General features: G+C 33.2%; 3 protein-coding genes across 4 annotated transcripts; 1 reads left to right on the top strand and 2 right to left on the bottom strand.

Annotated features, from left to right (window-relative positions):
• The first annotated feature begins 60,839 nt into the window (after window positions 1–60,839).
• Window positions 60,840–183,658, top strand: LOC129227009 (uncharacterized). Its single transcript, XM_054861639.1, has 17 exons — window positions 60,840–60,965; window positions 66,842–66,922; window positions 68,350–68,520; window positions 77,517–77,671; window positions 83,143–83,254; window positions 88,214–88,377; window positions 105,570–105,712; window positions 108,503–108,585; window positions 111,166–111,247; window positions 130,523–130,786; window positions 166,187–166,216; window positions 172,480–172,582; window positions 175,618–175,756; window positions 176,881–176,963; window positions 179,607–179,658; window positions 179,740–179,877; window positions 183,554–183,658. Exons 1-17 carry the CDS (start codon window positions 60,879–60,881, stop codon window positions 183,656–183,658), a joined length of 1,992 nt encoding a protein of 663 aa, XP_054717614.1. The 5' UTR covers window positions 60,840–60,878.
• A 27,933-nt stretch (window positions 183,659–211,591) lies between these two features.
• On the bottom strand, window positions 211,592–237,181 carry LOC129225682 (uncharacterized). Its single transcript, XM_054860158.1, has 12 exons — window positions 237,035–237,181; window positions 235,762–235,843; window positions 233,921–234,036; window positions 230,302–230,354; window positions 230,124–230,187; window positions 228,870–228,949; window positions 228,113–228,169; window positions 227,853–227,934; window positions 222,267–222,391; window positions 221,857–221,917; window positions 220,550–220,648; window positions 211,592–219,650 (listed from the first exon to the last, which is right to left on the bottom strand). The coding sequence occupies exons 2-12, from the start codon at window positions 235,788–235,790 to the stop codon at window positions 219,349–219,351; spliced, it is 1,068 nt and encodes a 355-aa protein (XP_054716133.1). The 5' UTR covers window positions 235,791–235,843; window positions 237,035–237,181; the 3' UTR covers window positions 211,592–219,348.
• An 18,136-nt stretch (window positions 237,182–255,317) lies between these two features.
• Window positions 255,318–287,812, bottom strand: LOC129226063 (regulator of microtubule dynamics protein 1-like). Of its 2 annotated transcripts, none has more exons than XM_054860645.1 (10): window positions 287,697–287,812; window positions 277,236–277,337; window positions 275,066–275,171; window positions 267,726–267,970; window positions 266,573–266,662; window positions 262,997–263,052; window positions 260,775–260,862; window positions 260,631–260,661; window positions 259,711–259,844; window positions 255,318–255,564 (listed from the first exon to the last, which is right to left on the bottom strand). In XM_054860645.1, exons 2-10 carry the CDS (start codon window positions 277,326–277,328, stop codon window positions 255,517–255,519), a joined length of 891 nt encoding a protein of 296 aa, XP_054716620.1. In that variant the 5' UTR covers window positions 277,329–277,337; window positions 287,697–287,812; the 3' UTR covers window positions 255,318–255,516. The 2 variants fall into 2 exon arrangements, with proteins under 2 accessions (XP_054716620.1, XP_054716619.1); XM_054860644.1 differs by having other exon boundaries at window positions 287,634–287,782.
• Between the last annotated feature and the right edge of the window lie 546 nt (window positions 287,813–288,358).

The following is a 288,358-nucleotide window of genomic DNA, read 5'->3' as shown; positions in this document are numbered from 1 at the left end:
TTAAAGGGAAAATCTTTCATTGAATACTTTTACTGAAAAATCTGCGTACTTGCCACTCCACGAAAAAGCAGCCATTTTTCCCTGCCCGTAACAGCTCACATATTTCATTAAACAGTAATAATTTTAAAAGTTGATAAACAACATTTTGTAACTTGATCATTCACAAATAAAACGTGTAAGTGATTTCTTATAGATAAAACTTTCGACCAGAGTTTCCTCTACTGCGTCCGGTATATATAATTTATTAAATAGTAATACTTTTAAAGTTAATGATCAACAATTTATTCTTTATTTCTTACGGAAAAACATTTGATCAATACCCTTTTAAACTTTTATTTTTCACTAGTGGTACTCGCACGACTTTGCCCGTGATAGAAAAATTAAAAGGTCTTTTGGTTCGCCTGCATATTTACAAATAATGTATGGTGAATTTTCTCACCAATTGGCTTGTACCCCATGTTACGGTTCCACGTTATGATAATTTCGTATCTCGCCAATTGGCTTGTGCCCATGTTACGATTCCACGTAATTTCGTTATTTACTCGTTCATCTTATGATAATTTTGTTCTTAAAATTGGAATAGAAAAAGAGTCGCATCGAATTTTCGAAAAATCGCTTCGAGGTGCACACCCCCATGCTACAAACTAACTTTGTGCCAAATTTCATGAAAGTCAACCGAACGGTCTATTCGCAATGGGCGTCACAGAAATCCTGACAGAGAGAGATACTGACAGACAGAGAGAGAGATCCGGACAGAGAGACTTTCAACATTATTTAGTAAAGATGAAATATATAAGCTGTCACGTGCGGGACAAAATGTCTGTTTTTCCGTGAAATATCCTTCTCTGTTTGAGGGAAAGTAGTAAATTTCCGTTTCTTTTTCAGTGGCTGATTTCACTCAACAGTTATCTTCTGTTCATGAACAACATGCCGAGGAGCTTCAGCTGCTGGTTGAAACATTTCGAAAACGGAACGCCGAGTTGCGAAGAGAAAGGTAAGACGATTTCCTTACAGTAAACTCCAGATTATCCGCGGAATGGCACGGTAAGAGCGGATCAGTGAATCCGAGGATAATCTGAAAAATAGGTAAAAAACGATATCAGTGTTACCATTAGATCGAAAATATCAGTAACACTCGCATACATTTAAACTACAGCTGAAACGGTTAAGTTTAAGAGGAAAAAATATACAAGCCAAAAAAGGATCGTACATTATCGCAAACGAATTATATATACTATACAATAGTGCAAACAGATTAGCTGAAAGTGCTCAAGCCACCAAAGGGGAGGAACATTTTTCAAACAAAACTGGTGTGGTCACTCGGTTACGTGCGTAAGTAGTGTTGATCTGAAAATCAGTAAGTAGTGTTGTTCTAAAGCAGTAAATAGTGTGATTTGGTGTCAAAATGTCGCGGGAAAAAATGTGGCCAAAATGTCGCCGGCCCAAAATGTTGCCAGTCTAGAATGTCGCTGGGCCAAAATGTCGCCGGTCCAAAATGTCGCTAAGCAAAAATATCGCCGGTCCAAAATGCCGCCGGTCCAAAATGCCGCCGGTCCAAAATGTCGCCGGTCCAAAATGTCGCCGGTCCAAAATGTCACCGGTCCAAAATATCGCCTGTCTAAATGTCGCCGGTCCAAAATGTCGCTAGGCCAAAATGTCGCGGATCCAAAATGTCGCCTGTCCAAAATGTCACTGGTTCAAAATGTCGCCAGTGCAGGAGCTCGCCGGTTCAAATTTCGCTCATTCAGTTGCTAAGAAAAATGTAAATGAAAAAAAAAAAAAAAATGCTGCTTAACATCAAATTTGGGAATGAATGGTAACTGCCTTTAATGAATGTCTCCGTTAAAATGGGACTGCACTAAATGAGTTTCTTGATAAATTCTAAAAAATTTCTCCCATTTTGATTCGTAACTCTTGGTTGTTTTCTAGCAAACAAATAGAATACAAGCAAACGCACTTTTCCTTTTTGACGTTATCTTATTTCTTGTGACTCGCTATCTACCAATTGTAAAACGTTCTGACGGCATTCAGTTCTGACGTTCGCTGAATAGTTTTGAACTTTTCTTCAAGAATAGTTTGTGCGCGTTTATATGTGACCGATTTTTTTTTATTTATTTTTTTGGCCATTCTACCTCAATGACCTGTAGTAAGAATTCAAACGATACCCGCAAGAACCCACACATGGTTTAGGGATAAGTGGTTTTTTTGCGTCAATTCGTTCAAGATAGAGGAGCAACTGAACGTTTTCATCGAAATGCGTGACTGACATTTCTCAAGAAATGATGAACAGAATCAAATAAAATGTTAGGATGCAGCATGTGGACAGATGTCGGGGCCAATAACACCAGAATGTGGAGCAATCGAATGTTTTTTCCCCTTTTTTATTATTTGTGACTGATATACTCAAGAAGTAATACATTAATTCAGACGAAATGTGGTCTGCACGTATATCTTAAAGGGCGAATTGCTTATTTATTTTTGGCTTCAACCATCCCAAAAGGATGGCGCAAAGAATAATTTTCCTCGTTTTATATGACTGCTTTATCTTAAGAAGTAATGCAAAGAGTCATACAAAAGTTTGGTATTCAAGAGAAACTAAATGAAAGCTGGCCTTATTTCCGTTCTAAATTGAGTTTCGTCATCGTTTACGTGAATCAGTGTAATTAAATAAGCAATGAAAAATAGACTAAATTTAAATATAGCAAGATATCAATAAAGTCTAAATTAGCCATATATTCCTCTCATTTTTTTTTAGCATTTTAACTATAAGAGGTGTTAAATAAAAACTTAGTTTGCATTCTTATACAATGATTTTTTCTGAGAACAACCTATTTGTTTATTATTATTATCAATATTATTTTCTTTTTGAATTACCAAGCTTTATAGAAATGGAACTACTACTTTTTGGTGCCTATTTTAAAAATAAGTCCAGGTCAAAATTGCTCTGAAGAATCTCATTGATATCAGTTATTCTACCCTACATTATGAATTTTTTTCTTTCCTATTTAATATTGGAAAATGTGGTTCAGCCGACAAGCGCTACTTTGCGAGCATGAAAGTATCCTCTTGAAAACCAGCAATAAAATAGCTGGCCTGAAGTTGTCCCTTGAATGTTCTAATTTCATGAATGTTGAGATTTGAAAACTTTGTCATCGCGTTGAGTCATTTTCCAAAATCTCAATGAAAGGGCACCTGTTTTAGCAGTTACGGATTTCATTGATTTCAAAAGATTTGACAGTGAACATTTTGACGCAATTTCAGAGTTTTACTCATAAAAGATGGGAGATCACAAGGCAATAATCTATCATATCTGTTAAACTTTTCTTTTACTATCTCAACATCCCGTTCGCAAACTACAAACAAAGGTTTCGAGCAGTCTTCTTCAGTTTTATCTCCAAAAAAAGTTTCTGAACAGTTTTGATCTTACTTTGACCAGCATTTATGCGTCACAGAAAGCTTACAGTTTTTTTTTTTTTTTTTTTTTTTAAAGTTCCTAGAGTGATGTTAATAAATCCATGAGAAAATTAAATTTCATTCCGATGTTTTCTACAGCCTGGCCTGTGATTTCGAATTTTTACAGGGGAGGGGGAGGAGAGGGTGGATAACGGGCATATAACCAATGCAAATTTCATAGGATAAGAATAAAAACCACTCCAACTTATTTAAAAAAAAAAGATTTCAAAGTCGGGGGCAATTCCGCCTGACCCCTAAATGACTGACCTGTCGCTACCTTAATAATGTTAGAGTGAAGGAGTTATTTGTTTTTACTTCATTACTCCAAAAAATCCAAACCGTCTATAATCTTGCTATATTCACATTGCCCCTCACCATTCTTTCATACGCGTTAAGAACAGAAGCTGTCCGGCACTTATGCCATTACTGCATTAAACGAAATTTGGGCCCGCTAATTAAAGCGCTTTGTTAAGCAAGGATTCCCTTCTCTTCTATATTAGTCGATTTCTCTACCTTAAAAACATGGTAAAATCACAGAAAACTCAGTTTTGCAAACACGTAACTTATGCCCTTTCTGATACAATCGATTCATTTTGGACAGAGACACTTTGACTCCAAAGCGAAATTGACACTGCTTCTTTAACTGTATGGTTGTTTATTTACGAAGCCAGAATTTTCTTCTGACGCGATTCCAGCTAATATTGAATATGTACTTCTATACTGCCTGATGGGTTGTTTATTTTACAAAGCGTAATTTATCACGTAAGAGGTAATTCCTGCTGCCGAAAATAAACAACTTTACAGGCAAAGAAGCATCCTCTAATAGGTTTAGGGGACAAAATGTCGCCTTTTCTAAGAGGAATTTTGGAGTATTGTTTTCCTTAGTCTATCAAAGATTTTGTGTGACTTGTTTTCAGATTCTAACATGATTTTTGACTATTGTCTGTATCAATGCTACAGAATCGGAGGGAAAATATCTGACTCTTCCCCTGGGAATTTTGGGGCCTTCGGCTGCAACTAATTCAGCTCAAAATCAGATTGACGCCTATTCCAACACTGTAAAAACAATTGAGACACGTTGCTGGAAAATAATGAGCTGCTAATGTGCCCAATCTCCGCAAGTAACGTATCTTTAAACGAGCTGATGTGTGCATCACATGACTTCCTTTTACTCCAATTTAATGTCATTTTTCTATTACTGGCAATTTTAATGTGATTCAATAGTTTACTCTCTAAATATCGCCAACAGTGGCCAAATTGAAACAAATTTTTAAAAAACACCAAATTTGTCGCCAAGTTGGCGACAAAACTTAGCGACCAAAAGACTGGAGATATATCGCCAAGTGTCCGCCAAATTATAACACCACTTGAGTATACATCGAAATTAACAATTATCCCCCCCCCCCTTTAGAAACATCCGAATGCAACCAAAAGAGAAAGTACACAACTAGACCCCACTAGGAGTCTACGTAACAAATTTCAACTTTCTAGGACATACCGTTCTTGAGTTATGCGACATACATACGCACATACGTATATACATACATATATACGGACGTCACGAGAAAAGTCGTTGTAATTAACTCGGAAATAGTCAAAATGGATATTTCGGGCGTTCATACGTTCTTAGGTATATATGCACGTGTGATCGGGTCGGAAAAAAAACAGAAATGGTTCCTGTTTCCGTTTATTTTTTCCATACCAATTTTTTGTCTGAACTCTTCATTACGTTTTGAGATGTAGCAGTCATTTTATTAAACGAAAAAAAGAATTCCGTTGCACCATTCGTTGGTATGTTTACGTTTGTAATGATTTACAGAAAAGCCTATATTTTTCTGAAAACTATTCATTTTCTGGAAACTGTCTAACATTTACGAATTAAGACAGAAGAAAATGTTTGGAATTTTTCAAGGAACTTACTTTGGAAGGCAATTAATATTCTTTCGCAACTTTTACGCTGAAAAGCATCGACGTACATTTAAATTTTTCGTACCAATTGAACCAGCGAATTTCGGAACGGTGACATTTTGGGCCGACGACATTTTGGACTTGCGACATTTTGGCCGGGCGACATTTTGGACGGGCCAAATTTTGAACTGGCGACATTTTGGCCGCGACATTTTGAGCGTATAACAAATACGTGTAGATCAATAAGTCAGTTTTTGGTGACTTAGAAGGTTTGATGTCATTAGAAGAGAGAGAGGGGGGGGATAGAAACGCGAATGTCTAAAAATAGATCTTGCATTTGTTGAGTTAAAATGGGTTTATTTACCTGCATTCAGTTAGTCATCGCAGATTTTTTACTTCCTTTTACAAAAAAGGAAGTATTGTATTCGCGAAAAAATTTTCACTCAAAATTAGGCCTTAATTTCCATTCTGCTCATCCCCGAATTCATGTTGAGTTTTTTTTCAACCCGACCCACGCGGATAAGTGCCTAAGAAGGTATAGACACTCGAAATATCCATTTTGACACTCCCCGATTTAATTACAACGACTTTTCTCCGTATGTACAATGTGCGGATGTATGTCGCATAACTCAAGAACGGTATGTCCTAGAAAGTTGAAATTTGGTACGTAGACTCCTAGTGGGGTCTAGTTGTGCACCTCCCTTTTTGGTTGCATTCGGATGTTCCAAAGGGGATCTTTTATACCTTTTTGGAGGGAAATCAATGTTAATTTCGATGCAAACTCATGTGATATTATAATTTATGCAAACACTTGGCAATATATCGCCAGTCTTTTGGTCGCCAAGTTTTGTCACCAACTTGGCGACAAATTTGACGATTTTTTTAATCTGGTTTCAATTTGGCCATTTTTGGTGATTTTTAGAGAGTTAACTATTGAATCACATTAAAATTACCAAGAATAAGGAAACCGCTTTAAATTGGTGTAAAAGGAAATCAGGCGATGCACAAATTAGCTCGTTTTATTTGAAGTATAAAACCATTGAATGAGTCACAAGCAGATAATCGGCAGTTTCCCGCGCTAGTTTCAGCAATAAATCTTTATGTATTGTGATGAGAATTGCGTGAAAGTTTACCTTATCCTGTCTATGTCAAGTGAGACTAAATAAATCACACCATTTCATACTGAATTTAGCATTTAAAACGTCAAAACACAGACGAATTTTGGAGTTGATTATTACCTTAAATCCATATTGATTCACTGCGGAAAAAATAGGAATATGGAATGACTCAACTTCAAACAAAAGATTAAAATTTCAATTTTTTAGATGTTTAATTATTTATCCAAATCTTTATAATTTTATCTTTGTGTGTTTGGAGACATATTTTATCCATTTTGATCCACTTTAATAATCCTGTAAACTCGTTGTTTTGTATTTTATTTTCAAAGTCGAAAAATGAATTTTAGAAAATGATCTTAGTCTATTTCCTTCTTGAAACGAAAAAAAAAACTAATAATACATTTTTAAAGATGTTATTGAAGTGAATAAAAGCATGAAAATAGAGTTTCTGTAAATATATCACGAAAAACGAAAAAAAAAATCAAAGAAATAAAAATGATAATAAAAATTCTTACACTCGAAACGTTGAATGGTATTGGGATATTTTTCTGCCACTCAATGTTATATTTCATTTCTCCCAAGGGGTTCCTGATGCAGAGTTAAACTGTGCTTGAGTGTTACAATTTTCTCTTAAAATATTGATGACTTGATGATTGGAGCTCATTGAAGAATAATGCATTTAATTTTAAGGGATTAAGTTAGTTTAAAGAAATTTTTAGGTATACCTTGTATAATTAATACTCCAAAACTTGTGATAATTAATGCAAAAAAATTCCAACCCAGTTCACATACGAAAGCCACTGTTGGTGATATTAAGAGAGTAAACTATGGAATTACATTAAAATGTCAATTATGAGAAAATGACATTAAATTGGAGTAAAAGGAAGGCATGTGATGCACACATCAGCTCGTTTTTTTTTTTCTTTTTTGCATTTAATAAGTTTAAAAGGTTAGGACACATTGATTTGTAGCATTAAAATTAAAGTGATTCCGCTCTATTCAGCACATTAACGTTATATAGTCAAACACACCCCTTTTTAAAAAAATACTTTGCTTCAAATGTTTCATTTTGAGAGAATAAAGTGCAATAACTTGATTGAACAATGCACTGGAGGAAAGCGATTGCAGTCACTACTATGAAATTGCATTCTACTATCAAATGGTGATAGGAAGGTAGGAACTATTTTTCATCATAAATTTTGTCACTTATAAGGGAATTTATTCTATTCACGCATCCCATGAAAGCCGACAGACATTTCTTTATGAAAATGGTTATAGGTGGACTAGCTGATTGGGATGTTTGACACGTGCAACGCGTTGCGGGAACTGTCAGATTTGTTGATAAAACAGAACAAAAGGCATTAAACAACTCTTTTATCTCGATACTGCAATTCATATACACTTGGCGAACGAATGTGAATAGCTAGTTTGATATTTATCGCCAACTATTTTGCTAACGCCTAATGTTGCGTCAAAGCCGCGGTTTTGGAAATTTTATCTGTTGAATACTATATAATAAAGATCATTTAATTTTTGCAGGTTTCAACAATTTCAAAAAACATTTGAGCCAAATTCGAATATAATCGACGAGCGTGTTGAACCATAAATGCGTAAAAAATAAGTTACCAAGCTGTAGAAATATTAAGTACTTGTGCAAGGGTGTAGCGAGCTTAAAAAAGGGAGAGGGGTAGATCCGTCATTTGAGCAATCAAGTGGGGGGGGGGAGACGATTTTGTAAACAATATAATTATGCATTTATGTATGTATTTTGCTGATTTTTTCCATAAAATGCATTACGCCCTCTTTGCTGCTCCCCCCCCCCTCCTGCCGAAAAAAAAAAATAGACGAGGTGGGGGAAACATTTTTTGAAATTTAAAAATTTTCAATGTTTGTTAGGTGGGAATAGTATGTAATAATACTCTTTTGTTTAAAAAATGGATTGTTTTTTGGTGGGGAAGTAGAAAAAGATGTTTTCTCGGGCTGTATTACCTTTATAGCAGCATCGTCGTATTAACAACTGCAGTCTAGAGAGTGTTTTAATTCAACTAAACACCACTAACTTTCCCTTTTCAATGTGCTCTTTAGCAAAGAAATATACACTTTCAAAATCAATCAAAATGTTACTATTGAATCGGACTCATCGATAAGTTTAAAAACTGAAAAAACCGTCAAGTAATCATTTAAAAAAAAATACCTTGTGTTTTTTTTTTCCATTATGTCAAATACTTTTTCCTTTGAAAGAGAGAGAGGTAGCTGACCTTTCTTTGATACACCCATGTATTCGTTCTGAAACAAATAACTGTATCTTGATTGGCCAAAAAAGCAATTTTAAAACAACACTGCTTGAAAAAAACGTATAAAAATGTATCTCCTTCGTATAATCCTGCTTCTAAGGGGAAAAGGGGGGGGGGGACTATTTTGTTCTAAATTTTTTTGTCGTCGTAGAATGCAATTTTCTTAAAAAAATAACACAACGAATAAACAAACATTGCTTTTATACATTAACACATTCTACAACACTTTCATATTACAGAATTTAAAACACTTACACGGCAGATTATAGCAAGATTACTTTTTTTTCCCTGAAAATATCTTGCATATTAACTTTTATTGCCTTAAATAATCAGACTACTTCTTGCTTTAATGACTCACGTAACATAAAAACGTGTTTTTACATTTTTTTAAAGTGAACTTTTTCAATTTTATTCATTTTCATTACTTTTTTTCTTCCACAGACTCTCTTATCACAGCTCTCTCTTCACAAGTTGGGAAGTATTACTTCAAGAAATCGAAGTTGACTCGCAAGTAAGTCATTCGCTGTTTCTTTTATTTCCGGAACTTTTTTTGCTTTTAAAGCGCTTTTTGCTTTTTTGCTACTTTTGAGTGGGATGTAGAAACAAAACGTAAAGTGAAGGAAAGCCAGTGGCGCAAAAAATAAAAGTCAGTGGTGTAAAAAATAAATCCGCCGAGAGAAGAAAAGTGTTTCCGAATTACATACTCCGCTTTCCCCCGATACACACCTTTTAGAACCTTTCTTTGTGTGCATTCCATTTCTTCACTCCCTCGGGGATTTAGAGAGGCCTTACAATTTCTGAAGGGATGTCTTTTCAGAAAGACAAGTTTGACCCGTCACTTTTAAAACTCATTTTCTGCTGTAAGACAAAGAAAGAAAGCTTCCGGTGTGCAGTTTTGAAATTCAGCAATGTCTGTGAAGTTAACCGTAAATTAGTGAATAAAGGTGCTGAGTTTTTTTTTTTTTTTTTTTTTTTATCAAATACTTTGCTTCATGTTATTGGGTTGTTTCAAAAATTTCCCATGAAAAATTACCCCCAAAAATATCCCATGAAAGTTTTACTTCCTTATTTACTCAATGGGGTCGTTTCCGAAATTTTAATTCCTTTTGAAAGAGCATGCTTAAAAACATAGCATTTAACCTTTTTAAAATAATTTGACAGTTTAATATTTTTAAACAATCATTTTAATCTGTGCGCAGATCCAATTTAATTTTTTCTGCTTCTGCACATGACACCACAAGAGATGAAGTGCCATTCACTGATGCCATTAGCACAGAACGCAGTATTTGATTATCTCCTTGATTCAAATGCATTGGCAAAGATATGGTTGATAGCCAGCGTAGAGCCCAATATTTAATTCGCTTCTTCATTTTTATATGCTTAAAACGCGGTAAACAGTAAGCGTAAGCATTCAAGGCACCAGTGGAGTAGCGCGTCAAAGTACATCCACTTGTGACGCCATAAGGACCACGACTTATTTCCAAAATCAAACATTTAAAAATTAATTTTAAAAAAGCGTTGGGAAAATGAAAGTTTTTTTTCCTTGCTCTATGTTTTTTTTTTCTTTTTTTTCGCTTTTTCTATCAATTTCAGTGACTAAAAGTAGTACTCTTGATTGAAGGAAACAACCCCATTATCATCAACTACCCACCTTCGGCGGCTAAATTGTTCAACTTTTTTATCAATTTGCTGCTTATGACTTTAACCTGTTTACGCCAAGAACGTTGCCTTCGGCGGCTGTTTAAATAAATTTGCCTGATGTATAAAAATTATTTCACTCCGTATCTGTGCATCTATTTAAATTTATCTAATCTAGCCTCATATTTATGTCATCTTCCTACATTTATCAATAATTATCTATGTATCGATAATCTCTATATTTTCTATTTATCTCTATTATTGTTATAAAACTATCTATATTTATCTAGTAAAAATGTATTTCTAGAAAATAATTTCTATATCTCTTTAACTATTAATTTGTGTTATACTTATGTCTACATATTTCTACATTTATTACCTTATATTTGTCTTTGTAAGTAATCTGCATTTGAACACCGAATTTCATGTTTCCGTCTTCCCAGGACTCGCTCCACAAACACATAACGCAGCGGTAACACATAACGTTTTATGCAGCACCATACGGCGACTACAAACAATTATTGTTTAATGAGTTTAACTTTGTTATTAGTTTTTTAATTGTTTAACAAGTTATTCCATTGCATAAAAGTTGGATCGCTTCTGTAAAAGAATGTTACATAATGTTTATTGAAAAATAATATCTAACGTGCAGTTTATTCGAAAGCGTGAGGTCCCAGGCATATATGTCTGAGATTTTTACGCGATATGCAATGGGTTTAAATTCTTTAAACCTTTTGCCGGAAAAGTTCGAAGGGCGTTGTAAGGCAAAGACGTTTTAAAAGTTTTAAGTGTGGGTTAAATCTTTGCCTTACAAATGATTCGTAGTTTTCATAAGACTTGAGTTTTAATAAATGAACCAAGTTTTTGGTAAACTTTTTTCTTATGTTGTATGACCATAAAAAATTTAAAATTCACTAACTGATTTCTTCAATTTTCATGTAACATTTCTTGACGAATGAAATTAAGGACACATACAACACCTGAAACTTTTAAAATGAAATGTTCATAATACAAACTTTTTCCAACTGAAATCATTTAATGTGACAAAAGAAAGTTTTTTTTTTCCTGAAAAGCCTAAATCAGGGGTTCTCAAACTGGGTGCCGCAGCACCCTAGGGTGCCGTAGGAAGGGGCTCGGGGTACCGCGCAGTATCCATGATACCGATATAAATTTAAAGTGAAAAATAAGCTCGTGTAGACAAATAAGGTCATCCTCCCATTGTTTGCTGTAGCATGGTAAAAATTAGCTAGATCTTGACATCATCGTCATCAGAAACATTAACTGATGATACAGTTTTATCAACAAGCAGTTTCTGATTACCAGGCAGCAATGTAGCAAACGTTATTTCTGAAGAGGGATGCCAAAACTACTAGATCTTATTTTTCGCTATGTTTGGTTTCTTCATGGATCACTGAAAGTTAATAGTATCAAAAAAAAGTGTTCTTGAAGCATAATTTATGTAGTTGGTAAATTCAAAAAGAAAAATGTTGTTGTATATCATCATCTTTTCTCTTGTGATTTAATAACCTTGATTAGTACATTGTGGGTCAACAAGACCATGTTCGTTTTATTTTCACGCCGGTGACCTTATAATAAGACACCAAAGTATCGAATAAAGGGTATCTTCTTGTGCTGTATGTGCAGAAGTGGCAAAAGAGAAAAAACAATTATCAATTGCCCCGAATGCGACGATTGATCTTTTTCCTTTCTGTTAAAGTTCGTGTGATATGTTTGGTAATGCTTTTGAGATTATCAAATGTGTTAATGTTTATGTTTTTATGCTGATATTAAGTTATTTTCAATTCTTTTTAGTTTGATAATATTTTTTTGGTGATTTTTTTTCAGCTCTGCGTGAAGTAATCCTTGCACAGTTTCTCTTATAAGGAACCCATGTGTCGCCGCTATAAATCGTCTTTGTTAAAACTGCTGAAAAACATAATGAAAACTTCAATTTCCCCTTGGTTTAATTGCTTACTTAGTTTTTATGCTCGTAAATATGCAGAAGCTGGATCCAATTCAATCATAAATGAGCAACATACCAGTTTATGAACCTTAAGGTGGCCTTATTTGTTGCGCTTACCTTAAATAATAGAGATAGGCTTGGGTGCCGTGAAAAAGTTCTAAACATTTAAAGGGTTCCGCGAGTCAAAAAAGCTTGAGAACCCCTGGCCTCAATGCGAAGAAAATGTTTGCCATTTTCAAATTAAAAGACTGCTGAAATTTATTCAGTGGTTGTGTAAACCAATATGGTATAAACAAGGAAATATATTCGCAGAGTGAAATATATTTATCTGTTTAAGAGCCATTGTCTGTAAGGATCAGGCAGGTTGTGATTGTTGACATTTTTAATTTTCTTTATTTTTGCAAGTGTTGTTCCTTATCATGAATGTAATGTTTGTGCAAAATATGAGCTTTGTCTGCCTTACCGTTTTTGGGAAATTAAATTTTTTAATTTAGGGGGCGTGGCACATTTTTGCGTGTGTTTCAAATTTGCAGATTTTAAAGTTCTTGTTGTTTTAAACGCCCCTATAATGACATGGATTTTTAAATTCTATACTATTATATGGTCTTCTTAGATACTATTACAGCTGTCAAATCGGTGTCACTACGAGGGCGACGGCCACGAACTCCGTTTAAAAATGACCGAAAATGAATTTTGTTTCTATATTCAAGGCTAATGTTCTCGAAGCGCCTTCATGATGACACCAACATTTTTAGATCATTTTCTAGCCACACTTACATACATCAAAAATATGTATCAAAATCGGTGTCACTATAAGGGCGCGAGAAGATATTGGAACTTTTATTCGATAAATTTCACAAAAACACAAATATTTAAAATCTAACTACAACTGTCGCCCTCATAGCAGAGATCTGATACTAAATTAGGTTGCTAACCAACATGTTTGTCTAACATTTGCACAAAAAAAATCGGTGTCACTCCTATTATTTTTGGAAATATAATCGTTCGAAGTTAGTACGTTATGGCGTTTTTTTATATTTATTTATTTAATCTTTTCACCCCCAGATAGTTTTCTTAAACATATTTATTTTTAATTTAATACAAAAATGTGTATCTTTTAACATAAACAGCTTTGGGCAGTAAGAGCGTCTTTTTCTTGAATAGAAAATGACCGTTTTGATATAGGTACAGGAAGATGTATTGTGCATAATATGTCTAGATTATCATACCAATACTCATCTTGTTTTTTCGGCCAAACAAATCTATTTATTCCAATTGTTCTTGACATACATTTGACCTCAACTTGCAAATGGATTTTATACGAAAGATGTATAGAGAGAAGCTCTTACAAACATCTTATATAAATGCTTCAAATTTTCAACTAATAAATACCCCTGCATTGCCAAAAGTTCAATTTAATGAAATTGGATGGTCCCTATCTTTACGAGCTCAGTTCAAGTTCACTTCAAAGCAGAAGGAATATTTATAAGAACAATTTACGATTGGTGAAAATACTGGGAATAAACAACATCCCTGTCAAGTTGCACACTAGATGAGAAATGCAGTTCGTAACGGGGGAAAAAACTGTTCGTTGCTTCAGAGTATTGTACTATGAAACAAATCCTATCCTTTTTTTCGATGGAAGAAACAAAAAAACGAATGCATTCTCAATACATCAAATGAGAATATTGAAGAAAGCGAACATTCAGAATCTGAAACTGAATTTGAGGATAACGTAGACTAAAACGAAGAAAACATTAAGAATCAAGTCAAACCAATTTCAGAAAGACGATCATCTCTTATTGAAAACTGCTAATTTTGTAGCACTAAAGCATGGGAAAACATGGTATCCCAGAAATTGAGTAGAAGTTGACCATTTGCAAGTTTATGTCAAATGCATGTCAAGAACAATTGGAATAAATAAATTTGTTTGGCTGGAAAAAACAAGACGAGTATTGGTATAATAGTCTAGATATGTTATGCACAATAGATCCACCTGGTACCTATATCAAAACGGGCATTTTCTATTCAAGAAAAAGACTCTCTTGCTGCCCAAAGCTGTTTATGTTGTAAGGTACACTTCTTTATATTAAATTAAAAATAAATATGTGCAAAAAAAATCTGGGTATGAAAATATTAAATAAATAAATATTAAAAAAACGCCATAACGTACTAACTTGGAACGATTATATTTCCAAAAATAATAGGAGTGACACCGATTTTTTTTGTGCAAATGTTAGACAAACATGTTGGTTATCAACCTAATGTAGTATCAAATATCTGCTATGAGGACGACAGTTGTAATTAGATTCTAAATATTTGTGTTTTTGTGAAATTTATTGAATAAAAGTTCCAATATCTGCTGGCGCCCTTATAGTGACACCGATTTTGATACATATTTTTGATGTATGTAAGTGTGGCTAGAAAATGATCTAAAAATGTTGGTGTCATCATGAAGGCGCTTTGAGAAAATTGGCCTTGAATATAGAAAAAAATTCATTTTCGGTCATTTTTAAACGGAGTTTGTGGGCATCGCCCTCGTAGTGTCACCGATTTGACAGCTGTAACAGTATTTGACAAGACCATATAGTAATATGGAATTAAAAAATCCATTTCATTATAAGGGCGCTTCAAGCAACAAGCAGATTAAAATCTGCAAATTTGAAAAACCGGCAAAAATGTGCCACGCCCCCTAAACAAAAAAAAATTGTTTTCTCAAAAATGGTGAGTCAGACAAAGCTCAAATTTCGGATTTACATTACATTTATGATAAGGAACAACATATGTGAAAATAAAAAAAAATTAAAAATGTCAACAATCACAAATGCTTTAAACTGCCTCATTTTTACAGACAATGGCTCTTAATGAGACTCGGCAACCAATACACTTCCTGTCTAAAATGTCCCATTTTCTTCTTAAAACAACAACAACAAAAAAAAATCATCTCTCCACAACAACATGAAGCTTGAAGTCGGTCGTAATTATGAACGTGGATTTTTCTTTTTACCATTTGAAACGAATCTCAAGCAACTTATTCAACTAAAACATTCCCTAAAACTCATAAAAATCGAAGAAATTCTTTTAATTTCATGTCAGAGTAACAAGAGAGGTTTATTAAAACTTTTATTTATCTCTTCTTGGTGCGATTTTTCTTCTAAATAATGTTCAAATTTGAGACAGGGATTTCAATTATGCCCCTTAAATGCCGGCTATCTTTCATTTCGTACGGAACATTTAATTAAAAGAATCCGGATTTCCAGTAGCAGATGACAATTATTTCAATTATGAAAGATCTTTTATTCTTTTCTTCCTCATTAAAGTACTAATTATTTATAATAGCTACACACCCACATTTCATGAAAATCTAGCAGCTGTATTTTTGTAAACCTGTAATTTTTTTATGAAATATAATAACAAGGGGTACATAACAAAGGAATTAGATAAATTGCAGTTTTGTATGATTTCATTGGTAACGCTAAGCAATAACGAATAGTTTCTTCCTTCTACGTGTAGTTAGTTTAACATAAAAAGGAAATTGGTTTCGTGATGTTTTTTTTTCTTTTGCATATATACTAGCAGCGTTACCCGGCGTTGCACGGTCTAGCTCAAAAAAAAAACGTTGTGTCAAATGACGCATGTTCAACAATCAGGCTTAAATTAAAGGAAAAAAAAGTAATAGTTCCCGTTAACGTGTAGATGAAAAAAAAAATTCTCTCAACATTTACATGTGGACCTCTTTGGATTTTCCTCTCTCTCTTTTTTTTTTAATTCCAAAGATTCAGTCATTTCTATTAATAGGATTAAACGTTCCTTTTCACGGAATGTCTGCCCCTCCCCCTCATGTGAACTCCTGAGCATCAAAGGACTTCTGCTAAATTTGGCGAATATCCGACGCAAACTGAGGATTTGTATAAGAAATATACACACTCTAGATTTCATTTCTTAAATGTACATGTTCTCAGGCTTAAGGCTTACCTTTTGAATGCATCAGGAAAAATTGTCAGCTTCTACTCTAATTACGTATAAATAACCTGAGATTTGTTAACAATAAAAAATGCATTTTAACCATCAATAACAAAATTGTTTTTTAGTTCTAATGATTTCTACCGGCGAAAAGCTTGGACGTCGTGGTACTTTTTCTGTAGAGTAGTGGAATTTTCGTCTGGATTTAATTGGCACAGCGCGCAACTCTGTAGCTGTCATTGTTAATATTTCTCTAAACGCTCTTCTATGTGAATATCTTAATTTATTTTATTTTCAAATTTTCTAATCTACAGAGGGTGGCTAAATTACTACACCCAAACAAACTTTTCTGTACTTTCATTGTTTTCTATTGTTGTTACGTTTTTTTATTATTTGAACACATTTTACAGTTTATTTAAAAGTTTAAAGTTTATTCTGGCAACACTTTTTTTTTTTACATTTTAAAATATAATAGACGTCAGTGTCAGTATCCGCTAAAACTTCAAGTTACAAGCTTCTTCTTGTGAGTGTGATTTTTGGAAAAAAAATAACGATTTTATATTTAATACTAGGTAACTCAAGTAGCCATATCATGCATTGAACACATAGCAGCAAAAAGCGGAGATACTAAATATTTAATAACTACTTTTTCACCTATTTATAGTATCGGTCGGATGGTACTTTACGTTTAATATGTTTAATTCATGTTTTAAATAATCTTTAAAATGTTTTCAAATAATAAAACTATGCAACAAAAATAAAAATAAAAAAAAATGCAGAAAAATTTAAGTATAATAATTTGGCCACCCTCTGTAGCTTTAATAATGTACTTTTTCAATATCATAAAATATATACGTCCTTCGTCCTGATTTGTGTGAATTGTATGAAGCATTTTATTTCTGAAATAACCGAAAAAGAACTTTTAACAAACGCTGTCCGTCGTTTGCAATTTTGTAAGTTAGATAAAATCTTCTTGATAAAGAAAACCATTTTTCATTTTAGAGCTTTGAGGCGTGTCACTATAGTAAATACCAAAGGTATTTCAACGTTTGCTCTTGCAGTCATACTCTCTTCTTTTCGTCACGGAAAGGTTAATAATTCAAAGAAATTAATGTAGCATTGCATATCTTGGTGATTTTTTTTTATCTTCTTTTCACAGGGTTAATGATTGTTCCCTTTTTGTTTCCCAACTCTGTCATGATTAAAATCATGTCGATGGAAAGATTCAATTGTTTTGGTAAGAATGAAACTCAATTTACGACTAAAAAACGCAGAAGGTTAATTTCGTGTCAAATTTATCTTTTGATGTGATGATTTTTTTTTAAAAAGCTTGATAACTTCATGAAAATATAATTACAATGTAATTATTAATGCGTAAGCCAACGCATTTATAGCTAATACATGTATGTATTATGCTGTGACGCAAAGGGTGGGTGGGGAGAAGGGACACCTGTTGGCCCGGGCCCGAGCCTGAAGGGGATCCAATATTTTTAAGATGAGGGATGTATACAGGGGTAAATAATATGGAGGGGGCTCGTAAAAGTCATTTGTGCCTTGCCCCAGGATTTCTGTGCACGCCCCTGCTGTGACGTGAGTTACAGGGAAAAGTTTTATTGATGTAAAGGTTTGCAAGTTTTGTTATGAGATTAGATGAGGATTAAAATGAGTTTAATCAAAAGGCAAGCACTTTTCAACGTAAAAACACTGTTCCTCCAAATTAGCAACAAGAATAAGCAGCAAATGAAACTTTTTCTAATTCCTTTTGTCACCTACTGCTTCAATATGCAGAAATTAACAGCTGAAATGCCTCAACAGTAAATACGAAAAAAAAAATATTGAATGAAAATTAAGACACTACATTGCTAATTCCTACTAAAGTTAATAGTAGTTTCATATTTTTACTTTAAGCAGAAGCTAGTGCTTTTAGGACTTTTGATTTTGCGGAACCCTTGGGTTTTAGAGAGCTCTGACTCTGAAACGTTGGGTTAAATCATGAAATAAAAAAAGTTTTGAATAAAATGAAAAGTCTTAAAGCTTTTAAGTAACAAATATATACTTCGTTCAAAGTAAATGTCTTTTCGTACTTTGAAGAATGATGTTATCAATGTCAAAAATTTGCTAGTGCAAAAGGATCCACGACTAGAATAAGATCAAAACTAGAGTTTAATGTTTTATTGTTTTGGAAGCAGTTCTTGCTTTCGGTAAAATCTGTACCTATTTATAATGTTGGTAATTTTGCTGAAATCAGGAACAGCAAAGAAGCAACCTATGTGCAAGGTCGTGCGTCGTACGACGGCGCCAGAGTCGAAAAGGTGCCGAGCTCTGTAGGGGTAAACTTATGAGATAGGGGTAAAACTTTAATTTATTTTTTAAATAAGTCTTTGAAATAAAATTTTTTCAAAAAGTTACTGCTAATTGGTCTGCTACCTCCCCCCTCCATCCTATTTCTTTTCTTCTTACTTTTTTTCTTACTTTTTTTTCTAGCTCGTCTGAAATTAAGAAAGTCTTTAAAATGCCACTATTCCGAATCTTCCCACCACCTCCCCTTAAAAGCATTACAAAGCATCTCAAATTTCGATTCCAGATCTTCAATTTCACAAAATTTCCAAAGAAGGCCCCGATCACCAAGCAACATCGCTTGAAACTGCTTTCGAAAATCACCTAAAATTGCGTTTTGAGAGCTTTAATTGAAAGAAATTCCAGGGAAAAACTCCACACTCTTCTTCCTGTAAAATTCTTCAAAGTTATCTACAATTGCCTTTTTGGAAGTTAAATTTCGAAACGTTTAAGGGAGAGGAGAAATTGATTTCTATCTATTTTTCAAAAAAAGAAAAAAAAAGATCGGGGAGAGTACTAGAGTTTCATCTTTTATTCTAACGTCAATAAGTATGGCCCAGTAGCGTTTTAAGGCTTCAACTTCCACAAATTTCCGCGGAGCCCCTCGTATTTTTTTCCTCCACCAAAGACCGTCTACAATTGCGTTTTTAAAACTTCAAGTTTCAAAATTTTTCCGAGGAGAACCCCCGGACCCATCTTTTAAAGGAGAATTTTTTTGACTATGTGCCCCTCTAAAACTACTTTCTAGTGGCTCCACTGCTCTTGTTATCATGTTTTGACAAGCATAAAAGTTTAATAAATTATTCCTCACTTAGAAATTAGACAAATATTTAAAGTGGCGTTAACTTGATGTTTAAAATATTTTCTTTTTTCCAAAACGCATTATTAGCATATCAGAGAAGCTGCTGAACTCGAAATAATTTCGAGATATGAAGTAAAAACGTACACCATATTCCAAATTCAAACATTATTTTTTAAATAAATTAAATTTTAAACGTGTTGTTTTCCATTTTATATTTGTCTACAAAAGCTCACTCCAGGTGTTTACTATATTTTCCCCGAAAGTCAGTGTATAAAGGCGCTCAAAAGACATTTGCACGACGGCGCCGATCAGGCTTGGCAAAGGCCTGAGTAAAACATGCCGAAAAAAATCAAGATATTTTGAAAAAAGAAATGATAAATTGTAAGCTGATTTAAAAATTCAAATTTAAAACCAAAAAAAAAGTTTTTTTTTTCAACTTTATGCTTTTTTTAATTTATTTATTTTTATTTATTCTCTTATTTCCTTCAACAAAACAATATGTGATATATTTCTGAATAATGACGTTTTGAAACAAAGAACGTCATCGAAGAAAAGTCCCACAAGTAATAAAGGAAATACACAAGCTTACTCAATCATGAGCAATTCCCCCCCCCCCCTGCAGAAGCAAAACTAAATTTAGAAAGTTGACAAAAACCCACAAAGACCCCTTCAAAGATAATCTGTATGCATATGTTTGCCTTGGAATTGGCAAGCGGCCAGTTGAGACGATCATCTGGAAGAAGGGGAAAATCTGGTGCGCGTGTTTCATTCACTCCAATGCAACCCTGCTCAATTTAAAGGCTAACACCCATTCATACCCACAAAATGACATCCTTGAAAAATAATAGCTCCTTCTTTTTCTGCCGCCTGTAAACCAGATGTTCACCTTTTCATCTCATCAGTGGTCAAAAAGTTGCTGATTTGATTTAATAATTTTCAAAAGAATTATTATTAAATATTGAACAGTTTTGAAACAACTGCTGATCAAACTGGCACTGCACTTGCTGAATATAGTGCTGGTGAGAGGGTGTAACCTCATGTCCTTGTGCGAAGGAGGTGCGCAGAGCCTTAAAGCTTAGAGCAGGAATTAGTTAATGGAGGGACCAAATCCAATCATTGGCATAGCAAAAGGTGACCCTAAGACTCCAAGTCACGCGACTCAACAACGACAAATGATTGACACCTTTTGCGTGATACTAGCAAAATAAACATGATTTCTGCCAATGCTATGCTTTGCTTTGCTTTGCTTTAAAATCCGTCACGTGACTTGGGGTCTTAGCTTTACGTATAAAAGTTTTCACTCCCTCCATTTTATCTCTTCTCGATACCTGAAAGGTTGCGAAGCCTTAGTGTAATATTCCTTAGTAAAAATGCTAAAACACACTGCTAGTTTAATAATTCCGCGCATATTTCTCTTACATTAATTTGAAGGATGACGTCTTGAAAAATTCTGATTTAAAACAATGCACTGTAACTTTTAATCCCGCAACCTGTCTGAAAAACAAAACAAAAAAAGAAAAAACCTTGTAAAAGCTGATTTTGAATAAAACTTTTGAAGAGAAAGAGAAAAGAATTATTTCATCGAAATGAATACATTTTTCTAGAGAGATGTCCGTAGGAAATTCTAAGATCTTCGAACAGATTGCATTTCTCTGTTATCAGAAAAACTCACGCAATAAACTAATCATCTACTCGCATTAAAAAAAAAAATGCTAGATAATTATCTTTATATTTGTGTATGCAATTTTACTTAAATCTGCAAATGAAATACTCTGCCTCCCAGTCGTCGACGATATGTCAAGCATATAAAGAATTAACTTAATTAATCTCTGCAAGTCGGTGTTACGAGGTTAAGTGGTTCAAACGAATCTCTCAAAATTTAAATGTATCAAAACACATCATACAGTAAAAATTCAAAAATGGCTACTGAAATAACAAAAGTAAATTCATTTAAGTCTCGCAAACTGTATAAGCTTAAAAAAAAAGATTATACTAATAAAATAAATACGTGAATACTATTCTCAAATATTACCAAAATACCCTTTAAACTAAATTTTCTGAACTATTCTACTAATTCTGATAACGAACTGTTTCAATTCCAAAGAATAATAACTAATTAGTTACATGTGTTCCACGGTTAATATTAACTACACATTCTGAAACAAAAAGAAAAGCGTTGATCTTTAACATGCAATGGTTATCATAAATTAAGGAAAAATCACAAAAATGATGATAACTCAAAAAATTACACGTAGAATTTTATGAAACCGACCCCCAATATACAACGCATAGTAAGATATAAAATGACATAAAACGAAATAATAAGACAATTACGGCAGAATTGAAATTAACTCATGCCTAAAATGAACAAATAGAAATTGTTAGTTTGCTAGGGGAAAAGTAACTTAAATATGGAAAATGATCCCCTCTAGAGGCAACACAGCACATACAGTGATGTGTGACGCTGTCAATTATGCGGTCTAAAAGTTCCACAGGAAGCGGAAGCCCAGGGCCGGATTTGGAAATGTGGATGCCCCGGGGCAACGAAGGAGTGGAGGCCCCTAATCAGGGTTCGAAAAGATCATCATATTTTCGAAAATATCCGATACTTTGATATATATCCGAATATATTGATATATATGTATATATCCGATATTTTCGACCCGTGAAAGTTAGGATATTTTGTAAACATTTTATTGTGGAGGCCCCTTTGTTGCGGAGGCCCCGGGGCAGTATCCCCGCCTGCCTTCCCTTAAATCCGGCCCTGCGGAAGCCTATGCTCTTGCAAAGCAGTATCAAGTGTGGCAAGGGTCTGAGATGGCGGGCTAAGAGCAGCTAGACGTCTCCCTAAAGCATCCCAAACGTGCTCGATAGGATTCAAGTTCGGGGATCGAGCTGGGCACTCCCTGCGGAGAATTGTAACCTGCTGAAAATATTCATCTACGACGCGAGTTCTGTGTGGTCTTGCGATATCGTCGTATAACAGTTAAGAATCACCTATTGCCCGGTATATGGGAGCACATAAGCATCAAGGATATTAACTCTATAAACCTGAGCATTCACGGTTCCCCTTGGAAAGGTATAGAGGTATGTGCGTCTACCTAAAGAGATGCCACCCCAAACACAGACCCTGCCTCTTTTGTATCCATGTCTTTCGTGGATGTTTGAACGGTGATAACGGGTAAAAAGCATTGGTGTCACTAAATCTTCATAATTATTTCTGAAGGGGAAGCTATTCATGCATCTACATCAATTGTCACCTTTGTGTGGCTATACAATTGACTAAAACCACTGTGGTTAATTTAAAATTTACAATGAAAATTGAATACGTGTTTTGAAGAAGAAAATATCTCTTTTTAAGTGCTAAGAAATTGAGCTATGGGGCAGAAATAGCAAAAACAGACTTAAACAGTATGAAAAAAATATAACAAGACTTGCTTTCTATATATATATATGTGTGTGTGTGTGTCATTTTTCTACTGATAAACATTTTTGTGGGTCCAAATTACGACCATTTTTTTCTTACCTTTTATTGAACTTCTGATTAAAAAATTTTTTTACTCACAATTTGCAATTATTTTTCTCAAATTTCCTAGCATTGTGTACTCGTAAAAGAAAAACTCGACTTCATCCTCACTCCAAATGTATTCACTCGGCTCCTTTACCACGTGCCAGTATTGTTCTTTCGTTGAGAATAAAGAAAAAAATAAGGGCAACTGAAATTGAATCTTTTGGAAACAGGTGTTTAGTTGGCTTAACATAAAATGCATTATTTTGGGATAAAATTGGATCGTTACGATGGGAAAGAAGTCTGTAAGGACTGCTCTTATTAAGCCTAGTATCCAGTGTTGGCTCACCAGAACTTCTTTCTTTCCTTTTTTTTTTTTTTTTTTTGTTTGTAGCTGATTAAATTTTTTGTTATTGTGGAAAAAAACAATTATTTCTATCACCTAAAACAAGTAAGCACCGGATTACATCTGTTTACATTTTAAAGAAAGAACTTAGCTTTTCTAAAACTCCTAACTTTTCTTTTTTTCTTTTTCTTTTTTTTTTTCCTTTCTTCCCTTTTTTTTTTCCTTTCTTCTTTTTTTTTTTTTTTTTTTTTTTTTTTTTTTTTTTTTTTTTTTTTTTTTTTTGTCGTGAAACTAGTGATGTAAGTCGAAAAGTCGAAAATATTCCCAGTGAGAAATAATTTTTAAAATGGAAACATTCCCAGGATTATTTCCGAGCCTTCGTACCTACCTAAAAATTGGAAATTTCCGAAAATCCTGAGTTTTTTGATATGTTACGCTTGTTTAAAATTTAAGTGGTTTTAAATTATATCTATTTAAGCAAAATTTCATTTTTATATAAAAATCGCTATGTGAGGAGGTTTTGTAGCCTTTTCTTTACCTATGATGTCCAAATAAAACTTACAAAATTAATAAAATTCTCCTTTTATAAACAAATATTAATGAAACTTTTTACAAATTCCTATATTAAAACAAATTCATGACAGTCTCTTAACTTCTAATTTTACTGCAGAGGGAGTCTTCTTGAATGAGGAAAATGTCATTCCAACTCTGTAATTTACTTCTACTTCCACACACTTCTTTTTCTGCTTTAAAATATGGTTTTTTATTTGATAATGTTGAGAGAAAGTTTGGCTGACTGCATAGGTAAACAAAGCCTTTCTACAAAAAAATTCATTTGAGAAGGAGTTGGTGAGAAAGACAAAGTTATTATTTGGCTACTATTATGGTGGGGGGGGGGGCTCAGAGGCACCTGCTAATAGCCATTTTAGCAACAAAAAAAAATTTAATCGCATTAATACGAAAGTGAAAGTAAAAAATAAGTGTATAAAAGTTTAGTATATCAATCTCAGTATCCAAATAATTCAATTCAATTTTGTTTAGGTTAATGATTAGTAGTACAGAAGAGATTGTCTAATTTTTTTGCCAGAAAAAGACATTACACATGGTTGTTCCTTGATTTTACTCAAAAATGGTTAGAAAATAGAACAACTTTTGACTGTACTTGATATTATGTTATGGCATGATGCTCATTGGTTAAATAAATGTTTAAATGGGAAAAAGAGAGTGTGGGTCAAACCTCCGCAATGGTCAAACCTGATTAGTCTCTCCTACCAACTCCTGCAGTCACTGTTTGTTTGTCTATTTGTTTCTCCTACCTACAAAAGGTTTATAGATCTGTTTTCCTTTTGCAGCAAGATATTTCATTTTCACGCGCTATTTTTTTTTTTTTTTTTTTTTTGCAATGCAACTGATTTCTTGTAAATAATATTGAGTTGTGTGGTATGAACAACTGGTTCTGTCAAGTAAAAAGTGCAGTATGCACAAACTTTCCTTTTAATGCAAATTCTTTCATTTTTTGAAATTTATTTTTTTATTTTTTACTTGAAACTGATTGCTTGCAACTGATAGAGCTGTTGTGGGAAGAAAAACTGATTCTGTCAACTCACGACTACAGCAAGCAGAGGATTTCAGATGTTTTCATTTAAAAAACCTTTAATTGCTAAAGCTCATAAATTCATTAAAAACGAAGAAACGTGCAACAAATCTATGTTAGAAAAATGGTTCACATAACTTAGGACTGTTGATGCTGATAATACTCTTTTTAATATGCTTTCTCAGCACTAACCATTTCTCAAACCAAGACGAGTGTTTCAATTATTCACCTTAACGGTCTAATTATATCTCTTCTAGAAAGGAACACCCAATTAGGACCCAAGGTTTTCGGGCCGAAGACAATTATTTTAATTATGAGCATTCTTTCCATTCTCCAAAGAGTACTCATTCTTTGGAGTGCAAGCCTAAATGCAAGTTCGAAGTGCATAGTCATTATTAAAGAAAGAACTGAAGTTGGGTTGTCTGAGTAGGTTCCATTCATCGCTCACGCATAGAGATGCGCTTCAAGAATCCTCAGATTCTTCATAGTATTTAATATTTTTGATAATCAAACACATTGATTGTTAAGAAAATAGTGCTGTGTATTTCGATGGTGTACAGAAGTTAAAAAATAGCTTACGTGCAAATATGTTTAAAAAATGTAAAGGGTGTTTGTAAAGTTTGCACTGATAAAGAAAATTAATTTTAAAAAAAGCTGCACTCGTTTTTTTTTTTACTTTTATAATTATCTCAAGTTGTTTTTTTTTCATAACGTTAATGCAATTCCACGTATGCACTGGAGTGGTTCAAAAAAACTTTTTTTCTGCTGGAATCCAGGACACCCCCTATTTTTTTAAACTTACTAATAGTATTATGCTGTAAAAGTTTTAGCTTCTTACTCAAATTTTAAGAGGGTGCTCAATGACCCCTTAATTCAACATTAGCCGTAGCATAAAAAATGCCACAAATTTAGAAACATTTAATTTCCCCAGCTGTTTTTTCTTTATAAATAATTATTTAGTTGCAATGTATATGCATATTACTAGTGTATATTATAATATGTAGTATTGTTTTTTCAGTTTAAGGTATTTTAGACCTCCTTCCCCCCCCCCCTCTCCATATTAATAAAGTTTTGGGGAGGGGGTTGAGCACCCTCTTTCAGTTGAAATAGGAAGCTAAAATTCTTCCAGCATATTACTATCCACAAGTCTAAAAATATTGAGGGGAACCCTGTTATCTAGGAGAAACTTTTTTTTTCTTACATGTATTTTTGAACCACCCTAGTATGCACCTTCCAAAGTTCAAAGAAGACTTCGACGATTTTCAAATTTCGCGTCAGAAACTAGCGCAGTCATAATTTACGACTGTTTGACCATAGCAGTCTTAAAATGGATACAAACTATCACATTAGATTTGCCAATAAGTTATAAGACCAAAGGTTACGGGGCGTTGACCTTCAAAGCCCATGCAATGAGATGCGTTTCAAAAATCCTCAGATTCTTTATAGTACAGTCGAGTCCCGACTTACGCGAGGGATGCGTCCAAAGACTCCTCGCGTAAGTCGAAATTTCGCGTTGTGGAAAAATGTATGCATAAAATTTTTTTAAAGCATACCAAATACTTTCAGACACTTATAAACACCCCTCAAACTACTCTAAAGCATTCCTTAACCATACACTACAATTTCTTGCATAAAGAACTGAACTTCACTGTACTTAAAAAGTAAAAAACTGTTATTCAACATGAAATACTTTAAGATTCACAAAATGAGTGACAAATGGGAATGAAAGACATAAAATAAAACACTGTACGCACAGCATGTAGTAAAATCAAAATGATGCACTGTAATAGTACAGTAGATGCAGCAACAATATTTAAGAGTTAAAAAAGAAAGCTTCCCCTTTTCTTTTATAAACGTTTCAATTTTTGTGGCAACATGTCATCCTGATCCCTTTATTAGTCCACGTTACAAGATCAGTTCCATTTTCATAATATTCACTTTGTTAAACTCCTCTCCAAGCTTCAATATTAAAACTAAGTTATGAACTTTTACTTAAAATTTTTTTTGTTTTGACTTTTAATTGTACGTATGGAAGATTAACTCACACTTGTTGTCGTGCTACCGTCGACGTTGTGTAGTTGTTCAAGCATATCGATAATTTTAGCCTTTTATAATTTTTTTTATCAGAAGCTTTCTTTTTCTTCCCACCTTCACAAACTTTAGATGAAGGTGAGATTATATTTCATCAACTTTTTTATTTAGAATGAAAAAAAATAAATAAATAAAAGATGCCGAATGGTTATTTGATGCACTAGACTAGTTTGTTGCGGGAACTTTGGCTGACAATGATGATTAAAGGGATGTAATAACATTCACGGAATCAATATTTAGTATCCAATTACGAAACTGATACTTCCTTCCAAAAAATTTCGTGTTGTAGTCGAAAAATTCGCGTTAGCGCTAAAATTCATTACACGTGAAAAATTCGCGTTATAGCCATTTCGCGTAAGCCGAATCGCGCTGTAGCGGGAGTCGTCTGTATTTACTGTTTCTGACAATCAGAGTAATTGTTAAGAAAATAATGCATTGAAACTGATGTGGTTTTAAAAAATTGGTGGTGTACGGAAGTTTACCCCTCGAAATTTTAACCCCACAAATGACCGTGTATTAGAGCTGCGGGAGCTCAGAAGTAGGAAAAATGAATTTTCGAGTTCGTAGATAAAAATGATGTACAGAACCCTCAAAATATTAATCCATCAAATGACCGTGTATTAGAGCTGTGTGAGCTAAAAAATATGAACATTTTTTTTTCGAGTTTGTAGATAAAAATGGTGTACAGAAGTCAACCCCTCAAAAACTTAACCTCACAAATAACGGTGTATTAGAGCTTTGTGAGCTAAGAAGTAGGAAAAATGAATTTTCGAGTTCGTAGATAAAAATAGTGTACAAAAGTTAACCCCTCGAAAAGTTAATCCCTCAAATGACGGTGTACTAGAGCTACATGAACTAAGTAGGAAAAATGATTTCTCGTGTTCATTGATAAAAAAAAAAATTACTTTTCTATATTTTCAAAAAAGTTGGAATAGTGGCACTTAGAACCATCGATTAATCCAACTAGACAAAGCCCCTCCCACACCAGAATCTACCTTCTGGTGGAGACAGGATCATAACAACAAAGAAATAAACCATCGTATTAATACATCGTATAATAAACCATCGTATTAATACATGAAATACACCGCCAGCTCAGTCAATTCCAGCCGAGGACTGCAGTTTCGTGCTTATTAGCACTCATTAGCCCGGCATAGAACTAACTGAGCTGGAGGTGGAAAACCTCTTAAGGAAGCCTCTTAGCCCTGGCTATAGGGCGGTAACTTACTGAATATACCTGCCTTGCCTTCAAAATTCGAGTTGAACCGAACCATTGTTTCGGTCACTCGTCCGGTCAGCGCTAATTCTGTATTAGCTACCAGTTTGTTTAGCACTCTAGGCTTCCTTAAGAGGTTTTCCACCTCCAGCTCAGTTAGTTCTATGCCGGGCTGATGAGTGCTAATAAGCACGAAACTGCAGTCCTCGGCTGGAATTGACTGAGCTGGCGGTGTATTTTATGTATTTCTGCCTTAGCCCTGGCTATAGGGCGGTAACTTACATCGTATTAATATCTGCAATATATGTTGAATATACGGAGGCGGGTACTGCTCCTCCCAAACTTTCTTCATTGCTGGACAAATTCATAGAAATGCATCATAAATGAATTGATTTGGGCTCTTAAAGTTCTAGCACGTTAAGCAATCATTCGATAAGCAAAAATCAAATTTAGTTTTCATCTATTATCAATTCCAATTGTAACAAATTTTAGTGTAAAAAGTTTTTTTTTTTTTTTTTTTGAAGTTTTCGTACGGAGAGTGCTAATACAGAAGTTGCAGATAATTTTATGCAGAAACTAACTATTTGGTTGACGCTATTGAAGTTTCAATGCTAATTTGTCTGTAATGAAAACATGTTTGGTTAAACCCCAAATATGCTAAACAATATTACACCGTGACGTCTTGTGATACAGAAATCAAAAGCATATTTAATAAAAATCAACATCTAATTTTCAATGTGAATAGCTGCACTGTTAAAAAAAAAGTCCTGAAATTTTATGGTAAAAGTTACTGGCATCAATGATGGAAGTAACGTTTACCGTAAATCCTACTTTACTCTGAAATTTTACGGTAAAATAAACGAGAGTCAAGAAACGAAACATGCGAGCAGCAGGTTTAATATCGGGGTTTCCGTATTACCAGGTGGCTCTACTGGCCACCATACCAGTTAGGACACATCGAGTGAGGTGAAATACTGTGTTATCTGTTTCGCACTGTAAGTCACGTGGTATATAAATTGGCGCTGCAATCGTTTATTTTTTTAGTTACAATTTACTGTAATTTTTTTCTGTACTGTCAACACACCATTTCACTAAAATATTTACCATAAAAGTCTCCAGAATTTTTAACAGCGTGCCTTGAGTTCAAAACGAGTTCTTGTGAATCTAGGGGTAATTGGAAGGCTACAAACAGCTATGGTTTTTTTTATAATTTCAATTTGCGAAAAAATATGACGTAAAATATCTCTTTTTCCAGGTTCATGGAGATATCGCCCGTAGTCTGGGTCGGCAGGTGGGGATGATGCTGCTAGAGAAGACCTTCCACAGAAAGATACAATCACGGAAAGTTTTCCTTCACAGAGAGAGCTTCGAAACCATTCTAAGCAAGGCAGAAGAATTGCTTGGCAAGGTATGGTCATTTTCGTTTTGTTAATCTAAATTTCCAAGCTTTCATGCTAAGGAAGAAAGCGGTCACAGTTTAATATAAACTAGCCACCTGCGAGGATCAGCTGGTTCGCCTTTTTACGCCATTCCGCTCTCTATGCAAGCAGCCGCCTACGACGGCTGTTTTGGCTTGTCTATCTTCATCAATATGAATATGAAAAAAAATGCATTCTGTATCTACCTCTAGTTCTGTTTTTTGCCATTCACCTTTTTACGCCAAGAATGCCACCTGCGGCGTCTTCTATCAACTTAGACCACCTATCTCAAAATTTTCCAATCTATCTCCATTTATTTTAACCTAACTGCATGTTCCCTAGCATAAACAAAGATAAAAGGAATCTCTACTATATTCCTCGTAATGTGCAGGAATTAGCGTTTGCAAAAGAAAAAAAAATCGCTATTTTTATTAAATTAAATGCCCGAGCAGCGCTGAGTACCCGGATAGTAGTGAACCAAATTTCATGCTTGCTCCAGAGAAGCCTTGATTCAAAATTTTCATTATCATTACTATTAATATTGCTGTTGTAAGGCAACGAATTTTTATAACAATGGGTTTTATATTTAATCATTTAATGGGGAAGTTGCATAAAGTTTACTGTTTTCCATCATAACTTTTTAAAACTAAGTTTTTTAGAAACAAACTATAGCCTATGTTTCGTCCTGATAATGTAGCTATCTATGGTGAAAAAAAAAAGGTTAAAATCGGTCTAGTAGTTTTGAAGCTTACCCCGGACATCCTTACATACAGAAGTAGCCATTTATGTATATAGATAATAAATTGCAGGTTCAGCGACTCATGTAAATCATTTTGAAAGGAACAAATGAATTTTATCTTATGTAAATTTTCAGTATATTTAATGAATTGAATTTTTTATAAAACTTAATCCATGCAATAGTTCTTACGTGTAATGTTTAATAGTTTTGAAATTTCAATTTCAAACCAAATATCTTGTGTAATTCGATTGCTAAAGTTCATTTTTTTTGCATAGTTATATTTTTGATACTTTTTTTTAAATCTTTAAAATATGAGAATAATCTCTTCGAAAAAAAAGGCACCATATCGGTAAAAAGTCTTTTGCTCTTTTAAAAGTTAGAAACACAAACAAAGGCATACCTATTTAATGTCGTAGATACCAAGTTTTACAGCAGAAGGCTTTTGGCACGTAAGAACATATTTGTCGTTGTTTATGATAGGGTTGCGTATAGATTTTTGAAATTTTGCAGACTTAAGCATGTAAGAAAGAAATAACTTGATAAACTTTAGCTCCGAAATGTCAATTCATAAAAATACTATTATAAAGTGCTTCGGTTTTCGATAACTTTTTTTTTTAATCATGCAATACAAAGCCTATCAAACAAAAGTAAAAAATTATTTTTAGTAAAAATATGATGTATTAGTGCACCGATCGGCACATTGCATAACAATAAGAAACATCCAACATCTGCAGACTATACACCGCGCCACTGCAAATTATCTCCGATTTTTGTTTTAGCATAATGAAGTATACTTGCATTTGGATTGATTAGAATATGAAAGAAATTCAGCGAGAACATTAGGAAATGAGAAAAAAAGTGAAAAATACCGCACGACAGGAGAGTTTTCATTATTTTTGGAGTCAGAATCAAAAACTCGGAAAATTCCGAAATCCGGAAAGATCGCGGTCCCGAGCATTCCGCGGATTTGGGGTCCCATACTGTAATAACAATTGATGTAAATGAATGTAAGAACTATATTAATAATAGTATGATTCAATAAGTGAGTCATTAAACTAATTTTTTGTGTCACAGGCAATGTCTGAAAGGGACTACTTATAACTTAATGGGTTTAAGAAAGGAAAAGTGTCAGTGTTCAAGGAGCAATGACTATTTGACGAACTTCGCCTGTGCAAAGAGTTTCCTAATTACCAAATTAATTTATTCTTTTTATTAAAAGAAAAATGTTGAAATATTGTTCTTGCGCCTGCATCCAGAAAGCAAAGACATACGGAGAAAAAGTTAAAGAAAAAACTTCCATACTGTGTATCAGTTTGGAAAAAGCTCTTGCATTCATGTACAGCGGGCACTTTTTTTTCCCTCCCAAAATCACAAACCTAGAAATTGAGATGAACTCTACAATTAAAATTTCGTTTTTATTTTATTTAATGATTTATTCATTTATGAGCAATGACAAATTGCTATTTATCCTAAATTGATCGTTTTTTAATGTTGCTTTGATTTTTCAGATTTTAGAGACGACGCGACGAGAAAAACTCCAGCTCGTTGTTTTTAATATTCGCTTGCTGCGTCGCCCGGTTTTGCACGGTCCACCTTTAAAATATAAGTTACGTCAAGTGACGCGTGTTCAATAATCAGGCTTCAATCAGAGAAAAAAAAATACTGCAAATTTTCCCGTCAAAATGATCATTCTTAAAGAAAGAAAACGGCATATCAAACATTCCCGAACAAATTAAACGCAACTTTTCTCATTAGCATCTGCTCGCAGTGCAAAAATAAAGTAAGAAGATAAATCGCCAAATAATAATCAAAAACAGATTTTTTTTTCCCTCAAAACAAAAACAAAATTTTATTTAGTCACAGTCGACAGAAAAAAAAGTGGCAACCTTCTGAATGGTTTTATTTATGCTAATTTAAAATAAGATCCCGCAAACGATAATTTTTCGACACGAAAATGATGTTCCATATTTGGCTTAAAAACGCTTTTAACTTTTTTCCCGGTGATTTTACAGCCTTGTTTTCTTATTTATTTATTTTTTTTTTAATTCGAAGAAAGAAATACAATTTCAGGGGTATCGAGCTTTCGAAAGGACCTTGAATCAAGTAAGTCGGATATTATTTCGAGTAGAAAGAGCCGTTTAATGCCATTTTCCGGCCCTATAATAAAATTCAAACGGTTCGGTACTTTTTCGGCGTTTGAAAACTCCCCTACGTTCCTTTTCGAGTGCCCAAGTACCTCCCTGCCAAATTTGGTCGAGATCCGACGTAAGCTGTGGATTTGTATAGGGAACCTACATACACATACACTATATGACCAAAAGTATTGGGACACTTTCAAAAATTCACAGTTTTAAGGATTTCTCGAGAAATAAAAGACCAATTGCTTTGTAAATTTTGTCGCATAAAAGGTATGTTTTAGCTGTCATTTTCCATTAAAATTTATTTCACCCATGCATTTAATGGACCAGCAACAAATGGAGGAAAACAAAAATGTTTTTTGATAATCGTTCATCGTAAATAGCAGAGAATAAATAAGGTGTAAATTTCATCAATTAGTTACCTTACTATGAACAATATTTTTACGTACTTGCGAGAAAATATCACTGATATTCATGAAGATGTAAGCATTTCTTTCTGAACTACAAATTTCATTTCAAGGTTTTAGGCATATAACGCGTAAAGTTTTCCATCAAAGCTTACCAAACTTTCAGAAAACTTGACAGCACACAAGAGAAGTAAAATATTAAAATTTGAAAGTAAAAGGTTGAAAATTTGATAAAATATGGGCATTTAAAGCAATTAATATTTCTCTGCGCATGCGCGAAAGATAGCAATTTAAAACTTTCATGATCCAAATTCCAACTACATTCTCCAACTCATAATAAAATTCCAGTTCGATATCTCAAAAATGCAGAAAGTTATTAGCGATATAATGAGCTGGATTTAAATAGATCTTGGATAGGCGATACTTATTAGGGGTCGTTCGCAAGTTTGCAACATTTGCTTGCAATCGCTCAGTATGATTCATGACAAAGACAGAATATTTGCGTACGATCCCTCACGATTCGTAGTTTGCCCAAGCACTATTCAAATTCAACTTATTAGAACGCTGATAACTTTTTTAATTTTTAAGATATTGAACTGAAATTTTACTATCAGTCGGGAAAATCTATTTGGGGTTTAGATTATGTGAGTTATAAATTGTTATCTTTCGCGCTTGCGTAAGAAAAAAATTAATTGCTTTAGGCGTTCATATTTCAACAAATTTACAACAATTTAATTTCAAATTTTAGTATTATACTTATCTTGTGTGCTGTCAAGTTTTCTGAAAGCTTAGTAAGCTTCGATGGAAAACTTTACGCGTTATGAGCCAAAAATCTTCAAATAAAACTTGTAGTTCTGTAAGAAATGATTATATCTTCATGAATATTAGTGATATTTTCTTGAAAGTAAGTAAGATAACTGTACATAGTAAGGTAGCTAATTTCTGAAATTTACAGCTTATTCTCTGCTATTCACGATGAACGATGATCAAAATACCTTTTGTTTTCCTCAATTTGTTGCTGGTCCCCTAAATGCATGGGTGGTATAACTTCCAATGGGAAATGAACATACCTTTTATGTGACAAAAGTTGCAAAGCAATTAGTCTTTTATTTCTCGAGAAATGCTTTAAAATATTAACTTTTGAAAGTGTCCCAATACTTTTGGTCATAAAGTGTATATACACACATATATAACATATATATGTTACCGTTAAAGTATGAAATCCGTTATTTTATAGAATACCTAGTTATTTCATGGAATAACTGATCGTGTCCGTTAAAGTAAAATTATCATGTATTTCATGATTTAACTAGTTATTTCATAGAATAACGACCTGCAGCCAGTTAATGTGTAAAACAATCTATATCGTATATCTTGCACGACAAATACATTTACCTTCCACCCCTACTGCATTTAAAAAATGTTTGTGTAAAACCCAGTGTATCAAGAAAAAAATTTTTTGTTTTAGAAATAATGTTCTTTGTAATTCCAAGTGCCATTTTAGTAATCCTTGTTGTAACAAATGATTTTAGGGTACGTTTCCATAAATACCATTTATACGCTGCTTAAATTGGATAAATTGCTTCTTTTTCATTTTAATTGTCTATCATTAATTTATTTGTAGAATACCTAGTTATTTCATTTTAGATAAATTGTTTATTTTACACTTTAACTGTCTCTCATTAGTTAATTTATAGAATGCCTAGTTATTTCATAGAATAACTAGTTAAAGTGTCAAATTAATAACATATTACACAATTTAACGGGCACGATCAGTTATTTCATGGAATACCTAGGTATTCTATAAAATATCTGCATTATACACTTTAACGGTAACATATACACACATATTCTTTGTTTTATTTATATAGATTTAGAGAGACTAATTTTCGTTGTCATGTTTACAAATCATCTGAGGTTTACCTTTATTCAAGGTTTAACTCCAGTAGATTTTACACTAAAAAAATAGTTTTTTTTTTTTCTTTTATATGTAAATTATTTTTTTCACAGAAAAAACACTTAAAAAGACAAACTGAACTGCAAAAAAATAGGAAATTTCCAGATTAGTAATTCCCGTCATTTAAGATTGGTAAGAAATAAAAGTACTATAACGGTAGAAGCTGTAAATATAATCTTTATGATCCGTGTACAAGTGCAAATTGACCATCATAACCATATCTTTATTACCGCATCCTAATTAAAATTCCTTTTATTATGGATCGTATTATCTAATCTAAAAAATCTCCAGTCATAATGGGACTGGTGTGCAGTGGCGCCGATTCGGTAGAGGGGGAGTAACGGGTCAACCGCCCCCCTCCCCTTCACTTTTCAAGTTTTTTTATGTATTTTATTTCCCAATTTAGGAACCAAAACTGGAAAAGCCGAAGTGTCAAAATTTTCAGATCATAATGGGGTCGTTTCCAAAACTTTATAAGTATTTTTTTTTCTGAAAGAGCATGCTTAAAAACATAGGATTTGACCATTTTTTAAATAATTTATTTAAGTTCAATATTTAAAAAAAATTACTTAAATCGGTGCGTTTTTATTGTTTACGTTTCTGTCGTGTGACATCACCAATGATGAAATGCCTTTCAGGGTTGCCATTCAGATAGCAAAATATTTAATTCGCATCTTTACTCACGTGTATTGGCAACTATAGGTTTGTTAGCAAGCGTAGAGCGCAATATTTAATTCGCTTCTTAATCATCATAACGTGGAAACGTGGTAGAAAGATACGCCAAATTGCATCATTTGTGACGTCATAAAGACCACGCCTTGTTTTCAAAACCGGACATTCAAAAAAATTAATTAAAAAATAACTGTCGGGAAAATGAAAGTATTTTCTGGGTGCATGTTTTTTTTTTTTTTTTTTTTTTTTTTTACTCATTCTATCAATTTCAGTGACTAAAAGTAGTACTTTTGACTGAAGGAAACAACCCCATTATCTGTTTTACTTTCTATAGAGTAGACCGACCAGTGAGTGAACACCACCCAGTGAATGAACAGCGCGTCATTTTTTTAAAAATAATATACTTCCAAATTTTTTTTTCGGAATAAATTCACTACAAAAGCGTCTTTATTGATATCCTAAGCTATCTGACACCTGATTGGTTACTTTGGATACGTATTATTTTCCTGGAAAAAATTTGAAATTTTTACTGCCGTGAATCGTTGTTTCTCTCTTTCAAAATAATAAGGCTGGTTTCGTGCTAGCAATTATTTTGATGCATATTATTTTTATCGATAAATTTTATTTTTTATATCTACGAAAGAAAAATTAAGTATACATATTTAGGCTATGGATTTAAATTGTTTCAGTCAATGCAGAATGCGTAGATTTTCAGGTAGAGAGGTGTTCAGTCACTGAGTACGAAAAATTGCGAAAACCCAGTGAATGAACAATGGCAAAATTTCTTCTGATTTAAAAAGAAATTTGAAGTTTCCTTGAGATATTTTCATTTTCATACTTTTTGTATTGCAGATAGTTTTATATGCTTATTTATTTATGTATTTCATTATATATTTTATAATTTCTTTATTTTTGACTTTGCAAACAATGCACTTTTTACTGAGTTTTATCTTTTATCTATCTATATCTCTATCTGTATATTAACCTACCTACATCTATATTTCTATATCTTTATCTCTCTTGATAGATAGACAGGTAGATAGAGAGATAGAGAAATAGAAGTATATATACACAAAGAGAGAATAGATAGGTATGTATGTTTGTATATAGATAGATAGATAAATAGATAGAGGAAGATATAGAGATAGATATATAAAAAATAAGAGGTAAATAGATATATAGGTAAATAAATATAGAGATAGAATAGGTAGGTAGATAGAGAGATCGATAGATTTATTGATTGATAAATAGGTAGTGGTTAATAGATAGATAGGCAAATAGAGAGACTAACATAGAGATAGATAGCTAGGTAGAGAGACTGATATAGAGATGGATAGTAGATATATAGACAGGTAGATAGACTGATAGATATAGATAGGTGGATAGATATATATAGGTAGATATACTGATAATGGGATAGTTAGATAGATAGGTAGATAGATAGACAGATAAAAAAGCAGGTAGATAGATAGACAGATAAAAAAGCAGGTAGATAGATAGATAAATAAATAGATTTATTAGGATAATAGATTGGTAGATATTTAGATGTACAGACAGATAAATTGGTAGATAGTTAGGTATATAGATAGATAGATAGATAGATATATAAGTATATAGATAAGTATATAGATAAGTAGATAGATATATAGATAGATAGATAAGTAGATAAATAGATAAGTAGTAAGTATATAAATAAGTAGAGAGATAGATAAGTAGATAGATAGATAAGTAGCTAGATAAATAAATAAGTAGATATATAGATAAAAAATAGATAAGTACATTGATAAATAGGTAAATAGACATAGATATAGATAGATAGGATATATAAATAGATAGATATATAAGTGGAAAGACTGATTAGTAGATAGATAGATCGATAGATAAGTACATAGATAAATAGATAAGTAGATAGATATATAGATAAGTCGGGGGGGGTGTCCAAATTAAAGTTCCCCTACTCAGATGCCTGTGCAGGATGTTCTATGGGTCATAATGTGATGAAATTTTGGAAACAGACAATTCAGATAATGCGCTCGTGATTTATTAAAAAAAAAAAAAATAGTACCTGAAGTTGACGATAGGTGGCCCGTAACACCTGTTGAACGCCCAGAAGAATATGGGGAGTTGCACCATCCTGCATAAATATCGTGTCCTGGAGGTGGCCACGTTGTTGCAGTTCAGGAATCACAAACGTTGTCAACATGTCCTGATATCGTCTTCCTGTGACAGAGCAGGTTTCGAATCCTCTTGGAGTCACCTCTTCAAAAAAATAAGGCCCAATGATGAATGTTGCAGTGAAACCGCACCATACCGTAACCTTTGCAGGGTGCAAGGGCACTTGATGAATTGCTCGCGGGTTTTCACTTGCCCAAATGCGGCAGTTGTGCGCATTCACTTGACCATTCAGGTGAAAATGGGCCTTTTCCGTCCAAAGGATATTCCACGGCCAAGCAGCATCGACTTCCATTCTGGCAAGGAACTGCAGCGCAAATGTTTCCCGAATCACAGGGTTCCCGTCCGACAGCTGATGAAGACTATGGATTTTGTAAGGAAAATAGCGTAGGATTCGACGCATCACACGCCAGACGGTCGTATAAGGCTTATCCACAGCACGAGAAACACGTGGCACACTGACAACACCATGAGGCGATTGTCTAGTGGTATTCACGACCGCCAAAGCAACGTCTTCTACGCGTGCAGAATTCACAGCATGGCGTCCTCTACCTGGCAAAATTCCCAGTTGTCAGGGCCGGATTAAGCCAGCGCGGGGCCCGTAGCAAATGTTTCCAAGGGGCCCTCGTTTTTTCATGATATAGTAAAAAAAAAAAAAGATCTTCTTCATGGAGATGGGAAGTGCACTTATAACACGCATGAATACATAAATGTGGATATAATTCTAGAGCTTTACGACGGTTAGGACCCTCTTATGTTGCCCCTCGTCTTCCCGCTACTACACGTTTTCAACTTTTAATTCCAAAAACGCAATGTTTGGACGATATAAAGGGGGGTGGAGGGGAGTCCGGGGGCTTACCCCCGGAAAATTTTCGATATTTCAGTACTAAAAACTCACTTCTAACGACTCCTGGTGATATTAGGAAGAGAAGATTCGGTGGTCATCGTTTGGGGGAGCAACTGAAGTCAAAGAACGCGATTGCATTGTATCTTAGGTAAGATCAAAGGAAAAAATTTGGGTTCACAGCGACTCTCTCCCCCCCCCCCCCAGGCAGTTTTTTTAAAACTGAAGCCTTAAATAAAACTGTAGATTATCTTTAATGATGTTGCAGAGAGAGGGAAGAGGGGTGTTCAAGGAGGTCCCGTTGGAAAACTTTCGAGTTTATTACCTATTATTAATCTAAAAACACAATTTTAAGCAAAAATTCTCGTAATTATATACTCTGAAAGGGTATTTTTTTTTTTATCTTCTTTGGTGATTTTGGGGCGGAGTTCAAGAAAGTCATCCCCTGGAAATTTCTCGAAAGTGAAATTGTGAAAACGTGATAGATTGAAGGCTATCGCGGGTTACGTTTCGGTATGGGATGGGGTTCAGGCACTCTCCAAGGCAACCCGGAAAATTTTCGAAGTTGAAATCTAAAAAGTACATTTTGGACCATCGTTAACAATGTTGGAGGGGGAGAGGTATACCCCCATAGAAATTTTTCGAAATTATAGTTCAAAATACGCACTTGTAGGCCACCTTATTAGATGACGTTATAGGACGGGATCGAGCTCGGAATCACACTCGTGGAACACTGAAGTTCCAGAAAGCAGTTTTAGCGGGTTTTCTCGATTATGTTAAACTATTTTCTTCCTGAATTTTTCTGAATTTCAAGTTCGAATAAAAAAGTTTTTGGCTACCTTTGGTGATGCAAAAGAAATGGGTTAGGTTCGGGGCATGGGCGGCAGCTTTTTAGTTCCCTCCCACTCAGAGGAAAAAAATAAAAACGATATTTAAAGTCTTTCTTCTACACATAATTATTTTAGTTCATCAAAAAATAATATTCTCTTAACAATTTATTTATTTCGCTTAACATAAGTGTGAAGTTTCAGAATTTTTTTCTTCTCTTCTATCATGATCTCTTAATTTTGCTCATTGTTGTTTACAGTGCCGGATCTACGGGCTCGTGTCGCGGGGAGGTGGGGGGGGGGATTTTGAGGGTGACAAATTGACATGAAGTTAAAGTAACCAAAGAGGATTTAAAGGATGACTCATAATTACCTTTTCAGGACTCCAATTTCGAAAGCTTTAAGAAGAAAGCCACTTTCAAACAATTTCTGGGTGGTAAGCCCTTTCCCATCTCTTGTCTAACATCGCCAAAGAGAGCTTTGAAGTGTGGTTTTAGAATTTGTGCATTAAGAGTTTCAGCATCCTCCTTCTCCGGCTGTCAACAAAAATTGCTTAAATTTTTCGACCCCAAATTCCGAAAAATTCCGGAGAAAGCCCTTGAACCATCTCGATTTCAAAATTTCAAAATACCACATACTTGCCTTGCTTTTCGAAATTCGGGGGGAAAGGCGCCAAACCACCACTCTTTACCTAAAGCTAAAACTAAAGATAGCCTGCGTCTTGAAATAATTCAGTTTCTAACATTTTACGAAGCAAACCCGTATCCCCCCCCTGATAACGTCTCCAGTGATAATCTAAAACCGCGTCAGAATTGTTTCTGGGGGAGTTCCCTTTCTCTAATCTTCCCACATAGCTTGAAATTTTGTTTTCAGCTATACCGTGGGACGATCCCTCAAACTCTTTCCTCTCAAAGATAGCCTGAAATTGACTTCAGTTTTGAACACAATTTCAGGAAAGAACCCCTTCCCCTATCCTCTATTGTTATGAAACAATTTAAATTTTCTTTTTTTTTAGGCTTGAATAGCTGAAAGTTTTAGGTCCCTAACACCCTTAAATTTCTTAAGTTACCTTAAAATTGATTTTATTTTGAAAAAAAAAAATCTAGAGAAAACCCAATTCTCCGTTCTCCAAACATTGCCTAAAATTGTAATTTTTAGGTCAGTTTTGAAACTTTTCTGACCCAACGGAGCTTTTTCTCCTTGCACTAAGAAAGATCAACTAAAATTGTGTTTTTAAGACTTCAATTGAGAGAAATTTCTGGAAAGCAATCCAACGAAAAAAAATAAGATTTTTAATTTACCTGAATATTTAGAAAAGCTAGATCTAAATAAAAAGAGAAAGATAGAGATAAATTTAAACGGATTAAAGTGCGGAAAGTAGTTTTTTTTTCTGGAATATTTATCATGGCGCGGGGCCCCCAGAAGCGCGGGGCCCGTAGCATTTGCTACTTCTGCCCTATGGCTAATCCGGCTTTGCCAGTTGTCCAGATCTTTCGAACTTCCTCATCATCTCTCTTAAAGCGCGTGGTGACATCGGTCCTCGGCGCATGTTCTTCAGCCGACGGAATGCTCTTAAAGTAGCACATGGTTTCTTGTCATTCTGGTAAAAAAGTTTGACCAATAGAGCTTTGTCTTTCAAAGTCACCATTGTGTACCAGCGAGGTTGAAAATAACTGCCTGTGCAGCACCTGTCTTCCACCTTCCACTTTTGTAGGGCTCATCTTTTGCATACGTTGCGCAGAAGCTTTATTTCTGCAAATCACGTTGTTGAAATATGCAAATTTCCCAATTACTTGTGTTACAGCGCCATCTATCGGCAACTTTTAGTACTATTTTTTTAAAAAATAAACCACGAGCGCATGATCTGAAGTGTCTGTTTCCAAAATTTCATCACATTATGACTCATAGAACATCCTGCACAGGCCTCTGAGTTGGGGAACTTTAATTTGGACAACCATGTAGATAGATACATAGTTAGATAGATAGATGGATAAATATATAGATAGATAGATAGATACAGATAAGTAGATAGATATATAGATAGATACAGATAAGTAGATAGATATATAAATAGTTATATAGATAGATAGATCTCAAAGAAACTTAGTTTCTTTTTGAATCAAAATTTATCATGTTCATTCACTGGACCAATTTGTGTTCATTTACTGGTTCGAGGTGTTCATTCACTCGGTCGTTGTGCCATTTTTTCTTTAAACACCTAAAAAAGTCGGAAGCGGTACCATTTAAGTTCCCGCGATTTTTTTAGAGATATTTACATAGATCAATTAAAATGTTTTAACTATTACGATCTGTATAGTATAGAATTTAAAATTACTAGGATTTTTAAAAAAATAAATTGTGCTTAATTGTTCATTCACTGGTCGGTCTACCCTATCTGTTTACGAAACATTTAGTACAAGCAGTAACTTTTAGTTTATTTATTCATTTTTTAGACATAAGTAAATCTATTATTTTACTTAAACAAGTCATACTTGTTTAATGATATTATTACCAAGCATTTGTGACATCTCAAAGTACTTTGGGGGTAAATAATGTAAGCCTGATTTATGTCTAAACATTTCTTTGGGGAAAGTTATTATGTACATAATTCAGCAAAATCTTAAGAAAAACATGAATTAAGCTGTTAGATTTGCATAAAGTACCACTCATATGCACTCAAAACCAGCTTAAGTAAAATGTTGTACTTTTTTTGTTGTTGTTGTTGTTGCCGCTAAAATCTTGTGGCTTTTTTTTTTTTTTTTTTTTTTTTTTTTTTTGCCCCCTCCCTCCACTTTTCAGTCCCAATCGCCGCCTCTGATGTGAATGTCTTCTCCGTTTCGATTACATTCCATTTGTAGAAACCAGAAACCCAACGAGTAGGGTGCTATTGCAATTCGCAAATATAATTTGAAATCAAGATGTCAAAATTCAATTGAATGCGAGAGGCTGGATGCTGTTTTTTTTTTTTTTTCTTTTGTAAGTAGTGAGCAACTTTCAGTTACTGACGAAGAATATTTTATTGTTTGTGATATTGCATCAGATCAGTTCCATCAGTTCGTTCCTCTTCAGGCATCCAGTACCATATTGGACCATTCTTCGATCCTCACTCTTTCAGCAAACGCTACTAAAAAGTTGTTGTGATGGCGCTTCGGTGTTGCCACATTGAATTAAGTAGGAGAAATTGTAAGAAAGAATATCTGATGAATTGTGAATTAACAATTTAATTTAAAACTTTAATTATTGCATGTAATACCTTTTATTTATCAGTTCACATATCAATTTTTACTTCCTTTTACAAAAAAGGAAGTATTGTATTCGCGGAAAAATTTTCACTCAAAAATCGGCCTTAATTCCCATTTTGCCCCTAAATGAATGATGATTTTTTTTTTTTTTTCGACTCTACCACACGTGGATAAATGCCTAAGAAAGTATAAACATGCGAACTATCCATTTTGATGATTCCCGAGTTAGTTACTGTGAGTTTTTTCGTGACGTCTGTATGTACGTATGTATGTGCGTATATGCGGATGTGCGTATCTGCGTATGTATGTCGCATAACTCAAGAACGGTATGTCCAAGAAAAACGAAATTTGGTACGTAGACTCCTAGTCCAGTCTCGTTGTGCACCTCTCCTTTTGGTTGCATTTGGGTGTTTCTTAAAGGGGTCTTTTGCACCTTTTTGGAGGGAAATCATTGTTAATTTCGATGTAAACTCAAGTGGTGTTATAATTTGGCGGACACTTGGCGATATATCGCCAGTCTTTTGGTCGCCAAGTTTTATATTTATCTTAACGAACCAACTCCTGAGATTATTTTTAACAATTTTAATTTCACCACAAATCATAACTAGCACCAATTTTCTTTTAATTGTTTTCTGTCACAAAAGGATAACTATTATTAAAGTTAATTCTCTTAGCATGAGTACAGCTTTATACTTTCATTTAATGCATTTCTAAGTATCGTCAAGACATTATATTAAAGCAATTAACTTCATAGAGAAATGGGAAAGATTGACGGAAGCACAGGATAATGAAATGCTTCATAACTTCCTCATGAATCTCGGATGCTGCCTAATTATTTTACCAAAATTTTCGTAATAAATCTCATAAGCTAAAGAATACTCAAAGTAAAGATCCCCAGCGTAAAGGATATGGAAGGAAATGTATGCTACATAAATTTAAGAGTCAAGTGGCTTTCTGAGATTAAATGGTGTTACGATGTCGTCCTGAGGCTTTTAATGCCCTAATTCTTCGACATTTTCTTGGAGGAATATTTTGGTAAGGTTGCTATTTTTATAATCTCCGAACCTGATCTTTACTAATATTAAAGCTGAAAGTCTGTGTGTCTGAATGTCCGGAGGATGTCTGTAGGATCTCTGTGACGCGCATAGCGCCTAGACCCTTCGGCCGATTTTCATGAAATTTAGCACTAAGTTAGTTTGTAGCATGAAGGTGTGCACCTCGAAGCTATTTTTCGGAAATTCGATGTGGTTCTTTTTCTGTTCCAATTTTAAGAACAAAATTATCATAAGATGGACGAGTAAATTACGAAATTATTATAACGTGCAACCGTAACATGGGCACAAGCCAATTGGCGAGATACGAAATTATCATAACGTGGAACCGTAACATGGGTACAAGCCAATTGGCGAGAAAATTCACCATACATTATTTGTAAATATACAGGCGAACCAAAAGACCTTTTAATGTTTCTATTACGGACAAAGCAGTGCGGGTACCACTAGTTGGTTTATAAACGTGGAAATTAATTGAAGCTCTGATGAAAATCCACTTTTTATCCATCATATCTTTTAATTTTCTGTTCAAGTAACATTTTAACCATTTTAGAATCATAATGGGAGTTATGTATAAATTCAAATGGACAAAGGTTCTTGATGAAAACATACATATTTATGTATTGTTACTTATGGTTATTGGGTCATTTTCATAAAAAGTCATTTTGAGTTTTAGAAAAGTGTGTGAAATCAGATCATAAAATAAAGAATACTGAAATTAATATCCCTAGCGTAAAGAATATAAAAAGAAATGCATGCTACATAAATTTAAGAACCTAGTGGCTTCTTGAGATTAAATGGTGTTACAATGTCATCCTGATGCTTTTTCATTGCTTCAATTTTTCTTCAGTTTGTTTAGAAGAATGTTGATAACGCTGCAATTTTTGTAACCTCAAAGCCTAATTGGTTTATAAGCGTGGAAACAAATTAAATCTCTAAGGAAAATCCACTTTTTATCGATCTTACATTTTAATTTTTGCTCAAGTGTCATTTTAACCCCTTAAGGATCATATTAGGAGAGGTTTATAAACTTAAATGGCCTTCATACATGAACTCAATTTTAAACGTTGTTATATCTTGTTTAAGATTTAAAATTGTTTTAGATAACATGGGGAACACGAGAAGAAAAAGATAATCACAACTACTAAAATTCGCCAGTCGCAAAAGCAAAATAAAGAGAAAAAGTTGAAAATCATTTTAAGTCTTTTTAATTTTAGAAAATAAATGGAAAATATTTTATTTGGTAACAAACTGAAACTGACAACAGATAAAACTTTAAAGTATTGAGCGTTTTTTTCCTTGTCAGCCAATTATAAAAACATTATCAATCGCATTAACAAAGGCTTAAGCCTAATTCAGACATCGTCTGCACATCACGTTTGCCACGAACAGACAAACGTTTTCCGAAAAGGGAGAAGCATTCATACATTGCGAATGCGAGTAAAGCACATGTCGGTACTCTCACCCTATAAGGGGATATCACACGAGAGAAATTACGGGACATCGCAACCGCAATAAGAACCGTCAACGCTATCTGGAACCTGTTTTTCTACTCACTTCCACAAACGATCGCTCCAAAATTCTCGTGTGCTATGGAAATTCGCAGTTGCTCCTATAGGGGCAAATTTTTTCCTCCGCTAGAAAAAAAATTGCCTTTAATTCAGGGCGCTGGGATTTCGTGGCGTCAGGCAGCGTCACTGTAAAATACTTTTGCAATCGTGGCAACAGAAATGTGGGAATTCTTTTTTATTGTTCTATTTATTTTATGTTTCAAAAATTTTTAGTTGCACTTTAAAAAACGGCAACATTTAACCTTTGGTTTTGCATCTGATTTTGAATTCAAATTGCTACTTATATGTTAGTTAACATCAGTGCAAATTTTATGCATTTCTTAATTTATATTGGTGTTTTTTGTTTCATTGGGTTTTTGAAAATTGTTTTGCACAAATGTTACAATGGGGTCGTTTCCAAAATTTTGAAAGTATTTTTTTCTGAAAGAGCATGCTTAAAAACATAAGATCTGACCATTTTTTTAAAATAATTTGTTTTTGTTTAATATTTAAAAAAAAATACTTAAATCGTTGCGCTTTCATTGTTTATATTTCTGTCGTGTGACGTCACAAATGATGAAATGCCATTTCGTGTTGCCATTCACAGAGCAAAATATTTTTCACCTTTTTTTTTTTTTTTTTTTTTCCGAGACACAAACTTACTGCCAAAAATAAAAATACTTATTCAATGCGAGTTTTAACGCAAAACATATTTTCCTTACTTTCTGTACCGTAATTTTCAGAAGGAATTTTTAATTTGTTCATTTTGAAAAAAGTAAGTTAACTCTTTCGCTTTGCCCCACATTCCCCTACAGTGTTTTTTAAATTTACTACTTTGATAATAATATTTATTACATTATTTTTTTATAATAAAATGAAATTTTCATCATACTATACAGAATGGTGTATAGTAGCATGTAGAGCAAACATCAATTGTACAATAAAAATCTAGAATATTATGAAAAGTCTTAATTTTCTCAACTTTTTAACGTTACTAGGCAAGATTCTGATTGTGTTAAACAGTTTTGCAGCTCAAATTATGAGAGTTCAGTCTGCAATCCCAGTTATTTACGCGTAGCATATTTAACTGAAATTTTAATGAGTTTATTAATCGACTAAAAGAATGTTTTTAAAAAGTTTCAAAATTGTACATTAAATAATACTGACTTTTTTGCGCTTCATCGTTTCATCACATTTTTTTTAAAAGCGTCATTTTACTTTTAAATGTCCGGAAATATTTTAATAAACTCGGCCACACATTTTCCTGTGTGCAATATGTATCTAGTGGCGTTATATTTGTGTAGGTTAAAGAGTTAGCACATCTCCAATCTATTTATAAACTCGAAGTTTAAAAAAATAACTATAAAAAACCTATTGATCAGAGTTTGCTGGCTTTTTTTTTTTTTTTTTTGAATTTTTCATGTTTGTTTTTAGCTATGAATTTAGGTTAGAATTAATTTGTTAGAATTAATTTTTTTTCTTACCTAGTAATTCCTATCTAAAATTAAGATTTTATTTAGTAGTAATGGGGGAAAAATAAGCCTAGAGAAGTCATATATTCGTTATGTCTTCTTTAAATGTAACAAGAGTATCACTTTAAATCAAACATTCAATTAATAGTAATAAAATTTTTCTGTTTTTCTGAAATTTTCACCATAAGTTCTACAAATTGTTAAAATTCAAATATGAATTTAACAAGAGGAGCTTTGGTGACTGCATGAAATAATAATTGATGCTCTAGCTCTAAAATCATTGCCTTGATCATTTCCCTTTTTTTTTTTTTTTTTTTGTTTGCCATCTTTTCACAAATCCACATACAATTAAAGCTGCAAGAGCTGTATTAAGTATTTGATTACTAATTTCATCCATAAGTGTCAAATTAACGAGGCGCAGTGTGATAACCAAATGCGGAATTGACAAAAAGCGATGAACAAGAGCAAGCACATGGATGTAAACTAAAAAATGGTAGCCCCCGTTGTGAACAAATCGAGCAACTGTCCGCGCAACCGGCAGCAACCTTGTAGGCAACTTCCCGTCCGAAAAAACAGTTCCAGATAGCGTTGACAGTTGCTATTGTGGTTGCGATTTCCTTAATTTCTCTCGTGTGATATCCCCTATAGAGAGAACGCGCTCATCTCGTGGTGATCAATGAATCGCGACTCCCAACTGTACAGACGTCAAATATCTAGCTTCTCATCACGTTGACGGGTCCCGTACAATACCGCTTGCTGTCATGGCAAAATCGACCAAAAACTGGTTTTGGGAGGAAAAAAGCGTGTCTCACGTGCAGTTCGGACGTCGTGTTAATGTTGCTTTAGCTTGCATTTAAAACGAAAGGTTGGATTTCAACAAACAAATTCCATCAGATGTTCAGACGCAAAAACTTCACTCTTTCGATTGCTACTAATATCTTAAATGTGCGAATAAGTTTTCCCTTAAAAGATTGCAGAAGATACTAATTGTCACGTTTTTAATTAATATATTCAGCAAATTAAGTCCTATAAACATGACACCGAGCTAATATCACTGTTCATCAATTCTCCTTCCAAACAAATAAAGAATGGACATCCAGCCCCTGACATTCGTTTGGATTTTGACGTCTTGATTTCAAATTATGTTTTTGGCAAACACGAATTGCGATAGAACTCCAACTCGTTGGGTTTCTTGTTGCTACAAATGGAATGGAGTTGAAATGGCCAAGAAATTTGCACTCGTCATATTACTGGTGTATTTGTGATTTTCTAGATTAGGTAATACGAGGCATATACATGAAAAATAAATTGTGAATAGACTTCAGTAATAAAGATAAAGAATATGACCGATATCCAACAGTACACTTATCATAAAGATTATTTACAGCGTATGACCCCCCCCCCCACGTTATGTATTTTTATTTCTTATTAAGCTAAAATGATGGGAATTAGTAATCTGGAAACTTTGTATTTAGATGAGGTTTTCCTGTTTAAGTTCATTTGTATGAGTGTTTTTTTTTCCCCAGAAAAAAGCGTATTTTACAGCAAAAAAAAATTGTTTTAATGTAAAGTGTGCTTGAATAAAGCCCTGAAAAAAAATGTAATATAATCAAACCGTTGACGATTTGTAACTATGACGACGAAAATTACACTCCATAAATTAATAATAAAAACGAACGTCGTCATGGCAGTCTGAAAAGACAGTGCAACATCAACTTTGGTCAAGTGCGGATAATTAGCAGTTCGTGATTGCTCAAAAAAGAATCATCAAATTTGGTTCATCCGTTTGGGAGCGACAGCACCACAGACAAACACACTTATACACAGATACGTCAAGCTGAAAACTCCCTTCTTTTTGTGTCGGAGGTTTAAAAACAATTAAATAAGAATTGTGCTTTAGTTGGGTAATGCATACTTCGGTCTATTCAAAGTCGGAATATTGACGCGATCCGATAGCATTAATACTTCAAAACTATTCATCGCATAATTTGCATTCATAATTTGGTTCTTCAAAGGGTTTCCATCTGATTATTGATTTCCAAATAGACGTTAACTCTAGATATTTTGATACAGAAACACTTGACAGAGAATGCGAAGGGCTCCGAATCATGGGTGGAGAATTCCATTCCGATCGACAAATTGATTGGTGAAAATATTTTGGAATCGCTTTAACAGCTCAGAATGGTGCAATTAATGGAAAAGTCAAATTAAACTCCGCTAAAATTGCAGATACATTAAAGTACGGATTGAATCTTGGAAGTGAAAGATGTTTATCGTAAGTTGTACTTATTGAGCTAAAAATTTTGCAATAATGATTTTTTTTATAAATACTTTATGAAAACTTTAAAATTTGTTAAACTGAACAAAATAAACTTGACTTTTTCAAGACAACGTGCAAAGGAAAAATTATCAAAAAATAGTTGATCCACTCTTAAATCATATTTCATGAATGCTTTTTAGTTTAGCAAATTTTATAGGTTTTCTTTGCGTTTGAAAGGTTACGAAGCAGAAATATCCTACCCGTCAGATGGAGAGAAATTACAATTGAGTTATTTGCCTGCTTCATTCATTTAGTTATTCCTCCATCTTAATAAAGGATAATGCTGTTAAAAGCAATCTTTAGGGATGACGAATTAAAGTTACTTCATCAGACAATTTTTTTTCTTCTCAGCAAGACTTATTGTACTGAAAACTATTCCTGAAATTATTTTGTGCTTTTTAAAATGAAAAAGAAAATAAACATACTAGTTCACATGAGTCAAGGTTAATCTGCTCACAACAAAAAGAATACGAACATACTAATCCAGGCGGGGTAGGACGAGGTAACGCAATCGGTTAGGCACCACGATCGATTTAACCGGTCGAATACCCTCCGTGTATGCTAATGGTGACTGGTGAACGTTACATCTGCCGTGGTACCGTCTACCGAGTTATGATCGCCAGTTAATACAACTGTGGGTGCTAGATGGGTGTTATTCTGTTCCTGCTCTGGACAAAATGACTAAGCGATCTTCAAGTCCCCATCCACCGCTAACATTCTCACCTGTGCAAAGCCCGATGAATCCTTCAGTGTCAAGTCCAGGCGTGGGGATCCTATTTGCGCTCAAATGCAGTATTAAATTCGGTAATTAGGGAAAAAGCTCTCCAACAGAATCGTAAGTTTTAGCTTTCGGTGTTTAGCTGACAATTTCGCACTTTGATCGGCTGCTGCAAATCTTGCTTTGTACTATTGTACAAATCTAGTCATAACCTATCAGTGGGGTAAACTTAACCAGTCAGCATTGTGAAGGCTACTCAGATCCTAATCACAGCAATACAACTCGGCGAGGTTAGGTTTGCCGTGCACTTACCACAACTATACCACATATATTCTGGTATTGGCTACTAGAACTGATGTTCAATTAAATTTAATAAAATTTCACTTACCTGATTTCATTTTCTAAGTGAGCTGGCGAGGGGTGACCAAACCTGGAAGCGATTTCAACAGAAACACGCATCTACAGAGAAGATGAAATTTATGAGATTGATTAGATTTTTCGGCATGATTAAAGTAATAACATGATTAAAGAATGCTGTAGGACCGAGCCGGTCTGAGTTCTGGATAGCTAGTAAAAAAAAAGAAAAGAAAAAAGACGCTGGCAAAAGGGTTTGCTTGTAAAATTTTCTTAGAGGAAAACTTACGTAGCAAAGGATTTTATACGATATACTTATATAATATCCGAGTAAGCACACGAAGTATAAAATACTGAAGGGGGTTCTAGGAGGAAGGGAAGAAAGATAAGAGACGGAAGAATTTCTGCCGTACACACACACACATACAAACACATGCACCCACACAAACATACGCACAGACACACCAACAAACAAGCATACATATACACGCGCGCACGCACACACATTGCAGCTAACCCATGACTTTGAATCAACTGTTAAGCCAAGCAAACCTGTGTCATGATATTTCCCGTTTGAAGCATTACATGCTGATTTGGAGGCTCAATTGATGAAATCCCGCTTTGTTTTCAATTTCCGGCGATTCAGAACGCATTTCATTTTCTATTTTACTTAGCTTTTTCTATTTCCTCGCAGCATAGTGCATCAGTCAAAATTTCAATTAAAAATACCATGCAAATACAAGTAGCGTTTTTTTTTTTCCACGTTTTATAAATTTTTTGGTCAAATTTTCTTTGGTTATAACGGTATCATTAATAACTGGAAATCACTGCATGAATATATTGAGATGAAACACGTTAAAATCAATCGCGTTTACAACGTAACGGTATGACGGAATTCTCCCGAGTGTCCTCACGAAAGAGAACCAAAAAAGATTGCCAGAGAACGATTTCATATTCACGCGATCCCACTTATTTAAATTTCGTGACATGTTTCGAAACTTTTTTTTTTTTTTTTTTTGATCTCTTTGTTGGCTGATGCAAAATCAATGAGATCAATAAATACATGCTATTCTTCTTGTTCCTCCAGAAAAAAAAACATCTGATTATTTTTCGCTTCATACCCTAAAACAATTTCACAACTCATGCCTGTCGAGTTTGCCAAACAGGTTTTAAATTTTGTCAAAATAATGATCATTTTCGTTAAATTCGATGCAGTAGTTGAACCGTAGGTTTTAAAAATCAGTTAAGCGCCTAGATCTGAAATTTTTTAAAAGCGCTTTTAAAAAAACACGTTTGAACTTTTCGATAAGGTTCATTACAATATTTTAAACTGAAAGGGATGCACTTTTAGGTACATTTATGTCTTTAAAAATCAATGTAATGTCTGTTAAACAATTTCATATAATGACATAATTTTTCCCTAAAATTAGAAATTTAGGCATTTAATATTTTTTAAGAGGTAATGATTCAATTGTACTCTGAGCTATTTATGGGGTATTTAGCGAGAAAATCAGTTAAATTCCATTTTTGAACTGTTACAGAAAGACAAAGGATAAATATGGATTAGCCCTTCAATGCGTGCTTTTTTTTAACTTTAAAAAATGTTCATTGGCTTTAATCTTCTGATCTATTCACGAGAAAAACAATTTAAAAAAAACATAGTTTAACTTAGGCATGGTTTATGGTGAAACATCCACTTGGCATCATCGAGCTTTATCTGAAAAAACAACAAATAATTTATCATCAAGTGTCCAAAACATTGACAAAAATTGTAAAAATACCCAACTTATTTAAGTGTAACTTTATTGGACAAAGGGTTAAAAGAAGTAGACATTTTCAAGAGCACTAAACTAAAAAAAAATCCTACATTTGAGAATCCCGAAAAAAAAAAATCTATTTATTTGTTTTCCATCAGATTGGGGCATTACAAGTCTAAAACTAATTTAATATCATATTCAATGAGTATTTTCCTAGTTATTTGCGACTACAAAGTTTCAAATTGTTGTTATGATATTTTAGATAAAGTGGGTATGTTGCTAAATGGCAACATCATTCATTTTTTTATTAAGGTTTTTTGTTTTGTTTTTTCAAAGAAAACTGATTTTTGACAGCGTTTTTTGATCTGATTGATCTGGATGTTCTAAATAGCTTTGTAGGGTCTTACTAACCACCAAGAATAATCCAATTACGGAAAAAAAATAACTTTTGATAATTAATAAATTGAACTAGTTTAGAAAAAAGTTAACGACAGAAAAAACTTCTTAGAATTTTTATATTCAGGCTTTTTTTTTATTAATATTACTGGCCTAAATAGTCCATGGAAGAAACAAATAAGAGGAAAATCTTCTAAAAAAGTAGAAATTAAAAACATATCAAAATAAAATGCTGATATATTTTGATGCTTAGTCTTTACTAATAATAAAGCTAAAAGTCTGTGTCTCTGAATATCTTGATCTCTGTCTGGATGTCTGTCACGCGCATATCGCCTACACTGTTCGACCGTTTTTCATGAAATTTGACGTAGAATTAGTTCGTAGCATAGGTTAGTTCGTTCGTACCTCGAAGCGATTTTTCGAAAATTCGGTTTTGTTCTTTTTCTATTACAATTTTTAGAACATTCTACCAAGCAAATTATCATAACATGGACGAGTAAATTACTATAACATGGAGGAGTAAATTATCATAATATGGACAAATAAATTATCATAACATAGGCGAGTAAATTACCATAAAATGGACGAGAAAATTACCATAACATGGACGAGCAAATTACCATAACATGGGCGAGCAAATTACCATAACATGGACGAGCAAATTACAATAACTTGGACGAGCAAATTACCATGACGTGGGTGAGCAAATGAACATAGCAAATTGGCGAGAAATTCGTCATCCATTATTTGTAAATAAACAGGCAAACCAAATGATCTTTTAATTTTCTACTACGGACGAAGCCGTGAGGGTACCACTAGTAATACATAAAATAATAAACATCTATGTAGCATTTATGAATGGAATAACTCATATACTATAGATTACTGTTTAGACATTCTGGGCGCATTTGTGAACAAATAGTTAGCAGCTTTAAAAAAAAAAAAAATTTAATCTACATAAACCATGACGATTATTACTTTAAATGTATTTTTAACATCTCATGGGTCATTAAACATGAAAATATGTCAAACCAATACCAGGATGTCCATAAAATCGACACCCTTATAGGTAGCTCCAAAGATATATTGTAAAGTGATAAGATAATTTTTGGTCACATTCCTCCATTCCTTTAGAATTAAAATTTTGAGAATCATTTGAAAATCGGATTTTGAATTATAAACACTCGGATGGTAAAAGCATAAACTGAACTAGTTATGAAGTAAAACAGGGTCTTTGAAGCGGTTTTTGACCAGACTGAGAGGGATTTGTTTCAAATCGCTGGCGGTGAGATAGAAAAGACAACGACGTATCAAATTATGATGCAAAAACATTTTTGAAAACTCATGGATTTAGCCGATTTTTATATTGAGTGCAACAATTGTACTAACTGATATTTACTGAGATATGACCGAGATTGATGTTGCTATGATTTTTCAAATTTCCATGATGACAAAAATAAGTTTGGCTTATTGTTTTAATCTTTATTAAGATGACAAATTTTCGTCCCCATGGTTAAAAATTGCGTTCATTCAAGGCTTAACTTAAGCATATTTCACTTTTGAAAAGGAGGGGGAGGGGTGTACTTAAAAAGCAAAACTTAATCTAAATAAAAAAATTTCAAATTACGCATTCCCGTCATTTAAGATTGATAAGAAATAAATATACAATAATAATAAAGACATGCACTGCAAAATTAATTTTCATGATGAGCATACGGGTCCAAATTTGCCATCATAATCAATTCTTGATTACCACATCCTAATGACCTTCTTTTTATGGATACCTAATCTAGAAAAATACTAGTGTATGACGGGTGCGAATTTCTTTTTTATTTCCATTCCTGTTCATTCGTAGAAACAAGAAACTCAAAGAGTAGGGTCGTTTCGCAATCCGTGATTGCGGAAAATATAATTTGAATTCACGACATCAAAATTAAAACGATTTGCAAAAAATACATAAATAAATAAATAAACTGATTTATACTTTGGGGTGAATTTTGTAACTCATCTACATTGCTATTTTTCTTCGTGAAACTAATGCTGAAGAGGTACCACAGATTAACTCTAAATCATTCTAGTCCTCGAGGAGTTAGATACTGGCAATGTTACGACAACTTTTCAATAATCCCGAATGTTTGATAATCTCATTGCGATTCGCGACTGTTTTCGCTTCCATATTTAATGCTGAATAAATAATTTTGTGATGATATTGAAGTTTTCGACGAGAGCTTATCGCTTTAGGGCATTATTAATTTAGCGAAAAATATTTATTTTCGTTCTCTGTGGAAATCTTTGTGAAACATAAGGATTTGGAGCTATTTTGGTAAAGATATTTCATGATTGAATTTATACTAGTAGTATTTTAAAATGGAAGATCTCTTTAATTAATTGTACATCAAGTAATACTATTTTGCTTTTTGAACCTTGAAAGGTTACCAAACAAGTTAGCATGTAGGGAAAAAAGAGGGCATATGTGAACATTTTTTTTTTTTTTAATTTTTCCAAACATATTTAAAATTTTTCATAGAAAAAATGTCCGTACATAAAATAGTATTTTCTTTGTATCATGGATTTTTTTGAGATTTAAAAAATATATATTTTTTTACTTTATGGTATTTTTAAAAATTGTCTTCAATTGTTTACATGTGCTTCTAATGGGGATAAGGGAGGAGGGCATGTGATCAAGCCACGGGCACATATGAACAAAATAAAAACTGCAGGAAAAGCATCATTTTTCAGGGAAAACTCTTTAATATGAAACGTATATGAATATACCAATTATATTGAAAGTTTTTAACCTATACTGTGACAGCTTAAATTGTACAGTACTTGGTGTCATTATTAGAAAAACTTTCCAAAATATAAACTCCGCTGTTTGTCAAATTTTAACCTGCTTTACTCTGTATGTGCATCCACAATTTAAATATCCCTGGACTTTTTTCCGTCATAAAACTCTTTCTCCTTGAAGAAAAGATTTCTTAAAACACAAAAATATGATTTTTTTTTTTTTAGTTTTATTACTGTTGGAGCAAAGGTAAACTCCATTTTAAAATGATTTTTTTTTTTTTTTTTTTATAAAGCGTTACTTTATGTTTACGAAAGAAACGTTTCTACGTTATTTTCAAAGAAATGAAGTATCGGCGTTTAAATGACCAAATCACCCTCACATATGAAAAAGAGCCAGAAATGTAATCAAATCTACTGTGACAGAGCTATCTATCTGTACTGATTCTTAACCTTTTTCTTTGTCTAGAGCAACCTTTATTATTCTTACCATCAGAAGATAAATGAAGAGAAAAATATAGAAAGTATCCTCAGTCAAAAAAGGGTGGTTTTACCGGGGTATATGTAACGTCAAAAGTTATTTTCTCAGCGATTCTATGTTTACTCCTACGCATTCTTTTTATGCTCTCAAATGTCATCTGAAGCACCTGTTACATGAAAAAAAGTTTGAAGATTGAATGAAATTATTTTGCACTCTTAACCTTTATCATATTGTTGTTTGGAAAGAGAAATACTTTACAGTTTATTTTTTTTCTTACTCCCTCATCCGAGTTTTTGTAGTATTTCAAATAAGTATTTCTAATTATTCAAATTGGCTGGGATAAAAGCTCAAGGATAAAATTAATTATGACAGACTTAGCATATCTCTTTCAAACATTAGAAACTGCGTCTTATACGCATTTTTATCTATTGCTTGTTTTCCTATCTTTAAACGCAATCATCAAGTTAGATTTAGCCAAGAGTGCATAAAATAATTTAGGTATCGGTTTTTATTTGAGAGCTAGTGGTACCCGCACGGCTTTGCCCGTAGTAGGAAATTAAAAGGTCATTTGATTCGCCTGTATGTTTACAAATAATGGATGATGAATTTCTCGCCAGTTTGCTATGTTCGTTTGCTCGCCAATGATTGCATATGGTAGGTTGCTCGTCCACGTTATGGTAGCTCCCTAGTTCACGTTACGGTAATTTGTTGGTCCATGTCATGAAAATTTGCTCGATAAAATGTTTTTAAAATTGGAATAGAAAAAGAACAATCGCGAATTTTCAAAAAATCGCTTCGAGATTCGCACCCCTATTCTACAAACTAATTTTGTGCCAAATTTCATGAAAATTGCCCGAACGGTCTTGGCGCTATGCGCTTAACAGACAGAGATCCAGAAGTTCAGCTTTATTATTAGTAAAGATAAAGATTTCAATTATCATTAACTAGCAATACCCGCACAGCGATACCCGTGCTGAAAATTTAATGGAAATCCGTTGAATAAAAAAAATTGACGCCCCCTCCCCCTTTAATGTGAAATGATCATTTTTCTTTGTATAAAATGCGTACACACCTTTTCAAAGAAAAAAAAACCTATTAAAGTTTCTTTAAAATTTAAAACTTTTCGTCAATTAGATTTACAGTTGCTTTAAAATTCTATTTAGCGAGTGAAGCGGTTTTTACTGCAATTTAAAATATTTCGCCAAATAAACAAAAAAAGACTTCAAATAATATCTTTCAAATGTAAAAATAGTTCCGCAACTCTATTGTTTATTGCCAAACTCGCCCAGCAACCACGCTCTCATAATCCATCTGTCTAACGGAAAAAAAAACATCCAGTGGAACATTTAAAAATCATCGTCAGAAAAAAAGAAGAAAATGTCGTACATTTCACTCGGATAAAAACAAATCAAAAGTTTCTTTTCTTTCAAAACAAATCGCCAAAACAATTCAGTACATTTACGGTTGCTTTAAAGCAATAATCCTAGACTGAACTGCTCAGCGCCTAACGCGCCAAGCGACCACGCTACCGGAACCCAGCCCTTTTGCAAATGATGTTTTTTCTTTGCCAAAGAAAAATGTAAACTATATCACTCATTATGCCTCATTCATTATGCACTGGGGGCCTTCGTGGCTTTGTGGTAGAAACTTCGCTTCCAGTGCCGGTAAACGTGGGTTCGATAACCTCGGATGCTCTGAGAGGTGTATTTCCTTTCTCTACGCTGAAAATCTTTCTCATAATGTCTTATGTGTGTGAATGAATAAAAAAAGTCCAAAATCTCGAGGTTGCGGCCCTCAATCCTTCCATGATTATTAACTATGGACACGTAAACAACAACAGTGGTGTCATGTAAGTTAAAGGCAACAATTTTCAACTTAATTAAAAATATGGTCATTTTTATAGTAATGAATGGACTTTAAAAGTCACTCCACCGAAGTCATTCCGTCAAAACGCATAAACTTGAATATGTCAACCTAGTGCATGAAAAATTAATTAAATTAACAGTTTCTTATTGTTACTTCTCTATCACGAAAGTATTCGTCAGTTAAAAGATTGAATTGTTACACAATTTCACAAAAATATCGTTTTGTTCTAATAAGTCCAAAAACTTGGTTCAGAAAAGTGTCATTTCATCACGGAGCAGAAAATAGCACAAAAAACTGTCTTTCTGTTACACATGGAATTGCTTAAAAGGCATTATTTTCCCTACTGAAATTAAAATAGCAGGGCTGTGGACATTACCGTACGCTGTGGATCGTTGTAAAATAAAATACCAACAACACATAAATGTGAAAAGGAGCCAAGTTCGTTCAAAATGAAGATCTGGGTAGACGGTGCCACCGATAAAATGGTTCAGATCTAAACGGGTACCAAGTTTCATAGCTGTTCCTCAGAAGTTGAATTGTTCCATGTTTTTCAATTCATTCAGAAAACAATTTTTTTATTTTCTTTGATTCCGGATTTTAAACTTGCGGCAAGTTTTGGTCGTCAAAAAACAATTTCCAAAACATGTGCCCACTTCAATTATACAGTAACTTGCCAAGTTTAAATCCGGGATCAAAGAAAGTAAAAAATTGTTTTCAAAATGAATTGAAGAACACGGGATAGTCCAATTTCTATCTGAAACTGCTATGGAACTTGTTATCCGTTGAGATCAGAATCTTGTCGGTGACACCGTCTCCCCAGAACCTCATTTCAATCGAACTTTGTTACTTTTCATATTGATATTTAATTTGGATATCATTAAGTTTTGACAGCTAAATCATAGTAATGTTCTTCTTTAGAATTAAATGTAAAAGCGCGTAAAAATACAACTTCCATCTCCGCTGCTTTTACGATGCACTGGTTTCTTTTCATTAGTAATTTCGAAGATATTTTGATAACTGGGGGGTTTGGCGCTATCATCAATTATGGGCTATAATTGTTTGCTTCTGTCACTATCAGCAAGGCCATGGCTGAAGTACATTAGCCCTTGGTCTTTGACGTCCACAAATTTGGCGACAATTGGGAAAATTGCTAAGAATCCTAGTTTCCAAACTCTTCCCGCAATTTCTACATTTTCTGGGACAATTATCATAACGTAGATCGTAAAATATGCAGATTTGGCGAGAACATTTTCCCCTTGCTAATAATTCCATGGCGCCAAGTTTGTTAACCTTTAAGAAATTAAAATGAAGCGAAGCTAAAAGACGTAACCATTGCAATAAGAAACAGAACATCAGTAATTTTAATGGAGATTAGATTTATTTGAACTTTATTTTTAATGGCTTGTAACTTTTTTTCTTTTGGAGATAGAAGGTTATTTTTTCGACCATAAGTCGAGATATTTCTGGAGTACAAAAAGGCCGCTTTTTCCAACGGTGTCAAAAAGAAAACAGTGGGACAATTCCTTCACTTTTTATTGATAGATTTAACGAAGAAAGTATTGCCAAAATTTCAGCTAAGCCTAAAAAAGTTCGAGATAAAAACGCAAACTGCTCCCGTCGTAATGAAGTTAGAGCATTGAAACAAATTGCTTAGAACGCGGAAAATTCCACCCTTTTCAACGATATAAAATATTAATATGTACAAGTAATTTTTCACCCCTTTAATAGCCAATAATAGGCAATTTACGTGAAATTTGGGTCTAAATTGGAACAAAAAAAGAACTATTTATCAGATTTTTTTCGAATTATAGCCTGTGTTAAAGGCACCTTTCATATAGTGAAAATTTTTTTCAAATAGTTGCAATAGTTCTGGAGATTACCTCGAACGTATAAACACTCAAAAAATCGTCCTCTCTCTTTATAATATTAGTATAGATAAGAGAAACAAATAAATAACTAAACTGCAGTATTTTTAAGCACTTTTATTATACTTGACCTGATTGTCTGGGAGAAATCTGAGGCATGGATTTGGTTATATCTCTGCAACGAGATCACTTAGAGACTTCTTGATTTCACGAAATGATTTGCTAAATCTTAAGGTTCAACTTAGCGCTGAAAAATTAAAATTCTAGAATAATATTATTATTTCAGTTAGGATGGAAAACAGCAAATTTCATGTAATTTCCCTATTAAATGTTTAAATATAAAAACCATTGTTACAAATTTTGTTGCCTTGCAACAGTAACGTTAAAAGCAATCATAATGAAAATTTTGAATCAAGGCTTCTCTGAAGCACGTATGAAATTAGCAAGCATAAATCCTAGAGAGGAACAAGGATTAAATTTTGGTGACAACTGCTTCAAGTTTTAGACACGTATATAGGTTTTTTCCCTTTTAGTACCGAGCATTTATATGAAAAAATAAGGGGAAGTTTCATGAGGGTAAAACTATTCTATTTCTGAAATACATTTACACTAAAAAGGATAAAATAACAGATTCTTTTTAAAAATACTAAGCACTTTTCATAATGCACTCAAAAGGACAAAATAACTTTTCTGGATCAGAAAGGACAATTTTAGAATTCCTGTAGTTTTCGAAAATTCCAAGAAAATGACACCACAAACGAAGAAAAGTGCGGTTCTGGTCATTTCAAACCAAACTGTACCAATAAGAAAAATATGCGTGTTTCAACACTGAAAGTTATGATTGAAAGCTAGATAATGATAAGAAAGTCTGTTCATGACTTGAGCCGCCCTTTTCTTCGTTTGGTGTCATTTTCTTGGAATTTTCGAAACAAAAGGAATTCTTAAATTATACTTTCTGACCCAGAAAAGTTATTTTGTCCTTCTGAGTGTATTATGAAAAGTGCTTAGTATTTAAAAAAAAAACTCTGTTATTGAAACTAAATGTTGGAGCAAATGATTTATACTAAAGAGATTCATTGCATTCCACTATATTGCAGTAAGGGGCCTCCAGAAACCCGTACACCTACCAGGGTCTCCCCATACCCACAAGTGGTTCAACCGGTTGATTGGGGCTCTGAAAGTTATTCCATTTATTTTCGTTCCCCCTATAGCGCACATGTAAACAAATGGAGAAAATTTTCTAAAATACCATAAAGTAAAGAAATATTTTTTTCAGAAATTTGAAAAAAAATCTATGACACAAAGCAAAGGTATTTAATTATGGGGACATTTAACTCTGAGAAATTGATATTTTCTGAAAAAAAGGAATGAAAAAATCGTTCACATCTGCCCCCCCCCTTTCTCCTGTATTATATTATCAGTGTATGTCTTTCCGAAGAAATTCATCTTTGTTATCCTTTTTTTTTCTGACGTACTCTGGAAAAATATGTAATTTCTAAAGACGAAATGTACTAACGTACTCTTCATTGTACTTTTAGTGTCACATGGACTACACGGAAGCGTATAACGACCTTATATCCCACAGGAGTCATACGAAGTTGGCCGAGTATTACGACATGCATAATGCTTACGTGCAGCAACTGCATGCGGCAAATGGAATGATAGATCATTACACCAATGTGACGCTTCCGAAGCTTCTAGAAGTAAGTTAAAGAGAAACGGTAAAAGATTTTGTGCCTGAGATCAAATGAGAGGGTAATATGTCGTGATGCGCAAATTGCAAAAAAAGAACATGCCCATGCACAATGTATTTTTTCCTGCACAGAAAAATACGAAACATATTACAATGGGGCTGCTTCTCATGTATCGCAGTTCAATTTTTTTTTCGTCTTATAAAAAGGCTTCTTGTAAGCTCTGAACGCGTGTCGGCAATATAGTCCAAGAGCCCAAAGCCCCCAGACCTAAGTTATTTTCGAAGTAACAAAATGTGTAGGACAGAATAGAGTTAGCATGTACTTTCTACATACGCGTGTTTATTAACTTGGTCCGCGGGCCAATTTGCAGGTACTGGGTACTGAATGTACGCAAAAACAGTGCTAAACTAAGTTATTTTTTAAGTCTCAATTTTTATATTATGATACTCAGGGAACTATTCCAAAGCATTTTGTAAGCTGCCAGACCAATCGTATGGGCCAAACATCCCGACACACACAGTTAAAACAACCTACCAAACTACTGTTTGACCACGGATTGTATGGAATTGGCAAACATCCAGGTAAGGCGACTCCATCTGAGTGAGGGGAAAAATAAAAATTTTATGCGCGTATTCTGCTCATTTGAATGAGACTCTGCCTAATTTAGAGGCTAACATACATCTGCAAAATCTGACATCCCTGAAAATTAATAGATGCTTCCATTTCCGCGTGTAAATCGGATGTTTGCCTTTCCATACAATCCGTGGTTAAACAGTACCAGATATGTCCCGTGAGCACTAATGGCTTCCAGTGGCGCAACCTTACTTATTTTCTAAGTCTCAATTTTTATATGACGATACTCAGGGAACTATTGCAAAGCATTTTGTAAGCTGCCAGACCAATCGTATGGGCCAAACATCCCGCCAGACACAGTTGAAACAACCTACCAAACTACCAGACACGTCCCGTGGGCACTAATGGCTGCCAGTGGCGCAACCTTACTTATTTTCTAAGTCTAAATTTTTATATAATGATACTCAGGGAACTATTCCAAAACATTTTGTAAGCAGCCAGACCAGTCGTATGAGTTAAACACCCCGCCAGACACAGTTAAAACGTCGCTCTGAGTACGAGCGCGACGCTATTATTTTTGCGCTTAAGCACTGAAAAATATCGCCTGCTTTCAAAAAGCAATATTGCTAAAGCAGAAAACCTAGTAAAAAAAAACATGAAATAGGATTTCAGTGAAATCTCGATTTTACGTCCCCCGAATCTACGTTTTCTCCACATTTCACGTTTTTTCATCAGGTCCCCCAGTTATGCCTGCTAACTTAGACCCAGGGTTCAATTTCAGGTACGGGATACTGAATGTACCAAAAACAGCCATAACTTTACTTATTTTTTTCATGCGCTCGTACTCCCAGCGACGTTTTAACTGTGTCTGGCAGGATGTTTTGCTCATACGATTGGTCTGGCTGCTTACAAAATGTTTTGGAATAGTTACCTGAGTATTGTGCGGCTCTGGCAAGTTGAGCTCCGACTCTGACAATGTTTACCTCTGTTTCGGAAAATAGGGAGGGGCAATTGGCGCTAAGTTGAGTTGAGAAACTTTCTCAGTAGTTGTTCAAAAATATTCCAATTAAAATCCGAGCCAATAACACGTCTATTTTTCACTAAACTCCCCTAAAATCGGTAAATATAGTCAAGGTCTTAGCTCAACTAGCCAGAGCTGCACAATATCATAATATAAAAATTGAGACTTAAAAAATAAGTAAGGTTATGCCACTTGCAGCCATTACGGAAGCCACGGGAAGTGTCTGGTAGTTTGGTAGGTTGTTTTAACTGTGTCTGGCGGGATGTTTGGCCCATACGATTGGTCTGGCAGCTTACAAAATGCTTTGGAATAGTTTTCTGAGTAAAAATTGAGACTTAGAAAATAGGTAAGGTTGCGCCACTGGCAGCCATTAGTGCCCACGGGACGTATCTGGTAGTTTGGTAGGTTGTTTTAACTGTGTCTGGCGGGATGTTTGGCCCATGCGATTGGTCTGGCAGCTTACAAAATGCCTTGGAATAGTTCCCTGGGTATCATAATATAAAAATTGAGACTTAGAAAATAACTTAGTTTAGCACTGTTTTTGCGTACATTCAGTACCCAGTACCTGCAAATTGGCCCGCGGACCAAGTTAATAAACACACGTATGTTGAAAGTACATGCTAACTCTATTCTGTCCTACACATTTTGTTACTTACAAAATAACTTAGGTCTGGTCAGGTCTGGCGGCCCTGGGCTCTCCGTCTAATATATTCATGTTTATGAGTCATAATGTTCTCTTTTCTTATGCCGAATCAAGATTTTGTTAGTAATATTAATAATAATATTCGTTTTATGATTATTATCATCATCATCATTATTTTATTCATTATTATTACCATTTTAATTGTCATCATTATTATTATTTTAATCATTATTATCATTATTTTAATCATTATTATCATTATTTTAATTATTATTATCATTATTATCATTATCATTTTTATTATTATTATCGTCATTATTATTATTATTATTATCATCATCATCATTATTATTATTATCATCATTATTAGTATTATAATCATTATTATTATTATTATTTTTATTTATATCATTATTATTTTTGTTATTATTTTTTATTATTATTATCGTTATTATTGTTATCGTTATTATTATTATTATCATCATTATTATTATTATCATTATTATCATTATTAGTATTATAATCATCATCACCATTATTTTTTTATTATCATTATTATTTTTATTATTATTATTTTTATTTTTATTGTTATTATTATTATCATTTTTATTATTATTATTTATTATCATTATTATTATTATTTCAATAATTACTATTATTATTGTTATTATTATAGCAATCATTATTATGTTTATTAGTATTAGTAGTTTTAGCATTATAATTAGTGCTATTATTAGCGTTATTGTTGTTAAGCCAGTACCATTAATACTACTTTTATTAATATTATCGTTATTTTTATTATTATAGTCATCATTTTAATTTAGTCATTATTAACTTTTACTTTCTTCTATATCTAATATATAGAGGAAAGTATTGGATTCGTGCAAATTTTCGAATTTTGACGGATTCGAACGTTTTGAGGTGTGCCGAGTCCATTTCGGTTATTTTTGGAAAATGTCTGTCTGTCTGTGTGTATGTCCGTGTGTGTGTGTGTGACCAGTTTTTTGTGGCAGCTCTACAGCAAAAACTACCGCATGAAATCGAACGAAATTTTTTACACATATGTGCCCTTATGTGAACTTGTGCCCATTGGCTTTTGGTGCGAATTCCTTCAAGGGGGTGAAGCAATGGGACTTTTTTGAGTTACGTGTGCTTGCTATTCCTCAGGAAGTAACGGGCAGAATCAAACAAAATTTGGTCCATATGTTGCCATTAACAGGAACAGGTGCTGATTCAATTTTGGTGTCAATAACTCAAACGGGGGTTGAGCTATAGAACTTTTTTGTCGTCAATTGTGACTGCTGTATCTCAAGAAATAATGAACGGAATGAAAGAAAAATTTATCAGCAAGTAGCCCTTAGTGGGCAAAAGAGCTGATTTTATTTTGATGTCAACAGCTAAAAAGGGCGTAGCGCAATCGCCCGTTCATTTTTTCCATTGTGAGTGCTCTAAAGAAGTAATGCTACGTTCTGGTTGAAATTTGGAATATATGTCAATCCATATGTAAACAGGTTTTGGTTCAATTTTGACGCCAATCGCTCCAAGAGGTGTTGATTTTTTTTTTTTTTTTTTTTTTTTTCCCCGAATAAAAATAGCTTTATTAATGCAACAATAAGAAAGATAAATCGTAATAGATTGTCGTCTGCGTATTTCTCGTGATTTCAATTGTATGGAAATGATCGGAAATATTATCTCAATGATTTAAAATTTTTAACTGTTGCCATCTTATGTTTGTTAATAAATAAAATATTTGTAATTAGTTCAAGCAAGGTTTTCAAAATAACTTTCAATTTTCGCTCTTTGCTTTGCTTTTGCAATTATTCAGACATTGAAATGGTCGTCAAGTTTTTGCATGTGTAATTTTATTTTGTTGGGAATATTGCTTCCTCGTCAAGCATGGGGAGGGATCAGAAAAAAAAAAAGAAAAATATAGAAGAAAGTTTCGTGATTGCCACAACATACTAGTTATTATAGCCATTATTTTATTATTAGTATTTTTAATATTAGTATTTAGTCATTTTTATTATTAGTAGTACTATTATTGCTGTTACTATAATTACTATTTGCAAGGCATTAACTTGCAGCATGAAAAAAAAAAATTGCATATTTCGTTCGTACACAGGTATTAATTTAGAACTGAACTTTAGAACTAAACACGATGATATTTATAATCAAGTCTTGTGTTTATATGATACAACGGTTTTACAATTTGTTTGAGTTTGTTGACGGATGTCAGCAATACATGAGACAAATTTTGCAAAGGTGCATGTTCATACTAAGATAACTGACTCGGTTCAAGAGATACTGATACAATAAATAGAAATTTGATTCTGATGAATACATATAAAGTCCCACGAAACTGCACATATTTCAAAATACACCGATTTAAAATGAAAAGAAAATTTGTTATTATTATTTATAAAAAATAATTTTAATTAGAAACGACATAAAAGTGTTCTTTTAATGCTATTTCTTAGCAGTTATACCAACTTCTTTTAATTTTTAAAATGTAAGGTCTTGACTTCAGAACTGATGCAAAATAAGTTACGCAAATAATGTGGTAATAGTTACACAAAAGTAAAAAATCGAAAACCGTTGGTTGAAAACTAAATATATACGTAACGTAAAAAGAAGAAAATTAATTCATAATAAATACTTAAGCAATGACTTATTGCAAATAAAGTAATTATTTGATGAAAGAAGTTTTTTAAAGCACTTTAAATTTATGATTTGAATCCACGAAAACCTCGAAAAGCTATATTATTTCAAAAGTTTCAGATGCCCAAAATCCACTAACTATGCTTGCTTAAGTTCAATCCAGGAATAAATTTATGAATTGATTAAAAATTAAAGTCGTAATTACTATTATTCATTTTCATTTTTGGTAACCTTATAAAAACTTATCCTAATCAATTATCCCAACCAAAGACAGAGCAAGTGAAGTAAAGCCAATAAAAATACAATTAATGCTCTAGTTGTGATTTTTTTTTTTTTTTTTTTTTTAAGTTATACCTGGTAATAACGCTTCAAATTCAAAAATGTTACTGATTAATCTGCTTGTGGGCTTACGAATGAAGCCAAAACAACAATAACATCAAGTTAAAGTCCATTAATTAAATTAAAGTTCACTTTTCGAAACATCCCAAAAATTTAATCCATTTGATTGAGTTCAGTGTCATAGCTGGAGATAACTTCGAAGTTCATCAGCAATATCAAGTGCCATCGAAAATCATTGTTGACATTCAATAATAGGGACGGACGATCGCGATTCTCTTCCCAAAATCTAATTAATGATAAAATACACTCCGTGATGTTTGATTGTGTCTGGTATGGAGGAACGCTTAATTTTTGAGCTGTGTCATTACTACTGCCAAGAAGTGATACTTTTTCACAGAGCAATTTTTAATATATATCATTTAAATCTAGATATTTTGATTGCAGAGGAAAAAAGAACCGGCATTTAACCTTCCATGTCCTAATAAAATTCAGGTACTAAATACATACAAGTTTTATAAAAATATGTCTCATCAAAAAACCATTAATAATAGAAAACAAGATTGTGATCCTCATGGAATATTTAGCTATAGTTATGCATGTCTATGTTAACCTGAGGTAAAGTTTCTGAAATAAACAGGGTTTATTTTTTAGGAATTAGAAGAGGTTTACACTGATTTAAGTGATACCATTTCAGGAGCTATTCTTTCTGTTGCTGATTTATTGCTTAGCAAGGTACGTGAAATTATGATTTTAATTCATAATGAATCATTAACATAAATAGAAAAAATTATTGATTTTTCTACTTAAAAAAATATATCTTTACTTTATTTCAAATAAAAAAGAATGCGTGTAGTTTGTAAAAGCATTTATTATTATTATTTATTTATTTATTTTATTTTTTTATTTATTTATTTATTTTTATTTATTTATTTTATTTTTTTTTTTTTTTGAAGTTTTAAAAGCGTAATATGAATATGCTTTGCAAGAAAATACTGAAATAGCTGAGTCGCAATATCCAAATACTGTAGTTTTGCATTTGTTTTGGGCTCAATAGTCTGAAATAACCATAACCGATCTCCGTATCCGCAAACATGATGTGGTCGCACAAAAAAAGTTAAGGTAAATGATAGGGTATGAAGCAACAAAGTATCTAACCAGACTACAGTAAAACCAGACTTAAAGCAGAATCGCCAAGTCCATTGGATATATGCTAGCAATTTTGTCATTATGCTGAGAATATGAAGCTTGTAATATATTTTCGTTGTGATAGACATATTTAACGTTTGTAGGAGAATTTATTAACATTTATAGACATTTATTTCACCACTTTTTTTGTACAATAGAGCCTCAAACATTCGACCTAATATGAAGCAAAAAAATAGCCTAGTTTGTGATAATGCCGGGTTATTGGGAATGCTCAAGAAATAAGTTTTTCACATGAGATTTTTTCGTCCTGCCAAGTTGTAGATGAGATTTTTGGAATTGCTACTGTTTGCGCGGCTTTACTCTATGGGCATAGCTCTCACGTAGCAGCCAGAATTAACCTTCAGGGAGGCTCTCAACAGTCTTTCCAGAAAACGTTGACCTAGTATTCAAAGTTTTGATGCGCATCACATGGTTTTTTACTCTCATATAAAAGCGAAAATGCTTGTTATAATCTAAAAAGCTGTAATGTGAATGCAATAAAATTCATTTTTAAGATTCACAAGAAAACAGCGATTTTGGCTTTCTTGTTATTAGTGCTTAGCAGTTGAGAAAAAGCTTCAAAAGTCAAAAAACAGCAGTTTTCTTTCAAACGAACGATCTTTTTTTTTGGGGGGGGGGGGGGGGTATTACTTTTGCTAGTGTTTGATTTGCATTTGCGATTTATAGAGGTTGAATTACTGAAGTAAGTGAAAAAAGTAAAGTTGATTACACTGTATCTATGTTTTCAGTTCGTAATTCAACTCGAAAATACAGAAAAGTTCAAATTAATTCTTTCTTGATGAAATTCCGTTAAGACAAAAAAAAATCACATTTTTTTTAGTCTTTAATTGAAAAATAGTGTCTTGTTTTAAACATTTCAATTTTTTTATGAGAAATGTACATAAGTGTACATTTCTCATAATGCATATTTGCATATGTGCAAGTAACTCACAAGCGTGGTGTTTCTTATTCAGACACGCGAACAGACCAACCATTATGAGAACATTGCCAGTGCTGCCCAGGCCGTGAAGACGAAAGCAGACTTGACCAATTTCATCCGTTCACTCAATGTGGAGAAGCCTTCCCAGCAGAACAACAAACATCTTTATAACCCTCCCTACATGGAGAACGATCCGGCCCAGATGGTAAGTTTTGATCAAACGCATCGCAGTCTTTTTGCAGATTCAATAAAACTAAGTACACCAAAGTCTGTTCACGGAATAATAAAGCTATAGATCAACGGTCGCCAGTCACTAAAGGGCGACCTTTTCGTTGAAAGTGGCTGCCAAAGATTCAATTCCTTGCCGCCAAAATTGGCGATCATGTGCTTCTCTTTTGTTGATAGCATTACTAATAGCTGTGGGTACTAGAATGTGTTATTTATTTTTTGCGCCGAGTGCATACTGTTTTTAAAAAATAGGTACTAAACGTGTAAAAGATTTTTTTGTGACTTTGGTAGCAAGTGTCTACTATTCAGAATTCCTAGTCTAGAACTTTACGGAATACAGTCTGCCCACGGATTATGTAGATGGCAATTCTCTTGAATAAAAGAAAGTTAATCAATAGGGTTGGCATTCGCCGTCTGCTTGCCTCCAATTTGTTTTTGTCCAAGCCAAACACATGACTGAAGTCACCAAATAGCGCAATTCTTTGTTTACATCCAATCTATCTTTCCCGCGAATGAAGATTAGATTAAGTTTTGTTTTAAAGTTATATCATCAATTTAAAAACTAAGCTGTTACAGAAAAGTAGGCTTAAAAAATGATCATGGAACATTTGGTGAAGCTCATAAATGCCTTGTCAAAATATTTCACATACTCTTAAGCAACGCTTATCAAGAAGCTAAATACAGCAACAGCAAATTCAATATTAAACTTGAAGCACTTGTTTCGTTATTTTTTTGCTCTCAAAATATTTGCACAAAATTTTAATTTAAAAATATAACATGGAATACTCCCATTTTAAAGGATATTTTAAGATTCTGATTACGAAATTAAGACGAAAAATAAGTGCTTGGAAACAAAACACAACACAGCTTTTGCATAAATTTAATAAAATCATTTAAAGTTTGGCTTGCACCAGACATTTTGTGGATTATAAAAAACTACTTATGTTCCATCCAAAATAAAATAAAATGTTTAACTTCGAATACTTCTGGCAAGAGGAAGTCTTTTAAAACTGAAGCTGCGAAGCGAAATAAAATATAACTCGTGCAGTTTCACATATTTTAACAGCATTAGGAGGCGGAAATTATTAAATTTCGGAATGATCTGACACTTTGCCAAGAAAGTCTTGTTCAGTAAAACTTAGAATGACCAGCATGTAAGACGATGGAAGAACTAGAAACTTAGTTGAAAATGGTAATTTTTTCCCTTCCTCAAAATAAAAGTTTATTTTAAGTTCAAACTCGAATATAAAAGTTGTTAGTGGAAGTTTAGAAATTAATTACAGTAAACTTCCGATTATCCATGAGTCAATCGACTATCGGGAACATGTATTTTTGCAGCAAATACCTATAGCTGTTTTTTTTTTTTTTTTTTTTTGAGCAATCACGATTGCTTATTGTTCTCATTTGACTGTTTTGAATTCCTATCATTTTATTTTCCCACCAGCACCCTCTGCCAGCACCACCGCCGCGTCGACCTGCCTCACGATGCTGCTCCTCTTGCGAAAGCCGTCTCCAGGTTGCGTCCATATCCTATGCACACACGCATACACACACACGCCTACACACACATACACACACTCATGCCTGCGCACAGACACAAACACACACTCCTACACACATACACACTCATGCCTGCACACAGACACATATGCCTACATACACACACACACGAACGCCTACACACACAGCACTGCATACACAACACGCACACACATGCATACATATACACACACACACGCACCCACACACATGCGCGTACACAAACACACACGCGCATTCATACACACACGCTCGTGATTGCGAAAAACATAATTTGAATTCAAGATGCCAAAAATTCAAATTAATATAATATTACTTGGCCTAGTTCTTCTGGCTGCTTTTGTTATGCCTTAAATTTACGGTGGGACGAAAATAGAAATTACAGCATTCAACTAGGGTAGTAACTAAATGGTTTGGAAAAGTCCTTGAGAATTTAAATATGCATGAAGCATATGTCACAACTTTAGAAAATTCATCTGAAGACATATTCTATTGTGGATAAAGTTGCAATTGGAACAAGCCTCAGAACTGATTATGTAGGATTGAATGCATCATTAATAAATAAGAATATGTTTCTAAAATAGGTTTGGGTTATGTTTCGACCTTCACTGCACTCCAAGTCACACTATTAGTTTATACCGAATTGTAGACATAATGTTCAGTTTGAAATACATACCTTGGAAAGTAAAATGATGCTCTGATCAAGCTTCATAGCAGATTTCAACATATTGCATGCATATAATGGGTGGCGTTTACCTGTAAATTTCCTTGATCTTAGTTTTGAACGAAGAGAAATGGCGCTGTCAACTGTAAGAATTTTGAATGAAGAAACCTTTTCAGAGGAAAATTTATTAGGTTAAATCAATAAAATGGTATAAAACGCATTATTTACATTTCTGGTCTTGAGTGAAACTTCGCTGTTTGAAGAATTGAGACAGCAAACAAATGGACTGTAAAAAAACTAGATACGAATTTACTTAGGAAAAACTGATGTTGAATCCGCCAATGTTACTCAATGTACCACTACCGAATAAGCAAATATATTAAAAAAGCATTTGCTACTTTAGACTTTTTTTTTTTTTAACATTATCAACTTTTTTTTTTTTTTTTTTTGTACTTTTCTTCTTAGGGCTCTCTGGGTATTCAGGTAAAGCAACTCAAGATTAAAATTATATAAAAAGCCACATGTTTACGGAAGAAGCTATTTGCGTTATATATAGCCACTATATTTGGAAAGCAATTGAATAGGGTGAGTCAAGTGAAAGTTGGACTACTAATAGCTAAGTTCCGATCCAAATTTGATCTGAAACTAAAAAACCTAAATACGTATCTAGCACTAAATAGATCAACCTCCCACCCCCCAAAAAACTGACATTTGTAATGCAAAAGGCTTTCTGCAGATTTCCTGTTTTAACTCGACATTTGAGATAGTAACGAAAAACCGTGAACGAGGAACCCAAAAATAAAGTTCCATGGTTAAATGTTTAAGCCTTGGTATATTCAGCTTTTTTTTTACTTTGAAACTATTTATTTTTTTTTATATTTTATTTATTTTATTTTATTTTTTTATTTATATTGACAAAGTTAATATTACTTTCTACGATTTTGTAAGTTTGGGTTAGCGCGGAACAGGGCCAGATTAAGGCATCGGCACGGGTCCAGGGCACCAACATTTCGGGGGCCCCAAGTGTGTAGCTAAAGTTTTTAAAAAATAAGGCAAAATCAAATTGCAACATAGCAAAAGCAAATATTAAGTCTAGAAAAAAAATTCTATTTAAAATTAAAACCTCTTTCCCAAATCTCAAAGTCACTACAAGCCTTACATTTTATTACATTTTAATTGTTACATAAGAAATATTTTTGATATTTATGTTCTACTAGTGGCATCCGCACGGCTTTGCCCGTAGCAGAAAATTAAAAGGTCTTTTGGTTCGCCTGTATATTTACAATTCTCGCTAATTGGCTTGCCCATGTTTCGGTTCCACGTTATGATAACTTGTTAATTTACTCGTCCATCTTATGATAATTTTGCTCGGGAAAATGTTCTTAAAATTGGAATAGAAAAAGAACAAAATCGAATTTTTGAAATATCGCTTCGAGGTGTACACTCCCATGCTACAAACTAATTCTGTGCCAAATTTCATGAAAAGCGACGGAAAGGTTTAGGTGCTATGCGCGTCACAGAGATCCTTACAGACAGTTATCCGAACACAGAGAGATCCAGACAGGGAGACTTTCAGCTTTATTATTAGTAAAGATTGCCACCAGGAAGTTCTGAAACATCTCACATTATAATATTTTCGCAATTTAGAATAGAATGTAAAACATTACCATATTTACCATTGATGTAGTAAATATTTAAGTCTCAAACTATTAAATTAATATCTACAATAAGGTAGGGGAATGGGGGAGGTTGGAGGCACCAAATCAAGTTCGTGCCCAACATCGTCAAAACTGTTAGTCGGGCCCTGGAGCGGAATACCATTTTTCTTTATAGAGAGAGATTGCGTCATATTCAGGCAAAAGTTCTATTGGATATATAAGCGTGTTCACTATCGCGTTTTAATTGTAAGCTTCAATTGCAAATCCATGGTATTCAATATAGAAGTAAAAAAAAATAATAATACATTTAAAATCTCAATCATTTGTGTTTACTTATAAAACAAGAAAATTTTAATGTAAAAATAATCTGTTCTATGAGAACTATTACGCAGGATTATTTTACTTTTCGCTAAAAAATTAAACAAAAATCATCATTAAAAAAAAAAAACCCTTGAATAAACCTCATTTGCAACCATCTTTCGTGATTAGAAATGATCTTCACTGCGTCAGAAGATAAAATTGATTGAAAATTCTAATCTGAGACAGAATACTTTGGGAACGCTTTAAGTTGAACTGTAGTTTCTTTCATCCTGGGGGGAAAAAAAGGAGAAATTTCAACAATGACTTTTACGATTAATGAATTCTAGAACTTCTTTTGTTGTACCTATCGCAAAAAGCATTGCATTCAGAATGAACTTTGTTCGAGAAAGTTTTTCTCTTTTTTTTTCCTTTTTGTAAAAAGGAAGAATAATAATATCTGCAAATCGCCGATTGGTGCTCAAATCTTAATAATGCAAAATCAGTGAATAGTTAGAATGTATTATATTTTTCTTAAAATGTCTTTTGTAACAAATATTTTATACCTTTCACTGAAACACTAATTACGGAATATGCAATATTTGTGAGGAATAATCTTAATGAACTATGCTATAATTTGCTGTGAATATATGTACGTTTCTGTCATCGAAATATTTGTTAGCATTTCTTTAAATATTGTACAAGTTTACTTATTCCTTCTAAGTTCCTAAAAAGAAAAAAAAAAGCAATTAACTAGTATGAATCTTCCCCGTAAATAACTTTTCATAAACAAAAAAAAATCTTCGGGATTTTCGGGAAAGAAAAAAAGTTTCCATTCACTTCGAGGTGATTAAGATTAATTTCTCTATTTTTCCAAAAAAGAGGTGATGATATCACACATAATAAGCTCACACAGTAATAACTGCTAATACCTTTTAACAGTTATTACCTAGTGTTATCGACAATAGTGATTGAAAATAATGACTGTCATTAAGACTGACAGTGTGGCAGTCACTAAACTCCGTAGAGTCATAATGACAAGAACAATGAATCAATCATACTGAAAATCAATACAATCAATCTTTCACGGTAAATAGTTCAGACTTTTTTTAATCTTATTCAGAAATCTTCATTTCTTTTTTCTTTCTTTCTTTTTTTTTTTTTTTTTTTTTTTTTGTAGATTGCGTTTAATAATCGCTTCGATAGAACTGAGTTTATTACTGATAAGTACTTGAAACTTCAATTAGCCCTAATGTGTTTGTATCATTTAATTAATTTGTTACTGACGCCAAAAATCAGTATTATTTTTATCTTCATTAAGGTAGTATTATAGAGTCACATTCAAAAGTACTCTGTCCTTTAGGGCAGAAATGATAGTTCACAGTTTTATGTTTCCAAATAAAATTCAAAAGTAGATATTAAAAAAATATGTCAACATAACCGTTAAATAAATAATTAAAGCGACGTTTTAAAAAGGAATTAGTAGTAATATCTTTATAGCTAAAATGCAGTTCTTGTCGAAACTTTAATAATTTGGCAAAAACATCTGCATTAAATTAATTTTAAAAAATTCCAAAAATGATATACAGTTCTTTGTCCGTATCACTGACGAAGAAGTTAAAGATGATCATATCTGCCAGATAACAGTCACATGTTCTGCACGACTGAATGTAAACGCGACCTGCGAACTACACAGCGGATAACGAAGCTTCGTTATAGTGTGGTAGAAAGGTACTAGGGTGACGGCACCAGTAACAGACATGCTTAAGACATTGCTCTCAGGTTAACTCAATTTTCTGAGCCTTTTAATGTATTTAGACTTAAAACTATTTTTCCCTCATGCAACTACATCTCATCTAACGTTTGGCAGCTTCTGGATCCTCTGAATTAGTTAATTCTATTTTTAGTTGCTCAATGTCGAACAAAGGTTCGACCGCCAGTAACAGACACCTACAATTCTGATTATACCCAGTAACAGATAGGATGAGGAAAGGATGAGTAATGTACAGAATTCTCCTTTTCTCCTCAAAATGTGCAAAAATTTTTTATTTTTAGGTCTAAAACCTTATTAAATTCAAATGAACATGAAACACCGACAGATCTCGTGGTGGCTGTAATTAACCTCCCACCACTGCCTTGTAAATACCAACTGACTCATAAAATTCACCCTGATAACACTAGATGGTGGCACCGTATTCATAGGTTGCAGAAGCATCAGTTTTACTTGCCTGAAATTCTTATTACTTAAATCCAAGCTTACGACTGTCTGCTACTGGACCCTTGTCTGTTACTGGTTCCGTTACCCTAGTCCTACACGCCGTGACCCCGATTTTTAACCCGCGGTGCCAATCGGTGGGTTTTCGACGATGCAGAAAATCGTCAGCGCTCATGTCGTATTATTGTGCGTCATGTAAAAATCCCTTTAAGTATTTCATTTGGCTTTAAAATGCACTGGATAAAAATTATTCTGTAGTGCTGTTTCGCATCGATAAAAACCGAGGTTCGTCCATCCAGTGAAGAAACTGGGCGTCAAATAGGGAAGTTGCATCCTATTAAATGTTCATATTTTGACTATTGGATATTATTAATTGACCCTCAAAACTAAAAAATTCACCATCGCCGAATTTTAAAACACCGCGATTGATTTTTTAATGATTTTTTAAAAATCCACGCGCTAAAGTGCGCTTTTCTGAAACGTCACGAGCTTACGTCACAGGGCACTAATGGGCAGCCTTCCGCCGAAGATCCCTTGTTTTCGCTACGGACATTTTGAGCGCGCTGATATTTGTATTTTTTAGAAATTCAATAATCCTTTTGAACACACTATGGAGGCCGGATTTGTTAAAGCACAATCTAATAATCTTCCTCAAGTAACATCAATGATGGTATTTGAATATTTCCGAGAGGATGATATATTTAATGTTCCAGAAACGCAAGGAGGTAAGCCTTACGTTTCGTCTTCGAAGCCAACTGCACGTCCTTCGGCTTCTCCCGCAGCGGAAGAGCGCATGACGTCACTTCCTGTGCCATTTGACGTCACAATCGCTTGAACTTTAAAAATTAATTTTAAAAAAAATACTTATCGTATCGCAAAAGTTTTTTCACCTATGGTGTTCATACATGTTACCCTATCATATAAAAATAAAATTGAAAAATCGAAAACTTAAAAGAGATACCACATGAAAGAATGGTTGCCACATCGGGTCATCGCACTCGGTCTGCGAATGATTGGATTCATTAATGAACAGCTCCATAGGAGGAAAAAATACATTCAGGAATTTTCAAAATAGTCTTCTAAATTGCATATATTAATCTAAGGTAACTCCTAGATACTTGGAGTCTTCTTTGGCTATTGAGACACGTCTATTGATAGTAGAGAGTGGCCCAAAGTGGGTAGGTTTTCGAAGAACTCTCAAAAGCTATAGTTTTTGGATTATTATCGCAACAATTTTGGTTTTATTTCCTAGCAGGGTTCTTAAACTTCAAAATAAAAAGTGATTTGTGTATTATTTCAAACCTAATATTTATTTATTATCAAACACTACAAACACTTCAAAAACCCGCTTTGCCCTACCAGGGGGCCCAAAGCGGGTAAGCTTAACTAATTGTGATTTGATACATTTGCCAATCAAATATGAAGTTATAAATGATTAAATTAGTTGACTAGCTACCTATCATTATAAAAAAATATACATAAAAAAGTTATACTTATCCAATTTAAAGTCCATACATTTGTTTGTAATAGATTAAGAAATAACCGATTAAATTAATAGACTGATTAAATTAATAGACTAATTAATTGCCATCATAAAAAATTACTTCTTTTTAAAATTATACTCATCCTATTGAAATAGAAAATTTAAGTCAGCACATATGTCAAGAAATGTTAAATAAATACATGATTAAATCCTATACCCGCTTTGCCCGACCCGCTTTGCACAAAAGCACGTTTTTGATTTTAATAATTATAACTTCAAAATCAATAATTTAAAGAAAAACGGAATGAATATCGTAGTTTATAGGTGGATGGTGTCAGAATAACGTAATATTATTGACAATCAAAAAAATAAATTGGTATTCGACTAATCACAAGTTACAAACTTCATTTTTTAAGAAAGAAATTAATCTTAAAAAAAAAAAAAAAGACTGGTTGCGCCGTGCCGCTTCATTGCTGCTTTGCTGGGACTAATTAAAACTCGGGGGTGTTCGGGTAAACACGACATACATGTATGCATCGCCGTTTACACACTGTGCGGGGACAAACGAAGGCCTACCCGATGTGGGTGATCTACCCGCTTTGGGTCACCCTCCCCTATAGTTAGTTGGTTTAAAATGTTTCCTATGTGTTTCTATCTGTAGAGAGAACTAATTTGTTTTGAGGGGGGTTATTTTTAATACCCTTGACCAGTTCAGAATTCCTCAAAGGAATTTTGTTTAAGAAAATCTGATTATTATTATTTTTTTTTTTTTTTTAATTTGTGCTTGTGCGCCATATCGCTTCGCTGTAGCATCTGTGTAGCAAGCCATATTACTTGCATATGATATCCACAAACACTCTAACGTATTAAGAGACACGAATTCTAACATATTAAATATGAAGACAAAATCTTTAAATTAGAGTTATTAAAACATTTCTTATTATTCCTTAACTTTTTTTTAATGTCACACTGTCCCCTTCTCGCACCGAGGTCTTCCATTTAGAGCTTAGCAGCCCCTATTTCGTTGAAAGTCTGTTTTGACGCGTCAAGCGCTTGCCTGTGAAATCCTTCACTCGGGATTGATGTCCATGCATAAACATGAGCCTCGTCGTTTCAGGAAGCTGGGATGATGCTTCGCAACGAGCTCGTCATCGACAGGCTGTCCCAACTGCCCAACCGATCGCACACCCTGAAGCAGGACGTCGCCAACCTGGAGGCGCAGATCAAGCAGCTGCAAGAAGCAGTCGATTCCATGGAGCGCTTGCAGCGAAGGTGAGATTGCGAGGAAATCTTAATTTTACTTTGAAGAAAAGCCGATTAGGTTTTGATTAAAATACTGTATTGATTTAAGGTAGGCGAACACCCTAATTTTTGAAAAAAAAAAGAAGACGATTTTGAGATTTTGAGAAATTCAGAGAGCCCCAGTGATCTTCATTCTAAATCCGCAATTGTTTTTTAAGTCGGTGAATTATTGAGAAATCTAGAAGAAATTTACTAAACTCAATTGCACTGCTTGTAACTGAAGTTTACTTTTTCTTTCTTGATTTTCTCATAACCAAGTTTTCAAGGTTTTTTTTTTTTTTTTTGTTACACGAACAGCTCTAACGAAATAAGTATTTAACTCTAAAGGTTTGAAACTTTGCAAACATGGTAACTGAACACATTACTCTGATATAAACCTCAAAAAGTTAATGTGCATGCAATATGTGGCTTTGAAATAATGATCTATTAAACTTAGACGGCAAAAAAACGCAATGTTCGGGGGAAATTCTCACACATGTACCCATAAAACCTATTTTTAGTTCATTATTTCCAAATTGGAGGGTCATATCACTCTCTGGTATCTCACAAAGAGATAGACACAAAAAGTTTTAAAAATAATGAAAAAGTGAATGCACTGGAAGTGTAAAGGTGATGGTAGTTTTTTGCTAAAAGTATGGATTTTTAATTAAAAAAATGCCTATCGAAATTTTTTTTTCAACAAAAAAGCAGTCAAAGTGTAATATTTATGTCATATTTTATAACCGTACAAAGTTTTTAAAAGTTGCATTGAATATTGAAGAAAAAAATATTTAGGGTGTTCGCCTACCTTAAAAAATACAAAATTAACGCAAGATTTATTTGAAGTTATTAAGCTCGTCGTAAAAACAATTTAATCTCCAGTCAATAGAATTGTTTCCATCAGTCAAAAGTACTACTTATAGTCACTGAAGTTGATAGAATGAGCAACATATATAACATGGAGCGAAGAGAAACTGTTCTTTTTCAAAACGTTTAATTTTTAAGTAATTTCTTAAAATGTCCGATTTTCAAACAAGGCGTGGTCTTTATGACGTCACACGTGATGAACTTTGGCGCGTACTTCTTTGGGGCACTGAATGCTTACGCTTGCTGTCTACCGGGCTTTCCTGATAATGATAATTAAGAGCCATTGTCTGTAAGGATCAGGCAGGTTGTGATTATTGGGATTTTTAATTTTCTTTATTTTCACATAGGTTGCTTCTTATCATGAATGTAATGTAAATCCGAAATTTGAGTTTTGTCTGACTCACCGTTTTTGAGAAAACAGTTTCTTTTGTTTAGGGGGCGTGGCACATTTTTGCTGGTTTTTCAAATTTGCAGATTTAAATGAGCTTGTTGCTTGAAGCGCCCTTATAATGACATGGATTTTTTAATTCCTAATTACTATATGGTCTTGTTAGATACTATTGCAGCTGTCAAATCGGTGACACTACGAGGGCGACGCCAACAAACTCCGTTTAAAAATGACCGAAAATGAATTTTTTTCTATATTCAAGGCCAATTTTCTCAAAGCGCCTTCATGATGACATCAACATTTTTAGATCATTTTCTAGCCACACTTACATACATCAAAAATATGTATCAAAATCGGTGTCACTATAAGGGCGCCAGAAGATATTGGAACTTTTATTCGATAAATTTCACAAAAACACAAATATTTAAAACCTAACTACAACTGTCGCCGTCATAGCAGAGATCTGATACTAAATTTGGTTGATATCCAACATGTTTGTCTAACATTTGCACAAAAAAAACCGGTGTCACTCCTATTATTTTTAGAAATATAATCGTTCGAAGTTAGTACGTTATGGCGTTTTTTCATATTTATTTATTTAATCTTTTCACCCCCAGATAGTTTTTTTCGAACATATTTATTTTTAATTTAATACAAAAATGTGTATCTTTTAACATAAACATTCTTTGGGCAGTAAGAGCGTCTTTTTCCTGAATAGAAAATGCCCGTTTTGATATAGGTACAGGCGGATGTATTGTGCATAATATGTCTAGATTATCATACCAATACTCATCTTGTTTTTTCGGCCAAACAAATCTATTTATTCCAATTGTTCTTGACATAGATTTGACCTCAACTTGCAAATGGATTTTATACGAAAGATGTATAGAGATAAGCTCTTACAAACATCTTATATAAATGCTTCAAATTTTCAACTAATAAATACCCCTGCATTGCCAAAAGTTCAATTTAATGAAATTGGATGGGCCCTATCTTTACGAGCTCAGTTAAAATTAACTTCAAAGCAGAAAGAGTATTTATAAGAACAATTTACGATTGGTGAAAATACTGGGAAAAAACAACATCCCTGTCAAGTTGCACACTAGATGAGAAATGCAGTTCGTAACGGGGAAAAAAACTGTTCGTTGCTTCAGAGTATTGTACTATGAAACAAATCCTATCCCTTTTTTTTCGGTGGAAGAAACAAAAAAACGAATGCATTCTCAATACATCAAATGAGAATATTGAAGAAAGCGAACATTCAGAATCTGAAACTGAATTTGAGGATAACGTAGACCAAAACGAAGAAAACCTTAAGAATCAAATCAAACCAATTTCAGAAAGACGGTCATCTCATTGAAAACTGCTAATTTTGTAGCACTAAAGCATGGGAAAACATGGTATCCCAGAAAAATAGTAGAAGTTGACCATTTGCAAGTTTAGGTCAAATGCATGTCAAGAACAATTGGAATAAATAAATTTGTTTGGCCGGAAAAACAAGACGAGTATTGGTATAATAGTCAAGGCATGTTATGCACAATAGATCCACCTGGTACCTATATGAAATCGGGCATTTTTTATTCAAGAAAAAGACTCTCTTGCTGCTCAAAGCTGTTTATGTTATAAGGTACACTTCTTTGTATTAAATTGAAAATAAATATGTTCAAAAAAAAAAAACTGGGTGTGAAAATATTAAATAAATAAATATAAAAAAACGCCATAACGTACTAACTTGGAATGATTATATTTCCAAAAATAATAGGAGTGACACCGATTTTTTTTGTGCAAATGTTAGACAAACATGTTGGTTATCAACCTAATGTAGTATCAGATATCTGCTATGAGGGTGACGGTTGTAATTAGATTCCAAATATTTGTGTTTTTGTGAAATTTATCGAATAAAAGTTCCAATATCTTATGGCGCCCTTATAGAGACACCGATTTTGATACATATTTTTGCTGTATGTAAGTGTGGTTAGAGAATGATCTAAAAATGTTGGTGTCATCATGAAGGCGCTTTGAGAAAATTGGCCTTGAATATAGAAAAAAATTCATTTTCGGTCATTTTTAAACGGAGTTTGTGGGCGTCGCCCTCGTAGTGTCACCGATTTGACAGCTGTAACAGTATCTAACAAGACCATATAGTAATTTGGAATTAAAAATCCTTGTCATTATAAGGGCGCTTCAAGCAACAAGCTCATTAAAATCTGCAAATTTGAAAAACCAGCAAAAATGTGCCACGCCCCCTAAACAAAAAAAATTGTTTTCTCAAAAACGGTGAGTCAGACAAAGCTCAAATTTCGGATTTACATTACATTTAAGATAAGGAACAACATATGTGAAAATAAAAAAATTAAAAATATCAACAATCACAAATGCTTTAAACTGTCTGATTCTTACAGACAATGGCTCTTAAGAAACAAATTAACTATTGCGCTCTACGCTTGCTATCAACCATTTAATTGCCAGTACATATGAGTAAAGAAACGTATTAAATATTGCGCTCTGCGCTAATGACATCAGTGAATGGCATTTCATTACTGCTATGTCATGTGCAGAAACGTAAAAAATGAAATTGAATCTGCGCACCGATTAAAATAATTGTTAAAAAATGTTAAACTTTGTCAAATTAATTCAAAAATTTTAATTAAGAAGAATTTTTAAAAAAAAACTTTTAAAATTTCGGGAAAAAAAACCCATTTTCGACATCTTGAAGCCGTATAACTTGAATACTCCTTTATTTTGAAGTTTTCGTTTTGTCCCACGCTCTTAAAAAAGCAGTGGAAACTTAGTTCGAACTACCAGTAGTTCAAAGGTTTTAGACGGTCGCTTGAGTCTTCGAGTTATCCAGAGTTGACTGTATTTATAGACGAGTTAAAATGATAACTTTCAGGTCAAAATAGGAACAATTTGAGTTGGCCACGAATTTACTTTTTTCTTTTGTTTTCACTTGCATAAAAAATTACTATAATTTTTTAGCCATTAGGAGAGCACAAAAAGTATTCCATTTACCTGTTTATGTGTTTGTTAATTGCTATTTAAAGAATAATGATTGTGGTGTGACCTCGGATTACACTGCTTCTTGAGTTTTGATGCTTAAGGGTAACATATTTTAACTCATAACTATCCTTTTATGCATGTGACTTTCTTTCCGTAAAATCATATAATAAATGTATAATGACTGTATTACTTCAAAACATTTGAGTTTCCTTTAAGACAAGTTACCAGTAACTTTCGGTAAAAAAAATCAATGCATACTGAAAAAAAAAGTACCCAAGTTCAAACACAATCTTTTCTCTTAAAATATAAATTTATTCGTCCTTGATTTCTCTGAAATTCTTTTTAACAAAAACTTCGATTACTCAAAAAAATATTAAGATGACCTACACCACTATCCTTCTAACCACGCCATATATGATTGCTAATATATATTTTTAGTTCAAACAGCTCAAAACTTTTGTGGATGGAGCTCACGCTATCTTAATTAAATTATTTAAAATAGCATTTAAATATTTTTCTACAATGTTTATCAATACCATAACACCACTACAATGTTTATAAAATACCAATGACATTTCAACCACTCATACAATTATATAATATTTCTCAGAGATCATAGTATGATGACTGTTTTAAGAATTAAATGCTACAAATGTTAAGCAGCATATTAAACAAATATGTTTTTAAAAGGTTTATATACCAAGAGCGGCCGTTAAAAGTAGCCCGGAATGAAACTTGTTGCTGAGCTTTTACATGACAGCTTTTTTAATTGTAATGCCATTAATGCCCACGAGAGGAATTATGGCGCTGGCTAAACCTCTGCAATATTTAGGGGGAGAGCAGTATTTTAGTGGTTGGTTTTTGTATCATTTATGAGGTATCTCAATATTGGGGATGCTCCAGAGCATTTGAGAGGGTGCGTCATCATCGTTTGAGGTATGAACCTTTCTGGTTGTACTATAATGTAATGTAAATTTCTATTTTCAGTTGCCAGATCCTTTATAAACATAAAGTTTAACTCATATATAAATGTAGCATAAATTCTGAGTTCCATATTCGCAAAATTTATTCCTAACAATCAAATACTTAAGAGTTTGAAGCGCTTTTAAAATCTTTTGGAGATAAAAACTATATTATGTTCTTTAACATTAAAAAATTCGAGCCCTTATTATTGTACATAGTAATGGTTTAGCCTTTTTTTTTTCAGGAGTTTAGAATCTGCTTTATTTAATAAAGCAAATGAACTTCAAGAAGACGTAAGCTTAAAGAAATTCGACTTGCAAGTGGCCTTTATTCATCTTTCTGCAGTTAAAGCACAGGTACAGTTAATACTTTTCTTCCGTTTAAGCAATAAATACGACTCGATTAGAAATATATTTCACTAACAAAATCTCTGTACAGCGTCTATGCAAATAACAATGATTTGGAATCTGTGCATGATTGGACAAATAACTATGCATTTTGATTTAATTTCAGTTTGAATTTTTATCTAGTTTCCCGTATTTTTATCTATAATCTTACCTGAACAAATAATTCATCTGTACAATACAGTGCAATACATTGAATTGTTTCATCGTTTTCTGTTAATCATTAATCTTTACAATGTTGTATGTTTCAAAATGTATACCCTCAAAGAATTTAATCTCTAAATTACTTCAGGTTCATCGTGAATCCAACTTTAATACATCAAATAAAAGATAATGACGGCATGATGATCGTGCAGTGATGTAATAATTTTGAATTGCAATACAACAGTTACAACACTAAAAAATTTTCAACAAAACCCTTAAAACTTTTTTGGAACATAATTTTACTTAAATTATTTTTTTAAAAGTTTTATTGAATGTAAAATAATTAAAATTCGTCATAACCTCTCAAAAAATCTGTGTGCTGTGTTCGATATGAAATCTTAATGATCACTAAGTACTTTACAAGGAAGGAGATTAAAAACATTTTTTTTTTCAAAGGATTATTGAGCTGTGTAAGCATTTTACTTCACGGTTAATTTTGGATATTTTTCTCTTGCTAGCCAAAAATTAATAATGCACTTTTTTTTTTCTCGTGAAATAGACGACCGCAATATCATTTTGGAGTTTCACATGCGAAGTTACTCTAAAAAAACTATCCATATAGTAATTTAACAATTTTAAAATTTCATAGTAATGCCTTTTCATTTTCAAAATTATATATATATATATATATATATATATATATATATATATATATATATATATATATATATATATATATATATATATATATATATATATATATATATATATATTTGCAATTTTATGTTTTAGCACTTAGGTCATAAAATGACAACATTTTCAATTAAAATTACTTGCTAGTTTTGCTAGTTGTAATTTACTAAAACATAGGTCTTTGAAAGCCTTACTTTGATATCATTTCTGCAGTAACTTAAAAAATATAGGATGTTTCTAACTATTATTTTTCTCCCGTAAAAACGAATATCTGAAATAATTTCAAGTCAAAACGTAGCTGAAACCAGCGTATTAAGACTGATATTAACATAAAACTAGTATGTTGTGGCCATCACGAAACTTTCTTCTATATTTTTCTTTTTTTTCTTTTTTCTGATCCCTCCCCATGCTTGACGAGGAAGCAATATTCCCAACAAAAACAAAATTACACATGCAAAAACTTGACGACTATCCCAATGTCTGAATTATTGCAAAAGCAAAGCAAAGAGCGAAAGTTGAAAGTTATTTTAAAAGCCTTGCTTGAATTAATTACAAATATTTTATTTGTTAACAAACATAAGATGGCAACAGTTAAAAATTTTAAATCATTGATATAATATTTCCTATCATTTCCATACAATTAAAATCACGAGAAATACGCAGACGACAATCTATTACGATTTATCTTTCTTATTGTTGCATTAATAAAAATATTTTTATTCGCAAAAAAAAAAAAAAAAAATCAACACCTCTTGGAGCGATCGGCGTCAAAATTGAACCAAAGCCTGTTTACATATGGATTCACATATATTCCAAATTTCAACCAGAACGTAGCATTACTTCTTGAGATAGGGCACTCAAAATGGAAAAAAAGAACGGGTGATTGCACTACCCCCTTTTTAGCTGTTGACACAAAAATAAAATCAGTTCTTATACCCACTAAGGGCTACTTGCCGATAAATTTCATTCCGTTCATTATTTCTTGAGATACAGCAGTCACAATTGACGACAAAAAACGTTCTATAGCTCAACCCCCGTTTGAGTTATTGACACCAAAATTGAATCAGCACCTGTTCCTGTTAATACTAACATATGGACCAAATTTTGTTTGATTCCGCCAGTTACTTCCTGAGGAATAGCAAGCACGCGTAACTCGAAAAACGTCCCATTTCTCACCCCCTTGGAGGAATTCGCGCCAAAAACTAATGGGCACAAGTTCACATAGGGGCACATATGTGTACTAAATTTCGTTCGATTTCATGCGGTAGTTTTTGTTGTAGAGCGGCCACAAAAAACTGGTCACACACAGACGTGACACACACACACACACACACACACACACACACATACACACACACACACACACACACACATATACATACACACACATACACACACACACACACACACACACACACACACACAGACAGACATTTTCCAAAAATGGTCGAAATGGACTCAGCCCACCTCAAAATGTTCGAATCCGTCAAAATTCGAAATTCGAAAATTTGCACGAATCCAATACTTTCGTCTATATATTAGATATAGAAGAAAGTAAAAAATAGTGTTAACCCGTTCAGTTTTGGACTAACTTCTAGCTGAACACTTATAAAATAATAAACATCTGCAGAGATTTGTTTTTCTAGCATCTTACTCATTGAAGAGAACCATTTTGGAATAACATTGTCGAATATAAAAGACGTGTATCTACGAATTTACGCACTTCAAACAGATTTAATATGATGCAGTCAAAACTTGCTTATAACGAGTCCTGATTTAATAAGAACCCAGATTTAGCGAGGAAGTCCGAAATATTTGGTTAGTACAATGTTATGTCTATGGCAGCATAACGCGCTTTTAACGAGAAAACCCCGCTTAAAGCGAGCAATATTTTTGAGATTCATATTTTTTTATTGATATGACTTCCAGCTCAACTTATCCCTTCTCAGAAAAAATCCTGAATCAAACCAAAAATTAGTGATGAGTCTTAAGTACTGAGAAAAAAGGATGGTGTTCTTTTTGAAGTGCAAACTTCTTTAGGCGCGTTGAGCACTTTTGAGGTAGGAAAAAACCATCCATTTCACGACACCGAAAAGCCGTCACCTTACCAACACCGGAATACAGCGCATGCGCGGCTTCTCTCTGCTCCTTTACGGGCGATTTTTTCGTTAAGATTACGATCGGCAGCGCATCAAGTCTCAAGAATCAAATAAGCTGTTCATCGTGAGTTCGGTCCTCACCCTCATATAATGCTTCTGAAGTGAAAACTTCAGGCGCTGGGTATTTTTTGAGATGAGAAAAAACAATATTTCTCATATCGATGAGACATTGTGCTTGCCGTTGCCACTCAGCAAATGGACAGCTAATTGTTACGGTTGCGGTTTATATTTCAACTGATAAGTCTTCAAGCGCAATACGAGAATTTCTGAATGAAAATTTATTTATTTATTCTAAAGACGCTTTTGCATTACTTCAAGCTAATATTGGGAAGAGCTTGATGATTTGCCCGTGATTTTGAGTGGAGATTTCAACATCAACTTTACAAATGATAAAAATCTACCATTATTTGAATTTTTAAATGGAGAGTTGAATTTGACGATATTCGATGATTGTAATCTTAGCATAACGAGTTATAAAAGAGCAGTTGATGCAGTCTTTAAAACGATATTTAAACAGATTCGAATCAAAAATTTTTATTTCCTATTTTGGTTATCATAAACCTATATTATATCAGTTCTGGAATATAATAATGATGATGATCATGACGTAAAAAAATCATGATACTGAATATGAATAATATATATAAATTTGAAAAAAATGGAATTTTTTTATTTAAATAACTATTTTTTTTTAATTTAAATGTTTTTTTTTTCTTTTGAAATAAACCTTGAATTATCTGGCATGCCTCAAAATTCGAATTTTCCGGCATGCTGGTCAATCTCATGGCATATCGGCTTTTCCGCCAAATCGGCTAAAGAGGGTTAATGCAGTAAATTGACTGCGTGGAAAAGTTCAGTATGTGTATTGTCTGTTATTTTTATGCATGGAAAACTGAATAACACAAATTAAGAATTTATTTTCTAATATTTCCTATATTTGCATCAATATTTGCTTTATAAACGAACAGATATAGACCAACCAAAATGCATATAATTGATGCTCGCATTGCTGATAAACGTTAAAACTAGACTATAGCTGATATTTCGAATCTACAAATTATAAAACTTTAATTTTTGAAAATACAATTAGTTATTACACAAATTAAACACACACCACTCATACGTGCGTACAAACATACCAAATTTCTTTTGCATTATTAAGTTTTTACTTCTGTTGGCAATCTCATGACTGCCTTTTTTTTTTTAATTTGAGGAGTAGAGAAGCGTTTAAAAATTACATATTTGTCGACGCCAATGTGTTACTACATTCGATATACATTCTGAGGACGTTGTAGATTAAATTCAAGCAAATGCAGATTTAAAAGAATGATTAAAGCAATGATGATAATGACAAATGTGAAGAAATAGTCAAGGCTTTCGATGCGTAGAAAAACTAAACCTTTTTTTTTTTTTTTTTTTGAAGACGGAGGTGCAAATATCGATTTTTTTCGGATGCACAAGAAATATACAATCAAACAGTAAGACATTTCAAAGCAAATTAACCAGAAATAATAACAAGAAGTAAGTGCGTATAAATTTTTGTGAATTTTTCACAAATTCGTTTTTTACGAGCACTTGGTTATAACGAGTAAAAGTACCTTCGTGCTCGCTATAAGTGAGTTCTACTGTATCACTATTTCTTGTTACACTAAGTACTGAAAAATGATTCGGTATCGTTATCGTTTTTAGATTATTTTATAAGACGTATTTCGAATAAAAAAAATGTTCGCATTTTTACAAAATGTAAAATGTCGTCAATAAAATGTTTAGCTAAATGTTTGTAGATAATAGATCAGTACAAGTATACTCTTAAATTTTATCATTTATATAAATGATCTGGCTAGAGTACAAAGTATTATTCCATCAACAAGGAGTATTATTTCATTAACAAAAATAATAACTGTCTACCTTTCAGCTGGAGTTGTTCGCATCTGGTAAAGGAGAGCATCCTCTGGAGGGTAATCACCTGAAAGAGCGAAAACAGTCCACAGTCAGCACGGGTAGCGGAACTGCTAAAAACAAGTGGTTGAAAGCATTCCTCAACCTCAAGACTGCTAGCAGCGGCAACCTGTCAGACAAGTAAATGCCTTACTTTTTTAAGACATGTAAATGTCTTAATAATCTTTTGTCAATAGGATCGAATTGTAAGAATTTGTTTTCCCACAAAAAGGACTTAATTTATCCTGAGAATCAATGAGGGGTAAAAAGTTTAAGCAATCGAAATTGAGAGTTTTAAGCATTTATATAGGACAAGCATTCCCGTACCCGGAATTGCTCGGGTAATGGAATTAGCAAGGGTTAACAGTGTTTGGGGCACCTAGTTTCGAAAATCCCTTGTAATAATTACTTATTACCTATATTTTTTTCTAATTCTAGGAGGATCCCGGGGCCCCTGGACTCCTTATGTATATGCCCTTGTACTTAACCGATCTTTAACTGTTATTAACGATCCTTTTAAAGTATTGATTATCTTTGCAAACACAGGCCATCCACATTTTATTGTTATACCTATGTTTAAGCAAGAAATTCTTTGTATAACACATTTTTAGGTTGGTTTTTTTTCTGGTGCTAAAATTATTAAGCTGCTTGATGAACAGACTTTGGAGCAAGCTACATAAAATTGGCCGTGTGAAAAAAAAAGTCTTCTTTAAATTGATCCCTGCTACTTTTAATGTCTGTCCTTGTGACTTATTAACGGTTATTGCAAAGCAAAGTTTTACAGGAAACTGCACTCTTCTAAATTCAAAAGCATAGTCCGCCTATGATGATGTTCTTAAAAACTTCGTTTCTAGTTTTGAAAAAAAAATGAAAGCAAAAGACAGAAACATTATTATTTGACTTGAGAAAAGCCTCGAAGAATCACGTGAGAAATAATCGACCAAAAGTTGAGATGAAGTACTGAATAATGATTTGAATGAAGGAATTTAATTTCTCCCGAACTAATTGGTATTTCGAAAAATCCTTTCTTAGTGGATACTTTCGTAATCATGTGGATATGCCTGCCAAATTTCAAGTCTGAGGCTTCAGTCGTATTGGCTGTGCGTTGATATATATATATATATATATATATATATATATATATATATATATATATATATATATATATATATATATATATATATGTGTGTGTGTGTGTGTGTGTGTGTGTGTATATATATGTTATCTCAGGACATTGATTTTTATACATTAAGATTACGAGTGTTGTTTTAAAAGTTAAATCTGTCAATTTTCACAAGGGTTTTTTTTTACACTTAATCATATTTACATCCTTTAAAAATCATCATTTTTTATTAACTTCTTATAATTTCCATTTCAATCCTCAGACTTTGCAAGCGGCATATCAGTTTTTGTATGCCCCATGTCACATCAACTCATTGCCAAGTAGTTGAGGATGACTTGAATCTCTCTATCACCGTATCATCGTTGCTGAAGATGCAGGTTCACATTCCCGGGGATCTTTCTTTGAATATAGGAAAGAGGTGGTAGTCACTATGGATATGTTCAAACAGAGCAACTGGTTAGCTCGTGATCACCGGTGGTTAACCAAAAGAATTCTAATGTATTACCGGTTAACCGATCGTATATGAAAACATTCTATGGATGCTCACCATACTAAGCACTGATGCCCGGGCTAACCGGTTGCTCTATTTGAACATATCCTATATGATGAATCTAAAATTATGAAAAGATGGCGCGGAAAATGTTCGCCGACTGTGGATGAAGAGTGATGTAATATTCAACTTTACCTACGGCAAAATCCGTACACTACTTACAGGAAGTTTTTGTTTCCATTCATGATCAGTTCCGTTATTTGGCGATGAGTTTTAACAACTATAATATGCGTTCTGCGAGTGAAATAGGAAAGCTTGCGATTTTTGCACTGGCAGTATAGAGTCGAGAGATATTTTACAAACCGTTGACGAGTCAAAGTATGAGCACCCAAACGACATGCCCGCATCCTTGTTAAAAAACAAGAGTGCGTTTGGAAACAAGGAACGGTCGCTGCGATACCAGCGCAAGCGTTCAAAAACGCTTACAATGTCACCTACCAGCGTTCGAAAACGCTAAGGTCGCTCTCTAGCGGTCGACCCGGTTGCAACCGCTTGCATCACCTTCTCGACGTGGTTAGCGAGATCACATGTTATTTTTTGGCCAACCGGGTCGTATTTCAAGTTTTATACTCTCTTTGGTCATAGCCCACGTGACCCTTTGGAGCTTCGTTCGCTACTGAACTAGAACTACCGCGATGTAACCACGAGCGATCTTAAACACTGCTGTTCTACCGGCTTCATCAGAAAAATAATCATTGACGTCATAACCGCAATCTGACTAACCACGCGGTGTAACCGGTGGACTGTTTCCGATTCCGAGTCACAACTGACTACAACTGTATTTATGTCGAGGACTGCATACTAAGTGCCTTGCCTCTATTATTTTTTATACCGATAGATGGCAGCACCATCACCGGATCGAACAGTTAATGAGAATTTAGAACCAGTTCAGGAGCTAATAGCTACCTGGTGCTAGCACCCCCAGAGGTATCGTTTCACTTGTAGGACATTGAGACCACGAGCATATTTAACGCTCGCCCAGTCCCCTTTAATGACGACGGTGGATCTTCGACCATCGAGGTTCGAACTCAGGACCCTCCGGCCCCGAATCCGACACTCTACCGATCGGCTACCACGGCCCTAGGACTATTTCCAAACGCAGCCTTAGTAAAGCAAACACATTTGTGTTGCCAACATCAACATGATTAATTTCGTCTTCAGTGCTTTGGAAGACTAAATTACTTTTTGCCTATTCCGGTACATAAAAAGTATTTTAATGCAAATCTGAGACATTAATGTAAGCCTATGATGACTAGTTATAGATCTTTGTCCTTTTACAAGTATTTTAAATTTTGGCATTCGTTTATACTATAGTAGTATTTAAAACAAAATATAACAACTTGACCTTCCACTGGTCAATTATTTGACAATGTATTGTTAAGATCTCTGTAGATAAAAGCTAAACAATCGGCGAAACGAAGATGAATTAGAGTCGCTTTTTTATTTGATTTATTGTAAAGAAAACAAAAGCTCCACAATACGAATGCAGTGCAGCAGTGCATTGTTAGGACCCTCCAAAAAAATGTACACAATGGATGACTTTTAGCAACAAGTGGCTTTTATTTTTCTGTCACAGAGTTTATTTATAGGTCAAATATTTCTTTCGATGTCTTTAAAAAAATAAAGATTTCGCAGATTTTCTATAAGAGGCTTGGTATTTGCCGCCACTAATCGTGAGTAACTGAGTTTGTCATGTGCTATTTTTAAGCGTAGACCCTCCCCCCTACGAAATCGCTATTCATTATCATGTCCATTAATCATATTAATAGTTCTCTGAGCCATTTTTTTCCCTTTGATGTTACTCTCATAAATGCCGTCAGTTTTTTCTCCCAAAAGTTTTTTCTTTGAAAAAAATAGAAATTGAATCCTTTGAAAATAGTCGCAAACAGCTATTCTGGATACATTTCATCTGTAGCATCTGCTAGTTTGAGTTACGATCTTGGTTGGTTGAAGTCATAAGTGACGGCGTTGTCCCGTAAGAAAAAAAAGAAAACAGATTAATAATATATATATATGTGTGTGTGTGTATATATATATCTAGTTTGAATTCTGACACTTTGAATTCGAATTATGTTTTTCGCAATCACGAGTTGCGACAGGACCCTACTCATTGGAGGCTATTGTCTCTAGAAATGGCTCATGTCCTCCCAAGCCTGCCCCTTCTCCTGGACGGTTACGTGTAAGTATGTGTGTAAGGACTTGTTTGTGTGTAGACGTATGTGTATGTAGGAGTGTGTGTATGCAGGACATGGACGCCACTACCTAGGAGGAGGGGATTCCGGTGGACAGTGCTGCTAGTGGAGGCTAGGACCAGAGGAGCAGCTCCGTCCTCCGGTGGTGCTGCAGAGGCCCCTGGTCCATTCTGAAAAAGGAACCGGACATCAAGGACGCTCAAATGAAAGCAATAAGCAATCGTGATTGCTCAAAAAAGTAGGTTCACGTTTACAGATGCAACATTAAAGAAATGAAAGTGAAGTAACGCCGCCCCCCAGCGCCACCACCCCTTGACCCTCTATTCATTGTTTGGAATGAAGCAACGGTATTAGTTTTTCAATATCTTTTTCCATTGTAAATAATTTTTAATTCGGAAATAAATAGCAAATTTGTAGTTTTCTTAATTTTTAACCCCCCCCCCCCCAGCACCCTCCAGAACTGGCGCGGAAGAATTTTTCTCACCTATCCTATTTCCCTCAGCAAGTTTTAGTGAATGAAATATTTTCAACTAAAAACAAATTGATTTATTCTAGACACCAAAGGCAAACAAAGACAAAATAATAATAAGTGGATGCTCCAAATTAAGATCATTTAGACCAATAAAGCTAACTCCCCACTTTTCTATATTAGGATAGCAAAAACTTGCTAGACCGCGGTTTTATCGCATCAGAAAGCCTCATGAATGGTAAAGCGTTATCAAGAAGCATATGCTATTAACAAGCAAAATAGTAGCAGCGTTTTTCCGAAAAGCCTTGTCAGAACTGCCTGATCTTATTTTACAGAAAACTTTGTTTCTTCATAGTTCACCGAAGTTACAAACAGTACAAAAGAAGTTGTTAGTTGTTCTAGAAAACTTTATTTATGTACTTGACGAATTCAAAAAGATAAATGCCGCTGTGTACCGCCATTTTTTCCTGTGATTTGATAACCCTAGAAAAGTCGACTGTTGCCAAATAAGGCCATGAATGGCATTATTAGGACTCCAGTGTCCTTATTTAGACACTAAAGGGTAGAGTGGAAGATATGGTTCAATGCTGTATATGTTGCAAACATGTGCAAAAACTATAAGCAAGTGACCAACAACAAAAAAAAAAAAAAAACTTGTCAGTGCTTCGAATATGATAATTGGTCTTTTTCTTTCCATACAAGAAAATGAGGAATTTTGATAATGGTTTTGAGTTTTATCAAAATGTGGTTTAATATGTTCTAATGGACTTCAACACATTAAGCTATTAATCTCTGTTTTATTATTATAACTCCTAGCTACCTGGTTAGAAAATACAAATTAAAAACTCATTTTGCAGTTTAATTTCACATTTGTCGGATGGAAAAGCCTTTCGCTTCATTTATTTCATGCTTTTTTTACTTCGTATTAAAGGCTGTATTCGTCAAAATATTCACTATATTTTTCGAAAGTTTTTAATCAACGATCATTCGGAACGGGATTACAGAAGCAGCTGATTGAATTTAGATCAGTTCATTATCATAAGGCTTTACAGTGATTAAATTACAGAGAACACTTTTAGTTCTTCAGAAGAACGTGTGATCTTATATTGTATGATAATTATTTCACTGTTTCTTTTTTGAGTCTAAGAATTTTTTGAGTTCTTTTATAAATAAGTAATTATTCGATGAGATTCGTTGAATTAATTTAGGTGTTAGCAAATTCCTTTTAATGTAATCTCATTTACATTTTATTTTATGAATTTTTCAGTTCTTTACCGTTCTAGAAAATGAATCATATATAAATGTCTTATTCAATCACTGTATGTTTTCATCTAAAAATATTTTTGCTTTTCAATAAAAAAAATATATTTATCTTGGATAGCAACAAAATATTTTTAATTGTTTAGTATGAAACATCAGAATATGGGTTTTAGTATAATTATTACTGATATTTTTAATAGAAAGTAATGCGCTTGTTTGCTCTTGAAATATGCTCCCAAGGGGTGTTAATGCCCCGAATTTTCGGTACCTTACATTTTTCTCACAAACTGATATCTTAAGGAAAATAATGAAAGTAAGCGAATAACAAAACGGAATATTTGAATTTTTGATATCTTGAATTCAAATTATGTTTTTCGCAATCACGTGTGTGTGTGTGTGCATGTAGGCGCGTGTGTATATGTAGGCGTGTGTATCTACGCGCGCGCGTGTGTGTAGACGTATGTGTGTACGTAGGCGCTCATATGTGCAGGCGTGTGTGTGTATATATAGGCGTGTGTATATATATATATATAGGCGTGTGTGTGTGTATATATATAGGCGTGTGTGTGTGTATATATACAGGCGTGTGTGTGTATATATATATATATAGGCGTGTGTGAATTTACTCGTGTGTGTAAGAAATGGACGCAACCTAGAGACGGTGCTCGCTGGAGGAGCAGCATCGACTGCAAAGGAAGGCGGGGGAAAAATCAAAAGACGTCATCAACAGTCAAATGAAAACAATAAGCAATTCGTAATTGCTAATAATATTTGGGGTTCTGGTATTCGGATCATATCAGTTCAAGAGCTTAATGCGAAAATCTTAACTTTGAGTTTTTAATTTTTAAAAAAGTCCGGAAAAATTTGTTAACACGGGATTATGAGTTAGTCCAAAAATTATATTCGACAGCGAGTGTTTGCAATTCAAAAATCAACTGCATGCACTTCAAACAAATAATAATTTTTTTTCGATTACCATGGAGTCTATATGAGCTTGTTTGAGGCATTTTTGACAGCAAATCTACAGTAAGAAATTAATTGTAAGCTTTAAATGTGCATATTTCATCAAAATTTCAAATATTTTATTTCAACTTTCAGTATAATGATTCTCTTACGTGCTGTCAGGTTTTCTGAAAGTTTGGTAAGCCAAAACGGAAAATTCTTCATGTTATGAGCTGAAACGATGTGAGCAGAATTGATATTTTTGAAAGAAAGGCTTACATCTACATGAATATAAGTGATACTTTCACGAAAATGTATGAAATTTGTGTACATAGTAAACAATTTTATTGCTGAAATTTACCGCTTATTATCAGCTACTAGCATTCCCGTACCCGGCATTGCTCGGGTAATGGAATTAGCAGGGTTAACAGTGCTTGGCGCACCTAGTTTCGAAAATCCCCTATAATAATTACTTATTACCTATAATTTTTTCTAATTTTGGGAGGATCCCGGGGGCCCTGGACTCCTTATATATAGGCCCTTGTCCTTAACCGATCTTTAACTGTTATTAAAGATCCTTTTAAAGTATTGATTATCTTTGCAAACACAGGCCATCCATTTTATTGTTATACCTATGTTTAAGCAAGAACTTCTTTGTATACAACATATTTAGTTTTTCTTTCTGGTGCTAAAATTATTAAGCTGCTTGATGAACTGACTTTCGAGCAAGCTACATAAAATTGGTCGTGTGAAAAAAAAGTCCTCTCTTAAATCGATCCCTGCTACTTTTAATGTCTGTCCTTGTGACTTATTAACGGTTATTGCAAAGCAAACTTTTTAGGAAACTGCACTCTTATTAATTCAAAAGGATAGTTCACCTGTGATGATGTTCTTAAAAAATTCGTTTCTAGTTTTGAAAAAATGAAAGCAAAAGACAGAAACATTATTATTTGACTTGAGAAAAGCTTCGAGAATCAGGTGAGAAACAAAAACAATATCAAATTTAAAATTCGCTATCGAGCAAAAGTTGAGAAGAAGTACTGAATAATGATTTGAATGGAGGAAAGCCTCCAAAAATAAGGGATTTGAATTTCAATGACAGATTTTAATTTTACAGAAATTAAGGGGTTTTAGTTAATTTCTCCTGAACTAATTGATATTTCGAAAAATCCTTTCTTAGTGGATACTTTCATAATCATGTGGACATGCCTGCCAAATTTCAAGTTCAAGGCTTCAGCGGTATTGGCTGTGCGTTGATATATATATATATATATATATATATATATATATATATATATATATATATATATATATATATATATATATATATATATATATATAATCTCAGGACATTGATTTTTATATATTAAGATTTAAGATGACGGATGTTAAAAAAAGTTTTTGGTTTCATCAGTTTGTTGTTGATCCCTTAATTGCATGAGGGATTTAAATTTTACTGAAACATGTCAACTGAAGCATAGCTTTTTACAGAACAATTGTTCGCTTAGATCTCAAGAAGTTCTTTAAAAGGATACATGTTTTTTCACTGCAGAAGATGAAGAGGAATTGGAAGCTGTAGGGGGTCTAGAAAGAGTTGGCCAGTTGCATCTACTTCTCACAAATTTTGGAAAATTCGTTGGAAAGTTCAGAAAATTTTGCTTTCGTAAAGAATTTAATGGTTACAAGTGTCCAAGGATAGCTGTTGATGTAATAGAAGAAGGAGCTCCCAAACAGCAAGTTTTGGAAGTGGCGACAGTTAATGGATCTTTTTTTTTTCTTTTTACAAATGGTGTTCTCTTAATAAAATCATTCAACCTCCAAAACTAATAAAAAGATGACTGCTAACTGTCGACAATTTGTGAAACTGTACACAAACATTTAAAATAATAACTTTTCATAAAACAAATAAGTTCGACTCAAACTTCATAAAAATTTATTTTTCTTTCAAATAAATATATTTTCGTACGAACACAAGTCTTTCCTAGGCTCTAGTTAGTTATACAATGATTTTAAAGAGGGAAAATCACCTTAGGCCAAAGTAACTCAAACGGAAGGGTAACATTAGCTCAAATTAAAATCAATTTAAAAAGAGCAATAACACTTTGAAAAAAAAATGATAATCATTCAAAAATTTAATTAAAAGTGCTCTAGATGCATGAAAAAGGTTACCATAGCCTATAAATAGGAATAGTAACAAAATATTTGGGAAAAGCTGAAAGAAGTTCCAAAAGGTGGGGCAAAGGAACCCGTCTGCACGGCAATGTCGTTAAATTTCAGCTAAAAATGTTTAATCTGTCAATTTTAAGATTAATTTTCCAACTTGTGTCAGGTATTCTGGTACAGTAGGTATTTTAAAATATCTCACGTAGCTTTGTTGCTTTCAAGAGTTCTAATGTGGTAATCCATGATGCGTCTCAGTCAAAAAATTGTGTCCTACCCATAAACCGCGATTTCCAATGTAGCAAAAGTCAAATAGAGCAGAAGTCTTCGTCAATAAGCAGCCTACTCCCTACATAAAAGTATTAAAGGATCAACTGCGCAAAAAGGAAAAATAGGAAGTAGCTTCATAAAGCCAAAAGAAATCGAACGTTCGAAATTTTTTAATGATTTTGAACCTCCGATTCTATATTACCCTCCATTTGTCTTTTTTATGAAAACAATATGAGTAGCAGTACCTTCATTTGCAAGTGACCATCACCGTTAATTATAGTATGTACTTAACGTCATTTAGGAAATTTATCCACAAATCAATAATACATATTATTAATGGAAATGTAAACGATTATTCCTTAACCCACCTCTTTTTTATCTGTATATAAAACTTCATCGTTGGTATCCCTTCTAACCGCAAGCCGTTACACCAGCAGCTATCTCTCTTGTTCCAACTGAGAAGGAAGATATCTTTCTTTTGTGATTTTTAACTCATTGTTCTGGTAATCATAGATTAGAAAAAATGTAATGGATAAAACACATTCAAGTTCACCTACGGTCTGCCTAATTCTTGGAATTCTCTCACTGGAAGAAAATTCTCTGTCTGAGGCTATTCTTTTGCGTATTTAATTTAAGATGAGGAACTATCAAATTGACAAATAACCCCTGGATGGTCTTAAGTACCCATTAGCCAAAATAAACGGGCCATTTCCCGCTGGTTGACAAGCACGAAACAGCGATAACGTCTATCATAAGGCCCAAACCACGACTAATAAATAGCACCTCTCACAAATTTAATGTCTCCTTATGCAATATCCTGGAAAACTGTGCCATTTCGGAATTTCAAGCCATATTTTATGCCCCGATAAGTGATGCGGTATTGGTCTTCTGCTTCATCTGTCGCAAGCATCAAACTTGAAATGTTACCCAGAAAATTGACTCGACACATTTGACATCAAGATGAATGTATTAAGCAGACATACAGTGGCTCCCAAAAGTGTTCGTACACCTTGAAATTTTGTAGTAAAACCAAAATAACGTAAAACTGAATTCGAATATGAAGTCCAATTTTTTTTCACACCATTCCTATGCCATTCTGAATAAATCCCGGTAGTTTTTTTTTTTTCAGAATAATACCAGATTTTATTTTTGAAATTTGTCAAAAGACGATGAGACAGAAAAAAAAAGTAAGAAAGTCATCGTACACTGAAATATTTTCGAATAAATTCATGATTAAAATGATTATATGAGGTTTTTTTTTATTATTTTTGCATTGTAATGACACTGTAAATTCATTTGTCTTTAATTTTTTGTTTATTTATTCCCTAATATTCAGCTTATTATTTTTAATGGCAGGTATGCGTAGGAATCAACAAACACGAATCGAAATTTGATTTTTTTTCCCTCACAGTAGCCATAAATTGGTTTGAAATGTCTCTAAATTAGTTAATTTATACCATTCTATAGTAAAGTGCTTGATAAAATGCTTTAAAGACAAGAATCGTATCGAAAACAAGGTAAGAAAAGGTCAGCTGGCAAAGTTAACAAAGCGTGATCGGAGGTTTACAGTTAAAAAAACTTATGAAAAATACACATTTGAGCGCTGAAAAAGTTTCTGCAGAATTGAATGAAACATTTTACGTTTAATTTTCACCTAAAATTGTTCGCCAAGTTCTCTGAATGGATGGATTAAAGGGGATCTCTTCCCGCAGAAATTTTCTTATTCGTGCGAAAAACAATAAGCTTACGTTTTACATCGTAAAATTAATGATAAATAAGCTCAAAACGTTTTGGAACAACGTCTTACTTATAGATTAAAATAAATTCAATATTTTGGGGGAAATTGTTGTATAATTGTCAATAGAAGAAAAAATGAGGAATTTGATCTTAAGAACTTAGTTGGGTCAGTTAATCAGGACGGTGAAGGTGTTCTTGTGTGAGGGTGCATAACAGTAGTAGGACTTGGAAATTTGGAATTTTTTGATGGAATAATGAATCATGCTGTTCATTTAAATATTTCATAAAGCAATTTTAAACTATTAACCCAAAATTTGGCCATCGGAAACAACTTTGTTTTTTATCAAAATGACGATAAGAAGTACACGTTTGCGTTTGGTGCCTCAAAAATTGTCCTTAAACTTAGAAATATCTCCTCAATCGCTAGATTTAAACTTAATGGAACATATTTGGAGATATCTGGTGGCTAGATTACGAAAATACACCATTGAAACGAAAAGTCAACTAGAAACAGTAAGACTCGAAGTGCGGCTGAACACTTATTCAGAAATTGCATAAAAAAAGAAAGAAAAAACAAAATCTATTCCCAGACGTTTAAAAGCTGTTGTTGATACTGCATGATATTCTACTAAATAATAATTTTGTAAAAAGTTAGATTACTTACTAATTGACATTTTTTTCAAAGTGTACAAAGACTTTTGTGAGATAAAATTTCCAGCACTTTTTGGTTTTTGATTTTTAAAAAAATAAGGTTTAATGTTTTATTAAAAATTTTCGTGTAGTTTTGTTAAAAATAGATCATAGATTTTATAATTAAATAACTATTCCGAAATATTAATTCTAAGCAATGCATAAGGGCCTATTTCAAAGAAAGTCGTAGGTGTAAGAACACTTTTGGGAGCCACTGTACCTGGATTTGAAACTATATTTAGGATCGCATTTTATACCACAATAGGGTGAACAAAATATTGTATGAGTACAGCGAGAAAATGAGTTTTAACTATTCATTGGACGTTTATTTACATAATACGTCTTGACATATGCATTCATTGCTAAACGGATAGTTACATAAAACTTTGTATCAATTGTTTCGGTGGTTTTTTTTTTTTTTTGAAGGGTATACGGTAGAGCCTGTATATAAATTAGCCGAAGCATCAGCTTAAGTTTAGCCATTTTGGATCGGATTATTCCTTGTTGCGCTGCTAGGGTTACCACAGCAATGTTTCAGATTTCGCCAAATTTGCCAAAACTAATATTTTATTTAATAAACAATTCACATGCGGCTAATAATTGCTTACAGTGAGCACACAGCAAACGCGATAACTCACCAGAAAAGACGACCACTCAAACACGTGCTCCCATCCAAAATGGCTTATCTTAAGCTGATGCGTCGGCTCGTATATAGGAGCCTTAGTATAAGGCAGTGCTGCTCAACCTACGGCCTATCGCTCTTGTGGGATCCACGAAGCAGCTCCGTGTGGCCTGTTGTTATGTTTAGTGTTTCTAATCACAAAATATGTTCTGAAACTTTCCGAAAAGACCGATGATCATCATTTGTTATTATTACGAATGACTGTTTCAAATTTGTAGCCAAATTCATTTCAAAAACACAGATGGAACAGATCAATGCACTTCTAATTAGGAAAATAGACAACTAGCAAGGGTAACAGCAATTTTGTATTCGTTATTTACTTTCGTTTGCCTTGTATTGAAATGTTACCGAGTAAAAGAAATATTGTATTCAAATTTTGTAGTCTTCTATAAATCATGTTAATGTCAGGTGTTGCCCTCGGGTGAAATATATCGGGTAATTCTGGCATACGGAAAAAGGAACAGTCTATGATTAAGGAACCTATAAAAGACACAGTCGTGTCTATTATGCATGTTCATAGAATATCAAGGTCATAATATAGTTCAGCAAAGCCACTGTGAACATTCTTGAACTGTGACATCAGAGCCCACTTTTCAGCCTTGCATTTCGTAACTTATTGTTTTTCACTTGTGCCTCGTTTCCCAACTTTTGTGAGCTTTTACGAGAAGTAGCGAAAAAAGAATTCGTCTTTTCAGACAAATTACATATCCATGGGTTCAACAATCAGATAGTATCAAATATATATATATATATATATATATACTAGCAAAAATACCCGGCGTTGCCTGGGTCAGTAATAATTGTAAGAAACAATCGCTACTTTCTTCCGTTTTTTGTTTTAACTGAAAGAACTCAAAACACACCGCTTCCACGTGATTAAAAATCGAGCTTCTTCCTTACCCATAAAAGTAAAATAGCAATAAGTATAAAGAACCAACGAATATTCATTTAGAAACGAAAGCACGAATTTCAGCATATAAAAATTTGAAGAATTTCCGAAATATGAACTAACAAAAACAAAGATCACTTTAAAAAAAAACGCGCGCTTGCTTTATTTAATTAAATAGTACACACACACACACACACACACACAAAAAAAAAAAAAAAGCTCTCTACTATGTTTCCCTCTGGGTGCGAAAAATAGAGTTTCCAAATGTTTAAATGACTTTAAACTCAAGTTTGCTGCGGAGAAGCCTTGATACAAAATTTTCATTATGATTACTTCTAATATTGCTGTTGTTAGGCAACGAATTTTTGTAACAGTGGGGGGCGGAAGTTGCACCGCTGTATCCCAAGATCCTTAGCTTCTTGATAAGTATTTTAAGATACATCTTGATTCAAAACACATTCTATTATTGAATCTCAACTGGTTGCTAATTTAAACTTCGATATTATTGCAAGTTTATGAAGCACGTCTTTGAAATTGCATTAAAACATGAATTAAAATGCAAACCAATCCGCCAGCAACTTTATACGGTCTCTTTGCGAGATTGGTGAAAACTATACTCGCGAAGCGATCATCATAACTTCGCTCATCATTGCCCCGCTGTATCCCATAAATCCGGCAATTTCATCTCCTTTTTACCATAGACGGGGCCTCACTATGTATATTTATTTATCTAAATTTAATCATAACATGGGGAAATTACATGAACTTTACTGTTTTCCAACATAACTTTTTTAAACTAAGGTTTTAATTAATAAATTATAGCCTAAGTTGCTCCCTGATAATGTATCTATCTATGATGAAAAACTCTTTACAATCCGTCCAGTAGTTTTGAAGTTTACCCCGGACATACCCACAGAAGTAGCCCTTTATGTATAAAGATGAGGATGCAATTCCTAAGAGAGCAATAAATGTCATGCTTGCTCCAGAGAGGCCTTGATTCAAAATTTACATTATGATTACTTTTTAATATTGCTGTTGTTAGGCAACGAATTTTCAAAACAATGAGTTTAATCTTTAGTCATTTGATGTGGAAATTACATGACATTTACCGTTTTCGATCACGACGTTTTTAAACAAAGTTTTTAGCAATAAATTATAGCCTAAGTTGTTCCCTGATAATGTAGCTATCTAATTTGAAAAAATGGTTAAAATCCCTTCAGTAGTTTTGAAGTTTACCCCGGACATCCGGACAGAGATTAGCCCTTTATGTATAAAGATTATATATATATATATATACTAGCAAAAATACCCGGCGTTGCCTGGGTTAGCAATAATTATCAGAAATAATCGTTACTTGCATTTGTTTTCTGTTTTAAGTAAACGAACTTAAAACACACCTTTTTGACGTGACTTAAAGTCTAGCTTCTTCCTTACTCTTAAAACTGAAGTAGCAGTAAGTAAAAAGAGCAAAATAGTATTCATTCAGAAACGAAAACACGAAATTTAAGCGTATACAAATTTGAAGAATTTCCGAAATATGAAATTAAACTTCACATGTTTAAAAAGATTTATCAGTTAATACTTATTATTATTTTTTTTTTACATTGAGTCTTACCTTCTCTGTATGTCTATTGAAGAACGAACTGTTTAAAAAAATGTAGCCGCGCGCCCGTAATCCCCTTAAACTTGCTTTAGTCATTTTGGAAAATCTGCATTATTGTGGGTTCTAGGTGCGATTTAAAATATTACCGAATTTGCGGGAATCGTTTTGGGATACTTTGGATAATTCTCCCCCTCCTTACTTTGTAAAACGGTATGTTATTAATTTTTGTTAAAGACATATTGTCGCCATGCTAAGATACTTTTGGTTGCCATAAAATGGCGCTAAACAATTTCATCCGTAGTGTTTCCAAAATAAGTAGTAAAATTTGGCGATGGTTTGAATTTGTGCATAAAGTCGCATTAATGGAAGTTTTTGTGCTGTTTATGGATTTGCTTAATTTAGTTCCTGGATTATTTTACAGTAAAAAAAGTTTTTAAAGATTCTTTGATTGACGATATTTTGTTTACATGGTGAAAGCTGACAAACATTATTACGTAGTCTTTGACTTCAGAAACCGTGACAGTTGAAAAAACTGCCAAATGCATCCGCTACTGAAATCTTTCTGCATAAATTTTGGCGAGGTTTCTGCTGTTAGATTGGATAATGAATAAAAAGTCCAATCAGCACAAATAATAAAAAAAACCCATTAATTACACTAAAGTTCCATTTAAATGGAAAATAATCAACCAAATCTATAGTTAATATTAGCCAATCTTGGGGAAAAAACGTTACTTTAAGATTTGACTTGAGAAAAGCCTCAAACAGTCAGACGAAACACAAAAACATTCAACAATTCTAACTATGAACTGGGAGTTGAGATGATACACTAAATAATGAATTGGGTTAAGGAAATCCTTCGAATATGGAACAAAAAAAGCCCATAACTTGTTTTTCATACAACTTAGAACTTTCTAACAGATGCCATCTTCAGCAGAAAAATAAGCGCTTTCGATGGACACATAATTTTAATACGTGCACGTATTTTTTCACCGTCATATTGGGGCATTTATGCGAATATTTGGACAAATTAGAATAAAAAAGGAACTATCAATCGGATTTTTTTCGAACTGGTCTACAAACCTCCCCAGTACCAAAAAGAACAAACGGTGAAAGTTTCAGCCAAATCTGCCGGGTAGTTTCTGAGATCTTAGGGAACAAATTTACCAAAGTCCATTTTTATATATATAGATATATATATATATATATATATATATATATATATATATATATATATATATATATATATAGTATATATATATATATATATATATAGTATATATATATATATAGTATATATATAAGATAAAATGCCAGTGTTTAATCTTTTAAGACAAAAAGTTTATGAAACGGAATTATTCCCAACTTAATCTCAAAGCTTGGGCGTTTTTCTCTGTGTATCTGAGCGTCTATTTTCACTCCTTCTCTACCAAAAGCCCTAAATTAATAGTCCAGGCGTGCCAGACATACGTCATAGTTTAAAGAACCAAAATTTTTCTGCGTAAGGACATCACAGCAATTAAAAAAGATTCGTCTTTATTTAAGCTGAGTCACGCTGTCTTTGGCAAGAAACAATTGGCAAATGTGCGTAAAATGGCTGCAAAAACTAAAAGTCATAGATTCATTCCATGGCACGTGACCTGGTGGCCTCCATCCTATTTGAAGGACGTTTCAGAGAGGTGCAGACATGCCTTTGAAACTAAATCATGCGAATTTTCAACTTCTAAGACACAAATCATGAATATCTCTAGGATACCCCAAAAAGAAAAAAAAATTGTGGACTCAAGAAAGATATTCAATGCGGCAACCGCGCCAAACATGGCAATTTGTTTTACAAAGCGGATCTGCCATTTTGGAACCTTTTTTTTAAATTGATCCTAGGTCCTCAGGATTTGTGTCTTGGAAGCTGAAAATGTGTATAGGTTAGTTTCAAAGGCATGTCAGTACCTCTATAAACATCCGTTCAAATCGGAGATGATCGGGTGGAGACGGCGAGGTCACTTGACATGGAATGACTCAGTTTTTGCTGCACCTTTTGCTACCTGTTTCCTGCCAAAGTCAGAGCGACTCAGCTGAAATATTAATGAACCTTTCTTACCTGCTATGATCTGCTTACGCAGAAAAATTTTGGGCTTTTATACTCTGTCGTAGTTCTGGTGTTCATGGGTTCTTGCTCTATAAGCTTTAAATCATTAAGCTGGATCTGTTAAGTTGTAGTACTTGTGAACAAGTTGTACTACTTTCGAGTTATGTACTATTTAGAAAGGAGTGATATTATAGCATAATTTTTTCTCCGTATTTAAATAGTAAAAAAACTAGAGTTGTTAAACTGTAGTTATGAATGGTCACAATGTATTATTCAGAAAATAGTAATGCTATAGGATAAGTTTGTTCTTGAATTCAAATTGTGCAAAGCTAAAGTTGTCAAATTGTAGTACTGAAACGTCACTATGCATTATTTAGAAAGTAGTGATATTATGGAGTAATTTTGTTCTTGAATCCAAAATGGGAAAAGCTAGAGTTGTCAAACTGTTGTACTGAATCGTCACCATGCATTATTTAGAAAGAAGTGATATACTATAGGATAACGTTTTCTTGTATTCAAATTGTGGCAAAGCTGGAGCTGTGAAATTGTAGTCATAAAACACCACTGCATTATTTAGAAAGTAGTGATATTGTGTGATATTTTTTTCTCATAATATATTATAATATAATTGTATCGTAATATAATGTAATTGTTTCTTAATCGATTTATTTCTCGTTCCTTAGGAATGATGGTGATAAGAAAAGCAGTAAAAGCGGCTCCCGACCTTTATCGGCAGCGCCTGGAACTTTAGAAGTTCAACATGTCTTTCAAGAGTACACTTACAAAAAAATTACTGCCTGTGATCATTGCAAAGAAATACTTAGAGGTGAGTTGCTTTTGATTCATCTTCAGTTTCATTAGGAGGATTTTTTTTTCCTGGTAAAATTACATACATATTACAGACTACTAGTTATTGGTTGCCATGGCGTGTTTTGGAATTAATGTTTTAGAATGAGCAACTCATGCTTTTTCCAAAACAGCTGCTTTTATGGTCAAAAAAGGTCTTTGTTTCATTTGAAAAGTTGCTAGTGGTTCAAATTAAAAAGAATATGAAATGACAAGAATTTCCTTGAGTCTTCACTGCAGTAGACTCTTAAATATCTCTTGAAAACGCTGAAAATAGTAAGTTTCTATCATTAAAACCTTTTTGAAAGAAGGTACATAAAAGCCAGCAATTTAGCATTCCGGGTATACAAGGTACCGACTCCATTTCATGTGACTATAATTTAAGAAAACGCGGAACAAAAACTTTTAATTCAATTAAAAATGTAATCATGCCCTTTTTACGCTAAAATGAGTCAAAATTGCATGATTACAAACTGAAAATTACTGAATAGCGTTTGTGATTAAAACTGACTAATAAATAGCTGGAGGACAATATGAAAGTAAAATCTATCCGAATGCCCAGTAAACGAGACATGAGTTGTGAATTGTGATGCATCTGTGAACACTAACTCATTTTAATCTTCCTGTTGTACTGTTACGGATAAAATCGAACGTCAATTAATTATGAATATGAACCGAGTTGAACTTACCGAGAGTTTGTATAAGGAATCTGTCAAAGTTTAATGAAAAGGTTATAAACTGAGCGATGTCATGCTAAATGTAGGTAAAAGTAAGCATGATTTTTTTATAAATAGTTAAGATTCTATTCAGTATTGATTCTTATAAGTGACCTAGGTTTCGAAAGATAACATGAATAGTAACAAGTTTGTTGCATTTGGTTCATCTTTTACAAAAAAAAAAAAAATTCTGAATCATTACGTTTAAGTTAAAATGACATTTTTATGAAAAATATATTTTTATTGCATCGAAACTAACAGAAAAATATAAAATTAAAATTGAGAAAAAAATATTGTAATCCATACGTGTTTTCAGTAATAATTTAACAGTAGTTTCTGTAGACAAAAATTCAGTTTTGGAATTGGTGAATCATCATAATTAGAAGACTTTTTACACAACAAGTATCTTTTATTTAAAAAAAAAGCAATTCCTTTGGTATAGTTATCTAATTTCAGTCTATAATCGCACATGTTGAGTTTACAGCTTCATACGAGGCAGTGAGAAGTTCTCTAAAGTTTCGAGTAAAATACATTTTAAAGTTTAGATCCTATCTAAGCTTTCATTGATTTTTTTAAGCACTTTTAATATACTTGGCGTGATTTTCAGGGGAAAATCTGAGGCCTGCTTTGTTTATATCTCAGCAACTAGACCACTTAGAGACTACAGGATTTCACTAAATGATTTGCTTAATCTTAAAGTTCAACTCACCGTTAAAAAATTAAATTCCAAAATAAAATTATTATTTCGATTAGGATGGAGAGCAGAAAAAATTATGTACTTTCCCCGTTAAATAATTCAATATAAAACCCATTGTTACAAATTTTGTTTCCTTACAACAGCAATATTAATAGTAATCATGGTAAAAATTTTGAATCAAATATTCTCTGGAGCAAGCATGAAATGTATCCACTATCACTGCTTTCTTAGGATTTTTATCCTCATCTATGCCAACAATCGAAAACAGGGCTAAAGACACATATTAGGATTTTTATCACGAGTAACTTGTACGTTATGCAATATGAATTAGTTTCACAAACCTTTAATATTTAAATGGGTCTAATTAAATTAACACACAAACAAATCTTAGAAAAGGACAAGGATTAATTTTAAGGGCCAAATGCTTCAAGTTTTAGACACGCAAATAGTTTTTTTTTTCCTTTTGGTATGAAGCATTTATATGAAATAAAGGTGTGAAATTTCGTCATGATAACATTATTTTATTTCTGAAATACATTTAAACTAAAAAGAATGAAACAACAGAATTTAAAAAAAGCACTTTTTATAATGCACTCAAAAGGAAAAAAATAATTTTTCTTGGTCAGAAAGGACAATATTTGAGTATTCCTGTAGTTTTCAATTATTCCAAGAAAATGACTCCACAAACGAAGAAAACTGCGGCACAAGTCATTTCAAACCAAACTTTCCCAGAAAAATATGCAAGTTTCAACACTCAAATTTCCACCAGACTAGAGCCACACTTTTCCTCGTTTGTGGAGTCATTTTCTTGGAATAATTGAAAACTACAGAAATACTAAAATTGTCCTTTCTGACCCAGAAAAGTTATTTTGTCCTTTTGAGTGCATTATGAAAAGTGCTTAGTGTTTTTTAAAAATTCTGTTATTTCTAAATCAGTCTGCATAGCAGCACCCACAGAGCTACTAGTATCATCTCTTGCTCTGAAACAGAGGAAAGTTTATATTACTATTTTACTGATTATCTAAAAATTTTAGTTTTGGAATTTACATCCCTTTGCTTCTCCCTGCCTCATATGTTCTTGAACAGACACTACAAGCAAGTAGTACTTAGCAAGTGTTTATAAAGTGTTTTCGTTTTGTCGTGTACCAATTTGTGCTGTTAGTAATGCAATTGTACGCAAATAATGTTGATTTACTCAAATGAAAGAAGATATTTTTCATTCTAATCATAAATATTTAATTAGTATTGTAGCTTCCCTCTATAGTCATTATTTTCTCCTCAGTAAATACATATGCGAGACATACTTGTACTTTATTCTATCCTGTATTTTATTCGTCCCCTCTCATTGCTTACATAGGTCATTCTAGGCAAGGTGTGAAATGTAAAATGTGTAAATTGAACGTTCACGCTGAGTGCCAAGAAAAAGTTGGACCATGTCAGGTAAAACTGTTCTGCTTCTTATCCTGAAAACTTAAGAGTTAACATTTAGAGAACGGTTGTAGCAATTTAAGTTTTTTTCTAAAACTAGATTTAAAAAAAAATAATTTTATATAATTAAAAACTGAACGTATGTATCTATGTATGTATGTCCAAGTAACTTCTTCCGAACGCCAATGAACTGACTATCGAGCCAGGTATCGATGGATTCGTAATCTTCCCGTCTTCATATTTGGCTATTTCACATAATCTACCGATAATAATTAGCGGAGTATAGTCAATTAGAAACTAATATTAATTATGACTCTTAGATTTTTAAATAAAATCCCTATTTTTTCGAAGGCTTTCCTCCATTCAAATTATTATTCAGTGCTTCATCTCAACTTTCCGTAACAATGCTTTTATTAAAATTTGTAGTTGTAGCGCGAAGAAAATCGTTAAATGAAAGATCTGTCGCTGAACATTTTTTTCTTGAATATAAACAAATAAAATTTTGGTTTTTGTTTTGAGACTTTTCCTGCAATCGGGGGATTTAAAATGTTTACTTTTTGGGTATTTTTCCGCAATCTGCCACAAAATTTTACTGATTTTTTTTTTTTTTTAATTAAAGCTTGATTGTTGAACACGCGTCACTAGACATAACAATTATTTTGAGGTGCACCGTGCAAAGCCGGGTGACGCAGCTAGTAATAAAATAAAGAATTAATTGTTGTAGCAGTAAAAAAAAAATTTAATTGACTCTATAGTCATATAGCTACACAATATAGTGTTATGCGCTTAAACCTTTGGCTTTGGAGAGGGGTTTTTTTCTCTTCGTGTTTGTTTGTTTAGCGATCTTCCAATACTTGAAGCGCTTTAAAAAACTTTTAAGTATATCAAAATATAGTTACTAACAACTCAGAAACCGATTGAGCAACGAAACAGGTTTTTTTTCCATTAAGAAGCTTTTCAATTATTACAATTTTTAACTTGTGATTAAATTTTTTAATTCATGATAACAATAATTATTATAATGTATAAAAATCTTATTTGTCTCGTGTTTTGAAGAACTCCTTGTAACTAAACCGAATTACAAACGTGAAATTTTTATTGAAAAATTACACAAAACATTGGATTTATTATTCGGAACCTTTTCGCGTAGATTATACATTTATTAAGCCGAAGTGAACATACTACTGATATTAACGATTTAGCCTATCTAATTAAATAGCTTCACTTTTTATTAAAAAGTAGCTGGTCAGAAGAAGGTTTTGCATTCTAAAAATAAGAATAATTAATCTTAAGGTAAATTAAAAATCTAAATACAATCAGCATACTTTTTTTTTGGTAGTACATATATGTAAACATTTTATGCTATTGGCAGAAAAAAACTTTTAAAACGTCCCTTTTGTCAGGATATTTGCATTTTATTTTCTACATGTGCCTTTTAGTTAAATACTTAGACTATCAAACAGCACCTTTGACTCTTACTAACAAATCCACTTTTGGCGATTCCTATTCTATACCAAACAATTATTGAAGTTTTCTTTATTTTTTGTTTGAATTAAAAAATTAAATTATAAGTTTCAAGGGGGTTTTTTCTTTTAAAATAATCATCCTTTCATTTAGAAATCTGAATTTTTAAACGTAATGAAATTACAGTGAAGGATTTCCGTGCAAGAAAGCAGTTATTGGAAATGTAAGTATATGTACAGCATAGGCTTAGCTTTTAGACAGAGCGTTTCTTTTTTTTTTTCTTTTTTTATGATTTAGGAGTTGTAACAAAAAACTTTCCACATAAATATTCACATGATTACATACCCCCATGGAAATATTGAGTGTAATAAATTTTATTAAAAACTGGGAACACGAGTTGCATACAAAAACTTTTGAGATGAATTCAGATTTAGTAGGATAGCGACACCAGTAACAGACATGATTAAAACATCGCTCTCAGGTTAACTCAATTTTTTGAGCCTTTTAATGAATTTAGACTTTTTAAACTATTTTTCTCTCATGGAACAACATCTCATCTAACGTTTGGCTGTTTTGGATCCTCTGAATCTGTTAACTCTATTTTTATGTGCGCCATTTCGAAAACAGGTCCGAGCCCCCAGTGACAGACACCAACAATTCTGATGACACCCAGCAGCATACAGAAGGAGAAAAGGATGTGTAATTGACAGAATTCCCCTTCTCTCTTCAAAATGTGCAAAAGTTCTTTATCTTTAGATCTAAAACCTTATTAAATTCAAATTAACATGAAACACCGACAGACCTCATGGTGGCTGTTCATAACCCCCCACTACTGCCTTATAAATACCAACTGGCTCATAAAATTCACTCTGATAACACTAGATGGTTGCACCGAATACATGGGCCGCAACAACATCAGTTTTACCCACCTAAAATTCTTATTATTTAAATCCAAACTTTCAACTGCCAGTTACTAGACCACAGTCTGTTTCTGGTGCCGTTATCCTAGAAGGATATTTCAAAGTCAGTTCTATGAGGGGGCCGAAAGTCAATCAAATTTGGCGAATTCTCTAATAACTGGAAAAGTTATTTTGTAATATACTGATGACTATTGTACATTTCTTTCAGCCGAAGCCAAGGTTACTCCGTCGCCAAAAATCAACGTCGGAAATTGAGACCAAAGTTCCGGCGTTGGAACCCGAGGAAGAAAGTACGTAAATCAAGCATCTTTTCAGATTTATGATCATGAAGTATTATTTCAGATTGTATTTATGTATTTTCAAAAATTGTTAAGGGGAACTAAACTGCTAATGCTAATAGCTTATATTTTTTGCCATTTAATGCAAATGGTTTTGTTTTTGACTGAACGTAAGTGTTGTTTAAAAATAATGGAACGTGAATCAAAATATTGATCTCTGTACTATCAAGTTGATCTAGAAAATTTTATCTTGCCTATGGAAGCATTGAAGACTTATTTACAGGGTATCGAGAAAAAGACTGACTGTTTTTTAAAATTTATAACAGGAAAACGGTAAATGATTTTAAAAAAATAACAATTCTTGCAGAAAATTCATGTGGTGGGCCATAAATTCCCCCCCCCCCCCCGAGTTCCAAATTTTAGTTGAGAATTTTTCCAATAGATGGCGCTGCAGATAGTATGCTCGTAAATTTAAAAAATATATAGAAAATTACATCATATCTTTTTGAAAATAATGAACAAAAAAACAAAACAATATTTTCAAACAATCATCGGCTGTAATCCCATTTCGCAATCTCAGGAAAAAATCAGTGAATTTCAAATCTTTTTTGACTTACCGGCTTACTATGTGCAGCGCCATCTATTGAAACATTTTGAACTAAAATTTGGAACTCTGAGGGAAAAAAATTAGGGCCCACCACATGAATTTTCTGCACGAATTTGTTTTTTATCATTAACTGTTTTCCTGTTATACATTTTTGAAAACAGTCAGTCTTTTACAGGACACCCTGTAGAAGCTACAGGGAGTATGATGTTTTTCCACAGAAATGTTTGACTATTCATTGTAACTGTTGGATAAATCAGTAAGTGAAATAAAGTCTAGGAAAATGCTAAAAAATTGAGAAAAATCTTTTTAAAAATATGTATCATAAAATTTGAAAAACATAAGAACGTTTCGTCGTTTTTATATATAAATATTGACCCTATAAATATTTAAGAGTAAAAAAAATGAATAGTATAAAAAATAATAGTTGCCGAATCTAACGGCGTAAAATATACATGTAATTTACCCTGGAAATGAAAAAGGAAGGTTTTTCAAATATTTCTGATCGACAGAAGAAATCATACGGGCCTTAATAAAACAGAAAAATATCTAAAACGCGTATGCTTACAACTCATTTTCACAAGAAAAGCAGTCGAATAGTTCACGGTTTTAACTCTCCCCCCCCCCCCCCCCACGCTTTTCTGTTAAGAAGTTTTCTCATGCTATGCTAAAAATGCATTTTGTTGAACGTCTGTCATTGCTGAATGTATTACATTCTAATTATCAGTTAAAAGTTTAAAATCTAAATCATATTGCATTTCGAAAAAGATACTCATAACTTAAGTATAATAACGAATAGTAGGGGTATCTATCACACGCTTGTTGTTACTGTTTCATGAACATCGGACTTCAAGCCAGTATTTTCAGTAAGCCAGTATGTTTAAAATAATGATTGTAATTTCGAATATCTTCTGCTCTAATCGTCAGGATGCAGTCAAGTTTGAAATTAAAGCTAATTTTAGAGTCTGAGATCATTTTTGTTGTTAGAAATATTGAGTTTTAATCAGAATTTCAATGCTTGTATTTATTTCAATATGGGTGCAGTCCCTTATCAAAATTGTGTTTTGTAAATTTAAAAGATACCAATATCGAATGACGTGTGTGCTTGATGCGCTGAGTGATAAGCTATGTTTTTTTTTTCCAGTAAGTTACCGCCCTATAGCCAGGGCTAAGGCAGAAATACATGAAACACACCGCCAGCTCAGTCATTCCAGCCGAGGACTGCAGTTTCGTGCTTATTAGCACTCATCAGTCCGGCTTCCGAAGTGACTGAGCAGGAGATAGAATAACCTCTTAAGGAAGCCAAGAGTGCCAAACAAACTGTATGTTCTGTGCTAATTACATATTAGCTACCAGTTTGTTTGGTTCTCTTGGCTTCCTTAAGAGGTTTTTCCACCTCCAGCTCAGTCACTTCCGAAGCCGGACTGATGAGTGCTAATAAGCACGAAACTGCAGTCCTCGGCTGGAATGACTGAGCTGGTGGTGTATTTCATGTATAAGGAATGTTTGCCTCGTAAGATTGTATTAAAATAAATTGAAGCATGTTTTTCGATATAAAATCTCTCGGTATTTAATCGCTTCCTTTTTCGGAAATGAATACATTTGGAATATGTTCATACATTTCAAAAATTGAATCGAAAAATAAGAGTTTAGTGTTGGCGAAAATAAAGTAGCTAGCATTGCTAAGAAATTAAATTTCCAGTTTAATGACAAAATAAAAGAGTTAAAACCATGAATTAGCAATAAAGCTGCTTTTTTTTTTTCATAAACTGCGTTTAAAACGTTTACCTGTGAGTAACAACTAAAAGCCACGTAACGAGTAAATCTTTTTTATTAGGCTCTAAAAAAAATAAAATTCAGTAACCACAAAACGCGAGACACATCTAAAGTAAACTCAGAATAATTACAATTGCTGTTTTTCTTGAGCAAGAAAAGAATGAAGAAAAGTTAATTACAAGAAGCGTGGGGAAAAAAATATTCCTCTCAACATATATTATTGAAGCTCCTAGGATTTAAAATAGGCTTGAATTTAAACTGCAGTTTCCACAATCATAAATAATTTTTCCACATTACCAGAACGCAACTTTTTCAAACGACCTACAGATTCGCCTAGGAGGGGGAAAAAATGAAAAACTCATTTAAGCTAGCAGCACGTTTCTCTACTCAGAGTCGCCAGTTTAAATGCGATACTATTTTTCACGTACAATATGATTTTTCCGTGAATATATGAGTTCTCATTTTAAAGAAATTCCCCTTCGGTCTGCCCGTTCTTTTTCAGTAAGCGATATTGTTACTTTAGGAACAGTTCTGAAAGATTCATTGATACTGAAGAGGTTTTGCAGAGGAATATCATCAGCGATGGCAAGAAGAATCTTTTTGGAAAAGTTGAAAGCTTAAGCTAGAAAAAAAAATGACAATAATAAAAAGCTCAACAGAAGTTTACATCAGCTGTAACAAAAATCAGCTTTAACCTCATCAGTTATGTTGAATTCATTATGGCATAAAGAGCACGAGTAATTGTGGTAAGAGCTCAAAACCCATTTGTACATTTTTATGTCAAAATTTCTTTAAAATATATTTTTCCCCCAACAACCCTAATATAAACCGCCCCCCCCCCTCTTTATAAAATCTAAAACTATTTCCGTACATTCAAATGTTAAATATTTTGAACAGTTCAAGTTTGAATGAAGCTTTTTCAAATGAAGAAATAATAAACATGAAAGTGAGGCGTCCTGTGATTGATATCTTTTGATCAAACAATGATTTGATCAAATCAGACTAGTTCCTCAAAATGTAAGGTTGGAGATGGAGGCAACAGATGCACATTTTCCCATTTACCTACGGTATAGTCACGTCAATTTTGGGCAAAAAATAAAATTAAAAAAAAAATACGAGATGAAGGTAAATTTAACACACGTTAAAAATCCAAAAAAAAAGTAAGTTACAGGTTCATTTTTGTTTTTCTCAAAAGAAATTCATGGCACGAATCCTGCCAAAGATTATAACCTGAGCGCTGTTTCTCACTTGCGAATTTCGACGAATTTTTAAACTGCATTTTCTGCGGAACAAAGAATAATATTTTGATGCTTTTTTTTATATATATATATATATATACATATTGTGAATACAGCGACTTTTACACGTTGGCATTTACTTATTCGATCTACAAATGTCGCATGACAATTTTGATTGCTGCTAAAATCACTTTGTCAATTTAGCATTACATATTTGTTAGATTGTTAGTACTGTAGAATTTTGTAGTGAATAGATTGGTTTTAGCTTCATGTTTTAAAGTAAACATTTGTAGTTTTTCTGAGTAGATTTTCTGTTGAAATGAATGAGAATAATATATTTCGAATTTTGATTTTCCATATAAACTGTAGAAGGTTATGTTTATATATTGAAAAAAACACACAAAAATGCACATCAATGTTATGTTTAGGTACAAAGAAAATCAATTTCTTTTAAATAAAGGAATAATCCTTTGGAATTAATCTATTAATAAGAACTGTTCCTTAAAAAAAGTATCTTCTTTATTTCTAAAGTAACGACAAAGCTCAGACTCTGTAAAATTAGAAATAAGGCTATTAATTTTAAAGACTAAGCGTTATTAATAGATTTCGCTACTGTTAATTCCTTCTATTGTTCAAATTTTTTTAAGAGTAGGTTTGTGGAAGCTTTTGGATATGCTGCTATGTTTCCTCCATTGAATAAATTTAACAAATTAAGTTTTCTTTTGGGGGAGGGGGTTCACACCCAGCCCCAGTCGCTGGATTTACATTATAATGAAATGCATTTTAACAACCTCTGATCAAATATGCAACACATACATATAGAATTACAAATTTTCTTCGGGTTTGAAAAATTGGTTCCCCCCCCCCCCCACACACACACACACAGCTTATGGACAATGCTGTTTTGTAATGTCTAATGCTTGCAATGTTCCTGAAACAATTTATTTTCGCATTACGATGAAAGATAATACAATTACAAACCCTTACAGAAAGGAAAAAAGGCAACAAAGTTCAATCACAGCTAAAAAAAATGCCGTATCCGTGTCATAAAATTTATTTCTTTTGACGCATGTGAACCGTGCTCGCGGCGGATTTTTTTATGCGAATCCAGTGCTTTACTTCTAAGCTAAACGGACTTCAAAGCCTAGAGGAGGGTGCGGGGACCTAAAAAGTAAAGGGCACTATGTCTTTTTTTTTTTTTTTTTTTGAGCAATCACGATTGCTAATTGTTTTCATTTGACCCTCTTTGATGTCCGTGCCTTTTTCAACCTCCACCATCCTCTGCAGACGCGACTCCTCCCGGTAGCCGCTGCTCCTGGTCGGTGGTGTCCATGTCCTAGACACACGCACGCTCATACACATACACACATACGCACTCACACACATGCACACACACCGACGTGCATACACACATATTTACGCACACACACAAGCCTACACATACACTACTATATACACGTAACCGGCCAAGAGGAGGGACAGAATAAGAACCAGCGAGAAGAAACAAGCGAGTGGGGTAGTAACCAATGAGCAGGGTCCTGTCGCAACTCGTGATTGCGAAAAGCATAGTTTGAATTCAAAATTTTAGAATTCAAATTAATTTTCCTTTTTTTTCGAAATCGAAATTAAAGCAACATGTTACTAAACTTTTTAAAATCTATTCAGAGGTGTAAAGCATTAACATTTTGGCATGCAAAATTTCAATCATTTAGCCCCTTAGCGATGATTCAGGGATACAACTCATCACGAAAGAAAAACTTTAAACTATCTCCTGATTTTTTTTTTTTTTTTAAATTGCCGTTTATCTCCGAGGAACAACATGCTCTCTGCACAAACGCCCCAGCAAATATGTTGGATCCCATAAGCCTTATTATATAATTAAATCACTTTATCTAATAAATCATCATTATTCTTAAAATTAACTTAGTGTAGAGTTTCTTTAAATCTTATTTGGAGCTCATCAGTGGGAAGCTACAATTTATAACGATATATACCACGCAATAAATAATTATAAAGACTGTGACGTCATTTATATTTTCTGAAGGTTTTTTTTTTATCTCCCTGTCAAATTAATCTCACAGAAAGTTATCGTATTAGTGCGCGGAGATGTGAATTTCAATGTGCTCGGAGATTTATCGCTTTAGAGAAGAAAGTAAATGTGTCTTGTACTTCGAAATAAAATCTTTACTCATGCAAATTTGTTTTACATAAAACATATCAAAATAAGAATATGTGAATGTTTTCAATGCAATACTATGGTGTCTACGAGTATAATCATATTCATACAATAAGTTACTATCATATAACTGAATATGTATCGATATTAAACAATGCAATTCTAACCATTGGTTAGTATTCCTTAGATTGAATAGTAATTTTTTTTTTTTTCGGTGGAGTAAAAGTACGAGTTAGAAATTTTTCATTTATTTTTCGTCGTAAAAAAGCTTACCTACTTTCCTAACGTTTTTCTAATATCTCTTCCTATGAGATAAATTATGATCCGGACGTGGAAATGTGCTTAGTTATGATTTAATACTAAACTAAAACCTACAAGTTTTAAAACGACGAAATTTACAGCACACTTGATTCAATCAACTTCAATGCAAAGATAAGTTTACCTTTAAATTTTCTGGCACCTAGCCTGAGGCACCTAATTTCAAAAATGTATCAAAATTAAACAATATTTAGCATTGATCAAGTTAAAATGTTGTAAAGAAATTATATCAAAAAAATGTTAAATAGTTTTAAAACACGGATCGATAAAGTGAAAATAAGCCACAAAATCTTTCTAGTATTTTCATATTTGACCCGACCACGTTATTGTTTCTTGAAAACAAAAATAGTTTCAAAAAAGTATATTACTTTCAACTAAGTTTGAAATTTTACAGATTTTAAATAATCAAGCAAAGAAGTTTTCAAAAAATCAACAAAATGCTTCACATGCTGTGTGTTTTCTGTGTTTCTTTTAAGTTGCAATGTTTTCTTTCGTTATTTATGCTACTGTAAATGTAGGAATGGCTTTTATCTTTTATTTGTGCTTTAAACTGTGATTTAAATAAACAATGCCAAATTTAGTTCACTTTATTCATTCTTTATATTCTTTTCAATTTTTCAGCTTCATCATGATTACCTATCTTTTCACCCCCATCATTTTATGTGCTTTGCTTAACATAACCGTGCGTTCAAGTTGTTCTGTTGTCTCAAGTTCTTGCTTCTTGTGTATATGTCTGCATGGGATTTCATATGCATGCTTGTTGAGCAGGCATTAGAATGCTAAAATGTCCAGCTCCTATTGGATGTTACTTTATTACGTCACTAACCTAACTGGTGAAAGGAGTCGCTAACACAGCAGAAAAGCCTGCTTTGCTTTTTGTTTGTACACTAATTTTTGTCCGTGTCACCAAATGGACAAGAAGTGTTCCTTTTGCTCCAGGCACAAAAGAAAATCCTCAGCTCTATAGCCAAACATGAAAATATTTTTTTTGCTCTTCAAAAATAATGCATTTTAGAATAGATTCAATGCTTCAAGTGTCTGGGAAGATTGTGGAATACCAGAGTGGATGCTTATAGAAGCTCTGATATATAATATCAAAATAGATGCCTTCTGTGTCATTGAAGATTCTAGAATAAAACAAGATTTATTTTGCCAGGTAGGTTGAATACAGTTGAAATAAGCAGCCTAACTTACTTTGAATAAGAATTTTATTTTCTAATTGCTGGGGGGAGGGGGGAACGTATTTTGAAATAACGTAATACAATTTTAACATGTTTTGTTACTTCTTTAAGCACATGCATGTAATCCATCTGATATTAAACTGGCGGAATAATAAGTTCAACCTATTAGCATTTTTTTAAACTAATGTTGCCTCAGAAATCAATTTTTTTCAAAAAGTTTCTCTCTCTTTTTTTCTTTCTTTTCTCAGTTTAAATTTTTCACTTATTCAATTGAACTTTTGCAGGATCTTAAAAACCACGGAAAAATAAATTTGAAAACAAATGTTAGACGCCGAATATACCGATTAAATAAGTTTTAATTGTTATAAATACTCGTACTACTGTAAGCGAAAGTTGCTTTGTGTTTTTTTTTAGGGGGGGGGGGGGGGCTCATTTCGTTTAAACCGAAAAAATCGCTTCAATCTTAGATATATTTACTACCATATGTAGCTATACACTTCGGTTATTTAACAACATGTAAATGTAAATTAAATGTAAAAGTAGGATGCAGTTACAGACAATAATAATAGTCGCAAAGTCACCACTCAATGAAGTTGAACTTTGTGACAGTTTTCTATTTAAACGTATAGGAAAAGCATGCAGTAACAATGAGTATTTTGTGCTGTAAGTTACCACCCCAAGCCAGGGAAAGGCAGAAATACATGAAATACACCGCCAGGTCAGTTATTCCATCCGAGAACTGCAGTTTCATGCTTTTTAGCACTCACCAGCCCCGAATAGGAAGTAACTGAGCTGGAGGCGGAAAACCTCTTAAAGGAGCGAAAAGAGCCAAACAAACTGGTAGCTAATGTAGAATTAGCACACCGATTGATAGAAAGTAATGAAAACATCCTATGGACACTCACCGTGACGTCATCAAATCAACTAACCAGTGCAACCGGTTCCTCGATTCGAACATACCCAATGTTGCACTATAAACTTTGATTTTAAAATCCAGAACAAATAAAAAAAATGCATACATATAGAAGTACAGTCTTTAAAACTTCACTCACAATTTACAATTTAAAAAAATGACAAAAATTAATTCTGAATGCTTTTGATAAAAACATTACCTATCGTTTCAGACTTTACAGTTTCATAACTTTACGTTTAACCTTATCTTATTAATCTACTCTAATCACTTTTAAAAACATCTGTTGTTTCTTTGTTTGGGTGGATTTATACTGTATAAAACTCCCGTGCCATAAACATGTCATCGGGCTCTGGAGGTCACTTCGAACTTTTCTTCGGTCGTTTAACAATAAACCCCAGACCTGCTTCTCAAGAGCTTTCCTAAGATCAAATCATTTTCATATACGATAGCAGCATAATTTAAAGCTTCTATTACATTCTTTAGTTACTTGTTATAAAGTTCTTAAGTTGCAAATAAATTACGATTTGAATTGTATGTTTCGTCAAAAAAGTTACCTTTACCAGGAACGGACAACTGTTCACACAAAAACTGCAAACCACTGACGTTATGACAATTTTTAACTGTCACACAGTCCCGCCATGAAGCTTGCTAAAGCCAGACTGTCGTCCTGTTAACGTCTTGATAACAAGACTGGCGTCTTACTCCTGTCTAATTTTGGAATGTTCCAGGAATAAAAATATTAGTTTTCGTCAAAAAGCAGAAGTGAATCTACTAATGGTCAAAAAATGGCAAATTGAATACAAATACACGCAAAGGCGGATTTAGCTTTTGATTTTGGAGGGAGGTTAGTCATTATAGAAGCATGACTGCAGAAATAGAAAGGGGGTCATAAATGTACTATTCGGCCACAAATTTGGTTTCTCCCGACAATTACTTTAAACTGAAGTTCCCAAAACTCAGTTTTAGGCTTTCTTTGATTTAAGGCAAGATTATGTCCTGGCTTTATCTGTGTTCAAAGACATGGTTGTATTATTGACTTCGTACATTTTGGACGTTTATTAAACGGAAATAAATATAATTCCTAATTTTGAAGAAATTTATTGCATGAATACGAACAAATGTGAAATAAATGAATACTTTTGCGCAGAGAAGTAATAACCAACGTTTTGTAGCACAAAATTATAGATTACTGCAGACAAGTATTTCGGGGTTTCAAGGAACCCATTTTTCAATGCCAAATAGTGAGTGTTTGGATGTAAAGATTTTGGATGTAAAGATACCCGGTAACTTTTATCGGGTATCTTTACATCCAAAAGCTCTCTATTGAAAAACGATTCCTTGAAACTCTGAAGCACGTACCTGCAGTAATCTGTAATATTGGTGCTACAAAACGTTAGTTATTTCTTTTTCCGAATAAATGTGTTTTTCAGGACGAAGAAAATAGTTACTGTGCATTTAAAAAGGAGAAATCACCTGAACTTAAGCGGTATATTTTGTAACAAAAGCTAAATGCAAGACTCGGTCTTATTTTCGGAGAAACACGGTCCGAAATGCGATTCCATGTGCACGAAAACTTATAGCTGAATAAAAAACACGCGAATTGAGAAGAGTGATGAGAGGGAGCAATATTGTTATGGCAGAGGCTATTTTAAATCGCACTAGAACACAAATCATCCTCATCCTAGATTTATGTACAAGGAATGTCATTTTCTGCTTATACAATATAGTTGAATAGCTTTCTGTTTGATTTCATACTTACACTAGTTTTTGAGATAGGATTGTGAAGTTAAGCTGTGAAAAGACTTATTATGCAGTGCATACTGATTTTCCCATGTAATAGAAACCAACGTATATCTGCTCATTTAATAAATTGCAATAAATTTCCATGTGTTCCACGCTGTTTACGCTTAAAATGAAAATGGATGAATTCAGGCAAGACGAAATGTTTATAGTACTCCTGGAAATCAATGTTCAGAAAAAAAAGGTCGGTCTGCTTGGGGGTTTATGACAGTCTTCGTTTTCGTCATAACTTGATGTAGGCAAACGTGATGTGACGTCTTACCTTGATGGCATTCTTGAATAAAATATTAGGTCTATCGGATCGTGGTGAAAAGTAGAGTACGTAATTTTATTCCTGGATTTCAGCTCCAAAAGGGAACATAATAAATTTTTGCAGAAAGGGTGGAAATTTCAGGAAATAAAATGACTAGGAGAACAATAAACTAAATAGATGCAAGTATATTTCGAATAATTTTCTTTTGGATAAATGTTGATTGGAAAAAAAAATCTTTTAGACCTTTAAACTATTGAAAATAATAAATATTCCTTTTTTTTTTTTTTTTTTTTGAGCAGAGGAAGTGGAGTGTTTTTCGCGTATTTACAAATTGATGTATTATCCTTCTTTGAACCTTCTAAAAGTTTTAACTAGTCAGAGATGGACATTAACCTTAGTTGAATTCTATAGGAAGTTATTTTTCAGTCTTATAAAGGGTTTTGATAACATTAGGGCATATTACGGTATGTTTAGCTAAACATATTTTGATTTTTTTTTCTAATATATTGCGAAATAATCTCAAAAGTTAAAAATATAATAACCTCGCTTAATGTAGAGTTCAAAATGACTTGGCCAAAAGGTAAAATTCACGTTGTTTGAGACATCTTTTAGAGACCAACCTTATAACCTATCTTCAACGGGCATGCTTTTAGCGTGCATTCTATAGTGAAAAGACCACCACACCAAGAATAGTACAGTAAAATTGGGCCAAAAAATGACCAAATCCAAACATCCAAAAAAAAAAAGGTGAAACCTGTTGCAAATACTTCTTACCCTTCCAGCAAGAAGGGGTAAAAAGTCCCAGCACTTTGCGCGTCGGGTTTTGGGGGGAAGGGGGGACGAAATAATCCTCTATATAATAAAAATTTCTATTACTTAAAAAATCTCAAACTCGCAGAAACCACTCTATAATAGTAAAATAATAAACTCTCACAGAAAAAAATTCTAATTAACAGGGGTGCACAGGCGGGGGGGGGGGGAATGGGAGGGTTACGGAGCAGCTTTGCGTCATTGGAATTTTTAAGGCAGTTTTTTCAAGGGGTATTTCTTTCTTTTTTGAGGGCTTTTATTCTGGATGGGTACTCCGTCACACTTAAGGGGTGCACCATTGCTTTTTTGGGGGGGGGGGGATCCTGAATTTGCAATCTAAAAACAACGATTGCAGTTAAGTTTACGAAAAAATTTCCCTGATTTCAACTATTTCAAAGTACAAAATGCCACACAATGAAATGGTAATGTCAGAATGATAATTCTAAAAGATCTAAGCGAGCTCAGTAACCAAATTATTTGTGATTGGAGTTATTAAACTGTTTAGAGCGCTGGAAAACAAAATTCCTGTGCAGCATAAAAAAGTCCAAATTGACCAAAGTTTCCCTACTTCTTCTTGATTAACTTACTTCAACTTTTCTACAATCTTTTGCCATCATCGTAAGGGGGGACAAACCGAAATTGCCAATACTGAGACGGGCAATGCTGCAATTCTGCATCCTCTAAGTCGGTGGGGGTTCTCATTTGCAAACACCGAGCTACCTCTCTTTTACGCAGCTGGTTATGTGAATTATGCTAAATATGCGGACATATACTTGTAACACTATCTGAAACTTTTGAGTACATTATGCGATAAAAAAAAAAAATTTGATCACATCAAACATCAGCTATCCAACTATGTAACGCAGTGACAAATTCAGGTGGTCCAGAACCTGTAGTGATTCAACGACAGAACAAGTCTTGATGGGAGCAATACAACAATAGAATGCTAAATATTTAAACCTTTTTGTTTCCCAGTTTGGAAATCACAATCCGTTTCTAAAGTCCCCAGAAGTTTCCTACCTCTCAAGTTGGTAGTGGTATTGCTCGCTGATGATAAGGTGAGTTACGACGAGAACATTAACGTTCAGGTAGTAACATCAAAGGATATTGAAGGCAAACAATTTTGTGGCATTTTCTTTGTAAAAGAGGTAAGCAGTTATGTCTTTAGCTTCTGTTACGAGAGTAGTTACTATCTGTAAAGATGTGTAAGCCCAAACCATCTTTTACACCGAATGGTATGAACAGTAAAGATGGAATTACAAATTGTTAAAAAATTCTGGTGCGAGTTATGCGCTGATCCTCCATCAGTATTCGATGAATCTGGTTTCAGAAGGAAAGAAGACTTGTATCGTTAAAGTGCTATTACCTGAAGCAAAAGGTTCATCCACCATCACAGAACGAACAGCTGGTGTCATATATGAGGCAGTGAGAAGCAAAGGGATGTAAGTGGACATTTCAAGTTTTGAATAAAACGCGTTTAAAGATAAAATCCTCGGTAGACTTTCATTGATTTTCTTCTATAAATCATGCTGTATAGAAGCAACTACCAGGTCTACTAGTACCATCTCTTGCCCCAAGATAGAGGAGAGGTTCACCAACCATTTGTACTGGTTATCTCCAATTTTTTTAATTTTGCCACTTACATCCCTTTGCTTCTCACTGCCTCATATGTAATAGATGGAAGATACCTGCTTGATCATATATTTGGTAATGATCTGTAAGCTTCAAAGAAATATGCCAGCAATGCAGTGTATAGGTAACTTGTAAGTATGGGAAAAGCCAGTGTCATTTTTGATGGGTGCAAAGAAAGCACCACAGAAATATAATGTGCGTCCTATTACAACAGCCAAGCCTTCTGCTCTAGAAGACTTTCTGCGTCTCAAATCTTGTGCTTGCTCTGAGGGGTTCATTGGATATAGTGAATGTTTGAAAAGTCTGAAAGTGGACTGAAGTGCTCAATTATATGCACAGACTGTGTTAGACATATCTGCAACAATAACGATTTTGCTGAGGATGTAGATTCCAAAAAACATCTTGATGACGAAGACTTTTTGTTACAAGCTTAGAAGAAATCATTTGAAAGCAAAAAACAGCTCAGCGTAATTTTTCTGGCCATTTAATCAAATGTGCACCATCAGAGGGGGTGGGGGGAGAAGGATAATATTTTAGTATATAATTTCGTTTTGGGAGGTGAACTACTGTTCTTATGGGGTGAACAGTCCTGATTTAATGCATTTTAGATTTGCATGAAATAATACTTCTACTTGAAATAAAGGGGGGGGGGGATTTATTTTATTTGGCGGAGGGGGGTATGCTGTAGCTTTGAGAGGAGGTGCACCATCGATCTTGGAGGATGGACACACTTGATTTCTAACTTTAACTTAGCATAAAATAATGTTTCCATATGAAATGTATGGAGGGGGTTTCGGGGGTACTGCTTCGTTTTACGGGGATAGGGGGGCTCTGTAGCATTGGCGAGTTATGTCATCCCTCTTTGGGGTCAAACATCTTTAATTTCATGCTTTTAAATTTAGTATAACATAATTTTAAATTTACTCTAAAAATTCTGGAAAAATACCCTAAACAGCAATTTTTAGCCGCCCCCCATTCCAAAACTCGACGCACAATGGGGTGGGACTTTTTACCTGTTCTTATTGGGAGGGTAATAAACAATTTGCACCAAGTTTAGCTTTTTTTTTTTTTTTGGATGTTTGGGTCCGACCCCTATTTTTACTGTACTGGCTGATTTCCAAGAAAGGTTGGTGGAAGTGAAAAACATAGAAAAGCAAACGATTACAACATCAGGACAAATGATTTATTTATTTATTTATTGCAGAGTTTGGGCCGTTAGAAAAAGAGGATATCAGCATTTATTAAAGCAATTTCAGGTAAAAGCTATTGTAGTGTTCGAAAAGTTCTTGACATATTTTAAAAATTCATATTAAAGCAACAATTTGTCATTTGAATATGCGGTTTGCGCTAAAGTAAATATGTGTAAAATATGTCAAGGGCGCCCATATGCAAAATTGTAAGGGGGTGGGGCTCAGATATTTTCCCCACGGTTTATCAGGATATTTTCCCCAAGGAAACTGATTTCAGTGCAGATTAGAGTTATTAAAATTTGACATTTTTAATAACTTATTCATTAACGGCTGGAGAAAAAATGCTTTTACATTTTTACAGAGAAAAAAGCACTAAAAGCAAGGAAGATCTAAATTCTAAGGGGGGGCTTGAGCCCCTTTTGCCCCCCATATGGGTGCCCTTGAAATATGTATAAAATCGAAATTAAAAAAGGAAGAACAGAAAAATGTGTAATCACAACTAACTGCTGTATCTCACAGCAAGAAAACAAACGTCATGTTAGGTGTTTAATTATTTTATTTATTAAACAGAAAGCAATGCCTTTCATTACCAGAATTCAATGTGTTCGCCGTATGTTGCTCGATACTAGAGTTCATCCCATGTCCACAAACGTAAACTCTGGTAATGAAAGGTATGTCATAAGACGTTTCTTTGAATGACGACCTTAACTAGAGCTTATTTTAGTGGTAGAACTTACAACAGCAGTACCCAGAAAAATCATGCTTGGGTTTAATTTTTGATTAGATCTTATTTTCGTACTTTTCTATGGTTTTTCAGCACTATTTAAAGTGCATGTCCAGTTATTGCAATAAATACTTGTCTTATTTTTAGCACATAAATATTTTTAAGTGTACCGAGTAAAGTTTTACTTTTATATTTATTAATTTATTTATTACTAGAGGACCCGTCAGACATTGTTCTGTTCAAACTTTGTAAATTGAAAAGTTGAAAAATTTCAATACACTATCAAGTGTTTGAATTTTTTGTTGAAAAAAAAATTAGGAAAAAGAAAATGTTTTAAACTGTTGGGTGTCAGAATGCGTGTATTAATTACACAACTTGATTTATCTAATGCCCACTGATCAATTGTTTTATTAACTATTTTTTCTCGCGTACTTGAAAGATCTTCATAGATTGTATGATTTGTTCCTTTCGCCATACTCAAAGGATAAAAATCGTCCTCAGATATTAAGTGTAAAAAACTAACTTCCCATCTAAAATTAACGACAAATCACGCCGCAACATCCCCCATGTAAAAAAGAATATAACAATCGAAAGAATATCGTTTAAAAAATGATAAATTTAAAAACAGTTCTCTGAATAACTAACTCATCTCCCTCCCGATGTAAAATAAACACATTCTTCAACTAAAATGACTAAACACTCTTTAAAAACCAACAACAATTCTTCTCAATTTAAAATATTTCGCCAAATAAACAAAAAATGCAATAAATTACATTAACAGTAGCTTCAAAATGCAAACAAATAATACCGCAACTCTATTGTTTATGGCCAAATTCGCCAAGCTACCGCGTTACTGTAATCCAGCCGATCAGTGAGCGAAGCAAACTCCGATCGATGAGCGTCCGATCTTTTGAACGAAAACTTTTAAATCTTGCTCTCTCGCTGAGCATTTGTCTCGCTATATTTTCTTGCGTACTTAAATAATCTTCATATATTGGGGGATATTTCGATAATTGGGAATCTGGCGCGGTCGTCTCATTTTTGGTGTAAATAATTTAATTTTGGTAACCCTGCTGATTTATAGTAACCTCATGTGAATAGATGTTTCCGATCTCTTTGATTTGATTTGCAAAGAAAAATACCTCTCGCGCAGGCGCTGGAACCAAAAATTGACGCCAACGAAGAAAGATCGCCAGATTCACAATTATCGAGATATCCTCCTGTTGTAATTTATCTGGAGGAAAATAAAGTTTGCTTCGTCTTTAAATTCCACCGTCTTTCCCTTTAATAATGTACTGATTAGTTTGATAATCCTTAAAGTATTCTTGACATTGGTGCCAAAACTCAGATGGATTTGAGCTGAGAATCAAATGTTGCTAGGTACGGTACTTTCTGATCATTTGGTTATTGAAAGAAATCCGATTTCTTTCAGTACTTAACTTTAAAATATATCACGAGACCTAAAACCGTCGCTTTCAAGAAATGAAGGCTTCACCCTCTTTCTCTCTCTACGTATTATCTATTCTCAAATGCCATGTCACAGTAGGAAATTTCATTATAAAAAGCAGAGCTGGTTTTCTTATTGTCCTTTTTGCAACGGGTTAAATATTTATTTCAATTCTCGCTCATTAATAGGCTAAAATAAATATTAATCATTTGGGAAATGTAACCATCCAATGTTTAAATTAATTAATTACTTAACAAAAACGTTTCCGATTCGATCCATTACGCTTCGAAACTATGCTTGCCACAAATTAATTACACACAAAAAATTTGATCAAAATCGGTCCAGCCGTTTAAAAGCCTTATGGTGACACACGTCCGCACAGAAGATTTTTATATATTAAGATAAGATTTAATGAAAACACGCTTGTCTAGCGCATATTCGTTTTCTTTTAAGTAGATGTTGCCATACTACTCAAATAACATTTGTGCTTTACCGCCTGTATGAAAATGGTATATATATATATATATATATATATATATATATATATATATATATATATATATATATATATATATATATATATATATATATATTATATATATATATTATATATATACATACATATATATATACTGTCTATTTAGCCTTTTAGCAGACCTAGTGCGATCCCCCGATAAGGCACTTACATGTGTCACCATTAAGGCGCGGATGTCAAAGGCACGGATAATTTGGCCGCCCAGTTTCCACCAGATGGAGGCACCTGTGCTCTCTCTTGATGCGAAATTCCACTAGGAATTTAATTTTGGCGAGGGAATTCTAAGCCATTCGAATACCCTAGCGATCTTTTATATGGCACATAATTATACGACATGGGCGCTGATGATTTTCTGCATCTCTAAAATCCACCGACTGACCACCTCAGGCCGGCCAGAAGCCGGGTCCACAGGCGTAGAAGGCCAGCGCCTAACCATTTGTTAACTCAAATTTATTTCAGTCACTAGGCAGTTTTAATTTAAGTTGTTTACCACTTGAATGTTTTAGGATTTAGATTCGCTTTGCTAAATTGGGAAAATATAAATGAACTTACAGCGATACTCAAGGGTCGAGTTCCAATAAATTTCGTGCGAAAGAAGGTGGTAGATTATGCCATTGCGAATTTTACAGAAACTCCAAACAACGGTGAATCCAAGAGAGAGAGCAAAAAGAATGCGTGTACCACTTCCCTCGAGCTAAACCTAAATTTAAATTTGCTTATAAAAACACTACACCTCTTTCTTAATCTCGTTTCATACATGGATTTCTTGCTTGATGAGTTCGAAAGGAACTTGATGCCTTCTTAAGCAATAAGGGCGTATCTGATTTTTTTCTTTTGTCGTATCTTTTTCAGTTATAGATAGTAAGCAACGCCGTGAGAAGCATTCGCGTTGAAAGTTTAAAACCCTGCTGCAAAAAACACATGTAACAACACCATACGGAAAATTAACATATTCGCCATGTAGAAAATTACCGAACTCAAACGCTCACGAACGCATAATCTTCTAAAGTTCTATGTGTTTAACGGGTGTATGAAGTGTCTGGTGTTATACACTAAAAAAGCGAAGAGCATTCCCGCTGCATTAATGTAAACTCTTAAATTGTTATACGCAAATTAATAGCCTTAAAAATGCTGTAAGTGTAACTCGCCCAAACAGGGACTTTATTTTCGCACCCTTTGGTTGAAAGCCGAACGCTCTACCGACTGAGGAATCCCACACACCTTTTCAGCTTTGCAAACGGAAGTTTTTAATTTAAATGAACGAAACCATCAGGTTTCTTAAGTGGATTTTTTTAAATAGGTAAAATGTAAACTCTACTTCTTTACTTTTCTCTGGAATCAGGGAAAAATCTTTATGACGACCTTTATTTTGGGCAAATCTAACCTGGCAGCACCATAAAACACCTTTGAGAAGTAATGATTAGACTTACAATGCATTTGTAAAGATAATATATGTGGATAAATAAGAATCGATAGTGTAAATACCGATTGGTGCACTCAAAACAGTGCAAATAGAAGGAGAGTGAAACAACTAATCAAAAAATGCAGATAACCAAGGGTTAATCTTTTGACAAACGCCTTCCTTGAATAGGAGGGCAGTTTTGTAGTAGTTCCACTAATTTTTGGGTCGGTAAATGAGATCAAGATTTTTGCGGTTATTCATTAGTATCTTAGTAAAGCACTGAAAGCATTTTTCCGTAACGAGGTCCAAAGTTTAAACGTATCCAGCTCATTAATTTTTCATATGTGTTTTGCACCATTTGCAAGGTAATTATAATTAGTCCCACTTCCAAAATGCTGTACAAAGATAACCACTGGTCAGAATGCATTTAAACTTGAGCTGAATGTACTATAAGAAAGGAAAAACTGTATAGCATAAGAAAAATCTCTTTCCTGTCATGATGTGTGCTGATCTTATAATGATGTCAAAGCAATTGATTTCCTCCCTCTTCCAGATTTCACTTCAAAAGAGTCTTTCTCTTTGAAATTCTCAATCATTTTCTTCACATCCTTTTCAGGTATCCGAATACGACGAGTCATTTTTCACGCTCTTTAATGACCAGAATTTTCTTTAGGGTTGCTACGTTGCCGTACTCACAAAGGACCTTCTTCAACAGAGTATGATATTTCATTAAAAGACACATTTAACTTGGGACTTTTTTTTTTTTTTTTTTGATTTCATACCATCCCATTGAAGAAGGGACTCTTCAACTATAATTAGTTCAAATTTGAAGTCATTGTCCAGTGACACTTTTTATGGTATTTTGAATGGAGGGCTTTAATTACGTGTGAAATCACCTGTATGTTAAACATCGTCTATCTTGATTGGGACTTCTAAAGCAAATCATTATCCGAAGTTCCCTACATGGTTTGGACTTGTTGGCAGATTTTAGTCCCATGGTTCTGGTTGATGACTAACCAGTCTCGATTCGTAACAGCGAAATGCAAGAAATGAATTTTTGTAAACAATTGAGAAAGCATTTTCATTCACCCAAAACAAAATTTGAAGACGTTACGATTGTACAAAATATTTATAAACTCCGCTCGTCCTCCATCCCTTGACGAAACTCCTGAATTGGAAATTTGATTTCAATCAGCAAAAATTGCTAATTTTGCTTTATTCTAATTGTGTTAACCAAATTGCGTTTGGCTAAGAATTGATTTTCATACTTCTTCCTCCCATCTTTCAGGAGTTACACAATCCGGAGGTGTGGATCCCGTCTACCAGCTACTGAAGCAAGCCGGAGACTTGGGCGGGGCTCCCAAAAGGGGGGACAAGGACAAAGACTATTCACTTTGCGCCTCCCCCCGAGAACACGGAAGCAACAGCTCTAGCCTGACTTCCCTGCAGCAGCAGCGATGGACTCGATCCAACGCCTCTTCGTCGGCTTCTTCTTCGTCGTCCTTTCTCCTCACTGTGTCCGGAAGTCATCCGGACCATGCCTCCACATCAGGTGAATAATCACGCTCGCAAACACTCTAACACTTTCCGGTATGAGCTTCAGCCACAGCGACGGCCACTGTGGCTTTTAACGACCAGATAGTTATTGAGTGAATCCATGGTCTTCTGGAGATAGAACGCTAAGCCTGTTGAATCGTTGATAAAATCGGTTATAGCTTTAAATGAAAAATCAGTATATATATTTTTTGTGCCGCAATATGAGTAAAGTGAAAATCCATTGTAAATAAAGCACAAATTCACAAGAAAATACAGCATATAGCTATTTCAAGGCCATGGGCGTAGCCAGAGGAGGACAAGGAGGGACAACTGCTCCTCCCTAGAAGAGAACCTCTGACTCCCACGCTCTTTAAAAATGTCACCAAAGATAATTTAAAACTGCAATTTTAAGGGTTTCAATTTCGAAACATTTACGGGGGAGAGCGACATGACCGATTTTTCTGCTCTCATCTGACGAAAAAAAAAAGCATGAAATGTTCTTATTATGGGCTAGGAGGAAATGATTTCAAGCAATTTCCAAGTTTCGTTTTGTACCAAGGGGGGGGGGGGAGAGGGAGGAGGTAACTAGAATTAGAAACCACTATCTTGTTGCCCCTATGCTTACCCTTCTCTAATAGGAATCCTGGCTACGCCTATGTACTACAGTGGAGCCTCTTGACCAGTGCGAAAAGCAGTTCTGTCATGACTTTCTTGTTCCGTGGAGAGCTTTTTGCACTGATGTAGCTTTGAAATAGCTGTATGCTGTATTTTCTTGAGAATTAGCTTTATATTCGTTGCGTTTTCCCTTTACTCACGGTTACAACTTTGTTGTTAAAATTCACCTTCCTACTTAGAATATATAATGCTCCCTCCTTCTCAAAATTGTCCCTACATTTCGGTCAAACATTTAAATATTTTTTTTTTACTGAACATTGAAACTGACGATTTAATGATCAAATTTAAACATTTTTCATGAATCTGCAAATCGAAGTTGTGTTCTTTCTTCTAAATTGAAACCAATTGCACTTTACCAATTATCATAGCATTTAAAGCTTTTATCTTAGTAATTCTTGAGTACTGCAACAAATATTATTTTTATGAAAAGTTTAAGAACATTTTTTTTTGTTATGCATTTTTTTTAACGGAGTATTTATAAATGCTACAGGCCTCCATATTCTCTCCCAGAAGGCTGTGATGATTGAGATATCAAAATAAAACCTTCATTATTCGACAGAAAAAAGAATGCAAATCATTTCACTGCACTTGCACTTGAAATCTGATAAAAAAGTAAATTCCTAAAATATTATTTTAATTTGTTGAATGTGCTTAGGTGCTTTCAATAAAATGGTAATTAAATTTTCTGAAATTGTGGTAAACATTCGTTAGGGAAAAACCTTCTTAAGAAATAGCGAATCAATCATTCTTATAAATATGTGCAATATAGTGTAAGATGACTGCTTTCTAATCAAAGTAATAGCTACATCGCAAAAAAATGATAAATTCAAAACAATGAAATAAATTGGTGGTAAAAAAAAGAAGCGAAAGGTGACTCAATAATTAGACTAAAAAAATTTTCAGAACTGCATATTATCCATTTTTACGGTAGAAAAGAATCTGATGAATTCCTTCCGATTACAGTTTTAAAAAATCTCCAAGCAATATAAACTGTAACCTTCTGCAAAACATTTTTACATATATTTTCTTTTATTGAGGAAACGAATGGTGACTGAAGCATTTATTCTTAAAGATATTCCAATCTGCTATGTACATGTATGCTATATCCTGTTAGTATTTGCATAAATAACTACATATCTAGAAAGGAAATCTTTAGAAATACAATTTTTTTTTATGTAAATGTAGCATTTCAAAATGACTGCTTTTAAAATTGTCACTTCAGCTCTCAATAAATTAATGAAGTAGTATATTGAATGAGTGAAAATTTTCAGACCTTCCTGCTTTGATTCAGATGTTAATATTGTGCAGATTCGGAAATTCCAAAAACAAATTCCAATTTTACAAATAATTTTGAAAATGAAGTAAACTTGTTACATCCGTAGAACCTTGGACTTCTTTACTAATAATAAAGCAGAAAGTCTCTCTGTCCGGAGGATGTCTGGATGTCTGTGACGCGCATAGCGCCTAAACCGTTCGGCCGATTTTCATGAAATTTGGTACAAAGTTAGTATGTAGCATGGGGGTGTGCACCTCGAAGCGATTTTTCGAAAATTCGATGTGGTTCTTTTTTTATTCCAATTTTAAGAAAAAAAAACTATCATAAATTACGAAATTATCATAACGTGGAACCGTAACATGGGCACAAGCCAATTGGCGAGATACGAAATTATCATAACGTGGAACTGTAACGTCGGTACAATCCAATTGGCGAGAAAATTCACCATACATTATTTGTAAATATACAAGCGAACCAAAAGACCTTTAATTTTTCTATTACGGGCGAAGTCGTGCGGGTGCCACTAGTATATAAATATAATTATAACTTTAAAATGTAATTTCAAAAACATACATACTTGAAGTTAAAAATACTTTTCATTATTCAACAGTTGATTTTATCTTTCGAAATTTTTTATTTATTATATTATCTCGCTTTTAAGCGTAATTAGTGTCGAATGGACTCCATTTTACATTTAACTGGCCCGTAGGTAGTCACTAAACCACGTTTTGTAAAAAAATATATACGTTTACGAAAATTATCACAGAAAATAAATTGGCGGAAATATAACTAAGTATCCCCCAACTACTAAAATAAGCAAACCCAAAAGAATAGTTGCTGGTGTAGACTCTTTTCCTTCTATCCTTTTAATTATCTCCAAAACAAATGTCAAATCGCGAGAAAACACAAAATAAGAATTTTACGCGAATAGACACTTTACCAAAGAATTTCTATTTGAAGGTTTTGCAGATGCTTATGTGAAATCTTATGTTATTACCTAGTCAATGTCTTTAATGTTACTCGAATAATACATTGCGATAGGTTCGTGTCGCATGAGTGTCTAAATGTTGCTGTAAAACTAATAAAATGCAACAAAAATACATGAAAAGGAGAATTAATACACCCCTGAAGTTTTAAAGCTATCGCTGTATTTAGAAGTTTTATTTGATACATGTTACTGTGTGTTTCTAATACTGGTATATTTAGAAATTAAACTTTGTGAGAGGAAACCAATTGATCATCATCCAATAGGAAATAAATGGCGTTTATTTTCTGTTATCATTCCATTGTTGGGAAATGTTATTTTAAACAAACATAAGGCTTCTGCTTCATTTGTTATGGCTGTAAATGGGTAACAATCGATAATCATAAGGCTTCTGCTTCATTTGTAATGACTGTAAATGGGTGACAATCGATAAACACAATGGGTGACAATCTTTTGCTTCATTTGTTATGGCTGTAAATGGGTGACAATCGATAAACTATAACACTGCTTCTAAAAATATAATTTCAGAATTTTGTTTGACAACTTGAGTCTCAGAGCCGTATAAAATAATAGTGAAAGCGAATGTGTTATTAATGGTTCACTTTTATCACTACAAGAAATGTTAGCAAAGGGGGTGGAGAGGGGGTGTCGGATTACTTAAAATTCTGTGTTTTCAAGTTGGGATGATATTTTAAAGAAAATTTCCGTTTTAAACTCAAAGGTTAAGAAAGGTAAAGGAAAAGAAAACTAACTGTGGACATGGTTTACCATCGAGACATACATTGAAAATACATTTAACTTCAAAGTATAAGCGTGTTTCGTTTTTGACTTATTATTAGTTTTTATTTAGTAATGATTTGCAGTAGGATTCTTTTGCAGGTAATTGACCAGCTATATATGGTAACAGGAAAAAATTCGAGTTTTGTAAATCGCTTTCGTTTAAGAAAGTTTTGTAACGATATTAATTCTTAAAAAAAAAAAAAAAAAAAAAACATTACTTTATTACTGAAGAGAAAAAAAAAGTATTAGTTTTTTTATCTAAGCTAAATATCACTAATTTCTAAGCTGAAATCTTCTACCTTTTGAAGCAACAAAAGGTAGAAAAGAAAATAATTGATACAGCAGGAAATACTTCTTCATCATTGGATTGAAATTTTTATTCAACTTCCTCAAATAATGAGTAAATAGGCTAACACTCATAATAAATAACATAATAAATTAAATGGAAAAACTCCACCATAACTTTGGAAATCTTTAAACCTTATACTCAAAAAATATTTACTGCTAAAAAAAATGAGCCCATGAGAAAACCTGTGACATCAAAACTCAATAGATAGTTTTTCAATCAAGAAAAGAAGACTTTTAAACTTAGCTGAAACCTAGACAACCGTATCCTCGTATCCATGACGTTAATAATAACTTGAAATGCCGAAGATGAGATGCGATATACCATTTTACTCAAATTTATTTTAAACAGTACTATCATGACACATTGTACTTTTACTACAACTTATTTACTATGCCGATAGATTACATTTTCTTTTCGAAAAAAAAAAAATTATGAAAAATGAATTCAAATCATATAATTGATACCATGTTTGCATGAATCTACTTTAAGATGAAATTGATAACCTACTCTAAAATTTATCGGCACGTTTACCAAAATCTGCATCAAAAATGAACATAATGACGAGGTCGTGAATGCATTCGACATTACGCGTTTGTCACCATTTACTTTTAATGACTGTAATATGATGTTAGGTTTACATCAAAGTTCATGCTTGCATTTGGTGAACGTGATTAGTATTCTCACAACCTTTGAGATACACTACCCTTAAAGATTTGTGTATTACTCACGCACACAGTAAACTCGTCCTGAACCTGAGAAGTTTGAAAAGGTTGTAAATGGCAGGCTGGTCGTTTCAAAGTTTTGTAAGGAAGGTGTATACACTATGCGTTCAATACACATTTCATGAAATAACAATAAAATGTATATACAGGGTGTTCCGTTTTAACTTGCAAGACCTTTATTTCCTCAACCGTTAGTCCTAGATGCATTCTTTCAATTGCAAAAATGTTCAAAATCAAATGCAGAGTTAAGATGTTGAAAGTTTGAAGCAAAAATAAAAATGAGTCGAAAAATACAAAATTTAATTTTTTATACGGGCCCCAGGTATTTACTACAAACTATAATTTCCTTCCGGTTTCGTCTAATAAACAGTTTTTATATTTTTAATCTAAAGGCAATCCTGGGGGGGGGTCATTTTGTTACGGGGGTGAGAAAGTTAATGCGTTTATTTCAAATTATTAGCAAAGATATTACTGTTTATCGACTTCAATTGTTCTAATTTTGTTACTATCGTTTCATTGTGGGTTCGTACCTAAAAGATATTTTAGTTTTAATGTAACTGACAATGGGGTGGTTTCCAAAATTTTAAAAGTTTTTTTTTTTTTTGAAAGAACATGCGTACAAATATAGGATCTGACCTTTTTTAAATAATTTGTTCAAGTTTAATATTTTTAAAAAAATACTTAAATCGGTGCGCTTTCATTGTTTACGTTTCTGTCGTATGACATCACAAATGATAAAATGCCATTTTCACGGAGAAAAATATTTAATTCGCATCTTTACTCACGTGTATTAGCAACGATATGGTTGATAGCAAGCGTAGAGCGCAATATTAAATTCGCTTCTTGATTATCATAACGTGGAAACGTGGTAGAAAGATGAGCCAAATTGCATCATTTGTGACGTCATCATGACCACGCCTTGTTTTCAAAATAGGACATTTAAAAAAATTAATTAAAAGATAACTGTTAGGAAAATGAAAGTATTTTCTGGGTCCATGTTATTTTTTTTACTCATTCCATCAATTTCAGTGACTAAAAGTAGTACTTTTGACTAAAAGAAACAACCCCATTATTTAATTAAAATATTTGCTAGGTAGCATCAAGGCTCAACTTCGCTCATTTTTTGTAGCTAACTTTTAATTTTATCTGATTACTAAATCAAGGATCCGTTCACTTGACACCCTATTTTAAGAACAACTTTTCACAAGTTACTTTTTGTAATTTTTGTCCTATTCCGATTTTTTAAATAAATTACACAAGAATTAAAAAGTTGCATAAGGGACATTCCAAGGTATTTTTGACATTTATGTAGAGTCCGTAACGTGACCTTTTTTGCCATAACTTTTTAATTTACTGTTTGATTAGCATATTATTTTATTTTGATCTTTTCCTACCAACACACCAGCTCAAATTAAAATAATTTGCAAATCAAACGGTAAATTAAAAAGTTATGGCAAAAAAAGGTCACGTTACGGACTCTACATAATTTTAAAAATACCGTAGAATGCCCCATAACTGTTTATTACTTAACTCTTAGTGCTATTTTGTGGTTTTCCTTTGATTCCCTGTTCTTTATTTTTACTTTATTTTCACAATTTATTGAAATTAAATAAAATGAACTGCGTTTTGCGTAGAAGAATGCATTAAATATATACCAGACTCTTAATAATTTTTCTACTAATAAACGTCCGCCCTAATATTGGAAAGGATTACTGCCGCAATTTAATCATTTCTCTAGTATGGGAGTATCATTGGTAGTCAAAATTAAACTCACAACTAAATGATTACTTACAAAAGAACTACCCGACTGTTTTATCTGATCAGCGCCCCCTGTAATACACAAACACCTATCGATTTCTCGTTTTTATCATACGTTCCCAGTTTAAGTCAAAAAAAGAAGAAAAAAAAGCATGAAAGAAGGCTTAATGCATTTTTTAAATATCGCGAAAAATAAAAAAGGCAAAATAAATAAATATCGAAAAATAAAAAATTTGAAAGTAGGATATTGAGATGGGGGGAAATGTCTGTCTGTCGTCTCCCCCCCCCCCCCCAAAAAAAAAAAAAAAAAACTTTTGAGTGAGTCGTCCGATTCGAACATTATTATTTTTTTTTTTTTTTGTTCGAAAGATCTCGGCGAGGACACTTCATTTCCATACATCATTTTTTTTATTTGAACAATTTTTCGTTCAATTTTGAACAGTTCAAAAAAACTTAACATTAGCGCCCCTACGGTGAAATTCAAGGCAAATATAAATCCCAAACGTTGAGACGAATTTGCTTCAAAAAAACTTTGTTATAAATTGCTCTTGATAAAGAACATGTGTAGAAAATATTTTTTTTTTTGATTTGGACAATTTTTCGTTCAATTTTGAACAGTTCAAATCCCTTAACATTAGCGCCGACGGGGCCGGCGCCCTCATGAATACATTTTAACTGTTACTAAGCGTAACCCGCGAAAAAAAAGTGCTATTGACATGTATAAATACAGTTTGCGATCGATTTTACGAACCTCTAGTTGACGAACACTCACAATTTTACGAACAGCTTACCAGTGTCGAAAACTTTGTTAATTAGGCAATGCTATTTGATTTTGCGAAATTTCAATTTTACGAAGTTTTTCGTGGGCCCTAAAAGTTTGAAAAATCGAGAGTCAACCATATATTTGTCAGTGGTGATTGAACTTCTAACGTGTCCATATGATACGTTAAAAGGCATGTAGTTGAAGATGGATGAGTATCATTGAAAATAGGTAGCAAAACTGATGCTGGAATAAAAAGAAACTAATAAATGTAGGTTTTATTTAATTTTAAAAAAATTAAGAAAACTTTTAATCTTTTAGCTATGGAGTTATATTTTGCAACGTTTTCAGCAAATTTTTTGGGAACACAATTTTTGTCCTCTTTTTATTCCTATCAGTAAATAAACGGTAAACTTAATGCATTAAACTTTGTTCATTAATTTTAGTTATGCACTCTTAAGACTACTAAGTAAATGTGTATTCTCAAAATGACTTTGCAAAAAAAAATAAACACACAAGCTGAATCACTGTCAACCTTATTTGCCAATATTTCTTTCAGTTAAAATCCTGTAAACAAATGGAGCTTTTTCAAATATGCATAGAGCAGAAATTACAAACGAAACTAGTTTAATGTACCGCAGTAAATTCTGAAATGGATAATATAATGCTGTCACTGTCCGTTTTAAATCAAAATAACGGATTCTATAATAAATAACATTTCCATTGTATGTATATCTATGTGCATATATGTAAATAATTTATGTTCTCCTACACATGAATTGTCCTTTTATCCTGATTTCCTTTCTCTGTACTATGTGAATAATAAACTTGTGTACCTGCTTTTGTGTCCTCTCCTTTCTCGCTCTATCTTTAATTCTGTCTGCTTTTCTTCTGCCTGTCAGCCTGCACTTGTTACCCTGCACCATTTCAATATTTCTAAGCACTCTTTCTTTCCCTTGAACCTGGACACCAAATCATCACTTCTTCATAGCTTTTTTCCTCCAAATCACTGACCAATCATCATGCACATTGCACATGTTTCAGTTTCTTTTATTAAGTTCAACTGTCCATTAACTATTTAGCTTCTGAGTCATAATACGAGACCTGTTGAGATGAAATTAAAGCTTCAATTTCGGAAACTTGTGGTATAATTGCCATCTTCATCATAGGTTTTTTTTTTTCTTACTTGCTTTGACTTGGGTTAAACCAACGCCCCTCTAATACTAAATGCCTATCACATTTCACCATGACGATGGATCCAAACAATTCAAATTAAATTGTTAATTGGTTAATTTCTAAATTCTTCTAAATCTAAGCCAGCTCAAAATAGAAAGAAGTAAAAATTATTTTGTCATATTTATATTCCAGACATGAAATAACAAGCAATCCATCCATTTTAACACGAATTGTTATTCTAAACATGCTTTCAATCGACAAAATGTGACTGCACGATTTAGCACTATCAAAAAGTGATATTTGTCATAACTTAAATGCCAAACAGTTGCAACAGTTGCAGACTGCAGCAACCATAGAAAAAGGGAAAATGCGTTCTCGTTATTTCCAACTTGCTCGTGTCGCCCGTTATATTTCCATAGTTTGAAGGATAAAATACGTTTAGAAACATTTCGTCGAAACTTCCGCTTCTTTTTTTTTTTTTTTAATATGAAAAAGCTTTCTGAATAGATAAGAAGAGTGCTATTGAAGGGAGGATTCTGATTATTCCGGAAGCGTTTCCGTTATATTAAAATAAGTTCTAAACTATTTTACAGTGAACGAAGGCGTTGCTATAACAGTGGATTCAAACAATTGGAATTAACAATACTTTTTCCACCCGGATAATTAATCCGAATTTAAGTGGGCATATAACATCACGATTAACCGATTGAGCACAACGTGAGATGGAAGTTTAAATTATTTATATTGAAACTGGTGAGATCAGAATCATATGTTACATTCTGTTGCTCAAATGAGGAAATCAGCTCATAGTTTCTGAAGTATGTCATTTCATAAGATTCAATTAGAGATATTTATTGCAACACTACTCTCGTTTTAAAGTTACAACTTGAGCTGAAAATAAGTGTTTGATACAAAAATTTTACAGAAAATGCCCATTCCAGTATTACGTAAAAAGATAGTAAGAAAGTGAGTTTGAGATTTGGTTACTTTTTTTTCACAGGGGGTACGGGGGTTACGTAAGCATTAATCATATATGACTATTAACTAGATGAACTACACGAAACAGGTTCCATGAGCAAATGAGACCATTCACTTAACGGGCAAGCGTCTGAAAAATCTATTAAAAATCCTGACTGAAAATTAAATAAGAAAATTATTGTCGTAAACTTTTCAAAACAAACCCAACACGCAGATAAAACACAAGATCTCAAGAAAAATACAGCATATAACTACTTCAAGGCAACAGTAGAGCCTCTTCATCAGTTCAGTCATTCATACTACTTCTCAAACTGTTTACTTATGATATAGGTACGAACTTGACACTATTATCACAGCACGTGATATTGATTCTTTTCCATTACAAGCACGTAGTTAAGTAGTACCAAATTGGGTTGTTTCCTATTAGTCAAAAATATTTTTTTTTTTTTTTGAAAGAGCATGGTCTAAAACTAAGTTGCTTGTTTTTCTTAATTTTGACTTATTTTCTCACAGTAAAAAACAATCCTAAAAGACGTCCAGTCGTTATTTTCATTTTCGCTGCTGACGTCACAAGTTAACATTGGCTAGGGTTACCAGAACAAAGTTTCAGGGCATTGCCAAGCTTTGCCAAATTAATATTTTATTCAACTTTAACAATTCTCGTTCCGCTAGTAATTGCTCACAGTAAAAAATCATCAAAAGGCGATATCTTGCCAGAAAAGACCACGAGATCTGATCCAAGATGGCTTTCTTTAGTAGTGACGTCACACAATGAAACATCTTGTTTTAGAATTCTGACATTAAAAAAAAAATAGTGGAAAACTAAAATGTTAGGAAAATAAAAGTGTTTTCCGGCTGCATGTTTTTTTTTTTTTTTTTTTTGCTTATTCTAAAAATTTCAGTGATTAAAATTGAGGCAATGAGAACCAAAAGGATGCAATGGCAAGTTAAAAAAAATGGAGATAACCAGCACAAATGGTAGCTGAACCTCTCCTTTGTCTTGGGGAAAGAGATGGTACAGTAACCCTGGTAGGTGCTGCTAAACAGCATGATTCAGAAAAACGTTTCAATGAAAGTTTACCTAGGATCTGAACTTTGAACGGGTTTAGCTCAAAACTTGAAAATGCCCACTTACATCCCATTTGCTTATCACTGCCGCTACTAGTACTTTTTAGTGAAGGAAACACCCCCACTGTTAATTTTTGGTATGGATACGATCTTGACGATAATTGCAGAAGGTAATACGTATTAATACTTTTTTATCACATGCACGTAGTTAAGTTGCACTAAAATACAGATCAGGCAACTGTCCTGATAGAGTGGTGGTAAAAAAAAAATGCATCACCTGCGCCGCAAAGGAGAGGAATATCATCCCGACTGCATTCAACGCATAGTCAAGCATCCCGTATCCCAGATGATTTGGGGATGTATTTCTGATCAAGGAGTTGGTGGGCTTCACTTTGTGCAAGGAACAGTAAACGCTCAGGTGTATATTGGCATTTTGGAGGAGAAATTGCTTCCTACTATCCGGGATCACTTTACTTCTTTTCCAAACTTCATTTTCCAGGATGATTCTGCTCCGTGCCATAGGGCAAAACTGGTAAGTAACAATTTAAAAACCTTTATCTTGGCATTAGACTTAAATTGACATGGGGTTAAGTAATTTTCTTTTCTCTAAACTAACAAGCAGGTTCAGAAATGGAAAAATGAGCATGGGGTCAGCAGCTTGCCTTGGCCCGGAAACATCCCCGATCTACATAAACAATTATCGGGTTTCTACTGTTAAATGTTTATTTCATAAGTTTTGCAGAATTTCACATACATTCATCGTTAATCGGTCGACCAAAACTTCTCACATAATCCAATTGTTGTGAAAATGCGAGGGTGATGCAATTTTTTTTACCAGCACTGTATATTCGTCCTAGTCCGATAGATATCCTGATAGATAGACATAAAATTCTGCAATATGCATGTTTAGGAGATATGCTTATGATATTTCGCATTACTTTACTAATGGGGAGCATAAATTAAAATCTTAATATTCGCTTTGACATGAGACATATAAGCGGATAGTTATCACAACTGGTGAAATATTTTAGCACCTATCAGATATTATCATTATATCACTAATTCTTTCTTGTCCTCCGTCTCCGTCATTTAAAAGCAATTGCATATGAATCTTTTACATTAATTTCAATCTTTGTTTTTAGATTTTAAAGTTTTTAAAAATATTTTTAGCGTATGAAAACTATTTAACTCCTCAGAGATTGAAAAGCTCACCAAATAAAAAAAAATTCTTGTATACAATTAAAACCAAACTCTAGATCTTAGGGGTAGTAAAGAAAAAAAAAATCTGAAAGACGAAATCTACCTGCTATAAAGTAACCGGAAAGGAACTTAAAACCCTGTGCAGTGCACTCTTATGTTTTTCAATTTGTTCTAATCTAATAATTTTCTACGCGTAATAAATTACTTCAGAAATAGTTTCTCTTATGGGGAAAAAACGTTAATCTTCTTACCTTTTTTTTCTTTTTCCGAAATAGAAATCTTCTTCAAAGGCAACATTTTTCTTTCGTCCTTTAACTTTTTGCTCAGTCTTTTCATAGTCTTAAAAACAAAACTCATTTATTATTATTTCAAGTAAACAAGATTTATATTGTCATGTAGATTTTTTAGCATTACGGAATGGAGTGCATGTTTAGTGCACTGGAGTATTTTTGTTTGACTGTTTTCGTTTTTAAACAATGGAATTTTGAAATGTTTTATTCTAAATTTCATATGTTTTGTGCATGTATTTTTTAATTTAAATTGTCACAGAATTTCGTTTTAGAAGTATTTATTCTTCATTCTATCGGTAGTCACTTTTGCCGAACATTTGATTGGCCCTCATATGTGGTTAATCCATATTAGCTTCAAGTATTGGGTTTTTCGGAAAGTTTGTGCCAATTTTTGGTTAATGGCGCAAGAACGGGCCATAATCTGTTGCATCACTCTCCCTTTGTCCCCTGTGTCTACCACCAAAGTCTCAAAATCCAAAAGCTTGGTTACGTGAAACGTTTTTGTGTATGGCAAGAATGAAAACAAATCTAGGAATGAAACTCCAAGGAATGAAATCTACAAAATGAGAAAAAGAAAAAGTAGATATCCATTTGATCGAGAACGGTTGTTGGATTCGATTGAAAAGTTCTAATCCCCATTCACCATCGTCAACACACGTCCCACCCTCTAATTTCCACCAATATGGATCCTTTAAAAATTCTCTTAATGGGTGAAATACACTTCTACGATATGAAATATCGCGTATTATTGTTTTTCGCTGAAAACCTTAGGGATTCCTGAAGGGCGTAATTTAAGTTTCTTGAAAGGTGGAGAAGGTTTGTAGAACAAAATCCCACCTTTTTAGTTTAATGGTTCCTATAATATTGACAAACTTGATGACATTGAGCAATTTCTCTGTTCAAATTCGATACCAAAAATAAGTCGCCAAAAAGATGCCAACAGGCAGAAATCACGTCAATTCCTCGCCAAGCCCATGAAGTCCAAGCAGATAACGCTATGTGAGTCGCCGCACGAACCAAATCTATTCACCGCGGGTGCTAGTATAGTGCCTAAACATTGAAACAATAGTATTAAATAACAATAGTAATACAGACGGGTACCATGTCAATTTTAGCGACAAGCCCCCCTCCTATAATCTTGCCCTCTCCAAACTACACTGTTCCAATTCTGAGCCGAGTCAATCTACTGGCCAGGACCTTGTTTCTGACTTAACAGACGTACCCTCTAGGCGGCCCTAATAGTTTTTCCTACAAATAGTGAACATTTTTACAGAAAATATCAATGATAAGTTGAAGGGATACGTCGAGATACTTCGGTCATCTGCAATTATTTAGTGATTGCCCATGAGCATTTCTTAATTAATCGCACTAGTCTACTACTGGGAAAAATACTTTTTTCTGAATAAAAGTTCAGTTATATTTTTATATTAAGCAAAAATGTTGAAAATTACTTTGATTTCAAGAAAAAAGTTTTAAAACTAACATATAAGAGGAATTAAAACCAAACCCGGTCACTAGTGTAAATTAACGGTAGCGATTTTATTAACTCACAAATAGTTGCCAAAACTGTCGGCACATTTATCCCTTTGCGACATTAGTCACTCGATTCCCTCTTAGAAGAAACTAGTAGACTGCTGTCGAATCTAGACCTGGATCCACTCACTCATTTTGTCTTCCGTTGTGAATTCTGTTATACCGCGAATAGCTTGTTTCAGAGGTCCAAAAACATATGAGCTCTGAAACATCTGACCCATGAGCGTTTCCCACCGAAACTGCTGCAATGTCGTCTTCATTGCATTGATTGTTGTGTGGGCACCTTTGGACAACATGCCTGGCCGTTTCGACTTAATAGCCCGTCTATGGCTCTGTAAAGTGGCTTGATTCACATTGGACATTGACGGTGATTCCCCGTTCCAGGACTCAACAAGCAGTGAGCCCTTGTGGTCAAAAACATGAACATGTTCCGTAGTTGACGATATGTTGTGTGACCACTTTCTCATCGGTGTGAAACCACTTTGACGCTGTGCAACATCAAACGTTGCCCATGCGTCAGTCTCTCTGTCAATAGATGGTGCCTCCATGGACGCAGTTACGCGACACCCTCTAGCTTCTAATGTAAAGTTAGACGGACTGACCGGGTTTCATTTGAATGTGCCTTCTACTTACAGTGCTGGCCAAATTATTAGACTAAGACTGTTTTAAAAGCAAATTCTTTACTGATTACATAACTAAAGACACATTAACGAATAGTGAAATAATTATCTAATATTTAGTATACATTCCCTTGTTCTTGATGAGCATTTTAAGTCTTTTTGGCATACTTTTCAGAAGGTTTACACCATTTCCTAACTTTTTAAAGGAGGTAAAAATTGTTTATACTCACTATTATATATACTCACATACCCATGTTCACTAATTACCTAAAACTAGCTTTAAATATAACAGAACACACTAATAAAAAGAACTAGTGAACTGTTTAAGCTGATTGAGGTTATGTTCCTGGTAGGTAGATAAACAAAGAACATAAACAAAGCAGATAGTGCTGCCACCTGCAAACATTAAATTATGCTAAAATAACGTAATAATTAGTGTACAGTATGTACTGTACTTTAACAGTAAAAATAAATAGTATTTTTGTACAAATAGTGTACAAAAAACAAAAAAAAATCCTCTTTAGTCTAATAATTTGGTCAGCACTGTAAGTTCATTAATTGGTCAATTTCTAGCACTGATAGCATTTTTGACCACTCCTTATGCCCATCATAAATGGTTAGTTAAAACGTTTTTTTTTTTCTTAAAGCAAACATGGATCATCTGCATATCGCAGTAAAGAAACGTTCAGAACTAAACGTAACTGCAAGCAATACGATTAAACATTTCATCTCATAACACCTCAATAGAGTAATAAAAGTGACTTTCTTGAATCTCTCAAGAGGGCTTTGTAAGTGTACCGTCTAAATTTCGAAAACTTTAGCTACATATTACGTAAATTATAATAGAGCATTTCATGGGCTGCTGAAATTTGCTCTAGCAGTCAGATAAAAAATAGGCACTCATTTATTGCTTTTTATTACATTTTTGTGCTCTATAGTGCAGGGATTCTCAAACTTTTTCGACTCACGGCACCCTTTTAAGATTTAGAATTTTTTCACGGCACCCTAGTCCATCTCCATTATGTAAACAACTATAAGTCGTTGTTTTCAGGAACCTGCCCCCCCCCCCCTCCTCCCCACACTTGCGCACGGTTTGTGCGCCTATTTGCAACATATGCAGCACAGTATCATATCGTCCTCCGAGATACTCCGGTGTTATATTATAAGGACAAGTGTTCATAAGGCGAACCAAGGTCCTATCATACTACGATCTACTTTTTTAAGTTATCAAATCTCGGGGGGGGGGGGGGGGAATGACGGCACACAACGACATTTTTATTTTTGAAATTGTCCATTACATAATTTTAGTTTTAAGAATAATATGCAACTCTTTTGTTGTAGTTAAACTTCAGGGGAACCATTTAGAAACAAAATTTACCGGTTGGTTTGACATCACTCTTCTGCAACAACTTCTTCAACACTGTTGCTCTGTTGCCTGGTAGTTAAAAATAGGCTTTTTGATGACGATAAAAGAGGGAGTAGTGAATTTTTGTTAAACTGTATCAAAAAATGGAGGATTTCCTTACTGGTCGACCGGGCATTATTTGGCGCTATCACCTTACATAATTATTGATGCCACGAATACTTCGCGGCACCCCTCAACTTCTCCTACAGCACCGCACGGTTAGAGAACCCTTGCTCTAGTGGGCAGTTACTGGTAGGTGGTAGATCACCCTACTTAATCAAATATATTGCTTTTAAGCTAGTTCTCTTTTAAGTACGCACTGTCCATCCCCGTATTTTTTTTCCCTTAACTAATATGGAGCACTTTCATAACATACTTTTAAAATCTCTGCAGCGTAAAATATCTTCTTGAACCGTTACACTCGTAGTCAGACTATCTTATAATAAACAACTTGGCAGAGGTAACTTATAAAAAAAGTTTGGACTGCACATTGCACTAGCCTTAACTTCATAATAATCGTGCTGGCATTAACTGTCTGACGTCCCATTAATAAAAAGCTTGCGCTTGCCCGAGAGAAAAATGATGCAGTTTCAGCAGTAAATCTTTTCTGGCAATAAACAGAATCATTTCTGCAAAAGGATTTATATTCAGCTCAATGTAATAATTTTAATATTCGTATTTCATACCGAATGAAAATACTACAATAATTGATAGTTTATTTCACCGCTTTCATTTATTTCAATGAAACTTTATATCTTTACTTTGAAGTGAGCTCTTATTTCTTTGATCATATATAGTTGTCACTTCAATAAATAGATATTTCCTGCTGATTGTTTCATTTAAAAAAATTACCCATGACATAAAAATACACATTTTAAAGAAAAGTAAAATCTATCTGTTCATTCATAATTTGGGGACTGTTTGAATTTTCAGAGTTAAAGTTTGAAATTTTCATAGCTCTTTTTGAAGGAAAACCTTTGACTTAAAAACGCGGAGAATCATGTAATAAGACATGACATTTTACAAAACTTAAAATTTCTTTGCGTTAAACTTCACACATGCCCTAATTGGGAAAGGATGTTGGGTACAAACGTCATGGTACAAGCGTAAATAATTAAGAAAGAGAAAGATTCACAGCTTCGTTTTCCCAGAGGCACACTAGTTTTAACATTTATCTGCGATTGTCGAATAACATTTCTCACAAAAATGTTTCAGAATATTTTTTCTTGAACTAATAGGTTTGAGTTACAATTTAAAAGCTTTTCTAGGTTATATGAAAGAATCTTTATTAAAAATTGGTAAAATTATGAATAAAGGAACTCAAACATTGAAAATTCAATTGAAAATATAATGATGATGCCTGCATGTTAAATTCTGATGTAAAAGCAAAGTAAGTATGTGGTGCATTAGAAAAAAAAAAACGGTATATGTTTTGAGGGATGAAACTTGTTTAAAAACTTTCTATTTCTTGTATCTCATTCTATGAATAATACCACTTGCTTTCAATCCTAGAAATAGTGAAATGATTAGTTTCATAGAACGATTTAGAACATAGTTTTAGCTTTCTTTCTAAAAAAAATAGCGCAATAAAAAAAGAAATCATACAGTATGAAATAAAAGTTAAATACTAAGTAAGAGACCTTATAATGTGTTTGTTTCCATCAGTCAAAAGTACTACTTTTAGTTACAAGAGTTGATAGAATAAGCAATAATAATAATAATAATAACATGGAGGAAAAAAAAGACTTTTATTTTCAAAACGTTTAACTTTTGATTTTTTTTAATGTACGATTTTTCAAACAAGGCGTGGTCTTTATGACGTCTTAAGTGATGAACTTTGGCGTGCTATTCCACTGGCGTGCTGAATGCTTACGCTTGCTGTCTACCGCGTTTCCACGATATGATAATTCAGAAGCGAATTAAATATTGCTCTCTACGCTTGTTATAAATCATATCGTTGCCATTACATTTGAGTAAAGAAGCGAATTAAATATTGCGCTCTGCACTAATGGCATCAGTGAATGGCATTTCATCACTTGCAATGCCATGTGCAGAAGCACAAAAAATGAAATTGAATCTGTGCACCGATTAAAATAATTGTTAAAAAATATTAAACTTTGTCAACTCATTTTTAAAATTGCGAAATGCTATATTTTTAAGAATGCTCTTTCAGAAAAAAATACTTTTAAAGTTTCGGAAACGACCTCATTAGCTACGTTAACTAAACTGTAGTGAAGCTGTTGGTATGTAAAGTTACGATAAATGAAAATAATGCTCACCATGTTACATTTATGCAGAATGGCGAATTTGTTAAGATCATATTTATGTAGGCCATAAATTAGTAGCACACGTATTCCATTTGAGACTGAAGGGGAAACCGAGGAATATCGGCGAACTTTAAACTTGATTTTTCATGCAACAGAAAAACGCTCTTTTATCGCTTGGGTGAACTGTATAGGGTTCCACCCTCAGTAATTGGCAGGCCACCAGTATTTGGCACTTCCAACAAAAATATCCTAAAATAAGATTTGCACCCAATCTTTTAAAAGTAGAAGGCTATACATAAACTGAATGTACATTTACATTAAAGATTATAACTTCAATTCATGTTACTAAATGGTAGCAATGCATAGGAAAGAGAAACAAGTGTGGCTCGCGTCAAATCAGCCATTTTTGTTGCAAAAGCTTCTTCTCTGGTAAGGGAAGCATGGCTGCGCATCAGCCCATTAAAACCCGACTGCATACCGACTAATGAAACAGCAATGATCTCGATATTTTTTCCCATTTTTATTTTAACACGGATAACACTCCAGATTTACTTTTATTTCTCTAAAATACTTCTTCAACATTAAGACATGTGATTTAACATTACTTTAAATTAACATTAATTATGCTTTTTATGATGATGAAATTTGTATGTTATCTAAAAGTGAAAAACAAAGTGATTTTCCAGTTCTATTAACATGTGTCAATTACTGGATCACAAGGTGTCATACACTGGGGTATCAGGTGCCAATTACTGGTGATTTTGGTAACTTTTTATACATACAGTGGCTCCCAAAAGTCTTCGTACACCTACGACTTTCAACGAAATAGGCCCCAATCCATTGGTTAGAATTAATATTTCGGAATAGGTATTTAATTATAAGATCTATGATTAATGTTTAACAAAACTACATGAAAAGTTTTTAAAAAATATTAAAGCTTAATTTTTAAAAAATCAAAAACCAAAAAGTGCCGGAAATTCTATGTCACAAAAGTCTTCGTACACTTTATAAAATGTCTATATATTATTGAATAATCTAACTTTTTATTAAGTTATTAATTAGTAGAATATCATACAGTATTCATAACACCTTTTAAACGTCTAGGAATAGATTTCATTCTTTTTATTTCTTTTTTTTTTTTTTTTTTTTGCGTAATTTCTGAGTAAGTGTTCAACCACACTTCGAGTCTTACTGTTTCTAGCTCTATTTTCGTTTTAAAGCCGTATTTTCGTAATCTAGCCTATAGATATCTCTAAATATGTTACATTAAGTTCAAATCTGGAGATTGAGGGGGTATTTTCTGAATTTTAGGACGATTTTTGAGGCACTAGACGCACACGTTGAAAACCGAGTGCTTCATATCGTTATCTTGATAAAAAACAAAGTTGTTTCCAATAACCAAATTTTTGGTTAAGAGTTCAAAATTGGTTTTTAAAATATTTAAAGGAACAGTATGATTCATTATTTCATCAAAAAGTTCCGAACTAATAAGTCCTGATGCTGATATGCACCCTCACACTAGAACACCTCCCCCGTCGTGATTAACTGATCCAACTAAGTTCTTAAGATTAAGTTCCTAATTTTTTCTTCTACTTACAATTATGCAACAATTTAACCAAAAATGTTAAATTCATTTTTATCTGTAAATAAGACGTAATTCTAAAGTGTTTTTCGCTTATTTATCCTTGATTTTGCGACGAAAAGCGTAAGCTTTGTGTTTTTCGTGCGAACAAGAAAATTTCTGCGGGAAGAGGCCCCATTTAATCCAGCTAATCAGAGAACTTGGCGAAAACTTTTAGGTGAAAATTAAACGTAAAATTTTTCTTTTGACTCTGTAGAAACTTTTACAGCACTCAAATGTGTATTTTTTATAATTTTTTCAACTTTAAATCTCCGATCACGTTTTGTCAACTTTGCCGGTTGACCTTTTTTTACCTTGTTTTCGGTCCGATTCCTTTGTTCAAAGCATTTTATCAAGCACTCTACTATACAAACAAATAAATTAACTAATTTAGAGTCATTTCAAACCAATTTACCGCAACTGTGGGAAACAAATTCGAATTTTGAATGGTGTTTGTGGTTTTTTACGAATACCAGCGATTTTATAGCATAAAGCACAATATTAAGAAATAAATAAACAAAAAATTAAAGCCAAATGACTTATAAGAGTCAACACAATGCAAAAATATTAATAAAACGGCATATGATAATTTTAATCATGAATTTATTCGAAAATATTTGAGTGTACGATGACTTTTGTGGCGTGTTATTTCTCTGTCTCTTCGTTTTCTGACCCATTTCAAAAAGTAGATCCGTTAATATTTTGAAAAAACCAATGGTTGTATTTAGAATAACATAGGAATGATGTGAAAAAATATTGGACTCCATATTCGAATTCACTTTCGAGTTATTTTGGTTTTACTAAAAAATTTCGAAGTGTACGAACACTTTTGGGAGCCACTGTATATTTTTACAAAAATATCAATTCAAATATTTTTGCTTTCAGTGAACTAAGTAGATGCACAGATGTGCATTCTTTGATACAGAAATATTTTCAAGTAAATGTTTTTTTCTAAGTAATGAAAACTGAGGTAAGTTTAAGGACAAACTCTTAAAGTGCCAATTACTGGGGTCATTATCCTAGTATTAGTAAGAAAGATGTATTTTTCTCTCGACACTAAGATGCTTTGCGTATTAGTTTTAACCTTTTCACAGTGCACAAATTTCCGTTATGACGGGGTAGGCTGGCGAGCAGTATGGGGTCAAGTTAGTGAATTGATAAAAACTCCTTATAGACATAGACAATTTGAAATCACCCAGCGTGATGTTTTAAATAAGTCTTACGCATGTAAAACGCACCAATGAATAAAATAAATCGAAATTAGTATTAAAAGTCAATACTACACCATTGAAAGAGTTTAACTTCGATTTTAGAAGTAGATGTTAAAAAGCGCAAATAATGTGAATTGAACAACGTTACATTTTCTTTTTTTAATAGTTCAGTGATTTCGCAGCAAAAAAGATAGTTCATTTTTTGGCTACAATGTAAGTAATAAACATTGCACAATAGTCAAGTCCATGTAGTCACAGCTATTGCAGTTTTCACATTCAAAGAAAATGTACTCCTCCAGCACACTCCTCGTCGGTCCACATGTGATATTTTTTCACGCACATAAATTTTTCTCAGGATCTACTACCTCTAAAACATTCCAAGCAACATACGTAAATTGCAGCGTCGTCATTCTTGGTTTCTGTATTTTCTTTCTTTCTCTTTTTGTCTTCTTTCCTCTCTTCTGTATCTTCTTTCTTCTCTTTCTGTGTACTTGCTCTTTAGATTTTTCTTGTCGGTTTTGAGAATTTTTTTACTTATTTTCGTTTTGCTCATCGCATCTCCTTTCCTTCAAGAGCCTTTTGTGACAGGAGTAACTGAGTATAGCTGTAGAACCTTTTCACCTCTCCCCGTTTTTTGTTTTAATCTTGACTGAGCTATAGCACTATCTTTTGTTAGCATACCTGAAAGCCAATTACGGATTAGATGGGGTGCTCAATCTCTTGCAGAAGCAGATAGGGAAATAGTCTCTCCAGTAGGATCAGTGCCATCATAAGCTGGTTAAAAACTCATGGATGAAGCTGGTGCAGTAAATCTTTGAACGACAGAAAATGCAACTGAATACATTCAATTACAGGTGTGTCCAGTTTCACTTTCTTCCAAGTAAAATAAGGGTTCCAGGGGCTAAGAGATCCAGAATCTCTTGTTGGTTTTTCTCTCATTTTCCTCTTGTTGGTTTTTCTTTATAGTTCCTCACTTCCTTAAGCACCAGCGTGTACATAAGCTGTTGGCGCGTATGCAGGATTGTACAGATGTATATGCAAGAAATTGATGAGCTTTAACATAGTGTGAAAAATGAAATTATTTCATTAAATTGGCTTTTTTTCGTAGTTAATGATGCAATTGTTAAATATTTTGACACTAAAATTAAGTTTGGGGTAAGTATACTAGTTTACATATTTATCTACAAAACAAATCGCCTACTTGCCCCAACTCGATGAATTGAAATCAAGTTATACTTGTTTGGGAATGGCTTTGTTAAATAATCCGAATAAGACTTCATTTGTTACGATTCAAGATGGGCTACTCAATATTAATATGTTTCGGCAATTCACTCTACTATTATAGGTTGTAAAAGAAAAAAAAAATACGGACACAAAAATTGACTAACACGGCGAAAAAAAATAAAATTTCATCCGCAACTGATAACACACTCACAGTAGCGCGGAAACTACATGGCCATCTGACAGGGGATGCAGAGCTGCAAAACCAAAAACAGGACAAAAATCACGCATCCGCATACCTATCTATTCATATAGAGAACGCCGGTCTTCCCTACACAATGAATCTGAAAAGTGCGCCAAATTTAAAGAGGGGATAGAGTACATCTAGAAGATTTGGAATGAAAATGAACAGCAACGTCAAAAATGATTTCATCAGAGGGCGCTCAAAGGGCCTTTATAGAGGGCGTTCTGGGGAGTTCGGAAGAAAAGAAGTTTTTCCTTTTGGTACTAGAAATAAGTCTCGTAAGCGTAATTTTTTTTAAAAAAAAGCTTTTTAAGTTGTTTCTTTTTATCTTCGCTAGCTCAAACTTTTCTGCATTTAATCATCTACACGAAAAACTATTACTAAAATTACAAGAAAACTTATACTATCGTACTCCCGTAATATGCCCTCCATTGCATGAAGAATGAGTTTCTGACTCTGAAGTGCTATGTCATTCCAAATAGCTTAGGTGAACTCCATCACCTTTCAAAGTTACGCTCGATTTGCAACACAACACATGCCTTTTTACTATTTTTTAAAAAAGTGGTGAAATTGAAAAAGAATTTCGTGACCAATTGCATTTTAGCGTAACATTTACCATATCTATCGATACTAATCTATACTAATAATATTAAACTGAAGAGTTTGATTGAACGCGCTAATCTCAGAAACTACTGTTTTGAATTGAAACATTCTTTTTGTGTTGAGTAGTCCATTTATTGAGGAAGGCGATAGGCTATTTTATTTTAAATCAGATTGACCGAAATATTTGTAATTACTAATTAAATGTTTGATTAATTGTTTAGTTCTATGAATTCCTAGTAGATGGCGGGGTAGGTATAGTTCTAGAATGCCTAATAGATGGTGGGTAAGTTAACTCATCGAGAAGACGCTGGCTGACAGTGCCGATACTGCGAGGAACTATGCCGCACTGCTCAGACCGCGTGGTTGACTACGCTTTTGTGGGACTGTTGTGGTCAGCGAACTAATTTTTGAATGCGGGTTTTTTTTTTTTTTTTTTTTTTCGATATTCAGGTACATAATTTGACTTTGTAGGATTTTTCTATTGAGTTATGTTTTCTTTATTTCTTCAACGTTTGTTTTTGTTCTTATTGTGGAATATAGTTACTTATCTAATTAAATAATTTGATTTGTCGTATTTTTTTTCAATTGTGATTTTTTTTATAAAGTTTTTATTACAGTATTGTTTATTTGGCGAAATATTTTAAATTTCAGAAAAAAACCGCTTCACCTGCCAAAGGACAGGGTTACGGTAGCGTAGTTGCTTGGCTAGTTAAGCGATGATCTATACAGCTGAAGGATTATTTTGAGTTTTAAAGCTACTCTTAATCTTATCATGTGTTTTGGCAAACAGTTTTAAATTCCAAAGCGCCTGTAATAGGTTTTTTTGAAAAGGTATGTACCCATTTTAGTTGAAGAAAAATGATAATTTCTCATCAGAAGGGTCGGGAGGGGACGTGGATTTTTTTTATTCAACGCACTTCCTTTAAATTCCTAGCACGGGCATCGCCGTGCGGGTACTGCTAGTATTTGATAAAAGCTTGACGCTTCAACGGAAAACTGATTAAACTTTGCACATCCAATCACAGTTTCCTCCAAATAGGCTCTCGTATCGTGCGATGATTATTTTAAACTACTCTAATCAGAAGAAAACTCAAAACCAAATTAGATAATAAACACATTATGCAGTCATTAATAAAGTATTTCCTTTATACTCTTCAGTAACATCGCAAAAGAAAGTATGCAAAAAAGTTTTCTGTGCATAACTTTTCGCTGGTTCTAGTAATTTGAGCTTAAAAAATGCATTAATAATCAAGTGTGTTTAATCTCTAAATTATTCAACGCGCTACCTTTCAGAGCTAAAGTAATGTGCCATGAGAGCTTCCTTTACAATGAAAGGGGAAAAAATGCTAATTGTATGAGATAATCTTAAGGCTGTGACACTTAAACTGCTATAAAAGTACGTACGGAAAATTTATTCAAAACGAAACATTCACTTATTTAAAGAACGTAAAATCACAGCAAAAGCCATCTATTTTAACGAAAGATTCCTGCTTTTTAATCACAGTAAAAGTAAGAAATAAAAATATACGTTTGTGCTTAATATAAAAATAGTATGAACAGCATTAATGAATCTCAAAATATGCAAATTATTTGCTACTTTTAGGCATTATTAATGTTAACTAAACATTAATAACTTTATAACCTCATTAATTTTTACCGTTTTACCAAAAACTAAATTTGACGAAAAGATTTCGGGAAAACGTTTCTTCAAAAAAAGGAAAAACATTTGTAGCAACATTTAAAAAAACGTCAAATTCCTACAGTAAACTAGATGATGTTCCTAAAAAGAGAATTATGTGAAAGTACGTGAAAATTATGTAGGAAATGAAACCCAACAACACTTTTTTCTAGTTCGATTCTTTATCCGATTGCAAAACTTAGAACATAAAACAGCGCCCCTCTATTTTTGAGCCCGTTTACACTGACCGAAAAGCCGTTTCATTGCAGGTACTTTAAAACAACGTTAAGAAAAATCCCCTAAAAAGGGGGAGCAAGAAGCGCATTATAGGTCGAATTTTGAACCTACACCTTACCAAGGACAAAGCGAGATAGTTCAGAGGAAGAATTGGTAAACTACAGGTTATAATGTAAACTTGTTATTGAAAATTCCTACTCCCAGCAACAAACCAGGTCATTATTTTCCTTTGTAAATGTGCTCTTATTATTTTAATTACAGCTGAATGTATTATCGCTTCTGGAAGGAGCTGTAAAGTAAGCAAACATTTATTCCGTAGTTTGGACAAAAATAAAAGAAATTTTGACTGTGTAAGAAACAGTAGTTCAGTTCTGATACTTAGCAAAAAAACGATAAAGTTTTGCGAAAACACCGGGGTTTTCATTGCAAAACCTATATCTCTATGACTGTGGCCCAATCGCTAAGGCGTCGGACTCGTGTCTCAAGGGTCTCGGGCTCGGTGCCAGCCGGTCAAATATCCTCCGTGTTCTCTAATGGTGACTGATGCAAGTTAAATATGTTCGCAGTCTCAAAATCCTCCAAGTTCTCATTCCAAATCAATATCTCTACTCCATGTCTAGATCAAAAAACAATGCTCTCTTCAGGGCCCCGTCCAACCGGTTAAACCACGTGTAGCGGTAGGTACGTGAGATCCTTGAGTATAGAGTGGGTCTTATACAGTCGAGCCCGCTCAATGGAATAGGCAATTTGCCAGGAAAAATTGTTCCAATAAGCGGGGTTACCCCATTATTCGGGATAAAAATAACACACATCAACAGTGTAGTACATTTTAATTTTACTACATTAAGCGGGATATTCTATTATCCGATATTCCATTAAGCGAGCTGGACTGTATTTCTTTGTATTTCCAACACAATTAATGAACGAAAAATTGAAAACATCAGCTCTAACTTTGGAATTATAGTAAAGCTGTACTGTGTGAAAAGGTACAGATGAGGCCTCAACGCTTTATTCTTATTGAATGTTAGCCTGTATATTGACTCCTGTTTGGAGCGAATAACGAAACTGGGAAACAATACACAATTTCTAAAATTAACTCATCAAACCTGCACAAAACAGAACTAAACCGAACCGACATGAAAGCCAGTATCCTCATATACAGGGTGTTCCGTTTTAACCTGCAAAAGAGCTATTTTCGCAACCGTTAGTCCTAGATGCATACTTCCAGTCCCAAAAATGTACGAAATCAGATGTAGAGTTAGGATATTGAAAGTTTGAAGTAAAAATAAAAATGAGCCAAAAAATACAAAATTTAACTTTTTATACTGGCCCTAGGTCCCCTAACTTATATTTAGAGAAATAATTGCAACTGAAAAATAATACCAACACAAAAAGTTTGACAGTAGTACGACCAATATTCACCGAGATATGAAACGCATCGTTTTGTGACTTACACAACTTTACATTCGCCATCAATAATACCTTTTGGGGGAAAATATAGCTGTTAACAAGAGTTTAAAATTATATGTGTGCATAGACTGTGGTTTTTCAAATTGTTCGAGGTTTTGTAGTGTGTTATTGAGTATCATGGCATAACATTTGCATTTATTTTTGAATGGCAATAAAAAATATAAATATTCTGGGTGAGAAATACATGAAATACACCGCCAGCTCAGTCAATTCCAGCCGAGGACTGCAGTTTCGTGCTTATTAGCACTCATCAGCCCGGCATAGGACTAACTGAGCTGGAGGTGGAAAACCTCTTAAGCAAGGCTTGCTTAACAGGTTTTCCACCTCCAGCTCAGTTAGTCTTATGCCGGGCCTTGCTTAAGAGGTTTTCCACCTCCAGCTCAGTTAGTCCTATGCCGGGCTGATGAGTGCTAATAAGCACGAAACTGCAGTCCTCGGCTGGAATTGACTGAGCTGGCGGTGTATTTCATGTATTTCTGCCTTAGCCCTGGCTATAGGGCGGTAACTTACTGAATATTCTGGGTGAGGTTTTTTTTAACTTCAAAAACCTGTCATTCTTCTGAAAGGGCGATAAGTTCCAAACGCATCTTCTGTATGGTCCCTTGAAACTCTGAACTCGAATATCTCCTTGAGTTTTGGTCGAACAAATGTCACGATTTTTTGTGTTAGTAATATTTTTCAATGCAGATTATTTCCCTAAATATAAGTTAGGGGACCTAAGAAGCTTATAAAAAGTCAGGTTTTGTATTTTTTAACACATTTTTATTTTTGCTTCAAACTTTCAATATCCTAACTTTGCATTTGCTTTTGAACACTTTTTCAATTGGAAGTATGCATCTGAGACTAACTGTTGCGAAAATAGAGGTCTTGCAGGTTAAACCGCAAACACCCTGTATATAATAGCCAATGATCCAGTAACGCTCCTGACGACATCAACAATGAAACTCGCGCCACGGCGTGATAATTTGATACTATGTTTTGATAATGTACAAAATGCAGTGAAATGTTTTATTGTGACAAGGCTGAACTGGATACGGTAACTTGACTGTTTTACCGGTAAGACTGTGTCATTTTAGGGAAATGAGGAAACGGAAAAGTGGACAACAATGAACGCTACTTATTGGAGCTTAGGGTTAATCCACTGGAGATAGAATTACAAATTCAAATATCAAAATACCACCAAACAGGTAATGGCTTCGTTCAAATGTAGAAGCAATTTTCATCCGTCATATCTTGACGGCCGATTCTCTAGTTTGTTACAATAATTTGCTATAAGATCCTTAAACAGAACGAGTACAACAATAACTGTTACACTTTGTTGCTTAATCTAAACATTGAAGCATCCAATGGCTGCAAAAAAAAAAGAGCTTTGTACGTTAGATCAAAGTGTTTTTGCTACTGAATTCGCCCGATAATTTAAAAAAATAAAAATTGGAGTCTTAACGGTACGAAAATAATACGAATTTATAAAAACATGTACGAAAAGAGTAATGAATTGATTAATTTTAGCTGGAAAAGAAATACATAGCTGCTTTCAAAATATAGAAGCAGAGTCACAAAAAAATATCGAAACAAACTTTAGGTGGCATATATATTACTTACACAAAACCTGAAATGTAGGTTGAAAAACAAACACGAAGCTGTCAAAAAATATATTTGAAATCGCAGTTTCATTTTCTGAACATAATCCGAAATGAGTCCTGACATTTTTCTCTTAACCAAAAAAAAAAAACACACAAAAAAAAAAACAAAATTCACTGGATCTAGATTAAGAATACCACTATTTTACAAATCGATTTACTTTTCCTAAATACATGAAATACACTCGAAAAAGAAATGTCATTTAATTAGGTCCCATAAGGTAGAACTCAACATTCTGAGTATTCAAGCTGTTTTCTTTTTTTCCGCTAAGAAAAGAGAAATGTATATCTGTTTTATTGGATTTATTTCCACGAGAATGAATTGCGCTAGCTTAATGAAATAGCTACTCTAAGAATTAAAGATCAAATCAGTAACAAGTATTTGTTTTCCTTACGAAATAAGAATTTACGGAGAGAGTAAGAAAATGAAAATTATTTATCTCATCCAAAATAAATTGTTGTATTTCTATGAAGATTTTAATCATTTATAAAACAATGTTTGATAAAGAAGGTTGTTCTGTCTGATGTATCAGTCTACTTCCAAAACAGGGTATTTTTCTGGTTTGTCATTTTTAATCTGCAAAAAACTTCTTAAAAAAAATTAAGAAACTCTTTCTGACTAATAATAGAGTTACAAAATCCCTATTAGTCGCTAGTCGGTTTTCTCGGCATTCATCATTCTTTTATTTATTGTAGAACGCAATTTTCTCGCTATCGACAAATAGTATTTAAAGCTCATTTTTTACGCTTATCTGAAAGAACACCATCGGAAAGAAAAACTATTTTTATAGGAAAAAATGAGTTCTTTCTAATGGTACCAACGAAAGGAAGATGCGAGGTGACAAACTTGAGCTACAGTGCATTAAAAATAAGTTTTTTTCATGTGATCGATTTTAACAGCCACTTTGAATGCCAATACCTTTTAGAAAATCAATATTTACGCTCTACAACTACAACCCATTAAAAACATGCATATTAACAATAGAATTACAAAGTACGAGCTTTTAAATTATTTTTATTCAGAATTTATGACATTCTAAAATCCAGGAAAAAGTTTCTCCACTGCGTTTTTCTTGCGACTTTGCATGCGTAATGAACTCAAATTCATAAAAATACTAGAATATATTGACATTCAAAAGTACTTTCAAATTCTAGAATTTCAGGCTTCAAGTGTGATAAAATTTCTCGTAATGAGAGCTTAAACATGGCAATTCGTTACGACAAACAGAATTTCAAGCTTATTTTTTTATGCTTATTCGAAAGAACACCACCGAAGAAAAACTTGTTTCGAAAGGAAAAAAGCTGTTCTTTCTAATGGTATTAACGAAAAGAAAATGCGAGGTGACAAACTTCAGTTACAGCGCTTTGAAAATAAGCTATTTTTTACTTGAACGGGTTTTGATAACCATTTGGATGACAATATCTTTTAGAAAAAAGATATTTAAGATCTGAAACTCTTACCCATCAAAAACAAGTATTTTTCCAATATAATCACGAAGTATGAGCCCTTGAATTAATTCTGTTTAGATTTTATGACAAACTAAAATCCAGGAAACAATTTCCCCGCCGCCCTTTTTCACGAGTTTACATGCGTACTATAAAAAATCTAATAAACTCAAATTCCCAAAAATACTTGAAAGTATTAACACCCTACTGTACTTTAAGCTCCTAAAATTTCAGGGTTCTAGTGTGTTAAAATTTTCTGCAAACTTACTGTAAAGATGGTAATTTGTCACAAAAAGCTGATCCGCCATTTTGGATCACTTTTTTTTTTTTGAGACCCTAGATCCTCAGAATTTGGATCTAGAAAGCTGAAAATTTGCATAGGTTAGTTTCAAAGGCATATCTACACCTCTATAAAATTTAATCCAAATCGGAGATGGTCGAGTGGGGGACCCCTAGGTCACTTGACATGGAATGACTTTACCGAATAGCAAAATACGAGCATTGTACTACTAATAATTTTCTAAAATATCTGTGACTAGCACTAGTTTAGTAGTTACTTAAATTGTGTTTACAATAAATAACATAAATAATCAGAAAAAATAAAATATTGAAGTAAAGTACTTAAAAATTAATTTACCAGACATTCCCGATATTTACTGCCAAAGTTTTAGGATAGGATACAAATATTGTAAAAATTCCAAATTTGTGAAAGATGTAACATTTATAGACTTTTGTAAAATTTTAGCTTTGAAAATTCCCTGATTTCTGTATTTTATCAATGTCAAAAACGTCCGTAATTAATTCTTCAAACCAATTTTATTTTCTAAAATCTTCATTAACTTAAGACATAGCTGCGAATTAATGATAATTTTTATGAGCCTATTGAATTAACATGGATGACTTAAAATTTTCGCAGTGAATGAAATCGGCAAAATTAGAAGTCTAAAAGTTCTCAACTACACAAATAGACATGTAAGGAGGGTTAAAAATAATGTACAAAATTATAAATGTCCCAAATGGTAAAACCACATAGAAAAGAAAACCGAGCGAGTATTAAAGAAGCGGATGCAATCAGATTTCGAAATGTGTGAAAAATTGGGATTGACGCGTAATAGCGTGAAAAATGGCCAAGATGTGTATGTTTAATCTAATTTGTAGAATTCGATAAATATGCATGTTCCTGAACTCAAAATCCAAGACAAATTGTCAATTTCCATGATTTTTGAGCATTTTTTGCTGAAAATCATGATTTTTCATGACCATTTTCGATCATAGCCGAAATCCATGACTTTCCTGGTGCGCGGACACCCTGCCTTTAGTAGCATTGAAAACTTATGCTACCAATTTCCTATATCCATTGATGTGCCTTTGTAAGTTGAAGGAAACAAAATGCCCTAGAATTATATTGAATAGTGTGCTTACCTTACTATTTTATTACGAGTGATTTTGAAGTGATAGTGATCATTCAGTTTATACTTACCAAAGTTTATATGTATATTACTTAAAAAGTACATATATTTTCTTTTACTTTATTTTTTACATTAGTGTACAAAAAATGCAAGTACAAGTTTTCTACTGAAAACTTTTTATTTTATCCTAAGTACTTATGTACTTCGAAGAAAGAAATGTACAATAAAATGTGATTAATATATTGTTACTTAATGTAACTATTATATTGAATCAATTTTATTCATCAGTTATTTGAATTTAAAGTAATGTAAATTCTAGGGTAAGAATGTCAAATGGCCACTACTGACTCATACATGTGGCTACTACTGAAATTTTCAGATTTCGGAGTGGTCACCAATAGATCATATTTGAAGTTTGGGAGAAAATGGATAAAAAATTGACATTCTGGCATTTTTAGAAAACGGGACGATTAAGGAATAGTTGGGCTATAATTCGCTGATTGAGTTTTAAATCTGGAATTAATATTGTAGACCCACAGTTTAAAAAAGACACAAAATATGTTTAATGTAGCCACTAACTAGTGCGTTTACCTTACGCCCCTAGTATTGCCGCTAATCAATGCAAAAAAATGTTGTAGAATGATTCATCTTCTAAATATTGATAATTTTAACTTGATTCAAAGGATCATTCGCTAAACATCGCCAATAGCTCTGAATTGAGACCAGATTCGAAAAATCATTTTTTTCCGATGACAAAAACTTGGCGACCAAATGGTTTGCAACATATCATCAAGTGGTTGCCAACTTATAACATCACTTAAGTCTGTACAGAGATTAGCAAATTTGCCTCAAAAAAAGTGTGAAAAAGCCTTTTTGGAACATCCGAATGCAACCAAAAGGAGAAGTGCACAAAGAGATCCCGCTCAAAGCCTACATACAAAATTTCAATCGTCTACGGCATACCATTTTCGAGTTATACAAGATACACAGGGTTCGTACGGGTCATGGAAATCCTGGAAAGTCATGGAAAAAAAATAACAGAATTTCAGACCTGGAAAAGTCATGGAAAATTGAAATTTTCATTGAAAGTCATGGAAATTTATTTCAAGTCATGGAAAAATGTCATGGACAAAGAGAAAGGAACTGTAGTTAAAGGAGCATTAGAAATTGAGTGATTTAACAGTATAGGACATAAAAGCTATTAAAAGTGGAAAATGGAATGATCCAAAAATCAAATCTGAATTTTGAAATCTCATTGCATCCACTTCTGTCGCAGCCGCTTGCCGTTTTTTGTAATGTGATTTTACTGCCTGGACATCACTTATTTTTAATTTTCTGTTATTTTCAACACTTCTTATGTTTCATATTTTGTAGTAGCAAAATTTCACGTTCTTAGTTTTGCCACACCCACTCAAAAAAAAAAAAAAAGCAATTGAATTGCATGTGAGTTCGATTCCATCACTCGTAAGGACTTTATTATTAAATTTATCAGAGTTTATCTTAATTTGTTGAATCTTTTAGAAAATAAAGATCTTAAGTCAGGCAATAGAATACAGAAAAAGAGAAATTCTAATGCTCTATCACAGTAGTGCCCAACATAGGGCACACAAAACTAATCCATTCGACCCACTGCTACATTCAATGTTGGGAATTAAACGTGTTCTGGAATTTCTGAACCTATCAATTTGTATGCATTTGAAATTATGCAAATTTGTAAACAAAACAAACATACTTTTGAATCAGAAGATTGATTCATTACTGAATGTTTTTTTCTAAAAAGATCTGGTTTAGAAACATGAAGAACTAAACTATGTGGCTTTACTTTAAAGAACCAAACTACTGTCAAGTTACGTGGATGATTAAAGGCACTGTTGACACTGAAAGTTAACTTTTGAAGCAAATTTATTGAAACTTAGTGATGATTCATTCAACCTTTGTCAATTTCTATATCATTCTGCCTGTTTAAAAAAAAATATCAAAAATATATATCTTAATATGACATTTAAGCATCATCATATTCGCTTCACCACATTTTTACTTTACTTAAATTTATATGATGAAGACAAATAAGAATAGTTTAGTTTTTTAAGTGTGCACTTATATTTTTTTCCATTATGAGTAAGTGCTTCAATGAGGCTGTGGCATTCATATAAAGGTTTTGCTAATGCTCATTTCCAAATATTACCAAGTTTGAGATTAAATAGTGCTATTCTCTTCGTGTAACGAGGTCATGAAAATTTTCATTGAAGTCATGAAAAAGTCTTGGAAAAGTCATGGAATTTTTTCTCCAAATAGAGTATGAACCCTGGATACAATACATACACAGACTTCACGAGAAAATTTGTAGCTATTAACTACGGGATGGCCAATATGGATATCTCGTGCGCCCATACGTTTTTAGGTACATATGCACGTGCGGAAGGGCAGAAAAAAATACTCAACATTCATTTGAGACTGAGTAAAATGTAAATGTAGACCAAAATTTGATGGGAAAATTTCCGTGATTTCAATATTTCCTCTACTACGTATGTAAAATTAAGTAAAACTGGAAAACTCTTGACACATCAAAACATAAAAAGTAAACTTAAGGGTAATTAAATATAGGCATTATTAATTTACTTTCCTAACTTAACTAATTCACAAAACCTGATAAGAAACGCAAAAATATCGTTCCGAAGAAACATAGCTTCATTATATTTGTTATGTGTTCTTGTGATAACTGTTGTAAATTTGTTGTTTTGTTAAATTACGTTAACAGCATTCGTTTCCGAATACTTTCCAAGATATTTGCCAGAGTAATGTCGTATTGTAAGTTTTCGTTGCATGAAGATGTGCATTTGAACTTCTACCGATTTTCATTGCCACATTGAGAGCTTTCATGTTCATGAATGTAATCATCAACTCTTTCATTGTACGATTTTTTCTGGTACTGTTATGACTGATTTAAAATTTACTTCAAAGAAATGAACTTTGGTTACAGGTGTGGTCAACTTGTTAAACATCATAGAAAAAAGAGTTTTACATAAAATGTAAATGTCAATCGCACCCTTTTCTCAAAATAACTGAAGTAAATCAATTTACCGAATTGTTTTTCAACGCTTTTAGTGCACATTTATTAAAACATTTGCACTGTAAAATATATTTACAAAGTGGAACTTTAAAGAAAGCTTTGCCCAATAGTTTTATGCTTCATTACGAAATGTGATGCTATTAGAATGATGCAAAAGAATTCAGCACAGCACTTGATGAATCAAGCACATAACGTTTCAAACTCAAACAGAACTTTAGATCCTCGTTGATAAATGAATATTAGGATTTCGTTCTCTAACTACAAGCAATCAAATAACTGAATTTAGTAAATACTATTTAAATGAAAAATACCTGTTTGATGTTTAAGCACCGTTATCCGAATTTTCGAGGTGGTTTTCAAACTGGTAAAATTCGATTTTCAATGGGAAAAATATTTTGACATTTTACAAATCGAAAGTACAATCCAATTAACAAATCTTTAAGTCTCACAGGGTTTTTTTTTCTTCCGCTGATTTTACCCGTAAAATTTCAGTATATACACATTAGTATCACATGCTGTTACTGCAAAAATAATATTGGGTCTGAAGCAGACTTGACGTTAAATCTCGGTTATCACAAATTTGCCATTTCAACTGCGCTTGCGCGCGGACTTAGCTTTTTGGGCTTTCTGTTTTAAGATTTCGTGTTGCTTGTTTATATTTAAGCTGAGCGAAAGTCCCACCAAATTAATGAATGCGATTAGAATATTTTCACAGCGACTTCGTGACATATTATATGAAACTACGGATATGAATAACTGATAATCTTAAGAGAAAAATGACACTTCAATATTTATTAGTTTGGAAATATTTGTTTAGCATAAAAGTAAAACACGTTGTTTACTTCAAAAATGATTGGAATATTAGTACAGAAATCAGTCTTTTGCGGATATTTTACGTTAGGCGTAAACAACTTAGTATTATACATTTTTATTTAAGTTGAGGGTTCGGCTTTGTATTAGAAGTGATGCTGAAATTCTAGTACGCTCTTCTGAGGTAAAAAATTTGGTCCTGAAAAAGGACAGACGATTCAGACACCGAATCCATTAATAATTAAGACGCAAAATTCAATCTTTACCGAGGCCTAAAAACTAAATCAGAAAAAACTTTGTGATTTCTAATTTTTATCTTTTGCCATCTCATATTTATTACCAAATTTAAAATGTTTGTAATTAATTTAGCAAGAGTTTTGAAATCAGCTAAGTCCGCGCGCAAGCGCAGTTGAAATGGCAAATTTGTGATAACCGGGATTTAACGTCGAGTCTGAAGCAGCTGCTTAACAGATGCCGATTTGAATATGAGCTTCATGTTGCCAAATACGTACAAAATATTTTTTCCAATTAAATTCTAATTTAAATGTTTCATGCCAAACCATAAAAGATTATTCTTATTCTTGTCCTCAACTGGTGCGCCAGTGCCATCTAGTGGGGCCATGGTCTAAGACAAGACAGAATAGAAAAAGTATATGTTAATTACAATTCGCAATATACTGTACTTAACGGACTAGCATTTTTATAGCATTTTGCTAATTGGTAATTTTTTACCAACAAAACATACTCGTGTACTACTGGTATTTTTCGAAGCATAAAACAATGTACAAAGCGCTTAAAAGTTCCTATTCTTTTCAAGATAACTTAATTTATTTCAAAATTTGCTATTCTTAGATGTTTGTTTCAAACCAAATGTTGTATTTATTTCCTGAATTTTTTTTTCATTGATAAAACAGGCGCGGGAGGAAACAGAAGAATCGTGTCAGGTATACATTATTTGTAATATTCTGATGTTTTTATCAAAAATCACTTTCAACTTCTTGATGTCGTATCACAAAAAAAATTCTGCATGACATTTCATATTCATGTTTTCTTGGTATAACTATGCAAAGTGGTGATTCGTTTCTGCAAAGCGATGTACTACGTTTTTGCAAAAACAAATTTTTATGCTGTATCTCCGTTGAAAAATAGTGGTATCCCTTTGCAAATAAAGATTAAGTAGAGACACATCAGCCATCTTGGGGCTAAACGATGCTTTCTTCCTATGTCTGCTATGATAAAGTAGCGTGTTTTGTTTCTTGATTGTGGATTAACGAAGAGTTAATAAGAAACGACAATTATGAAGCAAAATACGCTACTTTACCATAGCAAACATAGGAAGAAAACAGTGTTTCGACCCAAAATGGCGGACGTGTCACTACTTGATTCTGCGATTCAGAGCTTTACTTGCAAAGAGTCATTACTTCCTCAGATTTTCTTACTGTAGTTTGTTTTACATACAACTACAGCATGGGTGTAATGAACCCGATACGTTCCATTACGAGAGAAAGTAAATTTTTCGAATCAACTTTTAGTTTTTAAACTAAATTTTTCGTTAGATCTCGTTAACAGTATAAATATTCAAATATATATCTACAATTAATTTATTCCACTAATTTGACCGTCACCTAATGGGCAAGTATTTAAAGGATTTTAATGTTTAGTAATTTTGGGGGAAAGAGCCGACGCAAATAGAAAATTCGACTTGCTGACTAGAGAAATTCAATACTTTTCGGAAATAAACTAAACAGACAGTTAAAAGTTGCTTCAGTGTGAGTTTCGAACCTCAACAAATATTAACAACAACAATAGTCATTATATAAAGAAAGAATTTTCAAAATATTTAGCTTGCGATACATTAAAAAATTGGAATCCTTTTCCTAATACGTCTAAACGCTGCATAGAATATGGCTTTTGGCTTTCAGGTTTTATTGACTTGGCATTTGAAAATTGTTAGTTTTGAAAGGTTAAATCTTGTGCTTTTTGAGCGTATGTACATCTGCACGACTATGTTATTGATGTAAACGTCGATGCATGATTGATGTTAATGTTGCACGATTACGTTTTAACTGTTAAATGTAAATTGCATGCGTGGATTAGTAATCATTTTCGTGAAAAACTAAACTCAAGAAATGTAGCACAGAATACCGTTATAAGGTTTAAAGTGTTTTCTTTTAGTGTAACTAACTGATATTATGAGGAAAAACTTGAAACCATACTAAATGTCTCGTTACGTGAGTAACAATTGACAGATTAGAATAATATTATTGTGAGGAACCCTACATTCAATATTCTTCAAGATTCAAAGTGTGTTTTAATGCTTTTCAGTATTTGGTTCAAACTGAAGTTAGTTGCGTTTTAATTTGCTTAAAGTTTCAAATATTTTCGCAACTTGTTGTGATGAACGTTAGAAAGTAGTAAATGTTTATTTGTGTGTTACACATTTTTGTTACTGTGCATGATATGTTTGTATTTGTTCAAACTTCATTTGTACCAACTACTAAACAAGTTTCGAATGTAAACAAAAATTTGTATATTTTTAATTTCCCTTTAGCAGCGAGATGTCATGAAACTTCTTTCAGTGTGTTGTATATTCTCTTTCCAAATACGAGAAACATTTTCTTTAAAAAGTTTACAGCATTTGATATAAAATTATAACGATTAAACTGGAGCAACAGCGTATGCTAGAAATGTCAAAATGCGTATAATTTTCATGAAAGATTTTGGCGATTTTATTTTCATCAGAAGATATGGAACTTTTATAATTGTTAGGAAAGATGTTGTGAGAAATTTATTCTATTAAACTTATTTTAGCTTTAAACTATCAACAGAATTAATCAACATTCACTTAAACGTCGTGATATGACGTTCATCATTGTAATATATACCTCTTACTTTAGCAAGCTAATCATCCAAGGGCGCCCATATAAGGGGGCAAGGGGGGGAAGCTCGCCCCCCCCTTGGAAATTAGAACTTCTCTGCTTTTAATACTCTTTTTTTTTTGCAAAAATATAAAAATCTTTTTTCTCCACCCATTAATGAATAAATATTTAAAAATGTCAAATTTTAATGACTCTAATCTGTCCTGAAATCCGCCTCCATGGGGAAAATATCCTGCTAAACCATGGTTGAAATTTCTGAGCCCCCCCCCCCTTACAATTTTGCATATGGGCGCCCATGAAATCATCCAATTGTTGAAATAAACTAATATAGCTACTTTCGTTAAAAGTAGCTAAATTATTATTACATTTCTATGTTATTACAATCATATCGATTTTAATTTTTGTTCTCAATTGAAAAATAAACATTCTATATGAGAACAAAATTCTAAAATTTAACACAATCCACTCGTACACGAAAGAAAATAACGAAAAATCTATTTTAGCAGCGTTAGTAAAGAATGTTTTTCTGCGTCACGTGATACAAAAAAATGCGATCTTATGATCAATTTTATTTCTTTAAAAATTAACTGTCTAACTGAATGCCAGCTCTGTTTTTACGTGCATTATCTATTGGTGTTTCCTATCAATGTTTTAAAAATATTTTATCGTATAATTTAAGCTTCATAATTGTAAAAAAATAGAAACACTTTTTATGCGTGAATGATAATTTTAGTTCATTACACCTTAGCACAATCAAAAGAAAATGAATTAGTTTTAAAATGTTTATAATTGTAATTAATGAGGCATTCATTACTGTTATTATTGGTTTGTTGTTGAGTTTTAAAAAATGCACTTTGTTCTGCTTATGCTTCACATTGAAGTTTTCTTTAAAAATTATGATTTTTTTTAAACGCATTGAATTTTAAAATACACTTTAAAGCATTTGGAAAGATGACACACCCAGAGCAGGAGGTATGTGAAAGCGCTCTTGATGACAGACAGAAAACATTTGGAAGTTTGTTATATTTGATATTGATGTTGATATCCTTCATGGTGTTGATTTATATTGCTCTCTATCATTAATATGGTACATAGCATTTGGTTTAAATGTTAAAAATATATATATAAAATTTGAATTCCTTTTTTTTTTAATTTCATGTTTTCACAATCATGGATTGCAGCCAAAAAGGGACATCGTCCTCCTTTACAAGTCCTTAATTTTAACACTTATTACCAATATTAAAATGGTAGTTTATACCCAGGTAGGAGCTTATGGGCGACCCCCTCCCTCTCCCCCCTCGAAAAAGTGTATTCTGTTGAAAAGGCATTAGTAGTAAAAGTTTACTTTTGTAAATAAACTATAAAAATATGGCGCAAATTTCCTTATACCAAAGTTTCGAAAACGATTAGTTTGGCCTTTGAAGTTCTGGACAGAATTTTGAATTTTTCACGTCAAAAAATAAGCCTGAGCTCCGGTGAACTCAAAACATAAATCAAGGATGTGTGAAGTTTTTAAAATTCGTTCAGTTCAATTAAAAGGATCACGTGACTTATAGTTACCAAAGACCATCCAAAATCGATTAAATGACGTTTAACAGGCGAAATGAGATTTAAAAACTATCTAGATTGCTCAATGAAAGCGTAAACCAAGCGTAAAGTTTCTTTAAAATTGTGTTTTTCTTTTTTTTTTTCAACTGTCTAAAGCGAAAACATTTTAAAACCTCTCTGTTGTAGTGAATAACACATATCATTGACGACTCTTTTTTTAATAGTTCACGAACTGAAAAAAAAGTCCGTATTTTCTTTTCAAAAAAGTCAAAGTGAGTTTGCTCTTGAAATAGACACATTTTTTAAGTATTTGGAAACTATTCTATCTGCATACAATGGAAGTTCATACTATAAATATTCCTACTCGTAGCAGAAACAAATATTTATTTTAAGGTGAAGTTTTAAAAAACGCAAATGAGCGTTAAAAAATGAAAAATGCTTTTAAAGCTTTGGCGAGTCGAAGTAAATGCCCTTAAAATGTCACCTCCAGAATTTTCCATGTGAAACTATCCATCGCAAATCAACGTTCCGTTGATTTTGTGCAGTGTAAGCTTCTTTCCACTTTGGTTCTATAGATCGTAACATGTGCTCCACAAGATTTTCTTGTCACAAGGAGAATATATTTATTTCAAGTTATTTTTTAATCCAAAGTTTTTTAAATTTAGAGGAACTTCTTCAAAATAACTCAACCCATCTTTTCAGTATGTGGAATTTTTTATACAACAAGCAGTTTTCATAGGGGAACAGTGATTTGACGACTTAGATCTGTAAATTGTTTTTTTGATTATTATGTCGACTGAGTCCACACACACAAAGACGATTTCAGTTCTAGTGCATCAAGGCAAATGTTTAAGCTATTGAACCAAAGGCTCAAAGGTCGTCACATAAGGCTCAAAGCGACCAATTTACAAAATGTAGGACATCCTTGAAAAATACAAGACAAAAGAAAATATTTTTTAGGTTCGCAACAAATATTTACATTGCATGCACAGTTCAAAAAAAAAAAAAAAACATATCTTTTTCAGATGTCTAATAAACATGGAAATGCACTCTATGACGAAAGTCGACGCAATAGGAAAAAGTTGTCAGAATGAAATGAAATTTACATACACGTAAAGGCAAAAGCAAAATAATCATATATTACAGGAAAAAAAAACTCAAATGAATGGAGCTTTTAGTACCGTGTTGAGTAATCTGTAGCGAGAATGCATAATGCGATACAGTTGAGTAGTGAGACTAGCAGTCTCGTAGGATGTCCTACGCTTTTTCGTACCCCAGTTACTGTAAACGCGACACTAATTCGATCAAACTTACAGGCTGTTCAACTAGCTGTTTCGAGTGATTGAGAAGGTAAGCTCGATTTGTGACTTGCAATTTGCTCAACGGTAATATGCTCCATTTGAGACAAATCGAGGCATCGCACAGGCCCGAGAAGGTGATAAGAGTATGTTGCCCTCACGTATGTAACATTTTGTTTCATTCTCACAACTCTTTCTTGGTGCCTTTTTTTATATATTTTTTATAGTGTATTTTGCATTCCTTAACTGCCCATCCCCCCTCCCTCCCCGTGACAATAAAGTGAATCACAAACAGTAGATTTAGAAAAGAAACACTTTTTTCTTTAATTTTAAAGTGCTTATATCGACTAATAGGAGAACAGTAAGTCTTGTGTGGAACACGTTATTCCACGGAAAGTGGTCATAAGGGCCACATTCACATAAGGTGTTGACGGAAAAAGCTAACGTGGTGAAGAAAACTAAAGGTCTGTCCATAAATAATGTCAAACCTTTTTTTCCTCATTTTTGACCCCGCCCCCCCCCCCCTTGCCACAGGTTATCACACATTTCAACCTTCTCCCCTCTCCTTGTCACATGTCATGCTATTTTTCATTGAGATTTCGTTTTAAAAAAAAAGTATGATGTCACTTCTTGTTACCACCTTCCTATCCTTTGTCGCAAACTGTCACAACTTCACCCCCCCCCCCTTCCTCTCAAAACATAGCATTATTTGTGGACAGCCTACAGTTCTGCAATCAGCATGACTATTTTCCTACATAACAGCTGAAAAATTCAACTTTCCAGAAATTTTGTTAAAAATTGTTTCCTTGTGTTTGTTTTTAGTCCTATTTATTTTAAAGTATGTACGTTCATGAAAAGTAATTTATGCAAACAAATACCGAACAGCTCGTGACGGCATCCAGAGACAGCAGTTTTTCCCAAGTTTGTGAATCAACAGACTCCAACAGCAAGAAAGAAAAAAAAACCTCTTTTGAAGCTGCCTATACTGGTTATTCCAGACAGTTGACCTCAAACAAGGGTGAAATTGCAGATCTAGATGCCGAAACGAGCTGTTCGGTATTTACTTACAAATCTGCTTTAGCTCCGGCTATGGAGCGGCAACTTGTCGTAAACTACTGTCCACCTCTGGAAAGATGAGCTCCGCTGCCCGACCGATTCAACGGTTCCATTACTTGAAACAGGGTTGGAAAAAACCGCTTAAGAAATTGCGGATTTAGTTGGCAGTGTACTGCCCATTTAGCAAACAATATTACTATAACTAATTATTAGCCAGCGGTATGGGATTTTCTCGCCAATAAAAGGGTTGCAATAGTAGCCCAACCTCGACTAACAATTCATCTTCTTACCCTTGAAAGAAATGGACTTGTTCAAGGCCATAGCTCAACTTGTCGGAGGTGAACAGTACTGACTTCTGTAAGTGAAACAAAAAGTCTAATTTTACGGGGTTTTTTTTTTTTTTTCTTTTTTTACTTCTTTCCACAGCCCCACACAGCCCGCAGAGGAAGCGGCTCTCCCTACGTATGAAGAGCTTCTCATTGGACAGTCCGGAATCCAGCGAGCACGTGCACCGTAGGCAGCACCATCCTTTAGGGCAGCCCTCTTCTCATCATAGCTCTCATAACCAATGTAACGTACCAAGAGCACCCAAGTGCATTCGATACTTTTCAAGAGGATCGTTTTTAGAATACATTGTAGGGTGGAGAAAAAAAAGATCTGACAAAACTTCTAAAAAATACTTAGAAAATAGTGAATATCAGTATTGAAAATTTCAGAGTTTGGAATTTTGAAGCTTTTTGTTTACAAAATAAAAATTTACAAACAAAAAAAAAGAAAGAAATTTTGAAATTTGGGAATTCAAACTTTTCGTTTGCAAAAAAATAACAACTAATTATAAAGATTAAAAGAAATAAATTTTAGCATTAGGAATTTTAAAGTTTACCTTTATAAAATAAAACTTACAAGATAAGGACAAATAAATAAACATAACCGTTTGAAATTTTAAAACGTTTTGTTTACAAAATAAAAAAATGTTACTAGAAATTATTTTAAAAAATTTAGAATTTTACCTAAATTTTAATTTTTTGCAAAATATAAATTTAACGCAAAAAGCTTTGAAATAAGGCAGATTGATATCACCCGAATAATACTATGTTGATAGGCACTAAAAAAAAAAAATTTCTATGCATAAGAAAAAGTTTGTTGGCGCGCTCATGCTTTGTGAAAGGTAGCACGTTAAAATAGTGTTGAGCTTTTTTATTTTCTCATTAGAAGTCCTGCTAAAAATGGGCACATAATAAGCATAAGCTGTCATTTTCAGAATAAAAGATTAACTCGGAGTAATTAGCTGCAAAATGGAAAGTAATTCCTTAATGGAGAGAAAATTGACCTAAAATACGGCGATTAAGTAGAATTATGGGTTTGTAAAATTCGGATAATTGCAAAATTTTAGTCAACATAATCCTCAAAATAGTTCAATACTAATTCACATAAAAAGTTTCTGCTATGAAACAGACAAATGATATCATCGTTGAAAATTAAACGCAACATTTTCTTAATAGATTTGCTTCGTATCAGTAATTTACATTTTCGGAAATTTTCAATTGATAAAGCTTTATCATTCAAGTGTTGTTTTGGTAATACGTAAAATTTGTTTCAGAGAAATAACTATCAAAGATTTAATAAACAATATTCTATGAGATTTATCTGTTTCCGGCTTAGTATCCTCTCGTGTCCAAAGGTTGAGCATAATCACTTAGTTTAAAAGGAAAATTTTAAGAAATTTACTTGTATTGGAAGAAAGGAAATACAGGATAGAAGAAGATCATCATCATAACAGCTGGCTGTCAAGCCAATTCTAATTTGTTGAACTTACTGAATTATACTCAACTTTTGGATGCCAGTATACTACGCATAAAAAGAAAAGATTTTCTTTTAATTTCAAATTTATTTTAAAATGCTTCATGATGTTTGCTCAGTGTTTACACGTATACTTCTATGTGTATACAAAGAAAAACTGCATGAAATCGAAACATTCACTGTTTGAAGCTTGCTTAAACCACAAACGAACAATCGCATGAAATTATGAGGCAACAGTTAGTACTAACATCTGAAGTGGCCCTTCAGCGCGCAGTTGCATTGAATACATTTATAAATGTTTTATGTATGTATGATTTGCATCGTGTTCTTGTTTGAATGTCATCAAATTAACAGTATAATTAAGGAAATGGCAAAATAACATTCTATAATCTTGTTCTTTCGCTTCATGTGAAAAAATGTCATTTGTTTTAAATATTAATAACTTCTTACCAGGGGCGCCCCGAACTTATATTTTTGGGATGGCAGTCTTCCCAATTTTCCCGAATGGAAGTTCACATTTTTGCCGCATTGTGATAATTTTACCGAATGGAACTCCAAATTGCGCCGATTTCTGATAACTTTGTCGAACTGAACTCTAAATTCTGCCGAATGATGATAATTTTGCCGAACCGCGCGACAAAATTTTCCGAATCAGGAAATTTTTCTGGAGGTCACAGTGACCTCCCGTGACCTCCCTTCGGGGCATCCCTGCCTGTTATTATTATCTCTTTTCTCATGAAATTTTAATTTCTATTCTAGCGAAAAGAGCTGTAATCTTAAGTGACCATTTTCTATCGAAAAATTGAAAGGCTCCGGGCAAGAACGTGATAAGCCACACTTTTGAAAAATTGAAATAAACATGACGACGGATTATGTCATTTGGAGAAAAACATATCTGGTTTTACTATTGCAGAGTGTATAATACCTTGGAAAAAGTCTATAAATATTTTTTATAAGTTGGAATTTTGCCTACTGAAAAATTCACTTCACGTGGCATATCACAGTCTTGCCCCAAAAACCTTCAATTCTATGAGTGTTCTGCTGGTTAAAATTAAATGTAGTCCATAGCAAAACACAACATATGTGTAAAAGGCCCAAAGTTCAACAAGCAGTTTAGACGATGGTGGTAGTCCCTTTGTGGCGAATTTCGTGCAGTTCTTTTGAGATGCTGATTATATAAGAAATTAAATAAACCAGATTTTACAGAACCAAAATGCTGAGAGGCAATCAAAAGCTGATGTCGTAAATTCGATTCTAGTTTCACGAAATGTTGGTGAAGTGTGCAATACCTAGAGTGAAAAATTGGTTCATCTTTCATCCGAAGTTTTGATAGTGTATGTAACGACTAGCAGAAAGAAACGAATCTTCAAAAGCCTTGACGCCTGTCAAGTAAACTTGTTCTGTGCGCATACTACAAACAGGTTTACAGGGGCGAAAGATGTATCAATAATCCATATTCAGAGGCGCCTAGAAATTAAATTTTTGGAAAGACGAGAACAGTGATTTTGCCGAACAGAACTATAAATTTGACTGATAATTTTGCCGAAGAGAGCTCCTAATTTTTCGAATGACGATAACTTTGCCGAAACGTTAGACAAATTCTGCCTAATACAGAAATCTTTGGGAGGTCACAGTGACCTGCCGTGACGTCCCATCGGAGAACCCCTGTCCATATTAGTTGTATTAAAGCGCGTATTTGTGTGCCACATTTTGCATTTCATTCCAGTTCATGTTTCATTGCGAAGTTTACAAATGTGATGTTTTTTTAGCTCCCCAAAGTCCAGTCCATGGCAACCGTAGACATCTCCTCACCGCCAAAAACGTCCGGATGAGTTCAGTTGATCTGCCAGATGATAATGAAAAGTCCCTCAGCTCAGCGTCCACATCGCCTTGTCCTTCACCGGCAAGTATCTCCATAAACTGAAAGCCTCATGCTACAAAAGTTGGTTGTGTTTCTTAAGTGTATTGATGCATGAGCCGGAGTAGGGTTTATTGCTTCATGCATACGTTGAAAGACCGAATATGGCGAAAAATGGGTGTGAGGAAATGCAGAGAAAATTAGGGTTCAAACTTCGCAGATTTTTCAAGAAACATGCGAAATTTAACACGTTCAATATACCCCCAGAAAAAAAAAATCTGCAGCATGCAGACACTAGTAACAATTAAACCTCACTGAACAAATCTAAAACGCTGTTCCTGAAATGTTACGAATTTAATGTACTTACTGACGTCTTGGAGACGTCAATGAGTCTGTAATGTCATATGAAATCAATGACGACTCAAAGACGTCAAAGAGTCTGTGGGAAACCCATCAATCAGAGCAGTATGCAAATGTGGAGACCCCAATTGTGCAATCACTTAAACCCACACAAGAGCTGATTAAGAACCCATACTGCCAGAGTATGTTTATAACTGGAAGAGTGAGGATGTAGTGCTTGAACAGAATACCGAGTTGTATGGTCAGTACCTAACCACTACAGGTCTATATATTGCCATATGAAATTAATGACATCCTAGAGACGTCGAAGAGTTTGTGATGTCAATGAACTTGATGTCATCGCGGAAACTTAGCGACAGAAAAAAAAAACTTTTTTTTTTTTCGTTTACAACTATTTTAATATTTGAGGCATTCCGCGTCAATGTACCTGATTTCTTTAACCTTCCCCGCTTGACGTCCCCAAATTGAAGGAAATTTTATAGAGTTGTAGCAATCTTAGCCTAAACATGGCAATTCACCTCACACAAACTGGTCCACCAGTTTGGAGGGGTTTTTTTTAGGAGGGGGGATCCTAGATCCTCAGGATTTGAATCTTGGAAGCTGAAAATGTTCATAGATGATTTTCAAAGACAATTCTGCACCTCTATAAAATTTCATCCAAATCGAAGAAAGTCGAGTGGGGACCACTAAGTCACTCGACATGGAGTGACTCATATGTAATAGCTTCGAAAACTTAAATTTTTTAAATCTAGTTTTTTTTTTTTTTTTTTTGGTACTAATCCTGTATTTTTTATTTGGTCTCATTTCAGAAGCCTCATAGACTACTGCCAACTAACCTTTATGTAGTACTTTATAATTTTAGAAGTCGTCATCCAGACGAGATTGATTTGAAGTGAGTATAACATATAAAATGCAAGTGGGCATGTTTTGAAGTAAATTGTTACATTCACCCTATTTCATTTCATTGTAGATTTTTCTGCAATTACATAAAAAGGTCACAAATAAATTGGGCGCATGCCGAGTTTTGTTCGACTACTTATTACGTTACTTTTTGAGATAAAGAGTTGAAAAAATCATTCTTTACCATATATACACACACAAACAGACTTTTCCAAAACTGGTCAAAATGTATTCTGAAAATTTTCACGAATCCAATCTTTTATTCCATATGCTTTACACATAAATGAAAGTAAAAAGGGCAATTAATCTATGTAGTGCAGAGTTTCTCTATTCTCTGTGAATACGACATAATCACGAGATTTTGAAAACAAGAACTGGAGGTTAACTTTTTTTGCCTGACTTTTTAAATTAAAAAAAAAAAACGTCAACCTATACGTTGTACATGGTGTTTAAGAAATGCTGTTAACTTTCGACTACATAGTTTGTTCTGTAGTCAGTTCAGTCCTTTGTTATGATTCACGTCTGTTTTTTAGCCTATTTTTCCAATCTTTCGGTCATAAGTCCTAAGTCTACAAGCAACACAATATAAAAAAAGAACGACGATTCAAGAACAATCATTGAAACACTGTCAAAAACATTAAAAGAAAAAGAGTCAATAAGAGTCGGGCATGTATTGAAGTGCTCTTCAGCAATCTGTACTCCGGGATAGCAGAGAGGACAGAAACCTGAATCTGCCAATCCAATCTATACTAATAAGGAACTATTGGTTCGAATTAAAAGATTCTTTGTGTTGAATGGTTCATTTATTAAGGAAGACTATGGGCCATTTTTTTATAAATCAGATTGATCGAAATATTTGTAATGGCAAATTACATTTGTAATTAATTTTTTAGTTCTATGAATTCCTAATAGATGGCGGGTAAGTTAACTCATCGAAAGAGCGCTGGCCGACATTGTCGATAGCTGCGAGGAATCATGCACAGCGTGGTTGGCTACGCTATTGTGGTCAGCGAACTGATTTTTTAATGCGTTTTTTTTTTTCGTTATTCAGGTACATAATTTGATTTTGTAGGATTTTTCTATTGGGTTTTCTTTTCCTTATTTCTTCAACGTTTGTTTTTGTTCTTATAGTTGAAAATAGTTACTTATCTAATGAAATTGATTTGTCATATTATTGTGATTGTTCTTTACAACGTTTTTAATAAAGCATTGTTCATTTGGCGAAACATTTTAAATTGCAGAAAAAAACCGCTTCACTAGCTAAAAAGCAGGGTTACGGTAACGTGGTTGCTTGGCGCGTTAAGCGATGAACTATACAGTTGAAGGATTATTTTGATTTTTAATATTACTGTTAATCTTTTTATGTGTTTTGGCGAATAGTTTTAAATTCCAAAGAGACTTTGATAGGTATTTTCAAAAGATGTGTATGCATTGTAGTTGAAAAAAAATGTTCTTTTCACATATCAGAAGGGAGGGGGAGTGGATTTTTTTTATTTAACGAATTTTTTTTTAATTCTTAGCACGGGCATCGCCGTGCGGTAACTGCTAGTAGAGAATACCTGAGCTGGAGGTAGATGTCCTCTCATTAAAGTGAGAGTGCTTACAAACTGGTATGTAACTGGTAGATAGCTAGTGAGATAAATTTGTTTTATCTTCCAGTTTGTTGGCCCCTCGGCTTCAATGAGATGGCCATCTGCCTCCACCTCGGTTATTCCCTATTCCTGACTAATGTGTCCAAATAAGGAAGGTAACTGCAGTCTCTGGATGGGATAACCGGGCTGTCGGTATACTGCATGTAATATATTAATGTCAAACTTTGAACCTAAGTTAGAAACACGCGATTTAGAATTACAGAAATTGTTACTATAACATCAAAGCACGCAACAACCATTCACAAAGTCTTTAACATTTACTAATTTCTTACTGAATAATCAGAAAAAAACTGAAATCGATTTGTATGTATTGTCAGTTTTTTAAAAGAAGGTACATCGCCACGCCTCCTCGAACGCAGAGTTCCATTTTACGCGGGGGTGATCGGTAAGCAATCCACGTGCTTCCGAAGGAGACAAAAACCAGACATCCTTAACTTGGGCGAGCATTTTACTGTGGGAAAAGGCCTTAGTGTCCTTTACATCACTTTTCTGATGTAATTTTAGTTCTTCTTACATTTTAAAAACTGCTGCTTTTACAACAAAATGCTAGGATCCGAATATACCTTCTGCCGAAAACAGTGCAATAGAATCATCCGATACCACGTGACGAGGAAGGAATCGAGTGCCTTCTAAAAAACGGACAATACGTCCAAGTTAGTTAACATATGTGTCGTTCATCTTAAAAGTGGTGTATCTCCATGTAAATGATTTTACTTTGCCTTATTATATATAAAGCCCTTTGCAAATTTTTGCTTTGGAAAAAAATTACAAGCGTTCCGCTACAATTAGTCATCAGATATTTATCTTTCTAAAAGAACTTTGCTTCGCTTTTATACCAAAAGGTACAACTAAATGTGATAACCACTTACCAAACACATACGTATTTTAACCAAACGGCAGATAAACTACTTTTACAATGAACGATACAAAGATTAGTTAAAATGTAAAGCCCAAAATATGAAAGCATGTTGTATTTTTTGTAGGGCTGGCTGTATCATTACCGTAACAGACACAAGTGATCCAGATTGGTGGCAGGTATGTAGCTAGTCAAACTCTCATTATTGTTCCTTTTTTCCCTCCTCATTTATGGTAGGCACTAAATAACCATCTTTGCAGGGTAAATGCTTAGGCAAAATTGGTTACTTTCCTTCGAAATATGTGACGAAATTGCATCCTGGGGAACAACCTTTGCAAGTGACGCATACGGTCCATGTGAATGACGGTGAAAGTGGTCTCAAGCTTCTAACCGATCAGGTAATTATCGGTTCCCCCAATCATTGCTAATAGAATGTTATATCGAAGAAGAATTCGCAATTTATGAACAAACTGCCTTTGTTGGGTGTTTAGTTAACTTCGTTTAGGGACTCTCACCGTGAATAAACCTTACTTTTTAAATACTTTTTGTGGCGGCACAAAATGACATGCAAATAAGCAAACCTGTGGATAGCGAAATCAAGAGAAGCGAGTGAGTTTCCACGAGAAGTCAAGGTTAAAGCCGCTATATAAACACTCCGACGCATCAGCTTAAGTTTTGCCATTTCGGATCGGATTTTGCAGTGTTGCGGAGCTAGGGTTACCAGAGCAAAGTTTCGGGTTTTGCTAAAATTAGCCAAAAACAATATTTTATTTAATAAACAATTCACGTGCCGCTAATAACTGCTCTCAGTGAGAAATCTCCGAACGCGATAACTTGCCAGAAAAGACAACCACTCAAACACGCGCTCCGATCCAAAATGGCTGAACTCAAGCTGATGCGTCGGCTCGTATATATGAGGACCTTAGTCAAGGTCAAAGGGACAAGGTGTCAGATCCTCAGGTTTTGCTTTAGAGCTAGATGTGTGAGCAACTTTTATCAGTTTTTACCTTTTATATTCTTTACAAAGTTTTTACCGTTCCTGCAAATAAATGTTTGGATGTGTACCGTTTCCTGTAATGCATTGTAGCTTGCATCAGCGCTATCGCTGCAGCGCGGCATAGGAACTCCCGATACTTTTAATAATAAATTTTGTAGCTCGTTTGCTTCTTTTTTATTAAAAAAGACATTTTTATTGATAAGTGGTCAACATGTCTACAATGCAATGTGTCTGACATCGATAAAACAACACGCAATGTGCTTATCGTGCTGTCAAACAAAAGCAAAGTATGAACTAAAGTCCGACCGTGAACAAATGATCCTTGTCGCGTGCCATATTTTCCAGTTTAGCGACATTTGGGCGATATTAAAGAAAAATGTACTCTTAGTATATTTTCGTAGTGTGATTATTTAGAACTGAAATATTTACGTCGCAGCAATAACTGCATTGAGTTGGCAAAAAAGTAAAAAATGACACCCTTTGCATTCTTTATTGCAACCCTACTCTCGCCAGTTATCAACTGAAATTCTTTATAGGAGACATTATTTCTGACCAATGGCGGCTGAAAGAAGTAAAACCAAGGCCCACCCATTTACGTAGGGTGTGATTTTCCCAATGAGACATCTGCCTTGACTGCACAAAATTAAAATGTTTTACCTCTTTGGATAATTTCTTAAATTCTAATTTGACATATTCCAGCTCTAGAAACAATGACGCACTTGCAAATTCCGTTCTAACTTTCCTCTCCATATCACCCCTTCACGAAAATGGACAATTCTGAAAGAAGGCGGAGACAAGGGTTATCTTTTCGCGGTCAAACTATACTTCGAAGATGGCTTTGATAAGAAGATGAAGAAATACACTCCTCAAAAGTGAAATTCCACCATCAAGAATGTGCGTAGCGTCGTGAAAAAATTGCAAGAACGATGCCGTAGCGATGGATATGCAAATTATTAAAAAACAAACAAAATTGATTCAAAATCAACTGTTTAATTCAGTATCTAATATTTCCATCGTAAGCAGGCCGCTATATCCCGGCAGGCCATTTTCAGTGAGTTCATTGATGATTTCGTGAGGTCACCTTAGCCAAACCACATCCTCTGCTGTAAGCAGATCATCAATGGTTTGTGTCAGTGGTAAATTTCATATTCGCAATAAGTTTTGTCTGTTTTTTAATCATTTAGATATCTATCTTACTACTATTGCTCCTGTAATTATGTAATTTTCTTGATACTATGCACACTCTTTCTTGCTGTTGCAATATCACTCTTGAGGAGTTCATGAAGTAATCCTAGCATTACTACCTGCTCATAATGATTCGATCCTGTCTTTCATCCAGGCTAGTCATTTAGGGAGGCCAGGAGAGGACAATTGTTTCTCCCACTGCTTTGAGAAATCAATATGTTCACACACATGAGCAGTGAGAAGCAAAAAGATATTTAAGTGAAAAAGTTAAAAACTTGAAGATAACCAATACAAATGACATGTGAACCTCTTTTCTGTTGTGAGGCAAAAGAAAGTTCTTGTAGCCCTGGTAGCTGCTGCTATACAGCATGATTTAGAAAAAAAACAATGAAAGCCTACCTAGAACCGCATCTTTAAACACGTTTTACTCACAAAACTTGAAAATGTCCACTTACATCCCTTTGTTTCCTTCATATGCAGGCGTCGTTCTTGTTGTTTTTCGATATAAAATGCACTAAGAAGATCCCCCCACCCCTACTCTTCAAAGAATTTTAGAATTACGAACTTGCTGTCATTTTCAGAAACAAAGACATTTTTGATGGCCAACTGTTGCTTAAGCAGCGGATCGGAATCATTGTATCGCGGTCCAACTTTGAGTCACGGAAGGTTAAAAATTTGTCGTTACTTGCAACCACTTTTCTATTATGAAAGTCATGGGATTCATAACTAAATTTCACTGAACTGTTTATAAAAGTCTCAGTGCCATATGCAACAACATACATACATAAAAGAAACTGGCTTTTCGTTTCGAATTGCAATCTAAAATAAAAAGAAATTGACTTCAACGCACTGAAGCAGCGTTGAAGGTTACGATTGCATTAACTAATTGAAGCAAGAATAGAGAAGTAAAGGCAGAAGAGCAATTAAGGTGAACACACCAGTAATGACCAGTGCTGCAGCAGTGCTTAGCCACTTCAAGGTTTATATTTGAAAAAGTAGGATTCCAGGTCTCCCAATAGATTCAAAAATGCATCAAACGTACAGGCACGTTTGATGCACTTTTGAATTCATTAGGAAACCCGGAAAACTATTTTTTCAAACATATACCTTGAAGTAGCCACTACTGAAGCACTGGATACTACTGCTGAATTTACCCTAGTATGTACTTTTATAAATTATAATATCGTAACCCAGCAAGGAAAATGACAACCCAAAGAACAGCATTGGAGAAAATCAAGGTTTTACGCAACAGTACAACTTTTTTTTTTCTACTTGTATTAATTAACTCCTGTGCTTTAGTCTGTTTCCATGTTGATTGATCGATTTTTTTTCGTTCTAAAAATTTCCCTTCATATGAATCCTTTTTTTTCCCCCAACTTCATTCTACTTGTATTGACTTACTCTTGTATTTAAGTCTATTTCGATGTTTGTTTATTTATTGATCAACTTCTCCCTTTGTAATTTATTTTTTCGAATAAACAAAACAAAAGTAAACAAAAGCAAAACAAAAGTGAACAAAAGCAAACAAGAATTTAATTCCGTTATTTCAAATTACGGTAGCGTACTGTCCACCTCCGACAAGTTGAGCTATAGTCTTGAGCAAGTCCATTTCTTTTAAGGGAGAGCAATCAGTAAGAAGAGGAATTATTAGGCGCAGAGTTGGGCTACCATCACAACCCTTTCATTGGCGAGAAAATCCTGTACCGCTTGCTCCGTCTTACCTGAATTATATTGTTCGCCAAATGGGCAATAACACTGCAATCTGAATCCGCAAGCTCTTAAGCCTTTTTTCATCAAGTCTATTTCAACAAACGGAATCGTTTAATCGATCGAGCAGCGGAGCTCAACTTCCCAGAGGTAGACAGTAACTAACACACCTTTCTCCCCTCTAGATCGTCATCCAGATCGGAGACGAGAAGGACGGGATTGTGATCGTCAGAACTGGTGCTAATGAGAAATCGTACCCCTGTCCGATCAAGTACCTCAAAGAAGTGTGAGCCGAAATTCCATTTCCTCTGCGATTCCAGCTCGTCGATTGAAGTTTAAAAGGACCATTGATTCTTTGACTTTTTCACGGTGCATTGAAATGCTTTATTTTCATGACACGTAACACCGAAGTGATACCCTTCCTGGTGAAATGCGAAAATGGATTACATTGCTGGAGATGTGCAAAAAATGCACGCTTACGAGAGAAATTGTGATGTAGGTTAGAAAAGGAATCACTGCCGTTAAATCAGGGGTTCCTGGATCGATTTTTACGCTTGTAATGTTCATACAATCGTTCATGAAATCATAAAAAAATCCAATAACGTAACTCACTTAAATACAAATTTGACGACCAGCAACAGGCTCTGGGCCCAACTAGGTTGGCCCTGATCAGTTTGTTAGTCCGCAATAAAGATCAATGACCCTCTTAAAACTATCCACCCCCTTGCCCATTACAGCCTCTCTGGTAAGCTGTTCCAAGTGCCCACAACCCAACAAAAGTAGTAAAGTAATAAAATGCATGAAGTATTTTTAAATTATTCAGGAATGCATTTGCGACTTTTTTTCTTTTTCAATTCCCCCCCCCCCCGTAACTCTGTTATAAATCCCCCCCCCTCCCCCAACCCTGTAACGCTCTTAGAAACGCACACTCAGATACCACGACAATGCTCCAAGAAAATTTTACGCCAAATTGACGAGATTTTCCGTGAGATTTGCAAATGAGTTTCTGACTTAGAAAGAAAAGAATCGTCGTAAATGACAAGAATTTACCTTGAAATGGAAGAATCGTCAAAAGTGAGCAATTCATTTTTGAGAATGAACCCTCTAAAAAGAAATAATTAAAAAAGCGACAGATTTTCACAAAAAAAATGCTATTGTGAAAACAATACTTTCCAGAATTTTCAATCATCATAGGTTCATAAATGCAAAACTTGCTGTCTTTTCCCCCAACGGTAGCTTTACAAAACTGACAATCCTTTTTGACGTTCTTTTACAAAATCATTAGCATGTATTTACGTACAAGAAATCTTCCCTATGCTTAAGTTCTTTTATCCCATCATTTTAAAAGCAATTTCCTGAAAATTTACTTTTAATACTATTGTTTAACTAATATTTTTCCCCTTCAAAAAATTTACGAAATTAAAATTATTTTGACAAATGTGGGACAAACTATACCATAAAGAATACAAGATTACCGTCGGGGAAAATGCTCGACTGATCCCTGCAATTGGTCAAGTTTTATACGTACTCCAAGAATCCGTTAATCCCTCAAGTCTACATAGGAGTCATATTATGCCGATATTTTAGCATATTTATTGAAATGCACAAAAATGAAAATGGATTATCTTGAACATTGGTTTAACTAAATGGTGATTTCAATCAAAAATTTAGTATATTTTTTTTGAAATGAAAGCAGTGTATTGCCATATGTTTCAAAGATATTCGTAGGAAAGTAGCACTTGCCTATTTTAAATCAATACAACATACGCTCATCATAAGACCAGAAGATGATCCTTTTCTGCGTTATCAGTAAACCACGCTACAGAGAAACTAAACCAAAAGAGTGCTGAATGAGTTAATCAAACCCGATTCAAAGCTCATTTGAATAATCCTGAAGAAGTAAAAATGTATTTCTGAGGAAAAATTTGCTTGCGTTTACGAGAGAATCGTGTTTTGTATTTTATACTGTTCTCTATAAAAATGTCAGAATGCGCCACTACTGAGGATTTCTATGAAACAAAGTTTGACTCTGATAAATTTTTTAAAACTCCGTTTTAAAGTTATATTTGACAAAAAAAAAAAGGTTTTAAAAACGTAATTAATTAATTTCTCTAATAAGGTACTTCTGGATTGCAAAAATTTAGGATTCCGAATAGCCGAACCAAAACACTCATGAAGTTCTGTATAAAAAATTACACATGTGTAGATGCAGCACATAATTTCATTTAACAATTATATATGTGGTTTCTGAAATTCGTTTGGCTATAATTAGCTTCGTATGTACAATATTTTAGATCACAAACACTCATTACCATGAACATATTGATAGACGAATAAATACCTACTAAACTCTTGATCGTAAGGTTTTATGATGATGATAGTACTTGAAATTACAATGTAAATTTCGAATAAGACGCATAGTTCTCAAATCCGGAATAATAATAAATGAAGACTTTTTTCTCGGCTGCAGATTTCATGAACAATATTCAACTTAAAAATTTGTTACGAAGACTGCGAATACGTGTAGATTTTATAGTACGTCTTTTCTTACGTGCAAAAACAGGAAGTAGAAGTGAATAAAATGTTTCAAAACAAAAATCGTTCAAAGCAACAACTACTTGCTAAAAAGTAGTTACTTTGAATTTTGAGGTTGAAAACTTCTGAATTAATCTAACACCTTTGAGTTCTGCTAAAGACTGGGGGGGGGGGGGGGTTGAGAAAACAACGTATTTCTTTAAAAAAGAGAAGAATCATTTTGCAATTAGAATAAGAACAAGCATTGCGTTTACAGGAATAAATACCGAGTTTTCAAAAGCATGTCCCCCCCCCCCCCCCCCAACGTTTCGTGTTAAGTGTCAGAAGCACCTTGATTACACGTAACAGAAACATTGTTAAACTCTGTAATGTAGCACAGAATATAAATGTAATCATATAGCAGCATATCCAAGCCAGATTGAAAAAACGCTTAAACTTAATAGGCAAGTATACAAACTGACAACATAACGTTTAAAGATCTCACGGTTCCTAACATCAAACTAAATGATAAATTCATTATGTGATTTCAAAAAGCTCGCCATTTAAGATATTCTTATTTATAGAAAATCCATTACCACAAATTCCATTATAGCTCTATAAAAACAAAGAATAAATTCGTGACACTTTGATTTAAAATTTACAGCTACTCATGAAGACAATAATTACCTTTCAAAGAGCATCAAACTAAATAAAAAATACGTGTTTCAAATCTAAGTCTCTTACACAGCAAACAAAATACTACAACTTTCGTTATGCCTCTATAAAGACCAAGAATAAATTTACGACAAACTGATTTAAATTGCAGCTACTCATCAAGACAACATGTACCGTTTAAAAAACATCAAACCTAATATAAAAAAAAAAGCATATGTTTTCAAAAGCACTTTTTTGGGCCATTCTTATAGCCAAACAATGTACCACAAATTCCGTTATAGTTCTATAAAGACCAAGAACAAATTTACGACACCTTGACTTAAATTACAGCAGCTACTCAATAAGACAACATTTAAGGCATTCTTATTCATAGCATAGGGTCTGGTGGGGGAAAGTGGTCAATGGGGTAAAGTGGTCATTCGTCAAATAAATGGCTATAGCTTGGAAATAAATGTTCGAATGAATGTGTAAATTTTATTATAGATTAGGGCAGTTAGAAACTGCATTTTGAATACAAAATTTTACAACTGGCAAAATTTTATTTGGTAAAAAAAAAATATATTTTGTATGAATATGAAAAGTTTTAAAATCTAAACACCTCTTTTAACTTCCCTGGGAAATTTTGTTTGTTAAAATTATGAACAGATTGACTGCAAAGGAAGTTTCATACATGTCTCAAGAACTCTTACTCATTAGCAGTTAGCTGAATCTTTTTTAGATAATTTTTTAGAACAATTTAAGTAAGATGGGGTAAAGTGGTCATAATATTAGGCTTAACAAATATTGTTCTTCTAATGTCACTTAATCGTTAAATATAAAAAAGATATAAATTAGATATTAAATTCACTTAATATGTATTGTTTTTATAGTAAACGGGGTTAAATATACGAGTATATGCATATGCATATACTCCTGTAGGCACGTATATAGACGCATTCACATAAATACACCAATAAATACGTATATGGGTATCTGCAAGTATTTTTAATCTATACAGATATACATTCGACTATACACGTATATACTTGCTTAAAGTCGTATATATATATAAACACTTATATAATCAGGTAGACACGAATATATGCGTACGTACTCGAGTAGACACTTACATACAAGCATATGATATACAAGTAAACAGGATGAGTTTAAACTTTTGGGCAAATTATTAAAATGTGTTAGAGAGGAGGATAAGAAGCAAGAATCGTAAGGAACATGTGATCACAAACACAATACTGACGCACTACATGCACGCAAAGCCAGAAATTGATGGATGCAAAACAGGTCACAAATAAATAAATAATATATATATATATATATATATATATATATATATATATATATATATATATGTATATATATATATATATATATATATATATATATTGCACAAAGAAAATTTTACACAACACTTTAAGTCTCAAGAAAGTTTTAAAGCGATTGATGAAATTTGCTGCCTGCAGCTGTAATAAATGTGCGTCGCAATCACAAAGCACTCTCTGTTGCAATAACGAGACTTTTGAAAAAGTTTCATCTGTCGCCTGTTGCGATGCTTGTATTAGAGCTACTACAGGCCGTAACTTTTAACAACTGCTCTAAATATTTCTTCAAAACTAAAATGTTGGGTAAAATCATCTTTGTATAACAAAATTGCGATTTGTTTGCATCCATCAGTTTCTGACTTTGTGTGCATGTAGCGCGTCAACGAACGCAAGTTCCTTATAACTCTTTGTTTCTTATCCTCCCCTCTCACACCGAGGCCTTCGAGATAGGAAAGCCATCTAACTAGCAAATGACGTCATCGTTTGTCGATCCACAATGATATTGGGAAGTGAGCACTTCGATTAATATTTTGGTTAAATAAAACTATTTGGTTTATTTATTATTGACTTATGTTATTTTAGTAGCATTACAAGTTCTACTTTTTCATTTGAAAACATAAAAAAAAACCGATAATCATACATTAAAAAATACACTGAGCTTAATTCATAGTATTTAACATAAAAACATTTATAAGTATTACAAAGTATTCAAATAACTAAACACGATTTTATTTTACAATCATGTTAAAACAAAGTGATAAATAAACACAGTTTTATTTTTCATTGGAAATTGTTTTTCAACTAATCGCATTTTAATTACTCGTATATTGTATTGAAACATTAAGTCTTAAGAAGTATTCAAATAAATAAATGAACTTTCATTTTACAATTACATCAAAACAAAAAATAATATTACTATTGTATTTGAATAAGAATTAAATGAAATTTTAAAAAATAAACATTTTTACTTAAGAAAACGGGAAACATGACTGCAATATGTTTCAAAGACATAACATCAAATTAAAGTACATAATACCATATTATTAATGTTAACTTAGCTGAGCAAATTTATGCTTTTCAAAAGACGTGAATGCTTGGGTGCCATCCCCCAAAGTAGACGGTGCCCTACCCCCTTCAATTATGAAAACTTCAAAAAAAAAAACCAAAACATCTCCAACTCCCGTAAAATTTCAAGGGCACAGTTATTTATAACTATAGCCGTTGAAAAGCTATCATTACTATGAGACTATAATTCCGACCCCCCCCCCCCTTCGGTGGGCACTCTCGAAAAATTACACAGGAATTCAACTTGAAAAACGTTAATTAAAGAATGTATAATACAACATCATGAATACTGTATGTTGTACATCCAAAAAATGTATTCAATATCTAAACAGGCTTTTTTTTTCTGGAATTCGGCTACTTTTCCATTTTCAGCTTTTTCTGCTGCTAATGATTCTTGTGTGTGGGGGGGGGGGGGCTTTAATAGTTCATCATTTTAGGCTTTTGAAAAATTATTTTAAAAAGCATTAATTGATGACAAAGTAACCTTTTTCAAAAAACTTTTCATAGAATGACCATTTTAGCAACTTTCTTTAATACTTAAAACCTCATATATGTTAAATTTAGATCAACATTTTGCTGAGTATGCTCTTTTAGGAAATCAACGTGACAGTTTTGTGACAGGGGGAAGGGAGGGGATAACAAGAAGTGTGACATCACGCGTTGTTTATAACAATATGCTCATGTTGAACAGCGTTACATGTAACAAGGAGGAGGGGGGGGGGAATTTGTTCAAAAGTTTGCATAATACTTTATAGACAGCCCCTTAATTCAATTTATGTTACAATTTCAGAGTTCCTGAAAGCTTATTAACAGAAAACCAAAGGAGTTCAAAAAATATGTAGTTCAAGATATTTTGCCCTTTTTAAGCATAAACAAACAAGCACAGAGCATTTGGCAAAAACACGTTGTGTATCCACTGCTCAAAACTAATCTTTCGCAAGCCCAGAAATTATGAATACCGTTAACTTAACCACAATGTGTGCATAAATATCATAAAACTTAAAGACAACAGTGAAAAAAAACCGTATATATTTTTTTAATTTACGCACAGAACCAGCTTGTTTGAATAACATTGCAGGGGCGTAGTTGGGGGGAAATGTTTGAGTATCGGACCCACGACCTCCGGCGTTCAAATCTAATCTTCTATCTCAGAACTACGGAAGCCCATCAAGGAATGTTTTTTGATCAAAATAACACATGCTAGCGTATGAAACAATTTAATCGAAACGGAAAATATAAGATTAGTTCAGTTAAAAGCCTGTTTCAATAAACTTGTTTACATATTAACTGAATATCAACACCAAGTTACGTTGCTTCTGATAGCAACAAGTATATTTGCAGAAAATTTTGACATATGTATATTGTCAGCTTGGAAAATCCATTTCGAATAAATGCGTGTACAAAGTTGAAAAAATAAAGAAATAAAAAGTTGCAAGTTAACCGTTTCAAATATTAAAGCAGTATACTAAAATTACAAATTACAGACAAAGATATCAGAAAGGAAACTGACAATTGTTCGTGTAATGGAGGAAAACGTAAGTAATCTTAACTGCATAAAATGTAAATTTGTTTATCTGAGAAAAGTACTTACCTCCGAACTTTAAAATTTATTCCATGAGACGCCCAGCTTTTTTCTTCACATGCAGGTTGTTCGGAAGCGGAAATCGCTGACTCAAATTCACTCAGCAGACACTTATATTATATATATATTTTTTAATTGCCTCTACATTCCGGTACGTGGAAAGGATGAGATAAATACAACAGTATTGTATTCAAAAATGTGCAGCCGAAGTTAATATTTCCTATTTCATCTATTTCAACCAGACCAAGAAGCACTATTGTTTAACTGGTAGACTGCACTGCTTTCAAAGTTTCGCGCCAAGTTCAAAGATCGACTACTGGTGGCGTAACGAAGCGGGGGGGGAGGGGAGTTGTCTGGCCTGTTATCACGTGGGTCTCGCTCACACTCCTTAGATTTGTGCCCAAGAGCTTGGATTCATTCTGTAGGCACACATGTATATAAGCTTATATACTCGTGTATACGTACATGTACTGGTGTATACACGTAAATGTACGTATATACGTCTATACAGGTATATAAAATCGTGTTTAACCGTATACATACGTATATACTCGTGCTTCCTCTCTCTCTCTCTCTCTCTCTCTCTCTATATATATATATATATATATATATATATATATATATATGAGTAGACACGTACAAACACGCACTGGATGTATCCACGAATTAACTTGTGTATACCCGTATATGTGTGTATGTACACACATATGCGTGTATACGTCTACTGTACATGTATATACTCAGGTATGCACGTATGTACTCGAGATACAAGTGTATACACGCATATGATGTTCGTTTACACGCGTATATACCCGAGCGTACACGTGACACGTATATACTCGTGTAGAAATGTATACACTCCAGTAGGTAATCACGAATACATGCTTATATGCTCGTGTATACACGTATATACTTGAGTAGGCACGTGCGTGCATGTATTTAATGCATACATGTATCTACTTATATATCAACGTGTTTACTAATGTTTACACGACACGTATATACTCATGTATACACATAAATGCTTTTTCATGTACTTGTAACTATAAAAATAACCGAAATATATAAATATTAGGATTGTTTATAATGGTTTTGCATCTATTTTTAACTATGACCACTTTACCCCATGTTATGACCACTTTCCCCCACCCCATGGGGTAAAGTAGTCATAAATACAAAGGGAAAAGAAAGTGCTATAAAACTACTTAAATCAATATTTATTTTCCTAAAACTCAATGTACTGTGTTCTTTAATAATGCAATGTAAAATAAAAACAAAAAAAGTTTAAATGTTTAAAGAATTTATTGTATCTATTATTCACATAAGTTGAAAACCTACGATTTTCTGACCACTTTACCCCACCAGACCCTATACAATACGGCAGGTTCTATTATAGCTCTATAAATCCATAAACAAATTCACGAACCCCTGATTTAAATTACAGCTACTCATCAAGATCAAATAAATGTGTCCTAATAACAATAATATTTAAAGCAGAAACTGAAAATAGTTTGAAATTTCCAACTGAAAATTCGAATCTTCCTTACCTGAATGAGTAGAAGGATTCAAGTCGTGGCCTTTGGGCACTAAAAAGTCTCTAGAAATGTAATCATCGCGCCTTGTTATAAATGTTGAGCACTTGGTCTGTAGCTGTTCGTGGTCACATGCCTCTACTTTGAGTCCCAAGCACAGACTGTGCACTTGCCTTGCGTTTATGGAGTTGAGGAACACCTGTTGCAGAGTATCTTCAATTGTCTTCGCTTTCAGTGTCAAATGTGGTTAAGCGAAAGTGAGAAACACTGATTGCTTCGCTGTATTTTGATTAAAAAACTCGAAATTTGTTGGAATATTATTCATGAGGGTATAAAAGTAAGAATTTTGCTTAAATACCAACCGTAGTAACAAAGCTTATTTTGGATTATACATTCTGCCTTTTTCAGTTGGTTACAGTTGAATCTTTTTTTTTTCTTTTCTTTCAAATGTTATCATTAGTTTGACTTAAATGTTGAATTTCGAAACAAATAGCTGAAAAATGATTTCATACTATTAACATTTTGTAGAACAAATTTCTAACTGTTATGATAGCTTTACGTTACTAAAGGATATTAAATTTTTCGTGGTGATGTATACATGCATTAGCAAATTACTCCGAAATTGAGGAAGATATGATAGACATTTTCTCCAAATTCAAAAGTTTTCACGTACTAGGCGTGTACTGCGATCCAAAACGTGCAGATTTAAAGCATTAATTCTTCAATGCTAATTCGCATTTCAAGAAAATAAAAAATACAGGGACGCAACTATAAATTAAACGCATTCTTTCATTATCATAGGATTTTTCCGTCGAAAAAAATAGCGATTTTCTGTAAGAGCACTTACTTTTGCGAGCGGTAATTTTCGCGAAAGTGGGGAAATTTGTGATTTCGCGGGTTGGAAATTTCTCGAACTTTAAATGAACATGAACTGAACTGAAAGTTGATTATAATATCACGAAGTTTAAACACTACGCGAGACTTGAATTTTCTCGATACTAAATGGCTCTCCAAAATTAAAGTCTCACGAAAACAAGTGTTTTTATAACAGTTGATGTTTCATATTATTTACGAAAATGAGTTCATTTTAATGTGAGATCCAAAACTTTTTAATATTTACTGTTGGAAATAAAAATGGTTTGTAAGTCAAATTTTATTTAAAATCTTGCTGGTTGTTGCAACTGCTCATTTTAAGGAGGGAATGCGTTGTTTCGCTGTTTATTATAGCTTAAATTTATACACTTTTGTTGTCGATTCGAGTTGTTGTACAACTCGAATCAACAACAATATTACATCTGTATTGAACCAAGTTGATTGATTATGTAAAAAATATATAAGTTGATCTTGAGCTCCTGTTCATAAATAAGTTCACTAGGATTGCAAAGAAAATATTTGGAGCAGTTTACACGGTTCAAAACTAAAATCAAACTTTGTTTGAATTAAATTTATTGTAGGAGATTAAAAAGGTTAATGTATAAGAAAAATGGTTGCTATTGAGAAAGGTCTAAGAATGTAAATTAGAAGAGAGACATCGTTTAAAAATTACTAAGATGGAGGAAAAGATTATGTACAGAAAAGAGAGAAAAAAATGAATTTATATATTTATCATAAAATGAAGCATCGTACTGCAAATCATCTGAACTGTACAATATTTTCAGATGTGTTTATGCGAATCTTATATTAAATGTTGCCTATATCATGTGTATTTTTTGTGAAAATATTGTCATTCACTTGTGGATTATTGTCGAAATGTTGTACATTATGGCATAACTATTTTTTGCACTCATATGTTGAATTAGAGTAGTAAAATGACAACAAATTGTCTTTGTCAATACATATCAAAAGCGCCCATTTCTTAAAATGTATTGAGACTTAGGTTCGTCAATATAATAGTTCGCTTTAAAAGGAAATACGGTAGGTATGCAGCGTCGCAAAATAATTTTCTTATGGGACCCCAATTTCGGAATCCCCAAGTCTGGATAACCCGAAAATCGAAACTTTTCCCCTTAAATATATATTTTTTTTCATTTATTTATTTATTTTTATTATTATTTTTTTTTTTTTTTTCGGTTTTAAAAGTTCAAAATTGTTAACGTTCGACAATTACTTGCTAAAAACATAGTATTCACAGTTCAGCCTTTTTTTTAAACGTTTTCCTCTTCCTGGGTTATGCGTAAATAAACGTTTTGCTGCATTGTGTAGCAATCTTTTAACATCTACTTTCGATTAACGCTACTGCTTTGCTACTTAAGTATGCAATACAAAGCCTACTGAACAAAAGTACAAAATTATTTTCAGGGAAAATAAGATTTATTTATTATATCGATCGGCACATTGCGTAATGATAAAAAGCAACATCCGCGGAGTAAACGCCGCTGAAAATTATCTCCGACTTTTGTTTCAAAATAATGAAGTATACTTTCATTCAGATAGATCAAAAAATAAAAGTGATTTATCGCGAACATTAGCAATGCAAGGGAAAACGTGGCAATACCGCACGAAAGGAGAGTTTTTTTTTTTTTTTTTTTTGTGTGTGTCAGAATCCAAAATCCGGAAAATTCTGAAATCCGAAAAGGTCGCGGTCCGGAGTGTTCTGGATTTTGGGTCCCATACTGTAATAGAATTATATTGAGTTTTGTTAGAACACTGTGGTTCATAGTTGAACAATGTTGATAAATTCAATTTAGAGGAATTTTAAACTATAATGTTTGGATATTTAAAATTCATTATAGTTTAGGTTTTTTAAACCATAAATTTACACATTTTTTACAAGAAAACTAACATTAATCGTACATTTTACATACAAACGGTTTTTTAAAAATTTGAATAATTACGTATACTGCAAAAAGTTACTAAAAATGTCAACTGCTTTGAGATCTAAAGTAGCTCCTTTTTGAATACTTAAAATAGAAATAAGACATTGAGAAGAGATAAAATGGAGGGAGTGAAGACGTTCATTCACGGAAAGACCCCAAAGTCACGTGATAAATTTTAAAGCAAACCATTGGAAAAACCAGGTAACTTTCGCTAATTTCACGCTTAACGAGTCAACCATTCGTCGTTGTTGAGTCACGTGACTTGATGTCTTTGCTCAAGCTTTTGCTTTTCTAATGGTTGAATTTGCTCCCTACATTTACTAATTAATGCACTAAGATATAAGATAGTCATAGTTTTACGATTTTCTTTTTTAATCGTACAATAAAGCTGTGTAAGCTTTCTCGCTTTTAATCAGGAGAAAAATAAAAAGGAAACAGGTATTTAAACATACATGTTTGGTTTTCTTTTGCATAAATGAAAAACTAATTCCTGAGGCATAAAACGCCTCTTCAATTTCTCCTTTCGAAATATATTTTCAGTGATATGCACTCTCAAAATGAAACATCATCCGAACATAAATAGATTTCTAGTGACATTTGGAATTGTTTCAAATAGTTTTAGAAGTTTCTTGGTCTTAGAAGTATAGTCGTAAAATAGTAGCTACTTTTGTATTATTTCTCAGAATGAATATGCAACTGAAGCATTAAATGTTCCGAAATGTTTCCATAAAGCGTTAAACTATGTCATCGATTGCATCTACTCTTTTGGCCTAAAACTATGTATTTTTATAATCGTATTTACAGAGCTTGAACACAAGTGATAATGCAACAATACTTGACAATAGCGAATAACGTATTTTTTTCAGATACAGTCTTTCAATTACATTTAGATTAAGGACGTTAGCTCAGTATAAAAATACATAGAACGTATTCCGAACCAAGTTCCTCATTTTTAACAGAAAAAAAAGAGACAAAACAGCAGTTTTCTTTTTCGTTCGATATCTATAATTGTGAAAAAGTGTTATGGACGGAGGAATTTTCTACTCCATTTCTAGTATAATTGTCGAAATTCAATATGTATAGGGTGATATCAGTAGGGTGATTGAAAATTGTTTTTAACAAATTAAGAGGAGTGATACCCAACCAGACGACCAACAATTACATAGGAACATAGAGTCGCATCCCATTTTGAGAGGCAGAAAAGAGAAAAGTAGAAGTGGATCCTGCTGCGCTTCTTCTCTCACCGGACCTCAACCCACTGAGTTTTTTCTTCGCGGTGTAGACGAAATTTTTAGAGTTTGAGATGTCTCTGGGGGGGGGGGGGGGGGATTCAGCTGAATGTCTCGTGACAAGACTTGTTAGTCCCGCGTACAAAATTAACACGACACCAGGAATCTTCGAGAGGGTGCGCCAGTCGTTCCTTCGCCGGTGTCACCATTTGCAACAACATGCGTGGTTGGCATTTTGAGCCCTTGCTGAGATTTTTGCACCAAATAATAAATCTGATTGTGCAATTCTTGGTATAGTACAGTTCATTCGCTTCCTCAAAATCGTTGAAAGTTGAGGGTAGAATTCCAATGTTCCTCTTTTCTACCTCTCAGAGTGGCATGCGAATCAATGTTCCAGGGTAGTTATTGGTCGTTTGAATGGGTACTATCACCATTCTTAGTTTCTTAATTCGTTAAAACAAACAATTAAAAATTACCCATATATATATATATATATATATATATATATATATATATATATATATATATATATATATATATATATATATATATATATATATATATATATATATATATATATATATGATACTAAATTGATTACTTCCATCCAAAAAATAATGTAATGTAAACCTTTCATTTTGTTTTATATGTTACTGTGCTGTTTTCACTTTAATGTAGTAAATTCAAAATATTTATTTCATCTTGATGTTGTATAAGGAAATAAATTTGTAAATCACAGTTTAGATGTCATTATTTCTCATCTAAAAATATTGAAACAAAAAAAAAAAAAAACAATGGGGTTGTTTTCGAAATTTTAAAAGCATTTTTTTCTGACAGAGCATGCATAAAAACATAGGATCTGACCATTTTTTAAATAATTTGGCAAAGTTTAATTAAAAAAAAATATATATATTTTAAATTGGTGCGAAGATGCAATTTCCTTTTTTACGTTTCTGCACATGACATCACAAGTGATGAAATGCCATTCACTGATGCCATTAGAACAAGCGCAATATTTAATTCGCATCTTTACTCACATGTACTCGCAACGATATGGTTGATAGCAAGCGTAGAGCGCAATATTTAATTCGCTTCTGAATTATCATAACAAACGCGGAAACGCGGTGGACAGCAAGCGTAAGCATTCAGCGCGCCAGTGGATTACGCACCAAAGTACATCACTTATGACGTCAAAAAGACCACGCCTTGTTTGAAAAATCGGACATTTAAAGAAATTAATTAAAAATTCAATGTTGGAAAATAAAAATATTTTCCAGGTTTTTTTTTTTTTTTTTTCTCATTCTATCAACTTTAGTGACTGAAATGACTGATGGAAATAATCCCATTGTCATATGAAAATATTACCAAATAATTTTTGATCCCAAATTCACAGAACCGAGAGATTTTTTCAAGAAGCAATGCAACTATTATTACTTATCAATGAAACAGGAATGTTAGTTTAGAGTAGAACGAAAAGTAAACTAACCCCCCCCCGGCAACACTCCCTCCCCCCTCGTAAATGAACAGCTCATACTAAAAAAAGAGGCTTTAAAAGGGCTTCGATGAATTCGTCTAGTCCGACCGCAAACAAATGACCTTTGTCGGTCATTTGAGAAAACGAGTCCATTACATACTGACAAGCTTTGCATTTTTTATTGTAACCTCACTCACCAATTTTCAATTTAAACTAATTATAAGAGGCGTTGCTGTCTCTGACCAATAGCTGCTGAAAGAAGTAAAAGCAAAACCCATCCACTTATTTGGAATTTGACCTGTCCAATGAGACATCTGCCTTGACTAGAGACGCTATATAAATAGGCCGCCAGCTAATATATATAGAGGCCTTAGCCTTGACCGTACAAAATTGAAAGGTTGTACCTCTTTGGCTGATTTCTTTAATTATAAGATGACATTTCAAGCTCTGGAATCAATATCAAATTGCGAATTCCGTTCGTTAATTTTCCTCTGCGTATCTCCCCTTCATGAAGATAGACACTTCTGAAATAAGGCGGAGTCAAGGGCCAACTAAAGACAGCTGGACTATTGTAGTAACTTCCTTCTAGGGTAATTGACTAGTTATGGGTACCCAACCAGTGGTGGGCAGGTTTGTCTTGTATTGTCAAGATCAAGTTTGTAATGGATATTGCAGGAACACCATCAGTGGATTCTCAAAATCACGTCTTTCAAGAACATCCCCACCACATTTTTTCCAAACACAAGTTTTTATCTACAGTGATTTATCATGTTAATGTTCCTGAGTCACCATTGGTGAATTTTCTTTGCATTTAAGTTTTTGAATGGGTTTTTTCTTAAGTACCTAACATCGCTGTCTTTTATCAGAGCGCAGTTTTATTGTTACGTACAAAGGAGATGGGGCGTGGCCAAAGGGGTGGCCGGCAATTTTGCAAAAAAAAAAAGCTGAAAGTTTAATTTTAGAGGTGTTAAAAAATCGAATACAATAAAACAGAATTGATAAAAGTTATAAAACTTTCTAAAACAGAACATTAAATCTTAAAATTTCATTTAGGAATATCCAAAAATCTGTAACATTAAGATTACCTTATTAAAGATCCCCGAAATGTACGCTTAAAACGTTTTTTCATGAAAAAAGTTTTTATTACATTACAAAACCCATATCAAGCCTCAGTTGAAAAAAAATTAATAGAAAAAAAAAACATGATTGCTTCTTAGGGGCTGCGAGCACATTTAGAATGCATTTTTTTTTTTTTTTTTTTTTTTTTTTGAATTAATGGGGCTTTACCCCCAGCTCGCTGGCATTCACCAACGCCTGAAGACTGCTTCGCAAAAATCAGTTTGAAAAACACGTTTTACGAGTTCCGTACCCAATCCAGTTCCCACCTGAACACAAAAAAACTTGATAAAAATGCCCTCTACCAAGATTTTTTTTTTTTTTTTTTTTTTCAAAAAAAACTTAGAAAAGCACCTTTTTCTCTTGTTCCAAACTAACTTGCACAGCTGTAGATGCTAAGGAGCTCCCGAGCATTGTAAAATGGCAGTTTGTTACGTCTGAAAAGTAGCGTTTAAATTCGCAGTCTCTAGTAATATATTTTGCTCTTGAGGTCCGGGCTTGAATTGAGTCGAGCTTAGGACTTTTCACAAAAATAGAAACCCTTATATCTACTGTTCTAATTAATCGAGAAAATTGGAGCAAGCTTTATTTGATGCAGAAAAAAAAATCTCTTTCGAACGACATAGAATGATAAGGGCCGTGGGAAATCTTTCATTCCTTTAATAAAGAATTTACGTGAAATTTTAGCTTAATAAATTAACTACAAAAAAACTAATTCGAAAGTTAAAATTAAAAGACCCCGGGGCCCAAAGTAATTTTGTACAAAAATATCAAGGTTGTAGGTGCTATGGGATCTCCTGGAAGTAAACCCGCCACAGGAGGAATTTCCATTTCTTCGACGTGATTTTTTTTTTTTTTTTTTTTTAATATGTAGAATTGAGAAAAATACACGGGTCTCCAAAATATGTTACAAATAGAAGCATTTTTCTCAATATAGTGAAAGAGAGATATTTAAAATACCGTAATAATAAATTCATGCCAGTTGTTCTATATGTTTGCAAAACTTTATCAAGACATTTTGGGTGCAGGAAGTTTAAAATGAAATAAAGGGGGAAAATTGATGAAAGGAATCACCGAAAAAATAACCTCAGTGCAAAATGCTTAACTTGTTTTATTTCAAACAAATAGATGTTTATTGTCAGGGCCGTATCCAGAGGGGGGGCCTGACGCCCCCCCCCCCCCCCCGAAACCCGAAATGTTTTGTACCGTAAAACAGAAGGTTTTTTTTTTTAATTCCTAATGTCAGAAAAGGAAAATAACAAAGTTTTTTTTATTCTTAATTTTGCTACTGTTCAAAATTTATAATATTTTGCAGAAATACAGAAAAAGCAGTTCTAGTTCTCATTAGCTTCAAGACATACTTCAAATTTAGACCTTTAATTAGGACTTCCTGCTCTCTTTCCCAATTCAATTCAGGGCAGTCCAGGGTTAAAGCAGGCCCTTTGTCAGTTCGGTAGACTTTTCAGTTTGGTAGACTTTTCAAGTCTACCAAAGTCTTTTTTGGGGGGGAGGGGCCCTCCGTATTGTTTACCCATATTTTCAACCCTAGGTTTAAAAATATTGGGCCCTATTTAAGCTCGGGCCCGGGCGAACAGGTGTTCCTTCTCCCCTCTGTGCACGACCCTGCCCTCCTCCCCCTAAAACTCTTATAAAACTTACACTGTACTGATTTCGAGCCGGGGACTCCCCAAAGGCTGGGCCCCTAGTTTCCGATTAGGAGAGTATCTTGTTACCAAGATGTGCCAAATTCAGCTCCTTGATACATCCTGAGTAAAAAATGCAAAAATCACGATTTTCGCGTTTTTGTAGCATAATTTTCAAGATTATTTTTGTGACTGATATGTTTCTTGTCTTGCATTTATTTAATGCCGAATTCAGTATCATGGAAGTTCTTTTGTTATTGCTTGTTTTTTTTTTCTTACTTCTACTGCATACTGTTAATACAGTAAAACCTTTAAAGTTGACCACCTTTGTAAGTTGACCACCTGTCTAAGCTGACCACTTTTGTCAGGAACGGAATTAGTCCTATCCTACATAATGGAAGAAAACCTCTGTAACTTGACCACCTCTCTATATTGACCACCTGTCTATCTTGACCACTAATATACACCAGCTTTGGTTTGGAGTATTGTAAAAAACCCTTTGTAAGTTGACAACTTGGCAAAAGCATTAGATTGTACTAAAAGTTTATTCAGTTATGCGTCAAATAAGCACAAATAGACATTTAAGAAAAAACCTATGAATATTTATGTTTCCATCGAAATACATTGGGCTAATCTTAAGTAATGCGCCTAACTTGAATAAGGAGTTATTTTGTTGATAAGTAGATTACCACGGTTACAAATGTACAAGAAAAAATCAAATGAAGAATTTGAGTCACTTTTAACTTGTTATGAATTTTTATGAATTGTTAATTTCAAGTAAGTAGTTTTTCATAAGCAATGAGACATTTTTTTTTTTTTTTTTTTTTTTGATCGCTTTACAGAAATTTTAAATTTGTATGATACCTTACACGTCATTCTGGTAAATAATCTCTAAAAATATTTAAATAACATTTTTTCTTATTGTTTTGAAGTAATGTTAAACAATGAAAGTGAGTTTAAAATATTCCAATTAGTTAAAAAATGAATGCATGGGGGCAAGAAATGACAAAAAAAAAGTTTTCAGTACTACCCTGTACCCTCTATAAGTTGACCATCAAAGTACTGCACCGCAAGCGGTCAACTTACACAGGTTTCACTGTACCTTTAGTATGAGAAAAAAAAAAACACTTACTCTACTCTCTTTCATTTTCTGCACTACTTGTGATTGAAAAAAAAAAGTTTGTTTCGAGAAATATTTCGTTGCATTAATTTTTAACTAAAAACGGGTGTGTCTTACAAAGTTATAATCATTTTGTAAGACTGTGCAACCAACTTTTGAAAAGTGTGAATAAAGAGCTTCAAATAATTTCACCTGTTCGAGAGTCTTTGAAAATTATTTAAGTTTTTGAAATTCCTTGAAAAGTTCTTCCATTTTGTATCTTATCAAGAAAATGAAGTATGAATTGTCCAAATGGCCAGAATATTACTCTTCCGTTCTTATTTTCTGAATGTCTACACCATTTCTTTTAAACTGTTTTGTACAATTTTCATACTGTAGGGCATTTAATGAAAAAAAAATGGGGGTAGAAGAAGTGATCAAAAACAAACTTCACTAAAAGTCGATATGAGCAGATGACGAAGTGCTTCTCTTTTCTCCTCTCTCGTTTTTCCTCTCTGTCCATTAAGTTCCATGATTTGTCGAGCAAGCAATTTTTATTTTGTTTGATCTTGATTTGCAAAAGAATGTATAACTTTTAAAAGACTTTGTTTGCCCAGTTTTTTTTTTTTTTTTTTTTCATATTTTTGTGGTCTCAATTACCTAATATAAGGCCTCAAAATACAAATTTTTTTTTCGAAAATTTCTCGGGGGGAAACCCCCCCCCCTCCCCGGACCCCCTGAAATCATGGATGTTCTACATCCGACTTAAAGGGACACTCTCCTGTTATCCTTACCACTACAAGGTGAATAAGAAAAATAATAAGAAATTAAAATAACAACATCCAAACAGTGGAATCATTAAAAATCGAGACAAAAAGTCTTCTATGTTAACATTTTTATGCGTTTGTTGTGTCTATATATTCTATATGTGTGTGTGTGTTAGGACAATGTGCTAATCCGGGCCCCTCCCGAAAAAAATTTCTGGATACGGCCTTGTTTATTGTGAAAACTAAAACTCTTATTAGGGAAAAAATAACTGTCGAATGCTTTTGAAAAATATATGAGGAAGGTTTCCCACAATATTTTTATTTAAAATAAATAAATGAATAAAGATAAAGCAGCCAAAGAAGGAACAAAAGAAGGACCCCCAAACCATGTTTCTTCTTTTTACTTCACCAAAGGGAGTCAGTTTGAGTTTTTAGATATTCAAGTTCGAAAAGACGGTTCGTTAGAATTGTTCATTCTGTTGTAGAACATATAAAACACCCATCTCTCTCCTCTAACATCATCGAAGGTTGTCTATAAAAAAAATGCGTTTTTTAAAAAAAATTCAATCTTCAAAAAATGCAGTGTGAAAGTAATCTCTTTCTCTGATGCATTATTTACGTTTTTGAGGCTTCAACTTCGAAAAATTTCTAGATCCCTGCTTAATCTCTGCATCATCAAACATCATCTGAAAATTGGTTTATAGGACCCCCGTCCTCCTCCTTCCCCGAACATTACCAAAGGTGATTGCGGTTTTAGGACTTCAATTTCAAAATTTTCGGTGGGAGCTCTCGCCCGGTCAGGAATTACAAACCGACTAAAGCTTTGCTTTTCAGAATTGAATTTCGAAAAATTTCTGGGAGAAAGTTCTGAAATTTTCCTCTGTCTAACATCCAAAAGTTCGTCTAAAATTGTGGTTTTAGAACTGAAGTTTCCTAATGTAGTCACGAATACCATTTTTTCCCCTATCGTCATCAAAGATTTTCCTACACCTATGCATCTAGGTGCAATTTCAAAAAAAAATAATAATAATAATTAAAAAATAAAATAAATCGAAGGCAGAATACCAAAAACTATTCGTTCACCGTATTATTCTTATATCGTCATCAAAGACGGTCTGCAGTTGTATTTTCATGACTTCAATTTCGAAAAATTTCTGGGAGCATCCCTGAATACCGTCCTTCTACATTAATAAAGATCGGTTAAAATTTTGTAAATAGGACTTAAATTCGAAAAACGTTTGGAAGAGAGTCGCAGAAATCCATCTTTTTCCCGAACATCATCCATAGGCTACATTCGAGTATTTATAACATCAATTTTGAAATATTTGCAGCGAAAATGTGGCCTAAGAGGGTCAACAGTTGCGTTTTTAGGACTTCAATTTCGAAAAATTTCGGGGAGAGAACCTCAAACATCATTAAAGATCGTACAAATTTTGCTCATCGGATTTAATTTTTACGACGGATATCTCACAAACATCATCGATGATCGTCCAAAATTGCGTTTATGGACATTCAGCTCTGAAAAATTTGGTGCGGTGCAGTCTTTGACCCCGAAACTGTTTCCCCTACCTAAAGCGTAGTATTTTCCCCCGCCTAATATGACAGGGCCGATTTTTCTTCCCAGTTCGTTCCTTTTTGAAAACAATTAAATCGCGTGAAAAACTTTTCTGAGCAGACGTTTTTAATGTGATCTATCTTTCACTTTGTTGTATTAATTAAGCTATTTTTATTCGCACAAAAAAAATGGCAAAAATCAGCACCGTAGAGCGATTGGGGCCAAAATTTAATCATCGCCTGTTCCCGGGTAAGTTCACATTTATTCCAAATTTCATCTAAAACGTATCATTACTTCTTGAGTTACAGCACTCACAATGAACAAGGAAAAATGTTCGATTGCAGCTTCCCTTTTGAGGTATTGGTGCCAAAATCGAATGAGGTTCCAACTGGCCCAAACTGTCAAACACATCAAGATAAGCTTTGGATCAAATGGAAAAACAATCGAATCAGCGCTGGTATGCTCTATCTAAGGTCAAGGACTACCTGTCAATAAATTTTTGTTTGAGTTTGTTCATTACCTTTCGAGATATAGCAGCCACAAGTATTGAAATAAAACGTTCGATTGTTCAACCCACGTTTGATCTATTGGCAACGAAATTGAATCAGCATTTGCACTAATTTGAAATTATTGTTCTTATTTTGGTAATTTTTTGCAAGTACTAGAGTATCTGTGAGTAATTATCTTGTATACATCTAACATTTATATTTATCAAATTTAAACAACCCCTTTTCAAGCACAGCAAAAAATATATAAAAACCAGTCAGAAGTTCTGCTAGTAATAACCATCGTTTTAATAAGAAAATTTTATTATTTTCTTTACTTTTTAAAAATTTAAGAGTTCAAATTTAAAATTTTGCATTCATGTTTTTTACATTTATGAGTGATTATATAGTAATATACTTAAAACAGTGGCGTCGTTACGGAAGGGCGGTCCACCCCGGGTGACATCCGTTCGGGGGAGGTGGGCGACACCAGAAATGGAATTGCAAGTTTTTAAAAAATATAAATAATTCAATTCAGAAAATTTCCCCAATATTTTAAATTATATTTCTCTACCAAACGCAGTTTCATCACCACGAGGGGGGGAGGAGCGCTTGTGCTAGGAGACCGTCTCTGAAAGGAATCTGATGCCAAATTGGAGTTAAGAGTTCATGAGAAATATATACTTTAATTCAGAATAAACATAAAATAGTCATCTAATAAGCATACTGGAATATTTGGAGTGTCATTCCTACACCACAGCATCTGAACTATAAATGATTAAGTGTTTGCGAGTAACAATCCTATGTAATTTTGTTACAGCGTTTTTTGCTGTTATAAAAGATAAGTCTGCTTACTTACGAATGTGTTTTACAAATTATCCGAATTTTCGTTATCCGGATTGCCTTTGGTTCCCGCTAGTTCGGAAAAATGAAGTTATACTGTAAATGAAAATAACCTGAACGGAAGCGCACTGAAAACATATAATATTTAATATTTTTAAGATATGTGTTTTTTTTTATTAAAAAAAGGTTAACAGAAAGAGTTTTGATTTTAAGCACATTAGGTTTCTGTTTTTCTATTAACTGTTTCTCAGATGTATATACCAGAGTTGGGGGACGTGCGTCCTTTATAAAAATTAGCTCTTGTAATAATTAATATTTAACTGTACAGATTGCGAAAATTTAAAATGCGTTGCACATGAAATTATTAAGATAGAGTTTAAATAAGATAATCTGTCCTTTTGAACTAATGTCAGCTTACAGTCAGGATAAGCCAAGTATAGTAATATTCAATTAATTTCAAGTAAGAAACAAAAACAAACAACTTACTAAATTTTTTATCCGATTTAAAATTATGTCACGCATTATTGCGATATGTTGCTCTTTTGTAGTTGAATATTGTTATTTTTCTTGCGAATTTCTTCATAGTAGTATATTAAAATACTGAAAAATGAATAATTGAAAATCTTTGTTTTACTGAAGTTATAATTTTTAATTAATTTTTTAAAGCAATATTGCAACAAGTTGTGAATTACTCTCTTGTGGAAATACAAAAATATTTTTCCTTGAATAACTTCGTGTGTAAAATAATAAATAAAATACTTAATGATTTTTACCCCGTATCGCTATTTTTAAAAAAACAATACAGTGATAAAGCTATATAAAAACTTATGACTACGTAAAAGTAGCATTTATAACGCTTATGGCATTATCGGCAGCGGTCTCCTTTATCACTGCCTAATTCAAATATGGCTTCCAGTGGTGAAACGGTTCAAAAATGATACCAAATGGAATGTTATTTATCTATTTGTTCTACTGGTTAAAGAGTACTTCGTCACGGAGTAACGAAAAGTTACATTACAAGACATGTATAAATTGTAAATGCATTTTGTGTAAAATTCGTCCTTGGCTCATATGAGGCAGTGAGAAGCAAAGGGATGTAAGTGGACATTTTCAAGTTTTGAGTAAAACGCGTCTCAGTAAGCAAAATATCTTGCCTCAGTATTGCATAAAGGTTGACATGCAAGAAAAATCATCTTGCATTAATACTGCCTCAATGTTGTTATGTTACTCCCTTTATGCTGTCAGCAGGCTGCCACAATATTGACTGACAAGGTGTATGCAGCATAATATCAGGAAAATATCAAGGTAGGCTGCTTTTGTAACATTGCATACGTATTGATATGACAGGATAATATCAAGATGTTGTCATGACAGCATAAAATCAAGGTCTAGGCAAGATGATCTTGCTTTTGTAATCTTGCATACGTATTGATATGACAGGATAATATCAAGATGTTGTCATGACAGCATGAAATCAAGGTCTAGGCAAGATGATCTTGCTTTTGTAATATTGCATACGTATTGATATGACAGGAAAATGTCAGGATACATTGACATGACAGTATGAAATCAGCATGTTTGCAAGGTGTTTTATCCATTTATTTATTTGTATTATTTTCACTTCAAACTCGAGAATTAAATTTCATTCTTTAATTATTTCTGTTATTCTTCAAGATAGTTTTCTAGCCTGAGAATATTTTCTTAAAGCTGACATCTGATCGGAAATTCATACAAAGATATTAATAGTACTCGCGATTTAATTTAAAAAATGAAAGTTTCTTCGTTTTGCGTAATACTTGACTTATTTTTTAAATTCATGCTTCTAATTGTATTATAAAGACATAAAATGCTTAGTTAGGAATAATTGCGGAAGTTTTTATAGCACTAAAGGTAGCAAAATAATAAATAAATAAATAAATACAATAAATAAGTACATTTTCAAATGGATGTCAGCATTGAAAATATCCCATGAACAAAACATATGAATTTATCTTAAAGAATAACATAAATACCATTGAATAAAATTAATCTTACGTGAGATTGAAGTGATAATACGAAATTCTGGGCTTCATGTTCTTTGTTTCAAAGTCTAGGGACGAAAAAAGTTATTTTCGCCATTTCTGACATTGATCGCACATCGTCTGCGATATGACTTGTTTAGTACTATATTAATAAACAAATATAGTTATCAGTCATTCATAAGTTTTTCCTAAAACAATACTATTCCAGACTAATAACTAAGCAACCAACTTAACGAAGCCTAAAAGAATGCAACGCCACGTGCAGCACCTCTGAACCGATTGAGGTGGAAGCAGGAAGAATGTGCCAGCAATGCGAGGGATGCTGGGTAGAAAGAACTGTGGGCATGCGCAAGTATCAACGAAGGTCCACCTGTTCTATTGTGTACTAATTACCTTGACGGCGACAGCATGAAATTAATATCATCTTGACGGCGACAACATGTATGCAATGTTGTTATTGTAAGGTAATATCAATATTGATATTTTAAGATGAATGCAATGTTGCATACGTGTTGTTATTGTAATATTGCTTTTTAATCTTTATGCAAGCTTTATGCAGTATGAAACACATCAATATTGACGCCGTCAGTATAATATCAAGATCTGTCAAGGTTGATGCAAGAAATTTTGCTAGTAGGGGTATAGTCTAGGTAGGCTTTCATTGATTTTTTTTCTAAATCATGCTGCACAGCAGCACCTACCAGGGGTACTAGTACTATTTCTTGCCCCAAGATAGAGGAGGGGTTCACCTACTATGTGTACTGGTTATCTCCAAATTTTTAATTTTGCCACTTGCATCCCTTTGCTTCTCACTACCTCAAATGTAATCGTCTCCTCCGTGATTCTGCTCCATTTGCGTTGAAATTTGATAGTTAGAATTAAATTTAATTTTTTTAAGATCTTAATTTTAGGTTTAAGTTCTAGTTTATTGTATATAGTTTACCATGTGGTGCGTTTAGCCCAATATGATATTCTGTCGTGCATATACTGGAGCTTAAACACCCTCTTTTTAGTTTGTGGTTCAATTTTTTGGTCTTTTGACCATACTTATTGAATCCTCCACGGCTGATGAGCTCTTGATTCAACTTTTTCTATTAATTGCTGCTTGTATTTTTCTTTTTCTCATCATTATTATTCTTAAAAATTGTTTAAAACTTGTTATTTAGCTTGTATATTTTATATATTTACTTGGCTTTTTAGTTTTGCTGCATTCGCATCTATGGGCTTTTGGGAGTTTGGTCTTTCCAATATTCTTCACTTGTATTATAATAATAATAATTATATATATATATAGGGAGCATGTATTTTCTCTGTAATGTACGTGAGGGGCCCTAGTGTTAACGTTATGAAGTTCCTCGGGGATTTTTTTTTTTTTTTTTTTGCTTTGTTTGTTTCGTATGGGGGGGGGGGCGCCGAAATGAGGTCTTGCCTCTCTTCGAAAATGACCTAGTTACGCCCCTGTTAGCACATCAAAATAATGTTCATTGCATGCTATTAGCAATCTCAGAAGTTTGGATTCTGAAGCAGGGGAAAACTTTCTCTGTTTGAAAAGCAGTTTCCGAGTAAAATGAAAACTCATCTACGTAAAATAAAATAAAGACCTCAAATCTTAACCGCATAGAACCAAACCCGCATAAAATGAGGATCTACTGTACATATACATAGCTTCTACACAGGGATTCCATTTATACAGGATTTCATTTTAGGGAGGGTCATGGCCAGGGGTGATAGTGGACTCAAGTAAAATTTTCTGAAAAGTCTGAAATTTTCAAAAATCTATGAGGAAGCTTGACATCTCTCCCCCCTCCTCACATAAAAAAATTCAATTTTGCATACAAAAGTCATAGAAATAACCATTTTTAAAGTTTTTTTTTAAATGATTTTTCAGGTTTAGAATGTGTTGTTAGCCCTAACTTTTCGGAAACGGTACCCCAAGATTTTCGAAAATTTCGAATCACAAACCCCCTTCAGAATGGAGTCTCACAAACGGCAACTTTCTTGAACTTAGGTTAATTTTAATTAAAATTATAATAATTAAAAGAAATCCATTGGTTTGACCTTCAGGATTCATCTTGTAAAAGCCATGAAGGAACAGTATGATATTTCCTGTTCTAACGGTGAACTTTGAATTTGTGCTGAAAAATTTTTTTTAATCCCATTCAGGTTTACACAGCGACTTAAAATATAATAGGCATCTCAGAGACGAGTTGACAAAACGTATAGGGCTTGTTGAGATTTGTAATAGAACTGAAAGTTATAGATCTGGGCCTGAAGTGAAGGATTGTTTAGCATAAAAGTTGTGGTTAACATTAACTAACTGACTTAACTAAAAAGTTATTGCATATTCTTTACTAGTAATAAAGCTGAAATTCTCTCTGTCTGGATCTCTCTCTGTCAGGATCTCTGTGAAGTGTATAGGGCCTAGACCGTTTGGCCAATTTTAATGAAATTTTGCACAAAACTAGTTTGTAGCAAGGGGGTAGGTGTGTACCTCGAAGCGATTTTTTGAAAATTCGCTTTCAAACTTTTTATATTCAAATTTTAAGATAACTTTACCGAGCATATTATCACAACGTGGCCGAGTAAATTACGAAATTATCATAGCGTGGAACCGGACTATGGGCGAGCAAATAGCCGTAGCAAATTGGCGAAAAATTCATCATCCATTATCTGTAAATATACAGGCGAACCAAATGATCTTTTAATTTTCTACTATGGGCAAAGCCCTGCGGGTACCACTAGTAATTATGATGAAATAAACATCAAGATAATAGCTTCTTACAACAGTCACTGCACTTTTTTAGATTTTAAGTACTGATATCTCCGTAAAGAAGGTTCATTTCATTTGACACATGCATCTTGTATGCAGAAATAAACTATTAAAACTTCACTTAAAAATGCGGCAAAAAATCTAATCAAAAATTAAATATTTTATGAAAGTAATTCTAACATTGATAAATATTCACAGACATTCTTTTCCCAGTTGTAGAAAAATTGGAGGTGGACGAGGACGTCCAAATCTCAGAGCCTGATACGAGAACTCAGGATATATTTCAATCAGATTTGGGCGGCTCATCAGTTTCTTTTAACTTTGCAAAAAAAAAAAAGACAACAATGTTTTGTCACCGGAAAGCGTCATTGTTTTTGTAACAGGTAGTTAATTTCTGAAAAAAGGCAGCTTTTTTCAGTACAGTTTTCATCTAATACGAGGGGCTAATTTTCGAGCCTTGTATAGAGAGGTTTCGCGCAAACACCAAACTAAAAATTTACGTTTCTTGCGTGACACAAAATCTAAAACACTAATTTAAATTAATTAATTATTCATTACATTTACAAATAAACTCAGCACGAACAAAAACGAAACTGTTTAAAAATCACACCAGAAAGAAATAATAATTTGGAGACTTCACAGAAAAAAATATTTACACACTCAAATGTCTTATAAATTTAATCAAAGCCTGCAGCTCTGGAAATAGTTTGGCAATAACTCTCGTCGATTAAATTTGTTGCAGAAAAAGCGATCAGGCGGCAGACACTTCTTTGTTCCTTTTTATTTAACTGCCGTCAGATGACAGCACCATAAAAATACTGTCTCAAGCAGAGCAAAGCTATATATAAATAGAAAAATGACATGTAATGCCACAAAAAAAAAGGAATTCAAAAATTATTTACATTTTCTTATGTTTTCATTAAGGTTTTCTTTCTTTTTTTTCTTTCAAGCAATCATTCTCACAACTCAAACGCAATGAACTTTATAACGATTACAAAGTATTGTCGCAGACTAAGGGGGGGGGGTCGCGACCCTCCCCCCATGACCCTCTCCCTCCCCCCATCCTTCATGTAATGCCAAAAGCAATTGAATTAAAAAATTTATGTTTTCTTATTTTTTCAATCAAGTTTTTAATTTTTTCGAACAAACATTCAAATATTGTTACAGGTTTGGAGGGGGGGTTCATGACCCCATACCCCCCCCCCCTTTGTATTCGCCACTGTTTATACATGTACACACAATATATGAATTATATCTGTGCACAGTACATATACAAGCAAATTTACTTCTGGGGGTGCTGTACTAAGGAATGCTCAGCTTCTGGTCCGTATTAAAAAAAAACTGTTTTCAGAGCCCCATCCAACCAGTTAAATCACATGTGGTAGGTACATTTTACCCTGGAGTGTGATATATGATATGATATACAAGCAAATTTGTAATCTATTTTGAGTTCAAAGGAAACTTAGAACGAAATACCTAATGTTTCCAAAGAGAATGAAATACGTATAGAAAGAATTATTTGAGATTTAACAAAATTTTCACATTTTTAACCTGACAAATTCTGTAGAATTTAATGATAAACTCAGAATTCCAGTTTCTATACTTAAATATTGCTCACTTTCAACTATTTGATGTTAATTAAAATGTTTTATGCTAATGTTTGCTTTTCTTGCCAAAGGCTATATTTTATGAAAATGTAGGAAAAAAAAATATTGAAATTATATAGGATACATTTATTTCGTAAGCTCACTTTTGCAAGTACAACAGTTTAAGCAACAGCTTTTGCTTAATCTATACTCAAACTTTATACATCTGTCCTTTCCTTATACAATTACGATAAACCTCACACTGGCACTTTTCTTCACAGTCATGTCAAACAAGAAATCATTTGAATCCCATTAAGGCAGTAGGAAGATGGAGAACCACAACTCATAAGTTATTTAACACAAAATTAAAATTACAAATGCCAACTTTCCGTTTTAAAGTGAGACAGTCTTTTTTTTTTTTTTTTTTTGAAAGTTAGAGCAACACCAAAAGGGGAAATACATGGGAAGGTTATGTAAAGTAAATTTTAAACCCAGACAAAAAAAGAACAAAAATACAATTTTAAAACAAAACAAAAATTATTTTCAACAAGGAGAAAAATTTAAAACAATGATGAAACATTGAAATCAACCACAGATCCTTCAATGTTTAAAATACATGCATAAATGGGTTAAAACCCACTCTATTTCACAGAGAATTTATTTTGTACTTTCTAAAAGATAGGAATCAAAGTTCTCAATGTAAAATAGTGAATTTTGAACGAACTTTCATGTTTTATTTCATCAATATGCATAATTGCACACATTCAGTTTCCTCTGTGTATCACTTAGGCATCATCATCATCTGACAATACATCAGGGGCAGATTGAGGGGAGGGTAAAAGGGTCAGCTGCCCCCCCCCCCCCATAACAAAAATTTTGTTATGATTATTACCAATCTTCAAATTCTTAGATCTAAAAAAAAATAGTACATGGAATCACTGTTAACCTGTTTTTTGCTTTGTTCTGTAAGGTTCTCAGCTCGTCACAATTAAAAACATCGACTGGGTTCGTTTAAATAGGCTATTGCTGTTTTCAGTTTATTTGTTCATTTTCAAAAGAACAATCACCTCTAACAAGCATAACCATTGAAACAAGATTCTAAGGAGGGGGAACTTGAATGGCTTTTCATTTCAATAGGGGGAGGGGGTGCCATCACCCTTGAGGGGATGGGTAACCCTGCTTAAGAGAAGTTTTTTACGTAGAAGATATAACGCCGGCCATTGAAACTAGACCCCCCCTTACAAATATTTCTGGATCCGTCCCTGCAATACATCAGTAGTGAAATAACATAAAATATGAAATAATTCCAGATTTTGTCAAGTACATTTATGTACTTGAAATAGTGTTAGAACCTTATTCTGCTAGTAGTTCAACTACAACAAAAAGTTATGATTACAAATTTTCAAAAAGCAACAAAAATTTTTTTTATTGTTTTACATTTCTTAATGGCACGTCCATTTGCTCTTCTTGTGGTTGTTGTGAACCTCTCTCTTTTGTACTAAGGAAGAGACTTTCTTTTTTAGTCTTGAAATGACTGCTTGCAAATTTTATTTCTCTATTAGCCTGTTTCATTAATACGTATAATGAACTTTTTTTTTATTTTTAATATCACCACATAGAATTTTGAGTACGCTATTGAAAACTACTTTTAGTTTCATAGTCAATCTACAAAAATAATCCTAAAAGGAAAAAAAACTGCAAAAAAAAATTATTTTTTTTTCTACTGTTTTGATTGCAGAAGGAGCATTTTTGAGGACCCTCCTCCCACTTTATGGTAGCCATGTTAGAACAGAATAGACTGCATATTCTATAAAATATGGCAAAAGTGACTATTATTTAATTACAAAAAAGTGTGTTAGCACGTCAACACTTTAATTCTGCCAAAGTATAAAGTTTAATGATTAAATTCATAACAAGCTAGACAGTCAGAGAAAATTATTTGAAGTATTAAAGTCATTAAATAAGCTAAAGGTAGACATTTAAATTATTGTAAAATCTACTGATATTATAGTAATAACTTTGTAACGGAATAACTTTATTTAGAGGCAATAAATATTTTTATTGCACCAGACAAAGCGTTCAGGGCTTTTTTTTTCAGTGCAGCTTACTTTGGCCTCCTGGAGGACTTTCAACAGTGAAAACTCTCTCAATTCCATATTGAATAGGACAATACCAGGAAAACTATCAGGTAACTCAATAAAGGTTTCCCCAAAACAATCACATTGGCTCTTCTGCAAAGTGGTGATTTCAATGCCAGGATTCTCCCCTAGAATATTCTGGTTTTGAGTCAAATGCATCAACTCTAAGACACAAAATAAGTGCGAGTTACAATATCTTTTAAAAAATATTAAATATTTTTATCAAAAGAAAATGCACTTTTTTTCGTGAGAAAGCTATACTGCTGTGAAAAAGGGCCATTCATCAATTACATAAGGTTCCCAAGGGGAGGGGTGTTGGAAAAACCTCTACATGTCCTTACTTGGGGGGGGGGGCAAACCCATTCTTACATAATATTCTCTAAGTCGATATTTTACATTAGAAATCACAAGGTCAGGTGGTTTGGCAGGGATCATATCTCATTTGCGTCTGGATGGTGAAACACTTATTACAAGGAGCTGTTTTTTATTAATTTTACAAAGAATGAATAGTGTAAAATTTCATGAATCGCACTATGTACAGCATGTTTTATTTCAATTAGTATCGCAATCAATAACAAAATTATGTCGAAAAAACATTCAGTCTAAATTCCAACTTTTTCGTAAATATTTTTTTACACAGAAAAGTTTAATTTAATAATAGTGAATTCAATAACGTTTTTTCTAACTGAGAAATTGCTTTTCAAAGTTTTACACCTCCATGTATTTAATTCAGATGCTACTTTTTAAGAATTTTTTTCTTTTAATATTTCCTATTCTTAAATAACCATGGAACATTGTATTTAGGTAAAATACGCTACAAAGAATGACCTAGTGACAATAACTCAATTTTGTTAAAAAGTGCAGATACAACTTCTATGCTCAGCAAGATGGTTATAAAATGGAAGACTAGTTAGTTTTGACCTTGGAAAAAGGCTTATGCTCAACCAAACATGGTTGTGTGGAGATGCAACCACCGGAGAAAACTCTAGATTAACTTAAAGTCTTTTTTTTTCCCCCAGGAAAATGCGGCTGTAACTGAATACCAAACATTAAAATAACACTTTAAAATGTTTTAATAATTAAAAATTACTAAGTTTACCCAAAACGTTTTCTTTTTTTCCTCAAAACCTTAAAAATAAGTTGGCATTTGTAACGTAAAAATATAACCAACAAAATTATAGCAGCATTTTAACCTAAAATATTCTAAAATTAAAACTCTCCACAGAAACATATTAAATTCATAAATGATTGAAAATATATGTTCCAAAAAGCTACTTAAAATAACAGAAACAACAACCAGCAAAATGAACAAAATCTATACAAAATTCATCATGTCAGATGAAAATCAAGTCTTCTGTTCAGACAAGGAAGGTAAAAACACTAGTTTTATTACATAAAATAAATATGTTTTGATTTAATTTATATGCTTATATACATGTACACATGACTGATTCAGTGATGAGAAAGATTTACATCAATTAAACATTCAAGGAAAATAACATTACATTTGAAATTTGTATACAGGTTAAATTGTTCATAACCAGAGAACTAAATCTAGTAGTTATCAAAGATACTACGATACTGGGAGAATTTTCCTTCATACCTACATTTAAAGAATCATTTTTCTTCTTCTTTTTTATTCCTTTTTTTACAAAATGTTTTCAGAATGAATTTAAAGCTATATTTGCCTTAAAAAATCCATTATGCAAAAAATGTTGTGCAACATTTATCACATTTATATTCATTACAAACTTTCACACCGTACCAACTATTCAAATAAGCCAAAGAACAACAGTACATGTAAAAAATAAATGTATCTGTGATTTATTTATTTATTTTCATTTATTTCCCCTTTTTTAACCTGCAAAAACATGCTGTGGGTTGAACTAGCTTAATTTTTATGTTTTCCTCGGGCCTCTCAAACCCATTCACATTCTTAAGAGCCGACCTGACCTTTTGTTTCAATGGGGGAAGGCGGGGGAGGGGATGTACTCAATGCAAATTTTATTGAAAAACAACAAAAAGTATGCCCACTTACATAGAAATATATTTACTTTGTAAGGCCACGGGGAAGCAATTGCCCCCTCCTGACCCCCTTAAATGAAAGGCTTGCTTGTGAGTTAACTAAACCTCATTTCCAAAAAGGGTACTAAATTTTAACGTGTTTAAAATCCCACCATTTTTAAATAAAACTTTGCACAGATAAAATCCCTATTTTCACATATGAGGCTTTGTTTTTAATGTGGTGTGTTAGCCATTTATATTTAAGGTCATATTTTAGGGTTGGTAATTGAATGGACTGAAAAACGTTGATAGGTGATAATGTCCTCATATTAAGTTTAAATATTAAATTGATTTAAGTTAATGACGTAAAATTTTTAAAGGTACTGATAAGTTAAAAGACATTTATATTCCCTACAACTTAAAATGGACACCACTTTCAAAGTCAACAAAATGAGAAACCTCTACACTGAGAACTATAAATAAGGGAATTCAATCAAATCAAACCAATTTGCTTGTTTTTTTTTTTTTTTTTTTTTTTTTTTTTTGTCTTTTACTTGTTTGTCAAAAAATAAATAATAAAAAAAGTTGTTATTTCTTATGGCAAATCCATGTTAATCAGTTTAATTACATCTTTACATTGTAGCGTGCAATTTTAAATATTTACCATTATAAAAAAGCTTTTTATAGTAGTTTTTGAAAATTTAATTCATGTATACAGTAAAACTACTCCTCCCTGTCACCTTTCTGAGCAGAAGAAACTATAATATGGATTGTCACTGGAAGAGTTACCGTATTACCCAGCATTATCCGGCATGCCGGATAATTTGAGGTTTATTTTGCAACAAAACAAAAGTAAATTTCCCCATTCAGCTCTAATCAGAAAGCAAACCACTGTGAGAAAAAATAAATAAATAAATCCCAAAAGTAACCTTTTTTCGAAAAAAATGTATATTGCATATAATACCTGTTTGTTATTTATGTGAGGTCATTATTAATAGATTTAATTATATGCCAATAAAGTAATAAATTCAGAAACAATCATCGTTACTGCGATTTGTTCATAATTTTTTTAAATAAATTATTTTAGGTTCCTTTTAAAGAAGTAAGTTTAATTTTTATTTATTGAATAGTTATGGTAAGTTCTTTAGTACTGGTTTAGGAACGGTAACTTACTGCTTAAATGTTTGCTTACTTAGTTTTAATTTAATTTTGATAAAATTATTCGTTATGAAACAATATTTTTATTGTTAAAATTACAAATAGCATTGCTAGGAAATATTTTTACAAAACTAAACTGTTTATACTAATAAGATATGTATAGAACTTGCATTCATTTTTAAGCTGAACATTTAGTTTTTATAATATAATTTTTTTTCCTAACCTCGATTTTTCCGGCACACAGGAAAGGACCAGGTAAGTGTTATTGAAAATCTTGTGACCCCCGAATTTTGTGGTATGCCAGATAATGCGGGGTAATACGGAACGATTATGGATAAAATAACAAATTCGAAAAATATGTTGTCATTTAATCCTTGTTTTACCTCAGAACAAAATACAATAATTGCATAATATCTTATAAAGTTATATGTTTGAAAGTTCTGATAATTTTGATTAACTTAAGAAAAGATTTCCTTCATTTGGCACTAATAAATTGAGACACTTCGCAAACTTTAAATACTGAGATTTCAAAAGCTCATTCTGAATTCTAAAAACCATCATTATCCCAACAAAAAAAAATATTATTGGGGTTTTTTGGGGGGGAGGTAGATTTTTAACTTTTTCCATATAAAAACCTTATTTATTTGCAGAGGTCAAGTATTATATCGTCGCCTCAGAGCAACAGTAAGATATATAATCCCAGAAATAACAATAAGGTATCTTACTGCTGCTGATAACGCAACGATATGTGAAACAAATTGTCGATTTTTTAAATAACACCAAAATACCTGTAATTTTCATCCAACATTTAAAAAGATTTCTTTAAAAAATTTTATGAAATAAAAAATTATTCTCAAAAAAAAAGGAACTGAAAAGGAATCCACTAGACCTCAGTAAGTGCTAACAGGTACTTAAAGAAAATATGAATATTACCTTGTAAATACAACATATAGGGTATAGTAAGAAACTATGTACGTTTTTAGAAACTGGCACTCAATACACGAGAACTAAATTACTGCTCTTTACAAATTTTGAAAAATTCTTAACTTTAAGCAATAATACGTCCCTGTTCCCCTCCCTCTTCTTATTTTTATTTCCTGCATTCCAATGGTTTAATACAAACAAATTTGTCACAATTTTGCAGTTTTTAAATTAAATGCTCATAAGTGACCAAAAAAAAAAAAGAGTATAAAACAGATGTAAAAATATATGATTTTTCTTCTTTTTTTGTAAACAAGCCACAGTTTAACATTATCAAAAACAAAATTATAATATTATTAGGAAAATTATGATACAATTTTATAATAGAGGTATTAAACTGAATTTTACTAAAGTCATTTAATAGTTATGGATTGGTTTAACCAAATTCCACAGTTGCTAAGAATATGATGATGCTTAAAATTGACACAATTGACTAACACGCATTTTTGTTTTCTACTTTTCAGTGGTAGTTCAGAAGATACATTGAATTGTTTCCAGCACACATTGTTAAAAATAAAGAACCAGAAATTGAATGTAAAATGGCAATTTCATTTACTTTTAGTTGGTAATTAATGTTATTTGAAGGTACTAATAAAGGACTTATTTAAGGGGAAGCCAAAGGGGCCCGGGTTCCTCCCGTAATAAGTTTTAACTACTCAATGGAAATAAGGATTTAAATATTTTCAAACTTAAGTTTCAAAAAATTTGGCTAGTGTCTCTCGAGATAAATTCCTATATGCTCCTAGAACCAATTTGGGTACAAAAGTAGCTCATAACTTTTAAGTTCTTAGAGTGAAAAGAATGAAAAAAAAAAGGATTGGCAATAATAAATGTGATTTCATTTTATTAGAAAAGTAGTCAAAAATAATCATGAAAACTTTCCAAGCAAAACTATTTCTAAATTGATTAATGCAAGAGAACCATAGAAGAAGTTACAATCATTGTACAGAAGACACATCGATTGCATTTTTTAAAAAAAAAGTAAACTTCTTATTTGCAAATGAAATTAAGACTTAATTTTTAAACATAATACAATTTTTTTCCATCACCAATTAAGTTTTAATCATAGTAACAAAACAAAACTGTACTATAAATATAAGCATTTAAATATTTTTTTGTAAGGATTGGACATTATACACACAACAAACAATAGCATTTCCAGAAAAATAGCTCTTGATTATTGCTGATTTTATTTTTATGGTAAAGAAACATTTATCAACGAGTATTGAAACAAGTCCCCATAAGTATATCTCATATCAATTTATTTCACATTAACGGTTTAAGGAAAACATTACTGGAATCAAATTTAAACTGCTTCAAGTCTAAGTCTGAAGCAAAAATAATGCACTCTTACACCATTCACTCCTTAAAGCTGATCAATACTGCTATCAATGATGGCAGCAACTTTGATTTTAAATCATATTAAAAAATACTCATTTTGCATTTCCCAAGTATGGAAAAATTTCTCACTCTCTCTCTCTATATATATATGTATTTGTATATACAATAAGACTTAGATATCATTAGGAAATATACTTTCTCATCCCTAAATCATGAAAAAAATATTTAAAACTCAATAGTCAGTTTAAAAAATAATAAACACCCATTTCAAATATTTGTAGCACCCATAGCTTCAGAAATTTCATCTTCATAGTTGTTGCCCCCACCACTCTGCCGAGAAAGCATTTCTGATGGGTGCCTTGTACTTGGCATGATAGAAGAGGTGACATAATATGGAGGTGATGGTGAAGGGTAAGGAGGGCAGGATGGTGAAATTGTGTTTGCAGCAACTGCTCTCTGTCTTTGGATCACAGCTGGCTGACTGTTGAGGCAGTTATCTGTGGCTTCATTGTACGGCCGTCCCGTGGCAGGATTGTAAAACCCGGGTGTGTATGGTGGGGGTGGATCTTCTAAAAGAAAATTTAATAATAACCACACTACTAAATACTACTACATTGGAACAATTTGGCCACCATACTCAACTAGTACTGCTCTGAAACAACTAGAAATAATTGATGAACTATTAATAATCAATAAGAACTCCTTCCATGAAATTGAAAACACAGCTTAACATAAAAAATGTACATTTCTTGCGTACTTTAAATATTACATGATTGATTTTAGTACCCTTTCAGCCACATTGCTCGCTCTCTTTCTCACTCTCATTTTTAATTTTCTATGGTGAACATGACATAAAAGTAAACAGAAAAAACTACTTCAGGTGATGTATGTAAAGTTCCAAGCATCATAACAACTAGCATATAAAACAAACAGTTCTTTTGGAAGGCATCCCAAGAGTGATATGCAGCCCCCCAAAAAAAATGCTACAGAGCACTCTAAAAAAAATACTATGACCCATCCCTATCCCAAAACCTTCAATGACAGTCTGTGATAGGCCCCTCCCCTACCTTACGTAATTTAGATCTCTAAAAGTAAGCATTATATCAACTGAAATGCATAAGATTTATGCAAAATGCAAAAAGGCGGTATAGATACTGTTTTAAGAAAACTTTTGCATTTACTGCTGTATTTTATCAGACATCATTGCATGGCGATGTTTGTTCTCGAGTATGTGTTCTCGGTCATATTTTATGAAAGAATTTTCATTCCTTGAAGCTTCTCACAATCCAAGCACTTATTTCATTCACAAAAAAATTTATTAATCAATCAAAAATAAATAGGAAAAAAATTATTACCTGGCTACTTAATTTCAAGAATTTAAAAACTGAACATTAAAAATTGTGAAGGCGTTGTCTAACAAGTAATATACATAGCCTACATTAAAGCAAAGAAAAATTAATTTATGTACCTATAATTGAGCTTGAAGGTACTAAACGATAATTGTGGCGTTTGTATTGATGAACTCGATCTCGAGCTTTAGCTACAGCTTGCTTACAAGCTCCAGATCCTGAAAGAAAGAAAAATTAAATAAAGGTACAATTGAATTTAACAAAACATGAGTTAATTAGTTAATGCTTTTAACATTTTTTCAAAGTGTTCGAAAACCAGCAAAGCATCTTTCCAGGTTTTAGATGTTACAATACCATTGCGAGCACCTCATTTGATTTTGAATAAGTCAGATTTCATAGAAGTCAGATTCATTACATGGAAGTCAGGTTTATTTTATAGCAGTGAGGAACATTAATTTTTAAAAAAATGTGTACATTCATTTAATAAGTTCTTTAAATTATTTTTCTTTTCTAGAATTTTTAAAGAATTAAGAAATTAAAGAAGTGCTTCAACAAGAACTATAAATTTATTTCACAAAAGCTAGATTTAACATCTAACGACAAACCAAAAAAAAAAAAAAACCTACTTCATAGCTCAGAACTGAGAAAGCTAAAAGATTACATTGTAATCACGTACTACTATATCAGAAAATTAAGTTTTAGATTAAAATTAAATGACTTTTTCCTTTTAGACAATTACTGCTAATCCATTAAATTAATTAGAAATACTGAAGATACTATGTCTGCCTAACAGTAATTACAGATATCTTCATGTAATATTAAAACAATTGAATGAGTCTTTAGAAGAAAGGCATATGTTACAATGAAAGAAGGGCATATGTTACACTTGAACCTTCTTATCCAAGAAGAAGGGCATATACAGTAAACTCCCGATTATCGGCGGTCGGGTTATCCGCTGCTCGGATTATCCGCGGGTCTTTTCACTATTTTTTAACAGTCATTAAATGCTTTTAAAACTTTTGATCGTGTTATTGTTCGTTTTTAGATTTTACATATGTATATTTTTTACTTTCAATGTTAGCAAATGGAATGTAGCTATGTTTTTAACAAAAATGTAAATGTATGTGTAAGTGTTATTAATATTTTTTAGCTATTGTATACAGTAGTATCGTTTTTTAATTATTATTCTGATTATCCGCGGTTTTCGCTTATCCGCGGTTACCATGCCACCCTATTAAGCGGATAATCGGGAGTTTATTGTATTACAAATTAAAAATAAAATTTTTGATTTATAACACATGCCCTTCTTCTAGGGCCCCATTCAATTATTGTTCAAACGCTAAAATGCTTTAATGTCTCGTTTTCATTTTGTTTTGCATTTAAGTCAGTTCAATTTTGATGCATTTATGGTAGTTTATTAACTTACCTGTATATTTTAATTCATTCATATCTCTACTATGGACATCGGGTAAATAATGAGAAACTTCCTGAAAATGTGAAAGATTTTTATTTGTTAAAATAATTTTAAATGTTTCACATAAAATCTGTAAAAGACAGTCCACAGTGTAAATTTGAAACAGTTCCTTTAATACATTAAAAACTAAAATTAGCAAACATTGAGAAAATTCCTATATTTTAAAGACTAATAAATATTTTTGCATATTCCTTAACTAATACAAATTTTTTGAACAACTTGGTATTTAAAAAAATACATACATATTTCTTTTTACATTCAAATGATAGTTAATAAATTTACGTTGAATTTATGTAAAAAATCAATCACACAATATCGTAACCAATAGTAGGCATTTAAAACAACTAAAAAACAACAAATACCCTTTGAGCTTCAAAAATAATTGCACACTTATTGGCAAGTTCTACATATGCTTCAGAAAGTTTCAATAAACCATCTTTCAGACGCACAACCTTAACTGCTTCATTTTTATGAGCCAATTCCACAACTAAAAAAAAAAAAACAATTAAAATACTCATGAAGCTGATATTCAATCTTATATGAAACATCATAAAGTAAAGTTGTAAAAGAATTTCACAGTTAAAAAACAAAAAGGACTAGAGAGTATTTTTGGAGTGAAAAGACATGTTGACATTATTTTGATTTTCTGAAACATACATCAAAATTTAATTTTTAATTATGCCGCAATCATAAAATTATTATTGTTTTGAGTTCTCTAAGCAATTTTAAGAATTACACATCATATACTTACAAGGTTTTTGTTCTGTGAACCCCTTACTGATATTTTCTGTTTTCATGAACTTCTTATCTAGTTTCAAAACTAATTAGGTAATGTATTACCTGCATTTGAGTGTTCTAAAACAGAGTGCGTAAGATTTTTAAATTTTCCATAAAGTGTTCTAAAACCATCAGATGGTAGCAGAATTTGGAATGTATGAAAATATTGCGGGGCAAATTATATATTTACCATAACAGTGCAAGTTTACATGAGGGTTTTTAGAAATTAAAACTAATAAAAGTTGTTGCATGTGACTTTCAATTGTTTGGCATTCGCATTTTCCCCATAGGGAAAGTGGAAGCAGAGCTGGATTTAGGGGAGGGCAGGTGGGGGTACTGTCCTGGGGCCTCCACAACAAAGGGGCCCTAACAATAAAAAAATTTCAAAATATCCTAACTTTCACAGGTCAGCAAATTTTACATTTTTTCTCCCCCATAAGTTATAATAATAATATAAAAAAATAAATAGCAGTAACTTCAAGACGTATTTACTACAAAAGTACTGATAGAAAATATCAGATATATATATATATATATATATATATATATATATATATATATATATATATATATACATATATCAAAATATTCGGATATACAGTTGGCTCTCTGTTTAACGACTTTCAAGGGACCACAAAAAATCGTCCTTAAATAGAATGCTTTTAACACTATAATGAACCATCTGGGACCGTGAAAAGCCATCGTTGAATAGAGAAAGTCATTAAGTAGAGCGTCGTTATATAGAGAGCCTACTGTATATCATAGTATCGGATATTTTCGAAAATATGATGATCTTTTCGAACCCTGATTAGGGGCCTCCACTCCTTCGTTGCCCCGGAGCCTCCACGCTTCCAAATCTGGCCCTGAGCAGAAGTAACTCGCAGAAAGAAAGATCATGAAGAAAAAGGCAATTTTCCCTTCTTTCGGAACACTTTTCCCATAATATTCCCCGTCATTCTGCCAAGCGACCAAGTGCAAGTCACTCACAAAGCGAAAGATTTTCCTTTTCTTTCTTTTTTCTGCTTGAAGCAAAAATTATTGAATAGTTCAGAACTGAATGATTCTAGAGGTGCGCCTCAAAAAAAAAAAGAATACACTGTTTATTAAATTATGTACCGGCACAGACGATGTGTTTTTTGATTTGATATTTTTTTCTTTTTTTCCCTTGAAAAAATGCAATTTACGCATCAAAAACGTCATTTAAATTTCTTTTGCTAAGCAAAGCCAAAGGAAGTACAGCGCCGAAGGCGCAGTACTACAGTACTCCGGAAGAACAGAGTTGTACACCAACCCACCAGAGGCAGATTGTGCAAGCCACTGTAGGTGGCAAAGTTGAGGCTGGCGTTGCAGGGGGTTAATCTAGCCGCCTTGCAGCAACTCCTCCTAAATACTATCGCATTCTCGCTTTTAACATACAGCAGAAAGATCCCAGTAAGCACAATTTTTGTCTTATCACTAGTGCCATCTATCGAAGGTCGAAAGCATTAGAAATTAGAAGCGGAGAACACGATTGGTTAACTTCTAAATTTAAATTTTAAAATTAACCAATTAAAAATTTGATTTGAATTGTTCGAATCCATCGTCTTAGCATTGTTATCCACGTAATGCGGCCAGGTAGCGTTGTTTGTGTACCAGAAGAGGATCACTTTAAAAACAAATGAGATAGGCATTTAGTATTTAGGAGGCGTTGCTTGCAGCTGGTGTACTCTCAAAAACTGAATTTTCAAAAAATAAATTACTTCAAACACATTTTTAATAGCTGGCTAAGAAACTCAGTTTGATAGGGTTTAACTCCACAGCAAGAAATTAAAAAGGAGAAACAAGTATAGTATTGTGATTCACACTTCAATTAATTGAAATGGCATAAAATGACAGTCTGGTAAATTCACTAGGTAAATTAATCGAAAAAAAAAAAGAGTTTTAATTACAAGAGTTTATTTGATACTTTGACAATACATTTTTAATACTTGGCTTCAAATTTTTCAGGCTCAAGTGGTCACAGTGTACTCAAAACCATTTTTTTTTTTCACTTAAGTGAAATAAATGATTTTTGGTAATCTTTGTGAGTATTGTATACATACTGATTTAGCAATTAATGAATCATTTTTACACATTAATAAGTGCCCACTTGTTTAAAAATTCTAGAAAAAAATCTAAACTCATTTTTTCAAAGTTCTAATACTTTTGATTTGCACATATTTTCAAAATGTTTCTAGCTAAATGATCACAATAATCACCTCTGAAAATTTTATCAGTCATCTGCTTGTGTATTTGATAGAAAATATTCTGTTTTTAATTATTTTAAGACAAGAAAATGTTTCATTATATCTTTCCAACATGTTCTAAAAAGTTTAGAAATTTATAAAATTCATATTTTATGCTTAATTACTTTAATAATAGTATTCTTATTCCTTCATTTTTATTACTTCAAAGCTAGAACTGTTGCAGAAAAAACTCTAAGGGATTCTAAAACCACGTAAACACATACACATAAAAAAATAATTACTGTGAAAACCACTTGAGAATTTTGCTTTTGGTCACTATGCTAGTGTGATCTAAAAACACTCATAACTTTTTAAATGACAAAATTTTCCCCTTGTTTGAGGTTTTAATAAGCAGTAAAGTAAATTTTAGTCCAGTCATTTTTAGAGCCTTGCCTTGAACCTCTTCCATCCTAATTACATGTATTCTGTTATAAAGGTAATTGCATCTGATACACACACTGGCCAATGAATTAGAACCCAAGATCAATATTTTATTGGATCACCTTTTGCTCGGATAACTGCTCTGATTCGTTTGGGGATTGAATCTACAAGCTTCTGGAGCACAATTACATCCACAGAATACCATGCATTCTCTATGCAGCTTTTTAGACCATGTAAATTATATGGAAGAGGAGAGTGCTATCTGATGGGTCTTTCCACCATATCCTACACATTTTGTATGGGGTTATGATCTGGGATATGCGGTGGCCACGGAAGGTGTTGGAAGTCAAGACTGATGCTCAGCAAACCGATTTTTAACCAGGGTTGCCACGGAAGTTCAAGAATGAAATTCCCTGACATTTCCAGGTTTTCCAGGTGGTTTTGAGAAAAATTCCAGGTTATCGATCTCCACCTTCATTTTGCAACATTAATATATACATCTCAAATTTTGATAAAACTTACCTCATTTTCAAACTTTACAAACAATGGTTACCAAATTTAATTTACTCAAGCTGAAATAATCAAAAATATGTACTAATGGGGGTTCATTTTTTTTTTTTCCTCTCAGCTCGAGTCCAAGACACCCCTTATTTTTTTAGACTTACTAATAGTATTATGCTGTAAAAGTTTTAGTTTCTTACTCAAATTTTAAGAGGGTGCTCAATGACCCCTTAATTTAACATTAGCTCTAGCATAGAAAAAGTCACAAATTTAGAAACATTTAATTTCCCCAGCTGTTTTTTTTTATGTAAGTAATTATTTTATTGCAATGAATATGCATACAACTCGTGTAGATTATAGTATGTAACATTGTTTTTTCAGTTCAATGTATTTTTTAACCCCCTTTTCATACTTATGAAGTTTTGAGGGAGGGGGTCGAGCACCCTCTTTCAGTTGGAATAGGAAGTTAAAATTCTTCCAGTATTTTACTATCCACAATTCTAAAAACATTGAGTGGTGTCCTGTTTTCTAGGAGAAACTTTTTTTTTTTAAGTGTATTTTTGAACTACCCTAATGTACTGACACAAGTGAAGCAAATCACTGTAATAAACAATTAATGTAAATGTAGCATATCTTATTTTCAATAGCGAGGAGCCACTGCCTTACATCAAGTGAAAGAACTGCAAAATTAACAATTGTGACACCTGTATCACAAAAATAAAATTAATTGCTAAAATAATCTGAACTAAAATCTTATGAAACCTAAACTTTTTCAATTATTGCCTTCTACCCCTCCAATCCATTGAACTCAAAGAGCTTTTAGACTTTGGCCTGTAAAAAAATCATGCATCTTTTAGCTTCACATATTTCCCCTGTTTGTTGCTCATAAAACAGGGGTGCTCCCCCCCCCCAAGTTCAATGGCACAACCCCCCCCCCCCCCAATATTTCTGAACGCCTTAGCGCTTTTATTTTTAACCCTCTTTTTTTATTTACCTATTTATTTATTTTTAATTATTATTGTTTTGAAAGAAAAGTGTGCTTGCTCCCCAATAAAATACACACACAGATGAAAATAATAAAGTAAAATAATATGAGTAAATAATTTGAATAAAAATAAAGTAAAATAAGTAATTAAAAAATCCCCCCAAAAATTTTGATGGCGCAACTTGCGCCATAATCACTCCTGTGGGCACCCTGTCATAAAGTTAAATTTTGAGCATTGATCAGAAACTTCTCTGATGCGCAGGTTTTTTTTTTTTTTAATCGGATTACTTTTATTTTGAAAGAAAGAAGCGCATGGGAAGTCTTTAAAGATCACTACCAAAATACTAAAAGATTAGCGATACTTCTGTAAAAAAAAAACTTTCTAAGTTTAAAATTTTCCAATGAACTAAATTTACAGAACAAAATTGTTTAGAATAATACGATTTCATTAATTAATTTAAAGAAATAATATAAAATATGAAAAGATTATTGCAGCTCATTAAAAACTTCAGTCCACTCGCAGACAAAACAATGTGCTGTGCATCATAACAACTTCAGAACTGCTGACGTAAACAAGCAGCGTTTGAGCCCGCTCAAAGGAGGAAGAAAAGTACCTTCTGCGTATGTCCCCCATGTCCCCTGCAGACTGCTATGGCACACGCGCGACGCGCCAATGGCAGAGAGTTGATAAAAAGAACTGCAGGGGGAAGAAGAAAGAGGGGAATGACAAAACTTGTAATTTTTTATTTCACTATGTAAAGGTGGAATTGTACACTTTAAAAGAATGTAAATTACTTCATAATACATTTCTATTTAAATACATAACAAACATTAAAATAAAACTGGTCATACATTTTAATCACAAGATATAAAAAACTTAAATAACTAATCCAGAAAAAAAAAAGTCTAATGCCTTTTTTGTTGCTGTAACATAAAAAATATACATGTGGCAAACAATTTGTTCCCTCTTAACTTTAAGTAACAAGTAAATTTAAGGCTAGTCTTTAAAGAATATTATGCAAAACAAACAAAAAATATACCTTCAAGCTGTGCAAGGTACTTAGCTCGTTCAGCCTGAGATAATTTAATTTCTAAACTGTTTATTTCATCCTCAGTTGCCTTCTGGAAGGGAAAAAAATACAATTGGTGGATTCATATAAATTAACATACTGTATGACAAAATAGAAACTCTAAAAATAAATGCACTCAATATGGCAGTATGACAGAGTTTCAAAGCAACATGGTGGCTACCTGTATTATATATTTTCAAGAAAAAAATTCATTGATTAAACAGTCATACCTTGGAAGCTCTTTTTAATTCTTTGCGTATTTTTTGCTCATGTTGCTCACATGTCATCTGAAAAAAAAATGCAGCCTGTTTTACATTAAGTGCTATAAATGTTGTAAAACAATAACTCACAACATTATGATTATATAATTTCATACAAATAAAAGAGTCTTTATTTTTCCTTAAGCAAAGAGTTTTAGAGACAAGAGATTAAGGAAAATATGTTTTCTGTCATAGTGATACAGAGAATGAGACTTATTGACAGAAAAAAATGTCTTTTAAATGTAAACCAGTTTTCTGAAAGGAGTTCTTAAAACTTACAGTGGATGTTAACTCCTGGAAACATTCAAAAGAAGAAAAGAATTAAGAAGAAATAACGCCACATATTTTAAAATAACTTACAACCCTGTCAATGTTTATTCAACTAAGTTTGCTTCGGACTATAGTTTAATTTTTACACAGATGCAGCAGAACATCGCAATATAAAACTGAAAAAATTTAACATTTATACACTACCAAATACTATCATTTTGTACAAAAACCTAATTAGGCATAAGGCATAATCTACATATTGACTGATAACTAAAATTTTTAGATGGTTTAACAGTACATATTTTCACGAAATATTTTGTAAGAAATCAGCATTCAAAAATATACAATATTATAATTCAGAGACATACTTTGAATTAAAATCTTACTTAATAAGTTGAGAAATGTTTAATATTTCAAACACAGATGTGATTAAATATCTATAATTTGTAATACTCACTAATTGGTTTTGAGCAATGTCGAACTGCCTTTCACCTTCTAGGATTAATTCGAAATGATTCTTAAAAGTCTTCAAATGTTCTGTAATAAACAAAAAAGATTTTCTTTTTTTCAATAAGAGTTCTGAAATTAATTTTTTAGAAGTATGACAAGACAAAAAAAATCATAGCACATATTTTAAACATAATTAAACAAGAGTAACAAAAGAAAAAAATTCTAATTTTTTTTCTGGTATTTATTATAGGAGAAAAGTGCAAATTAAATAATTGTATTGGAATGGGAGCAAAATCTAGAAACTTTGCTACCTGCAGAGCTGTCAAAAAAAAAAAAAAAAAAACTTATTCTCGCCCAATCCATTTCAAGTTTCTAATACATTTATCTAAGTAAACCTGTTAGAAATGTCTATTTTTAATTGAGAGTCATCCCTTTTTTTGAGTTGATCTTCACAGTGCATGGAAAAATGTGCTCAGAAAAGTCTAAAAGTAATGTAAGACTTGCAGTTGTGCATGATAAATTAACTTCTCATGCAACAGAATTGCTGTCAATTTTTCTAAATTGTTATCTCAGCCATCCACTTTTTTGTACAATATTAGAAAAAATGCTTTTTCAGTGTTCAAGAGAAATTAAGCATTTCTTTAGGCCCAAACAAGTTCTTAATAAAATTGTTTCAACTTAGATTAAGAGACATTTTCAATGAAGAAAATTGCCAAAGTTACTAAGAGCATAGAATAGCTCATAAACATAAAAGATAACATCAGCTACTCCACCTTAAGATTTAAATTTATTTCACTCCAGACTGTCTTAATGGGTTAGTTATTTTATCATTTTGCTAGTAAGCTCTGCTTACTAGATTGCTTTAATTACTGTTCTCAAATCTGTAGTCTTTAACCTTTTTAATAGTTTTCACTGCATGGTGGAGACAATCAATATAGACTTTATATACTTTTTCAAAAAAAAAATTTTTTTTAAGGAATTTCTGCATGAGAGTACAAGATTTTTTATCATTGAATCACTAGAAAAAATACAGAATATCCTACTTAAAGCAGGAATTAATCATGAAGTTAGAAAATTAATACATACAAAATCACCAAAAAAAAAGCAACAAAAGCTAACTCCCCCAAACCAGAAAAATTTCAAACACCGACGTTACAGAAAAAAGGAAAGTTAGGATAGCAAACTTGTCACACATATATTATCTTAAAACATCAATACTCCTTAATATTAATGTTTTCGGAAAACAATATTAAAATATTACCAATGAAATCCTTTTGTACATCTGTCCACATACTATTTAGTTCACCCAACTGGCTCATGATGTCCTAAAAGAATAAAAACAATCATATGCATTAATATATACATTGCCTGTACAAATTAGCACACATATTTGAGGGGGGGTGGCGAGATAAATTTTACATGGGTAACTCTTTACAAACCTGAATTGCTCTATTTTCATCACAGGTAGCCCATTTGACCATGTCTTGAGTGGCTGCACAATTTCAAAGAAAAAAGTCAATATTCATTCAAAATGTTATAAAGAGATAATTTATAAGTTTTAAAACACACATAGGACACATAACTGTAAGAAATTATAATTTGTTGACAGGAAGCAGTGCTGTAGTTAGGACAAAGTACTAAGGGGAACTCATCAAAAGAAAAGGTGGCTTGAAACCAGTTTACATTATATTTGCTTTATTTTTATAATAAAAACCCAAATATTTCAGGGGAAAGTGTGCTCTCATTCCTCCCCTCCCCCCTCAACTACAGCACTGATTATAATAAGATAAGAATCCATGGAAACTCTGAAAATATAGCAAGGATGAATGGGAAGGACATCCAGTTTTGTAACACCTTGAGAATTTTCTTTTTCAAAGAAAGTAGAAAAAAAAGTTACCTAAAAACTTCTACAATTTATGTAAAAAAAATACAGTTAATTAATTGGTTCAGGAAATATCAAGAAAACAATGCTTTTAACTTATATCATTCCAAATTTATTAAGCATATGCATTGATATTTAATCTCCAACCTAAAACTACTGTGAAACTGTAAGTAATCTCAAAATAAAGTTAATCCATTACTATATTAGGAGCAAATCTTATCAGCAAAGAATAAAGAATTATTACTTACATCACATATTGCTATACAAATCATGAATTTATCAAACAATGTGTGGTAAAAATTACAAAATATTTGTTCATATAAATCATTAACAAATACAGTCAAACCTCGTAAACACAAAATTCACGGACCATGATAACATGATAATTATTTCATGTTAATGGAATTTCATCTTATCCAATAAACTATTAAGCGATTGTTAACTCACAGGACTAACCAAGTATTTTATTTACAAAATTATTTCACGTAAAGTGATTATCTTATTTTTTTTAAAAAAGGCTTTTTTGTATATTTCTTTTGTTTAACATTTGCAGTTTGTAATAAAATTACAGTTGAATTTTGTTCAGTCTCAGATTAGATATATATTTTTGATAACTTCATGTTTTTTAGACTTCCAACAATGATTTAAGTTTTTGAAGTTTTGCAGAAGAAATGTTTCTTACAAAATATCTTGACACAAAAAATAACTTCTTGTAACATTATTCACTTCAACCACAGCAGGAGGACATGCCTCGAGCATATCTGCCGTTTTTGAAAGAATCATAAATAATAGACATTACTTCCAAAAATCAGAGAAAAATAGTAGATTTTATATCAGGAAACAGGGAGAGAAAAAAAAGTAAACTATACACTGAAAATATTTTAAGACGATTCTTCTTAAAATTAAATTTTATTGAATCAAAAATTATAATTTAATTTTTAAAAGAAATTTTTATTAGAAGAAAATAAATAACAATGAAGTGCTTAATTTTTTTATTTCTTTTTATTTTTAATGCACAACAAACAAAAAAACAATGGACACATATATACATACTATACATGTATATACAAATATATACATACTATATAACAGAAATATAAAACACTTTTGATTAACGGCAATTTAGTTTACAGTAAATAAGAGAAAAAGAAAAAAAAAATCACAAAAGTTAAAAGTGATCTGAAGAATATTACATCACAAAAAAAAAAAAAAACTTTTTTAAGAAAATGAAGAGAATCAATTATTTTATAAGTGTAGCCAAGCTTTCAATTTTAAAAAGTTGCAATGAAATTGAGTTTTTTTTTTTTTTTATAAAATACTTCTAGGTAGTTATATGCTACTGAAACTGCAATTTTAACTACTGCAGTATAAACATTTCAGACAATTTCAGCTAGTTAACTTATCCTTTAAATTCACAATCAGCACATCAAGGATTGTTGCTATGAACATTGAAGAAGCAAGTTGGCAAGAAATACTTCATCACAAATTTTTAATTTCATTCTCTCAAAATCAACGATCATTTTAGCAGTAAAACATTTCTGTTTAGAATTTATCATTTTTTGCCTCTCTTGATCTCTTGAAGATTTAAAGCAGTTTGAATAATTTTATACAAATTATTTTTTAAAAGCAAAAGAAAATCATACTTAACTGAAAATCATAATTAAAGGGAAAAAAGCAGAAAGCTCTCATAAAAAATAGTAGATTTTGGCATGTATGAGAATATATTTTGATACAACGGGCAACAACCATAATAAACATCATGAAAAATGGGAGTATCAGTCAAAAACACTCTAACAACAGAAATGACACACTTCTGAAAGTTTTAATATTTACACCAGGGTGAGTTTAAGCGGGAAAGTAAAGGGTAATGGACTCCTTCAGAAAGACAGTGAAGCACCAATTATACGTTTTTGGAGGGACTGTATAAAAAAGCGTACAAATGAAAAAAGGTATAATAGGTATACTTTAATATGTATTAGACAGGGACAAATTTAAGGACAGGACAAATTTTAAAAATATATACAGTTGGATCTCTGTTTAATGACTTTCAAGGGACCATAAAAAATCGTCCTTAAGTAGAAAGCGTCCTTAAATAGAATGCTTTTAACACTATAGTGGACCATTTGGGACCGTGAAAAATCGTCTTTAAATAGAGAAAGTCGTTAAATAGAGCGTCGTTAAACAGAGATTCTATTGTAATTGACAAAAACACATAAAAGAGAAATGTATAAACGGTGTTTCACTGTAAATGTAAAAGGACCATTCCACCGTCCATGCGGGACAAAAATAAGCTTAAATTTCGTCAACATTTCATCATATCTCTTAATATTTTAATGAAACAAGGGTAAGCAATTTTTTTAATATTTACATTTTATACAAAGATACTCCTGACATAATTATTTTTTATAAAACAATTTCGTTATTTAAAATAAAATTTATTTACATGTGTCACGTGCGGGACATCCAAAGTCAACCTCTGGTAACTTGCTTATGCATAAGCTAATATTTTTGCTTTATTAACACAGCAATGATGAAACAAGTTGTAGATTTTGAAAGCTATGGTTCCAACGTAAAGTAAACATATCTCATTAGTTTTTAAATAATTATTTAAACCATTGAAAAAAAAATATGTACATGCCCATTTCATTGAAAATGGTCATTTTGTCCAGCACGTGACGGCTCCTATATTTCATAAAAAAGAAATAATTTTCGAAGAAAGTTTTTGCTTAAGAAGTCACACATGCGTTTGTGATTTATTTAAGCAATAAAATTTTGTTCATCATTCTTTTAAAATTATTATTTTTTATGAAATATATGAAGCGTCACCTGCGGGACAAAATTACAGTTTTCCGTGGAATGGCCCAAAACTGTACTCATTGCAAAAAAGAATTTTAATTTCTCAAACTTAAAATTTCTGAAGCTGTCATAATATTTGGCTTGGGCCCCTCCCAAAATAAATTCCTAAATGTGCTCCTGATTTGAACACAAAATGTGCCGCTGCATTTCTTCCTATCAAATATTTCATTTACTTAGAACCGCACAGTACATCTTTCAAAAAGTATTGATCAGTTAAATGATATATTTTATTGAAATTCAACAACATGAATACTTTTCAAAAATTAATAACATAATAAAAATTAAATCTTTTAAAATAAATTTCATATCAGAACTTTTACCTGAATTTTGTGCAGACATAAATGCTTTAGTAGCATGCCTTAAATCTTTTAATTCGGATATTACCATATTTAAATCAGAATGGCCAGCTCCTAATGATTTCAGACGAACACTGCTCCTAAAAGTTAGAAAACAATCAAAATACGTTAGTGAAAAAAAAGGTCAATTAGTATTAACTACAGTAACAAATGAACGAAAAAGAATTTTTAGTACTAAGGCTAGTGATGTGGATCGGGTAAATACCCAGCGGGTAGGTAAATATTTTTTGGGTATTTACCCGGGTATTTACCCAAGGCCTGGGTAAATACCCAAAAACTGGGTATTTTACAAAAATTGCAAAAAAGTGACTGTTTTTTTTTTGAAATCCAAATATGAAATAATTGGTAAAACTGATATATACATATATGTATTACACAGTTTATAATATTTTTTTATTGAAAGACTTGATGAAATCATGAAAGAAACATATGGTGAACCAAAGAATCTTTCTTTTCAATGTCATAATTGGAGAAGTATAAGCAATTCATTATGAACTTTAGGATTTCAAAATCACAATCTAGGTTAGTCATATCCAAAATGAAAAAAAAAAAGAAGCATGAGGGATGTTTAGGAGAATAAACTGAGAAGTTATTAAGACTATCGTGTTATTTATTTTATTGATATTTAAGTGATAACGTGGAAAATATAGAAACAGTTTTCTCATTAATAAGCAAAAAAAAAAAGCACAATATTCTTTTCTGTTGCCTTGCTCATTTGCATTTGCTCCCCTGTAGGGTGGGAAGGTAAATATTTTTTGGGGTATTTATTCGAAGGCAGGGTAAAATCCCCTAGTAATTGCGCATTTTGCAAAAAAAAAAAATTAGGTGGTATTAAAAGGTGACTATTTTCTTTTTTAAACATAAACCCTAAAATAAAAGATTAAAATTTTTAAATGTTTATGTATATTATGTGTGTGTATATATATATGTGTGTGTGTGTGATACAGAATACACCTGAACAATTAAACTAAGTTTGGAGGAAATTTCTGCATAAGATATAGGTAAATAAAGAGTAATAATAAATTGAGCGACATTTCGTTACATTTTGATGCCATGCAGGGACATATTACTGGGTTATAAATGACTAGGACCTTAAAAAATTGATGTTTGCTTTTTTTGTAACCAGTTAATCTTTTTACTTTTTGTAGAATGGCTTTTTATATCTGAAATTTGGCTATCAACATTGATTAGGCATATCCAACACATTTAATGTGAATATCATATTAGATTGCTGAGCTGTTTCACACAATAATTCTTTAAACATGTGATCAAAATACAATTTTTGGGCAAAAATTTATTGTTTTGTATATTGTTGATTGTATATATACATAATGGAATACATACAGAAAAGTATTTTAGTTAAATATAAATTTTTGAAATAAATACCCGGGTATTTACCCATTTTGGGTATTTACCTGGGTATATGCCCTGGGTATTTACCCCTAAAAATTAATTCCCGGGTATTTTACATCACTAACTAAGGCTGACGCTTAACTGCAAAATTTAGAAAGTATTTCAAACATTTATAATTATTTTTGATTTAGCCTTGCATTTTACTATGTTTTACAGCAACACACTTAACAATAATAAAAAAATTTCTTTTTAATTACTTTTTCCAAACCTTTTTGTAAATTTTATGCTCCATCTAAAATTCATATTAAATGATTCTAATAAAACTTTTATTTGATAATTAAAAAAAAAAAAAAAGAAAATTATAATGACATGACCAACTACTATATCTGAAACAGAAATTGCTTAAAAGCTCAATATTAAAGCCATCATACAAAAATATTCAAACATATTACCTTCGAATAACTTTGCTTGCTCTGTCCATCAATTTTTCTTTGTGTATAAAAAATTGCAGCAAATCAACTCCCTTTCAAATACCTGGAAAAAAAGAAACAATAAATTTATATTTTATAAGGTATCTAAGCCTCTAAAGTTCAGCAATCAGACAATAACATCTTTCTAATAGAACTTTTATCAAATAACACAGTTATGAACAAAATTTCTTCCTACATAGCTCAACACAACAGGGGGTTTTTATGCCTACCAACCACAGAGGTGGTTTTACCAATTCCTGATCCAACACAGCATCTCTGCATAAAGGACCATGGGTGCTTTTACAGTAAATTACTGCTATTTGTTGGTCATAAAATAAAATAAAAAACATATAGTATTAAAATAATTGAGATCGGTCCGATGCGCCCATTTCCCCTTATTATTAAGGACTCTTCAACAAAATATGGATAAGCAATTTTCATTGATTTAAGACTGAATATTATGGAAATCAGGATTTGCTAATATTTATATCATTACATACATAACAATAAAAAATGTGCATGTTTTTAACAAGCTACTAAATAATGTACATTTTATTGTTTTTTATTTCCTATTTACAAAATTATTTCTCTTAGTCGCATAGAATCTACTAAGCAGACGTCACTGTAATTATAAGGTGTCTTTAACTGTTGGGATGGTTTTGATGATTGGGCTTTTTGTTTAAAATAATAAAACTGGATCCTGGGAGAAGGGAAGAGAGAAATATGAACATAATGAAAAAAAAAACTGCTAATTTTTACAATTAGTGACAAAAAAAGAGTTATTAACACTAGCTTTTTGAAAAGACTACCTTTTTAAGCAGAACTCTATGACAGCTTTCAGTCAGTTGTTCAGGTACTAGATAAATAAAACGCATTCGCTATATACGTTCCTCTTAGAAAAAAAATAGGACCTAAACAGCATCAGCTACATATAAAAATGTTATACATTAAAATTAGAGCAAAACGCAACACAAAAACTCTACGTGCAATAAGTTTAGGTATTGAGACTTGGGAACAAGCGACAAGTTATAAGTACACACATATAGACACAAACGGGAAGTTTACAATTTAGATCAATTCCAATAAAATAGATTCTGAGTGGTTTTTCCCATTTTTCTCATTGTGAAAAACTATTTTACTCAAAAATGAAAACTTTATCATATAATCTCAATGTATTAATACTCAGAATATATTTTAAGTACAGCGATACACAGAGCGTCCAAGAGAGAGACAGATGCAGATATTATGAACAAACCTGCTCCAAACAATCCAGGCACTCAAGATATTATAAAGCAGATCAAGAAATTGCATTCATTATTGGTTGCGAGATGTACTAAACTGCACACCAAGCAATAAAATTTAGCTTTTACTCAATACGCTACATTTGTGTACAAAACGCAGATGACACTTATAACATCAAACAATAAAGAATCGAGAACCTTGATAACCCTGGATGTGAAATATGAGAGGAGTTGTTTTTTAAATAATGTAAAAGAATGCAAATTGGGGGAAAATAAGCTTATATTACTAAAGTTAAGCAAAAAAGAGCTCATACAGAACTCTTTGAATGTATAAATAAGTAATAATACTATTTCTTTTCATCTAATTTTCCGTATTATTGAGAAAAGAGAGTACAATTTCCAAAACAAATTACTTGCATCTACCAAGTGCTGATAAAAACTAGCGGTATTCTGATTTAATGTTGATTTCAGAACTATCTTTTTTTTTATTTACTTTATTTTATTTTATTTATTTATTGTAATAGTTAAATTCGTTCTTTAACTGCAACCTTGACGAAAAAAATTGGTCTGTCAACAATGGCTGATGCTTATTAAAAAAAAAGAGTTTTACGGAAGTTTATGTCTAAATAAAAGCATTACACAACTACACAAAACTTATTTTTCTAAAAAGTGGCGACGAAGTGGACTTTAAGTGCAGTTCTCTCGTACTTTATTATATCTGAAAGACTTGATATCAAATTGAAATTCAACGGCTGATAAATTTTGATTCCAACCAACTGTCAGTCGATTATAAATTTAATGAAATCGTGTAGTACAAGTGTAACAGAAATGTTTTAACACAAACATTTTTTTTAAAAAATGACTTCCCAGTTTCATTTTAATGCCTTCCATTCGATTAAGTGAAAGGTTAAATGAATCGAGCATCTTTTATATGCCGACTTGTTGGACTCATTTTAAAAACAGCTTAATTTCTAAACTTTTGGAGAAGAGATTTTTATTTAGGTTTACAGCGGTCGAAAAAAAAGATTAAATTTTTGATTTACTTTTATATTATTTTTTAGCATTTATTAGTCCATAGCTGAAATGGTTTTTTTTTTCCAAGACATCCTGTTCCTGTTACATGTATCAACTGTGCACTAATATAAATTCTATGTTTATTTTCAGGAGCATAAATATAGAAAGTAAAGGCATTTATAATGGAATGGATGGCCAATACAATGAAGAAATATTATGTTTAATTTTTCTTTCTCTTAGAAATTATCTATTTATTTCCTCAACCTACAATCTCACTCCCAAATATTTTTTCATCTTTTCTCACACCCAGCAGATTTTCTAATGCTGGCATTGACTTCTTACTTTGTTTCCAATTTTATTCTCAGTGATGGTGGAATGCTTCATATTATTTTTCTGTATCTTAGAAATCTGAGTAATCTTAAAAACCTCTGTATCATCATCCAAAATGACTATAAACTTGATGCAAAAATACTACACAAAAGGACAATTGTAAATACAGCAAATGTCCTCTCAGATGTGAAAGTGAAATGCTGTAGCTTTACTTAATTTGGAAATTGATACTAATGTTTATTTTTTTTAATAATAATTTCATCACTACAAAATTTTTAAAAACTTATGCTTAAAATAATATTCAACTCAGGGGTGTTTGTAATCCAAAAATTTTGGGTTACTGTTTCCAAAACTTTTGGGCGGACAACACATTCTAAAACTGAAAAATTATTGGGTTGTTCGGAAAGTAATTTCGTTTTTTCCCGTCAGAGGACTTAATTACGTTTTTTCGAAACCAACTTCACACTTAAGCCGCATAACCATTATATGTCTTGAGAGCTGATATTGCAAGGCTTGTGTATGAAAAAGTTCTATTAATTCTACGCAGTAGTTTTTGGTTGGTGCCCTTTTAAATATGGAGAGCAATAAGCAGCATTTTCGTCATATTTTACTTTTTTACTTCAAAAAAGGTAAAAATGCTGTCCAAGCGAGAAAAAAATTGACGGATGTGTATGGAGAAGGCGTGTTAACAGTACGCCAGTGCCAATTTTGATGTCGAAGATGCACCACGGTCTGGAAGGCCGGTCGAAGCTGACAAAGATGTGATAAAGGCATTAGTTGATGCAAATCGGTGAATAACCACACGAGAGATCGGTGAGAGATTAAATTTGTCGAATTCGACTGTTTATGGCCATTTGAAAGGCATGGGCTTAACCTCAAAGCTCCTCAAACGTCAAGAAAATGATCCATTTTTTAAGCGGATTATTACTGGGGACGAAAAATGGGTTGTATACAACAATGTTAAACGCAAGAGGTCATGGAGCAGAAAAGATGAACCGGCTCAAAGCGTGTCAAAAGCCAACATTCACCAAAAAAGGTGATGCTCTCCGTTTGGTGGGATGTCAAAGGAATCGTTTTTTTTTTTTGAGCTTTTGCCGGACAATACAACGATTAATTCAGAAGTCTATTGTCATCAGCTGGACAAATTGAATGATTCACTTAAAGAGAAGAGGCCCGAATTAATCAACAGGAAGGGTGCAGTGTTCCACCAGGATAATGCGAGAGCTCACACAAGTTTGGTCACTCACCAAAAACTTTTACAGCTTGAATGGGACGTACTGCAACATCCACCATATTCTCCAGATCTGGCGCCTTCCGACTATTATTTGTTCCGGTCCCTGCAAAATTTTTTGGATGGCAAAACCTTTACCTCAAATGAAGATGTCAAAAACCACCTGAACCAGTTTTTTGCCAGCAAGGACCAAAACTTTTATGAGAGGGGAATTATGTTACTGCCAGAAAGATGGCAAAAGGTGTTGGACCAGAATGGCCAATATATAATTTAATAAAATATTTATTCATTATACGAAAACTGTCTTTCATGTTCCCCAAAAAAAACGAAATGACTTTCCGAACAACCCCATATTTTGAAAAAGAAAACTTTTCTGATTTTTCTTTTTTTGGAGAGTTTTTAGAGGGGTGGGGTTGAGTTATCTATAGCTTCCGAAAATTTTACAATGCCTAAAGAAAATTATACTTGATAGAATAAATCAGGGTTCATACACTTTTGGTTAAAAAAAGTTCCCTGACTTTTCCAGGTTTTCCAGGTTGTTTTTTAGAAAATTCCAGGTTACTCGCTTCATTCAAAATTTAAGTTTAAATAGTAATATTTTCAAAATAATTAAAATTGTTTAAAGTAGCAATGCAGAAGAACTGAAACTTCTCCCCTTAGATTTAAAAAAAAAGGATTTTTTTCCTTTGTTTTCTCTGTCAAAATTTTAAGTTTTCTTTAAACATTTTGTTCAAAATTGTTTTAATTTGTTTACTATTTGTTGAAAACAGAGTACTTTCAACTTATTTTAGCGTTTCTTTGATGTCACGTGTAATATTATAGCGTTTTGCTGTAGTCCTGCAGCAACCTTTTAGCATCCGCTTTTGGTTTACAATACTTTTTATTTTCTTATAAGTAGGTTACACAAAACATATTGAGCAAAATGCAAAGCTAAATTTCAGTATAAATATGGTTAACTTGTTGCATCAATCGGCATACCATGTAATGCATAGTAACAAAAATCAACATCCGCCGATCATAGGCCAATGCCAATAATCTTTTTTTTTTTTTCACATATTAAAGGACGCTTACATTAAAATTTCAAATTTTCTTTTCCAGAAAGTAATAGTTAATTTTCAAAAATTCATAACTTTTTGCACATTTAATGTTATTTTCAATGTTACTCATTGATATAAAAATCCAATTCTGTTTCTGGAAGTTTAAATCTACTTCCATTGTGCAAACGATCAAATATGGCGACAAAGTGAAAAATTTAAAATAATAAGTAGATTTTTGGATTTGTAGTATAAAAGTAGTAATAAATAATTAATAATCCTTAAAAAGCTACAATAAAAGCAAAATAGTCAGTATTTAGCACATAAGAGTCTAAATCAATTAAAACAAAAAATGTTATGAAGATTAAATTTTGCATTTTTCCAGAAAATGATTACAAATTATCCGGAAAAAAAAGGCACAATTTGTGTTGTTTTCGTTTGCATTGCAATTAACATCCAATGCCGTTTTCGGGAACTTAGGCACTTAAAAAGTCTTGTGTACTTCCATCTTGGGAATGACCAAATATGGCGGCTATGCCCAAAAATAAGAAATAGCTTTTTTAATTTGTCGCATGAAGACAATTAAAAAATAATAAATCTTCATGAAACTACAATTCATTGAAAAGTTTTTATCACATTTGCGTCCGAGGCAGTGAGGATAAGATTAAGTTTTAAGAACAAAATTTTTCATTTCTCAAGAAAATTATTTTAAATAACTATAGAAAAACAATTTGTGGACCATTTTTTGTTATTTTCATCAGTTTTCAATTAAAGAAAACATCCAATTCTGCTTTGTTTTTAGAAACTTAGGCATTTTAGGGTCGTATCTACTTCCATCTTGTGAATGACCAAAGATGGCGACTACGTTTCACACGTAGCTGAAATGATTTTCGATCAAAAAAAAAAATAAAAACGATTTTCCCCGATCGACCCTCCCATCTACAGGTTGTGCTTCCGAAGCAGTAAATTGTCTTCTCTCCTTTTGAGTTTGTGCATAATTGCTGTTCACCTGATTTTTTTCCCTTGGGAACTACTGAGAGCCAAAAATGGCGGCTGCTGAAGATTTTTTGGGTCGCCACTTTTTTCATTGCTATAAAATTGTTACAATTTTTTTTAAATACATCGATAAAAATGAAGATTAGATCTCATAAAACCAAATTCCCTGGGGAAAAATTGGGAAAAGAAAAATTTTGGTGACACATTTGGAAAATTCAGTGTCATTTTTGACTATGTCATTTTAAATGATAATTTTAAGTTTTCCCGAAGCGTACGAACCCTGAACCGAATAGAATGTTGTGGCAACCCATCTATAACTTTAGGCAGTAGAAAGAAATGCGTTCCCCTCACTGACTCCATGCAAGAAAATCTTCGCTCTTTTGGCGCATTTTTCGTTGTGAAAAAAACGTTCATTTTTCGATTGCAGTTTTTAAGTGCCAGTCGGTTTAGATAAAAATTTACAATTTTTTTCGTGAAATCACAATAAAAACGAAGACTAGACCACATGGTACTTCATTCCTTGGGAAAAAAAATTTTTGGAGGACAAAATTTGAAATCTCCCTGACTTTTCCCTGACATTTTTGACAGTGTCATTTTCCCTGACAATTCCCGGTTTTCCCGGAATTCCCGGAGCGTACGAACCCTGATAAATACTTGATATGGTGAAAAAAGCCCACATCCCACCCTTTGCATGCACCAGAAAAAGGTTTTTCTTCTTTCCCGTAAAATTACCATGTTGTGTTTCTGTTTACTTTAGTTATGTCTTTCTGGCTCTGAGGTGAAGATTTGTAGGCAGCCCTTCAGCAATTAAATGAATTAATTATATTATACACTCATTTTATTCATTAATACATATCTCAGTTTATTTTTATGATTTTAATATCAATGTTACTTGTTTGTAAGACCAAATAAGGTATTTGTGCTTAAAAATGTATACATTCATTTCAATATTTGTCTTCCAGGTTTATGGATCTCAGAAAGCCAAATTGAATTCCATGAATCTGATAGAGAAAAAATGTTTGTCTTCAATAAAAATTTTGTTGATCAAAATGAATCAAGACAATTAAGAAAAGTATTTCAAAAACAGGAAAATGTACCAGTAAACATGAAATGTAAATTGTGTAATAAATACTTTTCAAGATGGGGACATCTCTTGGATCATATGAATTCTCATACTGGAGAAAGGCCTTATATTTGTTATGTCTGTTCAAGAAGTTTCACTCAAAAATCTAACTGCAAAAGACATATTCAGCTTTGTCATTCAAAAATAACATGTACCTGATATTAATTAAAAGCATGGTTTTTTCTTTCTTTTAAATCAGCGGTTCCCGACCCATGGGCCACGGCACACAAGTGGGCCGCGGACACTGATCGAGAATCTGAACGAAAATAAATCTTGGGGTCTCAATTTCCGTTGTTTGCGAAAATTCACTTATTAGATGTACCTTCACTCAAAAGCTCTCCTTGGCTCGTAGCAACTAAGGAACTTTAAGATTAAGATTTTTCATATTTCTGAGTAACTTTCCCTTGTAAATGAAGATGAAATCTAATGAGAAACACCTTTAAATAAAATTGCCGAAACTAGAATTAGCTTCAAGCTTCAAGTTAAATATGCTCCTCTTTTGTTGAACTAGCATGACTAACCAGTGAATTGAGAAACACTTGAGGGGTTTTTCAACAACCTACCAATTTGAATGAGACTGTTCATTGCAGAGACTAAAATTATCCGGTTTCAATCCCAGATATCAACTCCCTTGTAGAGGAAAAATAGTGTCAAAAATCCCATGGAGCTTTAGCTTTGACTTTTTCTGAGTTTTCCCATAGCTTTGCCAGCTAAGTGAATGCAATAAAGTTATCTTCTCTGTTAAAAATTATTTTTTAAATTGTTCTTTTACAGGGCGATTTTTGAAAAAATGTCCTGTGCGTAGAAGCCCCCAGAAAGTAAATTTTGGCTATGCAAGTAATATATAGTTAGTGGGCCTCAATGATGTTTTCTACAAAACTAGTAGGCCGCATGACTAAAGGAGGGATTGGGAACCACTGCTTTAAATTTAAGAAAATAAAACTTGTTTTCTTACAATTCATTGATATAAGATGTATAGTAGTCTAGAAAAGCAGGAATACGCTTGGTTTGCTCAGAGTAAAGCTCAAAAGATTTTGTATAAATAAATCAGAAAATTTGAATGTTGATCAAAATTATTGTCTCTGAGAAATACACAAATGCTTAATTTGTCTAGAATCATGAAAATTACAAATTGTGCTCTACAATGCTGTAGTTGGGAAACATATTTGGGGGAACTCCACTTTTTTTTGGTTAAGTGTCATGGTTAATTTATTTTCTTTAAACCACTTTGGATTGCTTATCAAGCTGTACTTTCTAAAGTAGTTATTTGTTTTTCTTTTAAAAGGTGGTTAGAAGCAAGTTTAAGTTAAATTTGCATTTTTTTCACATAAGCGAACTAAATATTTTGGTGAGGGGCATTTCCCCACATCCATCTCCCTAACTATAGCACTGGATCCAAACATGATTTAAATGTGTCGTCATTATCTGTGTAAAAAAGAACACATGATTTTGATTTTACATGTTTTTTTTTTTTTTTTTTTTTGAGAATTGTACAAAAGTAACTGTTCTTAAATTTCATAGTTGTCTTCCTTAATGCTTTTGAATGAGTCACAGTGTTTTTTGTCAAATGTATTTGATCAAAATTATTTCAACTTTTTAGTTATTATTAGTAAATAAAATTTATATATATAAAATTAACAATATTAATTATTTGTTTTAATAAAAGATAACATAAAATCTTATGGAAATGATTACCTTACTCATGAATCCTTACTCATTTAAGTAGCTATATCTAACAAATTTGAGTAGCATAAGAAGAATTTGCAATAACGCTGAAGCTTTATACCTCATTATTTCTTAGTTTAGTACTAAAATTTTATAATGTCAAGTCTATTTAGTATCATGATTTTATTTGAGCTAGTTTTCAAGAAAATCATATAAGTGAGCAACATAAAATGGGCTGCAAGATAGTAGGTGAAAAAGTATTTGAGTTTGTTATATTATTGCATGAAAGTGCAAGTCTTTCTAGAGGAATGTTTCTATAAGTTTTTTTCAACCTCTTTGCATTCACTTTTAGTACCCTCTAATGCAGTGAATAAAATTTGCTAGTGATCTTATTAGTTAATCAACACTAAACTGAGTATTTAATTTTTTAGATATATTTAATTACTCATTTATTCATACTACATAAGTTGTTTTTAAAGAATTAACTCACAACTTTTGATTTAGAGAATATTTTTAATTTGAATAGTTCCCATGATTTTAACTTTAATGAATTTATTCATCTTATTAACATAATATTTTTCATTTAATGTACCCCCACTTTAACTTTAATTGAATAACTTTTGAGGCTTTAGAAATTGAAAAGTTTTTTAAAACTTGTAATTATGTGAAAATGGCCAAAATTAGCATCAGAGTTTGTTAGCCTCTAAACCCAACTTATGTAACACATGAAGATTTTATTTGTAATATTTTTTTAATACAACGGGCCGGATTTGGAAGTGTGGAGGCCCCGGGGCAACGAAGGAATTTAGGCTCCTCAGGGTTGGAAAAGATCATCATATTTTTGAAAATATCCGATACTTTGATATATATCCTAATATCTTGATATATATATGTATATATCCGATATTTTTGACCTGTGAAAGTTAGGATATTTTGTAAACATTTTATTGTGGGGGCCCCGAGGCAGTACCCCCGCCTACCTTCCCTTAAATCCGGCTCTTTGTTAGTACACATAATTAGTCTTGTATTAGCATCCTTGTAAAAATTTGCTGATGATCTATAAAACATATTATAACAGCAGTTTGCTAAGTTTTAAAGGTAAAATGATTCATTCATCTTCTAAATTTTTCCTTGAAATGTTGTGTGTATTTTTTATATTTATATGTCACATGCAAATATTTCTTTATGTATAATAACAATTTTATATAAAATTTAGACTACTAGGTTCTTTTTTTAATTTATAATTATAATTTAGTGGATAGTATATAATATTTAACTTAGAATAGTAAGTTTAATATTGTTACTAACATGAATTATTTCCTCTGATTACCTTAAAATCAAATTTGTTAACATATTCCTCTTGGTAAGAATGTTTTAAATTATTCTTTTCTTCTCTTCACAGAATTTCAAATGCATACCTCATACCAGAATGCTTGCTTGGAACCTAAGAAATTCATTTATGATCGCAGATATAAAGAATTTTCATTTAAAGAAACGTTGAAAAAGCATGCATGTGAGATATGTGGTCAAACTTTTGAAAGGAAAAGGTATTTGTTTGATCATGTAAATTCTCACAATGGCATAAGACCGTATACTTGTAAAATCTGTGAAAAAACATTCACTCAGAAGTCCTCATGCCGAAGACATATGAAGGTCTGTCATCCTGATATCTTCATGCCTGAACAAATTACATATTCCTGAACAACATAACTATGAGCTTAGTGATAAACTTTTGTGGAGCATTTTCTGTCATCGTGGTGTAAATTTTTTCTTCTGTTTGTTAACTGAGTGGCTGACCAGGGGTGCCCATCCCCCTCAAGTTCAAAGGTGCAAATCCCCCCCCCCCTCTCCCCGCCCCCAAAAATTTTTCTCAACTCTCCATCCCTTATTTATTTTTTTTATTTTTAGCTCTTTTTTTTAATATTATAAATATATATATACAAGCTTACTACCCGGCGTTGCCCGGGTGCTTCTCAATGCAACATATCTTTTAGATAATTAAATGGAGGAATTCTATCTAAATGACAGTAAAAACCTGCATTCACACCACTCTAGGCTCAAATTTTCAAAAGACTGTAAATAGCACAGAAAGTTGAGCATTTGCAGAAAAAATAGCATCAAGTAAAAACGAAAAAGCATGAGGCATGTTATCGGGGTTATGTCAACAATGTTCTTTGGTTCTGTCGTGTCCACTGGCACGTTGTCTGCGGTTGAAACAGACTGGCGGTACATCCATTTTCTTCATGCAGAGACAAATGATTGTCTTGCATATCTTGTGGGACAACCTTTTACGTGGTGCTTCGAATACGAAAACCGTTGTACTGTGTTTGAAGGTTTTGTATACCTCAAGACATTAAAGCATGCTGTAATACTCTTCACATACATTTTATTCTGAAAAAAAAATCATGGAATGTCTTCCTAGAAAGAGTCGTGAGTAAAATTCAATGGCTTTTATCAGTTACAAATATATGCAAAATATGACACCGTTACAATATTTTCAGATATAAAAATCATCCTCAATAACCCAAAAGCTAAATAGATAGTCCACTGTACAGAAAATAAGGAATCTGGTCATTGTTGTTAATAGTCGTTAACGTTCCATTTCACGGATTTTCTGGTGGTGTTTTTACTTTCACAGTTTCACGTGTTAGGTAGACTCATTTTATAAGTTTTTGTAAGTGTTCAGCAGACTTGGATAAAATGAAAAGCTTTCTGCGAACACAAATCCTTACTGGAAAATTTTCTGCAAATAATTATTTTGCCTAACTCACCCTTGAATAAAAAATTAAACTTATATTCAAATATGAAAGACACAAAAAAAAGTGCTCTAAATCATTTAATTTTTTTTAACAATAGCATATAGTTTGCTTATTTTTCACCAATTGAAGAAAACTGCCAAAACCATTATTTTTTTTTACACATGTGCTTTAAAAGGCTTTTGGAGAAAGGCTTTAACAGAAATAAACTCTGGGATTTTCTCTAAAAATTCCCTTTAAAAAAAATTAAAAATAATAATAATATTTTTTTTTTTAAGTCAACAATTAGCAGTTTGAAAATAAAATTTCTGCAGAGCCAAAAATTTTCTGCGAACACCGTTCGCGCGTTCGTCTATATTATGCAAGACTGGTGTTCAGGTATGCAAGCACATTCCGTAGAAAACTGTCACTTAGTATAAATAATTTCACAAAATGTGTCTGTTTGCCCTTTCCGTGTAGATTTAGTAGCATGCCATGTAGTAAAATTGGATAAGTGTAAGTTGCATAAAAAGACGTCCGTCAACTACATTTTATTTTCTTATATTTATGTCAAATTTCTATTTTCGTAGGTGAAAATGACAGTTAGACATTAATATTGGTGTCTTGCAACGATTCAAAATTTGTCTTGATTAAAATTTTATTTCCAATTTTTAAAACCTCACACTTTTGCCGTAAATGTTGTACATGATAACTCAAACTGATGCAGGTAGTAAGAGCAATTATTTAAGTTTGCTGCTCTAGATATAGTTACAATTCTTATTTTAAGTTACATAAAGCATTAAAAATGAAGTACGTGGGCGCGAACTTATGGAACGAACTATGTAAAACCTGTCAATTGAACTGCATTATAGAAAAAGAAATAGGCGTACACATTTTGGTCACTATCCGCGTCATTTTTTTTTTAAATTATTTGCAGGTCATGAAATTAAAAGAAAGAAAAAACACTGTCTTGTTTCTACTTGCAACTGTATAATAGACAATTCTTTTGTTTATGTTTTACAAAAGCTTGTTGCACATTCTGTTCTCCTTATCCACAGCTTCAAAACGGAGGAAATGTATTTCCATGTTTAGAAACGTAATCCAAATACTAAAAAGTTAAATTATTCAAAATTTTCTAATTCGTCAATTTAACTCAAATGTTGCTCCTAAATACAATAATTAGTCCCCCTTCCAGCAGCAATATGAAATACATTTTTGAGTGAACCCAACCTTAATCATGCAACATAAAGCTATCTATATGAGAAATAGGTAAACTTCACATGCATTTAAAGTACTTAATCGCCTGCTCTTCTGACTTATTGATCGTGATACAGAACTTAAGTCTCACTGGAGATTTTAATTTCTTGAAGTTTAAAGAATAATGTATTGCGATTAGTGGTTATACGTGAGATACAAATTGTTTCACCTTATTCCTCCACTGCGAACAGAGTTGCTTCTATTACACTGATACGTAACCATTTTAATCTTACAGCATTTTTTCAATGACAGTTGAAGAACTAAGTGGTAAAGTAAGACAAACAACGTTAGAAAAAGCACAAATTTCCCAATTACAGCAGACACTTGTTTCGGCTTTACAGGGAACGCCTTTTTCAATGCAAAAAATAATGAGCTTATGGATGAAAAGACCTAGCTCATTTTGGTATTTTCCGTGCTCCTTATGTAGAAAATACGGATCAAAATTTTGTTTATTGTTACAGTATTATTACTTGAAAACTTATTAGCGAAAGTGCAAGCAAGTTGAAGAAGAACCGACGGTGATTGCGATTTAAGAACTACTGAAAGACAGCATTTCTTTTTTGTTCGGCTTTCTTGCCAAACATGCTCTACGGTTGTCGCTAATCAACATTTCCGGCCATTGTTGAGGATACTTTCTGTGTTGATTGCATTAAAAAATCTCCTGGTATTTATATGTTGCTAACCATTTTCATTTGCTTTGAACCAAGGTTCACAAATTTAACAATTACAGTTAAACTTTAAAGGAACTTCATTTCGTTCATTTTTTGCAGGCTTTTCATTCAGACCAAATTCAGAACTATACGAAATCGTTCGTGTCGAAAAGGGCAATTTTATGATTAAAAATATGAACTTGAACCTCTTTGGATCTTCCTTAAATTTCAAAACCCTGTCTATATGAATTCCTGAGCAACAATTTAACTCTGTGCCAAATTTGGAAGAAATCCGACTAAAACTGTAGATTTGTATAAGGAACATACACGCACACAAACACACACACCCACAAACATCCATCCATTTATATATATATATATATATATATATATAGATACATGTAAGGAAAGCCTTGACCACATCCCTCTCCTTTGAAAGATAAATTCCGAATGCGCTATTGTGCATTACTGTGATTGTTTTGCAATTTATTTGCTTTATTAGTACCTTTACCGCTGCTCTTGGACAGCCTGGGGCGACTTCTATTGAACCGAATTAGGTTATCCGTTATAGTTGAACCGAATTACTTAAAGATTCGACGTAAATCAAAGAATAGTATAAAGAAAATTTACATATAGCGAATTGGTTTCTAAGGATCATAGAACATTAAATTAAATTTCTGTTGCAAGGATGAAATAGATGTGGTTTTAATAAAAGTAGTCTAATGTTGAAACAGTCAAAGATTGTACGTCAATACTGAATGCAATATTATTACCTTATTCATGTTTGCGATCAAAAATTACACGCAACCTTACTGTTGTGACTTTTATAATTAAACAATGTTTAAAAATTATAATTTAACGGTAGCATTCAAATTAAGTAGAACCATGAGTAGCATCAATGGATCCCTTGGCTTCGTAGGTCGCAGTTCAAGAAACGATGGACAACACCATTTCTTATATCTGCGGCATTCTCGCCAAACATGCTTTAACGCTCATCGCTAAACAGCATTGACGGCCGTCGTTCAGGATACGTTTTGTGTTGATTGCATTTAAAATAGCTCCTGGTGGTTATATGTTGATAACCGTTTTCATTTGCTTTGAACCAAGGTCCACAAATTTAACGATTAAAGTTAATCTTTGAAAATACTTCATCTAGGGCAGTTTTTTACGGGCTTTTCATTTAGACTAAATTCATAACTATACAAAAATTCGTTCGTGCAGAAAAGAGCAATTTTATGACTCAAAATATAAAATTAGACCTCTTTGGGTCTTTTTAAAATTCCAAAAACCCGCCTATATGAATTCCTGAGCAACAATTTACTTTTGTGCCAAATTTGGAAGAAATCCGACGAAAACTGGATTTGCATAATAATATACACACATACCCACAAACATACATCCATTTATATATATATATAGATATATATATATATTTATTTATTTTTGATTATTATTATTTTATTAGAAAAGTCCTGACTTTGAATGACACACACACACAGACTAAATAAATAAATGAAATACAAGAAAACAGAACAAAATAAAATTAATTAAAATTAAAAATAAATCAATAAGTAAATTTAAATAAATTTTAAAAAAATTAAAAATCCTTCCCCAAAAATTTTGATGGCCCAACTTGCATCATAATCCCCCCCCCCCCTGTGGGCTCCCCTGTGGCTGACAACTTTTACATGCTGTTGAGGTCATTGAATGTTGTACATGTGCTCAATGTATGTGAATAATATATTTTAAAAGAACATTAATATTTATGTGTAATTCATAAAATTATTTAGAGGTGATTTTATGTGCTTCTTTTCTCTGTTTACTTGTTCCATTCCAAATTGTTCATTCCAATATAAAATTTTCTCTTGGCTGGGTGGTGTGATGGATACCCTTCTGGCCGTGGTCCCGTGTTTAGACCTGCGGTGGCCAGGTGGGGGATTTTCAAGATGCAGTAAGTTGTCCCATGTCATATGGTTATGAAGCATGAAAAAGATCCCTTGGGTATTTGTTTGGCTTTGAATGCCCTCGGCAAAATTAAATCCCTAGTGCATTTTCCCATTGAAGAGAGCCCAAGTGTCTCCATCTGGTGGGAAACTGGATGTCAAAATTATCTGTTCCATTGTCAGCTGTGCCTTGATGCCATATTTGGGGATTGCACTAGGTCTGCAAAAGACTGAATAGCCTAATGCAGCCCCATTTGAAAGGAAAAAATAAGTGCAGTGGCCACCGCTTATATAAATAATGTTTGTTCTGAGCAGTTTTGATTCTATAAAGTGACTGATTCAATAAAGCTGGATTTTGTTCTGTTTTTGACAATTTGATTCATCAAAGCGGTTGATTCAATAAGCTGGTGGCCACTGAATTAGATTTTCTTTATCAAAAGCCATTTTATATTATCCTTTTGCATTGGCACAGCAGGGGGAGTATTGTTGTATAACACCCCCCCCCCCCTCCTGAATGCAAATTCTACCTGCTCCATTGTAATTTTGTAATTAAGTTTTTCTGTTGGAAAAAACTATCTTTTGTATCATCTTATCATTACTTATTAATCTATGTTTTGACATTGTTTTTATTTTTCCTTTATCAAAAAATTTTTCTTTCTCTCAAGCATACAGATGTTTCAATTTCAAGAAGGTATTTTATCATTAAATTCAAGTGTTTAATTAAGAAAATTAAAGGTATTGAACAAAAATTTGTATTTCAGAATCAAAAAATATTCCAGACATTAAGTAGTAAGAATTGCAAGTCAATATGCATCAAATCTTTGTTTGTAAAAATTAGCTCATTAAGTTAAAATGTATAATTGAATTTAATTTGTTTCATTTCCTTTTTGAAACAACAGTAACTAAAACAACTATGTATCTTTTGTGTCTTAAATAATATTCAAATTACTATTTTAAAAAGTTTCTATTCATGAAATGTGTATGCAGTTTAAAGCGAATGCTTTATCATTAAGTTGGTTTTGTTACAGGGTTTTTTTTTTTTTTTCTCCCTAAAAAGAAATATTTAATGTCTTTCATTTGTTGGTTTTTGTGTATAGTTTATTTATGTTTTTGCATCTACTGATTTGATTTTATATTTCAAGCATAATTGTCGAGCTCTCATCTTCTGGCATGCTGTAAGACAGGATTTTAATCATCAAATTTAGTTTTTTGATCATTTTTATTTATTTCTACCTCATTGAAAGACAAATTGCTTCAACTTTATTTTATGTGTGCTAAATATTGAATTTAGCTCTTGAAAATATTTTTATCATGAAACTGAAATCGTTTAGCCTAAAGTATTGCAATTCCTGTATAGTCAATTAAAGATAAATAAAATTTTAAAACGTTGTTGGTAATTGATCACAAATCTTTTTATTATTATTAATCATTGTCAGATACAAAAGTTAAGCTTTCACTAAAACATTCAGAATCATTTCTGCCCTAATGTACTAAAAAAGGGGAGCTCAAAAGAAAAGAACTCCTAAGAGCTTTTTCACAGATAGTTTCATGAGAAAAAGGACATTGATGCTCCAAATTTGTAGATGTCCCCAAAAATCTTTACTTTTACCCTTTTTTTTAAATCAAAATTTAGTTCTGTAATGGTGCTTTTGATCAGAAATTTACAATTCAGTTTATTTGTTTTCATTCAACAATGTTCATTAAATCCTTAACTTTTTATCGCTTGCTCTGATTATTCGAGAGTATACCAATTAAATTCTTGCGTTACAAATTCAATGTTGGATATTAACTTTCTCATGGATATTTTGAAGAAAAAATTTGATCTATTGACAACATTTTTCGAGCTAATTACAAAAAATTAGAGTAGGAGCAAGAGAATCTTGTCAGCAAACAAATTTATTTAATTATGTAGAATGTATCTGCGCACCTGGAAGGTCATGGTCGAAATTTCATGGAAAGTCATGACTTGCCACAAAAGATGCTCAAAAATCGTGAAAACTGAAAACTGACAATTGCTCATGGATTTTAAATTATAAAACATACATTGGTAAGTACTACATTTTCCCGATTAGACATAAAAGTTATCAGCGTGACCACAGAATGGGATTGTTTGGGATATGAAAGATTCGGGGAATCATCCGGGAATTTCAAAAAGGATCAAGGAAAATCACTAGCTCTTTTTATATGATAGGTAGCTGTTTTGGCATTTTCGATATGATCGTGTTAAATACCGCTCAGAATTCGATGAGACACTCAATTATTGTGTCTTTCTTCAAAGATTTGTGGAAACGGGGGGGGGGGGGGGGGGGCGGGGGATTAACGTCAGGGAAGAAAAATAGCTTTTTGCTTAGGCAGTATGCTGCTTTTGCAAAGTGATTAATTTAAGTGCTCCTAACCAAAAGTGTAATCTCATCAAAAGATTGATCTGTTATAGTTAAGCAGGGGTGATTGTGCTCTGTTTAAACACCGAAATTACGGTAATTTTTCTTGATTTAATATCGGAAATGCAGTATTTGTCTTCTTCTCTTATAAATTATGATTTATCTTCCCACCTCTTAATTTTTTACCCCCTAACTCCAAATTTTCGCGAGTATGCTGGCAATACTAAGAATATTATGTTGAACAGTTAAAATGCAATTCCAAAATTATTTTACTTTAATAAATTCTTATACTTGCCTCCCCCCCCCCCTCCCTTTGATGCCTTTATTTTGAAAAATGCAATCTTTGCATTCGATATGATAATCGAATTTTTCTCATTTTTGATGCCTAATACGCTTTGTTACAAGGCGTTAGGAGAAAGAAGTTTTTTGAGGTTAAAAGTAATAGAAACTTACCTTCGATCTACTCTTTTCAAAATAGATTAAATAACCTTGTAACATTGCTCTTAAACGCACTAAAATGCTATTCTTCACACTGTCATTGATGAAAATATCATGTAATATTACCGCTACTTTTATTTATTGATTATTGATCTTATACTATTAAAAATTTAGTGTAAATTTGTATCTATCTATCTATGTATGTCACTTTAACTTCTTCCGAACGCTAGAAAATTGACGATCGAACCGGGTATCGCCAGATTCATAATTTTTCGGACATCATTATTTGACAGTTTTCGTTTCTCTATGACTTTTAGTGGAGATATTAATTTAAAGCGTCAATTATTAGCGACGTTTCATTAGCTTCAAAATTACCCATTGTCTGTTGCTGGAATAGTGCCAAATAGTTGCTTATACGGAAACGAACTTACAGAATATTTGAATCGATAATCTCAGAAAGGGCATAAGTCCTACGGAAATCCATTAGACTTACGCCCTTTCTGAAATAATCGATTCACTTGACCTTTGTAATAATAGTTTCTGATTCAAGCGGTAAGTTGAACGCGTTGCGTGGAACAAAATGTGATTAATCAATGAATTGCTGATTCAAGGGATTATGGCGCTGCGCCATTGAAATTTTCAGGCGGGATATTTTTCTCACCTTGAGGGAATGGGGCCTGTGCTAATTAATTAACATTCCGCTGCAGGCGATAAAACGAGTTCTTACGCCGTTTCAGGCGGGACGAAGCCCCGGAAGTAATCGTCTGCGTGCTTCGGTTCTTCAGGGGAACGAGATATGCACCAGGCCGCCGAAGGCAGCTAATCTAGGCGCCCTGGCGGCTGGTATTTTATAAATTCGCGTTCTTGAAGCAAAATTATTGACACCAATAACTTAGTTTGGGTACTGTCTCATCGAAAAATAAATGCTCAGGTAAAATAATTAGTTAAAATGAAAACTCTTTAAAAGCTATTTATTTTTTGCAGTTGATACCGAAAATACCGGTATTTCACGCTCAGTTAAGACAGGAGTTATGAAATTGCAAAACAATTCGAAATACTTACTGGTATTCATACCGGTACACCACACCAATATTGAGATCACTAGGTATAATCAATTACTATTAGGAAGCCTCTCGAACTCGCGAAGTTCACAGCCTCATTTTCTCATTTTGTACAGATTCTGTCCATGAATCCATATGAAATTATTTTTGTTTGGTTAATCAACTCTGACTCTGGGGACTAGTCTGAGTTTTTTAAAGAGTTAATTTTGTAAAAAGGTTTGAAAGTTTAATTCATTATTTACACAAAGAGCCATGCTTGTCATGATCTGGGTTTTTTTTTTTTTTTTTTTTTTAACATATTAGGCTCTCAAAAAGTAATATTTTTTTAGCTGAGTTTACTGACAGTCAAAAATGGAGAATAATTAACAGATGTTGAAAAAAAAAAGAGAATGAGAGAGAGAGATAGAAACCATATCAGAGAGAGAGAGAGAGAACCATATCTGAGAGAGAGTTTATTTTCAAAGTTTAATTCGTGTTGGAATTTTTGTTTACTGATATTTTCAATGGCTGTTTGGATTATTTCATAAATACAGTTGAAATAAATCATTTAATTTATTAAAGCAGTAATTAAAAATAATAACAGTATAAATGAATATATTTATATTTTGGAGATACAGCTGTATTGCACTGTTCATTCTCTAATTTGCGTTCAGATTCTTAAGTAGTTTTTCTGCTTCTGCATGTGCCTGTGAAAATAAAAATAAAATTAATAAGGAAGCATTTTAGCAATAGAGAAGCGCTGAAAAACTGATTTATATTTCCAGCATTTCAGCAAAAATATTATCTGTAACATTTTGCCAAAACTGATGGAAATATCAAAAGAAACAATGGTTTCCGCATTCAATGTTCGGTTGCAGACACGGAGTAGACATCTAGTAGAGAAGGTTTAGTGTAGTTATTTCAGCCGCAAATAAGAAGCAGTTTGGTTTTTTTTTTTTTTTGGGTCAAGTGACATTCCGGCCTCAAACAGTTTTCAACGTTTTTTTTACGAGTAATCTTTTCAGACTCGTGATCAGAATTTCTAAAAAGGAGGGGTTCTAAGCTCTAAAAAGTTTCCCATCTCTGATGACAGTGTCAAAATAAATGAATGAATAAAATAAATAAAACAAATTTTAAAACAATTTTTGGTGAAGCACTATACGTTATTCAATTTCGGTCTATGAAGAAAAAAGTGTTAATTTGTTCTGCACACTTTTTTTTTAATTTTTAACAAGCCCTTTAATTTCTACATAATTTTATATTTTGTAAAAAAAGGGGGGGAGTGCACAGATATTTTTTATACCCTTTTTTAGTTTTGTTCCTTAAAAACACTCTATGAACTTTGAACTAAACAGGAAACAGGAGTTATTGAAAATGAAACGTTTATACCAATCAGGGGCGCCGACTTGGAAAAATTATTGGGGGGGGGGCACGATGTCACCAGGGTCTAGGAAGTATGTTAAAGCACGGAGCCCCTCCCCCGAAAAAAATTCAGATTTTTGTGCCTTGAAAATGCTAATTTTCTGGTGTGTGTAATTTATACAAACAAACAATATGTGACATGGCGTTTTCAAAGTAAAAAAGCTAAAAATTGGTACACAAATTTTCTGCTTCAATTAGATCATGTCACTTGCCTTAAGTGAGGGACAATTTTACAGTTCCATTTTGTGGGGAGCCGTGAAGTGCCATAGCTAGGCTACGGCACTATACAAGGTAGTGCACTTGACTTGCATGAAAAGGAACTTCCAGTATGGCACCGATTTATAACAACTATTGGGGGGAGGGTGCCATTACTGGGGCCTTGCCAGGGGAAATTTTCTAAATTTGAGATAAAAAATAGTGAGTTTTAAAGTCTTTTTAAGCATTTTAGAGTCATATGATCAACATTAGAACCGCAAAAATCTCGGTAAATCGACACTCTGAGAAACTCGACAAGCAGACATTTTTTGGCTTTGAAAAAAAAGAACACTCATGGTATTTTCGTAAAAAGCTAATTTAATTTACAGTAATAACTATGCTTTTATTCTATTACAGAGCGGTGAATATATAGCTCTGAAAAGATTGAAATGATGTTTAAATAAATCTAAACTATCATTAAAAGAATAAAGCATAAAAGATTACTGTCGCACTTTGATTACTATAAGTGAAATAACTAATTTAAGTTTGCTTTGAATAAGGCTCAGAGTTCATTAAATAAAAATAATGTCTCAAAATTAATGCTTTAATAGAGTTAAAAAAGTTAAAACAGAGAGAGAGAGATTACTTTATTAACTCTAATAATTGAAGAAAACTATCACGCCTTCCATTTAATATACAAATCAAACCCTGATATATTTTTTTCAGATCAGCAACAATTAGATGAGACCGCCGCCGGCTACAGATTTCACTCGAAGGTTCGCGCACTGGAACAAATTCTATGAGTGCTCTCAGCACCGTAACACTATCATTATTCACACCACTCGTTTTCAATTAACCTGTTTACTACTGCAATAGTTATTTGTTTTAATTGATTACTGAATGTACTTTACAATGTAACTATCTTCAAACAAGGAAAGTTAAAAATACCAACATAATTTTGTGATTTTAGAAACCATAATATGACAAATAATGTTCTTAAATTATTGAGGGGGCTCTGCCCCCCAATACAAACTATTGAGGGGGCTCGGGCCCCCTCAAGCCTTATGGAGTCGGCGCCACTGATACCAATGAAGTATGATGTTTTATTACCTTCAAAATGTAAATTTTTCTCCAATAAAATAAAACAACGATCAAATTGAGAGACTAAACAGTAAAATAAGAATGGTACATCAAAACATAAGTAAAAGTTGTATGTGCAGATTAGAACCGAATTAATTAAAATTGTTAACATAACATATAATATTGAATTATTTATTTATTAAAAAATATTCCAATGAAAGTAAGGATACACACAAAGTATTTTTAGCTGATTTTTAAACTTTCAGTAGTGGATGAAATGTTTCATAAAATTCCATTTTTTGGTAGATTAGTTATTTTTTTTATTTTGTAACAGATTCACCATTTACTCCTCATTTGCAAATTAATTTGCTCAAGACCTTTGATAACGTTATCTAGATTTTGAACGATAACAATATCTTTTTTTTTTTTTTTCAAATAATTTTCAAGTCTGATAGTTCATCAAGTCCTTCTATTTGCCATTTTTACTTATTTATAGACCATTTTGCAAAAATTTAATCCTCACCCAGGGACGATCGGCAATTCGGCATCATGATGCTTCAGAGAAGAAAGTTTTACATATGTGTATGGATTTATTTACTTGGGGTTCAAGAGTTGATTTGCTTTGCATGAGAAATGTGAAACTTAATCAAAATAAAATCGGGAATTTGTTCTTGGGGGTAAAAGTTGGTCCCCCTCTCACGAGAAAATCTGCACATTTTCAAAGTAGTAGTTTCCGAAAAAGGGAAGAAAAAAAAACCCTATTTTGGCGTCCTTAAAGTTGTGGTGCCCAGGTCCATTGACCTGCAGGACCGTGTGATAACCCTTGAGATTTTGCAGACCCAGGCAGTTTAGCTGAAGCAATTGTACGCTAGGGTGTACCAAAAAAAAACTTTTTTTGGAAATGCAAAATTTTAAGTTAATAAAGAGTTGCCCCACGTATACCACAAAATTTTTTATTCAAATCAAAAAATATTTAAATATGCCGCAAGTATCCTAAACTTAATAATTTTCTACCAAAAAAAATTAAACTAGGGAAATTTTAAAAAATCTAGTTTACAGTTGCAAACAATGAAGTAGAGGTAGAGGTCACAACTTTAGGGGCTCATTCAACTCTAACAGAATTCGATCAATTGTATCGATCAATCAGGCAGCCAAAAATTTCTTTTGCCCCACTCAGAAGGAAATTTTTCGCTATGCTAGAAAGAATTCGATCGAATCGAACAAAATCGAGCTGAATGAGCTTCTAAAATATCATACCTCCACACGTTATACCCCCCCCCCCCCCCCACGCGTTTGTGATACGTTAAAATATTAAGCCGAAGGCCAATCACTATGTTTTTGCAGGATTTCAGCAGACTGAATAATTCGTGGTTTCATCAGCTCATCGATATCAAGTTCTGGAGTTGCGTTCACTCTGTCCTTAACAAATCTTCAAAAGAAAAAGTAATGGGTGTCTTGCCGAGTGATCTTGGCTTGGTGGCCATTTGCAGTCCAACGCAATCAGTAAAATGTTTCCAAAAAAAAAAAAAAAAATGCTGCATGCTATGTGCCTTCGCGAAAAAAAAACTTATTCAATACTTCAAATGTTGTTCCGATGTTGTTTGAAATTCTTTTAGGTGGTCTTTCCAATGGAAAAAAGAACTATGTACGTACTGTCCGTTTTTCACGAGAAGGCACTTCGCCACGCCTTCTCGAACGCAGAGTTCCATTTTACGCGGCGGTTATCGGTAAACATATCCAGCGCTTCTAAATGAGACAACCTTAACTTGGGCTTGCATTTTAATGTGCAAAAAAGTCTTAGTGTCCTTTACATCACTTGCTTCACTTGTCTGCTGCCGTTTTAGTTATTCTTACATTTTAAAAACTGCTGCTTTTACAGCAAAATGCTATGATCCGAATATACCTTCTGCCGAAAACAGTGAAATAGAATTATCGGATACTACCTGACGAAGGAGGAGTCAAGTGCCTTCTCGTGGAAAACGGACACTACCTCAATTTGACAATTTATTCCTCCTTTCTCTCCCCCCCCCCTCCCAAATGAAGTGCGCTACCTTTGGCCCAATCTGTATGAATTGGGTTTCCTAAATTAGGAAGAGAAAAAAAAAGCAATTGACAGTAAACATTTTCTGAAGTTTTAGAGTATAAATTCCACCAACCTGTTGATCGTCTGGGGTTTTTACTGGATACTCTAAAGCCTGTTTCAGGAAAAGTATCGCTTTGTCTTCTTGCTTCATTTTTAAATAGCACTTGCCAATCATGAGGAGATTCATACTGTAAAATTTCGGACATACTAGGAGTATAATAATAAGATCACTATTAGCGAAACAAATCTCGTTATTAATATTGCACTTATTATTTTGAACTACACTGGAAAAAAATTCCAACAACCGATATCTAACTGACACCAGTGGCAATAAGGTTTATACCGGTACCAAGAAAATCACATCCAGGGAAATACCGGGCATGAACTCATGCGGGAAATTTTTAAACCAGTATGAAACCATTTAAAAAATTTCTCTATGTGACTGATGACTGAAACCTCCATTCTGTCAGAAGAAAGAAGAGTTAAAAGAAATATTGATTAAATAAATAAAAACATTCATGAAAAACACCACCAACTCAATTATTCCAGTCGAGGACTGAAGTGTTGGCGGTGTTTTTCATGAATTTCTGCCTTATCCCTGGCTATAGGACGGTAACTTACTGAAAATAAAAACATATTAAAAAGGAGAAGGAGAAAATTAGAATTTGTTCCGCCAAGTTAACATTCAAAGAGTTATTTTTATTATTCTTTTTTTTTTTTAAATTTTATTCCTTATTTTTAATATCCATGGAATTAATCTATCAAAATGGATGTGAACATATGAACAGGCTGCTCATAAACTACATAGCAATTTTGAAGGCAGGACATTGTGATTGGCTTTACTGGAAGTGCATCAGCGAGACAAAATTTGGCAATAAATAATTAAATTTTTAAACCAATAACGAATTATATATAATCATGGTTTACAGTAAAAAAAAATCTGCCGACTGTGAAGACCGGCAGATCTTTAAAAAAGCAAAACCAAATTCTTACTTTGCTCAGCTTTTTCAAAGAATTGGAGAGCCTGAAAATACAATGAAATATTAATTTTTTAGTGTTGCTTTTAATATGAAAAACTTCTTAATTGAGTAATAAGCATATTAGTTTTCATGCTTTAAACTGAAAAAAACATCTCACTTCTTCATAGGTTGATGTCGGAGGTGAAGCAAATATGGCAGCTGCTGCTTTTCTTTGATACCAAGGCATATCAGCGAATGTGAAACACCTAGAATTTAGTAAAGTTGGAGCATAAATAAAATAGTTTTAAAAATTTTTAAAATTGATTTTTTACGAGGGCTATCCAGAAAGTAGATTACGTTTTCGTCTGTGTCCGCTAGGGGCGGGGCTAGCGCGGCCATCTTGGGGTCAAAGCGTTGCGCAGCTCAGTCTGCATCTAGCCGTGCTAGTGAGAGGTTCGTGCTGTGTTCGTTCAGATACTGTGACGGTTTGAAATGTCTGCGTTAATTGAAAATCCCGCGAGCTGCGAGGTGCGCGCAGTAATAAGGTTTCTGACTGCAAAAAACTGTAAACCGATAGAAATCTATCGGCAGCTTTGTGAAGTGTATGGGGACAACATTATCACTGAAGGTGGAGTGCGTCAGTGGGTCATAAGATTTAAAAATGGCCGAACCAATGTTCACGACGAAGATCGAAGTGGGAGACCCAGCATAGTGAACGCCGAACTTCTCGAAAAAGTCGATGCTAAAGTCCGGGAAAATCGAAATTTCACAATAACGGAACTTTCTTTAAGTTTTCCACAAATTTCGCGAAGTTTGGTGCACGAAATCATCAGCGAAAAGCTTGGTTACCACAAGTTTTGTGCAAGATGGATTCCAAAAATCTTGACAGAGGACCACAAAAATCAGCGAATGGCTGCAGCGTTGAACTTTTTGGACGCTTACCATAAGGATGGTGACTTTTTACTCGATCGCATCGTTACTGGTGACGAAACATGGGTGAAACACGTGAACTGTGAAACGAAATTGCAATCAATGCAGTGGGGGCACACAAGTTCTCCCCAAAAACCCAAGAAATGCATGCAAACAATGTCGGCAAGGAAGATCATGGCGACTGTTTTTTGGGACAGAAAAGGTGTGATTTTGGTGGACTTCCTGGAAAGAGGCACTACAATAAACTCTCAAAGGTATTGCCAAACTCTCCAAAAACTCAGAAGAGCAATTCAAAACAAGCGCAGAGGAATAATGAGCTCTAAGATCTTGTTGTTTCACGACAACGCCCGGCCCCACACGGCAAATGTCACTCGTAAAGTTCTTGAATCTTTTAAGTGGGAGTTGTTTCCTCATCCACCGTACAGTCCCGACCTGGCACCGAGCGACTTCCACCTATTCCCAGCAATGAAGAAGTGGCTGGCTATGCAGCGTTTTGATGACGACGCACAGCTGCAAGAGGAGGTAACGGAGTGGTTGAAGGCGCAGGCGGCCGAATTTTTCGACGAAGGAATTTCCAAGCTCGTGCATCGCTACGATAAATGCCTTAATTTGTATGGTGACTATGTCGAAAAGTAGTATTTGAGTGTGGCTTTCATCTGTATATAATAAAAAAATTTTCCTATACTTTGTTTATTTTTTATTCCAAAACGTAATCTACTTTCTGGATAGCCCTCGTATATTATACTTTCATTAACTAATATTAGAAAAATTAGGATATGCAACACTATTACACCTATAGTAGATAAAGTAATAATAATTAATGTAAGTAAAAAATTAAAGATGATGATGGTTGAGGCTGTGAAGCTGTTCTCTTGATATTCTCCTGCATATAGAGGGTTTTCACTTTTTCTTTAATTTTAAGAAACTTTTCTTCCCTAGTTTAAGCTGAAACAGCACGCATAGATACTACTATGTTAAATTAACTTTAACATTCAGAGTGAAAAGTACGGAGTGGTTTTTTGTATACACAAACGAAGCGATGATACATCTAGTAAGGTGCAGGAACTGACGCACTTCAGTGACGCCAAAGGGGGTCCATTCACGAAATCAATATTTAGTAGCCAGTATCGAAGACGATACTTACTCCCAGTGATTCCCCAACGAAAAATTTCGTGTAGCGGGCGAGAAATCCGCGGTAGCTCTAAGATTAGTTACTCGTAAAAAAACTCGCGTTATAGCCAATTAGCGTAAGTCGAATCGCGTTGTAGCGCGAGTCGACTGTACTTCTAATTCACGTACACCAAAATTTAAAATGGGTTTCTCTTTCATATGTATGCTATCAATGAAAGCAAGAATTTTAACTTGGAAAGAATCTTCGGCTAAATATAGATTTCAGGAGAAAAAAAAAAAAAAAAAAAAAAAAACAGGAAATATTTTCAAAGGATTTGAGTATGGTTTTAAAATAATTACCATTCTCCAAGCAAATAATAAGATGTGCTGTCTTTAGGATTCAATTCGATGGCACGCTAAAATAATAATAAAAAAAAACACTCCAAATAAGTTCACACTTATAAGAAATTCAAAATTAAAAAAAATAATCTTTATCTTACAACAATCAGGTAAATTAAGCATTATTTGTCACAAAAATTATCGTTGCAAAAGCTATAGACTGTTAAAAACAACGCATCAAAGTACAATAGAGTCCCAAAAACTCGGTACTCGATAATCAGCAGAATCCATAAAACTCGTCCACATCCAAGTATGTGAGTAATCTGTTCCTTGCGTATTTTCGTTAACCAGGTATATTTTCAAACTCGGACCCTTCCGGTACACATTAGAGCGAGTTTTTGAAACTTAATTGCACAAACTTCTACTTCTATCCCTGATGCTTCGCCTTCGCTTCCATAATTTTATCTAAATGAAGAAGAAACTTAGGAAAGTAATTTAGAATGAATAATTATTTTTCTTCAATAGTTTACGAGGAAACTTATTTATCGTCAAGTAGTTAATAACTCCACTAAACTGAAACAAATATTCATCTTTCTCGTCATCTTTAAAATATTATTACTTAAAGGGTTCCATCATTAGCGGAACTGGAATAGTTGCTTATCCTGGGTGTTTAAGTTTTTAACATTGCAGGATATTAAGTAACAAAGTCAAAAGAATGCTTAAATTTATCAATAAGATCGTTTTTTTTTTTTTTTGAATCGCAATGCGTTGCAAAAGCCTGGAAACATAGGCTGTAATTTTTAAAAAAAATAGTAGTTTATTTGCTGCACAATTCTGTACCTCCAGAGCCGTGGGTCACATAGTCGCTACTTTACAGGAGAGAGGGAAAACGTTTGCCTGGTGTATACAAAGGATGGCACTCGCGTTCTTTGCACAGTGGTAAATACTTACAAAGGCTTTTTCTTTTTTTTTAAACTGCATATGTTTTGATGCGGAATAGGATTATACATATAATGCTCTAATAAACTGAAAATCGTAATTTTTAGACGCTAGTCCAGCTCTGAGGCACAGAATTATGCTATTTATTTCCGTTAGATTATCACGATGATGTAAGCATTTCTTTCAAAAATACCAGTTTTTTCTCTCTTGTTTTTCGCTTATAAAATGCAGAGTTTTGCATCAAATGTCATTAAACTTACAGAAAACTTAGGAATATAAAAGAGAAACATTTTCCTGAAGTTTAATATCAAACACTTTTTATAAAATACGAGCATTTAAAGAAATTTATTGTTGATATACGTGCACAAAAGAAACCCAATTTCGAACTTTTTTTCTATTGAAAGAATGAATTTGAGTTTCCTAACGTTAATTAAAAAAAAAAAAAAACACTCATACAGACGTATTATCTTTGTTATATTTTTATTAATCAAATATTAGGTAGAATTCAGCCAAAACATTTTGCAGCAGTTGATTTTTTCGAGGTAATTTTTGACGATTTTTTCTCAGGCTTCGAGAGTTATCTCTGCTATAACTTGGCGGATGTTCGTTTTTCGGTGCTCAGACGTAAAAAATTTATTAATATAGCTGCAACTCTTAAGAAAACGTAACAAAAAGAAATCCAGTGGCGTCAGATCTTATGAACTTGGATGCCAGTTGACGCAAGGGCGAATCTAGAAATTTTTTTAGGCGGGGAAGGTTGATTTTTGACTTACCTCTTACTATGTATCTGATTAACATATGCTTGAGGGGAGGGGGAGAGCTGCCCAATCATTTTTATCTGATTATTGAAGCATATAGAGGTTTATCTAAGGAGGTCCCCGAACCTATTTCTTTCTTTTTCCTTTAGGTATTCTAAAATTCCGCTTTTGAACTCCAATTTCGTAATCACTCCGGGAGAATCCCTTTCCTTTTATGTCATTGAAGATACATCTGATATTGCGCTTTTTTGAACTTCTGTTTCGAAAAATTATCGGAAGAAAGTCGCTGAACTCACTCTTTCACCTAACTCTACCTGAGATTAAAATGTCAGTAATCCAACGTTATTAAGCACAAAACTTGCAAATGATTGCAGACACGTGTTTCGGTGTTACAAGGAACACCTTTTTCAATGCAAAGAAGTGTGAGCTTTTGGATGAAAAGTCATCCGAGAAAAGCAACACGGTGGAACAGGAGGTAGTATAAATATCAAAAAATAGAAATTAAACAAAACAAAAAAGATAAAATGACACATGGAGACAAAATTTATTATATAATTCCATCAGGAAAAAACCGTTAAGTAATAAATTTTAAAAGAAAACCCATAAACAATGCAAAAAGTCCAAAAATGAAACCACTCTGAATAAATTAGCAATAAATTTACCAGCGGGAAAAACTATGTATGGAAGCAATGTATCAAATGGAGAAATGCAGAAAAAACAGAGTGAAGGATAAACATATTGGAATTAGTTAATCACAAAACGAAATAAGAAAGCAAAAAATGAAAAAATAAAAGTAAGAAATGTACGACGTTTACATAAAAATAATAGAAAATCTAAACCAATTTTAACAAAGGAGTCCACACAGAAGAAAAATAGGGAATTGCAGTAAGATCGTTAACTAAATTAGAACGGTTCCTCAGGATGTGAAAAGATTCCCAAAAATCAAGATCCAACGAATTGGGGCATTTTTGGATAATTTGATAAGAGTTAAAATCAAAAGAGTGATTCGATTCCCAACAGTGTTGAGCAATACTGGATTTATTCAGCTGTTGTTTTCTCACATAGCTTTGATGTTCTTTTAACCGAAATTTCAAAGAACGGCGGGTCTGTCCGATGTATCCGAGTCCGCAATTGCAAACAATTTTATAGATCCCACAGCAATTAAGAGGGTGAATAGAATCTTTAAGAGAAGAGAAAGAAAGTTTATTAATAGGAGAAAATACCACTTGGAATTGGAATCGCTTCAGAATCTTAGCAACCTGAAAACTGATACCAGGGAAGAAAGGCAGAACAACTAAATTCTTAGTGTTAAAAGTTCTATTAAGAACAACATTTTGAGATTTTTTGCAAAGTTTTTTATAAATGGAATCAACTAAGGTGGGCGGATAGTCTCTATCAACAGCCACAGCTCTTATATAGTTAAGTTCCGCATTAAGAAGCTCAGGTGAAGAACAAATATTCATTGCACGATAAACATATGTGTTGAAAGCTGAATATTTTTGATTAGGAGGGTGAGACGATAATCTATGTGGGGGTAAGGAAACAGCAAAAGGTTTACGATAAACCGTAGTTTCAAAACCGGACTCAGTTCGAGAAACGAGAACATCCAGAAATGGAAGGCAATTATTCTGTTCTTTTTCACAAGAGAATTGAATATGAGGATCAATGGAATTTAAAATGGATAAAGTATCATCAATGCTTAGTTGACCGTGGTTCATAAGAACAAAACAGTCATCAACATAGCGAACATAGAATTGAAACTGTAGTTTCTGAAACAACTTGACCTCAAAGTAATGCATGTAAATATCACTAAGGATGGGGCTAAGTGGGTTTCCCATTGCCATTGGTTACTTTTAATACGTATTAACAACAAAAATAATAATAATAATGATAATCTTACCTCCATGTGTTTCTTTACATCAAAACTATGGATTATTCTACCTTTAGTACTTTTAAAACGCCAAACATAATCCAACAAAATCGCTCGCCACTGGAACAAATACGATCAAAAGTCACCACAAATAAATTTGGAGAACGAAATTATGCTCAATGAAAATAATCATCTTAAAAATGAGCGAAGTATTAATAGAATTATTTATTTGTTGTGTTTATTTGATACAAAATGGAATTATTTCTTTAGACAACCCAGTGTTGCAGTTGGCAAAAAATGTTTTGGGGAACTCACCTTGGTTTTAAGGAAACGCACCAAAGGAGAAGGTGGTTGGAAACTAATTAACGTTACATTTGCATCATTTTTACAAAAACCAAAACAAGGATTTCGGGGGTTGGCGTCATCGCTCCCCCAACTACGGCACAGGGGTATACCGATCTACCGAATGCCAGTATTTCATGCTGTTTTGCGATTTCGTAAAACCGATTAAAATACCTGTATTTTCAGAATTAACTTCAAATAATAAATATATTTTTAAATTAACGCGTTTTTAATGTGACTAATTAGATTACTCTTATTTTAAATACATCTTTTTTTCTTCGTCGTTGAGACAGGATGAAAATCAATCATTTGATGCCAAAATTTGGCGTCAAATCATGAATTAATAGAATACAACGAATTAACGCATTGGCAGAATACTGTAAAAACATATTTTCACATCGCTAGATGATGTGAACGAATGCAATGACTTTATAATTTTCTACTACGGGCAAAGCCGAGGGTACCGCTAGTATCTTCATATTTTAATTTCATAATTGTTAAGTAGAGGTGAAAATTCCGGTGATATATGACGTAGTTCGAATGTCTTTTTCCTATAAGCTAAATACTTAATCTTTGAAACAAATTCCATGTCTTTTTGTAAATTTTTCTAGATAAAACGGGAAAATATGGAAAAGGCAAGGAAATTACGCGAAGTTTGTACTATACTTGTTTTGCAGAAACCAATTTCTGGATACAATCTCCAAATTTGTATTACTGTGACTGATCATGGTGCTCGATTTGCAACAGTGAATAAGAGTGAGTGTAAGGATTGTTTGGGCACCGCTCTTTTAGATTCACTTATTTTAGAATATTATTCATACGGCAAAAAAAGATAACTTACTTTGTGAGCAGCCCAGCATGTTTCGTCCAATTCCAGAGCTCTATCCACCAAACTCAGGGATTCTTCCAATGATTTTAGTTTTTCTGTTTTCTCTTCGTTGCGGCATTTCTCAAAGATGGCACGTGCAAACCTCCACAAGATCTCGGGGTTGTCTGTGCTACGGTGAGGAAGCAACGCTTCGTGAAGTTTGTCGTAGTGCCCATTGTCGTAGAGAACGTCTGCTTCTTTTATAATGGTGGAGTGGTCTATCACAGAAGAATAATTCAATTTTTAAACGATAAATTGACAAAACGTGTAAAAGCGCAATGAAAAACGAGCTGATAGGCATCACATGACTTCTTTTTACACCAATTTAATAATAGTACATTAGAGGTAAGCAAGGAAACATTTTAAATATTTATAATCGCCAAATATGCCATCAATTTGGCGACCAAGAACTTGGCAATATATCGCCAATTATTCGCCAAATTGTAACATCACTTAAGTTTGCACCAATATTTGCACTGATTTCCCCTCAAAAAGGCGTAAAAGACACTTTTTGGAACATTCGAATACAACCAAAAGGGGAGGTGCACAACTAGATCCCACTAGGAGTCTACATACCACATTTCAACTACCTATGACATATCGTTTTTGACTTATGCGTGATGCGTACATACGGACGCACATAAGACGGATGGTCAAAATGGATATTTCGAGAGTCCATACGTTCTTAGGCATATAATGCACGTGCGGTAGGATCGGAAAAACTACTCAACATTCATTCGGGGATGCGTAAAATGGAGAATTAGGCCAAAATTTGAAGGAATTTTTTTCCACGAACACAATACTTCCTTTACAACAGTAAAAGGAAGTAACATACAGAGGATGAAACATTGGAAACGATAGATATCCGCATAGTTCAACCATGTCATGTTGGCAACAAGAGGCCTACTTATTCATTTATGTTGGCCTAACGCTTTTTGGTGGAAAAATATTTTAGTATAAGATATAAAAAAATCTTACATATGGCTGCATTTTTACACCCCTATAGAATTTCCATTCAACCAGAATGTGTAGCAAAAATAGTTATGTTTCAAGTTTCTCTTAACGCGAAGTACAAGCATAAGTGTACAAACCATAAGTTTTGAATAAAAAAGTTTCTTTTGCTATCAATGTGTTATTTCATTTAAAAATAACTGCAGAATAACTCGAGCTGTTTTCTTGACACCTGAATATGTTTATTGAATTATCATCTACACTTGGATGGTTCTATAATGAAAAGGTAGTACATATTAAAGTTGATCTTTGCTAAAATGGCGTTATAGAACGACGTATTTGATTGTATCGAACTTAATTGGTAAATTTTTCATTTTCATTGAAATTCATCCTAGAAATAAGGAAATTTTTTTGCAAACGAAGTAGGCTGAATTTCCCATGAAATCTTAATATATAAAAATCAATGTCCTGAGATAACATATATATATATATATATATATATATATATATATATATATATATATATATATCAATGCACAGCCGAAACCGCTGAAGCTTCAGACTTGAAATTTGGCTGGCATGTCCGCATGATTGCGAAAGTAACCACTAAGAAAGGATTTTTCGAAATCTCAATTCGCAACTCCAACGAACTATAGGGGGCACTGCAGTCACTGTCTAATGGCCGACTTAAAAACTAAAACAAACGCATGTGGTAACGAAGAAAATGCTAAAAGTGTTGTGATTTTTGTTGTTATGTTTGATTTTTTCGCTTTATTCATTTGAAAAGATTTTTCAAAGTCTTTTGGTTATTCTGACCCATATAGAAAGAGATTCGAAACCAAAAAGTATTACGAAAGTAAACAATTAATGCAGAACACACAGTAAGTTGTTCTGAAGCAGCCATTTTCACGATGTTGAATTCGGAATTCATAAATTTTTGGTTCGCTTCGAACGGAATTTTCATTTTGTACCGTTTTTTCTATACATTAGTACATATTAAGTTCAGTTTCGTGACATTTCCGGCATTTGTTGACATTTTTGTCACATAGTGCACATACGTGGCAGACTGTCAAGAGTAACGTTTAACACTAGATAATTTATTTCGATGACTATATGATTGGATATCCAAAGAAATCATGCATTTAATTCATTCGTCATGGAAATGATTTACCTGATATGCGAAATCTTGTCAAGATACATTATTCTTTCACACAATTTTAAAACCATAACCTGGGCCGGATTATTTACGCCCCTAGGCCAAACTTAGAGATTACACCCTCCTACTCCCTTCACATATTCGAAGTGTATCGAAATCGTATCCCCTCCCCCCTCTTCTTTCTCAGAGGCGTAGCAGCATCCGGGAGATAAGTGAAAATTTCGCGCCCCTTCCCCAGTTTGAAAATTAAGGGATGGGTTTCATTTTCAATTTTCCCATGGTTAATGTTCAAAAGGGGGGGGGGGAGGGGCTGTGGAGTTGCCGGTGCACTCCAGAAATTTGCCAAAATTGACGCTTCAGAAATGCAATTTTAGGCCATTTAACTCGAAGTAACGGTCATCTTTGATGATGTTAGAGAAGGGGATCGGTTAGGGAACTCTCCCCCTCCCTTTTCGAAATTAAAGTCATAAAAAACTTTAATGATGCTGGGAGACAACGAAGAAATTGAGGTCCTAAAACAATTTTAGAGGATATTTTTTTGATGAGCGGGTTGCTTTAGCAAGGAACTTATTTGAAATTAAAGACTGCAACATTCGAAGACATCTTTTATCATGTTAGGGAAATGGATGGTGTTAAGCCATTCTCCCTCAGAAAGTTTTCGAAATTAAAAACCTAAATACTTTATTGTGAGCCATCTTTAATAACAAAAGGAGGAGAGATGGAATTGGGTAACACTCTTCCGTAAATTTTTCGAATTTAAAGTCCTAAAAACAAAGCTTTAGACAATTTTAATAATGTTGGAGAAAGGCTGAACTCTGCAGCTATCCGGATTTTTTTTTTTTCTCTAAATTCAGGTCCTAATCTTAGGCGATTTTAAATGAGTTGGAGAAGGGGGGAGGGGATACTGAAGTCAAGGTCACTTCCCTGGAAAATCTTTGGGCTTGAGGACTTAAAAACAAAGTTTTAGACGATCTGTTATGATATGAAGCCTTTGAAAAAAAAAAAAACTCTAAATATGCATTTGTAGGACTTCTAATGCATCTGATGGTGCTGGGTAAAGGGATTGGGTTTGAGGACTCTTTTCCGGAAAATTTTCGAAATTTTAGACCATCTTCAAAATGCTAAGAAGGGGAGGGGGACCCTCCTGCACAGATGTTCAAAAGTTGAGGTCCTATGAAAAAAATCTCGATAATGTTCGGAAAATATAGAAACACTCGGAAACTTTTTGAAACTTAACGTTTCATAAAAAGCAAACTCAGAAAAATTTTGAAGATGTTAGTAGAAGTGGGTTTGGGGAATCTCTTCTGTAATTTTTTTCTGAAATTAAATTCATAAAATTCGCAATTTTAGGTTACCTTTGGTGACGTAACATGATGGGATTAGGCTCAGAAAACGCCTCCCTCCCCACATTGCTTCGTCCCGAAATTTTCATTCATTTCTTAAAATATATTATCAAACATCTTGCCTCAATTTTTTCTTTTTCAAAAACAGTTAACTGTTTTGGTTTTCCATTGTGAAATTTTCAAATTTTCCGCCTCAAAATTTTTATTTGTTTGGAACAACTGTAGCCCAAGGAAAAAGCTTTTACCGGTTTGAGCTGAGATGATATTTAGCAGTGATATCTGAAGTATTTTTTCCCCTTTTTATTTACATTTAGATATCATGACTCTTGAATTCCTTGATAGTTTCATTTTTTACCTTGAAAATATTTAAAACTGCTGGTCTCTCTCTGTAAATATATTTAATTTTTCTTTTATTTTTATCAACTTTGTTGTGATCTAGATGATGTTTTGAAAAAAAAATATTCAGAAAAATAATACGTTGGAAGTGAAACCAAATAACAGAGGTAATTATGAAGGAAAAGATAGAAAATTCTGTAAAAGAAATTATTTATTAGGAAACTTGTATTCAATGCTTAGCGTGGAGAACTAAAGCAGACTATGGTGAATATTTTGTGTACAAAATAGGGGATATTATTGGCAAAGGCCGCAGGAGGTCACTGTGAACTCCCCAAAATTTCCTTATGCGTCAAACAATGTCTGACAGTTTGGAGACAACATAAAAATATTCTTTAAAGGGATGTCTATTGTCTGTTTTCGTTAGATATTGCTACACGTGCAATTATGCATACTCGTGTTTTGTCATTCCGTAAAATTTGAAACTTCATTCGGTAAATTAATAATTTCATCCCTTCAAAAATTTAAGCTTCGGGCGCCGCTAATTATTGATTGTCAAAACTAAACATGAACTAATAAATTATTAATTGCAAAACATATACTTATTGACATGATTTAAAGACATCAAGAGAAAAATAGTTTCATGAACAAGTTTTTTACATTGAACACTTTCTATATCATAGCTTTACCGAATTTTGAAATCATTTTTCAAATCAAAGATATTGAAAATTTACTGTCACCGGGTTTTGAAAACCAGTGGGGGTGCTCAAACACCGAGCACAATGGACCAAACAAGGGCAATTTTTCAGAGCGTATAACTCTCAAGAAAATGAGCTTCAGTTTTATAAACAGAAACACTAGGCGGAAAATATCTTATTTTACTTCGGATTTTTACCACAAAAAAATTTTACGAGAAAAAAATAAATAAATGAAAATAAAATAAAGTAAAATAGAATGAATTAAATTAAAGCAGAGAAAAATTTAGAGAGAATCAAAACACAAATAGTTTAGGAACGAAAACACAACAGTGTAATTTGTTCTTTTTGTTAAGCTTAGCTAAATATTTAAAAATTCGTCCCTTTTTGTATGGCGTCTTTTTTCTGCTTGTAGAAAAAGAGGCCATACAAAAAGGTTTTCATCAGTTTTCTGCTGATAGTGGGGGTGCCCGGCACCCCCGGAAATATTGGGGGAGGGGGGGTTGCTGGAGCATCGCAGCGCCCTCGGAGTCGGCGCCCCTAGAAAATTATCTGTTTTGACCAGAAACAGTACCTAGACTCAAGCATTACGCCCCCTCTCCTCTAATTGCTTTTTTCTGCTCAGTGGTAAGGTCCCAATCAGTTCTAGCTGTATTTTTACTGTCCAAATACTAGCATGCCACTTTCCTTTTATTTTTCTAATGAGCTGTTCATTTTTTTCTCCTCCTGGATATGCGCCCTTTTTGGCTTGCGCCCCTAGGCCAGGGCCTAGGTTGGCCTATTGGGTAATCCGGGCTTGACCATAACCCTATAAACAGATTTTTGGCGAACTTTTATTTTTTATTGTTCAAATTCTTAACGTTCTTTCTGGATTTTTCAATCTGTTCTGCGATAAATATTTTCAAGAAAATTTATTTGCATACTGTCTATTTCAGTAGGATACTGTAGTAACAAAGGTTATTTAAATCATTTATGTGGAATTAGGCTAAGGAAAAGTGTCCAGTCAATGTTGTTAAGTTCGTTTTTTTTTTCATCGAATTGAAAAACTGATATTTATTCAAATTCACTCAGAACAAAATAAATAAAATGTGTACTCACAGTTTATATATGGTGGTAGTTTTCTTTTCAGTTGATTGACCATTATTTTGTTTTACTTATCGAATTCTATAATCTTACTATCATTTTATTCCACTCATGATAAAAATTAAAAATGGTTTAACTAAAAACGCGAAATCTCGCCAAGGCTACTTTGCTCGCACAATACTAAAACTATAACCCTAAATAAATTTGGCGAAACCTTTCAGCTGAGAATAAAAGGAATAAAGTAAATTCTTTCTCGGTTAAACATTTTTCATTTTGTTCTACGATAATAAATTCAAGAAAATATTTTGCATACTGTCCATTCCAACTAAATGCTGCTGTAAAATATGATTAGTTAAATTAATTTAAGATTAAAAAAAACTCATATTCTTACAAATTCATACAAAACAATAAAAATTTTTACCTGGTATAACGTTATCCAATTTTGTGAATCCAGAGTTTTCTTGTTTACGTTTCCACCATTTAATACTTTTTTGAAAGAAATAAGGAAAACTAACATTATTTTGAGAAGCTCGAGAATACTACTAAGGGACGAATTAATTTCTGTAGCTGAAAGCAAACAACTAAGACACATCGATTGCGTTAATAAATACTCAGAACAAACTGCCTGTGTTTACGTCAACAGACACACGTGGAACGCAACGTGGCAATGTTTTAGTTCCATCGGCAGTTTTGTAAATCACCGCAAGGTAGCGTATTCGAGCGCTGGAGTTCCGAATTAGTTCGGGAGAAATTAATTAAAACCTCTTAATTTCTGCGAAATTGAAACCTGTCATTGAATTCAAATCCCTTATTTTCGAAAGCTTTCCTCCATTCAAATCATTATTCAGTACTTCATCTCAACTTTTGGTCGATAGCGAACTATAAATTTGATATTGTTTTTGTTTCTCACGTGGTTCTTCGAGGCTTTTCTCAAGTCAAATCATAATGTTTCTGTCTATTGCTTTCATTTTTTCAAAACTAGAAACGAAGTTTTTAAGAACATCATCACAGGCAGACTATCCTTTTGAATTTAGAAGAGTGCAGTTTCCTGTTAAAGTTTGCTTTGCAATAACCATTAATAAGTCACAAGGACAGACATTAAAAGTAGCAGGGACCAATTTAAGAGAAGACTTATTTTCACACGGCCAATGTTATGTAGCTTGCTCCAAAGTCAGTTCATCAAGCAGCCTTATAATTTTAGCACCAGAAAAAAAAACTAAAAATGTTGTATACAAAGAGTTTTTGCTTAAACATAGGTATATCAATAAAATGTGGATGGCCTGTGTTTGTAAATTTAATCAATACTTTAAAAGGATCGTTAATAACAGTTAAAGATCGGTTAAGGACAAAGGCATATATGTAAGGAGTCCATGGGCCCCGGGATCCTCCCCAAATTAGAAAAAGTTATAGGTAATAAGTAATTATTATAGGGGATTTTCGAAACTAGGTGCACCAAGCACTGTTAACCCCTGCTAATTCCATTACCCGAGCAATGCCGGGTACGGGAATGCTAGTCTGTCATAAAAATCAAGGTTATATAATTATTTTGAATCTGATATTCAACAAAATTAAAAAAGGTCACGTGACTCGTGTAACCAATCGCAAAGAGAATAGAAATTGACACGGCATGAAATACAAACGTTAGGTTGTGGTGGGTGTAAGAACAATAACAAACAATCTTCTTGATTTCTCGGTAAAATTAATATTTCAATAGATTTCTTAATTAAAATGTCACAAAATGATTATAATAACCTGCTTTTTCAGATTTATTCAAGGCTTTCACTATAAACAAAGTAGACAAAAGGGATGTGACACCGAACTGCTTTGCGAAGGGAAGTGTTCTGCACTGATTTAAAACCTGTTGGACATATAAGAGCAAAAATATTAGGCATATTAATGGTACAGTAAACCCCCATTAACCTGACCCCATTAAACCGAACTCCTCTTAATCTAGACATCTTTTCAGTTACATATACTGTAAACATAAAAGGCAAGTTAGCAAAATAATGTATTTCTGTATGTCGTATTTTGTATTCTTGTGGTTTTCTCTCATGCAGATTTCTACTTCATTCGCTTCAATTCAAAATGCAACTTTTGCAGAGCACAGTTTTTTTTTTTTTTTTTTTTTGAGCAATCACGATTGCTTATTGTTCTCACTTGACTGTTTTTGGCGTCCTATCATTTTATTTTCCCACCGCCACTCTCCGTACCATCACCGTCGACCGGCTCCTCATCACGGCGCTGCTCCTATAGCGAAAGCCGTCTCCAGGTTGCATCCATGTTCTACACACACGCGCATGCATGCACAACTACACACACACACGCACATACACACGCACATACACACACACACACACACACACAAACATACACCTACACACATACACACGCATACATACAAACACATACACACAACTACACACATATTCATGCCTGCACACACACACAAACACATATGCCTACACACACAAACACACATACCCCCACAACACAAACACACACGCCTACATACTTTTTTTTTTTTTTTTGAGCAATCCCATTTCTTATTGTTCTCATTTGACTGTTTTGGCGTCCTTTGATTTTATTTTCCCCCGCCTCCCTCTGCAGCACCACCGTCAACCGGCCCCTCCCGATGCTGCTCCTCTAGCGAAAACCGTCTCCAGATTGCGTCCATATCCTACACACACACACACACACACACACGCTTACATGCACACCTATAAACATACACACATATACACACCTACACACATATACACACACCTACACACATACACACATATACACATCTACACACACATACACACACACATACCCACACACTCATGCCTGCACACAGACACAAACACACACGCCTACATACAAACGCACACGTGATTGCGAAAAACATAATTTGAATTCAAGATGTCAAAATTCAAATTAATTATTATTTTTTTTTTTTTAATCTACCTCAGCTCAATTTATTGGCTCTTTTGTTCCATCTATACTTTCCTTATTTCGGATGACCTGGATCCCCTATTAGTCTGGTTAATGAGGTTCTACTGTATATTTCGAAAAAATGAAAGAAAATAATTTTGCTTACATTTAAACATTTCTACATGTAACCAATGACTCTCTCTCTCTCTCTTTGTTTCTCCTCTCCCACACACACATAAGGGAGGAAGGTAATCAGGGTGATTAGCCCTCTCAAAAATTAAGAACTTTTGTTTTCAGTTGTAATAAAACAAGAACCTGTTTTTAGTTTTCTTTTTTGTAAGAAGTTATTAAAAATCATGAAAGAAAATTCAACATTTCTTTTAAATATTGCTAAGAACAAACAAAAGTTAACAATAAATTCGTTATTTCAAAAAAATCGAAGAATGCAAAACTTGAACGTGAGGTTTCCCGTCCACGCCTAATAACTTTTGAGGAAATAGTCCCATTTGAACCAATTGTTTGCGACAGGAAACCTCATTATCATGTTTCATTTGCGATTTGAACAACGTTGCGTTCAAATTTGAACAATTTACCAAACGTTAACATTAGAGTCTATGGAAAAATTGGAATTCTATATTCATATGAAAATGAATTATCGTTGATCATTTGGATTTGCTTCGAGCAAACTTCAGAAAAAAAATCTTTTAACAAGTACGAAAAGGATCTTTTCGATTTTGTTGAGAGATATGATTCGTATGTATGCATATATTTTTTAATTTCAATTTGTATTAAAATTTACGACATTTCATCCTCCCTAGAAATTGAGGATGAAGTGTAACACTTTGTGACAAAAAGGGGAGAGGGGCAAAAAAGTTGAGGAAAAGAGTGTCATCATTTATGGACAATCCCTTAGTCTAGAAATCTCTCTCTCTCTCTCATTTGTAAGCTCAGAATAACTTTTGGGGTAGTTCTTGCTCTGCGAACTTGATTAATTTAAAATACTTACTTGAACTGCTTGAAGACGTAGTAATTTGACAGCTGTAAGTCTTTGTTGCTTGTAAAACGCTTGGACACAAAACGATACGTTGATTCGAGCCATGTCAATGAGCTGCAATGAGGGGAAATACTTCAGTGAGATAAGTTTAGAAATTTCGCGATAAGATGACAGATTGCGAAGATAAAAAAAAAATGCACGGAAAATGAGTATCAAACGAAAACGTTGGGCCAAAATTGAAAGTGAGAGAACAGTGTAATGATGTGCAATGAAAGATGTTTTGTTTAATTTTGAACAGTTCGAAAAAACTTACACATTAGGTAGTAAAGGAAAATTTTAATCCCGTGAACTTACTGATTTTGTGGATTTCAAACAAATAAGTCAGAAAAGACAAACGTAGAGACGGATTTATACTTTCTGAACCACGGATATGGAAAGGCAGACATCCGGTTTACAGACGGAAATGGACTCATCTATTAGTTTTTATGGATGTCAGCTTTTGCAGATGTAGGGGAGATCGGGGCTAGTAGTGACACTTTTGTCATTTTTGATATCACCGTAAGGTTTTAACTGATGTGAAACACTTAATACCTCATATCATTAGAGTAAACATTGAGCAATATATTTATGAAACAATTATCAACATTTTAAACGTTTTTCATGACATAAAATGGAATTTGCGTAGCCTCTAAGTTTGTATCAACTTCCCCGTAGCGGGGCTAATATAGACATGCTTGAGGCACGTTGTGACACTCAAAGAAAGCGTACAAATACGTTTCAACATGTACAAATTATGTAAGAAATGCAATGAAATGGGATATTTTGAGTTAAAAATGAAATAATTATTCATTTATAATGAATCTGAACACTCCCCCCCCCTCCCCCCTCAAAAAAAACACCTTCATGTTTTCAATAACACTTTAAACGAAATGAAAATGAAATAGTTAAATTAATAACGTTCGTGAACTTTTTTTTAAAGATACATTAAAAAAAACTGCGTTAATCAAGAAGATAAAACGTAAACCAGCATTAATTTTTGGCCGTATTAATCTTTGATCCATACCTCCCACTCCTATATCCGACAGGCCTACTAATTTTTTTCTATAATCACACATTACCATCGCTTGTTTCAACATCCGATTTGCTGTTAATGCAAATAAAATAAGGTTTCTTTTTTGGTACATTTAACATGAGACTAGTTTTTAAGTGTCATGTATTGTATCCAGTCTTTTACGGGTCTAGAAACTTTGTATTGCACCAAGCAAACTAGACATAACTTTATAATCTTTAGAGCTATCTGAATCTTTTTTTTTTTTTTTAATTTTTTTAATAACGTTGGTGTAATTTTTTCTGCACTTTTTGGCATTTCCGTACAGTTTAAATTTTGCTTTTTCTTCTTCAATTTGTTTCTTGCATTTTGTTTTGCTCGAATTTTCTCTTTACGTGCGATTGCTAGAATAACAGGTTTTAAAACTTTTACGAGCGGAGTGCTTGCACTTTCGATTTCCAGCATTAGGTGACCGTCTTTTTTTTTCTTCTATAAAACATACCGCTGTTACAATGCTAATGTCAACCGCCATACGCATAGACTCATCTAATTCACCGATTTTACTCCATTCTGAAGACTACTCTGCATTCTTACTATCATTGACTAAATTTATTGCTAAAGGGCGGGAGTTGATAACAGCTTCATATTTATTATTTTCACTATAATTTTGGTCATCAGCGCTCTCATCTCTGATGGATAACGGACCGGGGCAAGTAGTGACACTGTCACAACGTGTCTCCTTGACTTTGTTACAACTAGCCCCGTGTTGCGCCATTTTGAACTTTACTGTATAATTTCCGAAACGATCAACAAAAGAAATGCATAGAATAACAGCTCGAAACACAGGTATTTAAATAATGTTAGGAAAGTTTTCACGCATCAGTGTCCTTAGTGGCAATGACAATTGCAATGCAGGTTACAAAATTTACATTTTGCTGTAGAAAACACAATAGATATTTTTATCTTGAAAACAGTCCAACGCTATGCCTCCAAACTTACACAAGACACTGAGACCATCAATCTGCTCACTCATATGACGCGACGCGACAGGTTTTGAAACCTATTGGCTCAGTCAGGAGGTTCGATGGCACAGCTTGCCCCTGGCACAACTAACCCCGGTCTACCCCACTGAACTCAATAGAACTGGAAGGCTTACACCCCGCCGCCGCTCGTGGAGGAAATGAAGGCCCGCAACCCCCCCCCCCCTAGAGGAAACGCCCCTACCCCACCCGAGCGGACACTCTTGACCATGGAGTCCTACGGAATTTTGCTCGACTTTAAATGCGGGCAGAACGTTTATTTTAATCTTTTCGAAAGTTACAAACGCAATAAGTGATTAAAAATTCTTCATTTTCTGAGCTACCAGGATTGATTTTTTTCTGTGGCCAACGAATTCTTTTAAGTACTTTACAAAACGTAGCTCAATCTTGAAGATATTTTTGTCGCCAAGTTTTGTTTCTTCGTTTACCGCGTCGCGAAGAGCGAAATTAAGTTTCGTTTTTCTTTTTTTGTTGAAAATAGACTATAAAAAACAATTTTCTGTAACCTGTTACAACATAACGTATCGACTAAATATTTTTTAATGACATAACGGATATACTTTTTTTAATGACATAGGTATAACATTCTTTTCATATACGAATACCATGAAAGTTGATTTTTTTAATAAAATTGGTATTATCACGCATTTCGATTTATATATATTTTGATATATTTTTATCACGCATTTTGCAAGTGATTTTCTAATTATTTTAATTATATTCTCTTACATTAATTTTTGGGATAAATTAATAGTTTAGTTATTAAAATTAATTTATGATTTTAAACTAATAAAAAATAATTAATAATAAAACAATAAAAACATATTTTTAATAATATCAATTATTTTTTTTTTTTTTTGATTTTAAGAATTATTTGAAGCAGAATGTAAAGGGATTGATTTCATTTCTTAAAAGCAATTAATATGATCTTCAGTTTAAGATTTAAAAAAAAAACCTATAATTTTCCTAAAAAACATATTAAAAAATTAAAATTTAAATCAAATTTTAAAAAATTTGAATTAAATATACAATTTAAATCTGCGCACATTTGTATATTTTCATTTTTAGCTTACTTTCACACTAAAAGTCAGAGAAAGAAGAAACTATCATCAAAGGCTTTCTGCAACTTAAAAAATACATTGCGAAAAACAAACAAAAAAAAAAAGTCAAAAATAAATAAAATAGATAAATTAATATCGAAAAATTAAAAATTTCAAAGTAGGGTATTGAGGTGGGGGAAAATGTCTGTCTGTTCTGTCCCCCCTATTACTTTTGAGTGAACGGTCCAATTTGAACAACTTTTTTTTTGATCGAAAGAGGACACTTCATTCCCACATTTTATTTTTTATTTGAACAATTTTTCGTTCAGTTTTGAACAGTTCAAAAAAAACTTCAAGGCAAATATAAATTTTGAACTTAGAGGCGAATTAGCTTCAATAAAACTTTGTAAGAAAGAGCTTTTGATGAGAAATAGATAATGTGTTTTGATTTGAACAATTTTCCGTCCTATTTTCAAACAGCTGTAAAACAAATTTTTCTTGAAAAAATAAAAACCTAAAAAAAAAAAAAAAAGTTTGTGAGTGTTTCAGGGGGCTTTGCATAATTTTGGGAATTATCTTTGCATATATTTTCTTGTCATACGTGAAATGCTTCATGTTCTATTGTTAATATGATAACTATGATAACTACTTAAAACACACATGAGTTTTGATTTAAATCCACCTCAAGATGAAATCACCCAATTAAAAGTCCAAACTATAAAAGTGGTTACCGCTTACCTTTACCGGAAAAAAACGTAAATCAATTATCCATTAAACAGCATTCATTATCTTTTTTTTTTAATACATGGGTATGAAATAAAATTTAGTTTAAACTATTTATTAACAAAAGCTTCAAACAATTCAACGTGTTTCTTCCGAAAACTTAGCAGGAAAAAATATCTACAAACCAAAATGATTCTCATACTCACAGATCAGTAGCAAAGTATGGAAGAGTAAGGGGGGGGGGGCAGACCCCCCCCCAAAAAAAAAAGGATAAATTAATTGACTTCTGTATAACATAATTTTTTTTTGCTTAAAAAGACCACCAAACATACACAGCATATTTTGAATAAAAGCATTTTTACTCGCTTCGAATTCAAGGGAACGTAATACAACGATTCGTCCATTAATTCTTCTTTGATGGAATCAATAATTTTTTTAAAAAATATGTAGACGTTCTTAAAACAGTCGTTTCTATCAAGAAGCTATTTTCAAAATAATAGATTTCTTTTTCAGCTCATAAAAATGCAAAATGAAAGAACTCACATGGTAGTTTCTTTGTAAAACAATTATATTAATAGAAACAGCAGGTAGTTTCAAAATGTCACCTCAACTGCATCATGGCTTTAAAAACAAATCTGTAACTGCTTTGAAATTCGCAAAGAAATAGTTTTTGCCGACCCGGATCTGAAAATTTTGGGCCCTCCTGCAAAAAAATCAGCAATGCCCATAATAGCCTACGGGATTGCTCACCTCCCCCTCCTCCCCCCCCCCTTAATAATGAAAAGAGTGATTGTTGTATATTTTTAACTGCTTTAATATTTCTACCTCCTGGATAGTTATGTGGGCTTTTTAAACCCGATTTTATGAATTATGTCAGCAAGAAACAAGTCTCCCATAAATTAACATTGCTCCCCTCTCCCGAAATTCAAAAATTATTGTAATTTCAATGTCGGCTCCTATTAGTTAAGATTCGCTTTTGTTCTTGATGCGTAGTATGCGTTTAATTTTCCTGAATTTTTTACTAAAACATTACAAAAATATTTAAATCCTTTAAAATTTGTGTGAAGATTTCTTTTATTTTTTGATTTTTTCTTGGTTTCTTGGGCCGTCGGCCTTTTAGTGTTGTGGGGCCTGCGGTATGACCGTATCCAGAATTTTTTTTCGGGAGGGGCTCGTTATCGCTCTTTTCGAACATTGCCGTAGCACACACACACACACACACACATTTTTTAATGCTCCCCGCTGTTTTTATTTTAATTTCTTAGTATCTTTAATTCACCTGGTAACAGGAGAGTGGCCCTTTAAATGGGATGTAGAACATGCATAATTTCAGGGTTTCCTTGGGTTTCTCCCCCGGGAAAATTTTCGAAAAAGAGATATAAAAATCTGTATTTTGAGGCCTTATATGGTGGTAATTCAGACTACAAATATGAAGAAAAATAGGCAAACAAAACCTTTTAAAAGTTATGCACACAACAATAATTGAGTTCACAAAAACGCGAGAATCGTCTTTTTGCATTTTTTAGGCAGGAAGGAGCTGAATTAGGCGCATCTTGGTAATCAGACACTTATTGCCTAATCGGAAACTAGGGGCTAGACCCTTGAGGAGTCCCGAAATTGGCGTACTGTAAGTTTTATAAGAGTTTTTGGGGGAGGAGGGGAAGTCTACCAAACTGACCGAGCACCTGCCTTGGTCCTGGACGGCTCTGAATTGAATTGGGAAAGAGAGCAGGAAGCCCTAATAAGTGTCGAAATTTTAAGTATGCTTTGCAGCTAATGAGAACTAATTGCTTATTCTGCATTTCTTCAAATTTTCACTCGTTTAATAGTTACCCAGTTAAGACTTTAAAAAATCCTTTCTTCCGTTTTACGTTGCAAAACGATTCGGGGGAGTGGTCCGCCCCCCCCCCCTGTGGATACGTCCCTAGTCTGCGGGTACGTAGATCCAGGTCAGAGTTTCTGAATTCTTCAATAAAACTTATGTGTTATGATGTTATGATTTTCCTAATTACATGACATTTTACAGCTAAAATATAAATTAATTTATAAAAACTCAAATGAGGTATGGGTTTATTTAATAGCCTTGCTCTCGTGTTATAATCAGTATGACATTGTTCCTAATTAAAACCGTTCATTTTATAATATCTCAGTGATGTTATATTGGGTTTAGTATTTAATTCGTTTCAGGGGTGCCCATCCCCCCCCCCAAGTTCAATGGCACAAATCTCCCCCCTTATTTTTCTCAATCCTCTTTCCATTTTTAAAAATTTTTCATTTGTTTTTGCTCTCTTTTTTATTGTACTTATTTTTTTAATTTATTTAATTTATTTAATTTTAATTGCTATTTTGATTATTTTATCAGAAAAGTTCTGTGCTACGCCAATGACATACATACACACACACACACTAAATAAATAAATGAAATAAATTATAAACAGAATGAAATGAAATAAACAATTTAAATTAAAAATTAATCAATAAATTTAAATTAAAAAAATAATCATTAAAAATTAATCAAATTCAAAAACATAAATAAAAACATTAAAACAATCCCTCCCCCCCAAAAAAATAAAACTTTTGATTACGCAACTTGCGCCATTATCCCCTCCTGTGGGCACCCCTGATTCGCTTGAAATGTTAAAGATGTTTTACGTCCACATTCAAAGCATATTAGTGTATAATATTTATGTACCTAAAAGTAGACGAAAAGGCCCTAAGTGATCCTAAAAGAAACATTTAAAAATAAAGTCATGAAAACTTTGTTATGAAACATTGTATGCGGGGAGGGGGTGCGCTATTTAATATCCAGACCCCTCCAAAAGTTTTTTCTGTATCCGCCCCTGTCACAGATGAACCGTTTTCTCTGAGGTTTTAACATTTTGATGCTTGTATAAGAGCAATTACTTGCACTACAAGTTGGCATTGATTGTTATAAAAAAAAACTATACGCATGCGATTTAAAATCCAACACTGGAACCACATTGAACAATGCAACAATGAACAACAAAAGAGCCCTCGTCAAAAGGAATCTTCGCCAAATATCTGCCAAACTAGCGATAAAGTAGCCACGCTAGGAGCTGGAACCACACCCGAAACCCTCTCCATGAAGGCGGCGAACGGCTTTCCCCGGCTAAGGGGAAGTGAGCTATCCAGAAATTCTAGTTCAGATCAGTGGTCTACCCTATGTTAGAATATAAATTAAGCAGTCTCATTCAAACAGGCGAACACGCGCATCAAATTTTTACTTTTCCACTTCATTCAGATAGACTCGGTTTAACTGGACGTTTGCCAATTCCATACAATTCATTCTTGGACAGTAGGTTTGGTTCAGGGATGGCAAGGTTTCGAACACTACGGTAAAAGCCACGGTTTTACCGTCCTGTCCAAAATTCTTGTTTCTGAACCTATTTTTAGAGAAATTGTATTTTGTGAGAAAACATCTAAAACAGAATAAAATTTATAAAAGTAAAGTTTTATATTGAAAGTGCCAAAACTCGAAGGGCCTAAATTGAACAGGCGAAAATGTAGCCATTTTAAGTAAGTTAACATTAATTTTATTTGATCCCCCGCATGAACTCGTTTGAAGTGACAGATGGAATAGCTGTTTCTCGCTTGGATGTGAAGAAATAAAATTATTCAAATCATATCTTTCTTGTCTTCATTACTGAAGCTTGGTAAGTAACATTCATTCCTTCCTCAGTGGCACGACAGCCCTGGGTGGCCCCTGGTCTTCTCAACAATTTTCTTCCAGTCCTCTCTTTTTTTGGCTTGCTGGCCAATTTTTCACTTTTATCGCAGAAAAATCCTTATCAAGGCAATCAACCCATCTGAGGATAGGTTTAAGGTTTATCTAAAAAACTTTGTTGATCGTTCTTTGTTTAACCTTATAACGTGGACAGCCCATTAGAATCTTTGAATTTTTATGAATTCGACAACATCAGGTTCTTTAAAAGCGTGATACAACTCTAAATTAGAGCGCCTGTGCCAAATGTCATCAACCTCCTTTCCTCCAAAGATAACCCTTAAAATGCGGCGTTCAAAGACACCAAGGGCATTTTCATTGTTTTGTGACAATGTCCAGGTTTCTGAGGAGTATGTGAGTACAGGTCTGATGATATATAGATTAAAAGTTTAGTTTTTCTTTTGAGTAAATTTGATTTTAAGTACTTTTTCAATCTGTAGAAGCTTCTAATGGCAGCACCAATTCTCCTTTGTATTTTAGAAGTTCAATGATGTGAACTTCAGAGTCCAGATGGACAAAACTATCATCTTTTTTAAATTTATAGGAATTTGAAAAAGTTCATTGAAAATATTATTTGAAGCTTGGTGAATAACCACGGACATTTAAAAGATCTCTCTATCGATTACGGTTTTGAGACTGACTGTTTATTTATTATATTTTGTGCAGACGGTAGATAAGGATTTTCTTTGCAATTTTAACTGTGTTACCCTCACAATCTAATCAGGACTTTTAGATTGAGATAAACACAATTTCTTTAAAAAGAAAGGTTTTATCAAAATTATCGAAACCCCATCCCATTTCATCCCACTCTAAAAATTTGAACAAACTTCATAAGTTAACTAGAATTGTTTTTCTCTGTTCTTTTCCACATTGGGGGTCATAGTTGGTCGAATATATCGTCGCCTCATGGCAACAGTAAAATATCTAAACCTAGAGACAACAGTAAGCTATCCTTATGTTGATCATAGGGCGAATTATTTCGAACACGGAACGGCTAAATTTGGTGAAACCTGACCAATATAGCAATAAGAAAAAACCAACGCAATGTCAAAAAACGCGTTTTTTTTTTTTTTTTTTTTTTTAAATTTTAATGTCTTAGTTAATTTGCACCTCATTCTTCTCATGGTTTATATTTTAGAAATAGCTTGAAAATTAACGTTAGTCTCGCGCGTGCAATGGTACACTCTCGCAACTGACGTAATTAGAAGGAAATTAAAAGACAACAAGCCGCCTCGCCGCCCATTGTCTTCCACTTTCCTGATTTTTCCTGGTCATCCCTGACTTTTCCATGCCGATAACATAAAATTTCTAGGTATATATTGAACTGCGGATGTATGTGTTTGTGTGTGGGTGTGTGTGTATTTTAAATATTAAAAAGGACACAAAGTAGGGGAAGGGGGAGGGGCAAAGTGAAATGGTGAAATATTTACTCTGGTTTTAGCACCCCGTACCTGGTAATATTTTAACTATGTAGTGACACATGTAGTCTATTCCAGTCAGGAAAAAGTTACATCTGAATGCCAAAGCATATACTAATACAAGCCATTTTCAAAAATTGATACTCATATTGTAATATTTTGCTGTAAGTCAAAAATTATTTTTTCTATTATAAAATGATAAAGTTCTTGTTATTAATATTTTAAATATGAATTAAGACCTACTAATATTCTGTGCGGTAATTATTTATTTAATAATAAGCTTATTTCTATTTTAAATGCTTTGCACAATAATCAAGTGCATACGGGGCACGGGTTGGGGCTCGTTTACTCATTCATTTATTTTTCTCACATATTAAATAACTAATTTATTTATTTATTCGTTTATTGTTTCTTTATCTATTCATTGATTCATGCTTTCTTTATTTTACCAAAACGATTTTCTTTTGATCAAAAACATTTTTAATAATCAAATACAAACATTTCATTAGAAAAATATTTTATTTCTCACTTTGCGACATTGAAAAACAAAGTGAAAATTCTCTCCACTTTTTTTGGAGGTTCAAATTTACTGCCAAAAGTAACAAATGATCTTTCAACGCAAGTTTTATTGTAAAATACATTGTTCTTTCCAATCTTTCTTTATGTCCTGTAACTTTCCAAAAAAAAAAAAAAAAGCAATTTGTTCGTTTTGAAAAAGGTAAGTTATCTTAACTATTTCACTTTGCCTCTCATTCCCCTATTCATATTTTATGTGTAACATTTATGATTGATTTTCCGATGTTTTTACATTCTTTAAAATTTATTTTCAAATTCAAAATCTGCATTAATATTATTCTGACTCAATTTCTGAAAGAAATTAATTGAATAAATAATTTTAAAAAATACTAATAAGAAAAATAAAGCAAATAACCTAAATGTTTAATTTCTATGATTTACTTTTTTATATTAAAAAATTTAAATTTTAAAAAAGCAATTGACACTGTTTACATGAATTGGTATTGTTGCAAAAACAATCTAATATTTTTTATTTCTAACTTTTCAACCGGGGAAAAAAAATATTCCCTTAACTCAATAATTAAAAAATTCCCTGACTTTTTATCAGAAATTTAGAACAATCCTGACTTATCCAGACTTTCTAGATGTCTGAAAAAATTCCCAGATGGATAGACGCTACATATGTTTTCTCCTGAGATAAATATTTTTGAACGGTCAAAAATATTTATCTCAGGAGAAGTAAACAAACTGAATTAGTTTGTTTACTTCAGTTAAATGCGACTCCGCCCATTTCCGAATCGGCGAAAGAAAACGTGATTTAGAAAGGCATTTCAGAAAAACCTTTCCTCAAAATAGAATTCAAAGCAAAAAACAAAAGTCTTACTTGGATTTCTATTTCATAAGAAAAAGTTTTCCCTCCTGAGAGAAAAACACGGAGGGTACTGACCGTAAAAATAAAAGTGTCCAAAACTTATCAAACAGGTTTTCTCACACACCTGCGCAACACAACAAGCAACGCACCGCGAATACACTCTCTCCTTTGCTGAGCACTCTTGCCAAATGCTCTTCTCACGCAGCCTTCAACGAAAATTAGTGGTAACCTTCTTGGCGAGAGAAACGTTTCCAAAATAGCGTTCAAAGCTACTAGGTCAAGAAAGAAATCGCGGGTTTGGCTCTTTTGGTTACTGCTAACAATAAAATTGTTTTCTAATATTTCTTTAATGCGTCAAATCAGTGTTTCTCAATCTTTTCCAACCCGGTAAAATGTTCAGCGAGCCGGTGAAGGTCTTTCTCCTTTTTTTCCCCAAAAATGTTTTACTTGGCAATCAAAAACTGTTCTTAGATTAAGATTTTTATTGTGATTTACCTGTGATAATACTCACATAAAAGATATTATGGTAATTAGTGTATCAAGATAAATAAATCTTAAAAAAATTAGAATATTTTGAAAAGTAGGAGCAAAATCAAAGTAAAAAATAGCTTACACAACTGTATCGTTATTATTGTTATTTTTATTTTTGAGCAAGGAACTTTTTAGCGTGGAGGTTTGAAAATCTCCAAGGATCAGCTAAATTTTTACGCGTACCATTGCCAGACCATCCGTTGAGA

This window comes from Uloborus diversus, chromosome 7 (genome assembly GCF_026930045.1).
Source record: "Uloborus diversus isolate 005 chromosome 7, Udiv.v.3.1, whole genome shotgun sequence".
Taxonomy (NCBI): domain Eukaryota; kingdom Metazoa; phylum Arthropoda; class Arachnida; order Araneae; family Uloboridae; genus Uloborus; species Uloborus diversus.
This window is presented reverse-complemented; position numbering and strand designations above follow the sequence as displayed.

What these genes read in the sequence shown, in the direction of transcription:
- LOC129227009 (XM_054861639.1), top strand. Translation starts at nt 60,879, where the DNA reads ATGCATAATGCTTACGTGCAGCAACTGCATGCGGCAAATGGAATGATA. An exon ending in GGACCATGCCTCCACATCAG is followed by an intron (nt 130,787 to 166,186) that starts GTGAATAATCAC and finishes TTGATAAAACAG; the next exon opens with GCGCGGGAGGAAACAGAAGA. An exon ending in CCAGACGAGATTGATTTGAA is followed by an intron (nt 176,964 to 179,606) that starts GTGAGTATAACA and finishes TATTTTTTGTAG; the next exon opens with GGCTGGCTGTATCATTACCG.
- LOC129225682 (XM_054860158.1), bottom strand. Translation starts at nt 235,790, where the DNA reads ATGGACAGAGCAAGCAAAGTTATTCGAAG. An exon ending in GCAAGCAAAGTTATTCGAAG is followed by an intron (nt 234,037 to 235,761) that starts GTAATATGTTTG and finishes TCTAACTTTTAG; the next exon opens with GAGCAGTGTTCGTCTGAAAT. An exon ending in ACATTGCTCAAAACCAATTA is followed by an intron (nt 228,170 to 228,869) that starts GTGAGTATTACA and finishes TTTTTTTTTCAG; the next exon opens with ATGACATGTGAGCAACATGA.
- LOC129226063 (XM_054860645.1), bottom strand. Translation starts at nt 277,328, where the DNA reads ATGGCTCGAATCAACGTATCGTTTTGTGTCCAAGCGTTTTACAAGCAA. An exon ending in TATTATTTGCTTGGAGAATG is followed by an intron (nt 260,863 to 262,996) that starts GTAATTATTTTA and finishes ACTAAATTCTAG; the next exon opens with GTGTTTCACATTCGCTGATA. An exon ending in CTTTGAAAAAGCTGAGCAAA is followed by an intron (nt 259,845 to 260,630) that starts GTAAGAATTTGG and finishes TTATACTCCTAG; the next exon opens with TATGTCCGAAATTTTACAGT.